General features: G+C 42.2%; 3 protein-coding genes across 9 annotated transcripts; 2 read left to right on the top strand and 1 right to left on the bottom strand.

The window, feature by feature from the left end:
• The first annotated feature begins 41,973 nt into the window (after positions 1–41,973).
• Positions 41,974–177,183, top strand: LOC129711309 (protein strawberry notch homolog 2-like). 7 transcript variants are annotated; one of them, XM_055658870.1, is made up of 32 exons: positions 41,974–42,129; positions 61,671–61,896; positions 86,871–86,965; positions 101,776–101,905; positions 127,922–128,056; positions 129,942–130,016; positions 131,208–131,304; positions 132,457–132,617; positions 134,279–134,412; positions 135,224–135,311; positions 135,827–135,970; positions 137,828–137,963; positions 141,391–141,496; positions 148,027–148,180; positions 149,950–150,126; positions 151,349–151,446; positions 152,971–153,053; positions 154,723–154,926; positions 156,072–156,202; positions 157,596–157,727; positions 158,348–158,483; positions 160,410–160,522; positions 161,721–161,792; positions 162,516–162,624; positions 162,879–162,953; positions 163,674–163,817; positions 165,153–165,247; positions 166,186–166,278; positions 168,283–168,414; positions 169,309–169,385; positions 170,850–171,040; positions 173,596–177,183. In XM_055658870.1, exons 2-32 carry the CDS (start codon positions 61,780–61,782, stop codon positions 173,916–173,918), a joined length of 3,957 nt encoding a protein of 1,318 aa, XP_055514845.1. In that variant the 5' UTR covers positions 41,974–42,129; positions 61,671–61,779; the 3' UTR covers positions 173,919–177,183. The 7 variants fall into 7 exon arrangements, with proteins under 7 accessions (XP_055514845.1, XP_055514842.1, XP_055514844.1 ...); XM_055658867.1 differs by having other exon boundaries at positions 41,975–42,129; positions 156,069–156,202; XM_055658869.1 differs by having other exon boundaries at positions 42,004–42,150; positions 156,069–156,202.
• Positions 177,184–181,489: 4,306 nt separating this feature from the next.
• On the bottom strand, positions 181,490–196,184 carry LOC129711308 (phospholipid hydroperoxide glutathione peroxidase-like). The gene is made up of 7 exons (XM_055658866.1): positions 196,036–196,184; positions 187,472–187,566; positions 185,693–185,837; positions 184,178–184,329; positions 183,269–183,293; positions 183,091–183,150; positions 181,490–181,771 (listed from the first exon to the last, which is right to left on the bottom strand). The coding sequence occupies exons 1-7, from the start codon at positions 196,108–196,110 to the stop codon at positions 181,739–181,741; spliced, it is 585 nt and encodes a 194-aa protein (XP_055514841.1). The 5' UTR covers positions 196,111–196,184; the 3' UTR covers positions 181,490–181,738.
• Positions 196,185–206,329: 10,145 nt separating this feature from the next.
• On the top strand, positions 206,330–218,837 carry polr2eb (RNA polymerase II, I and III subunit E, b). Its single transcript, XM_055658865.1, has 8 exons — positions 206,330–206,486; positions 208,382–208,556; positions 210,072–210,187; positions 211,187–211,267; positions 212,819–212,877; positions 216,991–217,069; positions 217,158–217,244; positions 218,675–218,837. Exons 1-7 carry the CDS (start codon positions 206,430–206,432, stop codon positions 217,221–217,223), a joined length of 633 nt encoding a protein of 210 aa, XP_055514840.1. The 5' UTR covers positions 206,330–206,429; the 3' UTR covers positions 217,224–217,244; positions 218,675–218,837.
• Positions 218,838–220,063: the final 1,226 nt, after the last annotated feature.

Genomic DNA, 220,063 nt, shown 5'->3' with positions numbered 1-220,063 from the left:
CACAACGATTCATTGCCTTGATGACCATTCCATTCTTCACAGAAACTCCTCTGTGGATCAGCATCACATGATATAATAACACTGCCCATTGATTCTGCATGCTCGCTCCGCTGGGGGTAATCGTATTTTAGAAACTGTGTAACTTGTATACAAGCCATTCCATTGCTGTCATTTGATCCAAGGAATTATATTTATACTGAACACTGGACTTACCCAATCCTTTCACAGCTAATTGAGTTATTTGAGGTTTGATTGTTGTTATAATGAAGGCAGCAACATTCACACTGTAGGTTCATGTAATAGCACTGTGATTGTGATTGGATCATCTGCCATCGTGTTCTTGGTTAAGCGAGAATTACGACACGAAACACCTAGTTTATAAGATCATAAGTGATAGGAGCAGAATTATGCCATTCGGCCCATCAAGTCTCCTGTGCCATTCAATCATAGCTAATCTATCTTTCCCTCTTAACCCCATTCTCCTGCCTTCTCCCCATAAGCCCTGACACCCGTACCAATCAAGAATCTATCCATCTCTGCCTTACAAATAGCCACAGACTTGGCCTCCACCGCACTCCGTGGGTCCCGATAAGGACAATTCTTTGTGCAGCAAAGCAAAGTTGTGGAAGTTCTGTGGTGGCGCAGCTGGTAGAGATGCTGCCACACTGTGCCAGAGTCCCGGATTCAATCCTGATCTAGGGTGCTGTCTGTGTGGAGTTTCCACGTTCTCCCTGTGACTGTGTGGGTTTCCTCCAGGTGCTGCAGATTCCACCCACACATCCCAAAGACGTGTGGGTTTGTTGGTTACTTGGCCTCTGGAAAAAAGTACCCCTAATGTGCAGTGAGTGGATGCGGAAGTGGGATAATGTAGAACTAACGTGAACGGGTGATCATTGTGAACGGGTGAAGCAAAGCAAGAATTTCATTGTCCTATACAGGGACACATGACAATAAACTCACTTGAACTTGACCTTGAACTTGATTGGCATGGACCTAGTGTGCCAAAAGGCTTGTTTCCATGCTATATCTTTAAACTAAACTAAAAAAGTTCTGTGCTTATCTGCCAACAGGACAGACATGGAGTAAAGGAAAATAAAACACCTTGTGCTGGAGGAACTCAGCAGATCCAACGGTATTTAGGGAGGAAATGGACAGGTGACGATTCAGGTCAGCACCTTTCTTCATACTTCATACAGTCTGAAGAAGGGTCCTGACCCAAAATGTCACCTTTCCATTCCCTCCCCAGATGCTGCCTGACTTTTTGTGTTCCTCCAACACTTGTGAATCGGGAAATCCCAAAGGCAAGACGCCAGGTTTGGCCCAGAATCGAGCCTGGGGGATAAAATGAGAACAAAAAACTTGTTGAACAAGGTTGAAAAGTTAAAAGGGAAATCTGTTCCACCAACGCCAAACTGTCCTACTGAGTGGTGGTTAAAAATAAAGTTTATCACCAGCAACTTGTATAGTGACACATAATTCTCTTCAAACAGTTTGTAGGGTTGTCAAGAGGGGCTATTTAGCAACTCATGCAAACTCAGTAATAGATCCAAAAGTTCCATTGGGAAGTGTTACGGAACTTAACGTGACTTGCATGAGTTATTTTGCTAGTTGTGGCTTTGCTTCAATCTCGCCTTCAATTTGCTTCCCTTGCCAGCTCGCAAAACAGCAAAGGTTCAACACGCCAGCCTTGAACGTTTACTGTAACAACTAAAAAACTTGGAACTGATTTTGTTTTCCCCTTTGCCAGCTCACGTCACGGAGATCAACTATTGTGAATGGCCAACTCCGCCGAGACAAAGAAAAGAATTTAATTTAATGAGAATCTGGTCAGTTTCTCAGCCGTGGCTTGTGAAATATGATTACAAATAGTAACACATTCACCTACTTGTCAGCAGATCTTTGAGATGCTTCAGAGTCTTGTTTTAATTAAAATGTGCAAAGTAATTAAGCCTCGAGCAGTAATGGAGCCAAGCAGAGAGGGTGTCACATTAAGATCAGCCCATACAGTGAAAGCCCCAAGGGTACTTCAATGATATAATTAATTTTAATGTATATATTTAGTATACATACACACCAACCAGCTCAGTAACTTATCCTGCGTAATCCCGACAAATATGTCTAATAGCATCTTATCTCATTCCCACACTGTAACATAATCCGCAGTCAACGTTAATCAAACTTCAAGTTATTTCGTGATAACAATATTATTGACACATAATTTTCATCAATGAATTGACCAGTGTGCAACCCTTGCGGAACACTACATGTGCCAGCAAATGCCTTAGTGCAGACGGGAACGCGATAGCCAGCATGGACATGGTGGGCCGAAAGGCCCCTTTCCGTCTTTTGTGACTCTGTGGACCTCACCCGCTAAAAAACGACAATTGCAGAAAAAAACAGAAGACAAATATACACAAAAAAAATGTAAGAAAGAACAAAATAGATTGCCCAAAGGGTGTCCTTTACTTAAAGAGTACTTTTCAAAGAGGACTTTACGAAGAGTGCAACAAGATGGTCCATGCAAGAATGGTTGGAAGTCATCCCTCCCCTATCATACTGTTTGTAGCAACTTTATAAAGGTATTTTAAACTCAAATCAGCAGTTGCACTTTAGGTAAGGTGTTTTAGGGCAGATAAATGAAATCAAGATTCCAATCAGCGATGATTTAGTTGAAAAGGGTGAGGGACTGATGAGCTCATTTTACATCCGCTAGAAAATGCTTCTCTGCCCCTCATATTCCACTTGGGTAGGTTGGGTTCTGAGTAAAAGCAATTATACAGGTGCTCCGATGCTCCAGAGGAGACAATGCGTTATTAAAGAAGTGTCTTGGACCTGAAAAATCACCCATTCCTTCTCTCCAGAGATGCTGCCTGTCCCGCTGAGTTACTCCAGCTTTTTGTGTCTATCACCAAGTTATTCCAACCTCTCCTCACAGCTACCACCCTCTAATCCGGGCAGTATTCTGGTAAATCTTTTCGGCAACGGTCCTCCTATTCCAACCCTCACTAATGTATGGCACAGGGAATAATCCTAGGATTTCAACCCTAGAGTTTCTGTTTTTTAACCTCGTGCCTCACTCCCTATATTCCCTTTGCAGATCTTTCACCTCCCTTCCTGCTGATGGCGTTGGTACTGATAAGGATCGCAACCTTTGACTGCTCTCCCTCCCCTCTAGGAATGTCCTGTGCCCTCTCAGAGACATCCTGGCACCAGGGAGGCCTACCATCATCCTGGAGTCTCGCCCACAGCCCACAGCCCCCTGACCATAAACCCCCTCGCATAGACCATTCCCTCCCTGCTGCACAACAGAGCCAGTCGTGGTGCCACCAGTCGTTCCCCTGAGAGACCATCTCCCCCCCCCACCCCTATTTGCATCTAAACAGTACGCTTGTTAGAGAGGGGAATAGTGAAGGAGGGCTGTCCTTCCCTCTCCCGGCGGCCACCTATCCATCCTTCTGAACTTGTTATGCGACCACCACACCGAAACTCCTACCATAACACTTTCAGCTTCCTCAATGTGTCCAACAGCTACTCCAACCAATCTTGAGAGGTGTAGCAAGTGAGGAAACTTCCTGCAGACATAGTCGCCAGGGACAACTGATTTAGTATAGTTTAGAGATAAAGCGTGGAAACAGGTCCTTCAGCCCACCGAGTCCGTGCCAACCAATACACGAGTACACTAGTTCTCCTGGTACTACACTAGTTATCCTGCTAGGCCTGTACACTAGTTATCCTAGTACTACACTAGTTATCCTGCTAGACCCGTACACTAGTTATCCTAGTACTACACTAGTTATCCTGCTAGACCTGTACACTAGTTATCCTAGTTTTGCATCCTACATACCAGGGGCAATTTACAGAACCCAATTAACCTACAAACCTGCACGTCTGTGGAATGTGGGCGGAAACCAGAGCACCGGGAGAAGACCCATGCAGCCACAGGGAGAACGTGCAAACTTCGTACAGACAGCACCCGTAGTCAGGATCAAACCCGGGTCTTTGTCGCTGTAAGGCAGCAACTCTACCGCTGCACCACAGTGCCACCATGCACCACTGTGCCATCCTATTTACTCCCTGATCCCCCACATTTAATTTAATAGCTCAGCATCCAATAGCTTGAGAATGTTTCATCTATATTTTCAATTCAATGGACCCTTAGCAGTTCATAACATTCCAAACCCTACCAACAATTATTTAGATATTCTGCATTGTTCAGTAGATTTGTCGAAAGTTCACAAACTTGAGAACGTTACATGATGTGGGTTGGGGAGTGGGGCTATGAAAAGTTTGCAGGTTTCTGTGAAGGCTACCTGCATAGTATTATGAATAGTTTTGTTGAAAATGCAGGTATGTGTTGAAAGAGTGTGCTCATGGCTAAATTACAGTCAAATCTATCGAAGAACTGGAACAATTGTGTGTGCTTATCAAACTGTTAAAACACCAACTCCCCAAAGCCTTCTGCCAATTTGCAATTGAATGTTAATTCAGAGCAGAACGATGGGTTTGACTGATATAACTAAACTGGTATAACAGAGCAGACTCCGAGTGTGACCTTGAATGACACTAAGCGTAGTCTCGGCGATCGTTTAGCCAAACACTTACACTCGCCCCCCCAAGGCCTACTGGATCCCCCGGTTGCTAACCATATTAACTCCTCTTCCCATTCTCATACTGACCTTTCTGGCCTGCGCCTCTACCATTGCCAGAGTGACGCAACATATAAACTGGAGGAACAGCCCCTCGTATTCTACTTGGGTAACTAACAACCCAATGATATGAACATTCAATTCTCCAATTTTAAATAATTACAAACAACCCCACCCTTTCCTTTGACCCCAACCCCCCACAATCCCTCTTCCCCTTCTTTTCCCCATCCCTTCTCTCCCCTGTGCCCCACCTGAACTTGCACCTATTTCTCCCCTCCCCATTCGCCATCCACCTATATTCCTTCATCTAGCTTCACAATGTGCATCTCTTCAATCCTTTTGTCTCACACCTTCTGTCTTTTCATCTCTGGTCCTTGTCCAATCTTCTGCCGATCACAATCCCCTCTCACCTGTATCTATTATCTGCCAGGCTTTGTCCTTCCAGCTTTCATCCTCACCCCACCCTACAATCAGTCTGAAGAAATTCCCGACCCAAAACATCAGCTGTCCATGTTCTCCAGAGATGCTGCATGATCTGCTGAGTTACTCCAGCACTTTGTGTCTTTTTTTCTTCAGTGTGTAACTCTCCCTGGTTTTGATCACAATGGAATCCTGTTGTGAGTCCCTCAAAGTAAGTTTTCTAAAAGGGAAATGATAAAACATGAATGAATTTCTTCGAATAAACTGATTTATGTCAATTTGAATCATTTTTGAAGTATTGATGAAATCACAGATCATTATGGCTCGGTCCGTCTGAAATTGCTGCAGGTTGTTGATGTGCACGGCTTTCTGAATAGCCTCGCACACATTAATATTTGAACAACAAATCCAAGCGAGCAAAGAAACAATGTTATGTGAGCGTGTGGTAATATGCTCCATGGACAGGCTGTGGGAACGTGGGCAGTCAGGTCTGCCAGTGCTTATCAGAATCATCTAATGTCCTTGTGGATCCAAACCATAACGAATGAAGAGTCGGAACCCTCCCTCCGACTAAAAGTCTGAAGAAGGGTTCCAGCCTGAAACATCACATCTTTTTTTTCCAGAGATGCTGCCTGACCCGCTGAGTTACTCCAGCACCTTGTGTCGATCTTTGGCATAAACCAGCATCTGCGAAATGACCCGAAACGTCATCTATTCCTTTTCTCCAGAGGTGCTGGCTGACCCGCTGAGTTACTCCAGCATTTTGTGTCTATATTGGGTGTAAACCAGCATTTGCAGTTTCTTCCCACACATTTGGTCTGCAGTTTCTTCCTAAACATAATGAATGAACCAAGATCAGACAATGCGAGATACTCCCAGCAGGTCAGGCGGCATCTGCAGTAAGAGGAACAGAGTTAACATAACAGGATGTGTTTCTTTACAAAGTGAGTGGGTGCCTGGAGGCAGATAGGACAGTGGCATTTAGTATCGGTGCGTGGATATGCAGGGAATGGAGGGCAGGGGAGATTAGTTTAGCTTGGCATCATGTTTTGCGTGGACATTGCGGAACGCAGGGCTTGTGCCTGTGCATCCATTATTGGAGAGACAGCATGCATCTTCAGCCGCTTTCAAGCGAAGAAGTGATGTAGAGATAAATAACGAACCTGTATAATTGTTTTACTCAGAACCCAATGTGTTTTTATACAGTAAGACAGTGTTATTTATAATTTTTGTGACCTACATTGCAATGGTTGGAATGCTTCTTCACCTGGGGCTGGTGGGTTCAGTTCCACAAGTATTGGTGGCTTGAAGGACACCTCCTTCGTCATTCCAGCTTGCGACCTTTGTCATTGTCATTAACTGCAGGGCGTATCCCATCTGATCCTCAACAACCGCACCCATGTAAACCCTTGCGGCAAAATACCTGGGATAATCGGCAGAAAACTGACCTTGTTGTTGCGCCTTTCTTTCTCTCGGGGCACAAGTTCATATTGCAGTTCTGCCAGGTTGCACTTTGGCTCATGTTGTTACACTCACCACAGACCAGGGACTGCACCATGGTGGTACAGAGCAAATGTTTTCATGTGTCACAAGGTTGCCTTTGCTTCGACTTTCATTCGCAAGATCTGTGTATTGAGGAATTTACTCCCCAACCCTAAATCCTCATGAGTAGGTGGTGAGCTGCATTCTTGAACCATCCTTGTCTTCCAGGAGAATGTAATCCCATGATGTTGTTGGGTAAAAGGTTCCAGGGTACAGATGCAGCAATGCTAGGAGAACATAACAAATATGGTTTCAAGTCAGGGGTCTTGGAGTCATGGAAACAGGCCTTTTGGCCCAACTTCACCACTCCGACCAAGATGCCCCATCCACACTAGTCCCACCTACCCGTGCTTGACCCATAGCTCTCTAAACCTTTCCTATCCATGTACCTGTTCAAATGTCTTTTACATGTAGTAATAATACCTGCTTTAACTACCTCAGCAGCTTGTAAAAAAGTTACCCCTCAGGTTCCCATTAAATTTTACCCCGCTCATCTTCGACCTATACCCTCTGGTTCTCGATTCCCCTTCTCTGGGCAAAAGACACTGTGCATTCACCTGATCTATTCCCCTCGTGGTCTTGTCCACCTCAATACGATCACCCTTCATTCTCCTGTGCTACAAGGAATAAAGTCCTAGCCTGCTCACCCTCTCCCAGTAGCTCTGGCCCTCGAGCCCTGACAACATCCTCAGACCAGGCACACCTTGTGGTGTGAACTTGTAAGCGGTGGCCTTCACATGCACCTGCTGCTCGTGTCCCATGGTAGAGGAATACATTCGGAAAACCTTTGTGGTTCCCTGCATTGCCCCACTTCAATGTAAATTACCACAGGGGAAAAAAGAAGGGTGTGAAGAGGGAGCTTCAGATCAGTGTCACTCATGTCATGATTCATGCTTTTGTGGTTACGCCCATTTGCTTTTACAGCACGGCACCCTGCCTGTTTTCCCTTAGAATTAGAGGCACGCGCTAGCATGCAGTTATCTATGCTATGTCTTTGGACCTTTATCATAGTGTAAGGCTTCAGTTATTAATACAGCCGAAGCACACCGGGAGCTGAATCAACTGTCGAGTATATTCAGGACTGAGAATAAGGGGAAACAAGGGTTAATGAAATTGGAATGGAATGCAGCTCAGGTAGAAGTTATTTTTGAATGATAGAACAACGCTCCAGGAGCCAAATGACCTACTTCTGCTCCGATGTATAATGTTCTTATTTATATGTGTTCAGAGGGTGGGAGTAATAACCCCTGAAGAGACTTCGACTGAAGGTGGAGCAAAAAGAGGCAGCAGCAGAATGGTACTTAGAAAATTGACTGAGGACAGTACAGCACAGGAACAGGCCCTTCGGCCCATCAAGTCTGGGGCCGACATGGTGCCAAGTTAAACAAATCCGTTCTGCTTGCACATGCTTGCACGTGTGGCCCTTGTGGCTAAGGGGATCAGAGGGTATGGAGAGAAGGCAGGTACGGGATACTGAGTTGGATGATCAGCCATGATCATATTGAATGGCGGTGCAGGCTCGAAGGGCCGAATGGCCTACTCCTGCCCCTAATTGCTATGTTTCTACGTGATCCATATCCCTCCATTCACTGCACATTCACGTGCCTATCTAAAAACTTACTAAACATCACTATCGTATCTACTTCCCCTGCCACCTCAGGCAGCACATTCCAGGCACCAACACTCTCTGTGTAAAATACATGCCCTGCACATTTCCTTGAGACTTTTTACCACTTATCTTCAATATATGTTTCATATACTTAACATTTCCACCCTGAAAGAATGGCTCTGACTGTCTACCCTCTCTATGCCCCTCATAATTGCATTTAATTCTATCAGGTGTCCCCTCAACATCCAACTCTCCAGAGAAAACAATCCAACTTTGTCCAACCTCTTCTTGTAACTAATAGCCTCTAATCCCGGCAGCATTCTGGTAAACCTCTTCCGCATTCTCTCCAAAACGTCCACATCTTCCCAGTACAACAATATTAAGCCACGGGCATTTTTGGGAAGAATGGATCATAGCAATGGAGGGAATTGAGAACAAAAACTGGAAGTTTGGAAGATAACCTGCTGAGGCACTGAATGCCATTGGAAGCCATAAGACCATAGACAAAGGAGTAGACTTATGCCATTAAGTCCATCAGGTCTACTCTGCCATTCAATGGCTGATTTACCTTTCCATTCCATCCCCATTCTCTTGTTTTCCCACCATGATTTTTGATGCCCTTACTAATCAAGAATCTTTCTGCTTTAAAAATACCCAATGATTTGGTCTCAGCAGCTGCCTGTGGCAATGAATTCTACATATTCACCACCCTCTGGCTAAATAAATTCCTACTCATCTCCATTGGAAAGGTACATCATTTTATTCTGAAGCTGTGCCCTCTGGTCCTCAGTTATTAAAGATGGGATAGCAGCACATTTGGAAAGGGGTGAAATCATTGGACAAAGTCAGCATGGATTTACGAAAGGTAAATCATGTCTGACGAATCTTATAGAATTTTTCGAGGATGTAACTAGTAGCGTGGATAGGGGAGAACCAGTGGATGTGATGTATCTGGACTTCCAGAAGGCTTTCGACAAGGTCCCACATAAGAGATTAGTATACAAACTTAAAGCACAAGACATTGGGGGTTCAGTATTGATGTGGATAGAGAACTGGCTGGCAAACAGGAAGCAAAGAGTAGGAGTAAACGGGTCCTTTTCACAATGGCAGGCAGTGACTAGTGGGGTACCCCAAGGCTCAGTACTGGGACCCCAGCTATTTACAATATATATTAATGATCTGGATGAGGGAATTGAAGGCAATATCTCCAAGTTTGCGGATGACACTAAGCTGGGGGGCAGTGTTAGCTGTGAGGAGGATGCTAGGAGACTGCAGGGTGACTTGGATAGGCTGGGTGAGTGGGCAAATGTTTGGCAGATGCAGTATAATGTGGATAAATGTGAGGTTATCCATTTTGGTGGCAAAAACAGGAAAGCAGACTATTATCTAAATGGTGTCCGATTGGGAAAGGGGGAGATGCAGCGAGACCTGGGTGTCATGGTACACCAGTCATTGAAGGTAGGCATGCAGGTGCAGCAGGCAGTAAAGAAAGCGAATGGTATGTTAGCTTTCATTGCAAAAGGATTTGAGTATAGGAGCAGAGAGGTTCTACTGCAGTTGTACAGGGTCTTGGTGAGACCACACCTGGAATATTGCGTACAGTTTTGGTCTCCAAATCTGAGGAAGAACAGAGGGAGTGCAGAGACGGTTCACCAGACTGATTCCTGGGATGTCAGGACTGTGTTATGAAGAAAGACTGGATAGACTTGGTTTATACTCTCTAGAGTTTAGAAGATTGAGAGGGGATCTTATAGAAACTTACAAAATTCTTAAGGGGTTGGACAGGCTAGATGCAGGAAGATTGTTCCTGATGTTGGGGAAGTCCAGGACAAGGGGTCACAGCTTAAGGATAAAGGGGAAATCCTTTAAAACCGAGATGAGAAGAACTTTTTTCACGCAGAGAGTGGTGAATCTCTGGAACTCTCTGCCACAGAGGGTAGTTGAGGACAGTTCATTGGCTATATTTAAGAGGGAGTTAGATGTGGCCCTTGTGGGTAAGGGGATCAGGGGGTATGGAGAGAAGGCAGGTACGGGATACTGAGTTGGATGATCAGCCATGATCATATTGAATGGCGGTGCAGGCTCGAAGGGCCGAATGGCCTACTCCTGCACCTAATTTCTATGTTTCTATGTCCTAGATTCTCCCACAACTGGAACCATCCTCTCAACACCCACTATTTTCATTATTCGGTAGATTACAATCAGATCTAAACTCATCCTTCTAAACTCCAGCGAGGCAGGTCCAGAGCTATCAAACGCTCCTCATATATTAACCCAATCATTCCCAGGATCATTCTCATAAACTTCCTCTGAACCCTCACCAACGCCAGCACATCCTTCCCCAGCCGAGGAACCTGGGGTTGACATCAGGGCCAGATTCACTACGTGAAGATATTGACTACAAAGTGCTGGAGTAACTCAGCAGGTCAGGCAGCATCTCTTGAGAACATGGATAGGTGACATTTCGGTCGAGACCCTTCTTCAAACTTCTGGACCTTTTTATTTACTGGTGGCGACCCTTTCTCCCATCTCCAACATTCCCCCTCCTCTTGGACTCCCCGGCTCAGTCTTCTACCCACTAGGATCAGCCGGCGTGACATCAACCATCTTGACTCTCTACTCCCCTCAGACAGCCTACTTTGATGATATAGGGTGCAGCTTTGGGAATGAACTGAGGCTGTGGGAGTCTGATGAACAGGGATCATCGGGAGCGAAAATGGGGGAGCCAACTGGTAATTACCCCGTACACTAACGCTAGTCTACGCACTGGTGACAATTTACAATTTTACTGAAGCCAATTAACATACAAGCTTGTACTTCTTTGGAGTAAGGAAGGAAACTGGAGCAGCCGGAGAAAATCCATGCGGTCACAGAGAGAGCGTACAACTCCATACAGACAGCACCTGCAGTCAGGATCGAACCCGGGTGTCTGGCACTGTAAAGGCAGCAACTCTACCACTGCACCACTGTGCTACCCACTAGGCAGCATAGATGGGTCTCCTTGGCATCCTCTCCAGTACAATCACACCCTTCCTGCTATGAAATTGACAGCAATACCTGGATAATGATGCAAGGCTCCTTTTCATGGTTCATCCCGAACAGCTCCGTAAGAGGACTCCCTGATTTACGGGTTGTTCACAGGGATACATTCAGGGACAGACATCAGGTGCTGCTGGAAGACCATCAGCTTGGTGAAAGATGTTCTTTGTTCTGCCTCACGGCAGAGTGAGATGTCATTCAGGGAATGTTGCCAACTGCCCCATTCCAGACTGCGGGAGCACATGCTAAGGGACTCGCTGAAACTTGGTGCAGCTCTGTGGGGGAGGACCACAATCTAGGATCCTTCCGCTGCTGGACATTGAGAGGCAGAGTCCGGTGGGGACATCTTTCAAATAATGGAAGGGATATCATGCCAGGGGGGCCACAGAGTGGCAAGGGCTCGGTTTAAAGATAGTTGTGAACACAACTGAATATGACACAAATTACTGTGTAGACGCTGAGAATGTCTGAAGAGTTTTTACACTGTCCTTGTTTTGTATATATTTTTTATTCTGAATAAAGTTTATTTTGGGGAAAAAAATCCCCTTAATAGAAGGTCCAAGTCAACATAACAAATACGAATCTGAACCATAGACTGGAGTTGTGGCTAATGCAGATTTTTTTGGGATTCCACTTCACGATGCCAGCACATGCCTGTCATTTGGTGAACAGGAACACAGAAAATACTAACCTCAGACAAATAATTAATCTGGGCAAATTACAGTTTCTGCCATCCAATCGGTGGTGAGCAGTTCAACAAAGTTTGTAACACTTCACTCGCTACACATTTATCCCAATTAATGTGAAATTATATTCAGTCAGCAAGAATAATGGAGGCAACCATCAAAATAAAACACAAATGATAAATCATAAAGCCTTCGTGGATTTGTCTATTCTGGATGAAATCACCAAATTATTGATGCTCCAATTCAAAGATATGATTATACTTTATTCTTTCAGGGAGAATGGAATCATTAAAGCAATTTGTTGCAAATGACTATTACTTTGCAGCAGAACAACTGAGGCATTGTTTTGTGACAGGGAAGAACAGAACTGCAGCATCTAGTGTGACTCAGATATCTCTCTTACAATAAATACATCAGGGGTATTTACTCTTTGACAGTTAAAAAGTAGAAGTCAACTGAAGTGGTCGTTTTGATCTTCTTACTGAACCAGGTGTCCGACAAAAGTCTTTTCTACTGATATTTTAATCTTTCAAAAAACAGGCATGCTGCCTTAACAGTGAAAGCACTAGCACTGTTTCAATACAAATATTGTATGGAAAAAGATCAAAATCACAAGCACAATTTGAAAAGTAAATCCAAGCTATTCAGTTTTATTCTTTACTGCAATTATCCTACCCACTGCTTTGTTGACAACTTTTAGCTTAAGTCAAAGGCATCGATTTTTGTTTATCATGGCAGCGTGACATAAAAGAATCCTACTTGTTTCTTGTACAAAAAGGCTGCTCCTAGCAGATACCATCTATGGAATGCTTGGCATTTTTCTTCAGTATTAAACAGTCTGCTGGATTCCATTGGGTTTTAGCATTAAAACGTTATTGCCCTCAAGAACTCTGTGTCCTTTCCTGTTGAATCCACTATCACATGATAAATTACACAATAAAACAAACACAATCAAAGATAATTTGTTAGCATACCAGAAAGGCTCTTTATCTTCAATGAAGAATGTACACAGAGAAAAACAAGTATAGAGTTGTTTGGGTGTTTGGTGTTAAGACAGATGCGAACAGCGTATGTGATAGTATGCAGAGTTTTGCACTGTCTTTGCATTGTATGCAACTCTCTGGTTGGTGATAGTATGGTTCAAGTTGCCTTATAAGAGCTGGAAAGAAACGCTCTGAATCTGGAGGTGTGCGTTTTCACACTTCTGTTCTGCTTGATGGGAGAGGAGAGAAGAGGGAGTGACTAGCGTGTGTCTCGTCCTTGACAATGCTGGTGACCTTGCCAAGGCAACGTGAAGTGTAGATGGAGTAAATGGAATGGATGTTGGTTTGCGTGATGTTCTACCCACAGGCAGGTACAATAACAACATTTAAAAGGCATTTGGGCAGCTCCATTGATAGGCAAGGTTCAGAGGTCTATAGGTCAAACACGGACAAATTAGACTAGCTCTGATGGACATCTTGGTCGGCATGTACATGTTGGGCCGAATGGCTCTATGACCTTGCTGGGCATTCCCCCCCATATATTTTCATTCAGGTCTGTTGTGATATATTCATATTAACTATTTCCCCAGAGTTGATGCTAATATAACCCAGCCCATCGGATGACTCATTGACAACAGTAAATTGAAATGAAATGAAATGAAATGATGAAATGAAATGATTCAATGAAATTGAAGCAAGAGTTCAGTGAATGATGTGGGATAAATTATATGGTGTTCAGTGAATTTTCTTTTAATTCTGCTTGATATGTGGTTTTAAAAGGCATTCATTACTTACATGTACCGTGAAATTGCATGTAAATGAATTTTGAAAGGCATGACCACTGGTGAATCTGACTGTCAGATGGAGCATTAGACCTTAAATTATTTTGACAGAAGAGATTTTGACTGAGGAATTTGGCCAAAACATGTTTTGGCTCATTGGTGAAGATTGTTCTGGGGTGTATTTACTTAGACAAGATATGGAGGAAGAACTGATAGTTAAGGCACTACCTAAACTAAAGGATGTGCTTCAAGATACTGTGGTTATACTGTTATGTGGTCAAAACCACTGGAAAATAATCTTTATTTCCATTAATTGTAGTAATATGCAGAGGTCAATTTCTGAGGGGATTACAGCTTAAAGTACAAATGCATTTATTATACATGGAAAGAAAGACCCATTAGCTGCCATTAAATGATACCTGTGGGATGGTTCAGCTTGGTACAATGTGATAAGGTCATGTAATAGGAGCATCAAATCTACTCCGCCATTCAGTTATGGCTGATCTATCTCTTCCTCCTAACCCCATTCTACTGCCTTCTCCCCATAACCATTGACACCTGCATTGGTCAAGAATCTATCTATGTGTAGGAAAGAACTGCAGATGCTGGTTTCAATCAAAGGTAGACACAAAATGCTGGAGTAACATAGTGGGACAGGCAGCATTTCTGGAAAGAAGGAATGACCCTTCTTCAGAATCTATCTATCTCAGCCTTAAAAACTTCCATTGACGGCCTCCACAGCCTTCTGTGGCAGAGAATTCCACAGATTCGCCACCCCCTGAAGAAATGTCTCCTCGTTTCCTTCCTAAAGTAACTTCCTTTAATTTTGAGGCTAGGGCCTCTGGTCCTAGACTCTCCCACTAGTGGAAACATCCACTCTATCCAAGCCTTTATTATTTAGTAAGTTTCAATGAAGTCTCCCCTCATCCTTCTTAACTCCAGCAAGTACAGGCCCAATTCTGTCAAACGCTCATCATATGTTTACCCACTCATCCCTGGGATCATTCTTGTAAACCTCCTCTGGACCCTCTCCAGAGCCAGCACATCCTTCCTCAGATATGGTGCCCAAAATTATTCACAATACTCCAAATGAGGCCTATCCTACACATACCAAAGACATTTTACAATTTTACCAACCCAATTACCTACAAACCTGTTTAAGAAGGAACTGCAGATGCTGGAAAATTGAAGGTAGACAAAAATGCTGGAGAAACTCAGCGGGTGAGGTGGCATCTATGGAGCGAAGGAAATAGGCAACGTTTCGGGGTCGAAACCCTTCTTCAGACTCTTTTGGAGGGAAGGGGGGATCACAGAGCGGGGTGCAGTTAGAGAGGAGGATGTTAAACTGTCTTCAGAGGGAGGAGGAGAACTTCTTCAAAGTAGGCATACCTTCAGGAGATTTCGCAGTGGAGTAGACAAAATGGTTAAGAAGGAACTGCAGATGCTGGAAAATCGAAGGTAGACAAAAATGCTGGAGAAAACTCAGCGGGTGAGGCAGCATCTATGGAGTGAAGGAAATAGGCAACGTTTCGGGTCGAAACCCTTCTTCAGTCTGAAGAAGGGTTTTGACCCGAAACATTGCCTTTTTCCTTCGCTCCATAGATGCTGCCTCACCCGCTGAGTTTCTCCAGCATTTTTGTCAACCTACAAACCTGTATGGCTTTAAAGTGAATTTGTTTGCATCTTAGTTGAGTCTGAGATATTGAGAAATATTCCTTTCATTTCAAATGTGGAAGCAATTTTTCTCAAGATCAGAATCTCATAAAGCTAAATGATTAAAGCTCATGCCCACAAACTAAAGCCAAAAAATTGGGTTAGGAAGCCTTTAATCGACTTGAATTGGTGTCAAATGCAAGCATTTGAAGTTTAGCTGCCTGTTCGCTGTAACTGAACTGATGCCTGATGTTATTAAACTGTGACGCGCTAAATATGCTGACTCACAAACTGTTCATAATACTTGCCATGTAATGGAATATGATTGTAACAAATGCAATGTTACCCGCAGCCTGCGACAGTAATTGCACCACAATAACCTTTGCCCCATTTTAGTTGTCTTTTAAGTAAAGCGTATATTGGAATACTGAGTGAATGTCGTGCTACGATCGTTAGGCATGAAGTAGAGAGGTGAAGATGATGAAGTTGAACAGAAAGGGTGGAAATGGAGGAAAATAATAGCCGGGGAGTGGTGGCAATTTTTGTTAATAGTGAAGAGCCCAGATATGAAACAGGGAAAATAAATTGTGGCAGTAGCAGAAGCTATATCAACCTGCAAAAATTAAGAAAATTATCCACAAAATCTGGTGGGTGAAGAAGTGTTACTTTGAGTCGTAGTCATACAGCATGGAAACAGGACCTTCAGCCCAACATGCCCCATCTATGCATGTCCCATCAGCCTGCATTTGGCCCAATTCCGTGCATCCCTTTCCTATCCATGTATCTGTCCAAATTATTTTAAATGTTGTTATTGTTTGTGAGAAGACCTGTGCCCTCTAGTTATTAATTTCCCTACCCTTGGGAAAAGGCTGTGTATTAATCCCATCTAAATCTTCATGATATTATGCACCTCTTTAAAATTACTCCTCGTGTGTTCCAAGGAAAAGCCTGCCCAAACTCTCCCTGTAATGCAGGTCACATGAGTCTTGGCAACATCCTCGTAAAACTCTTCTGCACTTTTTCCCAACTTGATGACATCTTTCCTACAGCAGGAACACAATACTCCAATGCCTTGTACAACTGCAACCTCCCAACTGCTATACTCAATTTCAATGGACAATAGACAATAGACAATAGGTGCAGGAGTAGGCCGTTTGGCCCTTCGAGCCAGCACCACCATTCAATGTGATCATGGCTGGTCATCCCCAATCAGTACCCCGTTCCTGCCTTCTTCCCATATCCCCTGACTGATTTCCTAACTGATGAACACCAATGTACCAAAAGCCTTGTTCATCACCCAGTCCACTTCTGATGCCACTTTCAGCGAGCTATGTGCATGTACTCCTAGGTACCTTTGTTCTATAACACCACCTTGTTTTCCCTGGAGCGAAGGAGGCTGTGGAATGACCTGATAAATGTATAAAGGATTACGCAAAGCATGGTTTTGATGGGTTGTCATTTTTTTGTTCCTACAGTAGGGATATTTAAAAAAATGATGGCGTACGTTTAAGATGCGACAAAGGGGTCTTAAAGATACCATCACCACGTTTGAGAGGCTTTTAGACAAGCACTTAAAGAAGCAAGGCGTAGAAGGATACAGTCCTAGTGCGAGCAAATGAGATTAGTGTAGGTGGGCAAAGAGGTCAGCGTGGACGTGATGTGCTGAAGAATCTGTTTCTGTGCTGTCCGGCTTTCTGGCAGGAGCCGCACAAATGCTTCTTGTAGACAAATAGATAATGTGCGTCATTGGCATTTTCTGTGACTTCTATTTTTAATGTGTTTAGAAAAAAGATTGTTGTAAGCATAGCTATTTTGGTTTTGAGTGGGATGATTATTTTTTCTGAGAGATTTAAATTATTCCCCTGCAGACAGCACCTCCACAGATTTTCTCAAAATTCCCAGTGTCCGATCTTTGCCTCGATCCGATGATAACAAGCGCACATTTGACACCACTGAATACAAACCTGCTTTTTTATTCCGCTACTTTTTGTTATCTCCTCCCAACATGTGCCTTTATTGTTACTCTTGTGACCTTTCTGACTCGGTGTAGAATGTGATACATTCCAATACAACAAAGGGTCCCGACCTGAAAGGTCACCCCTCATTTTCCTCCAGAGATGCTGCCTGACCCACTGAGTTACTCCAGCACTTTGTGTTTATCTTCAGTTACCAGGTCATCCCTCCCTTATCAAACACATTTCTCCATCATCATCTTGTGAAATGACCGTTCCTGCACCATTCTGGATATGGTGTTCATTCCATTGATAATGCATCACTTCCACGTGTCAACACATCTCATCATCCTTGTATCTCTTGGGTGGTCTTCTCCGATGTTTGGGTCTGGCCATGCCGCTGTCTCTGCTGGTACTGGTTTCTGATCTGTCTCATTCTGCTCCATCAGTTCATCATCTTGTTTCTGGTTTTGTGTATTCCTGGCTCATCACGTTGGCAACCACGGGTCTGATCCCACATCGTCTCAACGTCAAGCTGCAGCACTCCTGGACTATCACAAAGGTGATACTTTTCCACATATACGGTGTTTCTGTCCTATGTGACTTCTTCTGGCGACTGGACTGTCACCTTATTCCCTTGTCTGGACACCACTGTGTATAGTTATGGAAGGTAGGGTGCGTCCATCTCTCCATGCCAGCACCTCATCTCCTGGCATCACATCTGATGGTCTGGCACCTTGTCTCCTGTCTACATAGAACTTTGATGCCCCTTTCTTTTCTGTGTCATGATCTCTCACTCCTTGATCATTTACCATGTCACTAACCCATGGTATCTTGTTCCGGATTTTCATTCCAAACAGCATTTCTGATAGACACTTCCCTGTCGTGCTGTGTGATGTAGCTCTATATGCTGCTACATATGACAAGAGGATCTCCCTCCAATCCTTGTCTTCTGCTTGGGCAATTCTCATTCTCTTCCCTAGAGATTGGTTCTGACGTTCCACTTCTCCATTAGCTTGCGGCCACTTTGGTGTGACTTTGCGATGGTAGACACCTGTTCCAACTACACAATCCTCGTCGCCAATGACAAATCTTTGCCTCGAACCGATTATAATAAATGCACATTCAACACTACTGAATGTAAACCTGCTCTTTTATTCCACCATTTTTGTTATCTCCTCCCAACATGTGCTTTATTGCTACTCTTGTGACCTTTCTGACTCGATGTAACATGGGAAACATTCCCATCAAACATCAGTTACTTTGACACCCAGCACCGCCTCGCTGCAACCCCACGGTTTTACTTCCCAAATTTGACCACAAATAGTTGTACATCCCCTGTAAGCATCACAGGCTGAAATTATGCAGCAGCAATCAGAGTCACGGAGTCATGTGATTGTTCAAAGAGTGACTAATGTATTGACTGTCAACATGTAAAAAGTAGTTTGAGTTAGCATGAACTGTGCGTGCTCACCTACCCGATGTAAATATTACTGTGTAGAAATATATTCTGCAAAATTATTATTATGTATTTTTCTGGAACAAAAGTGCGAAGAGCACGACTGGCTGTAGTTTTACAAAGAGCTGGCCAGATTTCAACTACTTCAAAGGCTTCCTGTGCTGTAATGACTGCATGATTCCAATCTCACTCTCACACACACAGATGAAAATTGTCCTATTATAAATCCATTGTGCTTGGTATTAATAACTTAATTTCCCATATTCCATCATTAAAAATCAGCACATTGTACATTCAAGACAGCCAGTCAGTCAGTCCTAAGACTGGTGGTGGGTGTATGGAACGAGTTTCCAGAGGAGGTAGTTAAGGCATGTACTATAACATTTAAACAGCATTTGGACAGGTTCTTGGATGGCAAATATTTAGAGGAATATGGGCCTAACGTGGATAGTTAGATGGGGCATCATGGTCAGCATGGACAAGGTGGGCCGAAGGCCCTAGTTCTGTGTTTTGTGACTATGATTGTAACAGGCGTTCGGGCACCTTTGCTGTAGTAAATGACTTCCTACATTAATTCCTTCTTGAGTTCATTACTTTACTGGTCGTGTCTGCACATTATGTGAGATAAAACATTCGACAGATTTCCATCAGATCACTTTCTCCTCCCGCAATGCAGTTTTGTGAGAAGCCTTGTTTACTTGCATTCATGAAAGTTCCTGCCAATAACACAGGGCTTAGAAACAACAAATACCTCCACTGCTCAACACCTTCTTTAGCTTGTTGCAACAAGCGGTGGAACTCCCACAAACGAAGGAGGCTGCAGAAAGTGGTAGACATGCCCAGTCCATCATGGGTGTTGACCTCTCCATTATCAATGGGATCAATGGGTTCTGCCTCAAGATGTTCTACTTAATATTATCAAAGACTCACACCGTCTTGGAGATGCTCTCATCTCCCTGCTACCATCTGGAAGAAAGTCTAGGAACTTGAGAACTGGTGCCTCCAGATACAAGAACAGCTTCTTCCTCATCAATGATCATGTTTTTGAACCTATTTAATCCTAATCAGCGCTAAACTACTATGGACTTTGTTTTACTGAAGTTGCACCTTGTACTTTGATTGTACTATTATAATCTGCTTTACCTCATATAACTGATGTTTTATGGTATATTCATTTGTTGTGTTGTTGTGTTAATAGGCCTGTAAAGCTGCAGCAAGCACGAGTTTCATTGTTCCAGTCCCATTGCACTTGACAGAAAAACACTCCTGACTCAATATTACTGCCCAGATTTGAAGGCTGACATGCTATGCAACCTTGTCTTTCACTGGCCTACCTGGCCTTTGACCACCAGCCTAGTCTTTTGCTCAAATATCACATCACACATGAGCACCACTACTCTCTTGCCCCGGCATATAGGGCTGCAGGCCATGTGCAAGAAGATGGATGTAATCCAGATGGGTGTCCACTAGTCGGCTAGGATGCGGTGGGCTGAATGGCCAGTTTTCCATGATGTAGGGCTCCATGACCCTCCAGCCACAAAATTAATGCTCAAAATTTGGGCCATCAAATAGCACCAGAAATGGAAAGCATTTTGCTTCCGAAAGCACTAAGGAGCACAATTACATGCCACATTTTCCTTCCATGCCCTTTGATTACTGAATTAAACACTAATACATTTTCACCTAATTTATCAAGTATTCAATATCATTGTTTTCTGGAATATTCACTTTGGGATTTCCAGTATGTCAGGGCAGTTAATAATAGGGATTTTTATGTTAAATACTTCACTGTTGCAGTTATCTGCTCAGATTCCCTTCTGTCTCTCTAATAGTCTGGTTGTCTGTTTTATGCGGAAATTGACTACCACCATGTTGTATTTTTTGGCTTGTTTTGCAGGAGTGTTACAATCTATTGATTGAGACTGAATTTCTGCGTTTGAATCTTGCATTTGTTTCTCTAATCTTTTTGCGGGTAGGCAAAATCTTTTTGCAGTCAAATGTGGGGTGCTAATTCCTTCATTGTTCACGTCTTTTATGCTATGATTGGTAAAGCCCAAACTAAATCTGACAAAAGTCGCCTGGCTACAATCAGTTCAACTTCTCTTCAAGTACTTTGTTGGTTCCTCTCCTTAATTAAAAGCACAAATCCAAACTGAAGAAGACAGAAGTGACATATTTGTCAGCTTGTTGCTATCTAACTGCCTTCTGTTTCTGTCATTGGCTCTAAAAAAAGCCTCCTTGCAAATGCTTGCAGAAGATTGTCAACAACGAGATGCTGGATATCTCCTGAAAGGAAATGTTAATAACAAAAGGCCCATTGCTTGTGATCTCAGGAAAGGATTTGCCTGCTATGCATTCCAATCGTCCTTCATTTGGCAATGGCACTAATGAGCAATAGTTTTATGTTAGAAAAGCTTTAATCAAAAATATCTATAAATCTGCATTCTTAGCAAATTTATTTCATTATTGCAAGCATGAAAATTAGTAATGTCCAGAGTGGAATGCAATTCAATGCTATTGAATCTTGCTACTTTGGAAACTCAACTGGGCACTTCTATTTGGAAGCTGATCTTGTGCTGAAGAGGTTGAGTGGTGTGATTCCCACAAAGCATTCCCTGGCAGGGTTGCCTGTGAACGTGGACAACATTGCTCTGTGCTGCTTCTGGCATTGGGCACTCTTGGGACAATTACAGTATGTTTTAATGGACTCCCAGCGTATGAAGTTCCATTCTACATACTCACCTCCTCTCCTTTGGACATGCCATGCCACTGAACCCAAACATGGAACCCAGTAATCTCACCCTCCACTCCTTGTTTTCCCTGCCTCTGGCTCAGACTCTCTGGTGGGAACAGAGAACAGAGAATAGTTTAGCACAGGAACATTCCCGTTGTCCCATAATATTCATGCCGGTCATGATGCCAATTTCAACTACACACCTGTCTGCATGTTTTCAATATACCTCTATTCCATGCATGTTCATGTATTTGTCTAAATGTCTCTTAAATGTTGCTAACAGTAGTATTTTAAGTTGTACAAACTTAGTCTGCCATGCGCTACTCTCATACTAATTCAAGTCAAAAGACAAGAGTGACACAAAGTGCTGGAGTGACTCAGCAGGTCAAGCAACATCTTAGAAGAAGATGGATAGACAATGTTTTAGGTCAGAACCTTTCTTCAGCTTTCTTCCTCTTTCTTCATGAAGAAAGAGCCTGACCCAAAACGTCACCTATCCGTGTTCTCCAGAAACACAATCAGAACCCCCGAGTTACTCTATAACTTGTGTCTTTCCTTGGTATCCAGCCCTTGTTTCTACAAGATTCAAGAGTGTTTAATTGTCATGAGTATCGAAACCGAACAATGAAATTCTTATTTGCAGCAGAATGCATCAGAAGCAAACCAGCGTGGCTTTTAGGATGAAATAAAGATGTACAGCAAGTGGTTTACTCTCCCTCTCTGATTTATAATAACAAAGGTGCTTAAGCTTTTTCCATTGAGAGTAGGGAAGATTCAAACAAGAGGACTTGAGAATTAAGGGACAGAGGTTTAGGGGTAACATGAGGGGGAACTTCTTTACTCAGAGAGTGGTAGCTGTGTGGAATGAGCTTCCAGTGGAAGTGGTGGAGGCAGGTATATGGACAGGAAAGGAATGGAGGGTTATGATCTGAGTGCAGGTAATGGGACTAGGGGAAACTAAGTGTTCGGCATGGACTTGAAGGGCCAAGATGGCCTGTTTCCATGCTGTAATTGTTATATGGTTATAAAGGTTATTGCAGTAACCTCCAATGCTAATCTCACGCCATCCCCTGCCCAATGACTTTTCATTCCTGGCCAAGACCAAATTTGACCCGTGACCATTAACAAGGACCCCAATCCAACCATGATCAATGCTCCCATCTGACCCCTGATTCAACCTTGACCCCCATTCCATGTCCCAATTCGCACCCCATGGAGTTATCCACCAATGAGTACGTTATTTTTCTTGCAATCAGAACATGTATAAGTTTTATAAAATACACATCTCATGCTGAGATTAGGGTAGCATCTGCTTGACAACTAATATTGTTTGACCAAACAGGAACATCATATATAAATTGTTACTAAGTTGAGGAAAGCACGTATCCTTTCCATGCAAATTACATTTAAAACACACACACACTCCAGACTTGATCAAAAGTTTACATGTCTTTAACAAATCTTATTCTGTTCTTATTATTTTGAGTCAAATTATGAACAAGTTTTTTTTCCTCAAAACTGTGTCGTTCAGCTTAATTATTGTACACTTGAGCATTGTGGTGACATTTTATGCCGGGGCTGAACACTGCATTGAGAGCAACAGTGTAGCCCTTGTCCCACTTAAGCGATTTTTCAGCGACTAAGCTGTTTTCACATGGCCACGGGATGATGCCTGTTGGTCATGAGTAGTCTTCTCAAATCGCCTAAAGAGTTGTAACTTTTTTCTTGTCACCGCTGGATTTTGAAATGTTCAAAACGTTTTGATGACTGTGGGCTTGACGTAGCTTGTCTTCTCCTGTCATAGGTGCTGTCTTAGGTTGTCGCCAGGATGACGCAAGTTGTCGCCAGGTGACGTTGGTTGTCTCCGGGTGCTGACCGGTGAATTCTATTGGCGACTTCCTACGTCAACCTACATCAACAGGCGACAGGTACCGGTGACAGTGGCGGCACAGTGGTGCAACAAGGTGGCACAGTAGTACAGCGGTAGAGTTGTGCCTTACAATGCCAAAGACTCAGGTGTCAATCCTGACTACGGCTACTGCCTGTGCAGTGTTTGCACGTTCTCCCTGGGACTGCATGGGTTTTCTCCGGGTGCTCCAATTTCCTCCCACATTCCAAAGACGTGCCGGTTTATAGGTTAATTTGCTTCTGTAAATTGCCCCGTGTGTAGTATGCAAAAGAGGGAAAACATGGAACTAGTGTATGTTTAGGAGGAAATAAAGATGTACAACAAGTGGTTCACTCTCCCTCTCTGATTTATAAGAACAAAGGTTATTGCAGTAACCTCCAATGCTAATCTCCCACCATCCCCTGCCCAATGACTTTTCATTCCTGGCCAAGACCCAATTTGACCCGTGACCATTAACAAGGACCCCAATCCAACCATGATCAATGCTCCTATCTGACCCCTGATTCAACCTGACCCCAGGACTCGGTGGGCGATGGGCCTATTTCCTAATTCCCACTTAGGCAACTTTTTAGGTGACTGCGGGAGACTATGCAGTGACCACATGGTCGCCACATGTTCGCAGGTGGTTGCCGGGGAGTCGCCTTCATGGTCGCGAGGGGTTCCGCATTCTGGGAACTGGTCACTTCGTCATTATGGTCCCCGCGAATTTAGCGGCGACCAGAATGAAGCCGCCATGGAGAGTAGCAAGATTTCTCGTGCCGTAGGTGGGTCGCCAGGAGGTCAAAGGTTCTCGTAGGCTCCCGTAGGTTGTAGCCGGTGCTGACCGGTGAATTCCATTGGCTCATTGGGGGAAAATAAATGTAAGCAGTAGTTTTCAGAACCAAGGATAAATGTTAAATGTTCGCCAAGTTTCGCAGCCGTGTGTCTCTGGCTTCTTAAAAGTTGTCTCCACTCCATCTTCCTCCTCATCCCCCCTCTTTTAACGTACTTACCATACACTGTGCTTTAGCCATCTTAATTACAGCGCCAACCTTCCTGTTCATCGCGATGTGTGCCTGTATCACCTTGGCTTTGCACCGTGTGAATTTCACTCAGACAGCGCACCCCCCGCTTGCCCTTTTACCCCGCCTGCATAACGGGCTGGTGAAGGAAGCGATGTGTGTATGTGTGTGTTCCACTCTGACAGTCGCCGTTCCAGTTGCCGGTTTTTCAGGCGACTGCCAGCAACGTAACAGTCGCCTGAAAAACCGCCTAAGTGGGACAGGCCCATAACTGTAGCACTGGACTAGAAAACTAACAGTATTCTGACAAGCATTTTCAATCTGAAATGTTAACTCTGTTTCTCTGTCCACAAATGCTGAGTGTTTTCAGGCATTTTCTGATTTTATTTCAGTTTACCAGCATCTGATGGTTCTATTTTTTTAATTTTCAATCCCTTTTCCTCGACCTTATGGATAGATTTGACACTGGAAAGTCAATTAAAGCAATTGACACTCCAATTGTGGAGTGTGAAGTTACAGCTGTTATTAACTAAGTACATTGGAACTGATGTGGAATCAGAGATGATTCTCTCACCATACACAGATTTTCATGGTATTGGAACTAATAAATCAGGTTCAATAATTTATGACTTGCTCTGTCTGAATTATTGCCAAATATCTCCCTAAAGAGGAAATTTCACGTTTAGGAACCAGTGCTGCAAATTTCTGTTTTCAAATGGTTGCTTTGGGAGCTTATATTCTATCTTTTGATCCTCGTATTTTCCTTTCAGCCCTGATATAAATTGATGTTCCCTGATTCAGGGCTCTGGTTATTTCAGTTAAGATTTTGCAAACTGATAGGAGGAAACCCAAATGATTGCTTTCTTTGCTCACATATGCCACAGCGTAGTCCCATTCAATCTACACTTGCTTATAGTAAGTCCCCACTAAGCTCTGTGGAACATTGGCACGTTGGCGCAACGGTAGAGTTGCAGCCTTACAGCACCAGAGACCCGAGTTCGATCCCGACTACGGGTACTGTCTGTTTGCCGTTAGTACGTTCTCCCCCGTGACCTGTATGAGTTTTCTCCAGGAACTCCTGCTTCCTCCCACACTCCAAAGATGTACAGGTTTGTTGGCTAATTGGTAAATTTTTGAATTGTGTGGAGAATAGTGTTATGCCCCTGTCCCACTTAGGAAACCTGATTGGAAACCTCCGGAGACTTTGCGCCCCATCCAAGGTTTCTGTGCGGTTGCCGGAGGTTTTTGTCAGTCTCCCTACCTGCTTCCACTACCTGCAACCTCCGGCAACCACCTGCAACCTCCGGGAACCGCACAGAAACCTTGGGTGGGGCGCAAAGTCTCCCTCCAGAGGTTTCCGTTCAGGTTTCCTAAAGTGGGACAGGGGCTTAAGTGTGCAGGGATTGCTGGTTGACATGGACTTGGAGGGTCGTGTGGCTTGTTTCCACAATTTATCTCTAAACTAAACTAAAAAAAAACTTGCACGATGATGAATGGCGTATGCCATAAGTTATAGAGAGGCAAGTGCTGGCCAATTGTGGTCTCCATCTGCATTATTCGTGATGTACGTGAGCATCTCTGCCTGACTGAGTCTCAATATGTTTCATTACTGGAAATGATGTACTTCCTCTTCACAGTCTTGCCAGTAGAAATGTTACCCCATCCCCATTTGACAATACCTCTCTGAACACTATATTGTCCTTTGAAATAATTCATCCATTATATCATTACTTCATGTGTATAATTATACAGAGAGACAAAATATTTAAAAGCGTAGTACAATTTCATAGGCTGAATGGGAATAAGTTTCCGATTTAGGTCTCCGAGCCCGGGAATCATCGTACTCAAAAGGCAGAATTAGAATTTCCTTTTCTTTGTCTGTTAGCAACCTAAGCAAATAATACTCACAGTAAACATGACCTAAAACTCCATTACTGTTTCCTGCAGAGTGGATTTTAGAGCTTTGGTGCGAAGGGCTTCTCATTGACTTTTATTTTAATGGTGTCATTATTCACAGGAGACCAGTGTCATTATCAGGAAGGCTTCACATTTACACCAAAGTGGTCAGTCACTGTAGTTGACACCGGGGCATGAAAGCTGTGATGCAATTTCCCGATCTCACTCGATAAACAAAGACCACAAAACCTGCCACAGCCATTCTGGTGTGAAATTCTATCTAAAAAATACGTCACCGAACTGGATCACTTTTCTTAGGGTGCATTTGTAGACACATATATCTTTCGTAGCCCAGCGTATTTGTTTTGTCCTTTGAAGTATCACCCAAGGCATAAATGTTCTTCATTATCTGTTGAACTTCTAACAATCAAAAATACTTGTGTTGGGATTTATAAATTTGAAAGCAGTATCAAGTTCAAGCTTATTGCTGTGACATTAGGTGATGTGTATCCTTTGAGCTGCTTGTTATATAAAAATGAGCTGTGCAAAATTCTAAGAAAAAAAGCAGAAAGCTGCAGAGCGTGTTAGATGTTAAACATTGAGTCTATTTCACTCCCCATGAACCCTGCCTGATGTGCTGAATATTTATAGCTTGACCTTTTTTTTTAAGACTCCCAAATATTCAGAGGAAGCTGGAAAGGCTGCTGAGGGACAGTGCCCACTGGAGGCTTGTTCTTTTTATTTGGGGAGAGTGCCACAGTGACTCTTCAGGATCACAACCAAGTATCCCCAGCAGAATTTCTGGTCTCCCCTTTGCAGAAAGGCCGCGGAGGCTTTGGAGAGGGTGCAGGAGAAGTTTACCAGAACGCTGCCTGGAGCAGAGGGTATTATCTATGAGAGGTTGGACAAATTTGAATCATTTACTCTAGAATGCCAGAGGTTGAGGGGGCACCTGATAGAAATATATAAAATTATTCAAGGCATTGATGGGGTAGACAGTCAGAACCTTTTCCCTCGGGTGGAAATGTCAAAACTTGAATTTGAATGGCTAACAGCAAGATACAAACGTGAGGATCAAGGCAAGGCTAATGCAGTGCCCTCTGTTAAAACCTGACAATGTGCACTTTAACCACATGTGATTTTTTTCTATTACAAATCTCAAATTAATAAATGATGGGTCTTTGTCCCAAACATTATGGAGGGCACTGTAGATATGCATGGAATGGATGGATTATGGGTCATGTGCAGGCTGATGAGAATAGTTTCTCTTGGCATTATGTTTGGTACAGACATTTTGCACAAAGGGCCTGTTCCTGTGCTGCACTTTTCTTTTTTGTTTATTTTATTAGAAGCTAGTACAATACAAAACAATATAGTGGGACCTAATTTTAGGTGCCAACTATGTCATAACGTAATTATACATTCTATGTACAACCTCTAGTTTTATGTTTTTGAAAATGAAATAAGAAAGACAAGAAGAAGGGGAAAAAAATAAAAAAATATTGGAGAAGAGAAAAAGAGGAAAAATAAATAGTAGAAAATAGAAAAACATGAAGTGTGTGTATAAGAAAAGAAAAAGTGGAAAGTAGAAATAGGAGAAAAAGACCATTAAAAGAGAAATTTTCAAATCTTTATTCGGATATGCAAATCTATCCACGACCTGACCTGAAATCAGTAATCTTTACGGTACATTTTTTTTTTTTTCAAAATAGACTTTATTCAATTGATAAATATATACAATTCCTGAACCATTCAAACAAACAAAATTCATCCGACATTTTCGGAGACTATACAAGTTTTTCCAGTACAATTTATTTTACATTTGTCAAATCTCACCAAACAGTCCCCCACCCGTGCCACTCTGTGGCCCCTGTCCAAGTACCGCTGCATCACATGATTCCAAAAAGTCGATAAAAGGGGACCAACTCCTTCAGAATTGGTCATATTTATCTATTAGTCGGAGTCTCATTTCTTCAAGGCGTGCTATGTCCATCATATTCCTAATCCACATTTTAACAGTTGGAATAGCTGTATTTTTCCAAAATTTAAGTATCAATTTCTTTCCAATTATTAATCCATAATTTAAAAAAACTTTTTTTAAATTATGGTCCTTATTTAAATTGATATCTTCTACTATTATTCCAAATATAATCCATTCCGTATTAGGTTCCATTCTTGACTTGAAAAGCTTTGTAAATATATCAAATATATCGTTCCAAAATTTATTCAACTTTATACATCCTACAAATGAATGTGTTATATCAGCATTTTGAAATAAACATTTATCGCATCTGGGAAAGACGTTTGGGTAACATTTATTCAACTTTGTTTTTAAATAATATAGTCTATGTAATAATTTAAATTGAATTAGTGCTGCACTTTTCTATGCTCCATTTTTTTTAAAGTTCTACGATGACATTTTCGATAGGCATACACTTTGAGGAGATCTGCGGCTACTCCCGTGGACTGAAAGAAAAGTAAATTCATTCTTGTCTGATGGAGTAAGTGGTTTGGATGACTTCCCTAATGAGCAGCCAGCTGTGAGACGTGACGGTGATTAGCAAGAACAGCCTAAGGTGAGGAAGCTGAGTGAGAATAGCCTCAATCTCCATGGGGAAAGCAGCCTGTGGGGATGTGTTTGAGGTTGCAGAAAATAACAGTGAAAACAAAGAATGCAATTTAAGTGTAGAGTCATAGTTATAGAGTCCTACTGCACGGAAACAGGCATTTTGGCCCAATTTGGCCACGCCGGCCAACATGTCCCAGCTACACTAGTCCCAACTGCCTGTGTTGGGCCCATATCCCTCACAGCCTGTCCTATCAATGGGCGGAAATCCGGTGGGGGGGGGAGGGGGACACACGGCCCCCCCATGTTTTGAGAGGTGGAGAACTCCCCCCAGTATTTTGTAATCTGGATTTTGAAATTTGGTGAAAAAAATCTATTAAAAATCTCCGCGTTCCGCGAGACAGTGTGGAATGATGATCGAGACTGATGATCAAGGGCGCGGATTCGACGAGATAGATGTCAGTCAGCAGGCGGGGGGGGAGGGACATGATGATTCCGCGCGATGATTGGAGGAGGGAGGTGTCGGTCCGAGGAGGAAGTTGGGGGTGGGACTGAGGATAGAGCTCAGTGATTGGAGGAGGGAGACATCCATGGAGCAAAGATCATAGAGCAGGGATTGAATCGGCCCGTTCGCGGGGCCTTTCATTGCCCGGCGCTGCTTGAAATCCGCCGTGGGATCTTCCACCGCCCCGTGGTCAAATTGCTGCGTCGAGGCGATCGAGACTACACATGTGATTTTTTTCTATTACAAATCTCAAATTAATAAATGATGGGTCTTTGTCCCAAACATTATGGAGGGCACTGTAGATATGCATGGAATGGATGGATTATGGGTCATGTGCAGGCTGATGAGAATAGTTTCTCTTGGCATTATGTTTGGTACAGACATTTTGCACAAAGGGCCTGTTCCTGTGCTGCACTTTTCTTTTTTGTTTATTTTATTAGAAGCTAGTACAATACAAAACAATATAGTGGGACCTAATTTTAGGTGCCAACTATGTCATAACGTAATTATACATTCTATGTACAACCTCTAGTTTTATGTTTTTGAAAATGAAATAAGAAAGACAAGAAGAAGGGGAAAAAAATAAAAAAATATTGGAGAAGAGAAAAAGAGGAAAAATAAATAGTAGAAAATAGAAAAACATGAAGTGTGTGTATAAGAAAAGAAAAAGTGGAAAGTAGAAATAGGAGAAAAAGACCCTTAAAAGAGAAATTTTCAAATCTTTATTCGGATATGCAAATCTATCCACGACCTGACCTGAAATCAGTAATCTTTACGGTACTTTTTTTTATTTTTTTTTCAAAATAGACTTTATTCAATTGATAAATATATACAATTCCTGAACCATTCAAACAAACAAAATTCATCCGACATTTTCGGAGACTATACAAGTTTTTCCAGTACAATTTATTTTACATTTGTCAAATCTCACCAAACAGTCCCCCACCCGTGCCACTCTGTGGCCCCTGTCCAAGTACCGCTGCATCACATGATTCCAAAAAGTCGATAAAAGGGGACCAACTCCTTCAGAATTGGTCATATTTATCTATTAGTCGGAGTCTCATTTCTTCAAGGCGTGCTATGTCCATCATATTCCTAATCCACATTTTAACAGTTGGAATAGCTGTATTTTTCCAAAATTTAAGTATCAATTTCTTTCCAATTATTAATCCATAATTTAAAAAAACTTTTTTTAAATTATGGTCCTTATTTAAATTGATATCTTCTACTATTATTCCAAATATAATCCATTCCGTATTAGGTTCCATTCTTGACTTGAAAAGCTTTGTAAATATATCAAATATATCGTTCCAAAATTTATTCAACTTTATACATCCTACAAATGAATGTGTTATATCAGCATTTTGAAATAAACATTTATCGCATCTGGGAAAGACGTTTGGGTAACATTTATTCAACTTTGTTTTTGAATAATATAGTCTATGTAATAATTTAAATTGAATTAGTGCTGCACTTTTCTATGCTCCATTTTTTTTAAAGTTCTACGATGACATTTTCGATAGGCATACACTTTGAGGAGATCTGCGGCTACTCCCGTGGACTGAAAGAAAAGTAAATTCATTCTTGTCTGATGGAGTAAGTGGTTTGGATGACTTCCCTAATGAGCAGCCAGCTGTGAGACGTGACGGTGATTAGCAAGAACAGCCTAAGGTGAGGAAGCTGAAGTGAGAATAGCCTCAATCTCCATGGGGAAAGCAGCCTGTGGGGATGTGTTTGAGGTTGCAGAAAATAACAGTGAAAACAAAGAATGCAATTTAAGTGTAGAGTCATAGTTATAGAGTCTTACTGCACGGAAACAGGCATTTTGGCCCAATTTGGCCATGCCGGCCAACATGTCCCAGCTACACTAGTCCCAACTGCCTGTGTTGGGCCCATATCCCTCACAGCCTGTCCTATCAATGGGCGGAAATCCGGTGGGGGGGGGAGGGGGGGACACGGCCCCCCCATGTTTTGAGAGGTGGAGAACTCCCCCCAGTATTTTGTAATCCGGATTTTGAAATTTGGTGAAAAAAATCTATTAAAAATCTCCGCGTTCCGCGAGACAGTGCGGAATGATGATCAAGACTGATGATCGAGGGCGCGGATTGGACGAGATAGATGTCAGTCAGCAGGCGGGGGGGGAGGGACATGATGATTCCGCGCGATGATTGGAGGAGGGAGGTGTCGGTCCGAGGAGGAAGTTGGGGGTGGGACTGAGGATAGAGCTCAGTGATTGGAGGAGGGAGACATCCATGGAGCAAAGATCATAGAGCGGAGCTTGAATCGGCCCGTTCGCGGGGCCTTTCATTGCCCGGCGCAGCTTGAAATCTGCCGTGGGATCTTCCACCGCCCCGTGGTCAAATTGCTGCGTCGAGGCGATCGAGACTACCGATGTTGAAGCCCCACTGGTCGATGGAATATCCCGCGGCCAATTTTAAGCTGTGCCAGGCGATGAAAGGCCCGGCGAACGGGCCGATTCAAGCCCCACCATTCGGGGCAAACGTAGCTGCTGTTGCTGGACTCAAGCACCAACCAGGTCAGCTCCCGATATTACCGTCCACGCCTCGCGCGTGCGTGCGTGCGTGTGTGTGTGTGCGCGCGCCCGCGCGGCCGCCCAAAAAGCATGCCCCCCCCCCCATGTTTTGATAGCGATTTCCGCTTTGGTCCTATCCATGTACCTGTCTGTTTCTTAAACATTAGGATAGTCCCTGCCTCAACTACCTCCTCTGGCAGCTAATTCCATACCAACCTTTGTGGAAATAGTTACCCCACAGATTCCTGTTAAATCTTTTCCGCTTCACCTTCAACCTATGTCCTCTGGTCCTCGATTCCCCTACTCTGGGCAAGAGACTCTGTGCACCTACACGATCTATTCCTCTCATAATTTTGTGCACCTCTATAAGATAACCCCTCATCCTCCTGCGCTCCAAGAAATAGAGTGACAGACCTTTTAAAAGCATGGAAATGGGGTTTATAAAACTTGGTGAATCTACGAGCGAATATTGACTATAATTTTCAGACCAGTGAAGAAATCTCACTGCAGACAAATGCTGTATGTTGTGCTACTCTTTACTCCAGTTTTACTCCAAAATGTGCCAAAGTAATTGAAAAAAATCATCAAGAAATCAATTGTCAAATTTCCCAAAAGAGGTAAAGATACCCAGAAATGCACACAACATTCTCTGCTTAAAATTCAGTCAATTTTCAACAACACAGCACCTTTCTATTGAATTGTATAAAGGAACTTCCAGCCCCCCTGTCTGGCGGTGTAACATTGTCCTGAAATTGTTAATGCCAAATTCATCAATATCGCTTTCATTATTAAATAAGAAAACTGTTACTCAGCAACCCGTCTGTGAGATTATAAACCGTTCATTTCCAAGGCTTCTATTTTCTAAGGCTCAGTGCGATATCATTCTCTTGTGTGTTCACGTGGTTTACTGGAAATAATATTTTGCATTACCCCTGACTTAATTCCAGGAACAAGATGATCTTGAAAAATAAACAAAAATCTAAGGGAGATCAAAAAAATGATTTTGTGATTGCGAAACAATAACAAATAGGATGAACAAAAACGCAAGCAATGTTATACATGTATTAGAAGCATGTTGGCAGCTAAGATAAGGGTAGGTCCACTCAAGGACAATGTCGTGGTCATGTGCTCATCTTTCTGTACTGCTGGTCTCCCATTCCCCGCCTCCACCCCCTCCATTTCCTTCCTCCCTCTGGGTTCTACATTTTACTGTCTAACTTCTGTCTGAGTGAGTTCATAAAAATAAACAAATAAAAAGGTCAGCATTGGGAGGAAGGTGGGCATGAAACAAAGATTAGTGACGGTTTTGCTTCATGAACTTTAAGTGCACCTTAGTTTTTCTTGTTGAAACCATTGTCTTTGTATGTTGGTCAATTAACCATATCATATTGTGTCTCTGAAATGTGTTATCCTGATTCACGTGTGGTTATTGATTATTCCAGTATTATTAATTTGCTTTGTTTAATATAAAAGGTTGGTTTTCTGGATCTCCCCCCAACTCTTACACTGATCACAAGGAGTAGTTGAATCGAGCATCTTTGAAGAAAGAAAAAATCTGGACAACATTTAAAATATATATTAAAGGGGTTGATTTCAAAACAAAATCTATCCACTTCCTTGAGCCTTACCTTTCTTTTGCCATTACCTGCACCAAGGGGCAACTTGCAGTCTGATAAACCGACCAATGCATCTTTGGGGAGCAGGAGGAAACCGTTGCACACTGAGCAGGAACATGCAGACTCCAAGCAGACAGCATCCGCAGTCAGGGTCGAACGCGAGTCGAGACCATTGTGAGGACACACCATTAATTACTGCTGGAGTCTGTGAAGAATTCTGATTCTTATATAGTGGACCTTTATCTACATTTTTAATTAATTTGCCATTTTCAAGGGAATTAGCATTGTCCACTTTCTACCATGAGAATCATTGTAGTGGGAGAGTGCTCTTGATGTGGCCTCCCTCTCATCAGTGAGACCAAGTGTAGACGAGATGACCACTTTGCTGGACACTTGCCAGACGTCTGTCAGGGCCCCGTTGGAGCTCCCGGTTGCAAGCTATTTTAATTCCCCTTCTCATTTCCTTTACCAACCTTTCTGTCCTGGGCCTTCTCCACTGCCACAGGGTTTCACACAGACATGAAGAGCAACCCTCATATTACACTTGGGTAGCTTATAACCCGATGCATGAATATTGAATTCTCTATTTTCAGATAAAATCCCTTCCTTATTATCTATCTAGGAACACCCTCATCTCCATGCACGCCATTCTTTCTTCTCCATTTACTGCCATCACCCAATTTCTTTATGCTCCACCACCTGTCATCTCCCAGGTTTCCCATTTTCCCTCCCAGTCAAATCCCTTCCACCCACCATCCCACCCCCTGGTTCTACATTCCACACCCTATCTCCCTTGTCAGATTCTCCATCTGTATCATTTTGTCTTCTTAGCCTCATCTCCAGCCTTGGTGACAATCTCGACCCTTCGCTCCCCCAAGTACTAATTTGCCAATCAACTCCTCCTCAACTGCATCTACCTATCACTTGCCAGTTATTGTCTCACCACATGCTACCAGCTATCCCCCCTCTATTCCACCAGTCAGAAGAATAGTCCCTACCTGAGACGTTATCTGCCCATTTCACTCCACTACCTGATCTGTTGAGTTCCAGCAATTTACTTTGTGCTCAAATGTCCAGGTACCACTGTACAATGCATAGTGACTCCTCAGATTGATCAGAGTTTAGAGGATACATTTCTAACTTGTTTTAAATCTGAAAAAAGTATTACCTTCCATCTGGCAACGTTTACAATTTTTCATTTATCACTAAGCTAATCACTTTGCAAAGAGTTTGAAATATTAATGTATGGCTTTAATATAAACTGCAATACAATGAAATAACTGTATAATTTATGAACAATGTTGTTTGGAATGGCACGGTGATACAGTGGTAGTGTTGCTACCTTTCAGCGCCAGAGATCCGAATTTGATCCTGACCACTGGTGCTGTTTGTACGGAGTTTGTAAGTTCTCCCCGAGACCTGCGTGGGTTTTCCCCGGGTGCTCTGGCTTTCTCCCACACTCCAAAGACGTACAGGTTTGTAGGTTAATTGGCTTCGGTAAAATTGAAAATTGTCCCTAGTGTGTACGATAGTGTTAGTGTGTGGGGATCGCTGGTCGGCGCGGACTTGGTGGGCCGAAGGGCCTGTTTCCTCGCTGTATCTCTAAACACTTGACTACTTATGACTAAATGTCCCAAAAAGAATTCACTGATGACATATTTCAACCTTAAAAAAATATCCTTAGAATTTCTTAAATTTAAAAAGTGCAACTTTGTAATTATCAATAGTAAATGACATATTAGGATATAAATTTGTCTGTGATCACGTGCTTTGTTAACAGCTGCACACTATACTTGGTTTTTACTGTATTCTTATTCCCATTTATCCCAAGTGACCAAGGGCAAATTTCTGTGATGTTACGCTGGATTTCTTTTGGTAATAGGGTTTAGCCATTGGCCTAGGGATTCATCTGCACCAACTTTCCACCATTGCAATGGAATTAGAAACCTCCCTGATAAGGTTTGGAAACGTTTAAAAAAAAAAACATTTGTTAGCAGCTGTTTAAAATAGCACTACAAAACAGAAACTCCATCTGTTGATCACGCAACAAAGTAAAGTCACATTGTTGTCTGATCAACAGTTGTTACTGGGTACATTTCTGGCATTAGTGAGATGGTTTCCCACAGTTATGAATCCAAGAAACAGATCTACAAGGGTCACATCACAAACCAAAGCATCATTCCAAGTACTGCGGGTGTTTCCGGGAATTGCTTGAATGCTCCCATGATTGAAGAAGAGTTGACAATGTCCCTGAGGGCGTTGGTTCAGCGGGGAGGGGGTGGGGGGGAGCATTGGAATGGGCCTGCAAGGATTTCTGAAGAACAATGGGCCAAGGAAGAAGCCATCTTTACACAATTGGGAACTCTAAAATGAAGTCAAATGCACCTGCCACAAACGAGGGACACATATATCAAAAATGGAAGTTTTCCCACATGTGGCACATGGACTCCGCTATGGAGGATTCATATTAGAACTTGGATAGGATAGCATATTAAAAAAAGATGATTGGATATTATCGACAGTCTGAAGAAGGGTCTCGACCCGAAATGTCACCTATTCCTTTTCTCCAGAGATGCTGTCTGACCCGCTGAGTTACTACAGCATTTGTCTCTATCTAACAACATAGATGAGTTTGGTACCAACTTGGAACAAGAATCAGAGCAGATCTTCAAACCCACCTTTTGCTTCACGGAAATGGTGGACAACCCCATTCATACATGTAGGGATCCAATTGCAATGGATAATTTGAAAATCAACGTCACAACAGTAAAGTAAAAACATCTGCCTTCCAATGGCTTGGTGCCACAGTAAAAACTGGGCCTGTTGCCATGCAAGGTCATTTTGCTGCCAGGCATGTAAAAGCATAGAACTGCTGATGCTGGTTTACAAAAGAAGACAGAGAGTGCAGAAGTAGCTCAGCGGGTCAGGCAGTATCTCAGGAGAATATGGATATGCGATATTTCGGGTTGGAATGCTTCTTCAGACTCATCAAAGTCAAAGTCAAAGTAGCCTTTATTGTCATTCAGACCTTGCGGTCTGAACGAAATTTCGTTGCCTTGCAGTCCTACATATAGTAAAAAAGACATCCACCACAGTGAGTTCACCAGGCACCTCCTCACTGTGTTGGAAGGCAAAAGTCTTAAGTCTTTGTCTCTACCCTTCTTATTCTCCCTCTGCGCCAAGGCGATCCAGGCTTCGGATGTTGTGACCCCGCTGGGTGATGGTAAGTAATGTCAGTCCCGTGGCTGAATCCAAGCTCCGCGAACGGACCGGTCCGCGGCCCGGTGTGGTCGAAGCCGCCACCTTCCCACCAATCTTCTGCCTGACCTGCTGAGCTACACCTGCACTGTGTCTGTTTTTGCTGCCAGGCCTATTTGGTCTGTTGTTATTTTCCAGGTAGATCACAGCGTTCAAAGATACAATATACATCAATGATTTGGATGAAATGATTCAAAGTAACATTAGCAAATTTGCAGATGACACAAAGCTGGGTGGCAGTGTAAACGGTGAGGAGGATGCTATGAGAACGCAGGGTGACTTGGACAGGTTGGGGGAGTGGGCAGATGCTTGGCAGATGAAGTTTAATGTGGATAAATGTGAGGTTATCCACTTTGGTATCAAAAACAGGAAGGCAGATTACTATCTAAATGGCGTCAAGTTGGGAAAAGGGGAAGTACAACAGGATCTGGGGGTCCTTGTTCATCAGTCTATGAAAGAAAGCATGCAGGTACAGCAGGCAGTGAAGAAAGCGAATGGCATGTTGGCCTTTATAACAAGAGGATTCGAGTATAGGAGCAAAGAGGTCCTTCTGCAGTTGTACAGGGCCTAGAGAGACCACACCTCGAGTATTGTGTGCAGTTTTGGCCCCTTAATTTGAGGAAGGACATTCTTGCTATTGAGGGAGTGCAGCGTAGGTTTACAAGGTATAATTCCCGGGATGGCGGGACTGTCATATGCTGAGAGAATGGAGCGGCTGGGCTTGTACACTCTGGAGTTTAGAAGGATGAGAGGGTAACTTATTGAAATATATAAGATTGTTATGGGTTTGGACACGCTAGAGGCAGGAAACATGTTCTTGATGTTGGGGGAGTCCAGAACCAGGGGCCACAGTTAAAGAATAAGGGGTAAGCCATTTAGAACGGGGATGAGGAAACACTTTTTCTCACAGAGTTGTGAGTGTGGAATTCTCTGCCTCAGAGGGCGGTGGAGGCCGGTTCTCTGGATACTTTCAAGAGAGATGGCTCTTAGAGATAGCGGAGTCATGGGATATGGGGAGAAGGCAGGAACGGGGTACTGATTGGGGATGATCAGCCATGATCACATTGAATGGCGGTGCTGGCTCGAAGGGCTGAATGGCCTACTTCTGCACCAATTGTCTATTGAGTCTAGTAGGATGAGAGAGCAATGCCAGCAATATCTGTCATTCAACAATTTCTAGGGTTGCTGAAACAATGCCTCAATGAGAATATAATGGGAATAAATTCATGAATTCTTTCCAGCATGTGCACCAAATGAAGTTTATTTCCATGAAGGAAGGGTTTTGTGACCTCCGTTCAGCAGTGGTGGACAGAAAGCCATTGCCATTGTCTCCAGTTCCAGCCTGGAATAAATGGGCACATTACCACAATCATTCATTCCATCACTAGCAAAGCAATCGCGGTTGTGTTCTGCATTACAGTTGCAACTGCAGCTAATGGTCGATTTTAGTGAGGGTTTCCTTACCAAAATGTAGCAAGGGAATCCCAACTAATGCATTCGTGCTTGGCAGAAAATTATTGTGCATAGGTCCATACTGGACCAGCACCTGTAGAACTCAGCAACTTCAGACAACTGTAGAAAGTGCCACTCACATGTAGTAATGTATCAGCATCAGAAATTAACCAACAATTAACTTGACAATAGTTTCTGATATCTTTAAAGAAGGCTGGTGGAAATTCCTTCCAGCTGTTTAATATGAATCTAGCTGCATATGCTTAAGCAGGGTAAACTGTTCCATGCTAAAATTGCATTGCAGGTACCAAAGCAGCAGTACATGCTAAATGTAATCATGATCTATATGCACTGCACATTTCTGATGGATGTGCAGGCATCGGATATATAATTATATGAAAGCATGCAGGGAATGTATGGACAATGTGGCAGACAGTAAACTATCAACATTTAAAAAAAAGTGATGAACACTGCCCAGTCCATCACGGGTTCTGACTTCCCCACCATCGAAGGGATTTATAGGAGTCATTGCCTGAAAAAGTCAGCCAGCATCTTCAGAGACCCACACCACCCTGGCTACACACTCATTTCACTCATGCCATCGGGAAGAAGATATAGGAGCCTGAAAACTGTAACAAGTATTGGTTTTGTCTTTTTGCACCGTTATTGTTTGTAGTTTTTAATGTGTGTGTGTGTGTATACACTGAACTTTTTCATTTATTACATTGTTTGCAGAGTGCTATGTTCCTAGATCTTACCGTCCCCATCACAGGAGACAGACTATCAACTGACATCTATTACCAACCCATTGACTCCCATAGCTATCTAGACTACACTTCTTCCCACCCTGCTTCCGGAAAAGAATATCCCCTACTCCCAATTCCTCCATCTGTGGCAAGAAGAGGTATTCTATACCAGGTCATCGGAGATGTCCTCACACTTTAGGGAACGGGGGTTCCCCTCTTCCATTATAGATAAGGCTCTCACTAGGGCAGGGATCGGCAACCTTGTTCTGCATAGGGGCCGGGACGCATGTCTGTGAGCGGATGGCGGGCCACATCTTTCACGTGCACGCATGGATCCCGCCCCCATCCCACCGGATGGTAGGCAACAAATCACGTGTCAGATAGATCCCACCCCTTCGAGGATGCCACCCGGTGCACTGGCCAAAGATCATAGAGCGGAGCAAGATGCTCCACGATGCAGTATATGCACTATGCAAAATATGCAGTATCAACAATGCCAACCATTTGCACGGGTTTGTAACTGAAGGTGCTGGATACAATGGCAAGGAGGTTGTGTTGAACTTCATTAAAACATTGGTTTCATTAAGGCTGGGATATTGAGCACTGCACTGTACAGAACAAAAGCATGGCAGAGGGCGCAGACAAGATTTACTAGAACAATGTAGGAAGGAACTGCAGATGCTGGTTTACATCGAAGGTAGGCACAAATTGCTGGAGTAACTCAGCGAAACAGGCAGCATCTCTGAAGAGAAGGAAAGGGTGACGTTTCGAATCGAGCCCCTTCTTTGGTCTGAAGAAGGGTCTCGACCCGAAACATCACCCATTCCTTCTATCCAGGGATGCTGCCTGCCCCGCTGAGTTGCTGCGGCATTTTGTGTCTATTTCTTAGATCAGTTCTGTGACCTGGAACATTGGTTGCAGTGCTGGAGAATGTCTTTTAGGAGGAGCGAAGGCTGAGAGGAGACCTGGTTCAAAATCAGAGGGATTAAGGTGGAACGGGTTGCACTGGAGTTTGGGCTGTTTAATCTAATGTTTTGATTTCATTGCACAGTATTTTTCTTTTCACTCTCTTGTACAACTTATGTATAATTTATATTTTGGTGCGCATCTAAACTGAAACAGGTTACGAGAGAAACATAAACAATGGCAGTAAATCGACTGTTCTTACTGAAAGCATATGGACAGTAGATACTCCACCTCTCCCATCCCACCATCAGTTCAAACCAGTTATATGATTCCATACAATGCCTCCACGGGGTCTATATTCCACAGGTATACAAAGAGTACTTGTGAAAAGACACAAATTGCTGGAGTAACTCAGCGGGTCAGGCAGTGACTCTGGAGAGAAGGAATGGGTGACGTTTCTGTCGGCATTGCTCGGCTGTCGGCGGCTCCACCATTGTGGCCGCCAGCGCAGGCCTCCTTGCATCACCGCGCCTGGGCACCGTGGCCTCAGGCCCGGGAGGTACCGGAGATGACGGAAGTCTGCGGGCCGGATGAATACGGAAAAAAATACGCCTGCGGTCCGGATGATTTTGGTTTACGGGCCGCAGGTTGCCAACCCCTACACTAGGGTCTCCTCAATATCCCGCAGCTCTGCTCTTGCTCTCCCCATTCGTGACAAGGGTAGAATCCCCCTTGTCCTCACCATCAGCTGTTGCAAACAGCACACAATCCTCTCATAACCCCTGATACCCGTACTAATCAAGAATCTACCTCTCTGGCCTAAAATTACCCATTGCTCCACACCATTCTGTGCCAATGAATTCCACAGATTCACTATTTTCTGACTAAAGAAATTCCTCCTCATCACCTTCCTAAAGGAACTTCCTTTTTATTTTGAGGCTATGAACTCTCGCACTAGTGGAAAACATCCTCTTCACATCCACGCCATCCTTTAGCGATAAGAAATCTCACCTGTGGAACCATTTCCACCTGTCCACCAAAGTTATGGTGCCTGCATGCTTGCAAAGAGCAAAGACAAAAGGTTTAAGAAGTTCTGGTGCCAGCTTGCAAGGACCAAAGGCATAAAAGTTAAGAAGTTATGGTGCATGCTTGCATGAAGCAAAAGTAAAAAGCTTAAGAAGTTATGATGTTTGAGAGGGAACTGCAGGTGCTGGAAAATCGAAGATAGACAAAAATGCTGGAGAAACTCAGCGGGTGAGGCAGCATCTATGCAGCGAAGGAAATAGCAAAGTTTCGGGTCAAGACCCTTCTTCAGACTGATGTGAGAGTGGGGGGCAGGGTGGGAAGAAGAAAGGAAGAGGCGGAGACAGTGGGCTGAGGGAGAGCTGTGAAGGGGAGATGAAAGCAGGGACTACCTGAAATTAGAGGTCAATGTTCATGCCGCTGGGGTGTAAACTGCCCAAACGAAATGTGAGGTGCTGTTCCTCCAATTTAAGGTGGGCCTCACTCTGGCCATGGAGGAGGCCCAGGACAGATAGGTCGGATTCGGAAGGGGAGTTGAAGTGCTGAGCCACCAGGAGATCAGGTTAGCTATTGCGAACTGAGCAGAGGTGTTGGGCGAAGCGAATGCCAAGCATACGCTTGGCCTCACCGATATAGAGCTGCTGACACCTAGAGCAGCAGATGCAATAGATGAGGTTGAAGGAGGTGCAGGTGAACCTCTGCTGCACCTGGAAAGATTGCTTGGGTCCTTGAATGGAGTCAAGGGGGGAGGTAAAGCGACAAGTGTAGCATCTCCTGCTGTTGCAAGGGAAAGTGCCAGGAGAGTGGGGTGATTTGGGAGGGAAGGGACGAATTGACCACGGATGCTATGATGACAAGAAGTTATGATGCATGCTTGCCACGAGCAAAAGGCAAAAAGGTGAATAAGTTATGATGCATGCTTGCAAGGAGCAAAGGCAAAAAGCTGATGTGGGCAGCAGCCTGCTCCCATGCATGTTAGTTGCAGGTCTGCCTCCCCACCTGTTGATCGGCGCACCTGGACGTCGCGTGCGGTCTCCGGGCCGACCTGGGCCCGTACGTCACGCGGCGGAAGCGGCGCGCGCAGAGGAGGAGGGGGGGGGTAATGGTGGTGAAACAGGAAGCGGAGGCTTGGAGCCGTAAGGGCACAAACACCGCGCACCTCATGGATTAAATCTCCCGGACCCCCGCCAGGGCTCCCCCTCTTCTCACACAGGTCGGTGCCCTCAACTTTTGGGTGAGGAGGCGAATGCGACGGCGGCGCAGTAGCGGCGGTGGGAAGGGAAGGGAAGGGACGGGACGGGAGAAGGGCGAGCCGCCGCCGGTTCCGAGCCGGCTGCCCCGTCACTCGAGCCCCAGGCTTTGTAGGCCTCTGTCTTCAACCTCTTCCCCTTCCCCGTGAGGAAGTTCGCTCGCTCTCTGCATCCTCCAGTATGTCCAGCGGCAACAAATGGCTGGATAGCGTTGGATTGGGGATGCGTTTGGTACGGGATCGGCAGTTGCGAAACTACGCGTTAAAGTTTTTATTTCGTCTTGCAAGTTGAGGGGAATGATATCATCGGGATGCGCTGTCAAGGATCCTATTGTGAAACCGTCCGGGCTTTTGCAGCGGGACGATACGCGCCAGCTCCTGTTATTTTACAGCTTTTGGGTAAAAAAAGAGCAGCGCAAATTTCTTTCTTTTTGCCGAGTTGCCTCTTGATGCAATTCTACCAAAAGCGTGTTTTATTTATTACTCCGGGCGATTCAGTTGACAAATGTTTTTCAAGTTGTTAAACCAAGATGGTAATGTGATGAAGTGAGAGGATGAGACGCGTTTGCCAGTGCTCGCTCCCCGATTCTTTGTTGTAACTTTTGTTTCCGCTTATCGGCTTTGCATCAACTTGGGTGGGAGCGATTCTGGGTTAGTATGGAAGTTTAGGTGGGGCACAGCTAAGGAGGGGGGGGGGGGTTATTAGATGTTATCTGTAATTCAATGTTCATACTCTTGAATCATATGCTTATCGTCGAATATGACGAGGTGCTGTTCCTCCAGTCTGCATCTGTCCTCTGGCAGTCGAGGAGGCCCATGACAAAAAGATGGGAATGGGAAGAAAAGTTAAAATAGCTAGCAACAAGGAGATCCAGTAGAACTTTGTGGACTGAACACAAGTGTTCGGAGAAACGGTTGCCATGTTTGTGCATGGGCTCGCTGATGTACAGGAGGCAACATCGGGAACGTGAAATGCAATAGAAGAGGTTAGAGGAGGTTCACGTGAACCTCTGTCTCGCGTGGAATGACTGCAGGTGTTCCTGGATGGCGATGAGTGAGGAGGTAAAAGGGACGGGTGTTGCATCTCTTGTGGTTGCAGTGGAAAGTACCAGGAGAGGGAGGGGGTGGTTTGGGTGGGAAGGGATGAGTGAACCAAAGAGATGAGGTGGGAACAGTCTCTGTAGAAAGCAGAAAGGGATGGAAATGGGAGGATGTGTTTAGTGGTGGGATCACATTGGCGATGATGGAAGTGTCAGAATGATGTGTTTGGCACAGAGGTTGTTGGGATGAAATGTGAGGACTAGGGGAACTCTGTCTTTGTTTTGTCTTGTGGGGGGGGGGGGGGGGGGGGGGTTGGTGGTAGTAGTGAGATCAGAACTATGGGTCCCACTATGGATGAGTGACCATCTATGACAGCAGGGGGATTTATTACCAATCCGAGTTTCACTTGCTGTTTTTTTTATCATGTCAGTACTACATTGCCTTCAGGGATCCCATTCTGCAAAATTTATATGCAGTACCCACCTACTATTTTCATTTCCTTCCTATCCCTCTGAAAGAATTTGATATAAAGGGAGTCTATAATTTTGTGACCTCCGATGAAGGCACATCTGACGTGTTTGTGTTAGGCATGCAATGTTCTGAAACAAATCTGACCATATGTGCCAGCTGACCTCCCATTGAAATACCACAAGGCTTTTTAAGTCGACACTGTCGACATTAGATCTTACCAAGTAGGGAAATCTTGTGAAGGCACTCATTCAACCAACATTTGCAATTCCAATAAAATAATAAGATTGAGTTGGTGTAAATGTGAAATAAATGCAATTACATTTATATTTGTCTGGCCTATTTTCTCCAGGGAAAATCTTGACTAGCTCCCCTTTGAAGTACCCAGAACACACAGATATTCACTCGTACAATTTAGAGCCTTGAGTGTTTTTGTTTGGGGTTTTATTTTTTTAAAGCCTACAAATTTATTTTCATAAACAACTCAAGTACTATTTTTCTGAAGCCCTCCTATAAATACATTCAGCCTAAGATAGACAGGCAGCATCTCAGGAGAGAAGGAATGGAAGACGTTGTGGGTCGATCTGAAACCCGAAACATCACCCATTCCTTCTCTCCAGAGATGCTGCACCCATTCCTTCTCTCCAGAGATGCTGCCTGTCCCGCTGAGTTACTTCAGCATTTTGTGTTTATCCTCGATTTAAACCAGCATCTGCAGTTCCTACACATAATAAATTCAGCCTGTTACGTTGAACTAATAGAACCATTAATTTCTTATGTTATTTCTACCCGGTGAGTAGAATTTAATCTAAAATGTTTGTCCTACTAACCATTGGAATTACTCCCATAATGGAAACCAGTGTTTGAATTTTATCACCGTATAAGCAGTCCTCTTCAAAAATTAAAACTGCTATTAAAAACTACTGTTGATCTTTACAGAGGTAGGGAGTTAAGATGGGAGGGGGACAATTGAGAACGTATAGTTGCACAGTAGGAATATGGCCGCCTTTGCTGTAAGATTCTAAATATTGACATTCAACAGTAGATATTTGAGTATGATGTGTGAATATAAAATCAATAGAGTCTGAAGAAGGGTCTCAAGACCTTTTCTCGAGAGATGCTGCCTCGCCCGCTAAGTTACTCCAGGACTTTGTCTACCTTCGAGAATATGGCTTTGTACCTTATCATTAATTGTATTCTTTATCTTGGTCAGTCTTGCATTCTTGGAAGTGTTAACATCAGTCCATTGACAAGGCCATGCTGCACCGCCTTCCTTTTTTTTCTCCAAGTTTTCAAATCAAGCCAGGAAGTTCTGACCCTTGGCTGCCTCCAGCAGTTTTGAAGGCCATATAATGTTTATTGTAAATAATGTGTGGTTTAGAAGCCCTCGGTGGTAGTTCCCATCCTTCCTCCTGATCTTGGTAATGTGTCTCGGAATTGCTTGTTTCCTCATTGGCACAGATTATATAGGTGGAGTTAAAATTAATTATCACTTAATTAACAGATTTTGTTGGGCTTGATTTCACATTAAGTTATTGGTGGCAGTCAATGGAAACTAATAGGAAAATCATTACATTTTAACTATGTAAAAATGTGATCCAACAGTGTCAAGACCTATACATATCTAATAGTCACAGAGCATTATGAAATATGCCCTTCAGCCCAACTTGTCCATGCAAACCAAGATGTCCCATCGAAGGTAGTCCCATTTGGGCAATATTCCTCTAAACCTTTCGAATGGCCTACTTCTGCACCTATTTTTCTATCTTTCTATACATGTACCTGTCAAAATGTCTTAAATGTTACCTGACTCAATTACTTTCTCTGGCAGCCTGTTCCGTTTACCCACCACCCTCTGAATGGAAAAAGTTGCCCCTTTGTTGCCTACTTTACATCAAAATTCTTTCTTCTCTTACTTTAAACCTTTACCCTAGTTCTTGATCCCACTACACTGGGTAAGCAACTCCATACTATTCCCCTCATGATTTTATCCACCTGCATAAGATCACTCCTCAGCCTCCTGTGCTCCATGGAATAGTCTTAGCCTGTCCATCCTCTCCCAATAGCTCAACCTCTTGTGTCCTGGCAACATCTACATAAATCTTCCCTGCACCATTTCCAACTTAATGGCATCTTTCCTATGGCAGGATGACCCAAACTGAACGGTGCGTTGTACAAGTAACATAATGTCTCAACTTCTGTACTCCCTGACTGATGAGGGCCAGCGTACCAAAAGCTGCCTTAACCAACCTATTTACCTGCGATACCACTTTCAGGGAACTGTGTACTTGTACTCTTAGATCCCTCTGCTCTACATCACTCCCCAGGGCCCTACCGTTCACTGTGAAGGTTCTGCCCTGGTTTGACTTCCCAAAATGCTGCACCTCAAATCTGAATTAATGTCTGTTAGCTATTCCTCTGTCCACATGCCTCGTAGATCAAGATCCAGTTATTCTTGATAACCATCTTCACTGTCTACGATTCCACCTATTTTAGGTGGGTTGGAAATGACACTTTTAGCAGTTGAACCATGATTAGAAATTTGTAAGAAAAGTTGTGTAGGAGATGGAAAATATAATTCGCAAGATTGTGAACTGACTTTGTATGAACGCAACTCAGTTATTACTTTTCTCCTGTATTGTGTAATAGAAGTAGAGCTTACATGAAAATTGCTTCTGAAGGAAAGTGGTTCCATATTTCTTCACACACCTCGGTTGCAGTCTGAAACACTGAGTTCTTCCAGCCTCTAGCTTTTTGCACTTGGTTAAAATACCCTGTTGCTATTATACCGATAAATGCAGAAAGATGGTGTGATTTAAAAAAAAAAAAAAAAAAAAAAAACATTTTGTAAGATGGCACGCCCACTATTAGTACTGGTCTACAACACCAAGTTTCATTATCATAAGTTTCATTTCATTTTCCTTGAAGTCCAGGGTACCATAGATAAGCCAACTCTGTACTTTCTAATGTAGGATGGGCATTGCTGAGTGGAAAGAACACAATGATATACCGGGATCGTTTTTGTAAACATGGGACTATATTAGTGTGGCGTAAGAGGAGGAGTATTCTGCATTAGGTTATCATGTTTGTTTCAAATTGTGTTACCTTCCGAGAAAGTCTTACATTTGTTGCTTACATTTGTATTTTGTTTGATGGATCGCGCAAGAAGCTGGGGCAAGGTTGTGGAATACAGTCCTCTTTGTTTCCTCTCTAATTCTCAACGAGTGTCTTAGTTTTCAACAATATGATGCGTCAGTAATGTGCTACCAACCTTGAACGTATACGTCAGTTTAGATTGGATTTTGATTCCTTAACCATCTTTTGGAGATCCGGGTCCTGGAGAAAGTCAAACTGATGTGGTAAATAGGTGGGTGTGGGATGGAGGGAATGGGAGGATGGAGAAATGAGAACTGTTATAATCTTCATGGTTCACTGTATCATTATTTCTCAGAGTTTTAATTGCTGACTTTTTTGTGCAGCAGACATATCCATTTGCAGCTGAGTCATGACAGGCTATTTTCATTTTATACTTAATTGCTAGTACCCATTCCATTTATTCTACTTTGTTTATCTTCAATTTAAATTTGTGCCCCAGAGATAAAACGAGGGAGTCTTAAGGGCCTGTCCCACTTGGCTGTCATTCGCGCGCCATTTACGCGACCTGCAAGCTTGTGGGTAGCACGGGACGGGCACATAGAGCTGTGTGGAGTGGCGTGGAGGAGTGTGGTCTTCGTCCTGAACAAAATCTTCGCACGCCTCCGGCTTGTCGCGTAACTGACGTCCAACGTGGGACAGGCCCAAGACCCTGGCGCGGCGCAACGTCTCGCCTCCAACAGCAGCAGAAGCAGGCAAACGATCGCCGAACTCGGCCTGGGGCTCACGGCCGTTGCGGATCCGGGTCCACCCCCTCTCTACTCCCAGAGCGGGGCCCAGAAAATTGGAGATGGACACAAAATTGGAAGATGGACACAAAATGCAGGAGTAACTCAGCAGGACCGGCAACATCTCTGGAGAGAGGCAATGGGTGACGTTTCGGGTCAAGACCCTTCTTTTCAGACTGAAGAAGAGTCTCAACATGAAACATCATCCATTCCTTCTCTCCAGAAATGCTGCCGGGCCCGCTGAGTTACTCCAGCTTTGTGTGCATCTTCAAATGACGTCACACGCTCCAGATGGCCGTGCGGTCGAATGAAATCGCGCGGGACCTTCGCGGCTCAATGCAACCACGAGGTAGCGTAATTTGCGTGCCAAGGACATGGAAGTGGGACAGGCCTTTTAATCTCTGTGAATGTTCCATGTGTTTTCTCTAGTATACAAAATAAATTGAGTTTGTTAATTTGACACCAATTGCCAAAACACAGTTCAGTGATGTTTGTAATGAGGGGTGACGGAATTTCATTTAAAGGATTTATTGAAATATCGCTAATTGTAGTTTTAGTTATGGTTTTATGGTAATATGGCATCAAAATCTCAGTTGTTGAATCCAATACTTTCACATCATCTAGCCATGTTATTATTATGTTAAATTCTTTAAACTTCTCTTGCTATTGTCCAATGCTGGTGCAATTCTAGATCAATTCGTCTGCTGTAGAACAATATAGCATAAGAACTGGCCCTTGACATTGTGATGTGTTTAAAAAGTGTTTTAGTTCCAGTCACTGATCACCCATCTTAAAAATAAAACTTTAAACTCCTTTAAACTGTCCCTCTCACCTTAAACTTGAACTGAAAACGCAAACTAGATTTGATACTATTGTTCATATTTAAAAAGGTAGTAAATAAATTCAAACATGTCAGCGACATCTCAGACACTTAGTGATGTTTGCTATTCTTATTGATATCCAATCAGCAAAGCATTCTAAGATTATTTAAATATTAATTTCTTCCAGTTTAGAAAACTAGATGGAAATGATTTTTGTTGGCAAAAAATTGCAATGATTGTAGTTGCATTCCAGTAGCTTTGTACCTAGCAGTTTATGTTTGGTTGTAAAGCATGTGTAGCAAGTTGCTTAACTACCACAACCAGTATTGCAGCTGAGCTTTAACTTGTCCTTCTTTGCAATCATTTGTGCAGGTCATCAAACAGTGGGCAAAAGCAGGAACAGTGGCCTTTTTAACACTGACATAGAGACTATACTAACATCCTGTTTGCCTCCCAGATAAGATTGCTCAACCCATAGCAACCAGAATCCAACTTTAATCCATCCATTGGGTTTCACTGCTTGGGCTATTTTGACCTTTCTAAATGATTTAACTTAGAGATTTCACAAACTTGCTGATCTCCACTTCAGAGAGGGATGTGTTTATATGTGTATGATGGTCAAAAAATGTTATATTAGCCACTTGCCGCATGTTGGTAGTTTCACTTCATGGGATGATCAATTTTTTTTTTTCTCTCCACCCACCCAACTTGTTTCGTTCTAATAATAAACTTTACTATGTTTAGAATTTTGCTCTCCTAACTGTGCCTTTGGAGGGGAAGGTGGCTGGGCAGTGGCCTAGTTGTTTAACTTGTGTGTTTTACATATATCAAAAGTGGAACTTCAAGAACTTTAATTCTTGGGCATTTTATTTATGATAGAAAAAAACCTGATAGTTTTGTCATCAAGTTTATTGAATTAAGATGTTATGAAGTAAACATCCACAGAATAAATTGAATAGTTAACAGCAAGGGATTACAAGTGTAATGTTTATTTCTTCTTTAATACGCTCCCCCACCCCACCAACCCTTACACGACTGCCGCGGGCATTTTAAGATGTTTTCCACTGCTTTTGTTGCTTTTGTCAACAAAACTTCCTGTTGATCAATGGAAGGAATAGAATATCTACAGTCCGCGCCATAATGTTTGGGACAAAGACCCATCATTTATTTAAGGTACACAAAAATGCTGGAGAAACTCAGCGGGTGCAGCAGCATCTATGGAGTGAAGGAAATAAGCAACATTTCAGGCCGTCAGACTGATAGTGGGTGGCGGAGAGAAGGAAGGAAAAAGGAGGGGGAGGAGCCCGAGGGCTGAGGGATGGGAGGAGACAGCCCGAGGGCTGAGGAAGGGGAGGAGACAGCTAGGGCTAACAAAATTGGGAGAATTCGATGTTCATGCTCGCAGGATGCAGACTCCCCAAGCGGAATATGTGCTGTTCCTCCAATTTCCGGTGTTGCTCACTCTAGCCATGGAGGAGACCCAGGACAGAGGTCGGACGGGGAGTGGGAGGGGGAGTTGAAGTGCTGAGCCATCATTTATTTGCCTCCACAATTTGAGATTTGTAATAGAAAAAATCACATGTTAACCACATTGTCAGATTTTAATACAGGCCATTTTTACACATTTTAGTTTCACCATGTAGAAATTACAGCAGTGTTTATACATAGTCCCCCCTCCCACACCCCCATTTCAGCACATAATTAATAATTTCCGGACACAGCAATGTCGTGCAAATAAAAGTAGTCATATTTTGTTGCATATCCTTTGCATGCAATCACTGCTTGAAGTCTGCGATTCATGGACACCACCAGTGGCTGGGTGTCTTCTCTGGTGATGCTCTGCCAGGCCTGTATTGCAGCCATCTTTAGCCAATGCTTATTTTGGGGGCTAGTCCCCTTCATGTTTTCTCTTAAGCATATAAAAGGCATGCTCAATTGGGTTCAGATCGGGTGATTGAATTGGCCACTCAAGAATTGACAATTTTTCAAAAACTCCTTTGTTGCTTTAGCAGTATGTTTGGGATCGTTGTCTTGCTGTCGAATGAACCACCGGCCAATGAGTTTTGAGGCATTTGTTTTAACTTGAGCAGATAGAATGTGTTTATACACTTCAGAATTAATTATGCTACTGCCATCAGCAGTTGTATCGTCAATGAAGATAAGTGAGCCAGTACCTTCAGCAGCCAGCCATACATGCCCAGGCCATAATACCCCCACCACTGTTTCACATATAAGGTGGTTTGGATCTTGTTTAAGAAGGAACTGCAGATGCTGAAAAATCGAAGGTAGACAAAAATGCTGGAGAAACTCAGCGAGTGAGGCAGCATCTATGGAGCGAAGGAAATAGGTGACGTTTCAGGTCGAGACCCTTCTTCAGACTGATGTGAGTGTTGGGGCGGGCGGGAAGAAGAAAGGAAGAGGCGGACACAGTGAGCTGAGAGAGCTGGGGAGGGGCGGAGAAAGCAGGGACTACCTGAAATTGGAGATGTCAATGTTCATACCGCTGGGGTGTAAACTGCCCAAGCGAAATATGAGGTGCTGCTCCTCTAATTTACGGTGGGCCTCACTCTGGCCATGGAGGAGGCCCAGGACAGAAAGGTCAGATTCGGAATGGAAGGGGGAGTTGAAGTGCTGAGCCACCGGGAGATCAGGCTGGTTATTGCGAACCGAGTGGAGGTGTTGGGCGAAGTGATCGCCAAGCCTACGCTTGGTCTCACCGATGTAGAGCAGCTAACACCTGGAGCAGCGGATGCAAGAGATGAGGTTGAAGGACTTGCAGGTGAACCTGTGCTGTACCTGGAAAGACTGCTTGGGTCCTTCAATGATGTTGAGTGGGGAGGTAAAGTGACAAGTGCAGCATTTCCTGCGGTCGCAAGGGGAAGTGCCAGGAGTGTGGGTGGTTTAGGTGAGAAGGGACAAATTCACAAAGGTAGATAAATAAATAATGGCTCTTTGTCCCAAACATTATGGAGGGCACTATTTGTTAGCAACTAATTCAGTGTACACCTGTTAAATAATTTTAAAACAGGATAGTACAATTTTAACCTTTGTGTAAGAAGTGATGTCACATCCATGACTCGAGCATCGTCTGGTGTAACATTTATAGCTGCTCCTCGATCTACGATGGGGTTACGTTCCAATAAACCCATCGTAAACCGAAAATATCTCGTCGAAAATGCATTTAATACATTGGTATACTGTGACCGGAATTGACGTGCGGCTCACTGCCGTCGCCGAGCGTTTGCCGATCGTAAAGTCGAAATATTGCAAGTCAAAGCATTGTAAATCGGGGAGCACCTGTAGTTCAATGGGTTAGAAAGCTTCCAGTTTCTTATGTATTAACTTAGTTTTCAACTGGGGAATCAAAGGCATTGGAATCTAATTCCACACATCCATTTGTATCTGCTTGAAGAACAGAATACATTTGTAGCATGAAGATGAAATAGTTCGCAAGTGCAGTTTGCATAGCTTCATACAGGAATACTAGTTATTTGGATGAGATACAGATAACCTATACATCATGGGGGGAAAGGGGGGGAATTGTGTTCCTAGGAAAGTCTGTTGATTTTCCGTAACGTGGACCTGCATCAATTGTCCGTGCGTTAAGCAGCGCAGGTTTAAAAACAAAAGTTGTTTCATTTTTATCCATATAACTCTATGAGAATTAATTATTTTTTATAGCTCAAACATTTGAGCAGTAACTTGTAAATTCAGCAAAGGAGAATTTCTGTTTGTGTCATAGTCTCCTCCCCCTCCCCCCCTCCCCCCCTCTCCCCCTCCCCCTCCCCTCTCCCCTCTCCCCTCTCCCCCTCCCCCCTCCCCCCCTCCCCCTCCTCCCCTCTCCCCCTCCTCCCCCCTCCTCCCCCTCTCCCCTCTCCCCCTCCCCTCCCCCCCCCCTCCTCCCTCTCCCCCTCCTCCCCCTCCCCCTCCTCCCCCTCCCCCTCCTCCCCTCTCCCCCTCCTCCCCTCTCCCCCCCCCCTCCCCTCCCCCTCCCTCCTCCCCTCTCCCCCTCTCCCCTCTCCCCCTCCTCCCCTCTCCCCCTCCCCTCTCCCCCTCCCCCCTCTCCCCCCCTCCCTCTCCCCCCCTCCCCCCTCCTCCCATCCTCTTCCCCTCCCCCCCCCCCCCTCCCTCCCCCCCCCCCCCCCCTCCCCCCCTCCCCTCCCCTCCCCCCCCCCCTCCTCCCCTCTTCTCCCCCCCCCTCTCCCCCCCCTCCTCCCCTCTTCTCCCCCCCCCCTCCCCTCCTTGTCCTTATCTTTCACCCCATCAGCTGTCATATACAAAACATAATCGTCCGACATTTTTGCCACCTTCGACAAGATCCCACCACTAGTCATATTCATAACACTTTAATTCCCCTTCCCATTCCCACACTGACCTTTCGGTCCTAGGCCGCCTCCATTGTCATAGTGAGACTAAATGAAAATTGGAGGAACAGTATCTTGTATTTCGCTTGGGCAACTTACAACCCAGGGTTGTGAATTAATTTCTCTAACTTCAAGTAACCACTGCATTCCCTTTCTCTCCACCCCTCCCCCACCCAAGTCTTTCGTTCTCACCAAGCTGCAGTTAACAATGGTACACCAAAAAGCTGGAGAAACTCAGCGGATGCAACAGCATCTATGGAGCGAAGGAAAAAGGCAACGTTTTGGGCCGAAACCCTTCTTCAGATGACCTGTTTCCTTTATTATTGTTACTTTTTTGCATATCTTTAATTCATTTGTTATATATGTCCCCACATCATCGTCTATCTCTCATTCCCCTTTCCCGTGACTTTCAGTCTGAAGAATGGTCTCGACCGGAAATATCACCTATTCCTTCTCACCAGAGATACTGCATATCCCGATGAGTTACTCCAGCATTTTGTGTCTATCTTCGATTTAAACCAGTATCTGCAGTTCTTTCCCACACATTTATGTTAGCAAAATGGCTATAATGCAGGGGTTGCAATCTGTGGTCATGTTAGTTTCATATTAATGGGTGACTAGACTTTCATTATTCAAAGACGGATTTAGTTTATTTTAAAAAAAGTTTTTAGGATTAATTACAAAAATCGCTGGGAAGTTAATTGCTTAAGGATGTCCAGGTAATGCAACACACTGATTTACTTGGGTCAAAGGTTTGCTTCGTCATTAGTGCCTACAACAAGCTTGTGTTTCAGTCTTCTGAAATTGGACCCTTGCTGCCAGTCATGAAAACAAAGTGTGATTACTTGACATGGTGGCTCATGTCATGGGAGCTGAGTGAGGATTGCTCCTGTTTCAATTTTGTTTGCTTAAAAATCAGATTCCAGAACCGAGTTATACTTTGCACATGGTTTTTGAAGTCATCGGGTGGCGCCGAGCCAGCAGTTTGTTTGTCATTTCACCCTTTTTGTTATTTTTAGTCTATTTAAAAGTATGTTTTTGGAGGTTTCTTAGTCTTTTTTTGTGGCGGAAGTCAGGGGGTGGGGGGGAAAGGGGAGACCATTTCCTGGTCGAGGATGCGTCTATTCTCCGAGTCGCATCTTTGCCCCCCCCCCCTCGCTGCCCACCATCTGGATTGGCGTGGCCTTTCCTGCCGGAGACCGACCAGAACTTCAGCAACTGCGCAGCATTGAATTCCCATCGCGGAGCAGGCGATGCCTTACCTGGGATCACTGTGTTGGAGCTCCGGAGTTTTGGGCCTGCTGTCTAACACTGTGGAACAATGGTTTGCGGAGCTTCTATCCGCGGGCGCTGCTGACTTTAACATCACCAAGTCGTGGGATCCTTTGCCGAGGGTCACCAGTGTTGGAGCTCCGCCCAGCTCGGCCTGTGGACTTCAGGAGACGGGGTCTCCGGTAAGAAGTGGCCGATTCCGAAACTCCAAGCTGCTGAGAGTGTTCTTCTGTTCCGATCATCCCGGCGAGAGGGCCTGAACATCGGGCCATCCGTAGCATCGACTGTGGAGGGCTCAAAGAACAATGAGGAAGATGACTGAACTTTATTGCCTTCCCTCACAGAGGGAAACCTTGATTCCGCTGTGTGGAGATGTTCATGTTAAATTCTATCGTGTGTTGTGTTCTTTTTATTCGTATGGCTATCTGGTAACTCAAATCTCATTGCACCAATTAGTGCATGTGACAATAAATGTAACTTGAACTTTGAAGTCAAATTGTGGTTTTGTGTAGATTAAACCAACATTAAGTAGCATACATTTCCTAAAAAGATTACATTATTTGTTAAATGCTCTTTTTCATCAAATGAATGGTGGGTAATCTTGATAATTCTGGGCAGGAGCCTGCATAAATGAGCCTGTATACTTACACTTGAACAAGCAGTTGATTACACGTCATTGATCGAAGTGTATTTTACAGTGTGTTGCCTAGATATTACAGCTCCATAGGTTATAAGAAGTGGATCTTAGTACCTTTTGAATTTGGCAGTATAGAACAGAACAGAAAACATCTTCATGGATGCGTGGATTTAAGATTTTTAATGTTGAATGTGACCCAGATAGAAAAAATATTGGGCCATTTCAGCGGCCTCAGATGGTCTCTTCATAGAATTACTGCTAAGTCCACTGAAGTTTGGTATTGGTACAGCTACACCCATTTTTTTGCAGAATATTGCAGATAAGTGTAATTAAACTACCAAGAATGTAGTACTTGCATATGTGGTGAGAGGGTGGTGGATATATGGAATGACATGCACATGGATTGGAAAGGTTTAGAGGGATATGGGCCAAACGTGGGCAGGGATGATTAGTGTAGATGGGGCGAAGAGCCTGTTTCCATGCTGCATGACATGTAGCAGCATGGAATGGCCGAGTCAAATGCCACTTTCTTTGGGCATTCTGTGTAATTCTATATAGATCCTTCTTAAGCAGAGTTAAATATTCTTTCTTTTGAAAAAAGGCAGGTGCACTACTTATCAATTTACAGATCACCTGAAAAATAGTTTTGGTTGAGCATTGCTTATCATTTCTCCCCATCCCCATACAATTGAAGAAACCTTAATCTTGATGTTGACTGCCACTTTGAGAAATAAATGGGTTGTGAAAGTTCATTGCCAGATGTCTTCCTAACATTTTCTCTCAGTTCATTAACGTTTTGCCACCCTTATGGGCCTGTCCCACTTAGGCGACTGCAGTCGCCATATGTTCACGGGTGGTTGCTGGGGAGTCGCTTTCATGGTCGTAAGGAGTTCTGAGAACTAGTTGTGGCCTCATTATGGTCGCCGAGAATTTTTCAACATGTTGAAAAATTAACGGCGACTAGAATTAAGCCGCCATGGAGAGTATTGAGAATTCTCGCGCGGTAGATGGGCGCCAGGAGGTTTCTCGTAGGTTGTAGCCAGTGCTGACCAGTGAATTTCATTGGGGGAAAAAAAGATATCAATAGTTTTCAGAACCAAGGATAACCGACCGGTAAATGTCCGCCAAGCTTCACAGCCGTGTATCTCTGGCTTCTTAAAAGTTGTCTCCACTCCTTCTCTTCTTTTAAAGGACTTACCGTACATTGTGCTTTAGCCGTCTTTTTACAGTGCCAACCTTCCTGTTCATCGCAGTGTCTGTTTCACCGTGGCTTTGCACAGTGTGAATTTTCATGCAGACAGCGCTCCCCCCCGCTTGCCCTGTCCCCCGCCTGCCCTGTCCCCCGCCTGCATTACGGGGAGCGATGTGCTTGTGTGTTCCACTCTGACAGTCGCCGTTCCAGTTGCCGGTTTTTCAGGCGACTGCCGGCAACTTGACAGTCGCTGGCAGTCCGTTGAAAAATCACCTAAGTGGGACAGGCCCATAAGTTTTTCCTTCTCATTTCTAGGCCATTAAAACCCAACCTTATCACCACCTAATCGCTCCTCAATTTACCTTTGCCCATTTTCTGATTGCACTTTAATTACACTGATATCTAAATTGCATTACTGATCTTTATGTTGCAATACAAACAAGCCTTAGCAAACAAGTCCTTAAGCTCTGGAAACTGAAATTCAGATCAGTTAATGACGAAGATTTCCAGTGTTGCAGCAGCCAATATAATGTAGAATATATATTCAGAAGTTAGTGTTTTGTTATTTCTCAGCCATGTCAAGTTGATCTCAAACCTTTGTAAGAGTAAAACATGATAGAATTGGTAACATAACTATGCTAGTTTTGTTCAGAGATGATAAAATGTTGTGGCAGTCATTTTCTCATGGTAACTTTTCCCTTTTGCAATGACAAATTTTCTGCTATTTGCATATCTATCATTGTTCACAGGGATTACTGTATATACCAAAAAGTTAATTAAGCTGAGAGGGTTCACTTTTGCCATTTTGAACATCAAGAGCCATAAATTGAAGTTTGAGTTTGAAATCTGTTGTGCAGTAACAATTTTATAGCAAAACAGATTACTTAAATGTCATAACTAAACATTCTAGTATAAAACATTGGCATATTTAATTGACAGGAAAAGGCAGAACAATAAAAGCCTGGTCATTTTTCTGTGAAAAGTGATCAAAGGGTGCTGAATGTATTAAACTTCACGATTGTAAAATTAAATTTTGGGGGCAGAAAGAATGGCTGTAATTAACACTAATTATGAAAGGACACTTCCCTGGAATGGATGAGCCTGTACCTTTTGGCAAATTTGGTCTTTATCGGCGATGTCCATACAGGAATATTACACCATATATAATAGGGATTCGTATTGAGATGCAGCTTATGAGGAGCAGCTTATCTTGTACACCAAGCAACAGCTTTTCATGTTGAATTTGTGCAAGATCTGTTTGGAAGATTCGCTCTGATGCTTACATAATGTGAGCTATTATGCTTGCCTTGATCCTCAAGGGCCTGTCCCACTTGGGCGACCTAATCCGCAAGTTCTGGCGAGTTTGCCCTCGACTCGTACTTGCAGCATGGTCGACACGAGGTCGTAGGAAGTCTTCATAACTCCTTCATGCTCGAGAGTGGTCTCCGCGAACTCGAGGCCTCAGCTAGGTCGCGGCATGTTCAGAACTGGTGGTCTTTCAAAAATGAGCATGTTAAGTTGTCAATAGAACTGTTTCTTATGTTGGGTCTAGACCTCCATTTTTTGATCAATGCTTTGCTTTATATTTGGCAACATTGGTCTGAACCTGATTGACTGTGACAGTGGGTGGCACAATTGGTAGAGCATTTTATTTTGTGGCTGTAATAACTGTTATCTTAATAACCCTGGTTGTAAATATTGATTGGACTCTTTCCAAAACTGCTTCAAATTCATATAGCATTAAAATAGAAAGTCCTCTAGATTGGGTTGAATTTTTTTCTAACGTTCTGCCTTCCCAATTGATTGTCTGAAGTACAGATTCCATGGACACTGTTAGTCTGGTACATTATGCATGCATCTCTAGGCTTTGATAAACTGTTTAAACATCGAGGCATCTCAGATCTGACTTTGTTCAAAGAGCAGCTCTCTTAAAGGGCCTGTCCCACTTACGCGACCTTTTCGGCGACTGCCGGCACCCGACATAGGTCGCCGAAAATTTTCAACGTGTTGAAAATTCAGCGATGACCAGAAAGACGCTACGACTCTTTGGAGACCTCTCACGACCATACAGGCGATCCATGGCAACATGTCGCGGGTGACCTCTCATGACCATTGGAGACCTCTCACAACCATACAGCCGGTCTGCTATGGGCATGAGAGGTCTCCAAAGAATCGTAGCGTCTTTCCTTTCTGGTCGCCGCTGAATTTTCAACGTTGAAAATTTTCGGCGACCTATGACGGGTGCCGGCAGTCGCCAAAAAAGTCACGGAAGTGGGACAGGCCCTTAACTTGGACAATTAGATGGTAATAGGAATCTCAACAAATCTCTTTTGCCAGATAAGCTTGTTGCCATACTTCCATTTCTGCTCTTGTTGAGATTGGATTCCTCAATGGAACATCCTGGGCCTTTCGAAAATGCACTCTTTATATTGTCATTGTGGGAATCTCAAATACTGAATTCAACTGACAATGTAGATAGGTTTATGGAATATTCACTATCAAAATCCTCCGTTATCAATGGATTCAATTGGCAAAGAATTCTGATAGTAAGATAGCAGATAAATAAAAATACTATTTCATAGATTAACCTTCTTGTATCTATATCATTTTGCGGGGAAACCCATTCAGTATTTTGTATGTTGATTGGGAAGAGGTTTGCTTAATATGAATTTCATGTGGAAGAAATTAAAGTATTATGAAATTGGAGTATTGGAATTTGTCTGGTAAAAAAAATGTTGCATCTTTTAAATACTGCAATTTACTAAGCACAGGGAACAAATTTAATGTTGCTAAGGGACCCAGCTGTTTCTTCATCCTTTTCATCTTTTGACTACAGAAGTAATCTCATTAAATTGCCAATGCTTTTTGTCTAAATATAACTGAAGAAGGGGAATTGAAGATACGACCAAACACAAAGACCATTTTATTTGATTCATATTCATCAAATATCATCAAATTTCAGTATAACGTTAATTACACCCTAAATTGCATAGGTCAGTCAGTAGCATTCTCTGCATGCATTAAGATTCTATCCACAGTATTAGATGAACTACCGTATACTGGTATTTCTCAATTTATGAATTTTCACTATTAATACTGTGGGCTACATGTTTTCTGTCTGAAAATCTATTTTTCATTATAATTATAATTAATAGCATGCCACTTTCTGCTCATTAGAATTCTGGCACAGTGTGTTCCTGCTTCAAGCAGCCTTTAAAATTGACAACATTTTGTCTGTTTGGAAAGTTGTTGGTTGCTGGAGGTTGTCTATGATATCAGAAAGATTTGCAGTTCTTAGTTAAAAATGTTTAAGCAGATGAGGTCTTTATTTTCTAGATGAAGGGATAAAATGCTGTCACTAGTTTTTGGGAGAAAGCGTATGAACAGAAAAGCAGTTTTAAGGCTGAGTGCTGTTTGATATTCCAACTGCTGTATTTTTCTCAGCAGTTAATTTGAGCATTAAAACCTCAGTGGCTTTAGTTCCCCTCTAGGTTGTTTTCCCTCTAGGATATACAGAGAGCTATAGAATCATTCTTGGTTGGGTCATGACTGGACACACTGCAGCAGAGCCACTGTCGTGCCGCTGCCGATCGGAACGCCTGTTGATGTTTAGTAGATTTGTTCATGTTTAGTAGAGTGTTAATTTGTTCATGATATATGTATTTTTATTTCTATTTATTTTTTAATGCACACTGAATGGACACTGGTTGAGCAATGTTTTTTGTTTCCTCTGGGTATGTGAATACTCAGGAAATGACAATAAAGATATACAATACAATGAAGTTTACAGTAGTGCCATGCACACAATGTTTAAATGTTTTCTTCATGTACCCAAAATCTTAGCAAATATTTGAACTTAAATTTAACTTTTATCAGAAGTTAAATTATTATCAAATAATACTTAAGATGTTTAAGAAGGAACTGCAGATGCTGGAAAAATCGAAGGTAGATAAAAATGCTGGAGAAACTCAGCGGATGAGGCAGCATCTATGGAGCGAAGGAATAGGTGACGTTTTGGGTCGAGAACCTAATACTTTGATTTGCCAACATTGGATGGTTGGCACTGGTATCCCAAGGAGGAATCTCAGGTTGGGTTCTCAATTCAACAGTGTGAGCTCCATTTGAGATTATGAAGGACAATAAAGGAAGATTTAGGGGTCTTGTCATAAAATGGAAAAGGACACCCCAATTAGAGACTTTGGGAAAGAATTTCATTAATACTGTGCTGAGTGCTGGAATCAGTGCTGAGATTGGGGTACAATGCAAAATGCAATTGAGATTTGGGCAGTTAGTAATTACACAATTGTGTTGACACAAGCAGCAATTGCAGTGGTTAGAGTTGTTTAAAATTGGTAGTGAAGTATTAGGGAGCACTACTAATCTTGCACTACTGGCTGATTCCTGTCTTGAAATCCTATTACTTTTTGTTGCTTACAATGAACTAATGGAAAATATTCTTTGCTGACACTAGCACTGTGCAGCCCGTTAACATTTAATTTGTTGTTTGTGTGCGTTACAATTCACAGGAATTCCTTGTAAGTAGATATTAATTAAAAGCGCAATTCTTACTTCGTATAAATCACTAGCCGTAAATAACATTTTGAAAATATACTATCCATTTTCTTTGAAACTCCATGCACCACATGAAGTAATTTTTCAAACTACTATTAAGGTAAAATGGAGATATGAGACTGCTGGAGCATCTTGGAAAATTAGCATGTGGAGGCAAATGGGTAATTGACATACCCAAAGGAATAGTTGACATTTTGGATTGCGAATGGTCCAAAATGCATGGTGGAGCAGTCGTAGAGTTGCCAGCTTACCGTGCCGGAGACCTGGGTTTGATCCTGTCTACGGGTGTTGTCTTAGCGTATATTATGTTCTCCCCATGACCTGCGTGGGTTTTCTCCGGGTCCCGCACTCCAAAGACATAGATTTGTAGGCTGATTGGCTTGGTAAAAGCGCTGTGTCGCTAAACTAAATGTTGAGAGGACACGTTGAAAACAGCCAATTTGGTCTTTATCCCAGAGTTTCAATATGTGTCTAATGAGCTTTGACCTTTCTTCCTATTTAACCTTGCAATTCATTTCTTTACTGGTGCATATCTTTATCTGGTCAAAGTCCCAGCTTTTTTAGTGTTTTGAGAACTTTAGATAAGAATTTTCAGAAACTAATCAATGGGCATGGTATTTACTGTGCATTATTTCCTTTCTATTGATAACCATTTTAAAAATAAAAAATATCCTTTGCTGACCAAAGCCTTTTACAGACGTTGATTCATTCAGTTTGTGGACAAGCTGTATAGTAAGCTGGAAAATAAATGTACAAAGATTATGACATTAGAAAACAGTTTTATGCACAGAACAAGCGACATAATCTCATATCTTCAAGTCCTTTTAAACGTTGGCACTCAAAGAAAATCATATACTGTTTGTATATAATTTATAGTTGTGATCGTAAAAAAATCACTGAACTTTCAAAAGGTATTTAAATTTTTCTTGACAAATCATAATGCCATAATTGTGTGCAGACATTTTGCGCTTATGAATGAAACATGTATTTGGAACAGCTGATTTTCTCACAATTGCGACTGCATTCTGGGAACTAAATATCATGATGTTTCAAGCCCTGTTTGAATGAGTGTAGATTGAACATTGATCACAATATGTGCAATGAAATTTTCAGAAGTAACAGCTATTCTTGCTATGGTTTGTGTGAATGCAGTCCAAACCTTCTCTGAAAGAACTTTGCAACCAGAAACTAAATCGTGTTACCAAAACTTGAGCTCACAAAACATTCTTGGTCTCTTTTTATCTCCTTCTCTTCTAGGACATGGTGTCCCAGGACTGTTGCTGATAAGATCTGTGTGGCCTTCATTTTTTGCCTTTGGTACTACACACATTTTGAACTTGTACACAATGCAGCTGGACAGTGCCTAATGCTTGAAGTGCATGGTGTCATGGACGGGCAGAATTATCAGCAGAACCATCAAACTGACACCGCAATGTATGGTCTGCCACATATCCAAGCCCAGTTCTGCCCCCGTGGAACAGAGGTAAGATTCCCTTAATAAACATTTATTTTGGAGAGATGTTGGTGGAGAATTGCATTCAGTTGCTCTCGGGTTGCTTTAAAGTTATATACAGCAAGTTGTCCACCTCAGCTGGTCCATCTGCCTGTGTGTTGCCCATATCTCTCAGCCTTTCAAATCTCCCTACCTGTCCAAAAGTCTTTTAAACATTATAATTGTACCCTGCTCTACAGCTTCCTTGGTAGTTATGTTCTATCTACTCACCATCCCTGTGGGGGGGGGGGGGGGGGGGGGGAGAGCTGGCTCTCGGGACCCTTTTAAATCCTTCACCTCTTATCTTAAACTTGTGCCTTCTATTTTAGATTCCCTATCCATGGAAAAAAAAAATCTATACCCCACGCAGAGCTGCCAAGTAGTACAGATTTTCCGTATTTTGTACAGAAATGCAATAAGAATACGGATGTATGGATTTACTTTGTAAAATATGGATTTTTTTTTTTTAATCGGCCCGACTTCCTGTTTCATCTTGCTGCTTAAAAAATGCAAGGATATAAAAAGTCATACTGTAACTGTAAAAATTATAGCAGATCTATTAGTATTTTAAATTTCAAGATCTGGATGATTATTTTTGTAAGCTTCGATCTGCCTGTCCCGCTACAGGTTTAAATAGCGCTGGCAGTTTAGCGTGTGGAAATTTAAACGAACAGCGCTATGGGTTCTAATTATAGCGCTGCCAGCTGGAGTGCTGTTGCCTTTACACATAGCGCTATGGCCAGAGCACTATGGGTCACATACTGTTCGGGGAGAGAGAAGGAGAGAGGGAGTGAGGGAATAAGAGGGAGGGAGAAAAAAAGGAAGGAGAGGGAAAGGGGGAGGGAGGGAAAGGGAGAGGGAGGGAGAGAGAGGAAGGCTTCCAAATGGCTTCTACATCATCTGGTGCTAAAATCAGGAAGCAGCCATTCAAGTAAGGTGCGTAGGAAACATGTCAATTGGTAGCAAAGTTATGCATTCTTGTACACTTACATGGGTATGACCACACATAAAAAAACTTTTTTTTCAGCAAAATGGCACAGCGTAAAAATACTGAAATCCTCAGCAAAATACTGGTCTTCAGCTACAAGAATACTAAAATGCTCTGACAAAACTTGGCAGCTCTGCCCACGTGATATTATATGTCTCTTTGTTTACCCACCACCCCAGTCTCCAATGCTTCAGGGGAAAAAAAGACTCCAGCTTCTCCTTTTAACTCGAGCCTTCCAATCCTGGCAATATCCTTGTGCATTTATTTTGCGTGTTTTCCAACTTAATGACATCATCCTACAGCTGGATGATTAAGACGGCACACAATACTCCAAGTGCATTCTTATCAGCTGACTTTTACAGTTGTAACATGTCCCATCGCCTGTACCAGATGTTCTAACTTATGAAGGCAAGTTTACCAAACACCTTCCTCGCCATCCTGTATACTTGTCTCCACCTTCAGGCAACTATACACCTGTACCCTGTCTCTCTGTTTCGTATATTACCCTCTGATGCTTGACCGTCTATTGTACAAGTCCTGCCCTGGTTTAACTTAAAGTGAAGTGAAACACCTCATTTGTCATCATCATCATCATCATCATCATTGTTGAAAACATTAGTGACGCAGTGGTGCTACACATCTCTGTCCTCCAGTTCCTGCGGACTTCCGCAGAAGCATAGGATTTTGGTGTGTGTGCTTAAGCATCATTCCTTACAATGCTATGGACGACAGTGATCTCAACCTACTGAAGTGTGGATGGAGGTTGGCTCGCTAGAAGCTCATCCGCCCTTTGACAGGTCTTGTTTTTGGACCTGCTGAGTTAAAAGGAGAAGCTGGGTCTTTTTTTCCCCTGGAGCATTGGAGACTGGGGTGGTGGTTAAACAAAGAGACATATAAAATTTAATTCACATTCCCATTCCTACACTGACCTTTCTGTCCGAGGTCTCCTCCATTGTCAAATGCAAATTGGAGGAACAGCATCTATCCATCCCCCTCCAAAGTCGCACTAGCTTCTCATTTTCACCCTACAAACAGCTAATAATGGCCTGTTTCTTTTATCATTGTTACTTTTTTGCATATCTTTCATTCATTATTTTTTATCTCTCCACATCACCGTCTATAATCTGTCGTTTCCCTTATCCCTAACCAGTCTGAAGAAGGGTCTCGACCCGAAACGTCACCCTTTCCTTTTCTCTAGAGATGCTGCCTCTATAGAGCTGAGTTACACCATCTTTTAGTGCCTATCTTCGGTTTAAACCATCATCTGGAGTTCCTTATACATCATGCTTGATGCAGTTTTGTGCATTTCACGTGTTTATTGTATAGTGATTATCAAGTCCAGTGTGCCTAAATGAATGGGCCTTCTGACAGAAAGCAGACCCTTCCCACAATCTCTCTCCATTGACACAATTGGATTTGTCTCCTTTCTTGATGTTTATGATTATGACATCTCTGAAGAACTCTAATGTGCCTTGCTCATCTCGGACATGGGAGATGAGGTGATAATTGGTGGTGAAAGTTCCAGTGTCGTCCTGAATATCTGCGTGCTAAAATGTATTTACAATCATTGGTGAGGACATTGTGCGTGTGTGTAACTAATGCATGCAGAGCTGGAAGGTGGCATAGATTAGTTGATTTGACGTAAGCAATGTATTCTAGAGCCGTGTTTAATCTATCTTGACCTGGCGCGGAATGATACGTGTTCAGATCAGAAAGGCAATGTTCACCAGAGTTTTATAAATGGATCAACATTCACTTTCAATTAATTGCTGGTTGATTTGATAATGTTTTATTCTTTCTGGACTTTTGCTGTAGATTTGGCAACTGGAGCCAAGGCAACTGTCTTAAAATATTGAAGGGTCTTTTCCTAGGATCACCGCTTTTCGTAACCGATCAGATACCTGTTAAATGTTCATTCGAAAGATTCCTGTTGGCGAGATGTCTACAGAAAACTTGTTATCTGACTCATCTGCACAATCCAGCATGGGCATTGTGCTTAAAACTGAATCGATGCTTTTGTAAGAAGTAGGCTTATTGATGCATTGATTCTGCTTCCTCTATTGCGTTGAAGGAGCCTTTCTGTACTCTGCACACAGGCGGATGTGTCCTGATTTGTTGTTGGCACTTGGCACTTGCTGTAGTGCAGCTGGAAGTAGAAGGTGAGGAAGGAAGGAGGCAGCTTCAATAGACCTCTCAACTCATCTGACTGAATGAACAGGCTGGAAATAGTCTAGAACAAGTTCAAAATACTGGAAAAAGTCGAGGATAATGCTCTTTCTTGATTAGTACGTGGATCAGAGGTTATGGGGAGAAGGCAAGAGAATGGGGTTAGGAAGGGGAGATAGATCAGCCATGATTGAATGGCGGAGTAGACTGGGTGGGCTGGATAGCCTAATTCTGCTGCTATCACATGATCTTATGACAAGCAATGTCTGTGAAGAGAGAAACAAATTTAATGATTACTAGACCAAGTGCAGACCCATTGGGTCTGTTCCCCCAACGTGCGATTGTGGGGGGGAGGCGGCATGCAGCGTCACACACACTAACTATTCCCCCCCCCCCCCCCCAACACTCACGCTAATTACCCCCCTTGATATTATATTAATATTAATTTGCTCCTTTTACCCCATAAACACCTTATCTACTGACGCATAGCCCCCAACTTGCAGTCACATCTAGAGAGAGGGGAAGGGGGGGGGGGGGTAGAGAGTGAGGGCAGAGAGCGAAGGGGCAGAGACAGAGAGAGAGACAGAGAGAGAGGCAAGAGGGATAGGGGTGTGGAGAGGAGGGTAAGAGGGAGGGTAGGTGAGGGGGGAAAGGTAGGGGAGGAGAGGAGAGAGAGAGAGAGGGTGAGAGTGAAGGGGAGAAAGAGGGTGTGCTGAGAGGTGGGGAGCAGGGAGGGTGGAGAGGGAAGAGGGTATGGGGTGTGGAGGGGAGGGGGGGTTTACGGGAGGGAGGGGGAGAGAGATGGTGTGCTGAGAGGGGGGTGAGGTGTGGGGAGGGGGAGGGAGAGGTGGGGGAGCAGGAAGAGGGAGGGTGGAGAGGAGGGGGGTGGAGGGGAGAAAAAGATGGGAGGGGGTATGGGGTGTGGATGGGAGGGGAAGAGGTGGTGTGCTGAGAGGAGGGGGGTGAGGTGTGGGGGAGGGGGGGAGCAGCAGGAAGGGGAGGAGGGTGGAGAGGAGGGGGGTTTAGGGGAGGGATGGTGGTGGAGGGGAGAGAGAGAGGGGGGGAGGGAGGGAGGAGAGTGAGAGAGAAAGGGAGAGAGAGAGAGAGAAAGAGAGAGGGAGAGAGAGGGATAGGGGGGGGGAGAGAGAGAGGGAGGGAGAGAGAGAGTGCCTTTTTATTTCAACCCAAACAACCATTTGCAGGCAGTGCTTTTTTACTTCCAACTAACCATATATTCATTTTCAAACCACATTATGGGTACTCACAGCTGTGGAGACATTTGTTCAGTGTCATTCAGAGTTCTGATTGAGGCACACCACTTGCAGAGACTGATTGAGGCACTCCACTTCCTGGTTTTATAGTCCCTCCCCCTCCCTCCAGCGGGGGCAGCAGAGAGAATGGGGAATTTTGTAAAAAGCATTGATATCTCTGTCATATTTCATCGACGGGGGAAAAATCCTCGGCACGCATGCGGCGGAGGGGGGCTCTGAGCGAGGTGGCAAAAAATGATGGCCGTAGGTGGCGGCATTCTCTCGGAAATCGCAGCACAGATCGCCAAAACCGGTCAAGAACAGAGTTTTAGTAATATATATATATATATATATATATATAGAAGGTACACAAAATTGCTGGAGAAACTCAGCGGGTGCAGCAGCATCTATGGAGCGAAGGAAATAGGCGACGTTTCGGGCCGAAACCCTTCTTCAGACTGATGGGGGTGGGGCGGGGGGAGAATGAAGGAAAAAGGGAGGAGGAGGAGCCCGAGGGTAGGGGGATGGGAGGAGACAGCTCGAGGGTTAAGGAAGGGGAGGAGACAGCAAGGGCTAGCAAAATTGGGAGAATTCAACGTTAATGCCATCAGGACGCAAGCTACCCAGGCGGAATACGAGGTGCTGTTCCTCCAATTTCCGGTGTTGCTCACTCTGGCAATGGAGGAGACCCAGGACAGAGAGGTCGGATTGGGAATGGGAGGGGGAGTTGAAGTGCTGAGCCACCAGGAGTTCAGGTAGGTTATTGCGGATTGAGCGGAGGTGTTCGGCCAACCTCCGCTTAGTCTCCCCGATGTAGATCAGCTGACATCTAGAGCAGCGGATGCAGTAGATGAGGTTGGAGGAGATACAGGTGAACCTTTGTCGCACCTGGAACGACTGCTTGGGTCCTTGAATGGAGTCGAGGAGGGAGGTGAAGGGACATGTGTTGCATTTCTTGCGGTTGCAACGGAAAGTGCCCGGGGAGGGGGTGGTACGGGAGGGAAGGGAAGAATTGACAAGGGAGTTGCGGAGGGAGCGGTCTTTGCGGAAGGCAAACATAGGGGGAGATGGGAAGATGTGGCGAGTGGTGGGGTCACGTTGGAGGTGGTGGAAATGGCGGAGGATTATGTGTTGTATTTGCCGGCTGGTGGGGTGAAAGATGAGGACCAGGGGGACACTGCCCTTGTTGCGAGTGCGGGGATGGGGAGAGAGAGCAGTGTTGCGTGGTATGGATGAGACCCTGGTGCGAGCCTCATCTATGGTGGCGGTGGGGAATCCCCGTTCCCTGAAGAACGAGGACATTTCCGATGCCCTGGTATGGAATGTCTCATCCTGGGAACAGATGCGGCGTAGGCGGAGGAATTGGGAGTCGGGGATGGAGTCTTTACAGGCGGCAGGGTGGGAAGACGTGTAGTCCAGATAGCCATGTGAGTCAGTTGGTTTGTAGTGTATGTCGGTCAGAAGTCTGTCCCCTGCGATGGAGATGGTGAGGTCAAGGAATGGTAGGGAAGTGTCGGAAATGGTCCAGGTGTATTGGAGTGCCGGATGGACGTTGGTGGTGAAGTGGATGAAGTCAGTCAGTTGTGTGTAGGTGCAGGAGGTGGCTCCAAAGCAGTCGTCAATGTAACGGAGGTAGAGGTCATATAGATGTCTTTTATCACGATTTTGTATTTTATCGGGATTGACTTTTCATTCTCTAAACCCAATTAATATTGTCCCAATTCTTCATTTGCATATGGTTTTGTACCTAACGTTTCATTTGTTACTAATCAGTGAGCTACCCAGGCTGACCACAATATATTACAAACTAAATTTCTAAATCAAAGCAATCCAAAACCCCACCTTTGCTTCCTGCCAGAGGCTATCGGGATACCCTGGGGCTGCAGCCTCAAAATGTTAGAAATATCACATCACGTTTATCTTTGTACATTTTCTTTGTGCTGCTTTTTGCCTGTCCTAGTGTTCCATCTTATGGTACTGGTACATGCATTGGAGGGAATTGCTTTTGAGTATGAACACTGGGTCTAGCAATTTTGCTTGGACTGCATCTTCTGGCATTGAGGTCTGTGCTGGCTGACTGTAAGTGTCCTGCTCGTGTGACTGTACCAAGATCATGAATGCAGCTAATCTAAGAGTACAGATCATTCCTGTTCCATTAACCCACTACTGATACTTCTTTGCATCCTCAGTTCTGTTGGAGGGCAATTTGCTGTGTTGGGGGCACTGAGCAGGCCACCTTGGGCTCAGCTGGATTGGACCAAACCTAACTAATACAAACAGCACAGCAGCAAACAATGCAGTGAAAGCTGAGATGTTTGCCCTTTAGTTCTGCCTTATTGCTGCACCACTGATGTACCAATGGTTGCCAGATGCTTCCATTCTCCAAAAGCTGAGCTCTAAGAACTGTATAAATCCAAGCATGAGGTTCTTGTATGATTTACATGCTGTTTGACTTGACGCATAGCTATGTGGCTATGTACTTAGCATTTCATTACGTTTGTAAATGCTGCTTTTTGTAGGTTGCCCTATCAAATCCTTGAGTAGATGGGTTCATGTGCAAACTTGCAGGCAAGGAACAGCCATCATGCATTATCTTATTCTATACCCTGACTGTAGTTCTGTCAGAATGGCAGACCTGTGTCTGGGTGTTATAAGATGTTCAATTAGCATTATTATATCTGTGCACTTTTTTCATCGCCATTTTGTTTCAAGTATATGTCCAGTTCCCTTTTGAAAGTTAATCATGTTAAATCTGTCTTTCGATGGCTCTGCATTATGATATAATATGACATTCACCTCTCTCTCTTATTCTTTTACTGGTGATCTTAAATCTGTAATCTCATTCTGTTTGATTTTAAGAGCGCCTTAAATTTTCTCCAACCTTGTTTTTTGTTTTAAGAAACAATCCCAGAATTTCCATTCTCGCTGCACGGCCATTGTTCTGGTAAATAAATCTCTGCCTGTTTTGAACCATTCCTAGAGCATTTAGCCCAGTATTGGACACAATACCTAACCAGTGGCTTAGGAGATTTAGCTTAATATTTTTTTAACGAGGCATAATGTACAAATGCAAAGAACTCATTGACAATTTGTTTAAGCAACTTTCTCAGCATTCATACCCGATGTAGAAATATATCAACTCTTTAAAAAAAATGGTGACATTTAACTTTTCCACTGCCTTCTAAAATATATCACTTAAAAAAATTAGTTTTCATCTTGGAGCTATATGAATATGGTACCGTTTTAATAAAAGAATAAATACTTAATGTTCACTGGTTTTAATAAATGCTGGTCAAGGGCATGCCGCAATTGTGTAATCTGTGATAGAACACAGATCTGTGACCCATGACAAAGGCGCTGAGCACCAAAGCTTACCAGCCTTACTGCCCAATTAATTTAATGATTAGATCACCCCCCAGATGTCCACATTTGTGAGACAGCACGTTGGGTTTTGATGCATGATATTTTTCCCTCTGGGTTATATGTTCAATGTCTTTGGTTAATCGTGATTTGATGGAAAAGGGCATGTCAGTAGACCAATTTGTTAAGTGCTCTGTAACGACAATGAAGTAAATAAAGACATATAATATTTCTCTGGATGGGGAGTAGCAATTGTTAATAAAGTTAAGTGGATTTGCCCAGCTGTCTTGTAGTCATTGCTTATTCATGGACTGCACCTGCTCTGCATATGCAGCACAGTGTTGTGCGTGCTTCACTTTTATTAATGGAGGGTTGCATGGCTATTTTTTGTGGAATATTCCTGCACTGTATTGATTCATTGAGATACGTTTCCTAACTTGCCAACTTTACTGGTGTTATACTTTATACATCATAATTTCTTAACTTGCAAAATACTATGTTGCCAAAGAAATAGCCAGTAATTTGGTGCTGGTTGCAGAAAGCTGAGGAGCATGTTCCCTTTTTAATAATAAGCCATTGCATACTAAAACTTTGATAATATAATGTCTGACATTTCTGTATCAGAAGAGATAGCATTATGCATGTATTCATGGACCTGCACATTTGAGGTCAGATGAGAATCACTCGATGTGTGGGCCTGGTGTGCATTTAATGTTAGTATTGCTGACAAAGAACAATGAAGGAAATGGGTCAGAAGTTTGCAGTTAGGGCCCAGAATTCTGCCAGGAATGCTTGAACGTTTCAGCTTTATTTACAAGGTGAAACTCACCTGGTCTCAGTCTCCCACTCTGTTTAAGCTTACTGGGTTTTATGGTACTATATTGTATAAACTGTATGGAAAAATTGAAAAATATGAATAGCATCCCTTAGTGTGGACAATGTAGTAATCGGACACCACAAGTCCAGAGTGCCACATTATCAAATGTTTTACAGTCCCCCTTTTTTTTTCAGAGAGGACGCCAAGTTTGTATAACTGAGTATAATCTGCCAGAATAGAAGCAACATAAACTCTCAAGGAAATGCCCATGTTTTGTCGGCTAGTAATGTGCTGAATTGTGCTGGCTGGAACGGGGAACTCTCAGTTATTCAGAAGCGAACAGACTCGCTCTATCTGACACTCAGTGATATATGTCATTACATCTGTCACTTTTGTCATTTTATTTTAAAAAACAGTACTTATTTACAGGCTTTTTAGTAGATTTTCAGTGTCTGAATTTTAGAGTCTTATGTTTAGAAATGAAATGCATCACTTGTTTTAAAGGCATAGTTACATCCCAGCTTTGCCTCCTGTCAGAAGCTGTCAAGATGTTCTGGGGCTGTAGCCATGTTGGTACAGCACCTGAACACCTAAACCTCACTACATCTTGCCAGTTGCCATATGCATATGAATGATTAGTTGGATCTGTCAGCCATTCAACAAATTCTCGATTTATGAAAGGGTAACATTGACTTAAGCAAAACCGATTCTAGACTAGGTGAAATGCTTTACCGATATTTTAGTATTATGTGCAGTGTTCGGAGAATGACGAAAATAACTTCGCAAATTAAAGACATATATTCACAGTGTTAATGACACTTTGAGGTAGATACCACGGTGTCATCGAGATTCCAGAGTCCCATTTTAGTGCTAGATTTTGGTTGCAAGATCTCACGTAGCTTCATGTCTGAACACTGGATTTTGGCCAGTTCTTTGATTTTTGCTTTGCATGGTGTTCAATTGAGAATGTGCAGTTATCGCAGCTGAGTGAGCAACAAAAGTGGAGTAAAGTGTAGCTGTTAGAATTATGTTTCCAGTAGCACAATTTTGAGGATGACTCTTTTGCAAGAATCTCGGTCAACTGGCCATTGTTTGAATCTGAAGGCCAAAATGTCCACATTTTTGCCTCTTGTTTGATGCAGGTATAGTTCAGAAACAGTGTAAATGGATAAGTGTGCACTGTACAAATTTAAAAACTGCTGTAATTTCTAAGTTTGAGAAGAATTAATCATATGTTCTGCTAAATTGTTTTCGTCCCAAGCTAGTTCAAAAGCTGAACCAACTGACCAGTGATGTGTTGCCCGGGATCTGTGATGGGTCTGCTGTTTGTGATCCAATCATTAATATAGATACCAATGGTTAGTAAACTTGCAGATGACACCTAAATTAGTGATATAGTGAAGAAGGCTACAAAAGGTTCTGGATCAACTTGGGAAGCAGATCAAAGAATGGTATATGGATTTTGAGGTGATATGTATTATTTAAAAAATGCACAACTTGTTTATATCCCTTGAATGATACGGGTTGGTAAATTAACCCAGATTAAGATCCAGTAAATGGTTGTACCCTGGAGTGTGTATAGGCAGAGAATTAGGGGTACAGGTACACTGTTCTCTGGTTCTAGGTGTACAAAGTGATAGAGGAGTTTGGCACGCTTGCCTTCATTTGTAAGGGTATTCAGTGCAGCTGTTGGGACGTCATGTTTCAGCTGTATGTTAGTGAGGCCACATTTGGAGTAATGTTTGTAGTTCAGGTCACTTTGGTATCAGAGGAATGTCATTAAGTGGAAAAGATTTGCTGGGATGTTATCGGGACTCGCGTTTGAGTTATAAAGAGTGACTGGATAGGATATGTTTAGAAGGATATAGGACAAACGCAGGCAAATGGAGCTCGTTCAGCTGTTCACCTGGTTTGTATGGATAAGTTGAGCCAAAGCGCCTGGTTCCGTGCTGTATGACACTGGCTCTTTATTATTTCTGGTGAAGAAGAAGATAGAGGCATGTGAAATGAACCCTGGTGACCTGCGTGTGGGTGCTTTTCTTTTCACTTGGAACATGCCAGCAAACCTATGTCAAAGTTGAATGCTTGCAACCAGAGAGTTATGGATACAAATCCATGTGCTCTTGGCTGCCAATCAAGACTCGGAACAATTTTGGCAATACTTTTGAAAAATTGTAGATATATATAAAGGTAGTCAAAAACACACGCAGGGCATTTCTATTGCGTTTACATTATATTTTTGATTTTTCACGTCCCCCAAATTTTTTGTAACAATTGGGTGGAGGCTCTAAATTGTAATGTGTATTATTTAAAAAATGCACAACTTGCTTATACCCCTTGAATAACACGGGTTGTCTTTTATACACCCGAATGCATCAATGCATATTCCAGATTTGAAATTATAGTGTGATAGTGTGGGCTGCAAGGATTGTTTTATGTAGTTAGTACAGGTGACCCTTGGGTTGTGTGTGGTGGAGGGGGGGGGGGGGGGGGGGGGGGGGGTGGAAGGGCAGTGTTCCATGGACAAACATGTTGAATCTGCGATCACTCCAAAATTATTTTTGACAAGCGCAATAAATGTTGAAGGATCAAGATTACACCAATTTTTCTTTTTGATTCATTCAATTTAATGTTTCGTTTCGCACAATTGATTCTCTGCGGCTAAGGGATGTTTTCCATTGTTGGTAAACCTTATGAATTTAAGTGATTTTTAATTGTAACATCAGCATTTCTGACAATCATATGCAGCGTCACTATACATAAGACATATTAAATTGGCTATTTTGGAATATTCCTTCTAGCCATAGCATGTTTTGAAGTAAACTTTCATGCACATTTTTTTTTTCAATTTTCCACTATTCTGTGAATGGACTCTTGGGTATTGAGTCGGTGAGAAGTTGTACTCGTATTGAATGGCATGTCAAAAATAAATGGTGGAGTGTCTTATTTCTGTTACTATTTCTTAGTCTAGTTTGTTTATTATCACGTGTACTAAGGTACAGTGAAAAGCTTTTGTGTGCAAACCAGTCAGCAGAAAGGCAATACATGATGATAAATATAATAAGTTGACTGTTTAGTGCAAGATAAAGTCTAGTAAACTTTGACCAATGATAGTCCGAGAGTCTCCAAATGAGATAGATAATAGCTTAGGACTGCTCTCCAGTTCTTGGTAGGATGGTTCAGTTGACTGATAACAGCTCGTAAAATCTGTCCCTGAATCTGGAGATGCGCATTTTCACACTTCTATACTTTTGCCCGATGGGAGAGGATAGAAGAGGGAGTGGCTGGATTATGCTTGTGGCCTTGCTGAGGCAGCGTCAGATGTAAATGGAGTCAATGGGAGATTGGTTTGTGTGATAGTTGGGGCTACGTCCATAATTCTCTGCAATTTCTTGCCATCTTGGCTGGAGCTTTTTCCAAACCATGCTGTGATGCATCCTGATAAAATGCTTTCTATGGTGCACCTGTGGAAGTTGGTGAGAATTGTTGGGGACATGCCAAACTTCCAAAGCCTTCTAAGGAAATAGAGGTGTTGGTGTGCTTTCTTGGTCATTGCTCTAATATGGGTGGTCCGGTTGATGATATTTACTCCTAGGAATATGAGGCTTTCAACCATCTCTAAGTAGGCGCTATCAATGCAAACCGGGGCTAGGTGTACTGCTTAGCTTCCTGAAAATCTTAAGAAATTAAACTGAAACTGAAAATTTGTATTTGCTTAATGGATTAAATTGCAGGAAGGAGAATGTTTGTTGCTTAAAGATGCTAGTTAATGTTTACCCAGCCAGTGTTTGTATTGTACACGTTTTATCTCTGAATATGGTTCGGCTGTAATGGTGATATCTTTTAAGGGATTTCAAAGTGGGTGTGCGCAATGTGAGGACATAAATATGGAAGAGGTGGTCATTCAAAAAAAAAAAGCTGAACTAATAAATCTGTAGATATAAAACAAGTTAGCATTTTCAATGTAATTTGCTAATTCATAAAACTGAATGATTATCCAACTCTGTCATATTGCCCACAAGCAGAAAACTCTTGCATCAACAAAAATACTGTTGGTCAAAGATAGGTTTGTGACTACCGTGCTGTCGTTTCAGCGAAGGAACCACATACAGCCACGTGTCAAAGCTTCGGATGGGGGATGTCACATTCCTCTGAGTCTGGGAGTAAGCTAAAAGGGCAACAGATCTTCTTTCTGTCATATTGCAGTTTAATGTATTGCATGACTTGCCTTTTCAGAAACTGCCAGTATCATTCTTTGGAAGATTGACTTTGCTAGGGTTTTTGTTTCAAAGCAGCTGAAGCTTGTCATTAATATGATAACAAGTAACGTCCAGGCCTATTCAGTAGTTTTTAACCGTTAGTCTTATTTTGGGGATTTCTTCCATTAGAGCAAGTGTGAGTATATTTGAAATTTCCAGCCAATCTCAATATTAGTCCTCTATTGTAGCTGCAGCGTGGTACTGGATCAGTTTTTGGGTTCATTGCTGATGTCACCCACTCCACCCGTAAAATCAGTCTCCTAATTTTGGCATTTAATGATCTATTTTTGAACTTTCTTCCAGTTACATGACTCCAAATTTGTACTCTGAGCAAAAGACTGATGGCCCTGTCACACTGTACTAGTTCATTCAAGAGTTCTCCCGAGTTTACCCTGATTCGAACTCGGAGATTTACGGTAATGGCCGCTCGTAAATCGGGGCTCTCGTGGCCATTTTTCAACATGTTGAAAATCTTCACGAGTCTTCCCGAGCTTACTGCGTTTCCCGAGTACCTGCCGTCAGCGTCACGAGCCGCTAAGAGACTTCCCGAGCTCCGACGTATCCGCTACGTACATTCAACGTGCTTCGACAAATTTGATTTTTTTTTTTAAACTTGGGAGAGCTCTTGAATGAGCTCGTACAGTGGGACAGGGACAGGGATAGCCTCTTCAAGCAAGTAGAACAGTTTAACATACCTTCAAGTACATTACCTAACGTCCTCTGTCTGATGATAGGCACAGTATTCCCTGCTTGATCTTTGCAGCCTTTCCTAAATAAAGGCTTAATATTAGCCGCAACCCATTCTTCCAGTATTCATCCTTGGTTAAAGGAAGCTATAAAATTTTCTTCAGAGGCCCCAACAATCGCTTTCCTTGCTTCTCGCACCCTTCTAGGATACACTTGGTCAGGCCTCGAGGATTTGTCCACCTCAAGATCACCAATACCTCTGATATTTTCCGACATCATTATTCTCGCTCCTGAATTCCCTAGTTTCTGTCGCATTCTGTGTCTCCACACATAATTGATAACACTGATACTTGAGGCAACCTATTCTCCCCAGTTACCCCTTTGTTCGTTATATACTTGTAAAAACTTTTTGGGATTCTCGTTGACCTTATCCACCAATGATACCCCTTATCCATTTTTTGCCCTCATGCAGCCCTTTTATACAAGGGTTTCCCTAAATCCCAACCGTACATTCCTACCATGTACCTCCTTTTTGTGACTAGAGCGTCAATATACCTGGTAAGCCATGGTTCCCTAATCCAGCCACCCATGTCCTTCGTTCTAACATGAACTCTCCTTATCTTATCAGGAGGAAGTCTTGTGTAACCCCATCTTAAGAAGGGCGTGCCCCCTCTCTGAAAGGCCACAATTAACCTCACCAATTGGCTATGGCTATTGCCAGGTATAAAGAAACTGAGCCAGCAATTCTGTGCCAACAATTTCCCACACATAAATAAACTGGGCCATGTTTCTACTTTCCAGCTCCAAAGTTCATTGATAAGCGCAGCTCAGAAAAAGGTCATTCAGTTCATGAATATGCCAGTTCTTCTGTTGATCCAACAAATGGCATTCCCCAATTTCTTCCCTTTTTGAAATTTTCAAGTGAATCTGTGATCTGTTTAGGATTTAGTTGCATATATTTGCATGCAATGACTGCTTGAAGTCTGAGATTCATAGACATCACCAGTAGCTGGGTGTCTTCTCTAGTGATGCTCTGCCACGCCTGCATTTCAGCCATCTTTAGCTTATGCTTGTTTTGGGGGCTAGTCCCCTTCAGTTTTCTCTTCAGCATATAAAAGGCATGCTCAATAGGGTTCAGATTGGATGATTGACTTGGCCACTCAAGAATTAACCATTTTTTTTAGCTTTGAAAAACTCCTTTGGAGCTTTAGCAATGTGTTTGGGATCCTTGGTTTGCTGTAGAATGGACTGCCGGCCAGTGAGTTTTGAGGCATTTGTTTGAACTTGATCAGTCTATTATCCCGCGTCCCCAAAAAAGGGACACGGGATATTGAACTGGATGTGTCTATACTCTTCAGAATTCATTATGAATTACCATCAGCAGTTGTATCATCAATGAAGATAAGAGAGCCAGTACCTTCAGCAGCCATACATGCCCAGGCCATAGCACCCCCACCACCGTGTTTCACAGATGAGGTGGTATGCTTTGGATCTTGGGCAGTTCCTTCTCACCTCCATACTTTGCTCTTGCCATCACTCTGATATAAGTTAATCTTCGACTCATCTGTCCACAAGATCATTTTCAAGAACTGTGGTTGCTCTTTTAAGTACTTCTTGGTAAACTGTAACCTAGCCATCCTATTTTTGCAGCTAACCAGTTGCATCTTGCAGTGTAGCCTCTGTATTTTTGTTCATGAAGTCCTCTGTGGACAGTGGTCATTGACAAATCCACACCTGACCCCTGAAGATTGTTTCTGATCTGTCAGTGTTTGGGGGGGGTTCTTTATTATAGAGAGAATTCTGCCATCAGCTGTGTTGGTCTTCCTTGGCCTACCTGTCCCTTTGCATTTAGTAAGCTCACCAGTGCTCTCTTTCTTCTTAATGATGTTCCAAACAGTTGATTTTGGTAAACCTAAGGTTTGGCTGATGCCTCTAACAGTTGTAACAAATGTATAAAAATGGCCTTCATTAAAATCTGACAATGTGCACTTTAACCACATGTGCTTTTTTCTATTACAAATCTCAAATTGTGGAGTAGAGAGGCAAATAAATAAATAATGGGTCTTTGTCCCAAACATAATGGAGGGCAGTGTATCTAAACTAAATTAAACCAGGTGTATATCATCTGCTTCAGCAGTGAATGAAAATAATAGATATGTCCTTACCAGTAAAACCTAGGTTAAATTTTGAGGATAATTTACACGTGCTTGTGTTAAAGGTGCATTAAACCGAAACACAAGATTTTTGATTTAATTTGTAGTTGAATTCGACGCATCATCCAAAAGTGTCCACTGGTATAAATTATCTAGATTCTGAAGCCAAGGGGTTTGAGTCCGGTTCTTGAAGTGTTAGCACTGGCAGCAAGAGGCCCCTCTACATAGTGCTATTATGATTCCATTAGCGTTATTGTTCCTGGGAACTCGTCTGAAGCACCCAGTGAGTTTACTGTTCATTTGTGAATCTTGTTTCCATTCTGTTTAGCTAAAGGGCCTGTCCCATTTTCCCGAGCTACTTACAAACTCCCCCGCGTTTTCCCCTTGATTCGAACTCGGAGAATGTCCGTAACGAGCTCTTAGGAGTCCGTAGATGTTTCATAGCGGCTTGTAATGCCAGCCGTAGGAACTTGGGGCATCGGGTAAGTCGGGACTTTTTTCAACATGTTGAAAAATGTCCACGAGTTAAAAAAATAGCCCCGAGTACCTACGAACGGCTATTAACGTAATTCTCCGAGTTCGAATCAAGGGGAAAACTCGGGAGAGTTTGTGAGTAACTCGGGAAAGTGGGACAGGGCCTTAAAGATTTGAATTACACTCCATTAATAATAGTGCATCACAACATAAGTAAAATGGATCGACATTGTTATGAAAGATTTCTGTCCACTTAATGTGCCTGATTTTCTAGCTAGATTTAGCAGTGGATGCATGTCAATTTATGTTTAAATAACGTTTGCCCAAACAATAACAGGGCCTTCTCATGAAATTGTTATTCTGTACATACTCACCAAACTTAATAATGGATGGCAGACCCCACAATTTACAAAAATCTAAAGATTCTATTAGTAAAATATATAGCAACGTTATGCACCTATTGCTGAACCCCTTTTCTTCTATTTAGTCTTTTTTTCATTTTCAACCCAGCCAGACAAGTTTGTAACAAATGTCTTTGTTTCCTAGTGCTGGGACAATGGCATTGCTTGGAATTCCTGCTTAGTTGTGGGAATCCATTTCTGCATGAGAAAATCAGGTAAAGGTGTTTGCTTCATTGTTCTAATTTCCATTCAATTGCACTCTAGGGTTTGTACACCAGAATGTCTTCATTTAAATTGGTGGTAAATGCTCTTGCGTGCCGTGGCATGACTAAATCAGGAGCAGTTGAGGCGGAACCTTCCTGTAAGATAGTGGATCAAAATAAAAATGAAACTACAGACCTGAAACCAAATGCTGCCAATTTAAAAGAGGTTTGATTGGTCTGAAAGAGGAATGATAGCTAGATTGCAACTCAAAGTAGAGCTTTACAGCTGTGGCACCATAAAGCTGAAAAGGGGAATGCTGTAAAACATTTTTTGGTCAATAATGGTTGAAGGACGAACGGGAAGAAAAAAGTGGCATGAAGCAAACCAAAGGGCAACAGACGTGCTACTGGGAGAGCTGCTGCCAAACAGCACTAGAAATCCTGGTTTGATCTTGACCTTGGATTCTGTCTGTGTGGAGATTGTACATTCTGTTTGTGACTCTGTGGGTTTCCTCGTTGTGCCTCAGTTTCCCCCATATCCAAAAACATTCAGGCTTGGAGGTTAATTGGCCTCTGTAAATTGTGCCTAGTGAACAGGCAGGCTTTCATTAGATCATGTGATAGGAGTGAAATTAGGATATTTGGCTCATCAAGTCTACTCCGCCATTCAATCATGGCTAATCAATCTTTCTCCCCCTAATCCTATTCTGCCTTTCCTCCCGCCCCTAACCTCTGACACCCGTATTAATCAATAATCTCTAATCAATAATCTCTGCCTTAAATATACCCACTGACTGCCTCCACAGTCTTCTGTGGCAAAGAATTCCACAGATTCATCACAAGAAATTCCTCCTCGTCTCCTTCCTGAAAGAACGTCCTTTCATTCTGAGGCTATGACCTCTAGACCTAGACTCTCCCACTAGTGGAAATATCCTCTCCACATCCACTCTATCCAAGACTTTCCGTATTCTGCATGGTTGTCGGTGTGGATTGGATGGGCCAAAGAGCCCGTTTCCATGCTGTATCTATCAATCAAATATTCCAGATGTGAATTCTGTAGATGCAAACTCTTGATTAGCATGCAATTTGCCTTGAAGTAAAGATTAGTAACGACAAATCCCATTTCTTGTACCATATTGACATTTGCCAGTGGTAAAGCTATTTTCCGAACATATAGCCAAACCTCTGCCATTCCACTTTAAATTGTTCTGTTTGGTTCCAATTACAACAATCTGTTTGTCTTGAATTTTCATCTTGGTTTTCCAATTTCCTGGTTGGCAGCAGATCAGCAGCAACTGGAGAGACAGTGTAAACAAACTGTCTACACAATTTCTCCAGGATTTCCATCAACCTTATGACAAAAGAAAGCACCCAGAATCCTATGGAGTCTACTCGGCATCACCATTCCATGAAAATAAATGTGTATGCAAGCTCTATGGCATTACAACAAGAATAATTAATGACTCTGCAAAGAAATGACCAGGAGTGAAAGCACCCTGTCTTTGTACTGCTCTTTATAATATTTATATCACATCATTTTTGTTTTGATTCTGAATTTATTACCTAGGCTTCTGTGAATTTCCTTCCCATTGCCATCATTGTTGCAAGATTTTCCCCGTATGACTGTTTTGAAATCCTTGTTCAATGTCATAAAAATGTTGAAATATTCCACCAGTTTCAGGATTTTTTTTCAGATTATTTCAACCCATAAATTTGCCATTTGTTTATAGAATAAAAACATTCAGAATTTGGCACAACCTGAGAAGCAATTAAAGGTAATGTGGCAAAAATAAAGGGGGAAATATGCTCACTGAAGAATGGGGGTCATTTGTGATTTTTCAAATCTGTATTGGAAATGTGTATTCCATGGAGTGGATTTAAAGCACAATTGTGTATCCACTGTTTACTATTCCAATGTACCAGACAAATATACCCATTCCTATGTAACATACTATTTCAAATACATTAGGTAAATGTTAGTAGTTTCATGCTGCTGCACAATGAGGTGCATAGTCTGATAAATGTTGCCTAGGCAACACCATTTATGTAAGTCAGTCATTGTGTCATTTGGTGTAGGTGAGATTTTGCTGTGCATCTGCCATTATCGCAGACACTTAATTCAGTAAAACCTCATTACCTGTAAAATGTTTTGACGAATGGGTAAGATAAAACCAGTTTGTCTAATAATTGTAATCTGTAAATGTGTTTGTGAAAATTGTTGCTGACCTATTCACTACATCAGTGCTGTGTTTTACTATAAATGAGAAAGTATTTTAAAGAAAACTAATTTTGTCTTTCACACCAACTATTTCATTCAAATAGACAATTTTTTTAATTTAGTTTACTGCCAACTCATCTTTAAATTAAGTATTTTCATAACTAAATCACCATTTTGGACAAAATAAACATTAACACAGGTTCATTAAATCCCTGTACCTCTTGCATAAATTGCCACTTTGTCAAGACCCTGTCCCACGATGCGAGTTCACCCAAAAGCTCTCCCGAGTTTAAAAAAAAAAAAATCAAACTCGTGATAAGTAAGTAGAATGTACGTAGCGGGTATGTCGGAGCTCGTGGATGTCTCGTAGCGGCTCGTAATGCTAACGGCAGGTACTCGGGAAACGCGGAAACTCATGAAGTTTTTTCAACAGTGAAAAATTTCCAAGAGTTAAAAAATACTCGTGATGAGGTACCACGAGTTTAATTTTTTTTAAAACTCTGGAGAGCTCTTGGGTGAACTCGCATCGTGGGACAGGCTCTTTAGACACTTTATTAGTTTCTCTATCAATGCAAGCTTTTTAAAAACAGAATGATTCTTGATTCTGATTTGTGGAATAAATAAAATACTATGGAAGTCTATTGCTGGTGCAGCCAGTAACTTTGGCACAACATTAAGTTGGACTACACGATATGCTCTGGAAACCTGATTTTATTTCATCCCTGGCCTTTGCCAGCATTACTCTCAACAAATAACCTCCAGTAGTCAAACAGTTAAAATTATATACATGACATCACAGGGCATGGTACCACTGCGCTGCCCAATTTTCCAGTTGATCTATGTTCCTCTGTATTCTTCGTAACTATCTCTGCTATCTACAATGCCATCAATATTTGTGTGAATAGCAGACTTGTCACATAACAAGCATTCTCATCTAGTATGATTCTGTAGCATTCTGCAGCAAGTAAGAATTTCATTATTCTGGTGCATTTGACAGTTAATATCCTTAACTCTTCATAGTGTACCATAGCGATCAGTGATGTGATTTTTGTTATATATAAATATATAAAACAAAGATTGCAACATCGATCTCTATGGTTCGCCACTGGTTACAGACTTCCAGTCAGAAAAGCAATCCTCCACCATCCAGTTTGTCAAGATACCCTGGATCCCATGTGCCCTGACTTTTTGGAACATTCTATTAAGGAGGATTTTGTCAAAAGCTGCGCTAAAGTCCATGTATACCATAGCACCCTGGGATAGATCTCATCATGTTCTGGGGTTTTGTCCACCTTAATGTCACCCATCTTCTATCCATATATGCTGCCTGTCCTATTGAGTTACTCCAGCATTTTGTGTTTATCTTTTGTTCCAATCTATCAATGTACACATCTCTTAACACTCCATCCTCTCCATTCTTCTTGCTAGTGAATAATGACATGAAGTATTCATTCAGGACTCCACGCACGCATTTCCTTTTTGGTCCCTGAGGGGACTCTATTCTTTCATTAGCTACCTTCCTACATCTAATATATTTATAAATAAGTTTTGTCATGTTTTTAAAATTTGTTGGCCGGGCCATTTCGCATCTTTTTGTTCTCCTAAGATCTCTCCTACATCCTCTAAACCTCAAAGAACGATTTATTCTACCTGACGTAGGTTTCCTCTTTCCTGATCAAACCCTCAATTTCCTTTGGTAACTAATGTTTCCCTAATCTTACCCGTGCAGGGATATGCTCACTCTGAACGTTTACTATTTAATTTTATGCTTTCTGACCTATCAGCTATTTTTTCCCCACTACTAAGGGGTTTGGGTAGGTCTGTGTAATAGTTGCCTTAGCTTCTGATGGGCATGGAATTAGCATGAGATAATATTCATTGTATCAGCTGACATCCTATTAAAAGCATTTTGAATCCTTGGCTGTGTTCAAAGAGGCAAAAAGTACAAAAGTAATGAAGCCGTGCTAGCCGCATTTACAAAACACTCAGTAAGCATCACATTGTAGTAAGGGGCAGAATTGCCATGGAAATGAAATAGATTATTATTGTCGCACATACCAAGATAAAGTGAAGAGGGATTTCAGTTAAGTGGATGAGATGGAGGCATGCTGCCTGAAGATGTAAAAACTGATTGGGTAGAAATGATAAAGATTTGGAATGATCGATTGGACAAAGTCAATAGATTTAATGAAGAAGTGAAAAATGCAAATACTGCAAACCGAAAATAAACATGGAAATTGGAAGTGCTCTCAGTTCATGGGTCACCCATGGGGAAAATAGTTACTGCTTCAGTTTGACCTTCCATCATGAATAATATTTGATGTACTAGATTTTATATGGCCACAATAGAACTTTTTCATAAATCTTGCCATGTTTATTTTCATTCAATTTGAACAAAGAAATAATTTCTAAAATTGTTCCTCTCCCTGGGGTTCTTCCTCCTGCATGTGGTTAATGGAAACCCAATACCGTGTGAATGACACTCCAGCCATTCATAGCATTAAGTGAGATATTCTGCATGTCCAGATGTACAGACGATATTCACTAAACACAAGTGAATATTTGTTTTAGGTTATACACAGTTTTAGGTTAAATCTGTTTGAGCTATGCTTCTGAAAGATATCTACTCCGATGCTGAGGATGTTCTGTTGTTTTGTTCAGCCACCATATTTCCCCACACTGTTCCATCTCCATCAGAAAGACTCATACAAGCCTTTGTTGCGTCTTGATCCAAAAATTCCAATGTTGCCTTCAGGCATCCACTACATACCCTTTTATAATTGTCAGCTTGCATAAAACTCTGCTTTCTGCATCTGTTCACATATTGCCACTGCCACGATAATGCCCAAGTTTTCCAGTTTCTCACATGGCATGAGAAGTTGCAATGCATTTTCAGCAGAAGCTACCTTGCCAAACATGCCACAGAGTTCAGCAGCCCCAGTGACAAATCCCAAAGCACAGCACCTGTCCAGGTAGACTGAACATTCTCTGCAGATACTGGATCGCTGCCAGCAGGGAATGTTAAGCAAATCAGAGGCTGAAAGTAAGTTCACTCCCAGCTTCCCCATTTAGAGACCGGCTTTGGAAGTTTGGTGATCGCCTTCTGCTGGTAGCTGGAGCTGTTGGTCCATTGGCTCCAATTGAATTAAAACATTCTCATCTTAATTTGAAAACCATTAACTCTTCAATGATCTCGCCATCCCTATCTCTGTGGGATTTCTTCATTTTCCAATTCTGGCCTCTTGCTATCCCTAGTTCTACTTTTCACTATTAACAACATGCCTTAATCTACTAAGGCCTTAAATACAAATGATTCTATTATAACCTGTGTTTCCATGCCACAATTTGAACCGGGACAAATTATTGCTTGCTTGAGATCTGCAGGAACATTGGGTGCAATAACAATAATAAAAAAATATACACAATAAATTAATAGTTATTGTAACTAAACTAGACAATGATAGTGCAAATCTCCAAGTACGTAGAGAAACCACAGGGCAGTACTGATGTGGGGATGTGGTTAGGGTGGTTCAAGAACCTAATGGTTGATTGGAGTTGTTCCTGAACTGGAGATAACAATTCTCAAGTTCCTGTACCTTTTTCCCCCGATGGTATTACCTGCCCCCTTGACATCGTGCTTCCTGTAGATCCGTTCGATGGTGGTCGGTACCCATGAGGGCCTGGGTAGGCTCACCACTTCCTGCAGCCTCCTTGAGTATTTGAATTTCCGAACTAGTCCATGATGCAACAATTCAGCATAAACCTTTGGTTTCTATTGGTCACTACCTTTCCCTGGGCAGATATTAAGTGTGGATGTGCAGGTGGCAGTGAGAATTGAAAATAGCATTGTATTTCACCATTTACTGGAAGAAGCTGCTATTCAGATACATCTCTTAACTGTAGCAGCTTTAAAATCAAAACTGCAATTTAAATATTATAAATTTGCTTGTAAAATGTTTTCTCAATCAAAACTACACCTGGTGAGCCGAACCACCAGTTAACAGGAACAGTAGTGACTGTTTGTGTTTGCCTGCGTCTTGGGTCAGAAGGTGGGTGTCTGGGTGGAATTACCCCCAACCTTCTGTCAGCAAACAGCATTCACCTCCAGTGAACCAGGCAGCATGGAGATTTTTTGTACATCTGTTCTGACAGATGATGGCAGGCTCTGTCAGCCTTTGAGATGGGACAAGGGTTCTATCTTTGCTGTGGTCTCGGGGTGAGGGGTTATATGGGGGAGGGGGGGGGGGGGGGGGTCAATGCTAGGTTTAAGCAAAGCAAAAGCTGTCCTTTAACCCAAAGGCTGAATTTTGGTTCATGTAACAATTACATAACGGCAGACATTTTGACAGCTTGTTTTAACCATTTGAAGAACCCTGAATTATCACTGACCACGATTCACCTTGAATGGTCTCAAACCATTGCTATTTTTGGAGGTTCCTTCCTGTAAGTTATCCGGAGTGAACCCTAGTCTGTGCATTGCTCTCAAGTTAGCCTAGTTGTAGAAGCACAACACAAGGAGAGGCCCTTCTGAAGAAGGGTTTCGGCCCGAAACGTTGCCTATTTCCTTCGCTCCATGGATGCTGCTGCACCCGCTGAGTTTCTCCAGCTTTTTTGTGTAACCTTCGATTCTCCAGCATCTGCAGTTCCCTCTTAAACAAGGAGAGGCCCTTTGCCCCACAATATCTGTGCCGAACGATGCCATATAACCCGTATTCCTCCATTCCATGCGTATCCACATGCTATTCAAAACTCTTAAATGTCACTAACATAGCAGCTTCAACCACCACCCTTGGTAGCAGGTTTCAGGTACTTACTGCCCTCTGTAAAAAAAACATCCTCCTTTAAACATTGCCCCTCTCACCTTAAAGGCATGCCCTCTTGGATTTGATTTTATCGTCCAGTGAAAAAGATTCTATCTACCCTATCTATGCCTCTTATAATTTTATATACTTCGATCAGGCCTTCCCGCATCCTCCAGTTCCAGAGGAAACAGCCCGTGTCTGTCCAGCCTCTCCCTGTAGTTTATACACTCCAGTCCAGACATCATTCTGCTAAATCTTCTTTCTGAAGCCTCCATATCCTCCCTGTTCAGTCTAAACATGGCTAAAGAGCACAGATTCCTCTCCCCAAAGATGACACTAAAGATTTCCATGACAATAATCCATGAAATTAAGAAGATTAGATAATTTGTACCCGGAACAGCCATTTTGTGATCTACAAACACTCCTATTGTGTCTCGTCCACATATAATGAACAGTAAAATGAAGTTTGGCAAGTTCAGCGCTAACAGTTGAGAGATGGCAGTTGTTGGTTGGTTGACCAACCCCATTACTTTTAAGGAGTATGCGTCATTTTGGCGTCGAAATATTTCATTAGACCAATTCCTTTTCTCCAGAGATGATGCCTGAACTGCTGAGTCAGTCCAGCATTTTGTGTCTATGTTTGGTGTAAATCAATATCTGTAGTTCCTTCCTACCCATTACTTTTGTCTAGGGTGTGTTGTAATTTTGCAAGAGTTAAACTAATTATTTGGCATAGTCAATTCCAAAATCTGGTTAATTTAATAACTCGTACTAAATTACATCAGAATCTTTGTTTCCCAGTTGATGTACTCCAGATAAACAAATATGCAGTCTTCAAGTGAGCTAAAATTTAGTTCTCAGCAGAGGAACATCTGTTTTTCAGTGGCTGATTATTACTCACATTATGATTCGTGTCTGACATGATTGAAAAGGGATAATTGGAACATTTGAATTTTAAAAATAAATATTTATGTTGATGTAGTCCGTCACTGAATGCCACTGGGGAATAAATTATTTCATACTGTGATCTGGTAGATGGAATACATTCAGCAGAATCACACAAACAAGTTATGGTTTCCCATTCTATAAGCTCATCCACTGGTATTCACTGTGTGAAAAGAGATTGAGGATAATTTGATTTAGTTTGTTTTTTTGCTAATTATTTTCTTTCTCCAATTTTCTTTCAGAATCAACTGCTGCATTCTAACTTCGATCTCTGGAACCATTTTGTATGCCCCCCCCCTTCAGCATTTCCATCCACTGCACCTCTACACGATACCCGGTAATTATTAATTTTCAATAACCTGCTCTTTTGAACATTGCATTTACCCGTGGGCTTAAATGATTTCTTAGCGTAAAATAGTTGAAAAAAACAATAATATCTACATAAAGAGCATTTCATTGTACGGTTCATAAGATGGCGGGTTTAAATCGCCCAGAGAGTTACATTTTTTATAAAATTGGAGGTATGTAGAAATACATTATTCAGTTTATGATAGTTTTAGTATCAATGTGTATCAACGATCTTGCAGTATCTAGAAATCAACTTTGTGTTGCGTTTTAATATTTTTGTATCTACATTTGTCAATAAGATACCACATTGCCAGCAATGCCTTTTATGCAATGAGCATTGAATGGAAATCATGTGTCCAGTGTGTGAATGCTTCCATTTTTCTGCTGTTTACGCAGGCAAAAAAAAGGAGAAATCCAGTTGGTTTCATTCAAATGTTTCAGTGCATTTTCAAATTATGGGACGACATATGATTAGATTGAAAATACAGCAACATTCAAGGCCTTGAACACCTCGAAACATTTTAGAGCACATTTTTTTCTCTCAGTCTATTTACTTCACCACACAGCATGTGTTGCACCCAAAAGAACTTAGATATTCAGAAGTCATAAGGAGCTCGCTTGCTAAATTATGTTTTTAAAGTGTAGCTAAATTTGTCATTTAATTGTGATTTTATCTTCTCATCACTTTTTTTTGTTCCTTATTAAAGGCCCTTAATTTGCATATTTTGCCTTCCTAACCAGTTTTTTTTTTTGCTGCTTACGTATGAAGCATTGCAGATAAATGTTTCTCTGGAGTTCTGAAGATTCTACAAAACCAAAATGAATAATAAGAATGTGTTTGGACTGGAAATTATGGTTTTGATATCATCATGGTTTGCTTGATGAAGTTAAACCAGTCTTATTATTTAACATTGAAGCAAAAAAAAGGCAGGCAAAAGATGGGTCCAATGCATGGACCTTGATTGCAGGATAAGCCGACTTAGTGAAAGGACTTCATTTGGGGTTGTATATTCTCAGATTTAACATATTCTAATTGATTAAATCTCCACTGTGAAAATCTAGTTTTTCAGATTTTAATTTTAGAGACTGAAGTATGTGTCTTTGCACAGTGTAGGAGAGGAATCCTTATGTTACCAGATAACATTACAGGTGCACAACCTTTTATCCGAAAGCCTTGGGACCAGACACTTGTCGGATTTCGGACATTTTCGGATTTCAGAATGGAAGATTTTTAGCGTAGATTAGGTAGGTAGCGCGGGCGGCTTGAAAAGTCTGGAGCAGCTGCCTCCTCCCCGGAGACCGGGAGAATCATTGCATAAATGTTAGTCAGTTAGTTTGGAGGGATTTTATGTGGTGGTGGTGGTGTAGGGGTGAAGGGGGAAACTTTAATTCTTAGTCCCCTACCTACCTGGTCGGCGACTCCCAACCTCGCGGAGCTGGGGGCTCCGTCCGGCCGCGGGCAGCGCTGGTTGGAGCTCCGACCCCGGCAACTCTACCCCTGGCTGCGAGGCGCTCCAAATCCAGCGCGGCCCGCGGCCGGACGTCCCAGCTCCGAGAATGTCGGGAGTCGGCGGCGTTGCAGCGCTGGGATACCAGCGGGGAGCGAGCAATGCCTTACCGGGTCGCCGTGCGGCAAGCTCCGGAGCGCTGTGGCCGCCTTCTTCCAACATTCGCGGAGCGTCGCTGGATTTGGAGCCGCGGAGCTGGGGGCTCAGTCCGGCCGCGGGCGGCACCGGTTGGAGCTCCGACCCCGGCAACTCTACCCCTGGCTGCGCGGCTCCAAATCCAGCGACACTCCGCGATGTTGTGTGTCGGCGGCCACAGCGCTCCGGAGCTTGCCGCACGGCGACCCGGTAAGGCATTGACCGCTCCCCGCCTCTCCGACCAGGTAGGGTACTAAGAATTAAAGTTTACCCCTTCACCCCCCTTCACATAAAAGCCCTCCAAACTAACTGACTAACATTTAAGCAATGATTTACAGATGTTTAAGCGTCTCCCGGTCTCCAGGGAGGAGGCAGCCGCTACAGTAGTACAGACCTGGGTTGACCGTGGGTCGTTTTGGGTCAGGTTTGGCGCCAAACGCGAGCTTTGGTGCGCAGACGACATCTGGAAAAAATGGCCGGTTTTCGGAGCTTTTCGGTTTCTGGAACACCGGATAAAAGGTTGTGCACCTGTACAAATTATTCCCACCTTCATAAGGACACTGACATGAAGTTCTTGGAATAAGAGGTGACACTACCATGGCACAACATTTTTTTGTACATGGATTTCTCCAGTAGAGACAGTTTTTTCTGTTTCTATCATTGTGGAAAAAAATTTGAAAATTCTGAATGAAATTAAGTCTTCTGTTATGTTTCTCCTGGTAATGGCTTCATCCTTTATTTGCATTTCTACAGCATACCCTTCAGTAAAAGGAAAATCCTCACATAAGCCATCCTATGACGTTACCTAGCAGTGAATTCAGATAGCTGAACAATTGCATAATTTATACGTAGCTCATCCCTGCTTCTCTAATTTCCAGCCCCACGCAACTTTGTGCTTCCAATTACCCAGCATAGTATTTCTGTTCCCCATGCACACTCATCACAGTTTTGCTGTTTTAGCCAGAATTTGCACTAGAACGCGATCAATAGACATTTAAATGATCAGGCCTACAAACGTTGTGGATTCCGTTCTCCTGAACGCAGGTGAAATCAGGTACAATTTACTGCCTGTAATTCTAGAATCATTTTTAGTTCTTCATTGTCACCAGCCAAAGAGAACAACCAATTTTAACTGCTGGCAGATACAAATTTCTGCTAACCATAGGGGTTAACGTCACCAATTCATGGAGTACATGAAGTACATATTTAATTTGCCTTTTCTTGCCTCCAGTTTCTTCTCCCCCCCCCCCCCCCCCCCCCCCCCCTCTATCTTTCAGTCTGAGGAAGTGTTCTGACCTGAAATATCACCTGTTTCTTTACTCCAGGATGCTGCCTGACCCGCTGAGTTACCCCAGCATTTTTGTGTCTATCTTCTGTATATAAAAAAAAAAGCAGTTCCTTCCTACACATTTAAAATTGATGCATTTATCCAAAACTGAGAATTAGAAAAAAGTGGTAGTTTAAAAATGCAGACATGAAGTATTCCATCCAGCAAACTACCTAGGAGTTGCCATGACTTGCCTCGTGATTAAAATCTGATTTCAATTCATTTGTGTTGAGTACTTCAAATGGAATTCCAAGCATGTACAAAGTTTTATATTGTAGCCGTAGGAGTTAAATCATCAAACTTGATAAAAATGGAAGGATTTCAAAGAAGATAATGTGGAAAAACATATTCATTGCCTCTGCTTTTAGTTAATTTATGTTACTTTGAAGCAGCTTTTAAATTCTGCCATGATGTGTTTTTATTGTAAATATGGCATGTTAAAGCATGCAAGTTATCTGCATAATTGTGATAATGATTATTTTGGGAATCTGAAACTATAATAAAGGAATGACTAACAGCTGAATTATGTTCTACACGACAGTGTGGTGCCACACTGTTAACAACATGCAAGTTATAATCTCCATTTTAATGGTAGTGATAAGCTTATTTTTAATGGGTGGAGTTAATTAAAATGGCCGAAAAAGCAATAACAGTCATAATCAGAATTGATAGAAAATGAAGACATTTTTAGTTCAGAAAAAAGACACTGAATGTGACATTTGTTATTTTAATTATTTTGATGATGTTTATAATGGAATACAGGAGTGTCATGTTGGTATACTGACTTTCGTGCCGATTTATAGACCTTAAACTTTAAAGATACAGTGTGAAAATGGTCCCTTCAGCCCACCTAGTCCACATCGACCAGCGATCCCCCATACACCAGCGCTATCCTACATACTAGGGACAATTTACATTTTTTTTAAGGAAGCCAAGGCAGCACAGCGATAGAGTTGCTGCCTTACAGCGCTTTCAGCGCCCGAGTCCCGGGTTCGATCCCGACTACGGGTGCTGTCTGTACGGAGTGTATACATTTGTACGTTTTCCCCATGACCGTGTGGGTTTTCTCCGAGATCTTCAGTTTCCTCCCACACTCCAAAACCCTACAGGTCTGTGGGTTTGTAGGTTAATTAGCAGGTATAAGTGTAAATTGAAAATTATCCTTAAGAGGTGTGTGTGTGGTGGTAGTGTTTATTTATTTATTTTCAATGTTTTATTTAACACAACAAAATAAAAAAGAGAAAGAAAAGAATGAAACAAAAGACAACAGAAAAAAGCCGCCAGACATAACAGTATTGGTGCAATCCACATGGTGCTACACAGTCAGGCATTGCAAGAGCATAAGTAAAGAGCACAGGACTACATCACTACAGATAATATGAAATTATGAAATTATTGGTGTTTGAGATGGTTGATAAATGGTCCCCAAACACTTAAAAAGTTGTTGGATACCTTGTAGAAGCGAAGGGTAGTGTTTATGTGCTGGGATAGCTAGTCAGTAAAGCTACAACCTACAAACACTGTGCATTGTGAATAAATGGTCTTTCTATCTTGGTGACAGTACAGAATAACATCTTTATATGAATTAAAAATTATGAGCAAAATATCTAGATAGCTATTTAATTAGAAGCTATTTTTCTCGAAACAACCTGAACTTCGATTAGGTAACGCGCGTTAGGCTGCTCGGGAAGATGACTGCTCACGGTTTTGAAGGAAAGATAATAGCATGGATAGCGGGTTGGCTGGATGGCAGAAAGCAAAGAGTTGCATTAAAAGGCGCTTTTTTCAAGTTGGCTGCCAGTGACAAGTGGAGGGTTAATGCCGTGGCCGCTTCTCTTCACGTTGTATATTAATGATTTGGATAAGGGGATTGAAGGCTTTTTGGCCAAGTTTGCATGTGATGTAAGCTAGGGGGAGGCAGTGCGGAGGAAGCAAGGACTCTGCAGAGGACTTGGACAGATTAGGAGAGTGGGCAGAGAAGTGGCAGATGAAATTCAGTATAGCAAAGTGCAAAGTCATGCCTTTTGGTAATAAGAATAAAGGCGTAGTTTATTTTCTAAATGGAGAGAGAATCCAGAAATTGGAGGTGCAAAGGGACTTGGGAGTGCTGGTGCAGGACTCCCAAAAAGTTAATTTGCAAGTCGAATCGGTAGTAAGGATGGCAAATTCAATGCTAGCATGTATATCAAGAGTTCTGGAATACAAAAACAGAGATGTAATGCTGAGGCTGTATAAGGTGCTGGTCAGGCCGCATTTGAAGTACCGTGAGCAAATTTTGACCCCATTTCTGAAGAAAGATGTGCTGGTTCTGGAGAGGGCCCAGAGGAGGTTTACAAGAATGATTCCAGGAATGAGTTGGTTAGCATATGATAGCGTTTGACAGCGCTAGGCCTCTACTCGCTGGAGTTCAGAAGGTTGAGGGGAGACTTCATTGAAACTTACAGAATGATGAAAGGCATAGATAGGGTGGATGTGGAAATAATGTTTTCATTGGTGAGAAAGTCTAGGACCAGAGGTCATAGCCTCAGAATTAAAGGGCACTCTTTTAGAAAGAGGGTGAGGAGGAACTACTTTTGTCAGAGGGTAGTTAATTTGTGGAACTCATTGCCACAGAGGGCTGTGGAGGAAAACTCAGTAGATATTTTTAGGCAGAGATAGACAAATTCTTGATTAGAACAGGTGACAAGGGTTATGGGAAGAAGGTAGCAAAATGGGATTGGGAGGCAGAGATCAGCCATGATTGAATGGCGGTGTGGAATTGATTGTCTGAAAGGTCTAATTCTACTCCTATAACTTGTGAAATTATTTTATTTGAATGCATTTCAGAAACAAGATTCTCGCTACAATCTTTTTTTTTTTTTTTTTTTCAACCGGTAATTTTATAATAGATGACACAAAAATAAAAATAAATAGATAAGTTTAGAAAAGTTTATAAATAGACGAGTTTAGAAAGGTCAGCAGAGGCATATTTTGGCATCTAAACCTGTTTGATTCTGACATGGACTTGTTAACCTGAAACATTAACTTGTTTAAGAAGGAACTGCAGATGCTGGAAAATCGAAGGTAGACAAAAATGCTGGAGAAACTCAGCGGGTGAGGCAGCATCTATGGAGCGAAGGAAATAGGCAACGTCTCAGGGGTCGAAACCCTTCTTCAGACTAACTTGTTTCCTTTCCGCAGAACTACTTGACCTGCTGAGTGTTCCCAACACATCCTGTTTCTTTCTCACGTTAAAGCTTGCAAGTTAGCAGTTTTTTATTTTTATTTATGGGTTCCAGTACTCAATTGATGATGCTTGCCTTATGCGGTCTTAATTCTCTGTGATTTTGTCAGTGATTAGTAGAGCCAGGATGTTTAGGTACTAAAAAAACTCTGAAATAGGCAGGCAAAAAGGCATAATAAAATTACAAAAAAGGCTTGAAAAAAGGCATTCTACATTAAATGACCAAAGTTGCCTGATTGCACATCATTACTAGCGTTATTTTCAAATTATCTGGTGTTAAACTATGCCGTCTGTCAGACAGAATGTGCTTCAGTTGTGAAAAACTTATTTCTACCTCAGCTGAGGTCACTGGTGCATACGCGAAACAAGCTCCCGACACTATATTCATATCGATATCTTGTGCATTACAACTACCTTTGAGAACTTTAGCTATGTTTTGTATTTATTCAAGATCTTTGTTAGCTAAAATCATTCTCTCACATTTTCCTTGTATGTCTTTACCTACATCGCCAGGAATTTTACGGATATCGTCAGTTACTTTGTTGAAAACCTGCAAGTTATTCACTAATGTTTTGCCACGTTTCTCAAGGGAAGTGATAGCTTGTGGGAAGTTTGCAAAATTGGAAGCAATAAACACAAGATCGCAGTGGAGGGACTTTTTCTGCATGATTTCACTGACGATCCTGACTGCAGCAGATTCTTCTTCAAAACAGTTGATGATTTATTTTATCTTTTCAAAATTTGCAGCATAGTAGAGTACAGCAGAGAGCCATGTACCCCACCTAGTCACAACGGGCTGAGGAGGTAGTAGAATCTCGGGTGCCAGTTCCTTGAACAACTGCACATGTGACAGTGCTTTGATGAAGATTTTCTTGACATTGGAAATAAGGCGATCGACATTTGGAAACAAGCTACGTATGTGCTTGACAATTCTATGAAGTCCTTGAGCTAAGCATGTCAATAGCAACATTTTGGGGAATAAAACTTCAAGAGCACGAGTAGCTTTTTTCATGTACGGAGCTGCATCAGTCACAAACAGAAAAACATTCTCGTGTTTTGCTGACTGGAGCTAGCAGTAAATCTAGTGAGGAGACAAGCTTGGGTATGTCGCTTGGGTAGTCTACACCCCAGCGGTATCAACATTGATTTCTCTAATTTTAGATAGCTCTTGCCTCCTCCCCCTCACCCTTCCCAGCTCTCCTTCTAGTCCTACTGTCTCCGCCTCCTCCTTTATTTTTCCCGGCCCCCACACCTGTCTGAAGACTGTCTCGACCCAAAACGTGGCCTATTTCCTCTTTCCATAGATGCTGCCTCACCCACTGAGTTACTCCATTTTTTGTCTACCTTCGATTTTGTCTACCTTCGATTTTTCCAGCACATGCAGTTCTTTCTTAAATAGATCTTGGAGAAGGCTGAACCAGTGGGCAGCGGCACGAATGAATGAATGACCGACGGTGGCGCCCCTGTTTTGCCCTGGTGGTGGGAATTTTCTTGTAAGTGATACTATGTTAACATGTTAATAATAACATTAATATTAACGTATTAACATAGAAAACGTCATTGTAATCACGGTACAATTAGAAAAAATAGCATGACCTTTTAGCAAAATGCCAAAAAAAAGGCTCGATCGTGAAAAGGGCATTATCTTGGTGAAATCATCAAAAAAGGCATGAAAAGCCACATGGCAGTTATGACAAAATCCTGGCTCTAGTGATTAGATGGGTGAAATGTAATCTAGGTTATTTAACAATGTAGATATTCATTTGCACAATCAACCGAGCCAAATCAATTAATGGTGCTTTATTGTCATGTGTGCACTGCACAGTGAATTTTTTTTTTTATGCATAGATCACATATGCATGAGTTCCCATATTTTGGCGACATTTACAAAAAGTGCAAAGTCTGTTCCACGAGCTCGATGTACTTGAGAGCTCACGATCCAAGCAGCTGCAGGGCCTCCTCAATTGCCCTCAACTGACTCCGTTTCTGAATTGACGTACCTCTCCTCGCCCAAATATCTTTTTGTCACGGGGGCGCATCCTGCAGCCATACTTGAAGGCACTGGAGGCAATATTCTGGTCCGTGGTCACGGGAAATGTACAAACAAATTGAGTACAATAGAGCCTTTGGAATGCTAAAATCCATGATATTTAGTTTTACTGGATATTGTAACAGTTAGTGCTACTGCTTCGTAATTCTAGTGACCTGGGTTTGATCACTACCTCTGATGCTCTGTGTGTGGAGTTTGCACATTCTTCCCGTGCTCCATTTTCCACGCACATCCCAAAGATGTGTTGGTTGGTAGATTAACCAGCCACTGGGGATTGATCTTTGTGTAGGTAGGTGTATGGAAAGGGAATCAGATGGAGTTGACAAGCATATATGGGAGAGAACAGGTTACAGTGAAGTAAGTGGTGGGTGGAGTTGACGGGATTCAGCATTGCACAACATGCCAAATGCTTCATGTGTTTTATGAAAAAATGAAATAAAACTGAATTTTAAGACAAAACAATGAATTGTATAATACTGTGATTCTGTTTTAATCAGAATATGAAATGGATTGTTTTTTAAATTAATGAGGGGGGGGGGAATATGGGTTATGTGCAGGTAGATAAGTGATAAGAGATGGTCTTGGCATCATGTTCGGCATTGACATTGTCAAGTCTCACCGTAATATCTGGAATACTGTTTTGTGCTTCAAGATTAGCTGCACTGTCCTGTTCCATCATTGGTTTAGTGACATTTTACAGACGAATCCAGCCTTATTTAGTGAGAACAGTAAAGGCGTGTTTGGTTGAATGCTTGTATTTAACTATAATTCTATCATTTTATATTCCTCAGTTGCTACCCATAAATTTCGCCTGTACTTGTTTGAATTTAATTTATTTTATTTTTGTTTTTTGATTTTGTTTTTTTTTCCCTCCCATACTTTTCAATTCTAGTGTCACTAATTTTCCGTTGGATTAGAGGTGGGGCAAATAATTTGTTTCTAGCCATCTAAGCACAGTCAAGAAATTCTTTGACAATGCTGTCACTCTTCCAGGAACCCTGACAAAGCTCAAAGGAATTTTGTAGCCAGAATTTCCTCTTGATCAGCAGGGTTCTGCTTGATCTGATTTATGTTTCTCCACCTTGATTCTTCTGGACATCAACAATTTTCAACTTCACATGAACTTTTAAAGACCATCATAGCAGCTGTGATTCAATTCAAATAAATAATTAACTCTGGAATGGGGGGGGGGGGGGGGGGGATGACCGTCAGCATTGTTGACCATAAAACCATGTGGTTGAATCAGATGGGATTTTATGGCATTGATATCCTGAACGGAAGGAGGCCCACCGTACTTTTGTACAACCTCAGATCCCAACAATGCATGTTTCGATCCAGGGGTCTCTATCTCAAAATAAAAGGTGTGCATTTCAGTCTGAAGAAGGGCCATAACCAGAAAGGTCACCTATCCATGTTCTCCAGAGATGCTCCGGAACTCACTAAATTACTCCAACACTTCATGTCTTTGTTTTCCCCCGACCTGAAACGATGTCTGTCCATGCCCATTCTACGCTGAATCTACTACATTAGGATCCTCGCTGAGATCCTCCAGCACTTTGTGTTTTGCTTATGATTTCAGCATCTGCAGTTTCTTACCTGATCTGTTTTATATGATCCCAAACCGCAGCAATGGCTAGATCCAGGGGGTCTCTATCTCCAAATAAGAGTTGGACAAAACTAAGAAGAAACCTCTTCACACAGATGGCAAAGAATCTATGGAATTTTCTTGGGGTATATTCATGCCATAGATTGATAGATTTTATATATAGTAAGGCAATCACAGGATTTGACAGTACAGGAAAGGAACACCAAAGGTGAAAGATCAACAAAATGGCAGAAGCAGGCACATGGGCTGAACAGTTCACTCGTGCTCCTTTTTGGGGAGTTTAATCAATTACACAGCACACCACAATGTTGAGAGTCATTTAGAGATGACTTGCCCACATTGCCATGAATGAATACAAAAACATGAAGTTTACTGTAATCCCAACCAGTAAAGATGGAGAATCAGACTATTGACTGCTTTCAGTAATATATTGCTGCATTACCTGCATGATTTTATTGATTATCATATAAACCTAGGTATAGTGCCAGACAGAACAATGGTGCTCTTGAAAAAAGTTGTGTAGTCCATTTTGCAATTAAGTAAAATTGCCTTGATAATCCTGGACTCTATGGTCTTGAAGGCCTTACCAAAGTCTAATGTCAGACCACCTGCAACGGATGTGAATTGTAAAAACAAAATGATTTAATGCATGGAATGTGTACTGTAGCTGATTCCAGCAAAATAATAGTTATATGTATTGACAGGTTTATTCTCCGCTTTCATCAATAAAAACTAATGTAATTTAACCCTGTTTTGATTCAGTGTTGCCAAGCAAATAAAGTTAAAGCCTCATTTGCTAGCCATCACACGCAATGCATTCCTAGAACAATCTTTCTGCGGGAGGATAGATATTACCGTATTCCCAGCAACGGTCATATTGGCCGGTTAAAATGTCCTCTCCTTAAATCTCAGAAGTTTTATATAGGGACATGAATACTGTAATTGCATGTCCATTTCTGAGAAGCCCTCTCAGTCATGATTGATTTTACGTTGTCATGATATTCTGTAGCAGCAGGATGTGACCAGTTTGGCATTGCGAAGTGATTTTTCCCGGAGATAAAAAAAATACAAACTACCCGCATCTTATGTAAGTGAGACAGTAGAAACAAACACTTTTTGCAATGATTATTGATTGTATGCTTTACTTAAAATTACTATCAATATATTATTAGTTAGATGGCTCTGCAACTGTTTATAAACAGCATACTTTATATGGTAATATAGAGTAGTAAACCACTGAAAGAGGCACTTTGGCCCACCACGTCCACATAAATCTTTTTACCCATGTACACTGATTCCATTTGCCTGCTTTTGTGTTGCATGCTTCTCAGCCTCGCCTATTTAAGTGTCTATCTAAATTTCACTTCATTACATCTGATAACACCTGGGCAGCATATTCCAGATATTAGGCACTCTCTGTATAAAGAAAAAAACGTACCCCTCAGCTCGAATTTGAAGCACCCATCTCTCAACTTAAAACTGTTCCCTTCTGTTTGTGACATTAAATATAATTTAAATTTAAATGAGAGAAGAGAAAGTTCCTTGTTATATCTTGTTGACGTCAGAACAATATTACTTTACACTTCCTATGCAAGCGGTGAACAATAAAAACATTATTGGTAAAACATTTAGCTGAGGAGGCATTGTGTTTTTTTTAGTTGTTGCAAGGGGAGTTTTTTATGCTGGAGAAGTTGCTGTGAAAAACCTTCATGTGGATAGAGTGAATTTTGAGGAGATTTGAAAAGGCCATTTCCATTGACTTGGCTCACTTTGCTACACACACTCTCTATTATTGGAGTTTCATTGATCTTCCATCCCTTCAATATTTCTGTGCAAAAATAATTGCACAACTTTCTTCAGCTGAAAATTGTAAGACAAAAGCCGTCTCAGTAGGTTGGCACCATAAATTCCATTCCCTTACAGCTGACTCCACCTATACTGCGTTACTGACTCATGTACCAGACTCTTCACAAACTCTGAAATCTCTGTTGAAAATTTAATCTTGTTTTATATAGAAATCTGCATACACAGTTGAGACAGTTCTGTACACTTCTTTGCATTCGGGTTCAGTCATTCCAATGGTTTAGCTTAATTTAGAGAGATGGCATGAAAACAAGCTCTTCGTCACACCAAGTTCACGCTAACCATCGATGACCCATTCACACTAGTTCTATGGTATCCTTTCTAATCCACTGGGGCAATCTACAGAGGCCAATTAACCTAGAAACCCACACTTCTTGTGGATGTGGAGGAAACCGAAGCACTTGGAGGAAACCCAAAGGCATAATGAGAACGTGCAAACTCTACACATAAAGCATCCGGTCAGGATCAAACCTGGGTGTCGGGTACTGTGAGGCAGCAGCTCTAGCAGCTGCGTCACTGTGCCGCCACTATCAAGCTTGGGGGATGGTTTCCCATCCTGTGTCAATGCCATCTAATTCAAGGCTCTACTTTTCAAATACTATCCCTATGCCCTTCATATCTGTTCTCACCGCCCGTCACTTACACTCGGTTTTTGTTATGGTTATTTAGCCTCCTTTCATTGTCTCACCATTGCTACATTTTCCAACTCTACAATGTCTAATTCCTTTGCCAACAATCCTTAGTGTTATTTTTCTCTTCCATGAGGTGCATCTTGAATGCAGTGATTACACTCTGGATGAACATATCCTCCTTCACCTTCCCTCTCCTTCACCCCAAGACTTTTTGCCACCTTTTTTAATTGGCCTGCCTTGGATTGGTATGCTTTCCTCATCAGATGTCCTTTTTACCTTTGGTTTTGCATAAATAAAATGTGTTAGTATTACTGCTGATCCTTCCCTTTCCTTGGAAATAAGTCCAAACTTGTACAAATTTCATCGAGCAGCAAACAAATCAAAGATGTGTGCCAAGAAAAATCTTTGTTAACACTGTTTACATTTAACAGTGACAGTTCATGTTATCTTTCCCCTTACATGATATCCAAACTCAGCCTTCAACTTGTTAGCCATTCTGATATTATTGCTATGTCAATGTCATGGTTGCCATGGCAGTGCCAGTGGGATGATTTTGAAGTACCCGTATTTCCCGGCAATGAAGACAAACCAGTGTCGAAGACGCATCTCCATTTTGAGTTGCTAAATTTTGAAAAAAGGCTGGCGGGACAGGATCAAGGGTTTGGTTTAGTCAGTAGAAAGGAAGATGTGAAACGCCTTCAAGGAGGCAATGAGGACCGGGGAGCCTCCATCTTTGCCTGTCCCACAATGCGCTGTGGGGTTCAGGTCTGAGGGACGGGGACATCCTGGCCCAGGGAGATGACATAACGGGGAGAGAGAGAGAGAGAGCCCAAGATGGAGCAGCCAGCCTTCCACCCAGTAGCTACCTGCCAATCACCACCTCCACCGGTTACGCCTGTGCCGAAGGACACCGTGCTAGCTGGTGGGCGGGCCGGAAGAAGTTGCTGAGGTGGCGGCCGCTCGCAGCCACCCAAGCTACTGTGTGAGTTGATGGCATGATCCCCGAACCCCCCCCCACTCCCTTCTCAACGCTCCTGCCCTCCCCGCAACTTTACCTCTGGTGGCCCAGCCAAGTTTGCTACTTTGCCATGCTGAGCAGGGCCAGACTCCCCACACAACTCTTCTTCCCTCCCCATCGGTGCTGTCCTTTTACAGCCGCTGTGCTGAGGGATAGCCAAGTCTATCTTTCTTGGCTAACAATCTAACATTCGGCCTCCAAGACGCAGGTAAATTTTCAGGTAAAAAATAGCGTTGTCTCTGCTGAGAAATACGGTAATTCACTATTACAGTCTTTTAACAATCAAGTTCCCCACTTTTATTGAATTGTTCATCAATGTGATCCAATAATTGTAGGTTCCCCAATCTGCAGACTCATTTTCTTTCAAGGAGCAGAAATAGTGACCTATTTTTAACATCCACCCCAAGGGTTGCAGATCCGACATTGAATTAGATAATGCTACTACCTGTGACTGGAAAATCATTGCACTGTCACAAATAGTCTGGAGAAGCTTCAGATCATCTTACATGAGAAAAAACCCCCCTGTTTTTGCAATCAGTATTGAAAACTATTACGTCTGGATAGGTCACTAAACATTTGGGTAATTACATTTTTTGCTTAATTCTCTATGACGATATTTCTATCATTTGAGGTGGCAGTTGATCTTAATTTAAAAGTAAGGATAGGTGCGGACAAATAAAACATTGTTCTCTGTGAAGGAGAATGCAGGGAATGGAAAATACAGTGCAGGTTCCATCATGCCCATTGATGGAGAATGTATGGTTTAGTTCAAAGGAAGATATATTGGAAGCATCATTGTTCGATGTAGCTTGAGAAGAATCAATCAAAAGGCAATCTGGGAAATGCTATGGAGTTCCTTCAGGGAACAGGGTGGATGCATTGTCAGTTGCGGGAGTTTCAGGTGGATCCTGGTTGATAAACTGTCCCCTGATATGAAGTAGACTAGGAATGGTAAAGAATATTCAGAGGTGGGTTGTATAGGAGAGAGCCCAGTGTAAATTGTCAATAACGGGAGTAGAACCTTTTATTTCAGCTTGGATACAGAAGGTGGCGATTTATTTCATCACCTAATAAAGGAGTGGGACATTTTCCCACAATAAGAAGGGCATAGATTGGAACCACGTTACTTCCCATAGCTGTACTCAAAGAAATTAGTGAACTTAAAGGAAAAGTCGTCCATCACCTGATTTGTCATTCAGCTCTCTTTCCCGCCACGCTATCCACATCTTTGCATTTGTTTTCTTTGCCCCTTCTCCTTTTTCATCGTAACATTTTGTTTTATTTCTAACTTTTCCCAGTTTTGATGAAAGGTGATCAGCGTTAACTTTTTTTCTCCAGCATTTTTCTGTTATATTTTAGATTTTCAGCATCTGCATCATTTTACTTTTGGATCTATTATATGGTTTTAAAAAGTTTAATTTTGTTTTGTCATTGCAGGCAGTTATTTAGTTCACCAAGTGAAGCATTTTCAGATGCCTTATCCATTAATGGTCAAAACTATGAGGAGCCAAGTTTGGAACCGATAAATTTGTCTATGTTCCAATGTAGAAATGGCGAACAATTACAGGTCTGTAATCTTTTCCACATATATCTGTATTTCTAGCAAATGGAGAATAGTGGGCTTTTGGAATTATTTATTTGCACTTTACCATTTTGAATTATTTAAACTTGGCGCAAAGTGAGTTTCAAGAAAGCATGGGAAATGGGGCCCCAAAGCATAAGTAAAACACAAAGTGCTGGAGTAACTTGTGGGTAAGGCAGGCAGCATCTGTGGAGTGAATGGACAGACAGCGTTTAGGGTCGGGACCCAAAATGTCGCCTGTCATTCCCTCCATAAATGCAGCCTGAACCTCTTAGTTACTCCAGCACTTTGTCTTTTATTCAAGATTCCAGCATCTGCAATGCCTTGTGTCTTTACTTATGGTAATAATCTAGGAACCTGAATTTCTTGAGTCAACCCGACCTTGAAAAGATGCGGAATTGAATTCAATAAATAATTTGTTGGGTAGAATCTGGAAAACCCTTTCTGGCATTTGATAAGGTGCCACATCAAATATTACTGTAGAAAATAAAAATTCATTGTGTAGTAGGTAACATACTGACATTTGTAGAAGAGTGGTTGGCTAACAGGAAACAAACAAAGCATAATTAAGTTTTTTTCTAGTTTGGCAGTAAATAACAGGTGATGTGATACAAGGATTGGTGCTGGGTGGGGCCTCACATTTTGTACAAACGACATGAGGACAATTTAGGTATGGTTGCTAAATTTGCTCATGAAACAAAGAAGGTTGTAAAGTAAAGTGTGACGATCGTATAAGGGAAGTACAGAGGGAGCTACCGTAATAATCCATTGTCCGATGTGCTCAGGACTTTGGTGCTGAAGTGGCAGACTTTTAGGAACTGCTGGTTGTTATTTCACTTGATACTGTCCATTATATAGTACTGCAATAAATTTTCCAATATATCCAATAAGTTTAAAGAGCGCGCAGAGAAGGGCCCATCTGAGTCAAAGGAGAACATGGGAATGAGAACTCCAGTGAGTTTCAAGAAAGCATGGGAAATGGGGCCCCCAATGCATTTCAAGGAAACTGGGACCCCAAGGAATTTAGTGAGACTCAAGGCCTCGGTGGGTTTAAAGAGAGGCATGCGGCATGGAAACAAAGCCTTTGGGGACTGTTTCTACCTATCAACCACTCATTTACACCAATCCTACCTAAATCCCATTTTTTATTCTCCCCACATTCCTGCCAATTTCCCGCAGATTATGTGGAGATGGGGCTCTTGATGTTAAGGGGAACATGTGAACCTGGTGTGGATTAATCCCTGAAATAGGATCCATCGGGTTAGAGGGAGTATGGGAACCAGGATCCCATATGTTAAAGAAGCACTTTAATAATCAGACTTTAATAATTGGACATTTAATTAATCAGACGCTAAATAATCGGAATTTCCAAACATCGGAGAGTGAAATATCAGAACTCTATTGTAGCTGGGATGAGTGAGTGGACGACGATCTGGTTAACAGTGTGTAATATGGGAAAATGTGTTTTACATGAGAAAATCCTAACAATAGGATTATAACAGAATCATGTTGAGAGATTGCATGGTTCTGATGTACGGTGTGATCGGTCTTTCCTTGGCATAATTCACAAAAGGCTGGCAGGCTGGTATGCAGGAAACTCACAGAATGCTGTTGCTTACTGCTGCCTGAATTGAATACAGACGTGGGGAGTTTACAATTACTCGTATAGGCATAGGTGTACACACTTTGGAGTGTTGTGGACAATATTGGCAGTCTTATTTAAACAACACCTTTAATGCATTTATGGCACTTAAGAGGTGGTTTTGCTAGATTAATCCCTGAAATTGGATCCATAGGAGATGGATAGATTGAGAAGACATCTGATCGAAGCATGTACAATTCTGAAGGATCATTTATAGGCTGGACATGCAGGGCTCTCGCTTAACTTTTTTTCCCTGTTGCCAGCCGGGCAACCTTGGCAGCTTTTTAGGTTGCCAAATGACAGTTTAGGTGGTCGTTTAAGATGGCTTGCATGACGCGCGCGATAATGTGCTTGGATAAAGTGCGTAGTTACCAGTCGGAATTATACTCAATGAAGCATTCACATATTATTTCTGCTTCAAATAAAGTCACAAACTAAACATTCACCAATCATGACATGATATATCCCACAATGATATGCAGCAAAATTATAAAACAGTATCTCAACTCTTTTTACACATTGCAGTTAATGCAATTTCTATTAGTTCTTTCCACTTCCAAACAAAAATGTGTTTGGATTATTCAGCGTATGATCAACCTGTGTCAATAAATCCTGGACCATGGTAACATATATGCGTACGTATAGTTGTGAATGTTGCTCATTAAGTAACTACAGTACTGATACTCCATAGTAAGAGCATTGATTTCCCGTTAAAATGAATTCTGTAATAACGTGTCAACGGTAGCAGTGACAATCGAACACTGCGGTTTTAATGTTTCACGTGTTCGCAATTTAATTAATCCATCTTTATGGATTAAAAGAAATAATATCATTGGGAATTAAAATACATTTAATTGCATTCTGTTATCAAACATAGTCAATATTCGCTCTGAAGACATTTCCAGGACAATAGGGTAAGGAAGGGGGTGTGTGTGAATCAGTGCAGGGTGGATAGATGGCCGGTGTGGGGGTTAGAAGGCAGTCGGTGCAGAATGGCTGGATTGAGGCAGGTGAATTAGTACGTGTTGTTTGGAGTAGGTAAAATCGTGAGGGGGGAGCACGGGGGATGTCAGTGGTGTTGAATGGGGGTGTTCAGTACGGGATGGATGGGGGTAGACAAAATTGCTGTAGAAACTCAGCGGGTGAGGCAGCATCTATGGAGCGAAGGAAATAGGCAACGTTTCGGGTCGAGACCCTTTTTCAGACTGTTCCCCCCCATTCTTCTTTAATGGAGGATCAGTACAGGATGATTGGGGGGGGGGGGGGGGGGTGGAGGGGGGGGGGGGGGAGATCAGCGCAGGATGAATTGGGGGGAGGGGGTCAGTACAGGGTGGATCAGAGGGTCTGTGCAGGATGAATGGGAAATCACTACAGGATGAATGGGGGAAGGTGCAGGGTAAATGGAGGGTGGATCAGTATGGGATGAATGCATGGATTAGTACAGGATGGATGGGGGATCAGTACAGGATGGTTGAAGTGCAGGATGGATGGGAAAGTGGTAAGTACAGGGTGAATTGGGGAACCAGTGTAGGATGGATGGGGGGGGGGGGGAGATGGGAAGGGGAGCGCAAGGGATGTCAGTGAGGACTGAATAGAGGCGGGAATGGGGATCAGTGCCGGATGTAGAGGAGGGGTCCCAGGATAAAGGGGGAGTGGAGGGGGCATACGAGAGAGAGAGAGATTAAGGGGGCGAGGTGGGGAGGAAGGAAGGTCAGCGCTCCCTGGACAACATCGCCCTGCTGCCTTGGCCGTTGGGATTTCCTCGCCACCGCCTCCCTCCTCCCCCAGCAAACAGCAAGTTGCGGGGCCGAGCGGTGCAGCTCAAAGATCCTACAGCTATAGGGTCTATGGTGCAGCTGCTTCAGAGGTCTCGCAGCGAATGACGGCTCCCGCAGAGCAGCAGCAGCGGCCGCGACAGCAATCCCGCTAACGGGGAAAACCGCTTTCAAAACAAACCCTCCTGCACGCCGAGGCTTACCCCTCCCTCCCTCCTCCCGGCCTCGGCGTGCGGAAGGGTTTTTTTTTTTAAGCGCCGTTAGCGGCAAAGATCCTATAGCGGAGCTCTGCTATAAGATCTTTGGTTAGCGGGTTTGCAAGCAGCAGCCCTTATCAGGGCGGGCGGGGGACGGGAGGAGGAGGAGATGGAGCCGCTGTTCGGGGGCCGTCATTCGCAGCGACCCTTCGTCACCCCGCACCTAGTATCTTGCCCACGCAATAGAGCCGTCACCTCCGACACAAAACGTCGCGTTCCTTTTCTCCAGAGATGCTGCCTGACCCGCGGAGTTACTCCAGTTTTTGGTGTATCTTCGGTACAAGCCAGTATCTGGTTGCCAAGCCGGGCACAATGACTCGGTGTTTAGGTTGCCCGGCGGCGCTTTGAGTGGTCAATGGCACCCGGGCAACCGTTAATTTCGAGCCCTGACATGGATAGAAGATATCCTCTTGTGGGAAAATATAGAATCTATTTAAATATAAGACAACAACGAGACAATATTTTTCTTTTAAACGGCTTTAGATTTGTGGAACTCCTTTCTTAAAGGAAGATGAAAACAGAATATTTAAATATTGCTGGAGTAGAAGTGGAAAGATACCATAAATAAGTGGGTGAAAGATTATCATGAGTAAAGAAGAGTTGGTTGTAATCATTTTAGCTGTAACTGCATTTTAAATGACAGAGCAAGCTTGAGTGGATGAGTGGCCAATTACTGCTCCTAATTCATGTGTTTGTACATGCTTTGTAGTCCACCCCACTGCAATCTGCTACAACCAGCCTGCACAATTTGTATGAGAACTTGGGTGGGGACAGCACATGAAATATCATCCTTGAGAGAGACCCAGAATTTACTTCGGCCAATAGTAACAGTTGGTCTTGCCGATGAGAAAGCCTGAAAGAAGAAATGGAGAAAGTTGGAGAATGGATGCAAGGAGCAGCTAGCTGAGGTCTTGCAATTTGCGAAAGGTTCAAATGCTGAAGTTATTTCACAAGTTAAGGATACAAGAGAGAGAAAAAAAATCAACCTACTAAGAGGTTTGTCTTAAAATCTGGCAGTTTTGCGTGAATGCCAATGCCCAATATGTCATAGAGTCTTCTTCTTACGTATGCCGTGCACAGCCGAAAGTTGTCGGACAACTTGTTCTATTTGATCTTATTTGATTGTGCACACCAAGTTGATTGCATTCTTCGAAACAGGGCGGACCACGTGAAGGTTGCAATCTCCAACCCCTGTCATAGAATGATACAGTGTGAAAACAGGCCCTTCGGCCCAACTTGCTCACACTGGCCAACATGTCCCAGCTCCACTAGTACCACCTGCCTCCGTTTAGTCTACATCCCTCCAAACCTGTACTACCCATGTACCTGTCTAACTGTTTGTTAAATGTTGGTATAGTCTCTGACTCAACTACCTCCTCTGGCAGCTTGTTTCATATACCCACGACCTTTTGTGTGAAAAAGTTACCCCTCCGATTCCTATTAAATCTTTTCTCCTTCACCTTAAACCTATGTCATCTGGTCCTTGATTCACCTACTATGGGCAAGAGACTCTGTGCATCTACCCGATGTATTCCTCTCATGATTTTATGCACCTCTCATCTTCTTGTGCTCCAAGGAATAGAGTCCCAGCCTACTCAACCTCTCCCTATAGCTCAGACCCTCTAGCCCTGGCAACATCGTTGTAAATCTTCTCTGTACCTTTTCCAGCTTGACAATAATTTTTCTATAACATGGTGCCCACAACTGAACACAATACTCTAAATGTGGCCTCATCGACGTCTTCTAATTTGAGGAAGGACATTCTTGCTATTGAGGGAGTACAACGTAGGTTTACAAGGTTAATTCCCGGAATGGCGGGACTGTCATATGCTGAGAGAATGCAGCAGCTGGGCTTGTATACATAGAAACAAAGAAATTAGGTGCAGGAGTAGAGGCCATTAGGCCCTTCGAGCCTGCACCGCCATTCAATATGATAATGGCTGATCATCCAACTCAGTATCCCGTACCTGCCTTCTCTCCATACCCCCTGATCCCCTTAGCCACAAGGGCCACATCTAACTCCCTCTTAAATATAGCCAATGAACTGGCCTTAACTACCCTCTGTGGCAGAGAGTTCCAGAGATTCACCACTTTCTGTGTGAAAAAAGTTCTTCTCATCTCGGTTTTAAAGGATTTCCCCCCTTATCCTTAAGCTGTGACCCCTTGTCCTGGACTTCCTTAACATCGGGAACTCCATACTCTGGAGTTTAGAAGGATAAAAGGAGATCTTATTGAAACATATAAGATTATTAAGGGTTTGGACACACTAGAGGCAGGAAACATGTTCCCGATGTTGGGGGAGTCTAGAACCAGGGGCCACAGTTTAAGAGTAAGGGGTAAGCCATTTATATATATATATATGCCATTTATTGTCACTATACATGTACAGTGAAACTGAAAGCTGCTCGTACTCAGTGCATACATACAATTTAGCACAAAAAAACAAGAAACAGAAAAAAAACAAAAAACAGAAGGGAGATGGGGGGGGGACATATATACATATATCATATATACATATATACAGATGGAAGTCCGTGTTGGGCGGTGTAGTCAGTGCATGTGTGAATTTGAATTTATGGTAGATATAATTCTCGGAAAGCAACTATTCCTGAGTCTGTTTGTCCTGGATTTGATGCACCTATAGCGCCTTCCAGAGGGCAGCAGGTCGAACAGTCCAAACGCAGGATGGGAGCTGTCTTTGATGATCTTCTTTGCCCTGCTAAGGCAGCGGGAGGTGTAGATGTCCATCAGGGAGGGGAGAGGGCAGCCAATGATCCTCTGCGCTGTCCTGGTTACCCTCTGAAGCCTCTCCCTGTCTGCCATGGTGCAGCTGCCATACCATGCTGTAATGCAGTATGTCAGCAGGCTCTCGATGGAACGGAGACGAGGAAACACTTTTTCTCACAGAGAGTTGTGAGTCTGTGGAATTCTCTGCCTCAGAGGCGGTGAAGGCCACTTCTCTGGATGCTTTCAAGAGAGAGCTAGATAGGGCTCTTACAGATAGCGGAGTCGGGATATGGGGAGAAGGCAGGAACGGGGTACTGATTGGGGATGATCAGCCATGATCACATTGAATGGCAGTGCTGGTTCGAAGGGCCGAATGGCCTGCTGATGCGCCTATTGTCTACTGTCTATTCTACAATTGCAACATGACCTCCCAACTCTATACTCAATACTCTACTATGAAAGTCAATGTGCCAAACGCCTTTTTGACCACCCTATCTACCTGCAACTCCACCTTCAAGGAACCATGCACCTCCACGCCTAGATCCCTCTGCTTTGCAATACACCCCAGAATTCTACCATTCACAGTATAGATCCTACCCATGTTAGACTTCCCAAAATGCAACACCTTACGAATTGTACAAAATTTACAAAATGAATTACAGCAGAAGTTTAAACATAGTATGAAGAACTTTAATCGGACTCTCCAAATATGCTGAAAATGTTGAGAAGGCGAAGCAGCATGGTTGGGGAGATTGATGAAAGACCTTTAACCTCAGCTGTTGTCTGCTCCTATATCCACAAATATTGACCTATTTTTCTGTAGTTACTTAAATATCAAGCACCCACAGTGTTTGGCATTTTCTATTACCTCATGGTATGTGTCGATAAGACCAGTATTCAACGCTTATCCTGTAATTAACCTTGAGAGAGTTGTGATATGTCGTTTTATCAACTAACAGGCAGGCGTGTGGTATAGAGGATAAACAGCAAAGCCCCATCCACTGCTGCTGCTCTCGTCCTTCCAGATCTTAGAGAGTAGGGTTTATAAGGGGCTTTCGAACAGAATTTTCCAAGTTGCTAATAACGTATTTTGTAGATGATGCATAGGATAAACATGGTGGTCCAGTGTGGAAGGAGTGAATTTGTTGGATGGTGGAAGGTTGCTTTGTTCTTGATGGTATTGAGCTTTTTAAATTTGACTAGACCATGTGGGACCCGTCCAGTGCTGTCCCCTCAACGCGCGGTCTTGAGATGGTCTGGACCGTCACTCTTTTGTGTGGTTGCTTGTGGCTGATCAAAAAGTGCCTTCTCATTGCCTCTTAGGATTTTCGTTTTCTCCATGTATAACGACAGATGTCTTACTATACACAGACGGTCATCTGTTGGGTATAACCTAAATTGTATATTGAGGCCTGCTGATCCCTGTCTGTTCTGCTTTACTAACTCATAGATATGAAACGTAATATTTTCTGTTGTGGAAGTCATGTTGTCCAGCTTTAGTTTATGCAGTGACTGTACCCTCTGTGTCGTGACCAATGCCATTAGCATGACTGTTTTTAATGTCAGTCTGTGTAGGGACAGAGCTGTTGCTGGAGACCAATTCCTGAGCATCTTCAGGACAATACTTACATCCCATATTTGGGAGTACCTGGTTCTTGGGGGATTAGTATTAAAAATTCCCCTCATAAGTTTTGTTACCAGTGGGTGAGTCCCAACAGTGTAACGCTCTGTCCCCTGCCATAGGTAAGTCGATAGGGCACTTGTGGCGCAGTTTTTTGGCACTGTAACTGAGCCCCTCATCATAGTGGAGGCCTGCCAGATATTCCAGAACAGACGGGATGTTCATGTCACTGTAGGTGATGTTGTTTTTTATGGCAGTACATCTCCCACTTCCTGATATAGACCAGATACTGTTTTTTGGTTGACTGTCTTTGGGCCACCGAGATCATGTTCACTGTTCAGGTCCGTCAGTCCCAGTTGTAGTAGAGGTGTTTTTAAATTCTACAAATTAATAAGTTCAAATGTTTATGGCATGGGTGGCTATCCCTTGTTACGGGATGTAGCAATACATCTGGTCTATGTGGGATGGTGATACATGGTTCTAATACCATGTTTAATACCACTGGGAACCATGGTTGAGTAGGCCAATCGGGTACTACAAATACCAGACGCAGAGTCTTGTTGTATTTTCCTTAATACCCGACTGATGAGGCAGAAAGGAGGGAATGCGTAAATAAACAATTCCCCACAATTAAACCCATAAACACACTAACGAACCACGCACACACACACACACACACACACACACACACACACACACACACACACACACACACACACACACACACACACACACACACACACACACACACACACACACACACACCCCCCCCCCCCCATTGATATATTAATATTATTCATTCACTCCTTTTACCCATCCCCTGACCTATCCACTCATGTATAGCCCCCAATTTGCAGGCACAGCTAGAGAAGGAGAAGGGTAGAGAAAGAAGTGACACAGAGGCACAGAGAGGGAGGGGGGCGAGACGGAGCGTGAGGGTGGCAGAGGGGAGGAGGGAGGGGGGCAGAGTTTTAGTGGGGGGGGGGGGCACGTCATCAGGGGGAGGGGGGGGCTGGTTCCCGAACACAATAATCCCTTACTCCCAGCTGCAAAACGCATCCGTCCCCTACCCGTTACGGGGGGGGGGGGGAGGGGTTGCAGAGAGGGAGGGGGTTAGAGTTTGAGGGGTTTGGGGGGTGGGGGGGGACGCGTTGTCAGAAGGGAGGGCTGGTTCCCAAACCTCGCTCCCGGCTTCAGGCTGCAGTCAGGGTCCGAGAACGGGTGGTCGGGGGGGGGCCACGTGACTCGCAGCGCGTGAACACAACTTGCAGCCATTGTGACGTCATCACGTCAACAGTCAAAGCCAGCGGTTTCATTTTCTAAGTTATTTGACATTTTTGAACATTTTGATGAATAACCCGAGAAATAATGCATGGATTTGTCAGATGAGGCAATTTCGGAATCCACGTGATAAAACTCTACAGGAATATGTAAAAATGTCACCGATGTTTTTTCGAGCAGATGTGATCACACGCACACGCAGAGTTTTAGGTATATAGGATTGTAGTCGCAATGACCCCACCAAGTGGTTTGCATTCCTCATTTGTACCTTGTAGGTGCTTGGAACACTATGGGGGTGAATCATTAGTTACAGGATATCTGGCTCTTGCGTGCCTTTGTATTTACGTGGCTGACCCAGTGCGTACTCCCCCCTCCCTTCCACTACCAAGGTTGTTTAACAAGGGAGACAGCAACTGCAGTTCTGTTAAATGTTAAGGGGTATATTGCCAGCCTCTTGTTTATTGAAGGTGGTGAAATTCTGACAAGGATTTTACTTGACACCAATCTGCTCAAGGTTGCTTGCTGTTCGCATGCATACATTGCTTCATAACGTGAAACGCTCAACTCAAAATGAATGTTCTTCAATCAGCAGCAAATGGTCCACTGATGATTTCATGATGAGGGTGAGCTCAGTGATGAGGCATCTCTAAATAACTGGGTGGAGAAAACCACCAAGAATCTCTCTTGCACAACAATAAACACAACACTCTTCCTATGTGCTAGATATGTGTCCAGCCAATGGAGACATTTTAATCACACGCTGCAAAATGTTAATAAATAATTTAGCAAGTACCGTATTTCCTGGCAATGAAGATGGTATTTTTTACCTAAAAATAAGGCACAAAAATGTACCTGCTTTTTGGAGGCCGAAGGTTAGGTTGTTAGCTAAGAAAGATAGACTTGGCTATCCCTCAGTACAGCAACATCAAGAACGATGTTGCTGGACTGAGGGATAGCCAAGTCTATCCCTCATTGCTGGCAGCTGATCGGAAGCAGCTGTAAAAGGGGGGGGGAGGGAAAAGAGTTCCTTTCACAGCGTGTGGGGAGTCTGGCCCGGGTCAGCGTGGCCTGGATTGCATAAATTGGCTGGGCCGCCAGGGGTAAAGTTGCGGGGAGGGCAGGAGCGTTGAGAAGGAGGGGATCGTGGATCATGCCAGCAACTCACTCACTCGCCGCTGCCGCGGCATTCCGGGCGCAGGGCCACCGCATTGTGGCCCGGGGAGGGAAGTAGATCAGGTGGCTGTGAGCATCCATCGGGACCAGACAGTGGAACCGGCCGCCACCTCAGCGCCTTCTGCTGGCCAACTCGCCTCTGGCAGTTCTCTCCATCTGAACACCTCTCTCCTGCTGCTCGCCGGCCTCGCTCATGTCAGCCGCTTCCCGCAAATCCTTAAATTCCGACTGCCGCCGGGAGCAGGACATGGCCTCGCTTGCTGCGCTGGGATTCACTGCCCGGTCCGTGTCTTTCAATGCAAATTTGCATGGGGACATGGTTTGGAGGTGTGTAGCGGTTGTCGGTCAAGTGAGAATAACAGGGAGAATAAGAATGCTGCTGCCTAGTCAACAGACGCGCACAAAAACAGCTGGTATTAGTTTTGAAATTCTCGTTATCCCTGGCTCGGAGACTGGACAGTGAGGGGACCAGTTCAAGAGCAAAGATCAAGTTCAAGTACACATTTATTGCCACATGCACCAATAAGGGTACAGTGGAATTTGACACCATGCAGCCACACAATCAAATAGATCACAATACACAATAGAATATAACATGGACATTGACCACAGTGGAATCAACATTCTTCACTGTGGTGGAAGGCAATAACATTCAGTCAGTCCTCCTCCTCCTTTGTTCACCCGTGGTCGGGGCCTTGAACCCTGCAGTAGCCGCTACGGACCGCCCGATGTACAGGCCCTCTCGTCGGGATGATCGAAACTCGGGACGGATGGACACTCCCTTGGAGGTCCCCAATCGGCCGTTTCCTACCGGAGGCCACAGCTTCACGATGTTATAGGCCGCAGGCCAGCGGTTGGACCTCTTCTCCAGCGATCCCCGGCAAGGGATCCCAGACTTCGCGATGGAAAGTCCATGCGTCTAGAAGCTCCACAGAACGCGGCTTCAGTATGTTGTAGTCCGCAGGCCGGTGGTCGGAAAGCTTCTTCTGGAGACCCCCGGCAAGGATCGCCCGGCTCCGCGATGGAAAGTCCACGCTGCGCCCGCTGATGAAGCTCTGGGCCCGACTACGGGAGCGACTGCTCCAATCCCAGCTGTTAGGCTGCGAGGGAGGGCAAAAATGCAACTAGGAGAAAAGTAGCATTCCACTGAGGTAAGTGACTGAAAAACTGTCTCCCCCTTCCACCCCCCACCCCCCCCCCCCACACTAAAGCACACTAAAATACACTTTTAGACAGACTAAAAACAAAAAAAAAGTCGAAAGGATGAACAGCTGCTGACAAGGCTCGCAGCGCCACCCGTCAGAGTGGTGGAGCGGATCAGCGGGCGATGGATAACAGGACAGCGGGCTGTGGAGCTTAATCCTGTGTCAGCGCGAGTTACCTCAATTGGTCCCTTGAACTAGTGTGGTCATTCAATAAGATCACAACTGATTCAACTTGTCCCAGTGTGCTCCCGTTATTCCCACCATCTCCACCTGCCGTCATCCTCCACCCCCCACCCATTCAGCCATTGGAGAATTGGAGGAGATCTGGAAGCCTTGGAAAAATTAAATTGTTCCTTTCTTTATTTTTATTTTTTATTTTATTTTTTTGAGCGTGAGAAATTCTATGTCCCGCCAGCCTTTTTTCAAAATTTGGCAACTCAAAATGGGGGTCTTCATTCATTGCAGGGAAATACGGTATTTATTTTTGTGTTCTTGCAATGTTCTCCTTCATGAGGATGGAGTGGGAAGTGTAACTGGTTGCTCGAGTCACAGAAACATACACGATGGAACCAGCCTCTTTGGCCCATTCATACTAACCCCACCCTTTCATGTATATTTTTCCTTTTACATATTTGCTAAAAGTTAGCATGCCCGATATCACTTTTCCTGCTCAATGTCCAAAGCAGCCGTGTAGCAGGCCCAAATGTCTAATCGTTACCTCATATATCCAACATGCAAATCCAAAAGGAACCAGTAAATATTAACCAGAAATCACTGAGCTGTCTGTATCTATTGCTATATTACGGGGTTTTACACCGATTCTTAAAAAGATAAGCACAATATTAATTCGGGTTCATTAATCCAGTTATATGACTTGCTCTGAAATTAGTTACGCATTCCGTATATTGCAAAAGAGATCACAAAAGTAAATTGAAATTGTAGAGAAAGTAGAAACAAGGAACTGCAGATGCAGATTCACAAAAAAGGGCGCAAACTGCTGTAGTAGCTCAATGGGTCAGGCAGCATCTCTGGAGAACATGGAGAAGTGATGTTTTGGATCAGGGCTTTCCATACGCTTGTTTTACCGTGGAATTTATTCAGTTCTTCCTTGATCTTTATGTTTCACTTTTGGTTGACTAATTTGAATGATCTATTTACCTGAACTGAAATTTGAAAAATACATTTTTATATAAAATTGTCTTTTGAACAAGAAATTATTTTAACTCTACCTTAACTTTAATAACTTAATTAGTCATTGTATTTATATTAAAATGATAGTTTTATGATTATTTAAGAATAAAAAAGAAAATGGCGAAGTTTTCAAATAAATGCATAAATAAATTATGAACAATTCAAAATTTTCTATCCGAACCTTTAGTTTGTAACTACTTGTACCAATTTGTTTGGAGCTGCAGTGGTTAAACTCAGTAGTTTACAGTAAGTGGCACATGACTGACGGTAATTCTGCTTACCAAATGTGCATCATTTCCTGTAAATATTCTCTTCCTTAAAGCGGGTGTTAAGGCAGACAGATGACTAACCTTTGGTCAGATATGCAAATAGTGGGAACAGTAAAAGGAGGAGCCTCCCAGTGTGCTTTTTCCCCGCTCCTTAATATGAAGAAATTGCTTTTTAATGGTGCCACCTTCTTCCATTGTTGTGGATGTAAACATTTCTGAGCTTTGCTTGGAATGGATTTCATGCATCTGCATAAAAAATTAGAATCAGCCTGGAGAACTTTCAACAAGGTAACATTCACTTTCTAACCGTTTAATATTTTGAGGTGCCATATCAGGTTCTGCGCGGGCACAGACCATAGTACGGTGATGTTTATACACGGCACCAAAATCTTTGTAAATTAAGCTAACCCCATACTTATGCTTGTTTTATTAACTGTATTTTATAACAATAGTGATTTTTTTAAAGTGCCAGTTGTAAGCAAAATCTGTATTCTGAACATATGAATCTTACAACGTATCTCAGTGGAAAAGTTATATAATGTCTATGTCATTTAATTGTGTTATTTAATGTTATTAAAGTACAATCGGAAGATTTGACTCTTGGAATAAAAGGTGAATTCTTGCTTCAAAATGTTATGACATAAAACAAAACCTTGTTGACACTAGTTTAAAAAGAATGTTTAAGTTTTATGCTGCAGAAAGAACTGACACTGTTGAACGACATTCAGTTCTCTGAAATGTCTGCTTTAAACTATCTGTTTTCTCAAAACATTTTTTTTAAACATTCTGAAACATTGCTGATTCTGACAAATTGTTTTGAGGTTAATGAAAATATTGTCATCTGCTTGAATTGGGATGATGCCAAATGCATGGCATTTCTCTAATAGCCTTTGGTCAAGTTTGAAGCGGTTGGCAGAAATTGTGCTATTGGTGAGGTGGGGAGGAGGATGCTTGATGTTTCGGCATTTTCAAGACAGAATATATACCAAACCTGGTTACAAATGCAACAGCAGACAACTTTACTGATTTCCGTGCTCTCTTGCAGGAGTGTATGGTGATGAAACATTTAACAAAATGGTTGGAACTTTTAAAATAAAAAGGTTTTTTTTTCTCATCTCATATTATTGCCATGGCCCACCATAACTCTGTGAAGACAGAATGTTATCACCTAAAAAATCTCATCACATTGCAGTTGGCTGTCGGATCTAGATTGGAGATTTTTGCTGTTGTATCTGTGCTATCCCTTTCCCAGTGAGAGGAATTTGGTGACTTACAATGTGAATTTGATGGCTTACAAGGTATATGCAATTTAAAATTTAGCAAGGGAAATACTGGCTCTGCTGCATGTTTTGCCAATTGACCCAGTTGAAAGCTGCAACGCTTGATAAACCGTATAATTAGGATGCAAAGTTCTTGGGGATCTTTGAAAGAAGAGACTCTAAAGAGATGCAGTATAAAATACTTTGGAGCAACCTTTATGATTCTCTCTAAGGCAAGTGTTCCATTTTGCAGTCTTGACACTGCTGCCTTTTCCTCCTGTCATGATAGATCCCAAAGTTCACCAGTAGCAATCTGGCACATTACTCGATGGAGCCCAACCTCCACCTCTGACCCAGTGGTTGAATTTCATAGGTAAGGCCCATGAAGCTTAATGATTACTGATTGTGGCCAATCCTGTCTAAACATGCGAAGAGAAAATTAGAACGTCATTGCTTAAATAAATACTTTCCCATTCTAAACTTTAAATCTAAAAACTGGCTAAATCTAAAAAATATTTGTAGACACAATTCTTATGGCCAATTCTTAGGCCATAAGTTAATGGATATATTGAGTCGTAGAGTGATAAATTACAAAATAATGAAAGGCTTATAGAGAGTGAACATGGAAAAGATGTTTCCAGTAATGGGACAGTCTAGAACCAGAGGGCACAGCCTCAAAATAAAAGGACGTACCTTTAGAAAGGGGATGAGGTGGAATTGCTTAACCCAGAGGATGACAAATCTGTGGAATTTATTGCCATCAATGGCTATAGAGGCCCAGACATTAGGTATTTTTAAAGTGGAAATTGATAGGTTCTTAATTAGTAAGAGTGTCAGAGATTACAGGAAGAAGGCAGGAGAATGGGGTTGAGAGGGAAAATACATCAGCCAAGATGGAATGGTGGAGTAGACTCGATGGGCCAAATGGCCTAATTCTGCTCCTGTGTTTGATGGTCTGAAGCACAGAAACAGCCCTTCAGCCCAACTCTTCCATGCCGACCCCGATGCCTATCCAAGCTGGTCCCATTTGTGTTTGGGCCATATCATTCTCATCCCTTTCTAGCCTGGTAGATACCCAAACATTGTAATTATGGATCTCTGGCGCTGTGAGGTAGTATCTCTACCAGCTGTGCCACTGTGTCACCCTGTGCAGTGGTCATTTGGTTGTATTCCAGAGAGATGAAAGAAATTCTGGGCACTTTCACCTCCTTAGAATTGTACCAGTTATTGTGAAAACTTTTGTAATGGAAGTAAACATACTTAAAAATCTTTTAGAAACTGCCTGTATTCTCATTATAAATGTACTATTGCTTGAGTAAATCCTGCAATTGCCAGCAAACTATACTATCTTTGGTGTCTATCTGTCTATCATAATGGCAAATTATTTTGAAATCGCTTAATCACCTGTGTGGGGAAAATGTGAGGTAATTGTACTGATGATAGCTAACTAACCCCTTTAACCCACTGCGGTTTCAAAATAGCCTTTATCTTAGAGGGTGTGATTTTAGCACGATGTGGAGGAGATCTGTGCATGGCATCACACACTGCCCTATGGCTGAATTGTCAAGAATGCAGAAAGTGATGTTTCAAGAGTTGCTGTGTGTTCATTTTTCTTAAATGAACAGGATATGCACAGTTTGAAAATATTAAGTGACTTACATTTGGAGACTTGTGGTAAATGATTCGCACAAGGACGTCTATAAAAAATTATTGCGAAATGTTTGGTCCTGCCTACTGATTGGGAAATCTTTACTGGCAGTCATGTGCTTGGTTAACTCAAAGAGGCGGGCTTCCAATCGCAGAACCCAAAACTTTTAACATAATATTTAAATATACATTGTTATGCATTTATTTATATTTAAGTATTTATATTTGGACACTGTTGATTACATTTTATCCAGGACCTCATTCAATTTTGCAATGTACTTAATAGGGCTTTTGAGTTTTTCATCTTTTTCTGCTTTAAACAAGATAGCTAAAAGAAACCAATGGCTAGGGCAGCACAGTGGCGTAGCTGATAGGCCTACTGTTCACAGAGCCAGAAACCCAGGTTTGATCCCGACCTCGGGTGCTGTCTATGTGGAGTTTACACGTTCTCCCTGTGACCATGCAGGTTTCTTCCGGATGCTCCAGTTTCCTTCCACATCCCATTGATGTGCGAATTTGTAGGTTAATTGGCTGCTCTAAATTACCCCTCGTGTGTGAGGAGTAGGTGGAAAAATGCGATAACGCAGAACTAGCGTGAATAGGTGATAGATAGTCCGCGTGGACTCAGTGGGCTGAAGAGCCGGTTGTATGCTGTATCTCTAAAATCGATTGAAAACACGAGTACCTTTTCTGATGGTGGATAAAATTGACTCTTTAAAATATGTAGGTAACTTCTATTCAGCAATTATTATACACTGTTCTGTGAGATGAACTATTCTTGGTTCGCTTGAACCCGTAATAGCACACATGCCTTCTTTAGGTGCTGTCTGACCATCGCTGAGTTACCCCAGTGTTTACCTTTCCTTAACTATATGGAGCCACACCACTGAGCCACATTGAAATCATGAATCAAATATTTACATACCATCATCCTTCAGCAAAGCACAATGTTAATATTTAAAGCAAGCACAAATAAAGAATAAAATACTCATTCAAAAGCTGGAAATATTTGACGTCAATGTCCTGACCATCCTAATACAGAAGTTTTGAGGTGAGGAATCCCATTCCACAGCATTTTGACGTGTTTGGAAATGCAAACAGGATGAGTACGAAGGTATCAGAACATCATAGAAATCTAAAACTACCTGTCTAAGTTCCTTATTTCAGCTTCCCTTATGTACTTCATCAGGCTAGAGTACCCAGACACCAAACACTCATCAGTCCTTCCTCTCTGGAACATAGTTTTCCACTGCTTCTCCTTGCACATTATAATTACTATTAGTTAGGCCCCACTACAGCCTCACCCCAGCTATTCTCATATAAATGTATTCACATTATCCTCTATTCCCTACTTCTGCATATGCTTTTCCAGCCTTGTAAATCGCATTAGTTTAGTTTAGAGGTACAGCAGGCCCTTTGACCCACCGAGTCCACGTCGACCATTAATCATCCATTCATACTAGTTCTGTTATTCCCCTTTCCCACCCACGCTCTGCACACTAGGGACAATTTACAGGTGTCAATTAACCTAAAACTGTGTGTATTTGGGATGTGGTTGGAAACCCACATGGTTACAGGGAGAACATACAAACGCAGCCAGCACCCAAGGTCAGGATCGAACCTGCGTCTCTGGCACAGTTAGGCAGCAGCTCGACCAGCCGTGCCACTGTGCTGCCCATAATCAACCCTCTCCATCAACTTGGTTTCCCTTAAGTGCAATTCACTTCAATCATTTTCTGTGGTAACAAGTTCCCCATTCTCACCATTCTTCAGGTAAAGGAGCTTCTACTGAATTTTGTAATGGGTTTCTTGGTATCATGATCATCATTTCTCTCTTCCACAGTTAGGAAAGGTTCTCTCTGTTGAGCTTGCAATTTTACAGAAAACTCCACGCTGGGATAGTTGGTAACTAATTAAAAAGAAAAAAGGATGATCGATAAGATTTAATATTAAGAGAATATTAATACATTCAAGGATTACTGTAGAAAAGTGGCACAGAGGTAAAAGATCAGTCATACTCCTGATGAATAGTGGAGCAGGCACAAATGTGTTGTAGGCAATGAGGAGGAGGGAGAGTGTAGATGTAGTTGTGAGCTCTATCCATTTTCAGAGAGGGGAAACCATGGTTAAGGGAAATGAAAGACATTTGAGAAACACTGGCTTGGAAAGTCTTGTCATCAACACAGACGTGACAGAGCTAGAGAAACTGAGCACATGGTTTGGAGTCCTTCAGGCAGTTGTCCGAGGTGTAGTCAGCAGAGATATTGGGGTCTAGCGTCTCCCCTTCTGCTAGCTCTATATTTATCTTTTCTGCCATAGGAGGTGTCCCATCCCAGTTGGGAAAAGCTATCCCATTGATACCACCCCTTACTGCACCAGAACTGATGCAGTGTCCCATGAAAAGGAACCATTCCCACACCAGCCTAGCCACCACATATTCCCCTTGTGCCATGAGATCAACTTGAGATCCGCGTTAATGCAAAAAAAAATTATAATTGGCTCTACAGTTTTTCTGTATGTATGCCTAATTAAATTCTTAGTTACCTCCAGTTATTATTCAATTCGTCAATTAAAAAGTGAGATATAATATAAAAATGAACTGCAGATGCTGGTTTATACCAAAGATGGAAACTAAATGCTGGAGTAACTTAGCAGGTCAGGCAGCATCACCTGAGAAAATGGATAGGTGACTTTTCGGGTCGGGACCCTTCCTCAGACTGATTGTGGGGGAGGGGGATGGATTGGAAGCATGAAAAATTCAACACAAATCGCGGCCAGCAACAAATAACCTCAGATAGGGAGGTTCCCTGATAGGCTGTTGGCTAGGGATGGAGTGATCCCAAAAGGGATACATCATTGTGAACTGATTTATAAAGTGACCCATTTATAGAGGAAATAAATGACCATCACTAAACCACCATGTGTTATACACTGGACGTTACACGGGGGGCGGGGAGCTGAATATGTTAATAAAATGTAACATTCTACAGGTTATAGATGTAGTAATATAGATCTCGCACATCCTGCAAATCTGAAACCGAAATGGAAAATGTGCAAAATGCACAAGAAATCAGACAACATATGTGGAGGGGGAAAAAGAGCAGAATACTAATTTGGGTGCAGGCTTAACTTTCTAAATGAGATGATTGTCAGTCGGGCTTTTGAGTAGCCCAACTGTGATCCACTGTTTGGCAGAGGGAAACAAATTTAGAATGAGACAAGATGTGCCGGCATTGGAAGCAAACAAGATGATGAATGAGGTCCAACAGTGTTATTTCGCAATGCACCAGATTTGAACAAGAACACTGGCAACTTACAGCCCAGTGGTATGAATATTGATTTCTCTAACTTCAAGTAAACCCTGGCATTCCCTCTCTCTCTATCCCTCCCCCACCCAAGTCGCACCAGCTTCTTGTTTTCACCCAACAAACAGCTAACAATGGCGTGTTTACTTTATCATCGTTACCTTTTTGCAAATCTTTCATTCATTGTTCTTTATCTCTCTACAGCATCGTCTTTGTTTCCCTTTCCCCTAACTAGTCTGAAGAAGGATATTGACCCGAAACGTCACCCATTCCTTCTCTCCAGAGAAGCTGCCTGTCCCGTTGGGTTACACCAGCTTTTTTTTAATCTACAATGAAATCATAACGTGCTGCAGCTTTACAGGTGTATTACTCACAATAGAAACAATAAAAATACAATATATTATCAGTTATTCTCAGTGAACTAGACAATGATAATGCAAAACCCAAAGTAGGTAGAGTAACCAGAGTACAAAGTCCACAGTTGGTCAATGCTGAGGAAGTCACCTATCCATTTTCTCCATTGATCCTGCCTGATCCGCCAAGTTACTCCAGCATTTAGTTCCAATCTGTTGCTGCTGTCTGTTGTTGTGAAGAAGCTGTTCTTGAACTTGGAGGTAATGGTTCTCCAGCTCCAGAACTTCCATCCCAATGGTAGCAGGTACATTTGTTCTATGGCATTTTCTTAATTTGCCTCGGTTACATTTAAAGAGGGTGCATTACTTCTGTAAAACAGTAAACAAAGTAATATAAAAATAGGACTAAGACCATGTAAGTAGGTAAGTAGACTATTACCTGAATGGTGGCCGATTAGGAAAAGGGGAGAATCAACAAGATCTGGGTGTCATGGTACACCAGTCATTGAAAGTGGGCATGCAGGTGCAGCAGGCAGTTAATAAGGGAATGGTATGTTAGCATTCATAGGAAAAGGATTTGAGTATAGGAGCAGGGAGGTTCTACTGCAGTTGTACAGGGTCTTGGTGAGACCACACCTGGAGTATTGCGTACAGTTTTGGTCTCCTAATCTGAGGAAGGACATTCTTGCCATAGAGGGAGTACAGAGAAGGTTCACCAGACTGATTCCTGGGATGTCAGGACTTTCATATGAAGAAAGACTGGATAGACTCGGCTTGTACTCGCTAGAATTTAGAAGATTGAGGGGGGATCTTATAGAAACCTACAAAATTCTTAAGGGGTTAGGCAGGCTAGATGCAGGAAGATTGTTCCCGATGTTGGGGAAGTCCAGAACAAGGGGTCACAGTTTAAGGATAAAGGGGAAATCTTTTAAGACTGAGATGAGAAAAATGTTTTTTACACAGAGTGGTGAATCTCTGGAATTCTCTGCCATAGAATGTAGTTGAGGCCAGTTCATTGGCTATATTTAAGAGGGAGCTGGATGTGGCCCTTGTGGCTAAAGGGATCAGGGGGGTATGGAGAGAAGGCAGGTACAGGATTCTGAGTTGGATGATCAGCCATGATCATATTGAATTGCGGTGCAGGCTCGAAGGGCCGAATGGCCTACTCCTGCACCTATTTTCTACGTTTCTATGTGTTAAATATGATATGCAATCATGTGTTTTAATGCTAACATTTCTTAAGTTGGATGTGGGCCTTTTGTTCACATGCATGCTTATTGAGAAATTCACATTGATGTTATTCTTGACAAACGTAAAATACAGATTAAGATCTTTAGAGGATATTTTGTTTAATTGAAGTTGAATGGTCAACAGCCAGCATATCCTCTGAAATCCTCAATGTAGTGAAAATATTTCCCAAAACAATATTAGTCCTTGCGGTGGCGGCCCAAGGACTAAAGGACAAACAACCAGGATCCTTGTGAATTAGCTGGTGCTGAAGGAGTAAATATTCTGGATTATAGAGTATTAATCACACCCAACATATTTTTTTTACATGTAATGCAGTAATTAATCGTTTCTTTAAAATAAACCAAAAACAAAGTAGCGGGTGGCATGGTGACCCGGGTTCGATCCTGACCGCGGATACTTCCTTTACGGAGTTTGTACGTTCTTCCTGTGACCTGCGGGTTTTCCGCGGGAGTTGCGGTCTCCTCCCACACTCCAAAGACGTACAGCTTTGTAAGTTAATTGGCTTGGTAAAATTGTTAATTGTACCTAGTATATGTAGGATAGTGTTAGTGTGGGGATCGTTGGTCGGCACAGACCCAGTGGGCCGAAGGTCCTGTTTCCACGCTGCAAATGGAAACATGCAAGGGAATGAAGACCAGATTAGATTCGGGCTGTATCTTTCGACATGTGTGTTTCAATTTATCACAAATCTACCAACACTCCTGGCTTTGGCAACAAACCTATTCCAATTCTCTTGGTCTCGACCGCTGCTTCCGGCCACATGCCAGCCTAACAAATGGGCCAAGCATTGAGATTTCCAAATAATTGGATACCAAATTATCAGAGTTGCATTGACTGCTGTCTCCAGTGCATTATAGATATTTCAGATTTTGTCAACCCATTTAGAAATGACGCCAGATTTTAATATCTCTGTTGATTCGCTGGAATGATTTTAACAACGTTGTTGCAGGATAACTAATTCTCAGAATTTATGCTTATACTGCTCCTCAATGCTTTCAACTACTATTTGTTTTATCACTCAGCCCACATATGGAAATGTTCCATAAGAGATTGTTTTCCAAGGTTCAGTGCAGCATTAAAGGGCATAAGTGGGGCTCCAATGCAAATGTTGATAGGAATGAGAGAGTTTGGTATTCTGAAAAATGCAAGGAATCATGGGATTTGTCAAAGGTCACTCGCTATAAAGAAAAAGCAAACCAAGAGCTGGCTGCATAAACTGTGTATAAATTCTTATCTTTATTCATGATTTATGTGTAAAAATATATTTAATCTGAGGAACGGAGGTGCCAGGTAGCAGGAGAGAGGGGTGGAACAGCGAGAGAGAGAGGTCACAGATGCGAGTGGGAGACAGTGGAGAGAGACTGGACTGGCGGAGAGACATTCTCGGCAGTTGCGCGCACACAGACCTGCGCCTCATCCGCAGCCAAGATCGAAACCGGGTCCCCGCCGCCGCAAGCGTTGTCAAACTGTCCCCATCCGTCTTTCCCCCGCGCCGGCTGCAAGTAAAGGGCCGCCACTGCCCTGCCAGCCCAGGGCCATCCCGAACACCTCTGGCAGCCCCTGGACAGGGACACCCGGGAGAGGACGGGAACGGCCCAGCAGCAACTCAACAGTGCCCGCAGCGCCGGAGACCCGGGCCCGACCACAGACAAAACGCAAGCCTGCACACAACGCAGCAGCACAGCTGCCGAGAATGTTTATAGCGAGTGACCTAGGACCTGGGCATGCGCTGTCGGAATACCAAACTCGCTTATTCAATTTGAGGAGAAGAATTCAGGGCAGAATAGTGAGTGAGTGAATATCATAAAGTCAGAGGCTCTGCACCCTGCTTTGTAGCTTGGTAAGGAGGAACATGCAGAACCAGCCATTGCCCAGGGATAACATTATGTATCTAGAGAGAAAAGACAGAACATATCTGATGATAGGCAGTTTTGCTTTATCTGCTGTCATTTTCATAATTAGAAAATATTTCTCATCTGTGTGAATTTTGGATGAAGGTTTTCAAGAAAATTAAAGGCTTAAATCGTCACAATATTTCTTTGTTGGTATGTTTCTAAAAAAATAAAAGCTGAAAATACTGGAAATACCCAGCTGGCCAGGCACCCACTGTGGAAAGTTAAGCAGAGTTAATGTTTCATGTCAGTGAACTTTCTTCACAAAGGAGGACGGGTATGCAAGCAAAGAATTTCCCTGTGACTTGTCACGTAGCAATAAAGTATTCAATTCAACTGGGAAAAGTTGGAAACCAAACGTGTTACTGATTGCAGAGAGAGAGAGAGGGGGAAAATGGGTGGAACAAAGAAGATGTTCAGGTGTGGAATGCTTGTGAATGGCTGCTAATCTATCTGTAAAAAGATGTAAAGGAAGATAACAGAGGACAATGTAGGGAGAAAAAATACATTTTGTGAATCAAATTACTGCCGTTGCTGAAAATCTGAATTTAAAATGAATACTGGAAGTGGCTTGCAGGTCGGGCTACAACTGTGACGAGAGAAAATCTCAGTTCCTGTTGCAGCTTAACATGGCATCAGAACTGGCCTGCTGTGATACAAGCTGCAATGGCTAAGGGCCTGTCCCACTTTCCCGAATTATTCACAAATTCTCCTGAGTTATTCACGAATTCTACCGAGTTTTCAAACTCGCAGAATGTTCGTAACGAGTCCTTAGGAGGCCGTAGGAGTCCGTGGGTATATTGTAGCGGCTCGTAATGTCAGCTGTAGGTACTCGGGGCATCAGGTAAGTCGGGACGTTTTTTCAGCATGATGAAAAATGTCCACGAGTAAAAAAAATACCTACGGCTGGCATAACGAGCTGCTACGATATATCCACGGCCTCGTTATGAACATTCTGCGAGTTTGAAAACTCGGGAGAATTCGTGAATAACTCGAGAAAGTGGGACAGGCCCTTTAATCAGCTGCAATTGTTGAATGCAGTATTGAGCCCGGAAGCTATAATTTGCCTAGTGTGAGGATGTTGTTTCTCATGATCACATTAGACTTCAGTGGAACAGGGTAAAAGAGGCCAGTAGTTGGGTGATGAATTAAAGTGTAAAGCTGCTACATGGCCAGGGTTCCTCCACAGACCCCCACAGGCAATTAGCATCTATCTTGCTTTCTCATTTGGTGGGAATATTACTTATTTACATTGTTGCTGCGTTAGGAGAGACATTTCTGAGGAGCAGAGTGGTCTTTCTAGTTTCCCTCACTAATGAACAGATGCAAGTTGGATCGCCATTTTTAAACATTTCTTCAGAAGAACCAGTTTCAGACAAAATAACACCGCTACTTCAAATTAATCTCATCTTTAAATCATTTTTCCTAGTTGCAGAATAACTTCCTCACATACTACTCAATTTTCACAAATACTAAATGTCAAGGGTCCAAATCACAGCACTGAGCTGAGAGTGAAGTAAATCCCATCTAAACTCAGGGTCTGCCAAGCACTGCTATACCAACCCTGGTCTGATGGGGGTCCTTAAAAGGATCTTAAACATTCAAAATCATTCATATGAGACCTCACCTGCTACATTTGCCCAGTCATCATTTCTTATCAAAGCAAGCTGCCTGCCGTGCAGTCGTTACTGGTCAGGTTTTAAAATACAATGGGAATACGGATGTAAAATGACATTGGTAGCTCCCATTTACCAGGACTTACGTAACAGCAGTTTAAAGGAGGTAAAAACATAAGCATACAGCTCCGAAAGTATTTTTTTCTTACAGGAGGAACTCAGAGTTCTTGACACCTACCGTGAGCAATTCAGCTCTCGGCCATGGTCTCTTCCGTCTGGTCTCTGCTGCGTCTGGTGAATCTGCTTCAGCCGCTCCCCCCTGTCTCTCTGATCGCATGCCCCAAATCTCCACCCCGGAGCTCTCATTTGGCTCTGCGTTGGCACCACCTTGTTCTCTGCATTGGAGCTCCCACCTGGTCTCCACGTCGCCCCCAGCTCCCGCCTGGTCTCCACGTCGGAGCTCCCGCCTGGTCTCCACGTCGCAGCTCCCACCTGGTCTCCACGTCGCAGCTCCCGCCTGGTCTCCACGTCGGAGCTCCCGCCTGGTCTCCACGTCGCAGCTCCCACCTGGTCTCCACGTCGCAGCTCCCGCCTGGTCTCCACGTCGCAGCTCCCACCTGGTCTCCACGTCGCAGTTCCCGCCTGGTCTCCACGTCGCAGCTCCCACCTGGTCTCCACGTCGGAGCTCCCGCCTGGTCTCCACGCCGCAGCTCCCGCCTGGTCTCCACGTCGCAGCTCCCGCCTGGTCTCCACGTCGCAGCTTCCACCTGGTCTCATGCCAGAACTCCCTCCTGGTCTCGTGTCGGAGCTCCAACGTGGTCACCACGTCAAATGGCAAATTTGTGCTTGTGCAGCAACACTTCTGTTTCCAATTTACGTCGTGTCTGACACGTAAAGGTCTGTGGGACACAACCCTTACATAAGTCGGGGATTTTAGACTTGGATAAGTCTACATTTCCTATGTACAAAAAGAAAATATTAGATGACTGGATTGTTTAAAAAGGTTTACATTTTTAAAGCAAAATACATAATTTTAACCGTTGCAAATATTGTCGGGACTAGATGTTCCCGATGTTGGGGAAGTCCAGAACAAGGGGTCACAGTTTAAGGATAAGGGGGAAATCTTTTAGGACCGAGATGAGGAAAACATTTTTCACACGGTGAGTGGTAAATCTCTGGAATTCTCTGCCACAGAAGGTAGTTGAGGCCTTCTTTGGCTATATTTAAGAGGGAGTTAGATGTGGCCCTTGTGGCTAAAGGGATCAGGGGGTATGGAGGAGAAGGCAGGTACAGGATACTGAGTTGGATGATCAGCCATGATCATATTGAATGGCGGTGCAGGCTCGAAGGGCCGAATGGCCTACTCCTGCACCAATTTTCTATGTTTCTATTAGTGGTGATATCACATGGATGCAGTTATGTTACCTCATAAGAATACTGAGAATAGTACTTTCCAATTTAAAAAAATCTACTTTAGTCAAGCAGTGAGAAGTGTTTTATCATTAACCAGACTTTCTATTTTGTTTTGTGTTTGCAGGATTCAAGTTATTTCGATGACAGTTCCCTTTTCTCCTCACCCGAATCGCTGCATGATATCGCGGATACCGATGATTTTAATCTAGATGGTCTCACACCAAGTATTTGGGACCCAAGAATAGATACCGACTGTGAGGTCAGTACTGGTGAGATGTAGCTGTGTGACATAGCACTTTTAGTGTTGCAAATTCTTGATCTTGTTGGTACAGTGTTGTGCTATTATAAACAGTTCTTAATTACATGGGAGTAATGTGGTTCTTTAATGTACAGTGTCCTCCATAATGTTTGGGACAAAGACCCATTATTTAATTATTTGTCTCTGTACTCCACAATTTGAGATTGTAATAGAAAAAAAACACATCTGGTTAAAGTGCACATTGTCAGATTTTAATAAAGGCCATTTTTATACATTTTGGTTTCACCATGTAGAAATTACAGCAGTGTTTATGCATAGTCCCCACATTTCAGGGCACCATAATGTTTGGACACAGCAATGTCATTTAAATGAAAATAGTCATGTTTTGTATTTTGTTGTTTATCCTTTGCATGCAATGACTGCTTGAAGTCTGCGATTCATGGACATCACCATTTGCTGGTTGTCTTCTCTGGTGATGCTCTGCCAGGCCTGTATTGCAGCCATCTATAGCTTATGCTTGTTTTGGGGGCTAGTCCCCTCAGTTTTCTCTTCAGCAAATAAAAGGCATGCTAAAATGGGTTCAGATCAGCTGATTGACTTGGCCACTCAAGAATTTACCATTTTTTAGCTTTAAAAAGTCCTTTGTTGCTTTAGCAGTATGTTTGGGATCATTGTCTTCCTATAGATTGAACTGCCGGCCAATGAGTTTTGAGTCATTTGTTTGAACTTGAATAGATAGGATGTGTCCATACACTTCAGAATTCATAATACTACTACCATCAGCAGTCGTATCATCAGTACCTTCAGCAGCCATGCATGCCCAGGCCATAACACCCCCACCACCGTGTTTCACAGATTAGGTGGTACACTTTGGATCTTGGGCAGTTCCTTCTCTCCTCCATACTTTGCTCTTACCATCAATGTGATATGTTAATCATGTCTAATCTGTCCACAAGACCTTTTTCCAAACCTGTGTTTGCTCATTTAAGTACTTCTTGGCATACTGTAACATGGCCATCCTATTTTTGTGGTTAACCAATGGTTTGCATCTTGCAGTGTAGTCTCTGCATTTATAAACACTGCTGTAATTTCTACATGGTGAAACCAAAATATATAAAAATGGGCTTTATTAAAATCTGACAGTGTGCACTTTAACCACATGTGATTTTTTTTCTATTACAAATCTTAAATTGTGGAGTACAGAGGCAAACAAATAAATGATGGGTCTTTGCCCCAAACATTATGGAGGGCACTGTAATCATCCAAAAAATGAATGTTCAAAATGATCTTGAATCAAAGAGTGGACTAAAGTACCAAATATTCAGTGGAGAGGTTAGTAATGGATTCTGTTGGAGGCTAGAAATACGGTCAACAATGCCAGTCTCCCTGGCCATTCCCTTTTCACTCTTCTATCTTCTGGGAGGAGGTACAGGAGCTTGAAACCCTGGGCGTCCAGACTAAAAAACTACTTCTTCCCTAGAGCCACCCAACCCCTGAACCAATCATCTCTCACACACCCCATTTCAAGAGGTGGTACCACATAATCTTACCCTTAACTCCAACTCATTGGTTATTTTGTTATTGTACTTTTATACCCTTTTGCACTACTCAGATTTTGAATTACAATTGTAGCTGTCTTATCCCTCATTTGTTCATATTTCATGAATCATTCACCCCCATCCCCACTGCATTATTTTCTCCCTGCCTTTTCATCAGAAGAGTTCCTTAGTTAATGATGGCCCTTTTCAGCATAACTTTCTCTAACTACATATTCCTATTAACACATTTTAATCCTCCCTTAGTTATTGAAGGGCTTCATGATATGAGTTTTGCAGTTTATTTGGGTGTTATTGAATGTATTGATCTGTCTCTTGTATTTATACAGCTTTCCCTGGCATTTCCAACTCAGTCATTTTCAAATCATCTGCAAATCAGCAATGGCCCAACTCACCCGTTTCAGGTAATTTTGCTGCCAAATCCATTGCTGCGTTATGCTATCTTAATAATCTATTGAAAAAAAAAGCTTATTTAAATAAATCTATATATAATAGTTTGCAATGTATTAACTGTCACAGAACACTAAAGACCTTGTTTTTGTGATTTAAACCATCAGATTGATCTCAAGTCTTCAATGTTAGGTTATCTCGATACCTTCAGTTGATTTCATACTTAATTCTCCATGTAAATACTGCAAATAAGGCAAAGGAAATGTTTTATTTGTTCATTAGTGGTTATCACATTATCCTGCTTGAAAATTCTTAAAACTTGGAACAGTTTGCATATTCATTGAGTTGGTTACTTGTTTTTTTTGGGTTTTTTTGCGCCATAACTGTACCATTTAACATCCGTAAGCCGGTGAGAGACTGTTGAGGGTGGTCTTGTGTAATTCTTCCGCTTCCCTGGCAGTCCCTCCGGATTGAGGTTGATCAACCTTCACTTTGGTTTTGCGGGTTCTGAGGTGATTGATGAGGTTAATGTGGGAGTGGTTGGCTCTTCCATAACTGGGGCAGGAGGTGCTTGACGGGACTGACGGGTGGATAATTTGTGAGACGCTTCATTCATTCGGTTTTCTACACTGTGCCTCCGAGTCTCCCTGTGCATGGCTTCAAGGTTCTCAATATCACCCTGAATATTTCTACTCCACTTTGAGCTGGAATTTCCAATCCACAGTGGGAAATGTTGCATTTCTTCAAGGAAGGCTTAAGCACATCAATCAACCCTACTGTTGATTTAGATTATGGAGCAGAGTTTGTAACTGCAGTCACATTGTAGCTTGTCTTTCATCTATTAGCAATGGAAGATATAATTACATCTGCCGTACAAATGCTCTGAAATGCTTCAATACGGAATTTATTTTACTGGGTAACCGCAATTTTTTGTGGAAAACTGATTGACCTTCATGAGGTGTTTCTGATATGTTATTGAGTAACACTTTAAAGGCTAACTCTCTTTGAAAAGTCCTTTCCGCTTAGCCTAAACTGAAATAATTTCGCAATTCCAAAAGCCTCATCAGTTTAAAGCTACAATGGTACAAATGTTTCTCAGATTTTAAAGCTGGCAATGAATGAAAGGTAGAAGGTACGGTATATTGACAAAAAGCAAATAAAATTAATAATCTCAATAAATTTTCCATATTCCGATGTTCATTCAGACGGTAATACATCTGGAAGAAGAAGAAGAAACTGATGATGAGGAGCCTGAAGAATTGGGGCATGCAGAAACATACGCAGACTATGTCCCTTCCAAATGTAAGTTGTGATGATTGCTGTGTGGTCATTTCTTGTGATAGATTTATGACCTTTCAACAACAGTATGTTTGGTCATTAACCACCTTATCACATCTGAAAGAGAAGCCATAAGATTTATTTTTAAATTAAAATAAATTTGTGCATAAATATCTTGAAATCTAATAATCTATCTACATCTTTAAATGGCTCTTTCATATTCCACCTCCTTGAAGCATTTCCGATTCCACTTCTACTTCTCACCTCCGATATTACAAACTCTCCAACAGTCTCCTCCTTTGCACATCCAATACTGTCCAGTCAAAAGACCCATCCTTAGCTTTCCCGCTGGTGATTATTGAGATGATTCCTTTCAGAGGTATTATCCGGCAACACGTTCTGCATTGACAACGATTGACATGATCTGAACTCCTCCGCTCATTGATCATAAGACTGTTATTCAGTTTCCCAATTTGACATTACAACCTAAATAAGCTATAATTCCCTCCAAATTTAAATCAAAAAGAACATTGCTTTGAATTACAGTCAACTTTCAGGACTTGCTCTTTCCCTGCTTCCATTTAAGCAGAATGCGCAAATGCCATAGCTGCCTCTTTGGGTCAGCACTTAACTATCTCCCGGTACAGCAAGACACCATGTTTACTTTCCACTGGTTTTATCCCTACTTCTGCACATTTGTTGATAAAGCCTCACCAATGCCCTCATTTCCTCAGGAGCATACACTCATGGGCTACAATTCATCAGGACTAACAAAGATTTCCCAATATGACCAGTTCATGGTCAAACCATCTCCCATTGCCTCAGAAATCAACTTGAAAAACTTTAGCCTTCTGTTAAGATCTTTGCATGGTTTTATCCCTTTTTCTTGAAGATGAACCTTCACCCACTTTCCTACACCACTTCACTCTTAGAATACTTAGTTCTGATTTTTTTTTCCCCATAATCAAATCTGACTACATCGTTAGGCATCAATGTTTCTCTCTTAAAAGCAAGAATGCAAATATTTTCTGTTAGAAAGCTTGCTTAAAAATAATCCTGGTATTAGATAGATATATTTGTAAAATAACATGAGTGTTGTTTAATTGTTTTAGAATGACTGTGTGTCCAATGTATAATACAGAAATATCTCAGATATTAAATTATCTTCTTATGCAGCTAAAATTGGAATTAACCATCCAGACAGAGTGGTTGAAACAAGTACATTGTCTAGTGTGCCACCTCCAAACATCAGATATACCCTTTGCCTTCCTCCATTGACAATTTCAAATGGTTCATTGTCTGCACTACAACTAGAGGCAATCATCTATGCCTGTCAGGTACAGTGTATTTATTGCACGTTAATGGAACATTGTGGTTGTGTTGTGGTTTAAATATACCAAAATGGTTAATAAATATGTAAATAAAAAAAATATTCAAACTATTGTTTCACCTAAACTCGTGCCGATTTATCCCCTCCCCCTCCCTTCCACCTACATTCTATCCTTGGGCTTCATAATTCGCAACTCTTTAATCCTTTTGTCTCACATCTTCTGTCTTTTCATCTCTGGCCTTTGTCCAACCATCTGCCAATCAAAAATCAACCCTCACCTGTATCCACTTATTACTTGCCAGGCTTTGACTTGCCCCAGCTTCCAGCTTTCTCCCACCCCCACTACAATCAGTCATTAGAAGGATCCCAACCTGAAAGGTCACCTATCTATGTTTTCCAGAGATGCGGCCTGATCGCTGAGTTACTCCAGCACTTTGTATCTTTTTATTGTAAGGCAGCATCTACAGTTCCTCGTTACTCTATTATTTTTTTATATTTGTCCTTATGAAGTAAGTGACACTACAATATCACTTAAGCACGATTATTGCCAGCTGGTGGGCCTTCTTGCTTTACAGCAATTTCATTCCTGTAAAACAGTTGAATTAAGCATATCTGTCAAACAACCTTGGATTGAAATCATGTATTGGAAAGTTATTTTCCTTCCTCAAAATAATATTCTTTGTTTTTTGCGACAATCTAGAAGTTCTCATGATATTTCTTTATATTGCCATCTATCATGATAACAAATTTGGTTATACAGCTCATCATGTTGCCATTTGAGCTCATACCCTTGGGTCGCTCTTCCATAACTGTAAATAATACATTTTGTAATCTCTAAAAGTTATATCATAAAGCATCCTAAAAAATGTTTGCTTAAGCATGCATGCTAGCTTTAGATTTAATAGGTATTAGTGGAATGCCCAAGGGCATCACAATACAGTTACATTAACATTATTGCGGACAGTGTGCACATTCTCGGATGTCATTTACTTTTGTTCAAACAATGGAAACCATAAAAGAAAATTAAATGTTGAAAGATAATGCTAATTTATAAATAATTCTGTCAGCTTACTCCTTAAAATGCATCGAGTGCTTGCTGTGAAAATTTATATAATGTAATAATTTTAGTTATGTTAGTAAGTCTGGTTGGGAAATAATTCCAAAATGTTCCAACATCCTAAAAGTACTTTGATCAACAATCCTTGTGTTTGAACCTTGACAATGTCTTGTCAGGTGATTCCACTCTGAAAGATCATAAACAAGCCTATTCTGGACAATTGTAAAATTCAGATCGGGACTGTTGATATAAAGTCAATTCAAGAGAGTTTATTGTCATGTGTCCCAGATAGGACAATGAAATTCTTGCTTGCTGCAGCACAACAGAATATTTTAGGCATAAATACAGATCAGATCAGTGTGTCCATATACCATAGAATATGTATATTCAGTCAGTGCTTAGCAATTTAGCTGATTTTTCTATCATATCCAAGATTGCCTGACCCTCATTCCATCCTAACCATAGATAAATTCATAAATCCCAGATGGAAAATCAAGGACCTAGTTAGAATCTATATTCATCCATCCATTTGGATGGCTTTTTTTCGTACATATATTTATTGTTAGATATTTCTGTGTGAAGAAAATTCTATTTCTCTGACATCTTTTTAGCAACATGAAATACTGTTGGAAAATAACCATCGTGCAGGGTTTCTTATTGGTGATGGGGCTGGTGTTGGAAAGGGAAGAACAGTGGCCGGCATCATTCATGAAAATTACAGGAGGGACAGGAAGAAATCATTGTGGTAAGTATGAAGTAAACAGCAGCATCAAAAGTATAAAGAAAAGTTTGACAGTTTTTAAAAACACCTTTCTTATTATACAACTATTTTTGTCTGAAGAAGGGTCTCTACCTGAAACGTCACCCTTTCCTTCTCTCTAGAGATGCTGCCTGTCACGTTGAGTTACTCCAGCCTTTTGGGTCCATCTTCGGCTTAAACCACCTTCTTACACTATTTTCATTTAAAGTTTGAAACTTTGGGGAAATAAAAGGTGGCATAGTGGCGCAGCTGGTAGAGCTACGGCCTCACAGTGCCAGAGACTCCTGCTGTGATCATGACCTCGGGTGCTTTCTGTGTGGAGTTTGCATGTTCTCCCCGTGACCGTGTGGGTTTCCTTCGAGTGCTCCAGTTTCCTCACATATCCCAAAGATGTGCGGGTATGTAGGACAATTGGATATTGTAAATTATCCCTAGTGTGTAGGAAATTGATGAGAAAGTGGGATAACGTAGACACGGTGTGAACGAGTGACTGATGGTCAGTGTGGACTCAGTGGGCCGATGGGCCTGTTTTCATGCTGTGTCTCAAAAAACTAAACCAAAACCAAAAAAAAATATGTCTGCAGGTATTGTGTGGTTCTACCTGAATGGTGAAACAGGTTCACAATCTTAATGGCATTCCACTTCCTTTGTGTTCAATGCTTAGAAATGTTGTTGATGCCAATAAGAGCACAGACAATAAAATGCTGAATAACAATGTAGATCACCAAAAAAAAGCATATTGTTGAAATGTAAGGTAAAGTCAGAGTTAATCAAGTGCAGTATGTTCGTGTTATAGGTTCAGTGTCTCCAATGACTTGAAATATGATGCAGAACGGGATCTTCGAGATATTGCTGCAAACATTCCAGTGCATGCTCTCAACAAGGTACGAAGTGTAATCTTAGTATTTTAAATTAATATGTCTGGTGTTTTAAAATAATGAAGACCCCCAAAAAATGATGCATTTGAGGTAGGGTGAGGTATTTCATAGTGAATACAAAGTTCTTGGGACACGTCATCTTCCCCCACCTGACACACAAACTGAGGAATTTAACCAAACCCAAAAGACACAAAACTGATGGAATTAGTTTGGGTACCTTGTTCACACCACAACAATTTCATCTTTGCTGTAAAAAGTTAACTTGGAGATAGTATAAGACAGGCCACACAACAGATCCTGGCAGCAGGTGGGTGAGATTACAATTAACCCTTAGATGCCTCGTGGCTGAATGAGGGGGAAGTTGGCTTGACACCAGTGGGTTCAGAAGAGCAACAAGGAATGCTTTAACTCAATTTACTTATTCTCCCTCTTCCTTTGGGTGTTAAATTGTGACTTGCATATACGGCATTATGCTTTCTAATCAGTTACATACGTCATAACATTCTATTGAATTGATACAGATAAAGTATGGTGATACAGCTACTTCAGAAGGTGTTTTGTTTGCAACCTACTCTGCACTGATTGGTGAAAGTCAAGCTGGTGGTCAACATAGAACAAGGCTAAAGCAGATTCTCGATTGGTGCGGAGAGCACTTTGATGGCGTTGTATCCTTTAGTACTTCCGATTATGGTGATTTTTTAATGTTATATGGGCATAATTTGGAGCTATTAATTTCCCGTCCCAAATTTTCCTGGGGTAGCCAACTGACTATCTGTTGTCTGTGATGTATCCTCGCTTTGAAACTTCTGCAACACAAAGATTCTCTGTCAATTTGCCATGCAGTACAATGACACCTCAGATGATAAAGATCTAACAAGACCCTGGAAAAGTTGTATCACAACTCACTCCTTGGGAATCAATGAAGAAATCTACCAACATCTTCAATGTTGCAGATTGCCTTTGCAGTCTGAAGATTGGAATATGTGAAGATTGTGGTCAACCAAGCAGTAGTGATGTCTGCATCTATATACTTGCAGTCTATCAGGTAGTAGTGATCTCCATGCATTATACGCATGTAGTCTACCAGGCAGTAGTGATGCCTGTGCATCTATATGCTTCTGAGGGACAGACTACCTAGAGCAGGGTGCTCAAGCACCAGTCGATACCATCAATATTGTCTCTGCAAAATGTTCCCACTCCACTGGCAAAGTAAGTGAACCAATGCCAGCGTGGCCAACATCCCCAGTACTGCGACCCTAAGTATCCTCAGTCAGCTGTGATGTGTAGACCATATTGCTTGTATGCCCAATAACTTCCATGTCACTGGCATTTGACACATGGGCAGTAATGATCTGGTATATCCCTGCTGCCCTTCTTAAATTATGTTTCTACATTTGCTGTCCTTCAAAGTCAAGAGGCTTCTCACCTGAGGCCAACGAAGGTTGGAATATTTTTCTTTGAACAAGTGATAAAAAACCAGTGCAATTCATTGGGGCCTGGGGATGTATTCACCTTTATGGCATCTAATACCTTCTCCTTTTTAATGATGAATATTTTAAAATCTCACTGCCCTCCTCCCTGAATTCTCCAACTAAATGTCCTTCTCATGAATGAATAAAAGCATTCATTGAAGGTATCATATACAGATGGCCTTGTTGGTCGGCAATAGGCCTGCTCTTTCGCTAGTCAAGTCAAGTTAAGTTTATTTGTCACATACACATATGAGATGTGCAGTGAAATGAAAGTGGCAATGCTCGCGGACTTTTGTGCAAAAGACAAACAACCAAACAAACTATAAACACAATCATAACACACATATTTTTTACATAATAAATAATGGAAGGAAAACCGTTCAGTAGAGTTAGTCCCTGAGTGAGATAGGCGTTTACAGTCCGAATGGCCTCTGGGAAGAAACTCCTTCTCAACCTCTCCGTTCTAACCGTATGGCAACGGAGGCGTTTGCCTGACCGTAGCAGCTGGAACAGTCCGTTGCAGGGGTGGAAGGGGTCTCTCATGATATTGTTGGCTCTGGAGTTGTACCTCCTGATGTATAGCTCCTGCAGGGGGGCAAGTGAAGTTCTCATAGTACGTTCGGCCGAAAGAACTACTCTCTGTTAACCTGTCGTCATTTTTATATGTGTGTGTGTCTATACAGTTCTAAGGCAGAGGAACTTCAAAGTACAACTTGATTGCTATTGTGTTATAAAGAATTATGTGCAATGGGTAAATTGTCACAATGCCCCAGTTTTATCAGTTCTTTTGCTTCAAGTCAAATGCAAGTCACTATAATAGCTGTATCACACAGAAAGGTGAGTATGTTCTTGTGCTTTTGTGCAGAATGGATGCCTGTTTATTACATGTATGACAATCACTGTAATCTGGGTTGACACTGTATATCAATCACTCCACTTCAGATTAATTCACTAAAAGGTTCTGATGCTGAATATTATGACACGGTTGATCGTGAAGTGAATAATCTGGTAGAAAATTTTGAGTTTTCCTTGACTGTTATTGTGTCTTAGATTGTATTTGATGAATGTCACAAGGCAAAAAACGTCTGTGTGAATGGTAGTACCAAATCGACAAAAACGGGTCTGGCTGTTCTGGAGCTTCAAAACAGACTTCCATCTGCACGAGTTGTTTATGCTAGTGCAACAGGTATGTTCCATACAAACTGATATGAGGTGCCAGACACTAAGTGGAATGTGATATTGTAATAAATGTGGTGAGCTGGGTGGTGCGAGACTGTGTTCACTTACAGTATAATCACTGCCACAGTGCTGCACTTGCCTGAAGTACATGCTGAGGCTGACATTGCTCTTCGATCACCCTGATCGACTGGCACAGGTTGCAAAGCTGGGAATGGAGTTTTATCTTTTGTCAGAACTATTTTGGGGTACAAATGCCACCGGTGGGATAGAGGGGTAGGTGAGAAAGGAAGGTGAGTTACATTTTTGATGTGGGAGTACATCACAACGTTGCTTAAGGGAATATTTGTAGGGAGGCTCGTCCTCAGAGGCTATATCAGCAGAACTGAGGCATAAAAAGGTGATCACTTTGATGGTATTGCACTATACGAGTCCCAGCAGTGGAAATTAGAACAGGAAATATGGTGGAAGGTCACAGATAACTGCAAGAATAATATTGTGATAGTGGGAGATATTAACATCCTATATATGGACTGGGACTGCCATAATGCTCAGAGCTTGGATGAGGTAGAATTTGTTAAGTGTGTTCAGAAAAAATGTCTAAATCATCTAAAAGTTGTAGATGACTACTTGAGAAATGGTTGTTGAGAGCCGTGTGGTAGTCTTTGTCTACATGGGCTTTAACAAGGTCTTTGACAAGGTATCTCATGGCAGGCTGATCTTGAAGATCGTATGGTTAGATCACATGGGATCCAGGATGAGGACTAGGTCCAAAATTGGCTTCAAGATAGAAGATGGCGGGTGGTGGTAAAAATTATTTTTCATACTAAAGGCCTGCAACCAGTAGCGTGCCACAGGGATCAGAGCTGGGTCCACTTGTTTGTTATTTATATTAACGATATGGATGTGAATGCAGGTAACATGGTCAGATAATTTTCAGTTTACACTAATTTGGTGATATGGTCAAGAGTGAAGAAGGTTATTTGAGATTCAAGAGGGATCTTGTGGGCTAAAGGGCGAAGGAATGGCGACTGTTTTCTGGACTCATTCTCACTGAAAAAAGGAATGATCTTCCACTCATGTTTAACAAAACTGGAGATACAAAGAACTGTGGCGACTTCGCTCGTGAGATTTAGTGGATTCTACGGAACTGCAGATGCTGGCTTATCCCAAAGATAGACACAAAGTGCTGGAGTAACTCAGCCAGTCAGCCCGCATCTCTGGAAAAAAAGGATGGTGTTGTTTTGGGTCGGGACCCTTCTTCAGCCTGAGTTACTGAATTACTCCAGCACTTTGCTTCTATCATAAACAAAAGTGAGTTGTGATTGAGGTCTATCATGAAGGTGTGAGGGAAAAAAATGTTAGAGGGATCTGTGGGGCAACATGTTCACACAGAGGCTGGTGCTTCCATGGGGCGAACTGTCAGAAGTAGTACAAGTGGGTACAGCTACAACATTTAAAAGGCACTTAGGTACATGGACTGGAAAGGTTTGGAAGGATATGGCCAGGCACAGGCTAGGTTAGGCAACTAGGTCGGCATGGATGGGTTGGATGAAGGGACTGTAACGTGCTGTGCGGCTCAGTGTTTCTATGTGCCTTATTCCCAGCCTCTACTTTTGACCCTTATGTACCTCAGAAGGGTGATAGCCATTCACTTTGTGTGTCTGAAATACAGTGCCCTCCATAATGTTTGGGACAGACCCATCATTTATTTATTTGCCTCTGTACTCCACAATTTGAGATTTGTATTAGAAAAAATCACATATGGTTAAAGTGCACTTTGTCAGATTTTAATAAAGGCCATTTTTTTACATTTTGGTTTCACCATGTAGAAATTACAGCTGTGTTTATACATAGTCCCCCCATTTCAGGGCACCATGAAGTGTGGGACACATGGCTTCACAGGTGTTTGTAATTGTTCAGGTGTGTTTAATTGCAGGTATAAGAGAGCTCTCAGCACCTAGTCTTTCCTTCACCTTTGGAAACTTTTATTGCTGTTTATCAACATTAGGACCAAAGTTGTGCCAATGAAAGTGAAAGAAGCCATTATGAGACTGATAAACAAGAATAAAACTATTAGAGACATCAGCCAAAACTTAGGCTTATCAAAATCAACTGTTTGGAAATCATTAAAAAGAAAGAGAGCACTGGTGAGCTTAATGATCGCAAAGGGACAGGCAGGCCAAGAAAGACCTCCACAGCTGACTCTGATCAAGAAGGCTCATCAGCGTCTCTTCTTCCTGAGGAGACTGAAGAAGGTCCATCTGTCTCCTCAAGATCCTGGTGAACTTCTACCACTGCACCATCGAGAGACAGAAGAATTCTCTCTATAATAAAGGAAAAACCTCCAACAAACACCTGTCCGACAGATCAGAAACACTCTTCAGGAGTCAGGTGTGGATTTGTCAATGACCACTGTCCGTAGAAGACTTCATGAACAGAAATACAGAGGCTACACTGCAAGATGCAAACCACTGGTTAGCCGCAAAAATAGCATGGCTTGGTTACAGTTTGCCAAAAAGTACTTAAAAGAGCCTGGAAAAAGGTCTTGTGAACAGATGAGACGAAGATTAATTTATATCAGAGTGATGACGAGCAAAGTATGGAGGAGAGAAGGAACTGCCCAAGATCCAAAGCATACCACCTCATCTGTGAAACATGGTGGTGGGGGTGTTATGGCCTGGGCATGTATGACTGCTGAAAGTACTGGCTCACTTATCGTCATTGATGATACAACTGCTGATGGTAGTAGTATAATGAATTCTGATTATGCTATAATGTGTATAGACACATCCTATCTGCTCAAGTTCAAACAAATGCCTCAAACCCCATTGGCCGTCAGTTCATTCTATAGCAAACCAATAATCCCAAGCATACTGCTAAAGCAACAAAGGAGTTTTTCAAAGCTAAAAACGGTCAATTCTTGAGTGGCCAATTCAATCACACGATCTGAACCCAATTGAGCATGCCTTTTACATGCTTAAGAGAAAACATGAAGGGGATTAGCCCCCAAAACAAGCATAAGCTAAAGATGGCTGCAACACAGGCCTGGCAGAGCATCACTAGAGAAGACACCCAGCAACTTTGCATGCAAAGGAAATGCAACAAAATACTAAACATGGCTACTTTCATTTACATGACATTGCTGTATCCCAAACATTATGATGCCATGAAATGGGGGGACTTTGTATAAACATTGTTGTAATTTCTACATGGTGAAACCGAAATGTATAAAAACTGCCTTTATTAAAATCTGACAATGTGCACTTTAACCACATGTGATTTTTTTTTCTATTACAAATCTCAAATTGTGGAGCACAGAGGCAAATAAATCCATGATGGGTCTTTGTCCGAAATATTATGGAGGGCACTACATTATATCGTGATAAAAACGTATCCAATAATCATTGTTCAAATTGTTTTGTTAATTTGTGAAGGTGCCTCAGAACCAAAGAACATGGCTTATATGTGCCGTTTAGGGATTTGGGGAGAAGGCACGCCGTTCCCTCAGTTTGAGGATTTCCTTCGGGCTATTGAAAAACGGTGAGTCTGCATTTAGCAAAACAGCTTATTGTTTAAGGCTTTAACCAAAATGTTAACAAATCCCAATAAAGTAAACCCAGATTGCATATTGCCCTGTTTAAAGATGATGACAATGTTTCTGTGCAGGAAAGAACTGCAGATGCTGGTTTATATCGAAGTCTTCAGTCTGAAGAAGGGTCTCGACCCGAAACTTCACCCATTTCTTCTCTCCAGAGATGCTGCCTGACCCGCTGGGTTACTCCAGCATTTTGTGCCTACTTATGACAATTTTTCTGATTGGCAGTCCAACTGGCGCTTTACTGCGCTCTTTCATCGCACTTTTTTTCATTGCAGTATTTCACTATGCGTTTGCACTTTGCACATGTGACAATAGAGCACCATTGAACCATATATTTTTTGTAATTAAATTAAATTTTTTCTGTAATTAAAATTAAAGCTAACTCAAAGTTTCCAGCATTTGAGGAGAACCTTGTTCCAGTTGGGTTACATATTTTGGGCACATCATTGCTGTTTAAATGAATCTTTCTGTTTGATGTGGTACAGAGCCCCGCTCTCTGGCATGGGATGACCTCCAGCACAAGACCCTGGTCTCTGGCGCTGGACCCCGGTCTCCAGCACCCTGCACCTGTGTCATCAGATGCAGATTAACTCCCAATGTTCTGCATATTCTATGTTACTCATTTATCAGTGACATTTGATGGGGAGACCCCTTAGATTTTTTGCTTCACTAGAGGAGATGAGAGGAAATTATTTCCTAAAAATAACAATTGTGGTTATGGAGATCAGATGAGCACAACATTCAGGCTGGTAAACAAGTACGTTACTTACGGAGGAGTTAGGTTACGTTCTGAATGGTATTTTACCCAAGATTACACTAGTCTAACTTGAATCATAATCACATGATCAAGTAACCTGATCCTTCAATATACAATCAACATCATGCTGTGCTTTTAATTGTAATATATTTAGTTCAATTACTTTGGATGTTTGGCAACATAATGGTATATTTCAGTTCCAAGGCACTTGCAGGAGGAAGTAAGACACAAAATGCTGGAGTAACTCAACGGGACAGGCAGCATCTCTGGAGAGAAGGAATGGGTGACGTTTCGGGTCGAGACCCTTATAATAATAATAATAATAATAATAATATATTTTATTGTCATTGCACATAAGCGCAACGAGATTTGGTATGCAGCTTCCATCCGATGTCATAACTTAGATAACTAATAACATTTAGATTTAGATACCCCGAGAACATGGTTTGTAAAAAGAACATTACAACAGTAAAATAGTCAAAACGGTTCAAACAGACAGACAGACTTGCAGGATTAGGCTCCTCGGAAATATTTTGGGTGGAAATTATCTCTTGGTCATGTCATCTTCAGCAGTTCTTTGGGATTGAAGATAACTGTTTCCACTCTAGTTCAGTACCTTCTGAGGTGGCTAATGAGGCCCCGTGGAACTACAGATTCTTGTTCATATGGGGTAGCGAGTGCCTGAAGAGACGTAGGTAGTTTGTGACGTGGTGCACTCTCTCCACGGCTTTCAAAATGTGCTTCTGATGCATTGACTCTAAAATCTGAATTTTCGCTACTTGGAGTGGTAATCGACCAAAGATTCTGAGGAATCAGAGAGTGTTGCATTTCTTCAAGATGCCTTTGAACACAAATTGATTCTATCAGATAATGTCTTCCAATAACAGAGATTGAGTTGAGTATCTGTTGAGGATCAGAGTATTGAATATACACATAATGTGGCCTGTCCAGCGTAGCCAACAAAGTAACTAGTTCTTCAATGCAGTGGATTTTGGCCTGGGAGAGAACATTGACGATGGATCACTTATCCTTGCAATGAATTTGGAGGATTTTCCAGGGTCAGCATTGGTGTTTTTTCCACAGTGTCTTGAGGTGCTCCATGTCTTAAAAGCAATTGAGAGGACAGGAAGCACTGTTGTTAAGTACATACAGGTTTTATTTAAGGTATGAAGTCTTGAATTTTAGATAACAGTTTCCTCAAACAGCCTGTGTTGGTGCTTTGACCATAGACTTTAGAGATACAGCACAGAAATAATCCCTTCGGCCCACCAAGTCCATGTCAATCAGCGATCTCCCATGTACACTAGCACTACCCTACACGCGAGGGACAATTTTACAATTTTTAACAAAGCATATTAACTTACAAACCTGCATGGCTTTGGAGGTAACCAGAGCACCAGAAGAAAACCCACAAGGTTACAGGGAGAACAAACTCCGTACAGACAGCACCCGGAGTCAGGATCGAACCTGGGCCTCTGGTGCTGTAAGGCAGCAACTCTACTGCCACACTGCACCACTGTCCCACCCATTGTGCCGCCGAAGGTTGGTGAATTTATTTGCCAAAAGTCTGCCTTCACCGAGAATTATCTCCCAAGTTGTGTGAAATGGTCACTGTTTCCAGGGTCTGGCTGTGAATCTCTACCAGTTGATGGATGACCTTTATCTTGTGGATGTTGCGTGCAATATCCATTTTCTCAGTGAACGAGTCGCTGTTGATTTGGGTTCCAAAGCATTCACGAACACATGCTTCATTTGTATATAGCTTCTTGGGCATCAAGGTTTAGGTGACCTTGGTTCTGGAGTGTTGTTGCCGCAGGTCAAATAGTTTCCCATCAATTATGTAAACCTCCCTGCTACGGAAAAGTGTTGGAGGTGAGGTGTCACAATGGGGCGAGAGAGTTGCAGTAATTTTGCCTTGTTCGATGCCATTCCTCACTGAGATGACCCCAGTTGTTGATCCATTGGTCAGTACATGGTATGCGTGCCATGCAGTGAAAGTAAAGTGGAAAGGAATTTTGTGAGCAGCTGATTTTGTAGAGGTTGTTGCACTGTCTGTCTGAACTGATGGATTTGTAGGCATTAATGAGGTTGAGTAAAGTCATGTTTCGTGGCAAGTGTGGTTGCTTCAACTTGGAGTTGTCGTACGGTGAAAATCATGTCCACTCTCTCGAGGGACAGAACGCTGTTTGGGTGCTGTGAGGAAGCAGCTGAAAAGGACACTGGTGATGATGTTAGTCTGGTATACAACAGTGAACTCGCCCGGTTGCTATCACAGTTGGACTTGACAATCATCAAGTAAGGTCGTTGAGTTTATTGTCAAGTACGGTGAGGAATGAGTACAATGAAAATCTTGCCTGCAGCAGCAGCATTGCAGGCACATACACTTCAAGAACACACATAAATTATACAAAAAAGTGTACATAATTTGATTTTTTAAAAAGAAGACTGTGCAAAGCAACAAAACATTTGTGCAATACTCTACAAATAACAAGTTTGCTGCAAACTTCATTTAAAGCTGGCATATACTCTGCAATCATTTCAATAAAACGGATAAGCCCTTTAGATTTGGCTATGGAACTGTCTTCTGTGGTAGTATTTCATGCAGATGTAAAGATGACCTAACATGGGATAGTTTAAACTAAACCTACCCACAAATGCAACAAAAGAAGATAAGATGAACAACATGAAAGTACATCACTGGACTTTGCTTTTGTGAGGCCCTCAGCATTTAAAAGCATGAGAAATATTTAACGAAAGTAGTGAATTGCTTTTGAAGTATTGCTACTGATGCATACCGAAGATAAATCAAAAGAATTCTGTTACAAGTAGCCTATTGCAAACTTTCTGGTCATTGTCCATAAGCTTTAAAAACATTTTCAAAACTGACACATTTCTAAGAATTACTTGTTAACTCAGAGTACTCAGAAAAATTACTGTCATACATTTATTTGGGAACATTACGTGGAGAAGGGGAATGTTAAAGCAAATGAGAAACAATTAAGTTAAGTTACCCAGTTGAACAAAATTATGTTCTAGACCAAGAATGAGCTCAAAACACAACTGGGTGTCAAATATTTCTTGTTTTGATTGTTTCTTTTTAAAGGAATTTGCAGCCTGCTTGGTACTTTTTGAAGTGAAATCATTGTAAGTTAGGAAATGTGAAAATAGATCATGCATCGGTAGGAGAAAAGCAAATATCAGTGGTATGGTGGGAGGGATAGCTATAGTCATGGTAGCTGCAGGGAATGCCTCGGCTTTTCTTTGAATTATGTTCTTAGTTCTTTAATATCCAACTGAGAGATGGGTGGGGACATGGTTTAACATTGATCTGGGAAATGGCACCTCCAACAATCCAGTTCTCCCTTGGTAATGCACAGTAGTGTCAGCCAGGAGTATGGTTTTAAGTCACCAGAATAGAAGGCTGGTTATGAAAGAGAATTCAGAAATCACAAGGAAACATGCTGACACTTCCTTACTGCTTTGAAGAAGTAATTACCACAGATTGCTCATAATGAAAGCATAACGTTTCGATACCCTGTGCACAGGTGTAAGTGGGATGTTGCAGGAATGCCATCTGTGGCTGCCCATAGCTCGCCCCACCCTAATGCAGAGGTGGAGTTTATAATACAGGTGCACAACCTTTTATCCGAAGATCCAAATAACAAAAACCTCCGAACAGAGGACATTTTTTCAGTCCTTGAAGAAAGGTCCTTGAAAACGTTCACCGAGGGCGGCCCGCAGAGGTTACAGCGGAACCTCTGGTCGGTCTTCGAAGAAAGGGGAACTAAATCCCCATTCATAAAAGAGAAGGTGAGGGTATATTGTGCGGGAGGGTTAATAATTGACAATATGCTGCTGTCTGCCCGCTGAGTTAAAAAGTTCCCATGGTAGACTCACGATACACAGTGTATCGTGAGTCTTGCGTGGGAACTTTTTAACTCAGCGGGCAGGGAGCAGCAGATTGTCGCTCCCTTCAGTTTCACCCCACCTACACCCCTCTGCTTCCCGGCCATGTGTGTGACCCCTTCCCTCCCCTCTCCAGCTCCCCGCCCATTGCACCGGCGTGGGGGGGCTTTGCACTGTCTTCAGCATACAATGCCAGTCACCAGAGACGTCAGGACCAACGGGACACCGACCCCCAGGCCCACTGCAAGCACGGAGATCCCAGAGACCCACAGCCAGCAGCAGCCCAGCCCCATTCCAACTCCAGAGGAAAACTGCAAACTAGCGGGAGACATCAGGACCACCAGGAGCCGCTCCCCGATGGGCCGCTACGGCGACAAGTGGCAGTTCGCCCACAGCCCGAGCTGTGCCCCCTCATCGGGACACCGACCCCCAGGCCCACTGCAAGCACAGAGATCCCAGATCAGCAACTCCAGCCCAGCCCCGCTCCAACTCCAGAGGAACACGCTCCCCGTAGGGGCAGAAGCTGATGGTGTGCAAGGTACGTCTTGTTCTTGGGGTCGCGCAGCTCGGGCTGTGGGCGAACTGCCACTTGTCGCCGTAGCGGCCCATCGGGGAGCGGATTCCTCTGGAGTTGGAGGGGGAGGGGGGTATTGTGCTGTTTGATCGCCCCCTGCTATCCCAGGGACAGGGAGACAAGGACGTTCACCGAGGGCGGCCCACAGAGGTGACAGCGGAACCTCCGGTCGGTCCTCGACGAAAGGGGAACTAAATCCCCATTCATAAAAGAGAAGGTGAGGGTACATTGTGCGGGAGAGTAGGAATCCCAAGACAAAGTTGAGTGAGCGTTCACCGAGGGTGGCCCGCAGAGGTGACAGTGGAACCTCCGGTCGGTCCTGGAAGAAAGGGGAACTAAATCCCCTTCATAAAAGAGAAGTGGAGGGTATATTGCCCGGGAGGGTATATCGCCTACCTGGAAGAAACCGGACATTTTTTCCAGGATGTCGTCTGCACACCAAAGCTCACGTTTGGCGCCAAACGCACGTCGCCAAACGCACGTCGCCTCTGCTGCACACGGATATAAGAGTGTGAAAATGTTGCCTTAGGCCGCCTAAGGGCATGTAGCCCCGCTAGGGTGACATGAGTGCGAGAGGTGATTCAATGCTGCGGTCACATTTACAAATTCAGGAATTCATTCAACACACTGCATTTCATACAGACATTTATTCTGCAAGATAAAACTACATTGAAGACTCAAACTCGCGACCGAGGAACTGCCGGGATCAAGGCGCAAACTCGCGACCTTGCGGATATGAGCCGAGCACTCTACCACTGAGCCAGCCATTAAAATCTACGCTAAAAAATTTCCATTCTGAAGGCTGACAAATTCCGAATTACGAAAAGTGTCTGGTCCCAAGGCTGTCGGATAAAAGGATGTGCACCTGTAGTGTGTTATCAGTCCAAACAGAAAGCAACCAGGCCCCTAACTGGGCTGAAGTTGAGAGCAATATACAAATATGTTCTGTACGTTAAAGACAATCTGCTGGGCGTTTGTATTGCCCCAAGCACACAGCCCTAGGCTGTAATTCACTTCACCAGTGTGCAATATACAAAATATAGTTAATGGAAGTGCACTGGGGAGGGTTTCAACCTTAAACTCTGAAAATCGCCTATGGTTTCAAATGGGTTATTTCATTCACATTATTATTTAATATCATTTGCCCTTCAGCCAAATGTATCTGTATTCAATCTGAAAGGATTTAATCTTAAGTACAAATTGACAATGACCTAACACCTTCCATTATTTTTTAGTGGTGTTGGAGCAATGGAAATTGTTGCTATGGATATGAAAGTTAGCGGCATGTATATTGCGCGGCAACTAAGTTTTGCTGGAGTAACATTCAGAATAGAAGAAATACCTCTTGATGAAAGTTTCAAACTTGTGTACAACAAAGCAGCTGTGCTGGTAAGGAGTTTAACTTATTTCACAAATATTTCACATTTTTGATTTTATAAAGTATAAATTTCAGAATATATTTGGGTAACCATGCTAAAGTGTAGTTGTAATACTTCAAGGTTTAGGTTTATTATTGTCATTTTTACTGAGGTACAATGAAAAGTTTTCTTTTGTGCGCTATCCAAACTGATCAGATATACAGTGCCATCAGTATTTTGTGATTACCAAAACTAGAAAATTTGGAGTGGTTTTCATCTTCATCAAGTAAACTAAAAGATTGAAATCTGCATAATTTAAATTTGATATTTAAATTACATAGAGCAAACAATTACCACCCGACCTGGAAGTTGAAAATTATACTCATAGCGGTGTGCCTGGAACATTTGGCACGACTGAATTGGTATGCTTCATCATTAAGTGGGGGGAAATATTCCACATTCCTGAACAAACCAACTAAACAACAACTATTATAGTTCTGTTTATTAACTAACACTAACTTCCTTCTTATTAATGGGTTATGTTTCAGCTGCACTCGTTGCAGACAATGATTGATTGATCAATGTGGGTGTTCGTTTACTGATTTGAGCTGTGAGTCGTGATATTTTGCACAGCATGTCATCTTCACCAAATGGAAAAACTGACTGGGGCCGAAAATAGATTCAATATGAATTTGAAAGTTGTTTTGGGGCATAACTGGCTTGATTTTCCAAGCACGGGGATTTTGATTGCCTGTCCCGTTGATTCAAAAAGTCGTTCTATTTTCTCTGCGGAAGGTTATTGACTTGGAGGGTGAGGTCATTTTATGATTTTTTGGGTTGACTGTTGTGGGTGAGAGCAGCAGTGCTGTTTTCTGTTTGCCTCATTGTGAGATATATTGACATTTGCAACATAATCTAAAAAATATATTAACATTTTGGTTTTTGAAATCAATTATATAAAGTGAACTGACAAATTGTATTTAACCATTTCCACTGCCCTGCGGCAATGTTTAATGCCAGAGATTATATTAATTGCATGATTTTCCTGTACTTGTAGTAAAGATGAAAGAAAATATGCATGTACGGACCATCGTTAGCTAAATTTAAACCCTGAGGCATTATTATAGTCGTTGCCAGATTGAGAATTCGCAACTAATTTTCCTCAACCTTCTGCCAGGGCTACAACTGTTTCTCAGCTGGTGGGATTGTATTTTCAGTGATGAATTCTATAATTATTTTGCATTGAAAATTCCCATATTCTCTCAATTCAAGTCCAAATATATTTTGTGGTTCTGGTTTGTTCTCAAACAAGAGAGGTTAAGGAGAAACAGCCCAGATACATCAAACTTGAATGTAAAACAAAGGAAACATCAAATTACAAGTTTGTTAGAAACTTACTAATGCCTACATTTTTATTTGTCAGTAGAGAAAGTAAGCATATCGTATATCAGTGTCCCAGAAGTGTGTGACTGCATCTTGCATTATGAAGCAATACTTAATTATTCAATATTTTCATGTTACATTTAAGAACTGTACAAGATATCCATTATCATTTCCAAATTGCAAGAACATGCAACTAAAAATTGCTTGTTGAAGGAATATCTTGAATTAATAAAAGCATATTCTTTCTCAGATTCTTTGGTTTTGGTAATCATGTAGAAATCACTTGACTTCACATCAAGACTATTGATGGCAAAGATAGTGCAAAATAGTATGTGTTGTTCTGTTCCTGAAATAAAGCAAACAATTTTTATGTGTATTTATATTTTTACTTTAATTAAATGGGTTTTCTTTTTTTAGTGGGCTGAAGCAATGAATATATTTCAACATGCAGCAGAATTAATTGGTTTGGAGTCCAGAAAATCGCTCTGGGGACAATTTTGGTCTGCACATCAACGCTTCTTCAAGTATTTATGTATTGCTGCCAAAGTTAGACGTTTAGTAGACATCGGCAGACAAGAAATGCAGAAAGGCAAGGTGAGGGCACTTTCTTTTTCAAGTTGTCTCATTGTTTAATGTAAATTGCACATGATAATGATTGACTTCTATTTTTGGTGCAGTGTTGGAACCTTTAAATTATGTTTATGTAAATGTTTCCATAGACATTTTTATGCATAGCACCAATAGTGAATGGACAGAAGAGAATCAAAATGACCAAGATATGTCGCTCTGCATGGTAGAATTATGCCAATAAATCAGTTCAAATGAAATCAATTCTTCCTCACTAAGAGTGTCTACAGATGTTGATGTACCATGTGATTTGTACAGGAAATCTTATTGACACAAATGGATATGGTTTTGTAATTGATGGAGAATCCAGTAAATGCATGGATGTGTGCTTCTCCTGAATAATATGAAAATGGGCCTTTCATTGGCTGTATTTTGTAACGTTTGTGGACTATAACTTTGCTACATATTCTACTTTTAACATAGAAGATAATCAATATTTAATTACATTTTGCTTACGCATGGGGACACAGTAGTTTATTTTATTTAGTTTAGGTTATTTATTATCACATGCATCGAGGTACAGTGAAAAGCTTTTGTCGCGTTCTAACCAGTCTGTAAAAAGACAATACATGATTACAATCAAGCCTTTTCACAGATGAATGCTAACGTTCATGCTAAGATCAATAACGTTTAGTGCAAGAAAAAGCCAGTGCAATCCGATCAAAGATAGTTCGAGGGTCTCCAATGAAGTAGGTAGCAGTTCAGGACTGTTCTCTAGGTGTTCAGTTGCCTAGTAGGATTCCTGCTTCATGAACATTGTAGATACTATTCATATTATCTCTGTGAATGTAGGGATACAAGTACCCATTCAATTGTTCATGCTCAGTTCATTATTTAGTTAGGCTACAGCCGATCTGCACCACATCAATTCATTGGCCTTTTATTCCTACATCTTCAATCCCTCACCTCACAAAAATAGATCTCAGTCTGGAGGATTCAAATAAATGCATCAGAGGCCTTCCAAAGAATAGATCCAGTCCTGTGCTTCTCTGAAGGAGCTTCGAACTAATGGATACACATTGGGCAGGAACAACTGGAATGGCTTGTCTACATTGCGGACTTGCCTACATTGCCTGCATTGTGGTCTGTGGAGTCCACTTGCCTACATTGAGGACTGTGGGGAGTGACTTTAAATGTGCGGACAATCTTCACCATGACCTAATTACACTTTATTGTCTGTCCATTCCAGTGTGTTGTTATAGGATTGCAGTCCACAGGTGAAGCACGGACACGAGAAGTACTTGATGAGAAAGATGGTCATCTTAGCCAATTTGTATCTGCTGCTGAGTAAGTTAAAGATGCCTAGCTGATTCGATGACTATAATGTTTGCTGGATTAAACAGATTCAGTTTGGGTAGATGTTGTGGCTATCTGGTTGCATTTTTGACGTAGTTTCAACAAGTTATAAAACAATATAATGCTTTTAGTTTAAAATTCAAGACATTTAACAACAGTAAAATATAATGTGTTGTATTGTATATAAGTTAATATATTTTATTTTTATTGTGCAGAAGTTACTTAATGTTAATTTGACATAAAATGGTCAGTTTACCCACAGTGATTCTCTTCTGAAAGTTGCAGTTACGTATACTAGCATGTAACTAAAATTGACCTTTGCAATAATATTTACATAAGCAGATCTGAATGCTAAAGCTAGCATGTTTATAAATAACTGTGACCTTTAAACAAGTTTTTTAAAGTTCTCAGAATTTACAGGTTGTAACATTTTGAAGTTATATTCTCCGACCGTGTGATTTCCATAAAGTTACTAAATAGTAGTAATTTGGACAGACCAAGCCCAAGAATTGATTCTTCCTCATAATAAATTACCTAATACGACCCAGTTCAGCGATATTAAACCGTTATCGGTGTCAATGCACTGGAATAAGCATGAACATTTTGGCAAAATTTCCATTTCTGCTCATAAGCCAACAGCAGCCTTGTGCATGTGAGAGGTTGTAAATCCAGATCAAAATTAAACATCAGTGCAGCTCCCTCACACACAGATAGTCATTTGTCATCACCCACTAGGTCACCCATGAAAAATGGTTACTCAGTGATGGGTGTCAGTTAGTTTCCAGGAAATGTCATTACTACTGAAAACACCAGTTTGGAAGAATCCCTTCTGAGCTCTGAGAACCAGGTTTCAAATCAAACTTGGACAGTTCGATGTGATCAAGCTATAATTAGCGCCCAAAGCTTAATTTGTGTCACAGTGTCTATGCATTTCTTTTAACTTGTTATCAATGGAGAAAGCAGCTCACTTGAATGGTATTCTATCAATGAAATTGTACAATTATTCCCTACACATCCTTCCGATGGGCTTCTCCTAAATCTGGGATCTCTACCCTCATCAAATTAAAATGGGGGGACTATATATAAACATAGCTGTAATTTCTACATGGTGAAACCAACATGTATAAAAATGGCCTTTAATAAAATCTGACAATGTGCACTTTAACCACATGTGATTTTTTTTCTATTACAAATCTCGTTGTGAAGTACAGAGGCAAATAAATAAATGATGGGTCTTTGTCCCAAACATTATGGAGGGCACTGTATATGATTTGAAGATAAATCGGAGTCTTGTGCTGTTAACTTGCTTCTGCTGGACCAATTTCATAGGAGTGCACAGCAGAGATTGGTCATTTTCGACTGAGGAATTTAAAATGAAGAAGAGAATTTATATATATTTTTTTATTTAACAGTTTATGTTTTTCATCGTGACTTCATTTTATTTGATATGTATTATTAATAAATCAATTTTAAATTAAAATTCTAACAGGATCAACTTTTGCTTTCCCCTTGCAGAGGCGTCTTTAAGTCACTAATTCGGAAGCACTTTCCTTCAACAAAGAGAAAGAAAGAAAAGGGAGCTGGGACGAAAAGGAAACGTAAGATAACATTACAGATATTTTTTTCTGGGTAAAAATATAGATTGTGGTGAATTTGTCCTTCTTTGTTCATTGGCTGCAATGTGACCCTACTTTCCACTAATATGTGATTAGCAAGTTTAGGCTCAGAGTAACTAACACTGAAGAAACCAAAAAAGCCTTATTTTGTTGGGATGGTGGTCCTAACATTTGGGACAGATGCGAACTGTGCCGGAATTCTGCTCTCTTTTTTTTGGCTATTTTATATTGCTGCAGAGGAAATCATGGCTGGATCTTCTGCCTACAAGAAGAAGTTTTCAAGTGAAATCCAAATATTTTGATCACACTGCATTGTTAACACAATATTTAGTTTAGTGATACTGTGTGGAAACAGGCCCTTCGGCCCACAGTGTCCACACTGACCAGTGATCCCCCTACATTAGCACTATCCTACACACTAGGGACAATTTACAACCAAAGCCAATTAACCTACGAACTGGTACATCTTTGAAATGTGGGAGGAAACTGGAGCACCTGGAAAAAGCTCACATGGTCCCAGGGAAAATGTGCAAACTCCACACAGACCGCACCCACAGTCAGGATCGAACCCAGGTCTCTGGCGCTGAAAGGCAGCTACTCTTCCACTGTGCCGCCACACCCTGAAATTTCTTTCAATGGAATTTGAATATGCATTATCTGTATCTTGTCATGACTCAGCAGCAGGAATTTTAATGTTTCTCTGGCTCAGGGTTCCTTTGAACTCTTACATTAATTGAGTGACTGTTTGCCAATCAACATGACATCACTTCAAATACAGTAAACTAGCCACTTATGTCTAATTTGCATTAAAGTACCTGCAAGCTCAAACAATTTATGTAAGATTGTTATAAATGGAGTATTTCAAATAAGTCTGCATTAACAGTATATCTTGCTTCATTTCTAGTTTACCAAATTTACAAACAAGGAACTGCAGGTGCTGGTTTAAAAAATAAAAGGCACAAAGTGTTGGAGTAACTCACTGGTTCAAGGCTGCATCTCTGGAAAAGGATCCAGACCCAGAACATCACTGACGCATGTTCTTCAGAGATGTTGCCTGATCCACTGATCAGTTACTCCAGCACTTTGTTATTTTTCTTTTACAAATTTTAGACTGTCCCATAATTTGTATGGGGTAGAAATATCACCACTATGCGAGATAAATCGATCAGTTGCTCAACACTTTAACTCCCCCTCCCATTCCCACACTGATCTTTTTGTCCTGGGCCTCCTCCATTGTCAGAGTGATGCCTAGCATGAATTGGAGGAACAGCGCCTCATATTTCGCTTGCACCCCAGCGGTATGAACATTGACTTCTCTAACTTCGTAGCCCTTGCTTTCCCTCTCCACCCCTTCCCTCTTCCCAGTTCTCCTATCAGTCTTACTGTTTCCGACTACATTTTATCTCTGTACCGCCCACAACCCTGACATCAGCCTGAAGAAGGGTCTCGACCCGAAACATCACCCATTCCTTCTCTCCAGCGATGCTGCCTGTCCCGCTGAGTTACTCCAGCATTTTGTGTCTTATCTAAAATAGACCAGCAATGGAGTGTCAGCAGTGTTTTAGTTAAATGATTTTCTGTTCTTGTGACATAACAGTTTTGCGCTAATATTGGTTATAAACTATATCCTTGCTTAAATATTTCCCCGTAGGAAAACAACGAGCCCGGCACTCGAAACAAGTTCGAAATGTTCAGGATTGCAACTATTTAAATAGTGATTTCAGCAGCTGTGATTCTGAGGTTGATACTGACAGTGATTTAAACTCATCACCTGCATCTGCCATAGAAATATCTGAAGAGGCTGATGTCATTGCTGTGGATCTTCCCTTTAATGGTTTTCTATCTATGGAAAAAGGTACTACCTAGTGTAATAATTTCCCAAGAATGGATCGTGGAAATCATTAGTCAAATACGGTTTACAGTCTTGACTTTCAGTGCATTGAAATTGTGTTCCCATGCAATGTTAGAAGATTATAAGGCAAGCAGTTATCCACAGGACCAGAGGAAGGGAGAATCGTGCCAAGCAATTGTTTTAATCCGTCAAGCCTGGAAGTTCATCGTCATGCCTTTTCAATTGAGATACAATGTATATGGCATGGCAGGTCTAAAGAAAAGAAAACACAAAATAACTTTATATCAAAATTCACAGAGGACTTTGAATCAAGTGATTTTGTAAAAGTGATATCCTTTAAAATATTAGCTTGAATACATTGCATGTTTCGTGCAGGCAAGTTAATCAACCAAATTTACATTGAAAATAACAAGTCTCTGAAATAAAAATAATTGCTCTCCAGTATGGAGATACAAGGAAATAAAGATGCTGGAACCTCCAGTATGATTGGTGAGAAGAAAATGTGGGGGGAAATGGTAACCATTCTGATATCAAAAATCAATCGATTGAAAAAATAAAAAAATGCCGGGATTTATCCTTCCCTTATCCTCCAGCACTGACTCCCGACCAAAGCTCTCACGAGCACAAGATAAGCTGATCATCAGGATTCAATTTCCAGCACTGTCTGGCCAAAGGGAGCACATTTATTTGTAGAATTTAGATCCTAGAGAAGGACTTTGCAGAAATAGGCCCCTTGGCTCACAATGTCCAAGCCAAAGATGATGCCATGACCTCAATCTGAAGAAGACCCATGACCCGAAACGTCACCCATCCTGTTTCTCCAGAGATGCTGCATAACCCGCTGAGTTACTCCAGTACTTTGTATCTTATCTTCAGCATCAGGGATAAAGCAGATTTAAGCATTGCCTCTGATAGTTCAGTATTAATAGATTGCAATGTATACCTTTATTGTTACTGACTTGCCTCCAACCCTGGTAAATTATTTGTTTTAACGAACAGAAATGTTGGCTATTTACCTATTTACATTACTTCTTATGGAATGCAATTTTCTGAATGCCGTTCTTGGAGCAAGAGTAATGTAAATGTTCAAACATTCTGAGTGATCTTGCATGATTTTGATTGATTGATGAATTATTTTTCATCAGCAGCAACACTAGAATTTGTGGAAAAACTGAAAGGGGATCTGCTGGCAGAGGTTGAAATACTCGGCAAAGAACTACCTCTAAATACACTGGATGAACTAATTGACTTGTTCGGTGGTCCTGACTATGTGGCTGAGGTAATTTATTAAGACTGCTCATGGCTGAAGTTGCCTTTGTATTTGTTCTATGTGATTATAGAGCCTTTGTATTTGCTCTATAAGTGATTACATGCTATGGTACCAGAACACACAAACCCAGAATGTACACTACTCACTTGCAACGACAGCAATACTATAGATGATTTGCTTGGGAGGAGAAAATGTATTGCATTTTGTTTGGGCATCATATCCTTCAAAGTAGCACAGGGCGGCACAGTGCCGCAGCATGAGAGCTCCTGCCTCATAGCGCCAAAGACCCAGGTTCGATCCTGTCTACAGGTGCTGGCTGTGCAGAGTTTGTACGTTCTCCCTGTGACCGCGTGAGTTTTCTCCAGGTGCTTCAGCTTCCTCCCACATTCCAAAGATGTGCAGATTTGTAGGTTACATCGCTTCTGTAAATTGCCCCTACTGTGTAGGATGTTAACGTGGGATAACATAGAACTATTGTACAGGTGATCAATGGTCAACATGCACTTGGTGGGCCGGAGGGCCTGTTTCCATGCTGTATTTCTAAACTCTAAAAACAAACCAGCAGGTCATTATTCATCACTAGTCCTGCATACAGACACCTAACGACACCAATAATTAATCAATATTTTCAAGAAAGGAGGAAGAAAATTAGGCAGATTTAATCATAGTTTTCCCCCTTTTTGTATTTTTTTTATTAGCTGTTCCGCGAGATTGAAAGATCAGTCATTTAACTAACCTGTCGTCTATACACAATCAATTGGATCACTGAAAAGCAATCAGGACCAGGATGCCAAGCTGTCTGTCTTTCCTTTTCCATTGATGCTGATGTCTACTGCTTCAGCTGTGTTGCTTGGCTACCTGGTGTCATAAGTGGATGACCCTGTGGATTGGATGGAGAATTAGGGACACATTATGTAAATTTAACTCGTGGCATTTGGTTTCTCATTCAAATGTTCAGTCTAATATGTACCAGTGGCATTGAAAACAACCGGAAAAGGGGAACCGTGGTGGAGACTCAAACAGCTCATTTTAGGCGAAAGGTCCAAGAAATATACCCATTCTTTGTGGGTCCCCATAATTTCAGAAGCCAGTCTCCAGACAATTCAGTTACAGCTGAGAGCAGCCAAGGCGAAAGGACCAGACATCAGTCCATACTCAAGAGTCAAACTGTTTCAGTTTGGTTTTGACACTGCCATTCACCTGATGATGACCTAGGCATTAATCATCATAGTAATCCTGTGGTTAAAGCAGGACAAGTCCATACCAACAAACTGTGCAACAATCCAGTCAGTCCTAGTCGCTTATCCCTTAGTCCTGCAGATCATGTTCAGTTACATATGGGTTCTGGGAATGTATGATCATGTTAACATTTGCTGTATGTGTAAATCGTTAATTTTAATAGATGACTGGAAGAAAGGGTCGTGTTGTTCGCAAACCAGATGGCTCAGTTTGTTACGAGTCCAGAGCAGAACAAAATCTGACCATTGACCACATAAATTTAAAGGAAAAGGAGCGATTCATGAATGGGGATAAGGTAGGTTTGTTTCTCACTGTCGGTAAATAGATATCCAGTAAATATTAGTAAATAGATATCCATCGTGATGGATATGAGTGATGAGGAGTCTAATCCCAACTTGTTTCAATACCAAGGTGGCACTGTGGGGGCGGCACGGTGATGCAGCGGTCGAGTTGTTGCCTTACAGGCAGCAACGGGTTCAGTCCTGACTACGGGTGCTATCTGTACAGAGTGTGTACGTTCTCCCCATGCTTTTGTGTGGGGTTTTCCAACATTTCCGGTTTCCTCCCACACTCCAAAGATGTACAGGTGTTTAGGTTCATTTGGCTTTGGTAAAAAATCATTTTCGCCAGTGTGCAGGTTAGTGCAGGATACGGAGATCACTGGTCGGCGCAGCCTTGAGCCGAAGTGCCTGTTCCCGCACTGTATCTTTAAACCAAACTAAACTCAACCAGCCTAGTGTATCTCCGCAATGTTAACCATACCACAACCTGCACATTGGAGAAATGTCTCAGTGCCCATTGATACAGTGTATAGATTCTTCTGATGAAGTTGATTATGGGGAAAATACAACACATGTAACAGTTGATAACAGTACATCTGAGTTAATTAATAAATATTCTTTTACATCTGTCAAGTTGGTGGCCATCATCTCAGAAGCAGCCAGTTCAGGAATTTCACTGCAGGCTGACAAAAGAATAAGGAACCAGCGGAGGAGAGTGCATATGACCCTGGAATTGCCTTGGAGTGCAGACCGTGCGATTCAACAGTTTGGTAAGGCTTGCTCACACTTGGCTATCTGTAGCAGTAACAAGCCCCAATATCAACAAATTTAATATTTTTCTTTATTATGTTTAAAACCAAAGACATTTTTGTCTGAAGTAGATATTAATTAACCTTGTGCACTATCATTAAGTAACAATTTGGATCAAAAAATGTTTTCTCAGATGATAAGTGTTGATTTGTAGCCCTTGTAATAATAATGGCCTCACTCCATGTCAGGTTATATAGAGTTTATTAGGAATAAGCAACACAAATTCTCACTTGAGAGTTCACTTTAAGACTAACGGAATGTAGCAGACCGCGACGCTAACAAGCTAGTGGGCGTAACTACAAATGCATGACTGATAGCATGAGCCACTAATCTATATCCCCCCCCTCTTAAAGAATCAATAACAATGTATAACTAAGCAAAGCAAATATCACAACCGATGACAGCCGTGTGTAAAGTTAAACATAGTCTGGACACTTCACGACCGGCCTGCAAACACGACCGGCACGTGTACGATAGAGGCCATCTCCATTCTGTTTCTCCGGGGACATAGCTGGTGATGTTACCGCCGTGGGGGAGTGGACCAACGCCTCTGGAGTAGAAGCAGGAGACTGTGGCGCAGGTGAAGATGAAACAGATAGAGGAACTGTCACAGGCATGGATGATTGTTGTGCTGGCAAGAGCATGCGAGGGTCACTAGATGCAAATTGAAATGAACTTGTACGATCCGGATAATAAGGAGGAGGGCTTGGCTCCTTCACAGGCAGAAGATGTTGTCTGTTTCGTCGGTAGTGCCGCCATCGGCTCTAACAATGTACAAGCGTGGCTCTGAAGCGGGACCAGAAACCACCCCAATACGGTCACGGTCTTTGTCAGTTTGTAAGCGGACCACCTGTCCTTTGGTCAATGGTGGCAGTTGCCTACTCGTCTTGTCAAACCATTTCTTTTGAACGTCACGCTTCTGTTGCAACCTGGATTGAATCTCTTCAGGAGGAAAGACATGTGGGATTAACGTTTGCTCTGCTACGGGCAACGGGGTAGGGGTGCCTTGACAATAATCGTTGAGCAGGTGAACCCAAGGCAGGGTCACGGGAAATGTTGCGTAAGTTGAGCAAATCTAGGAATACGTCAGATTTAGCCCTGTGAGAGCTCTCCATGAGTTGTTTTGCACTTCTGACAGCCCGTTCAGCCAGCCCGTTCAGCCTGACTGGATACTCAGGGCTGCTAGTGATGTGAAAATTCTGGTCTCCATTCGTATCCCACTTCTGACACCATATTGATTTGTAGTCCTTGTAATAATAATGGCCTCACACGATGTCAGGTTATATAGAGTTTATTCGGAATAAGCAACACAAGTTCTCACTTGAGTGTTCACTTTAACACTAACGTAATGCAGCAGACCGCGACGCTAACAAGCTAGTGGGCGTAACTACAAATGCATGACTCATAGCATGAGCCACTAATCTACAGTAAGATATCCAGTTTGAAAGTCTGTCCAAGTTAAACGATTATCCATGGGCCAGAGAATAGTAGTTTACCAGCAACAACCCTGACATTTGTAATCCTTGTTTATCCTAATTAAGTAAACACTTAATAAAAGTTTTATTCCATTTTCGTGGTTCAAGCAGAATACATATTGTTACTTTCTGATGTCAAACATAAGAACATAACAACTAGGAGCAGGAGTTGCTTATATGACCCTTAAGCATTGGCCTCATCCCCACTTTAACGCCGACTACCCAATGTTCTTCATTCTTTGACATTACCCATGGAGAGCCTTAACCTTTTGGCATTAGTTAGTAAATGTATGAGAGTTATCACATCAAATACTGACCTTTTAAACAATTTGTGAACAGTGTTATCCCAAGGTATGAATGCAATTGAATTTATGATTCTTGCATGAACTTCTTTTACTTTATCTTTTTCAGGTCGTACTCATAGGTCAAATCAGGTGTCAGCTCCAGAATATATATTCCTCATCTCTGAACTTGCAGGAGAAAGGAGATTTGCCTCCATTGTTGCAAAACGCTTAGAGAGTCTGGTAATATATTTTTTCTTCTTCAGTGCATTAATTACCCCTTTGCAGGTTCACTTATGGTTATAAGTGTTTTACAGCTTGTTCTCAGCAAAACTGAAACTGGATCTAGACTCTAGCGGAAACCACTTTTTAAACATTTTTAAAAGCAGTGGAGTTGCTGCCTCACATCGCCAGAGATCCGGGTTCGATCCTTACTGTATGGAGTTTGTCTGTGTGTAGTTTGTCCCCGTGACCTACGTGGGTTTTCTCCAGTTGTTCTGGTTTTCTCCCCACACTCCAAAGCCATACACTTTTGTAGGATAATTGGCGTCGGTAAAATTGTAAATTGTTCCTAATGTGTGTCGGTTAGTCCAAGTGTGCAGGGATTGCTGGTCGGCGTGGACTCGGTGGGCCGTAAGGCCAGTTTCCTCGTTGTATCTCTAAACTAAACTAAACTATCACCTCTCATTTAATAACTATGGGCAGATCCTTCCTCTCCTTGGAGTGGCAATCTGCAGTATTTTTCTTATATTAAAAAAAAAGAATTGGTGGCACATTAGTGACTTAGACTGTACCTAAAATAACGTGCAGAGAGATGTTCATCGTTCTTGTGAGAATTCACCACCAGTGTTTCATGTTTTAATCATGTTTCATTATACTTTTCAAATCAATATATCAGTAATCCAGACAATGTTTGGCATCCAGTGCCTTTTCTGTAGTTAACTATTCAGATTATTAAGTATGAAATCTGTCAACTGTGCAAGACTTCCAATCCCTGAATATCGCTAGACTGTTTATGAGAGAACTACACGTTCTTATTTCCTGCCATCAACATTTTCTCTCTGTCCTGAACATGATGCCACATTAAACTAATCTCCTATGCCTGCACATAGACATGGAAAAGTACAACGCAGGAATCTAAAAGCTTCTGAAACATCAGTATTGTATCTGCTTCTGCCACCACCACCAATGTTAAAGCTTTCCAGCCCACATCACTCTGTAAAAGAAAACCGCCCTGCATATGTCCTTTAAAGCTTTCCCCCCTCTGACCTTAAAGCCATGCAGTCTAGTCTTTGACATTTACACCCTGGGAAAAACATTTGACTGGCTACATGTGATTAATTTAGAATAAAGAGGTTTAAAGTTCAAAACGTATTACATCATCGACATTGCTTAAAGCTATTTTGACAGTATTTGAATTGCAAATCTCTTCCTTTGTTAGGGTGCTTTGACACATGGTGATCGGAGGGCAACAGAATCCAGAGACCTCAGCAAATATAATTTTGATAATAAGGTAATATCTTCATTTCACTGCCATAATTTATTTAACCCAAGGAAGTGTAAATCTGGCTAATGAACCAACCAAGAATTAAGTTTGGGCATATGTGCTCCAGAGTGATTTTGAGGTAATGAGTCCCCGCCCACCCTTTTTCTTCCTCTGGCTTCACAATTTGCACTACCTCTATACTTATCTCTCACCTTTTGCCTTTTCATCTCTGGACTTTATCCATCTGTCTATCAAACCCCCCCTCATCTATATCTACCTATCACTTACCAGGCTTTGTCCTGCATTCCCACACTGACCTTTCTGTCCCAGGCCTCCTCTGCTGGCGGAGTGAGGCCTAATGCAAATTGGAGGAGCAGCACCTCATATTTTGCTTGGGCAGCTTAGAACCCAGTGGTATGAATATTTATTTATCTAACTTCAAGTAACCCTTGCTTTCCCTCTCCATCCCGCCCCAAAGTAGTTCTCCGACAGGTCTCTCTCTATCTCTATCTCTCTCTCTCTCACTCTCTCTCCCCTCTGATTTTTTTTCTTAATTGTTGAGATGGTACAGGAGGATTTAAGAGGAGGAAAGATTAAAGATTTTTTTAACAAACTGCTTGTCACAAAATTAGGATTCAATTTTCGTATCAAATCCACATTGGTTGCACAATGTTAAACCAACCTCAGAAACCTCATTTTGAAATTTACGCTGGAATATTTTTTTCTGATTATATTTTTCCTTCCTTACAGTATGGAACCAGGGCATTGGATAAAGTTATTAAAACCATATTAGGCCAGGTTGAGAATAAAGTGCAACCACCAAAAGATTATGTTGGAGGCCCAATTAATTTTATTGAAGGTAAAATATTCGTTTGAGATTTGCATGTAGTGTTAACAGTCCATTAACATTTAATCAAATATAAGTTTTTTGTATTCAAAATGCATTATTTAGAAACATGCTTGTTAATACATCAGTATTAGTAAACTATGATTTACATCAAAAATAAAGTAAATGAAGCAATGAAGACATTATCTTTATATGTTAATAACATCCAGCTTTCTGTAAAATATGATGTTCAGCCAAGAAATTATCACGTTGCATATCTTTTACAGACATGAGGATCGGATTGATGGCTGTGGGAATATTCTGCAAAGAAAACCGCTATGGATACGTAAATGTGGAGAAAGGTGAGAAATAAATAAATGATTTTTAATCTTCGCTTGAGTGGTGTTCTACATACAGATCATATTTACATTACATTCACTTTTTTTTTAAAGTCTATAGTTGATTATGGTTGGGGATATACAGTGTTTAAAAACCCAATGGTTGCTGGGAAGTTGTTCTTGAACCTGAAGGTCATGGTTCTCAAACTCTCGTATCTTCTTCCCGATGATTGTAATGAGCTGAGTGCATTGCTAGGGTGGTGCAGTGTTTGGTGATATCAGCTGCCTTTTTGAGGAAGTATTTGGTTGGTGTTGATGCAATTTACTAAGAAATAATATTTGAACTAAGACGTTGCAATCATTTATATCTTAAAAATAATCTTCCTCCGTAAAACGCTTTAATTAGACAGTAATTAGTTTTATTTTCCACAATATTAATTATTTGGAGTCAGATACTGACACATGAAGGAGACACTATCATATGAAACTTATGAAAATATACATGCTGATTGACTGAGAAACATCTGGCAGCTTCTCCCACCACTAACAAAATGGTCTGCTTCCCCAAATGTTCCCCCAGAGTCGTGGCAACAATGGGGTTAATTCCAAACTCTGAGAGACTCGCAGATAATCTGAGAGATTCAACATGGACCAATTTATAAAGAAGCTTGCTCTATTGTTTTACGAGGTGATTTAAACTCTGTAGTGAAACTATGCTAACGGGCGCTTTATGTTTGCTTTCAGACTGCAGCATCACAAAATTCCTGAATCGAATTCTCGGGCTCGAGGTTCACAAGCAAAATGCACTTTTTCAATATTTTACCGACACGTTTGATTATCTTATTGAGAAGGACAAAAAAGAAGGAAAATATGACATGGGAATTCTAGGTATGAAGAAGAGTTTATTAACATGAAGGTTTTACCCAAAATGTTCTAATTTGCCTCACACTTTACATCCATACGTTGTGACAAGTTGGTAAAGTTTGACAAATCAAATGAATCTATATATGTTGCACCACTCTAATTTAATATTGATCATTTAAATTACATTTCCTCCATGAAAATGTTGACATGCATGTGAATCGCTTGTGTTTGAGATTGAATCGACAAGGGCTTGCTGGTTTATTCAATCACAATTAACCAATATAAATAGAATACATTGCACTTAATACAGGTGCACTTAATACCTGAATAACAGAAAATCAAAACTGGTCTCCTGATTTGACATCCTTAATTACATTAAGGACAAGTCAAAAGTCAAAGTGTTTGATTGTCACATGTACCCACAACAGAATAATGACATTTCTACTTGCTGCAGCTTTACAGGCCTATTCACACAACAACACAAAAATAAATGGACAAGTTCATATGTCACAGGAGCGGGATTAGGCCATTTGGCCCATTGAATCTACTCCGTCATTCAATCAAGGCTGATCTATCTTTCCTTCTCAATCTCATTCTGCACCTACACCCCTCTGCACACCGGCCAATTGTGAGAACCTCTCAATCCCTCTTTAATCCCCCCCAATGCACGGCGCGGGGCTTTGCACTGTCTTAACGTCGGCGAATGCAGTCAAAGCAATGGTTAGTAAGGTACGTCTTGTTCTTGGGGTTGCAGATGAATAGCGCAGCTCGCAAAGTGATGTCTGCAACCTAACCCCCTTGTACAGGAGCTGAGACGTTGGGGGGTGTGGAGACGTCAGGACCAAAAAACCTGACTGCAAGCTGCTGATCCCAGAGACTCACTGTTCTTGAAACTCTAGGCCAGCCCCGTTCCAACTCAGAGGCTCCCGGGTTGTGTATGAGGGGGCGCAGCTCGGGATTGGTGCGAACTGCCAACTTGTCTTTGTATGATATCGGGCTGTCTTTTCGAAGAAGCGGGGTCTTGTTGGTGACTCCGGCCACCCCCCTGGACAGGATTGAGAGGTGGATCACCAGGAGCTCCCCGATGGACCGCTACGGCGGGCAAGTGGCAGTCCACCACAGCCCGAGCTGCACCCCCTCATCAGGACACCGACCCCCAGGCCCACTGCAAGCACGGAGATCCCAGATCAGCAACTCCAGCCCAGTCAGTATGCTCTGTACCACGTAATTTGGCAACATACCGATCCCCCTCAATGTTCTAAGGAAATAGGGGGCGCTGATGCGTTTTCCTTGTGATTTACATGTTGAGTTTAGTGCATTGAATACTTTTATTGAGCATTTTTTTCCCCATTTGATCAGATCTAGCTCCAGGAGTGGAAGAGATATATGAAGAACGGCAAGAAGTATTCTTAACACCAGGGCATCCACAGGATGGGCAAGTGGTGCTCTATAAGGTAAATCATGCTTCTGTTGATTATATAACCACAAGCCATTTTTCAGATTTGAAGGTCAATTGCTCTTAGCAAATAATATGCTTGAAATAGTTCCATAAATTAAACGAGTAGAACTTTTTTTTCACCAAGCAAAAAGTGCAGACTATGCTTGAAAAGTCAACTAAAGCAAAAAAAGATGGAAATGCTCCGTCGGCCAGGGAACATCAGTGGAGAGAGAAACAGTTCAGGCTTTCAGTTATTTAAGTAATTTATCTGAAAAAGTAACTTTTCACCTTTTGCTTATCAAGATTCTATCTTTCACCACCCTTAAATATATAAAGACTCCGCTTTTTGGAGGAAGAGATTTACAAAGACTCAGATTTTCCGTAACTTTGTCTGAAATTGGCAATGCCCTATTACACAATTCTACCTTCTCCCACCAGAGGAACCGGCCTCTACACTTACGATCTCTCATCGTCATGCACATTTCATTCATTTCCTTCTCACAACATTTCCAGTGGTAAATCTTGTCTGCATCTTCTCCAATGCCTCCTCCGCATGCTTCCTGTAATGGGATGACCAGAACTGCAAACAACGCTCCAAATTGATATAACCAAAGTCCAATATAACTGGAACATGACTTACTGACTCTTATACTCAATGCCCAAACGATGATGACAAGCATACCATACAACATTCTATCTAATTGTGTTGGTCACTTTCAGGGAAATGTGGATTTAGAGCCCAACATCCCTCTGTATATCCATGCAGTTAAAGATCTTGCCATTAACTATAGGTTCTCTCATTACATTTGACCCGCCAATGTGCGACACCTCATCATTTTCAGATTAACCTCCATCTGCCTTCTCCACCCATTTCTGTAACTGATTATATCACACTGTATACTTTAAATGCCTTCCTCGCTATCAATTGCAGTTAATTGATTTTGTTTTATGCAGATAAGTGTGGATCGAGGCATGCCCTGGGAAGAGGCATATCAGAAGTCACTCACCCTGACTGGAGACAATGATGGCTTTTACATTTCACACAAGGTGAGTAGCACATTTTGTCTCTGCATTACCATGTGCCATATCCTAAAACTTTCAGCCAAGTGAGTTAGCTGAGATGAGATTTCTATCTGAAGCATAGATTCTGTGTGGCAGAGTAAAGAACGGGTCAACACAGCTACCTTGTATTTAAAACACACTCTTTTACTGCAAGATTATTTATATGTTTTTAAAATGACCTTTCAGTGTTTGTTTAAATCAAGTCCACTTTCTGCGAGGCCGCCAAAGTTTTAGCCTTTATTCCGTCATTTCAGTGGCTTCATTTGAGAGAAGCTACTCTCAATCATCAGCAAAAGTGATGGAAGATAGTGTATGATAGTAACATCAAAGGACTCTCACGCTGCTGTTGCTGCTCACTAAGCCCCATTTGGGTTTCACCAGAACCAAACTTCATCATAACATCAATACAGGGGTGAATTTCAGAGATGACGATAATTGGCTTCAACACTGGGCACCGTTTGACTGAGGATAGCTTCAAGACGCTCTACTGTAAAGGAAGTGGAAGGCCATCACAGAGCAAACACTCCAGTGGTTGGAGTCGTACCTCACGCAGTGGAAGATGGTTGTCATTGTTGGAATTCAATCATCTCAGTTCCCAGGCATCATTGCACTAGTTCTTCGGGGGTTGTTCTAGGCCTATCCATTTTCAGTGATTTCATCCTTTCATTATAAGTTCAGCAGTGGGAATATTCATTGATGATTATGCAATGAGACAGTCCAGTCCTGCACAAAGCAAGACCTGGAGAACGTTCTGGCATGGGCCTATAAGTGGCAATTAATACATATGTCACATATGTTTCTGACTTTGACCATTTCTGACAAGAGACAGTCTAACCATGATCCCTTGACATTTCATGGTGCATTACCATGCAGTGTGCCCCACCATCAGTATCCTGGGATCATCATTAACCAACAGCTCAATTGGATCAGGCACATGAATATCCATCTCATGATCACAAGAGTAGGCTGGAGATCCTGCAGCAAATGTTTCACCTCGTGACACCCACCGGCCTCTCCATTATCTACAAAGTGCAAGTCAGATGTGTGATGGAATGCGTTCGTCTGAAGCTCGTTATGTGGGAGAAAGCAGCCCAAATGATTGACACCCAACTACTACCTTAAACATTAATTCCATCCATCGCTGGCTTTCAATGGCTGCAGTGTTTGTCATGTACAAAGCACCCTGCCGATGCTAGCCTTGGCTACCCTGACTATACTAAACAAGGTTCTCCAGCACATGGGAACACCATGGCCTGCAGGCATGCCATCATGTTGCACAACATCCTGATTTGGAAGTATATTGTTGGTTCTTCATCGTTACTGGTGCAAATCTTGGAATTGCCTATCCAACAGCGCTGCCGTGAATATCCACTCTCGAGGATCAGCAATGACTGGAGAAGGGAGCAAACCACCCTATTCTCATGGGAAGTGATGGGTAATAAATGCTGACTTGTCAAAAATGCCAAATCCCCAAAATTTGATTTTTATTTTTTTTTAAAGCACTTCCTGCAAAGAATAGAATACTGTGGCTACAAACTATTCAGAGGATAGGACTGGAGCCATTAATTCATGGCACCATTCTTCAGGCTGCAAATTCATGAGATCCGTTGGGGCTGGATGGGTTTGTAATATCTTCCATCTAATTCCATCCTGCTCTCTTCTTGCCTTCACCAATTCCCACGATGTTGGCCATGGAGTTACTAAGATGTCTGATTGTGGCAATGCTGACAAGTGGACTCACTGAAGCAAAACTTTATTTCCAGGGTCTTGTTGTGAGCAGCTTTCAGATGTTTCTTCAAGGAATAGTGGTTAGCGTGTTCACTGCCCAGAAAGTATGGAGCAGCAAATGACATGAATGTGTTGGGATGTATTTGTAGTACATTGCTTAAAATTTCAAAGCATTTTTATCAAGTAAAATGTATTACATTTCTAATTCTTCAAACATACTGCCTTGGAACTTCCTTCTTACCAATTGCTTTTCTGTTACAGCTTAGAGGGAATGAGCCGTTTGCACTTTTGGCTGAGCAAATTACTGTGAAGAATTATGTGTTGTACAAACCAAATATTGGAAAACAAATACAACCAGAAAGTTTTGATAACTTGCGAAGGAAATACAAACAAGTAAGTATTATAATGACAAGATTTATGTTAGTTTAGAGATATGTGGCGAGGAAACAGGGTCTTCGGCCCAGCAATTCCCCGCCGACCAGCGATCACCCATATATTATGTTTGATCCTACGTACTAGAGACAATTTGCAGAAGCCTCCAATTAACCTAGAAAACGGCACGTCTTTGGAATGTGGGAGCAAACCAGAGCACCAGAGAAAACCCATGTGGTCACAGGAAGAACGGACAACCTGCATACAGACAGCACCCATAGTCAGGATCGAACCCGGGTCTCTGGCGCTGAAAGGCTGCAACTCCACCGCTGCGCCACTGTGCCGCCTCAATTCTGGTGTATTGATTACAAACACAAAACAATGAAGACCACTGAATATTCTTCATTACTTAGTGTACGTGCATGCTAACATTCTGTGTTTTCTGTGCAAGCCCCCCTCCCCACCCTATAGACCTTGTGATCTGTTTGTACTACGACATTTTGTAGTCACACTCTGATTAAATAATAATTTGCCTTTTGATTTTTCCTTAACCTCTCATTTCCCACTGTATACTCCACTTCAAAACTTCTTGTCCACTCACTTAGATATCTGTATTTCCTTGCAGGCGTTTTGTGTCCTTATAACTAAGCTCACCCTCACCCACTTTTTGTACAACCAGCAAATCTGACTGCAATACACACAGTCCCAGGATGTATGTCTTGCTTTGAAACAACAAGACTGACTGATACAGTAACGTATGCCAGGCTGACTGGTGGACTGAAATGGCATCTCCAACACCAAGGTTGATAGAATGGAATCAGTCCTTTCTAATCATAAGAGTGGGATTGTCCTTACACTGGAAGAGAAGATAACATTTATTTATTGGTACTTATTGATTTATTTTGTCTATTTAAGGTCAATCCAGAAGAGGCCAAAGAATTTTGGGGAAACCTGTATAATTTTGCTTTCCAGAAATGCAGTCATGCAGCTTGGTAAGACTTTGTCGCTGAATAACTTCAGTGATTCATTTCCCTTGTATAAGAATCCCTCTGAAGCTTAATATAGCTGATTGGTAAAACTGTGTGGGTCAAATATTTTGAGATGCATATCATGGCGATATGTTACATTACACCCATAAAGTTTTAAAAATAACTAGAACTTATGATGTGCAAGAATGTAGTTCTGTAAAGAACATTGCCACTGTTCTTTACATGCAAAACAATTTTAATTTTTGTAAAAGAATGTTTCAAATTCATTGTGGATGTGCATTGTTGACATTTCATATTTGTAGTGGAACAGTGGTACAGATTTATAAATCTCCTCGGAGGAATTTCCAGAGAGTGGCAAATCTGTGGAATTCATTGCCACAAACAGCACCAGAGGCCAAGTCAATAGGTATTTTTAAAGCAGAGATTGATGGGTTCTTAATTAGTAAGGGCATCAAAGATTACGGGGAGAAGGCAGAAAAATGGGGTTGAAAAGGAAAAGTAGATCAGCCATGATCAAATGGCGGAGTAGACTTGAGGAGCCGAATGCCTAATTCTGCTCCTATGTCCTATGTCTAAAATTGGAGTGTCTCTTTGAGGTTGTCTGAGCTTTTAGCAAAGACACATCTAGCTTTGGAAAACCAAATCACCATAATCAAATTGCTGCCTTGTAGGATATTTTAACCCATCATCTATCTTCCTGATATACCATGTCGGAAAGGGTTCGTGATGTTTGTATGCTGCAATGTTGCAACTTTTCATTGGTGTATTTGTTCCTTTATTTCTTTAATTTTCCTTTTTTTTTAATGAATGTTGATATTCATTTTATTGGATGATGTTGACTCTATGTAGCAATCTATTTTCCCACTAATTTAAAATGTACCTATAATAAGCAAATCAAAAGGGGCTGAATTATAGTGGCTGGAGTTATGACTACCAACCCCATAGTTATTACATCTTTACTCTGGATGTGAGTAGTTTTCTGATCGGTGGTCGGCGCGGACTCGGTGGGCCGAAGAGCCCGTTTTCGCGTTGTATAACTAAACTAAACTTTGCCTGTCAATGATTATCTGGAAATGAAACCTCCTCACTACTCTCTGTGCTGCTGTTGCCATTCCATTTGAACTCATCTTATAGATCTGATGGATGTGGAGGAATACAATGTTGTGTTCAACATCAGAACATGGACGTGTCTTTTCAGGTCTTTTTTTTATTTTAACTGAGTTATAAATTAATTTAATTAGTTAAAATACGGCATATAGAAATGTCATGGTTTTTAAGCCAGCTCTTGTGGCATCATAAGACACAGTGCAAGAACCTCAGCCCAGTTTACGTGTCCTTGAAATGGCTCGCAGTTTGGGGTGGGTTATGACTATTTGAATGGCTCTTGAAAACTACAGAATGGGAAGGCAAATGCAAGAAAAGCGCAGGACTGAAGTAAGTATTCACGTGTTCCCATATATTTTCCAGGAATGGGAAGTGTAAGATCGTGCAACAGGGGAAGGAGTGTTTTCAAGGCATGCGGCTGCGTCATTACTACATGTTGTGTGGAGCTTTATTACGGGTTTGGAACAAAGTGGGAAACATTATGTCCGAAGTTACGAGTTCCAGTCACTTACAAATTGTGCGTCTGAAAACCAAGGAGCAGAAAAAGCAAGTTGGTAAGTAAAAGTTTTATTTTTCTCAATCAAATCTAGTTCTAACAGATGTTCAGTGGAGAAAATTGTTCTTTCAACTTGCCCCTAAGTAGAGCAGTTAATCATAATTTTAGCTGTTCATAGAAACATAGAAAATAGGTGCAGGAGTAGGCCATTCGGCCCTTCGAGCCAGCACCGCCATTCAACGTGATCATGGCTGATCATGTTGAATCAGTACCCCGTTCTGACTTTTTCAGTACCCCGTTCTGGCTTTTCAAAATCATTCCCCCATAGCCCTTGATTTCCTTAGCCCTAAGAGCTAAATCTTATTTTATTGTAATAAATTGGCATCAGGTTTTATTGTGCATGTTCTCAATTCATTATTGTCTTTATTCTGGTACAAGGTGTTGATGAAATTAAAAATCTACTAAAATTATTACTTTAGTGTATGCCAAGCATTTACAGTGATTTTTTTTTAAAAAGTGAACTTGGTGTAATTGAAGTCAGTGATTTTGTCTGTCAGTAAACATTATATACTGCATATCTGTAATAAGTGATAAACTCAAGAACAAAGCTAATCCTTTGTCATGAACATTGTGCTTGTCGTGAAGATTAAAACTGCAATTTACAATTCATGATGCGCAGTATGAACCTCATCTACTTTATCTGGTGGTTTGATATCCCTTCATTCTGCCTCATTTAAAATAGGCTGACAGGTTTTGTAATCATTTTCAAAAAGCATTATACAAAAGGGTTAAGGATTTGGATTATCATGCAGTAGCCACATTTAAACTGGAGCCTTTTACGATTAGAGTTTTTTCTTTATACGCTGTATTACAGACGGAATGTTTCCAGTGCCTTGAATCTGAAACACTAACTCTGTTAATTAATTTCCAAATGTCACACATTTTAAAGTTTTCATTAGGAATTACAATTTTCTTTAACATAATTTGATATTTTGCAGCAAATGATTTAAATAAACTGAGTCTATACCCTGTCTATGAGAAGGGGCCCAGAACTTGATTCTGGCAAGATTCAGCCGTTCCTCTGCTGAGGGCAGGCACTAACACCCAGCAGCAAATAGCTGAAGGTCTTGCCCTTCCTGGCCTCTTGGCATCCAAGACAAATCCACCTTCCCAACAATTAGACACCTCCTACCCAATGGGGTTTCAGCTCCCTGTAGAAATTAGGCTTGTTTGTTTATGATTGTCACGTGTACCGAGATATATTGAAAAGCTTTTGCTTGCGTACTATCCAGTTAAAAAAATACTATACATGAAACCAATTAGGCTGCCCACAGTGCAAATACAAAGGATAAAGGGTACAACATTTAGTGCAAAGATATAACATTGAAGTCCGACAATCGGATTAAAAGTTCAGAGGGCTCCAATCTTTGCAGCTTAACTGTTAACCACTTCTGACAAAGAATCTTTAGACCTGGAACTCTGTTTCACTTCCCACATTGTAAACCTGCTGACTATTCGCAGCATTTTCTGTTTTTATTTTATTTTTTCATTATTTGCTAATTTTTTGATTTTCAGTTTTAGTTTTGGATGTTTTTAGGTTAGTTTATTGTCGCATGTACTGAGCTACAATGAAAAGCTTTTTGTTGCGTGCTAACCAGTCAGCAGAAAGACAATACATGATTGCAATCAATCCATTTACAGTGTATAGATACATGATAAGGGAATAACGTTTAGTGCTAGGAAAAGCCAGCAAAATCTGGTCAAGGATAGTCCGAGGGACATTAAAGAGGTAGATAGTAGTTCAGCACTGCTCTCTGGTTATGGTAGGATGATTCAGTTGCCTGATAACAGCAGGGCATTAACAGCCACCTGAATCTGGTGGATGACGATGTTGATTTATTTTTATTTGCCAGTCTTGGCTTTCCCAACAAACCACTTGTCAAGCCTCTTCTGTGGCCACATATTACACCCACATTCATTGCGTTGATGAACGGCAGTGAATAATTTGGCAATTGCCTGAGTTTTCTCTGTCCTGGACCTCAAATTTGAACTCATGGCTTCATGCTGATAATCCATTATTGCACTTGGGTAGAGAATTACACACTTCTTATCCTGCCACATCAAACATGCTCTAATTGAGACACGAAGTGCTGGAGTCACTCAACTGGTCAGGCAGCATCTTTGGAGGACATGAATAGGCGACATTTCAGGTCAGTACCCTTGAAGATTTGCAGGGTCATGACTCGCATTGTCACCTATCCAGATCCTCCAAAGATGCTATCTGACCCAATGAGTTACTCCAGCACTTAGGGTCTTTTTTTGTGAACCAGCATCTGCAGATACTTGTTATAATTGAACACTTAGGAATCAGATTGCTACTCCCGCAGTCTTAAATAGTTTGTGGAGACGTAATCAACCATAAGATTGTATAGAACTTAAAGCCACATTCATGAAGAGTATCAAGCAACCAAATTTACATCATTAGGGAATGGAAACTGTACTATTATAAATTACCAGTTAAGAACTTCATCTTCTGATAAAGGAATTAACCTCTGCCATGATTGTAGTTCACTAATCTGGGCAAACTCTCTTTCTGGCAATTTTTTTCTACAGGAATAAAGATTCCTGAAGCCTGTGTCTTTAATGTCGTTGAAGAGCTAAAGAAAATGGATTTTGCAGTAAAGAAAAAGCAGGAGGAGAACCGACTGGCAAACCAGGTACTGCAGATGTGTCAGAGCAACCCACCAGCCAGCTTACCTGTGGCACAATCGTTTCACACCAATGTTCAGAGTTTATCAGATACTTTTGACCCTGTCAGTGTTTTACAGGAGTTGTTAGGGTATGATTACGATCAATATGGGGAACAAATGCCAAGTCAAGATCGACAAAGTGTTATTCAGTTTGGGCCAGCTTCACATATCTGGGAAGCTGGCTGAATAGCAAAAGGCTGGCATGCTGCTATGGTAAAGTGCCTGTCTCCAGTCAAAGTCCTACTTACCATTTTGATATGCAGGCTGAAAGTTGACTATGTCATAGATTTCCCCCTTCAGCGACACTGCCCGCACGTAAAGATCACCACTGGGACAAAACTCTTCTTCAGTCGCGTGAGTTTTGAAGGTACATCTCTTCAACCTTTGAATCTTTGACATGGCGTTATTAAGAGCTGACATCTTCGCCTCTCTTCTCCACTGCATGTTGGTACCAGTGTTGTGATCAACAGCACGCGTGTTGGATTAACACGTGTGTAAGGGCTGAGTCCTCGGCAGGGAATTTGCACAGTCAAAAGTCTACAAGAAGGGAGAATTGTACAAAGCTAACAGGTAATAGGATTCAGTGGTTGAAAGTGTGTCCTAACTCAGCAAACGGAAAGCCAGCTTCCCCAGCACGCTCCATGACACTTGGAAACCTGCTAGAAAAGCTGAATTTCTGAGGAACAGTTCCATTGTCTCTGCTGTCAAGTAACTGCTGTTCTGCGCACCTTTTACATAACACGTTTCTAAGAGGCTTAACTAAGCACTTAACAGCAGTGCGATTAGTGTAGTGAATTATTCCTGTAGTATTAATATGTTTAACAAAGTGCAACGTTGCAGTGTACAACTATATGACTGTAAATATAAACTCCATTATCTTTTAAAAAGATTGCAACAGGTTTTATACCATACCTAGTCTGGGAACCGCGGTGATATTTTTCATATCTCCACATTTATCATAAAGATTGTAAATTTGTTTCTAAATTATATATTTTAAGCATGTAATATAAATATATGTTGTGGAAATCAGCAAGACATATCTCCAGAGTCATGGACTCTCCCTGACCTGCAGATACTAGTCATGCCGCCTGCTGACTCTGACATGAACTCTTCGGCTGGAAAGGAACAACTATGCAATAGCTTACTGAAAGCGCTGGTTAAAGTTTTGTTATTCGCTTACATATGTTCCCCTTGTAATATTCACACTGATGCATCATTCTTTTGAAGACCCACTCCAAATAAATGGAAGTTTACAACCCTCATATTTACTTTTGGAATTAGAAGGATGAACTTGGGTTGTTTTCTCTGCAACTTACTTCTCCATGTGGGAGAGAAATAGTTATCTGATGAGAGATGGCTTTCTAATCGAAAGTAATTAAAGCATAATTGGATTGACAAGGGTGTGAATTCTGGCAGAATGGGAAATCTTTTAACTTGTTTTTATTCCTCTTCAAAATAAAGCGAGATTTTATGTTATTTAATTTACTTCCTTAAATTTTACCTATCACTTTCTTATTTCTTTTATCACACAGCTCTTGGCTGCACTATCTTCTGAACTCTTTTGGTCAAAAAATGCCATTCTTTGTTATCTCTCTTTCCTCACTGGCAGTGCCACTATAGAGCGTGTTTGAGTTCACAGACTCTAAGCTGGAAGATTTATAAATAAAATCTGTTGCTCATGTTTTGATGTTAGTATTGGTATTATAAACCTACCAATCCATTTGGAGTGACCCAAAGATTAGTTTTGTGAAAGTCAGGTAGATTGCCACATTTGAAGTTCCTTTCACTGTGCCGTCTTTCAGAACTGGGAGTAATCAACAGGGGCTCGACACATCTCATTGCTTCAGTAATTCTTCAGTTGACTTTAATCTAACACAACACTTGCTCAGATTCTGTAAAGTTATCATGATCCACTGGGTATAGAGTGGAAACGGATATACTCAGAATTGTAGATTTAAATCAGTCTGACAGAATATTAGCACCATAGCTGCCTACAGTATTTTGGTTAAACTGGCATGCATGAAGTACAATAAGTATATCGTAAAAATCTTCAGGATTACAATAAAGCAATGGACCCAGTCCTAGCTGCCCAACTCAGTGCCTACAAATATATCTTCTGCCCCCTTGATTACTCCAGAGTTCTGATGGATGTAAATTAAAGCAAATAGAAACTTTCAATGAAGCATATTAAGTGGATCATGGTATTCGTGCTTAAGAAAGCCTGGGAAGTTGGGTGAGACCAGGATCATCTATGGATAGTTGGGTGAGACCAGGACCATCTATGGATAGAATACACAGTGCAATTCCACCTTTAACCGTGGAAAGCGACAACTGTGAACAGGTGCTTTCAGTTTGTCAGAACATTTCATGTAACAGCCGTTGTTCCTCGGTGAACTAAAGAGCACCTCTAATGGACGGTCATGTGGCAGTGATGTTGCTGTTGCTTGATCAGGGAAAACATTGGACAAGTTCATTAGAGAATGAAGCATCAAACTTGATATGTTGCATTTGTCTGCAGTTGATACGAAGGTCCCTATTATTTGATATTTAATGGATCAAAAATAGATGATATAACATTTTCTTTGACCTATTTAATCAATTGTAAGCATAAAGCCCAGAAGATCATTGCCGACATCCTCAGAGCTTCAGTACTCTTTGAAGCTCGACATTAGTTGGTCAATAGCCCACAGGCTTGGTTCCATTTGCTTTTTTGGCACACGGAAAGGAACATCTAATAGAGTTCATGTGTAGGTGGCAGGGAGCAAGATGATGAAACGGGGAAGATGTATGTAATGTTTTCTGACGAGAAGCAACCGACTATAGAAGTTCCATTAAGTAATTGTTGACAATTTTTTTAAAGAATCAGGGACTGCTGTAAAGCATAAAAACTGCTTGGATCTGCCATGAGAAATTTTGGATGCACTGCAATATGAGAAACTAGAGAATCTTGTTATAGTGCCCTTCTATTACAACTTTCACCGAGTATTTAACCAGGATAAAAAAAACATACCAAAGCATTCACCTTCTATTAAGTTACCTGCTATAAAACCTCTTTGCCTCAGGAACTGATCCAATGGCCCTTTTCTATCTTTTTTATCAGGGTTGTCTGCATGAATTAAGATTCATGTTGCTTTTTGTTCGTTAAACAGTAGATTTTGACTTTTTTACATAAATTATTTTGTTAACCGATATGGTTCTATTGATTGTAGCTATTGTATATGCTGTGGGTATCTGTAAACAATGCAAGCACTTTGCCTACTTACAATTTACTGGGTTATCTTTGTTTTCTATTTGTATTTATAAATGTAGGAAATGAAGCAGTATATATGTAAAAAAAATTATCAAAATGTGCCTTAAACTAATTATTCTTAATTTTCTACTTTCAAGGAAGGAATATAGTAGCATGCTTTTGTTTTTATGATAAATAAAAAAACTACAATTATCCTTTTTTTACAAATTGCAGTTCACTGTCTCCAAATATGTGCTTATTGTTAGCAATAATTTTTCTGTAATGTTTTAAGAGAATGGTCTGTCTATCAGATATATAACATTTGCTTTTCTAGTACCAATACCTTGCCAAATCCCACAAGACAGTTGCACTACACATCTATGTAACCAAAATAAGCATCCTCAATTAAAAAAAAAAAAATGGTATTACTGTATAGCATAAAATAAAATTTCTGTCAAGATTTTTTTATGTCACTGATTGATTCAAGGTTAAATTCACTTTTGAAGAAAGCAATGAATGGAATGAATGAGCTATCACATCTCTGGCAGGTAACTACATTTGCTCTTTATTTGAAGTGGTCTTAATTCTACATTCTCCTTTTCCAATCTTGTGAACAAATTGCCACAAACGGCTATAAAGGCCAAGTCAATGGATATTTTTAAGATTGACAGATTCTTGATCAATAAGGTTGTCAGGGGTTGTGGGGAGAAGGCAGGGTAATGGGGTTGAGAGGGAAAGATAGATCAGCCATGACTGAATGGCGAAGTAGACTTGATGGGCCGAACGGCCTAATTTTGCTCCTATAATTTATGAACAGGCAACTTATTTCTTACACTAGCCGAATATTATACTCATTGCTTTTCCTTCCACTTGCTGTTGCTGTTGAGCAAATTCAGTTCCAGCCACAATCCAGTATTGGGAGAAGAGGGCCACATAAAACCTTTAGGTAAACATACATGGAATAAATGTTGGCATTGGATGAAACGCTCATGGACAAGTACTAATACGAGGACATTCACGGGACATTTAGTTCTTTTGGATGAATTAGCTTGGTGTGGTGCTGCCTGTCAGCATTTGATTTCAGGAGTGTTTTTAATTGAATCGTTTGAATTGGAAGATATTAGCAGAATAACCAATGGTCTATTTTATCCTTGGGAAACCGAGTCAGTAGAAAGAAATAGAAATATTAAAAATCATCACAAATACTTCAAACCCAAAGAATCTGTTGATTTATAGCAGTAGAGCCAAAATAAATGATTTAAAATTACAAGCATTGTCCACTTCAAGTTAACAGCGATGCTCATTGTGAGAAGCTTGTGTCAAAATACCACAATTATTTCTTATAGCAAGTAAACTTTACGGAAAGCAAAATAAGACACATGGGTGCAGTCACATTTGGAAGCCATGAATGTATATATTTCCAAATAGACCTCAAAGCTGTAGGAAGGTTGTAACTACATAGAGTGACACTTTTCCTGAAACAGCTGGAAATACGACCTGCCTCTAAAAACATGCCATTCCCCTCAAATCCCAAAACAACATTGCTGCCCTTTATCCATTGCACCATTATGAAATGTAAGGAAATGACAGCAATTCCATCTGGTGCATTGGCCACCAGCCATCCCACCTCCACTGGCCATCTGAAAATAGATTATTGCATGCAATTTTGATTGTTAATGAGAAATGATGACTGACATACTTTATTAGCCAAGCATGTTTTGTAACATACGAGGAATTTGATTTGCGATAGTCATACCAATAAAAAGCAACAAGACACATAAAATACATTTTAACATAAACACCCACCACAGTGACTCCTCCACATTCCCCACTGTGATGGAAGGCAAAAAAGAGTTCAATCCCTTCCCTTCTTTGTTCTACCGTGATGGGGGGCCTTAAGCCTTCCATTGACGAGACGATCTTGGCTCCCGTAGCTGGCAGTCGGGCCCTCCTCATCAGGGCTATCAAGCTCCCGCATGGGGGGAGGAACTCAGCTCCCCCGCGTGGGGCGATCGGACCCAGGGCCGGGGCTGGACAAATCTGAAACTTTGGAGCTTCCCGACATCAGTCTCTACCCAAGACTGAGCTCCTCGATGGTGAAATCCGCAGGCTGCAGTTGGAGCGTGATCCCAAGCAAGGGATCGCAGGCTCCAATGGTAAGTCCATGGCCCGGCGGTGGGGCTCAGTCTCGAGCAAGGCCTCCAGCTCCATGATGTTAGTCCGCAGAGGGACCGGAGCTTTGATCCGGAAAACAATCGCATCTCCAGCAAGGTAAGAGATTGAAAGAAAGTTTCCCCCTCCTGAGAATATAAAAATGGTCTTTAATTAAATCTGACAATGCACACTTTAACCACGTGATTTTTTTCTATAACAAATCTCATATTATGGAGTACAGAGGCAAATAAATAAATTATGGAGGGCACTGTACGTTTGCAGTTCTACAATTCCTCGTGAATGCTCAGTTTTGATCAGCCAAATGATTTGAGTCCATTTCAACTGCAGGTTTGTAGCACCGCACTAACCATGGAGAACATCTTTGGAGAAGTCAGGAGTTTCTCTCCACAAGGTCCACGTGCTGATGATTTCAATCACTATTACCAGGGATAAATGTATCCATCTCAGGTAGATCAGCAAGATTTATTCGTCGTGTTGGTCTGTTCATTCACCACCTGCCCCAGCCCAAGTCTGACAGATCTGTCCTTCAAGACCCAAACAGCGCACACCACGACAGGGCTACCACAACCTCAATGTATGAGAATTTGGTTGCATGCTCAGCAATCCAGTTTTATTCCTGTTTTGAACAATAACAATATTAAGATAAGACACATGTTAAGAATAAAGTGATCTTCATTGGCAGCTACAGAGTCAGACACTCGCTCGCTGAGAGTGAGCACTATCTTAGTCCTTGCAGTTGCAGTCGGGCACACCCGTGACTCGTGTCATCTTCCCGTCAAATGCAGTCACGTGACCGTTCCAGTTCTTCTAAGGGTTCGTTCTATAACTGGCCTAACCACCAGATGGCACCACAATACAAGTGAGTACATTGATAGGCCACTGGAGGGCATTTAAGAGTCAACCACAAAGTGTGAGTCGAGTTACATCCAGGACAGTCAGTAGGATGGCAGTTTCTCCCTTGAAGGTGTCTTAGTAAATTGGTGAATCAGATGGTGTGGTTTTTTTTGCCATTGGTTATTGTTACCAAGATTAGTACCTCTTTCCTAGGTGACAAGGCAGGATTTAAACTTGACTGGATTTCTCCTACAGTAATGTGATTGCTAGTGCTGCAACTACATAGGTTACACTAAAAGCAATAATCACATTTGTTATAGTGAGTGGGGAAAGCTCTTCGAGTCATGTTGAAAAGATTCCATCCGCACCCACGGAGGCACAAGGGCTCTGGTCTTTGCCTCTATGCTGGCTTTGACTAAACCAGCAGCAGGCCACACCCTGGGAGAACAGTTCATGACATTCATCCTAGGAACAAATTGTTTCTCATGTCCTTGAAAGATGGCCTGGGGTAGGTTGTAGTTTAAATATTTACATCTTGACCTTAATCCAGATTTATGAAGTTGTAATATTATCCTCTTGAGCTGAAGTGGCACATTACAGACGTGTGATGCCAAAAGGCTAATGTGAACAATTTTTCCAACTGGAGCTTTAACTGTTGCACTGAAGTTGTACCCGTTTTTATTCAACCTGGGATAGTGAAAATTAGTCCTCACCTATCGTTTCAATCCTCCAATCCATCCATTGTAGAACTCCAACCAGGGACCCAAGCAGAATTTAAGGTGATGCAAATATTCACCTTATTCAACCTGTTCTTTTGCCTTTAGTGCTGACCTCTGTAGTCTGCCAACAGTGGCCATCTTGTGCTCCTGGTTGAATGCTATTTCAACTTCCCGTCCCCAGTGACCTGTCTGTCTGTCCTTGGTTATCTTCACTGCCAGCGCAAGGCTAAATATAAACTAGATCAGTGCCCCGTTCTGCTTGGGTAGTCTACAGCCCAAACATTGAATGCTCCAGTTTCAGGTTCACCTACACTAGTGTTAATTTCATTTTCCTGATCTACCCAGGTCTCCTAAGAACATCTCACCAATCCCGTTCCCCCCCCACCCCCCCCCCCCAATTCCACATTTATCTAAATTAAACTCAATTTGCCATTCCTCAGCCCACTTGCCCAGCTGATCAAGATCCAACTACAATTCTTCATCATCTTCAGTGTTATCTACAAACCTATTAATCATGCCTTGTACATTCTCATCCAAATTAATATATATGACAAATAGCAATAGGTTTAACACCCATCCCTGAGGCACACCTCTTGTCACAACCTTCCATCACCACCCTCTGCTTCTTACCATGAGGCCAACTACACAATAAGGCTGACAAAATCCAAATAGGGTTGTGGGAAGAGATTTGGGATGTGACGCAGCATTGAGTAAAGAATTCTGATTTCAATGAAAGTGCAAAGAAAACATATGAAATACTGTTGTCAAATGTGATCGAGACAATGAACTTCAAAGATTGCTTGAGTGTTATGATTTATTGCCATTATTAAGGAATTCAACAGTGCAAGGTAGTTCTGTACAATTATCATTGTTAATGGAATATACAGCAGAGATTTGCCAAGAAACTCAATGTGTTCAGAATTTCTTCCTGGATGCACGCATCATCAGGTCCACTGTCCCTGCAGCAGGTTTGCCAGCAGACCATCATTGGCCAGGTTTAAAAATTCACCACATCGAGTTCAAATTCCATCAACCGCTTCCACTGGTTTTTATAAATATTTCGGAAGATCCTTTTCAATCACCTGTTTGAACCAAAATTGTAGGATGTTACATTCGCTCAGGACTTGTTTGATCATTCTCATTACTAGGTTACAACATCTTCCACACTCTGACACGTAACTTCCAAGGGAAGTTTTTACTATAAGATTATTTTCCAAAGATCACCGAAACCATTTCACCAATTGGTTCAGGTGGATAAAATGTTCAAGAAGGAACTGTAGATGCTGGAAAATCGAAGGTAGACAAAATTGCTGGAGAAACTCAGCGGATGAGGCAGCATCCCTGAAGTGAAGGAAATAGGCAACATTTCGGGTGTAAACCCTTCTTCAGACTGATGCAGGGGGGGGGGGGGGGGCAGGAAGAAGAAAGGAAGAGGAGGAGCCAGAGGGCTGAGGGAGAGCTGAGAATGGGGGGGAGGGGAGGGAGGGGGGGCAGCAAGGGCTACCGGAAATTGGAGGTCAATGTTCAGGCCACCAGGATGCAGACTGCCCAAGCGGAAGATGAGGTGCTGCTCCTCCAATTTCCGGTGCTCACTCTGGCAATGGAGGAGGCCCAGGACAGAAAGGTCAGATTTGGAATGGGAGGAGGAGTTGAAGTGGATAATCTACTTCCCCTGGCACTGAAGGCCAATGCCATTTATAAATGCATCAACCTCATTTACTGGGCTCTCCAAAGGTGGCAGCGTCATTGGGGCTGTCTCTTTCTTTACCGTTTGTTCACGATTTGTAGGATCACCGAGTAGTCTACAGCCTGCACATCGCCATGTATCACAGCCACATCATTGCAGTTCCCATTCTCAACTGTACAATGTCATTAACCCAGACGATTACAAGTTAAGTACCATGCCACTTCTCACGGCACTTCGTGGAGTTGCCATCTAAAGGTGCTGGACCTGATCTAAACTTGTCATTTGCCACAAAATGGAGAATTTACTCGGGCGAAGACAAGATTGAGTCCTCACAAGGACATAGTATTGGGAGCGACCGTCTGAATCGGGCAGATCCTTCTGCTACAGCTGTTAGCTACGTTTCTAAGTTAGCTGGGACTATTCATCATTACTACAGAACTAGTCTTCATGAGCATTTAACCATCCACTTTGGGCAATACTTTAGTGATAGTGATCAGGAGCACTGGTCTGGGTGATCAGAAAGGGGCAACTACTTGAAGTAGCACAGTACAAAAGGTCAAGTATATTCCAACTCGTACATTGAGCAGGCTTTAATTGTAGTTGTTACTTTAAAGCATTCCATCTGTTTGGACAGAGCAGTCAGTGGGTGTTGTGTACACCAAAAGGTGGTGTACTATGCATTTTCCATGAAGAACTTAGTTTAAATGTACTTACCAAAGGATCATCCATTGGAGAATACCGCTTGACAACTTGCCCTTCTTTGTTAATAAGAAACTAGAAATAAAGAGAAGTCACTCGGTCACCTAAGACCATCATCACTACACTGTGTAAAATGTTCAGTATTAATATCAAGAATTGTTTATTGTAACTTCTGCACTCACACACCACATACCTTGGTGAAGTTCCATTTGATAGCACTGTGAAGATAAAAATGGGAGATTTTGATTTTCTTGAAAGCATTTCTCATCATTTTAAGTAATTCCATTCATCTTATTTGTCAAATAATCCCAATATTTTAAATATCAACACTAGCTTCCTTAACTGGAATTAGAAATGTAGCTTTCACTTGTGCATAACATCATAAGCCACCACCACTGTGGTATTTTGAATCGGAAGGCTTATAGGAAAAGAACAATGCACCAGACTATGGGCAAAGTTTTTCTAATCCCACTCTCCCCAGTAAAAAGGTATTGGCTACTAAAATTATCCTAGCCCTCACATTGGTGAAGCCACATTTAGAATATTGTGTTCAGTTTTGGTCACTGGAAAGATCGGAAAGAGGATATTAAGCTGCAACGGGTGCGGGGAAGATTTACGATGATGTTTCCAGGATGCGAGGTCCTGAGCTATAAAGAGAGGTTGCGCATGCTGGAACTTTATTCTTTGGAGTGCAGGGCTGATCTGAGAGGTGTACAAGATAATGAGACAAAGAGATAGTATAAATGCATAGTGTCTTTCACCCAGAGAAGCAGAATCAAGAACCAGAGGACAGGTATGGGGAGGAGTGAAAGATTTAATGGGAACCCGAGGGACAACTTTTTTCTTTACACGCAAAAGGTATAGGTATACGGAACGAGCCGTCAGTGGAGGTAGTTGTGGCAGGTGTTATCACAACATTTAAAAAAATTTAGACATTTGGATAGGATAGGTTTAGAGGGATATAGGACAAATGCAGGCAGGTGGGGCTACTGTAGATGGGGCATATTAGTGAACATGGGCAAATTGGGCTGAAGGGCCTGAATCTACGCCGTATGACTGACTCCTCCAAACTGAATCTTGTCACTTTAAAATGGATACATACTTCCCTAGAAGCCCTTTTCCTTTTGGCTGTTCCTTCAACCACTTCCAGAGAGGGGAAGCACCATCTCCATTCACATCAATCTTGCTGAACATGTTAAATTTTACGAGAAAACGTTCTGCATGTTCTTTGATTTGTCCCTCATCTCCAGGCTCCTGTAAACAGGATTCGCATTAATTCCAACAACATTTGACATTTTCATTCTAAGCAGTTTTCTAAACAAACTGTAAAATTGAAATTCAGTCTTTTGATTTTAATGTTTACATTGTGGTGCGTGGGTCTCAAAATGAGACAAGTAGTCTGAAGTTTGAGAAGCACTATACTTTAATTCCTCCCGGTTCAGGGGAAGACGAAACCAGGAAAAGATGGCACCCAAACCCTGCCTTTTATACCCTCCGGCTAAGGACCACCTCCGGACTGCGCCACTCCTGTGCCGAGGGGTTCGGCAGTATAATGGCACGACCCTTAGGAGCTGCCACAACATTAGGATTTGCTGAATTTCAAGGCATCTCTATGTCTAGTCATTTGTGAATGACTTGGTCTGAATGACTTGGTCTATATGGTCAAAGCTAATACTCAAATGTGACAAGTTATAAAGCCATGAATTTCCATGAAAAGTTGGAAATCCAGAGATTTGAATTGAGACATTTTTTTAAGCCCAGTTTGTAGTTATGAAAGATCAACTTCCTTCAATCCATCAGGAAAACGCATTTAAGTACAAGGATGTAACAAATGTACAAGCAGTTTTACGAGGATGTTGCCAGGGTTCAAGGGCCTGAGCAATAGGGAGCGGTTGAGCAGACTAGGACTCTATTCCTTGGAGCACAGGGGGATGAGGGGTGACCTTATAGAAGTGTACAAAATCATGAGAGAAATAAATCGGGTAAACACACGAGTCTCTCATAGGGGAATCGAGAACCAGAGGACATAGGTTAATAATAATAATAATAATATCTTTTATTGTCATTGCACATAAGAGCAACGATTTGGTATGCAGCTTCCATCCGATGTCATAACTTAAATAACTAATAAAATTTAGATTTAGATACCCCGAGAACATGGTTTGTAAAAAGAACATTACAACAGTAAAATAGTCAAAACAGTTCAAACAGACTAAAGTGCAGATGTGTCTGTGTGACGTGACCATCCGAGGGAGACAGTCCATGGGCGGTCGGGGGCACTCAGCAGGGCCATGAGGGGGTTGAGGTCAAACATTAAGGTGAGGTGGTAAAGATTTAATGGGAACCCAAGGGGTGACTTTTTTACATAAAGGGTGGTGGCTGCATTAAATGAGCTGCCAGAGGATGCAGTTGAGGCAGGTATTATCGCAACATTTAAGAAATATTTAGACAGTTACATGGATAGGATAGGTTTAGAGCAATATGGGCCAAACACAGGCAGGTAGGACTAGTGTAGATGGGACATGTTGATAGGTGTGAGCAAGTTAGGCCGATCGTGACGTTGTACGACTCTTATGATGAGAAACAAGCAAGATTGCTGCAGTTTCCCAGAGCTTACCTGCTTGCCAAACTGATTGCAAGGAAAAGCCAAAATCCGTAAATCTTTCTCAGAGTACTGAGTGTAAAGCTGAGTAAACTGAGTGTAATTTACGGAGGTCTTTCCTCATTTGGAGGCTACATTTGTGATGATGCAGACAAATCCCCTAAAACAGAAAAAAGAGAGATTTTAAAAGACCACTTTTTTTGGGGTGGGAAGTGCAGCGAGAAGAGTCAACAGAAATATACTGTGAACTACATTCCAGGGCAGTTATCATATAAACCATTGCATGTTACAAGGTTGGCCAGCCAAAACACTACAATTTTGCAATCTCAATAAATCCAAGGTCAGAGCTAAAGCGCCAAAAGAAAATCTGGCTTGTTTAAACTTACGTTGAAATTGAGATCCAACCGGTTCGAAAGCTAAATAAACTTGTAACAACACTATGTAGTAAGAGTATACAACGTCTCATAACTTCCTTGTATTAAAGCAAGCATGCTGTATGGTTTTAAAGAAGCCTTGACTATTTATCGTGACAACTTCAAAGATTTTTGGAAGTGAACCCAGAGATCTGAATATCCCTACAATCACTAAAGATCCTACCTTTTAGACTTTTGTATTCGTACTTCCAGTATATACTGCATTACATTTATGAAAAGAAAGAATGGGTGACGTTTCGGGTCTAGACCCTTCTTCAGACATTCCTTCTCTCAAGGGATGCTGCCTGTCCCGCTGAGTTACTCCAGATTTGTTGTGCCTATCTTCAGTTTAAACCAGCATCTGCAGTTCCTTCCTACGCATTATATTAATTCTCTTGCATTACCGCTCCTTCCACCAGACTTTCTCCAGGTCTGTCTCCACTCCTCTTGAACAGGAGTTCAATGGCCTTTCGGACCCACATACACAATCGATGCCTTTCTGATCCACGCCGCATCTTCTCAAATACTCCCTTTGGGATTTGTGTACACGAAAGATTTCAAAGCAGCAGAAAAATTCGGCCTTCAAGAACGTAAAACAATGAATGTTTACAGACCAGCGAGCACGTTAATGGGGCAAAGATTCTACAGGATCGTTAATTCTAAACTGATTACAGTTTATCATGGAAAACTCCACTCACTGTTAACATTCCTACATGAAGGATAGAGCAGTGTAGGGAGCAAGAGAGATCCACCCGTCCCATTTCATTGCAAAACATCTGGCAAGAGAAGACTATGGTTGAGATCCCATCAAAAAAGCCACAGTAGTTTTAAAAGGTTGCCTTTTCCTGTCATGTGCAAACCCAAAGTAGGACGAGTTTGTGGAAAATTGCATTAGTTTGGAGACATGCAAATTATTCATCACACCAGCCATTTTAGATGGGGCAATTACAGTTCAAGTTTCATGCCCTCTCACATGTTGTGCTGGAATGTTTCATGTTCTACCGTGTCTGACAACAACTTTGGAGACCGTTTGGGCCAAAGGAGTCAATGCCAGCTCCCAGGCGAGCGATCCCATTCTTCCTTTAATTTCCCTTATTCCATGATATGTACTCCCCCACGCACACCCATCGGATCCCCTTTGATTCCTTTTGGTGTTAATCTCCTCTGATGGGGCAATTTGCCCATCAGTACATCTTTGGAATATGGGAGGAAATCAGCTTTGCACAGACAGCAGTGAGGTCAGGATTGAACGCAGGTTCCTGGAATGGAGGCGGCAACACAACTGCCTTGGTACAGATATTCTAACAGAAATGTGAAGCAAATATTACAATGTTCAGAACAGCCTATTAATAAGGATTGAGATACTGAACAACAAACTCACCTATATTGTTCCAGAGATACTTCATTGCCATCGATGTCTTTGGCATTAAACTCATAAATGCTTTTGGCCTTATGCCAATCTTTTGGCTGTGCACTCTGCAAGAGATTTAGAATTTTAAAACATTAAAACGTATATGTCAAAACATATAACCCATTTCAATTCAGAGATGGACAGCATGGAACAGGCCCTTCAGCCCAACTCATCCTTGCCAACTAAGATGCTAGTCTTTGCAAATCGTATTTCCCTGCATTCTTCCAAACCTTTATATCAACGTATCTGTCCCAATATATTTTAAGTATAGTAATTATACCCTACTGCTTCCTCTGGTAGCTTGTTCCATACACCCACCACTTCTATTTGAAACCTCGCAAGTCACATCTCAGCAGATCGAATCACTCCTTGTAACTCGAGTCCACCCAGGCAGGCAACATTCCTGCAAATCTTTCCTGCGATATCTCTACCTTAATCGCATTCTTTGTTAGCCACATTTTAATACTAGTTACTATTTTTGAATATGAATATGGATCGAGTCAGCACCAACACTGGAGTTAAAATTCAAAACATTTGATCTTTCCCAGTTTGGAGCTGACTAGCTGATGGCAAGGCAGCGAAAACAGTTGTTGGGAATTGCTGGAAAGCCGCATGTTGAATAATCAGCAACTCCTTAACAATATTCAGTACCCTGGCCACTGCTCTTTACCCCTCACTGCTCAAAGTCTAAATACCCGCCAAGTAAACCACCAACATGCTCAAACTTCATTCCATTCCGTACATTACACTGGTTTAGACATGGGACAAGCAGCCCCTTCAGCCCAGTGTCCGCCCCGACCAGTGATCACCCCGCACCCTAGCACTATCCTACACAGCAGAGAGAGTTTACAACTTTACCAAAGCCTATAAACCCACAACACTGTACATCTTTGGAGTGTGGGAGGAAACCAGAGCACCTGGAAAAAAAATCCATGTGGTTTACAGGGTGTTCTCCTCCATAATATGGAGAGCAAAAGCAGATTAGGCAACCTCTTTGTGGTGGCACTGTTCAGTCCACAAGCTTATAGTCTCTCACCACAAACTCTACAGTCCCCATCTATAACCTTACCTCTCCACTCCCCCCCCCCCCCCTCCCCCCCCCCCCCCCCCCCCCCCCCCCTCCCCCCTCCCCATCCTACACTTCCACAGCCCTGGGTCCCACACATTGCACCTTATCCTTTGACCAATCACACTGCAACATTCATTACTCAATGTGGTCAGTCTTCACAAACCCACTCACATTTTAAAACTATTTCCTTGCACTATCGCCCCTCTGCTCGTTTAACCATTTTGCACACATTTTCTTTCCTTGCTCTAAACTTACATCTTCCAGTTCTAATGAAAAGTCACTGATCTGAACAGTCCCCCTCCCTCCCACTCACTGTTTTCCTTCATTCATCCTTGCTCAACCATCTGAAAGTATTTCAATAGAAATGTACAAAGGTCAGTCTTTCACAAGCCACTGACTCGGCTCATTATAAAATCAAGGATCAAAGGTCAGTATGTGATCAGGACAGTAACAGAGGAATTATTCTTGGGCCATTGATGTTTTCACTTCAAACCCCAAATAACATGTAATCTCTGTTAGACTAAATTTACATTTAGATTACAAACAGAAATTTCAAAGACTTGCAGGTTTTGTAGGTTAAATGGCTTCTGTAAATTGTGCCTAGCGTGTAGGATGTAGAACTAATGTATGGATGATCGATGGTTGCCGTGGTCTCGGTGGGATGGAGCTTGCTTACACGCTGTTTCCCCAAACTCTACTAAAAGGCTAACTTTTAAAGTGACTGCAGTTCAATTACTTTCCTGCACAGAGGCACATCCATATTACTTTAACCCAGGTCAACCAATTCACCAAATTGAAGTTTTGCTGCGATCAGCTTTATCAAGCAATCGCTTCCTTCAAATGAGGGCAAAAGCTAAAACTCAAAAAAACTTGGATTTTAATCCTTGTCATTTGTTGGAGATAACACATTTTAGATTGTTGTCATTTACACTGTACAGCTCCACTCCCAGTTAAAAGGGTTTAGTTGCTAAAGAACCCATCATCGTGTGAAAATCAGTGGCCATTGACGATGAGAAAATAAATCAGAAGCCAGTCCATCCCCTCCCACAAAAATGCAGGGGATCAAAAGCTCTTGTTTTACAGTCCAAAGCACGTCATTGACGGAAGAGCACCAGTCAGTCAGATTTCCCTTCCCCCATTTGCAGCAGCTCATTTATTGCCGATTCCACCCAATTAACCTGGTCAAAGACCAACTTATTTATGGAGCTACATTTGAAGGGTGTGTCCAACCGCATGTCCCACCCTTGTAACAAATCCGATCATTGATACGCAACATATGAACTGGAACTTTGTGGTGTCAGAGATTTGTTAAGTAAATGTCCAGTAAGAACTGATGGGAAATACTGCTGTTTTAGTTTAGATAGACACAGCGTGGAAACGGGCTATTTGGCCCATGGAGACCACACCCACGATTGATCACGCGTTCACACTAGTTCGATGTTATCACACTTTCACAAAACTCCCTAAACATTAGGAACAATTTTGATCCAATTAACCCTTAACTTTCTGTATCAACCTCTCCCCTGACTAAGTCTGAGGGTCTCGACCCAAAACATCACCCATTCCTTCTATCCAGAAATGTTGCCTGTCCTGCAGAGTTACTCCAACACTTTGTGTCTATCTTTGGTGTAAACCATCAGCTCCAGGAGTCCAGCGATATGAATATTATTTTCTCTAACTTCAAGTAACCACTGAATTCCCTCTTCAATTTCCCGACAGGGATGAACTGTAACGACCAGGTTCAGGAACAGCTTCTTCCCTAGAGCCATCAGGCTATTAAACACCTCAACAAATAAGCTCTGAATTACAACAGACTTATTATTATTATTGCACTATATTTATTTATTTATTTATTGAATATGTGTGCATGTGTATTTATACACACATTGAACTTTTTTTTCTCCTGTTATATACTATGTTTACATATTTGCAAGAATTTCATTGTCCTACCTGGGAGATATAATAATAGAACATTCTTGAATCGAGTGTTATCGTAGCATATCCCTCCCCCACCCAAGTCTTTTGTTCTCACCTAGCTACAGCTAACAATGACCTGGTTCCTTTATCATTGTTACATGTCTGCATATCTTTCATTCATTTGTTTATTATCTCTCTCTACATCATCGTCTATATCTCTCCTTCCCCTTTCCCTTGACTTTCAGTCTAAAGAAGGATCTCGACCCAAAACGTCACCCATTCCTTCTCTCCGGACACACTGAGTTACTCCATCTTTTGTGTTTATTTTCGGTTTAAACCAGCATCTGCACTTCCTTCCTACACAACCTACAAACTCACATGGCTTTGGGATGTGGGAGGGAATTGGAGCAGCCACAGGGAGAATGCGGAAACTCCACACAAACAGCACTTGAGGTCAGGATCAAACACGGATCGCTGGCGCCATGAAATAACAGCTTTAGCAGCTGCATCACAGTGACATCCTGTTCTGGTGCTTGGTGCAATAAAATGCAACTTATTTTGCAAATTTATACCCATAGATAATGCTTTCAAAACACCAAAAACTGGCACATCAGATCAAATGTATTTTAGAATGCGTGTCACGGGAGTGGACCCGTGGGAACAGCCCCTAAACCTTGCTCTGCCTTGAATAAGATCACAACTAATCCGAGTTGGACTCCTTTATCTGCCTGTTCCTGTTTATCCACAATTCTCTTTTGCCAATCCATCTTCAATTTAAATATGTTCAATGGCAATCTCCACACCTGGGCATAAAGAATTCCTGTCTCCATCTTACAGAAGCACGGGGCAAGGAATACCAACAAAATCTTCAATAGATTCTGCAGTGAGCATCTTTAATTATATTATATTCTTGTTATTTTGGGGAAACCAAATCCAAAACAGTCACAGTAGAAACACCAGCTGCAAAATGAAGCTCAACTAACCAATAATCTGTATTTTTGGATGACTATAATTTATTGAGTGACAACTTATTGTGAAATGAATCAGTAAACGGCACCAAAGTTCATCTGCACAGCAAGGATTTAATTATCATATAATATAGGGTGGCACAGCAGTAGAGTTGCTGCCTTACAGAGCTTGCAACGCCAGAGACCCTGGTTCGATCCCGACTACAGGTGCTGTCTATACAGATTTTGTACGTTCTCCCCATGACCACGTTGATTTTCTCCAAGAACTTTGGTTTCCTTCCACACTCCAAAGACATTCAGATATGTAGGTGCATATGTAAATTGTCCCTAGTGTGTGTAGGTTAACGTTAATGTGGGGGTGATCACTGGTTGGCACGGATTTGGTGGGCTGAAGGGCCTGTTTCCGCACTGTATCTCTTAAACTAAAATTAAATTTAAGTGTCCATAAAGGTTAGAAGCTCCAGTGTTTGCATTGTTCAAGACATCCTAGCTAAATGGGCCATTGGGAAGTCACCTCTAACCTGACTGTCTTCTGAAAGGCACCACAAAATGATCCCCGTCAAAGCACGTGCTAATACAGCATCCGTAGATATATGGTACTATTGGCTTCTGCCGCCCCATTTTATAGGTGTGAACATGGACACCTACAGGGGCCGTGGATGGGATGAAATGCAATCTTTATTTCAAATACACAGGTGCCCTGTTAACTCGCAGAATAATTTAATTGATCATTTACACAGAAAAGCTATTACATATGATGATCAGTGGGACACTAATGAGATTAGGATTTAACTTGTAATTTGTGGTGACTTGGGAACAAAAAAGTTGAAGATCTACATAATTCTTCAGTCAGCCACCCACATTATACAGTACAAAATGTTTACAAGTTAATAAACAAACCGTGTGCAGATCTCAGACAGAACCATGATGCCAGTCTAATCTCCCAACATTGTACTTGCAAAGCAATAGCAGGAAATTCATCTCTAGAAGACAAGCCAGTTGATCCACTGGGTTTGTGTAAGAATAAGGCTGAGTAGATCACACCTTACTTGCCACTTTCAGGGAACCATGCACACGTCCATGAAAGTAAATCCAAGCTTGCTAACATCATGCTCGGGGGCGAAGTCGAGGATTTTTAAAATGAGCCTCTGGATTTTCTCATTGAGAGGCACAGCAGTCAACACAGAGGAAAGGTATAGCGGAGCAGCATATTGGCAGAAGCCATGGTGGCGTGCAGTGCTTTGTTGTAAGTGCCGAGGCTTTGGCTCAAGAGACTTTGACGAGGTATCCGAGCAGAGGATGATGTCAGGTTAAGGTACGGTGTGTTGTTTTTTTGTGTATACTTCCTCCTTGGTCATAGTGCAGTAGAGATCATAAGGCCATAAGTGATAGGAGTAGAATTAGGCCATTCAACCCATCAAGTTTACTCTGCCATTCAATCATTGCTGATCTATCTCTCTCTCCTAACCCCATTCTCCTGCCTTCTCCCCATAACCTCTGTCACGGTGGCGCAGCGGTAGAGTTGTTGCCCTACAGCGAATGCAGAGCCGGAGACCCGGGCTTGATCCTGACTACGGGTGCAGTCTATACAAAGTATGTACTTTAAAGGAATTGTGCCCAAAGCGCAGGCAGAGAGTAGGTGGGTGACTACCAGGAAAGGGAGTAGGCAGAGACTGCAGCAATTCCCTGTTGCCAATCCCCTCAAAAAACAAATCTATACCCTTTTGGATACTATTGATGGGAGTGATCAGTCAGGAGAGAGCAGCAGCGGTCAGGACTGTGGCACTGGGACACATGGAAGAGTGATGGCAGAAAAAGCATTAGTGACAGAAGACTCGTTAGTTTGGGAGGCAGACAGAAGGTTCTGTGGCCATAAACAAGACTCTAGGATGGTGAGATGTCATGCCAGGGTGTCTCCGAGCAGCTGCAGAACAATCTCATGGGGGAGGGGGAGCAGCCAAAAGTCGTTGTGCACAAATGGCACAGGTACGACGTCTTGACTAGTACGGGTGTCAGGGGTTATGGGGAGAATGGGGTAAGGAGGGAGAGATAGATCAGCCATGATTGAAAGGCAGAGTAGACTTGATGGGCTGAGTGACCTAATTCTGCTCCTATCACTTATGACCCTATGAAAAAGGGATTGAGGTCCTGCAGAATGAAGATAGGGAGCTAGGCAAATGTTAAAAAGCAGGGACCTTGTGGGTAGTCATCTCTCGATTACTCCCAGTACCACATGTTACTGAGGGTAGGAACAGGTGATGTGCGGGGGAAGATTTTCATTCCAACACACAGGGTGGTGGATGCAAGGAACACACTGCCAGGGGTGATGGTGGAGGCAAATGCAACAGTGGTGTTAAGAGGCTTTCAGATAAGCACATAGATATACAGGTAATGGTAGGATAATGATCATGTGCAGGCCGATGAGGTTAGTTTATCTTGCACAAACATTGTGTGGACCAAAGCGCCTGCTCCTGTGCTGTACCGTTCAATGTACTCCCAAATCCCTCTGTTCGGCAACACCCTTCAGGGCTCCACTATTTACCGTACAGGCTCTGCTCTGGGTTTCCACAGCAACATGCAAAACCTCACACTGGTCAGTTAAATTCCATTTGCCATTCCTCAGCCAACCTTCCCAACTGATCTGGATCTTGTTGTAAACTTAGATATCCTTAATCACTGTCTACTATACCATCGGTTTGTATCATTTGCAAGTTTACTAACAATGCAAACTATTGTCATCCAAATTATCAATGCAGATAAACAACAGTAGACCAAACACTGACCCTTGTGACAGGCCTCCACAACTACCCTTTGGCCCCTTCCACCAAGCTGATTGTATATCAGCCTGGTTAGCTCACTTATTGTATATTCATTTGTTGTGTCGCTGCATTAATGTGCGTGTAAAGCTGCAGCAAGCAAGAATCTAAAGGTATGTCTAATTTGAAGATATTCTCTCCGAATAGAATTCTCTTGATGCTCCCCCTCTGAGCTCCCTCTCCCAATTCAGTCTTGGCACGAAACGTCACCCATTCCTTCTATCCAGAGATGCTCCCTGCCCCGCTGAGTTACTCCAGCATTTTGTGTCTATCTTTGGTTTAAACCAGCATCTGCAGTCCCTTCCCACATGCATTTCATTATTCTGTTCCCAGTACATTAAACACACTTGACAACAATTCAAGTTATTGGCATTTAAATCAAATCAAGCTAAACAAACAAGGACATGTTAGGGCAAACTAGAAATATTTGCTGACATCAAAAAAGATCATAAGATGATTATGCAACTACTAACCACTGCTGTTTAATTCCATTTTACAGGATTTGCACAAAACAAAATGTTGCTGACGCTGCCTTATCCCTGCTCACATAAAGGAACACAATTTGCTGTCCTCCAGTCTTCCAACACATCTGAAGAAAGGTCCTGACCCAAAACATCATCCTCCAGTATTCCAGCACCTCAAATGTGGCTAACAAAGATGCAAAAATTCGTCAGGACTTCAGCTGTATCCTCCCTTGCTCCCCAGTGTAATGCGAGATAATCTCATTCAACCCGGCCTGGGGATTTACACTTCCCGTGACAGCCATCACCCGATTTTAGGACTTAGGATTCACTTGGGACCTCACCTCATAACCGGGCTCCACACATCGATTGGTCCTGAGACCTATTCTATCCCTGGCTTGCATTTTGCTCCTAATGTATTTATGGTGTGAATTAGGATTTTCCTTGCCAAGGATATTTCATGGCCCCTTTTCCCCTCCTAATTTATTCGGAAAGAACCCATTTATCTTGAGTGCAAAGGGGGCATGAAACATACAAAAGGGCAGAGCGTGCTGGAGGAACTCAGCATCCCTGCAGAACATGGATAGGTGACGATTCCCTTATTCAAGAAGGGTCTCCACCTAGCTATGTTCTCCAAGGATGTTTGCTGCCTGACCCGCCAGGTTAGTGCAGCGCTCTGTCCTTTTGTGTATTAACCAGTATCTGCAGTTCTTTGTTTCTACATTTTTGACTGGCCCATGAAATATCTTTTGCAACCTGAAGATGCAATATAATAATTAACCTGAGGTTGTGAAGTGATAAAACTCTCAGTGTGCAGTAGTCTGCAGTTATTAACCGCAGTGCAGTTAAACGCTTGGTCACTTCTGAAACCCAGAAATATGCAGAGACCAGTTTCCACACCCAGTTCTTCATGCGGCTGGGCTAAAATGAGGCCGGCTGAAGCTGCTCCGGGGAGCCTGTCCTTGGGCTGCCCGGAGAGGGTCAGCGCCCCCAGCAGCTATCTTTGCTCAGCAAGTCGTGTCCACATGGCCCAGCGAGGCCTGCAGCAGCAGTAGCAACAGCGCCGGAGCTGGAGCCAGACCGGGCCGAGGGGAGTCCGCACCTAATCCCCGGGGACCGCACACCCGGCGCCAGCCACCCTCCCCCCGACCTCTCCCGTCCCCCTCCCCGCATCTACCAGCCCCCGGGCCACCGGGCGAGCGAGCGACCCGCTCGTGCTCCAGGCAGCAACACATCTCCCTCCCCGATACAGGGGGATGGGGGGCGCGCAGAGAAGAGGGGAGGTTCGGTGGCGTGCACTTACCATTGTTGCCGATCGCACCGCCGATGGAACCAGGAATAATACTCGCTTCAGGAAGCCTCGGCCAATACTGAGCATTGCCGAATATCGCAAAATAAATGAGTCACCCCTGGGTGGAGTTATAGAGCTGAGCCGCCTCCACACCCACCCCTGGGTGGGGTTATCGAGCTGAGCCTCCCCCACACCCACCCCTGGGTGGGGTTATCGAGCTGAGCCGTCTCCACCAAAGATCTTCGCTGTAAGACAAAGATACTAGAGGAGGCTCCTCTAGTATCTTTGGTCTCCACACTCTGGTCTCCACGTCCACCCCTTCGTGGAATTATAGAGCTGTTACTACGTATTACGTTAACAGTTTCTGCCTCTGCTCCAGTAAAATGTTATGGTTATTCTTATTCATGAGGAATACAACTTCTCCATCTCATTCTTAGCCAGAACATTTATTATGACAACTCAAATGTAAAATGATTAAAAAAAAAGTGGCCCTGCAGACACATCAAATATAATTAAAGGTACACAAAATTGCTGGAGAAATTCAGCGGGTGCAGCAGCATCTATGGAGCGAAGGAAATAGGCGACGTTTCAGGCCGAAACCCTTCTTCAGACCCTTTATAATATAATTACTTTAGTTTAGAGATACAGCACGGAAACAGGCTCTTCGGCCCACAACGACCAGCTATCCCCATACACGAAAACTATCCTTACACACGAGGAACAATTTACAATTTTTACCAAAGCCAATTAACCTACAAACCTGTATGTCTTTGGAGTGTGAGTAAAAACCGGAACATCCGGAGAAAAGCCACACAGTCACAGGGAGAACATGCAAACTCCGTACAGATAGCACCCATAGACTGGATTGAACCCAGGTCTCTGGCATTGGAAGGCAGCAACTCTACTGCTGTGCCACTTCAATGACTGCAGATCATGTTTAAAAATGTGACAAAGGAGATGATGAGAGAAGGGCAGTGACTTTAGATTCTTGGTTCTTGGTCCTCCAAAATATTCCAAATGGAATTTAAACTGGAGGTGGTACCCCAACTCCCCTTCCCCCACACCTCCCTCTCTCCGTCCCCTCTGTCCTCCCCTCCCCCACCCCTCTCCCCCTCTCCTCCCCCTCCCCCTCCCCCTCCTCTCCCCCACCCCCATCCCTCTCTCCCCTCACCCCATCCTCCTCTCCCCCCACCCCCTACCCTCTCTATCCCACCCCCTTCCCTCTCTCCCTCCGCCCCCTTCCCCCTCTGTCCCTCTTCCACCTCTCCCCCTACCCCTCCCTCCACACTCTCTCCCCCCCACCCCTCACCCCCCCCTCCCTCCACACTCTTCCCCCTCCCTCCCCTACCCCCATCTCCCTCCTCCCCTCCCCCCCCCCCCCACTCCCCCACACCTCTCTCCCCCTCCCTCCCCTCTCTCCTCCCGTACCCCACCCCTCTCTCCACCCCCTCTCCCTCTCCCTGCCTGCAGTCATACACAATAATAATAAATAACAAAACATACAATAAACACAAGTTAACACCACCACAGTGAGTTCACCAAGCACCTCCTCACTGTGATGGAGGCAAAAGTCTTAGTCTCTGTCTCTTCCCTCCTTGTTCTCCCTCTGCGCTGAGGCGATCCAGCACATGTGACTTTCAGAAGTCACAACTGACTCCATGAATACCAGGGCAATATGGTGGCACAGCGGTAGAGTGGTTGCCTTGCAGCACTGGAGACTCGGGTTCGATCCCGACTACAAGCGCTGTCTGGACGGAGTTTGTACGTTCTCCCCATGACCGCATGGGTTTTCCCTGAGAACTTCGGTTTCTTCCCACACCAAAGACGTACAGGTATATAGGTTAATTGGCTTGGTGTATGTGTAAATTGTCCCTAGTGTGTGTCGGAGAGTGTTAAAGTGCGGGGATCGCTGGTCGGCGCGGACTCAGTGGGCCGAAGGGCCTGTTTCATTGCTGTATCTCTAAACTAAACTAAACCACATGTAAGATAATATTGAATGACATCACACCTCTGAGTATTGACTAGTCCTGAGCTACCAAACTATAGACTTGAATTTGTGCACACCCTTTTATTAGAGTCAAAAGTGTTTTTTTTTTTTGTCATATGTACCAAAACAGAACAATGAAATTCTTACTAGCAGCACAACAGGTTTGTAAACACAGTTCTCAATAGATAATATATTAACAAACAGAAATAAAATTTCAAGAAATTAAAAAAAAAAACAATATAGTGCAAAAACAAACCAAAGCCCAAATGCAACCCCAGCAGTTCGAAGTTTAGTTGGTTCGTAGTGTTCAGTAGCCTGATGGTTGTTGGGAAGAAGCCGTTACTGAACATGGATGTTAGTTTTCAGACTCCTATACCTTCTTCCCGATGCAGGAGTGAAATGAGAGTGTGGCCAGGGCTGTGTGGGTCTGACTAGATGTTAGTTGGAATATTAAAATGTTCAGTCATTCTATATTTGTAATGTTAGTAAAATCTTCAGCAGAGGGCTACAAAGATCAAACATTGATTTTCTCTATGATTAGACACACATGTATATCTGTAACATCAATACACAGTTCTGAGAAATTAGTTTAAATGTAGGAGGCTGACTTGATTCCACCAGTTCCTTGATCAGATTATAAATATTCTTTTAAATAACGTACAAATATGCAAAAAGGTATAATCACGTGGCCACAAAATGAAAACAGATGTATAGGACATTTAAAATGTTGTTATCCTAAGTAAAGACTGAGGGAGTCTGCTTCCCTTTAGGAAGCAACGGATAAGAAAGTATGTTTTTGTTTTATGCAGCAGTCCACATGATTACAGAGCCACTAAGAACAAAATTACTAACCAAAGCACGGAAAACACTATCAGAGTTCTTTGGTCAAGCTGATTTCTTATTTCTTTGTTATTTTAGGTGAAACTTCAGTATAAACGATTACAGGAAAATTAGCTTTTTATAGTTAAAGGACTGGACACAGTTTCAGGCTTTCAAGAGGTATTTACTATGTTTACACCTCACCTCTCTTTTCAGTTTCACAAAAAATAGAGGCAAGCCCTGGCCAATCTTCAAATATCACTGACATATGTATCTGATGAGTCTTAGTCATAGTCATTCAGCGTGGAAACAGCCCCTTCAGCCCAACTTGCCTACAACGACCAACATGTTCATCTCCACTAGACCCACCTGCCTGCATTAGGACCATATTCCTCTAAATCTGTTCTATCCATGTACTTGGATAAATGTTTCTTAAATGTTGCGATAGTACCTGCCTTAACTACCTCCCCCTGGCTGCTCGTTCCATACACCCACCACCCTTTGTGTGAAAATGTTACCCCTCAGGTTCCTATTGTGAGAAAAGGGTTAATAGGGATGGTTGATTTATACTAGAACTCTGAAAAATATAACTTAGAAAGAAATGAGCTTATCAGCAGAAGCCAGACGGCTGGTAGAATAAAGTAACAATATACAGAACAGAGAGAAATTCTAGATAAAAAGTAGCAAACAGATAGAAACTTCAGCAGAAGCCTTGGGAGTCTTTGACGTCAGGAGATGGTCCGAGACATTCCTGGACTTTCTCGTGGGAATGTGGGCTTTATGTTATGATTGGACGAAACTCGATGGGGAGACATGAGGTAGTGACCATAGTGAAGAAAGGTATAAAGATAGAAAGCATCTCCATCTTCCTTGTGCCTCTAGGGGACATCAAAGGAGAGGCACCTATTCTGCAGAATATGAAATTAATAAAAACACTTCTTTGTCTGAATTTGTCTCAAGAGCATTTGTGATTTTTGAATCTCACAACTTGGGGGCTCGTCCGGGATCCAATACTCTAGACAGCTGACGGGAGTAGACGGACGAAGGGAAGGTGCACCCTGCTGAGTTCAGCGGTCTCAGACTCCTTGCTTGCCATCAGCTGTTTAAGCAGTAGTATCCGGACCAAACAGAGACTCGGCAAAGAAGTGGAAGTAGTTGGAAATCGCGAAAAATCAATCGAGCAATTCCAGTGCATGGCACCCAGGTAGGAAAATGACTATTAAGTACTTCCTGGGCAATTGAGAATGATGAACACGGTATGATGAACACGTATTAAGAATATATAAGACCTTGTACGGGCAAGGCAGGTATGATGAACACGGTATTGAGAATATGATGAACATGGTATTAAGAATATGATTATGATAAATAAGGTAATTAAACACGGTGTTAAGAAAAAGGGAGGGGAAAAGGCTGTGGGCCAAATCCCCGCATTCTGCCCAATAGTCCGTTGGGGCAAATGCAGAGCCGCTGGGGGCCAAAATACCCAGGGAAGAGAGAGCAGAGCCGGAGGGGGCCAAAATACCCAAAGGAAAGAGAAGACAGGGGCCGGGGTGGACGAAGATCACCCGGCCAACAGGACGGGGAGTCAAAGGGCAGAAGGGGAAGATAAGTTCGGTTGAAATTAGACCCCTGAGGGAGGTACCTAGGAGAGGACCCTGAGGGGGAAGGGGGTTTGTTAAATAGCCTCCTTGAAGATCCTTTAGGTCTGACAAGAACAGTTAGATCAATTCCTTTTCACAGAAGGGAAAAAGTAGTAAAGATTATGTTGCAGGCAGTAGAAGAGAGAGACAGGATGATGAGGGAGTTACTCCCGAAAGTAGCAGATAAGAAGACGGCAAAGGCCGGGGACAAGAGTGCAGGACAGGGAGAAAATATAAAATGAATAATCTATTTGAAGTAAGAATGGAACGAATGTGATTTGTATGTAAAAACCGGTTTGGAACGAATGGTTGTAAGATGAAAGGTTGGAATGAGCAAGTTGTAAAATTGAACACAGTGGCGGGAGCGAGAATTTCCACTGTAGTTCAAATTGGATTGCGAACAAGCTGTAAAATTAACTCTTTGTATCCTCGTAACCTGAAAAAGGGAAGTTGTAAAAATCAGCTTTTGATTTTCTTTTAATCGTTTCTTGATGTTCTTTTAGATTTCTTGTCAGTAAAGTTAATTTGGAAAATTGTTACTAGTGCTAGGAATTGGACATTTAAAATAATGGTGAATATGGATTGAAATAATTGGAAATAAGTTAATTGATGAAACATGACCAGCTTTTATGGTTTGTTGTTTTATGGTAGACATTCAAGTTGAGAAACAGAGAGAGAGAGAGATACAGACACCGAAACACAGAGAGATAGAGACAGAGAGAGAGAGAGAGAGAGAGAGAGAGAGAGAGAGAGATAGAGAGAGAGAGAGAGAGAGAGAGAGAGAGAGAGAGAGAGAGAGAGACAGAGAGAGAGAGAGAGAGAGACAGAGAGAGAGAGAGAGAGAGAGAGAGAGAGAGAGAGAGAGAGAGAGAGAGAGAGAGAGAGAGAGAGAGAGAGAGAGAGAGAGAGAGAGACAGAGAGAGAGAGAGAGAGAGAGAGAGAGAGAGCCAGAGAGAGAGAGAGAGAGAGAGACAGACACAGACAGAGAGAGAGAGAGCCAGACACAGAGATACAGAGACAGAGAGAGAGAGAGAGAGAGAGAGAGAGAGAGAGAGAGACAGAGATACAGATACAGAGAGAGAGAGAGAGCCAGACACAGAGAGATAGAGAGAGAGAGCCAGACACAGAGATATACAGAGAGAGAGAGAGAGCAGACACACAGAGAGAGACACATAGAGAGAGAGAGACACAGAGAGAGACCAGAGAGAGAGAGAGAGAGATAGAGAGAGAGAGAGAGAGAGAGAGAGAGAGAGAGAGAGAGAGAGAGAGAGAGAGAGAGAGAGAGAGAGAGAGAGAGAGAGAGAGAGAGAGAGAGAGAGAGAGAGAGAGAGAGAGAGAGAGAGAGAGAGAGAGAGAGAGAGAGAGAGACAGACAGAAGTAGGAGACGACAGGATGACAGATTATCCCTTGGGGCACCCATAAACTGAGAGGGCTAAAAAAAAATAAAATAAAAAAATAAAGAAAAATAAATAATAAATAAAAATGCCTCACCCTATATCCCTGATGGGGAAGGAAATGGATTAGGGCTTTGGAGGAGGAGAACGTGGGACGATTATTGGTCATGAAAGATTTGAAGGCACCATTGGTAAAAGTGGTGGGAACCACTAAGTGTCAGATAAAGATGCATGATGTAAATTGTTACAGCCGGGCAGACAAAAGACTACAAACATGGCCGCCGCTCACAAACGTACCGGCTACAGCGCCATCTTCTGGTTGGATGCCGTCATGACCGAGGGTATGCAGGCCCCTCAGCAAATGTTACCCACTTAAGGTGAACCCCAAGGAACAAAGGGGAATGAAAAGGTGGAGAGTTGAAAATGAACAAGAAATAGAAGGCAACCAGTGAACATTATATTATGAACTATTGTGGTGGAAGTCATTCTTCTTAAAGTCAAGCAGAATTGAAGGAGGTGGTGGGATTGTCATTTATTTCCAACCCCCGATTCAGCAAACAGTTGGTCTCTGCGGTCAATGTCAATGAACAAAGCCCCTGGTTGAAAAGACTGAAATAAGTGATGAACTGACACAAGTGAGTCCTATGAGGGAACCAAGCGGGGCCAGAGAATTACATGCCAATAATACATGTCTTGGGGAACTTTTCCTCAAAGTCCTATCAGGAGTGAAATTAATCTGGAGATTATAAGCCCTAACAGGACTGGGGTCCCCAAGAGAGAGAAATGGATTTAAGGAAGGATGTCAAGAAAGGCTAGGATGAGGTAGGTTTTTTTAATTAGATGGGAAAGGCAGAGTTGAAAGTTGAGGGGGAACTTCTTTACTCAGAGAGTGGTAGCTGTGTGGAATGAGCTTCCAGTGAAGGTGGTGGAGGCAGGTTCGATATATGGTTATATGGTATACCCTTAGAAAGTATTTGCTGATGTGGACAATTTGTTGGTTTGTTCCACAAGTGAAGAGAGAGAAATACTTCAGAATATAAGACAGCAGATGATGACCTTGGGAAAGGCAGGATATAGTTCAGACTAGATTGGAAAATTTTGAAATTGTATGGTGAAATGGAAAAAGTACATGTAAAATAAATAAATTAAAATGCAGACAAAGCAGCTGAAACAGCATCTGGAAGAGATGTCCAGGGTAAGTCTGAATCGATTTAGGTATGAGCACTGTAGTGTCGTTTATGCTGAATAAGGTAATTAAGAGGTTTGGTAAACCTACAGAAATCAGCTTTGACAACGGATTGTTTTCATTTGATGAAAAGAATAAATGGAACATTGAAGGTTAAAATAAATAAGATTTGTGTAATGCTCTGCCATTGGCACTGAAGAAATGTTGCATGCAAACTAACCAGCAGGTGACACAATGGAGAAGTTCCTGCAAGGGACCGAGTTTGGAACAGTTACAGATAGAATTTAAAAAGTATATGAAACAGTTAATAATGATATACAAGTCTATTTATGAACAGGTAAAGTAAAAGCTGTCGGAGATGGACCAGGAAGAAGGACCCTTTAAACCTGAAGACAAGGTGTATGTATGAGTTTTCTAAATCACCGACCGATGTTCGTTTAGAAGGTTGAGATACCTAGTACGATTTCAATAATTACATGAGGGCTGTCCCACAGGTACGAATAGATAATAGCCCTGAGGTAATTGAACAGGAGGACAAAGAATAGTAGAGTTTTAACAAGAACTTGTTTGACATCAGTGGTGGGAAATAATGGAAAGGATACTAAAGACAATATTATAGGAATTTGGACAAATGGGGTAGGATTAGGAAGAATTAGCATGGATTTGTGATTGTGACATTTGACTAATCATGATTTTTCTTAAAAGAGGTTATTAGGAAAATTGATGAGGTTAAAGTGGTGAACTTCAGTAAGGCCTTTGACAAGGTTCAATAAAGGAAATAAGGTTGGTTAAGAAGCGGTTAGTAAGGAATAGCAAGATGGATTAAAAAGTGGCTGTATGGGAAATGTCAGAGAGTAATGGTGGATGGATGTTTATCAGGTTGGAGGTCAATGACTAGAGGGGTACCTCAGGGATGTGTGTTGGGTCCACTGTTGTTTGTCATGTGAATCAATAATATGGATGTTGGTGTGGTAAGATAGATTAAGAAGTATGTAGATGATACTAAGATAGGTGGTGTTGTGAATAATTAAGTAGATTTTAAAAATGTACAGAGAGATTTAGGTCATTTGGAAGAGTGGGTTGAAACATGACAGATGGGTTTAATGTTGATAAGTGTGAGGTGATACAACTTGGCAGGACAAATTCAAATTAGACTTACATGGTAAATGATTGTGAATTGAGGAATGAAGTTGAACAGAGGGATCTAGGAATAACTGTGCATAATTCCCTGAAGGTGGAATCTCGTGTAGATAGGATGGTAAAGAAAGATTTTGGTGTGTTGGCCTTTATAAATCAGAGCATTGTGTATAGAAGTTGGGTTGTAATGTTAAATTGTACAAGGTATTGGTGAGGTCAATTGTGGAGTATGGTGTATAATTTTGGTAGGCATAATTATAGGAAAAAGGTTAACAAAATAGAGAGTACAGAGAAGATCAATTAGAATGTTGACAGGGTTTCAGCAACTAAGATACAGAGAAAGGTTGAACAAGTTAGGTTTTTATTATTTGGGAAAGATAGAAGGAATACCCACCATGGTAATGATGTTTTCTTCAGGAACTGTTTACTGGCAGTATCTCATTCTATTACAGAATTAAAAACCAAGGGGCTGTTGGCACAGAGTCCCCATCTCGACTTGCCAATCCATTCTGTGAAAGCAGAGAACTGGGATCTTGTAAAATCATGGAAGGAAGAAAAGCTGCAACCAAAGTGGACTGGACCCTACCTTGTGTTATTAATCACCGAGACAGCAGTACGAACAAAAGAAAAAGGGTGGACACACGCAAACCGATTTAAGGGTCCTGTGGAGGCCCCACCAGACAATATCAGCCCGTAGACTGTGCGTGAAGGGAAGGAACCATTGACTTTGTGCCTATTCGGATGTTGTATCATTCCCTGCGCTGGCCTTCAGAACACAGTATGACTAGCGAGAGGAGGATAGGGAGGCGAAGAATCTGCTGCTAGCACTAGAAAAGGAAGATATTGTATAAATCAAAAGATGCGTAGCAAAAAGTAGCAAAAAAAAAATGGCCTGCATTAGGACCATATTCCTCTAAATCTGTTCTATCCATGTACTTGTATAAATGTTTCTTAAATGTTGCGATAGTACCTGCCTTAACTACCTCCCCCTGGCTGCTCGTTCCATACACCCACCACCCTTTGTGTGAAAAAGTTACCCCTCAGGTTCCTATTGTGAGAAAAGGGTTAATAGGGATGGTTGATTTATACTAGAACTCTGAAAAATATAACTTAGAAAGAAATGAGCTTATCAGCAGAAGCCAGACGGCTGGTAGAATAAAGTAACAATATACAGAACAGAGAGAAATTCTAGATAAAAAGTAGCAAACAGATAGAAACTTCAGCAGAAGCCTTGGGAGTCTTTGACGTCAGGAGATGGTCCGAGACATTCCTGGACTTTCTCGTGGGAATGTGGGCTTTATGTTATGATTGGACGAAACTCGATGGGGAGACATGAGGTAGTGACCATAGTGAAGAAAGGTATAAAGATAGAAAGCATCTCCATCTTCCTTGTGCCTCTAGGGGACATCAGAGGAGAGGCACCTATTCTGCAGAATATGAAATTAATAAAAACACTTCTTTGTCTGAATTTGTCTCAAGAGCATTTGTGATTTTTGAATCTCACACTATTAAATGTTCCCCTCACTTTAAACCTATGGTTCTCGATTCCTATACTCTGGGCAAGAGTCTGTGCGTCCACCCAATCTAACCCTTTGATGTTTAGTGCAAGATAAAGTTCAGTAAAGTCCGATCAAAGAAAGTCCAAGGGTCTCCAATTAGATAGATGGTAGCTCAGGACTGCTCAATACTCAACTACTCACTATCCACACTAATGCAGGCAAGCAGATCCCACGCCTGCTTTGCCATCCCTTCCACTATATAAAAACACACTGCACATGCATGCAGCAAAACAATTTCCAACTTGGAAAACAACTTTCAGCATCCCTGCCCCAGATGTACCACAATGGGCCCAAAGATCATGGAGCTGCTTGTTACACAGAAAAGCTGGAGAAACTCAGCGGGTGCAGCAGCATCTATGGAGCGAAGGAAATAGGCAACGTTTCGGGCCGAAACCCTTCTTCAGACTGGTGAAGGGTTTCGGCCCGAAACGTTGCCTATTTTCTTCGCTCCATAGATGCTGTTGCACCCGCTGAGTTTCTCCAGCTTTTCTGTGTAACCTTCGATTCTCCAGCAACTGCAGTTCCCTCTTTAACATGGAGCTGCTTGTGTCTGGCGACCAGCACGCACTGCGCACGCGCAATCCTGCCGAGGCGGCTCTGAGTCTGCGCGGCGGAGCGGCTGACGTCACAGACCAGCGCTGGCCGGATCGGGCGGCTCTGAGTTTGCGCGGCGGCTGCATCATGGACGACGAGGAGGAGACATACCGCCTGTGGAAGATCCGCAAGACCATCATGCAGGTGAGTGGCGCGGCGCGGCCTGCTGGCTGGCTGGCTGGCTGGCTCAGAGGGCCCAGTGTACCTGGGGGTCTGGTGCCCGGTTTGCCCCAGGGCCCAGGGCCTGGTGTCCGGTGTGTCCAGGGACCTGGTTGCCGGGGCCGGTGTGGTGTGCCCGAGGGCCGAGGGCCGAGATCTTGTATCTGATGTGTCCAAGACCCAGTGTGCCCGGGGGTCTGGTGTCTAGTGTGCCCGGGGGAAGCGGCTTTACACGGGGCTCGGGCTGATAGTTGACACATATGTCCATTTGTTGTTCGGCTGTGTTTACACTGATGGATGCACATAGAACAACACAGCATATGAACAGGCCCTTCGGCTCACAACGTGCGATACCTGCACATAATCCAAATTGCTCCATTCCCTATATATCCACGTGCCTATCCAAAAGTATTTTAAAAAGCACAATTGGTGAGTATCTGCCTCAACAACCACCCCCCGCAGTGTGTTCCCAGCACTCGGTACTCTCTGTGTGAAAGAAAATCTTCCCCACTCACCTTAAAGTTATGACCTCTAGAATTTGGTTTTACCATTTTTTGGATAAAGGTTGTGACTGTCTATCTCATCCATGCCTCTCAGAATTTTAAATACTTCTATCAGGCCTCCCTGCATACCAGAAACAGCGATCCTAGTCTGTCCAAGATATCCCTGTAGTTAATACCTTCTAATCAAGGCATCATTTTAGTAAACCTCCCCTACACCCTTTCCAAAGCCTTCCCATCCTTCCAATAATGGGGCGACCAGAACTTCACCCAATACTCCAAATGCATCCGAACCAAAGTCCTATAAAGCTGCATCGTGGCTGCCTGTCTCTTATACTCAATGCTGCAACCTATGAAAGCAAGCATACCATATGCCTAATTTACTATTCTACTTGTGTTGCTACTTCTACGGACAAGGACCCTGATCCCACTATATATCAATGCTGTTGTGCCATTTTCCACCTTGGATTTGACCTTTCAAAGTGCAATACCTCACACTTGCTCTGATTAAACTCCATCTGCTATTTCTCCACCTATTTCTACAGTCGATCTGAATACTGCAACATATCTTGACTGCCTACCTCACAGTCCATGATCCTAGCAGTCTTGGTGTCATCTACACACTTACTGACCACTTACGTTTGCATCCAAGTCATTAATAAATATCACAAGCAGCAGTGGTCCCGGCATTGATCTCTGCGGTCCCAGACCTTCAGCCTGAATATTGGCATTCCACCACACCCTTTATCTTCTATCAGTAGCCATTTCTGAATTCATATGACTAAGTCATTGTAAATAGGGTGGATGAAAATGTTATGTGGACATCTTTAGGTAAACCATATGGGATGGAAAGACATTCAGTTCTTCTTGATTGCACATGTGATCACTCTTTCCCAGTTGTGCTACAATTTCAAGAACACGTCCAGTTCTCTTTTGAAGTCACCTTTCAGCCGATATCTGGCAATTTATCTGCTTTCAGTTTTTTGTGTCCCTCAACATCTCCATGATTTCTTGCTTTAAAACACCCTTCTATATATTTTCTATCCTACTAAATCTTTGCATCAATTAAAATGCTTCCATGCTCCATGTTTACTCCAATATTAAGCATGCATTGCATGTTAATTGTCAACCAACATTGCAGTAAAATTAATCTCTCAAAAGTTCATTCCAAGTACTCATTTGATCTGCATCCACTTGTAAATGCTTACAAACAAACTCAAACTCCTGTAATTGTAGATTGTCAGGAATAAACTTTCTTCCATTGTATATGCACTTGTATTTACAGTGAACACCATTACTTTTGCTATTATATGGGGTAATAGAAAACAGTCATATTGAGGGAAAGTATGTAAATTAATTGTTATCTGTTGTAATCCCCAGCTTTGCCATGATCGTGGATATTTAGTGACACAGGATGAATTGGACCAGACACTGGATGAATTTAGAGGTCAATTTGGAGATAAGCCAAGTGAAGGAAGACCGCGGCGATCAGACCTGACTGTGCTTGTTGCTCATAATGATGATCCCACTGATCAAATGTTTGTTTTTTTCCCAGGTAAACTAAATTATTTGTGAATTTATTTTTTGCATCTGGGTTTTGGTGGGAAATCACGTAATCCTTGCACCGCTTACGCATCTGACCCTCAGCCCTCCCAGTCAATGCTATTAATACAATACAATACAATTTATTTGTCATTTGGACCCCGTTGAGGTCCAAACGAAATGTAGTTTCTGCAGCCATACATTACAAAACGAAAAAAAACCCGAGACACAACACAACTTACACATACATACATCACATCGCTGATGGAAGGCAAAAAAAAACAACTTATCTCTCCACTGCACTCCCTCTCTCCCGTGTAGGGGAAAGATTTTAAAGTTACCCCCCACACACATACCCTGACAAAAAAATAAAAATAAAAACTACATAGAAACGAGACAAAAATAATAAAAATACAGACGGACTGCAGAGGCCGCTGCTGACGAAAGTCGCGCCGCCCACCGATTATTACCAGCATGGGCAAATGAGCATTGCTGTTAAACCATGTATATGTATTTTTGTCGATTAGTGACCAGAGTTCCCAGCAGCAAAGAACACTGACATCCTCACTATAGCTTCTGGATCGTTGAAAAGTACAGACACAAAGTGCTTGAGTAATTCAATGGGCCTGGCAACATCTCTGGAGAACATGGGTAGGTGATATTCAGTTCAGCACTCTTCCTCCAAACAACTGCCAGGCCTGCTGAGTTACTCCAGCACTTTCTTTTTTTTTTTTTGTAAACCAGCATTTGCAGTTCCTTTTTTCTCCATTTAAAAAAAAAGTACAGCACAGGAACAAGTCCTGCAGTCCACAATGCCTGTGCTGAAAATATTCTGTAGAAATCACAAGTCTCGAGTTTGATTTTTGGTTTCTGCGATGGTAGTAGTAGTCTGGTCTATATGGAGGTTATTCTTCTATTTCTGTATCTACGTTGTATCGATATTGTCGGACAATATAACAATCTAGGAGCAAGTAGCCTATTGACTTACTTGGATTGGGGTGGTGGGGGGAGGGAAGTTTTTTGCTCTAAATCCTTGTTCAACATATTAACAAGCAATAAGTGTGTTGGTCTTTAAAACAATTGCTCCAACTAATTTCAGAAAATCATAAACCGCTGTAGGATGGAATTGGGCATGTATGCACATGCTGCCAGATAAAGAAATCTGTTTTCTGCCTATTAATTATGACCCATTATACTTATTGTTGTTCTTAATAATATTCTTGTTGGTGTGTATTTTTATAGCAAAGTAAAATCTGAGTGTTTGCCCTGAGAGAAAAAAATGTACTAATGTAACTCTGAAGCAGATGATTTACAAGCAGTCAAACTTTAGTTTTTTGAGGTAATTCTTCCTATTAATTGTAGTATACGACCATAAGACATTGGAGCAGCATCAGGCGATTCAGCCCATTGGGTCCACTCCACCATTGGATCATGGCAGCTGTATTTTTCCCTCTCAATCCCATTCTCCCGCCTTCTGCCCTTATGTTTGCCATTTTTAATTTAAAAAATGTTTTAATATTTTTTTCAGAGGAACCCAAAGTAGGGATTAAAACCATTAAAATGTACTGTCAGCGCATGCAAGAAGAAAATATTACCAGAGCTATCATTGTGGTACAGCAAGGGATGACGCCATCAGCGAAACAGGTACAAAGTAACAATTTGTGTATATTATAGAAACTTTTTTTGGTTAAATATTAATTGTCAAATAAGTAAAAGGAATGATGGAAAAAGTAGCTAAATCTTACAGAATAATATGCAAACATACAAATGTATGGCATTGTAGAAAATGGATGGTGTTATCAGCCTACGGCAACAAAACAGTTCCAGTTCAGTCTGATCATTCAGTCTAGATATTTAATATCTATTGTAATGGCAATTTCTAACTTTTCCAATGTCCATCTTCCGTTGCCATTACTACACGGGGAGGTAGGAGTGATCTTATGCAGACGAAAAAAGAACAGATCTTCCAGTCGTTATTTCAAGCGTAATTGGTTCTTTATTGAAGTAGTTGTACAAACAAAGAAATGAACATACCTTGGTTCTCCTTATTCTCATACAAGTTGTAGTTTTCTGTTCTTACCATCGGGTGAGAACTGTTAACTCTCCACCTCCTGCGCCAGATCTGGTCTGGTCACTCCTTGGCCACTATACCTTTTGTAACGCCCTTCTTTGCACCAAATGCCCGCCCCCAAGTGTTCAAAATAATACTGCTAGAAATATCTAGACAAAATAATATAATATGCCAACAGTAGCTAGCCTAAACATAAATGGCTCGTACATCTATTCAAGGCAAACAAAAATGAATGAACTAAAGCCACAATAAAATGCTGTGCTCAGTGGCATGTTTCTCATGAACTCCGAGGGAACAGGTCCTCCTCCTCACTCGCCTGAAGAGAATAGGCCACTGTCAAATATGGTGCTGTGGATCCCTGTACGTCAGAATACAATGTATTGTAAAAATATGGAACAACTCGCCAGTCTTTCAGTCAACATTTATTTCATTGTTATCTCCTGATCCTGAGTGACCTGCTTAATGCACAAGTGTTATGTACAGAGAGGTAAATATGTCTTAGCAGTAAAATACTTGTTTTAAGTTATTTTAACCCAAGTGTTGATGGATCTATTTGTTTTATTCTTGCTTAGTCTCTGGTTGACATGGCTCCTAAATATATCCTTGAGCAATTTCTGCAACAGGAACTCTTAATTAACATTACAGAACATGAGGTAAGTTTGGAAGGGTCTTTGGAATTGAATTAACCCACCACCTTCTGTATATAAAATAAAAGTTGCCCCTCCTATTAAATCATTCCTCTCTCATCTTAAACCTATGCCCTCTAATCTTTGATTCCCCTACCCTAAGAAAAACACTGTGCATTCACTATCTATTCCCCCCATTATTTCATCAGCCCTCTGTGACATCACTCCTCAGCTGCCTGTGCTACAAGGAATAAAGACCTCCATGACAAACCCCATTGTACACTACCTGGAAAAGCAGGATTAACAAACCAAAGAGTTTATTTTTCTCATTTCATCCTTTCATGCTCACTTGACCATAACAGAAACTGGTTACTTCTAAACGTGTCTCAACATGCAGTGCAATAATTTCTAAAGGTGCTTAACATTTCCTCCAAGTTAGTTTGAAATTGATTAAAAGTTGTTTATTCTCCTTGCTCTTAAAACCTTCATTTGATCTTCAATAACTTTAGATCTAACTATGTTTTTTTCTGTTAACATGAGTTGATACGGATAAAAGTCGGATAAATATTCAACATCTTTCCAAACCATGGCAAAACCAATAAAATCTACACTGTACTTAAGCAATGCCACATCTTCCTTGAACTCTATATTACCAACAAGCAGTTTCCAGGCAGGCAGAGACAATGGTTAAGGATGGCCTTGTATCCCTTTAAGAAATAATGTGGCATCCTTGCCACCCTGTGGGTACCCTGCAGAAACTGGCAGAGAAGCATCTGTATAGGACATATTATTTGCTTTCTAGTGAGTTAATTGAATTATTTAATTTTAGGTAACGGACCAACAATAATCCTTTCCCCTTCCACCTATAACCCTACACCTGACCATATTTCATGCCTCTTCTCTCATTATCTCACAGACATTTGTCGTCTTCCCATCGCTGGCCTTTGTCTGCCCATCTGCCAATTAAACTCCCCTCACCTAGATCAACATATCACTTGTCAAGCTTTGTCTGGCTCCGACTTCTCTTCCAGCTTTCTCCTCGCCCAACTACAACCAGTCTGAGGAAGGGTCCAGACCCAAAACGTTGCCCATCCATGTTCTTCAGAGATGCTGTCTGACCTGCTGAGTTACTCCTGCAGTTTGTGCCTTTTTCATTAGTCACATTAATACCAACAGGCACCTGTTGGAAGCAGGTCATCCTCAACTATGAGGCACTGTCCAAGAAAACAAATATGTGAACCAATACCTTCTCATGCCCCCATCACATGCTGGGAGAGCTGTACATAATACATAAGCTGCAACACAGTGTTTGAAAATGATAACTTTTTTTTCTGGTCGTCTGACTGTTCCAGGGAAAAAAATGCAATGAAATGATTATTATAAAAGAAGAGGAACAACTGTCAGTTTCAATATATTAAACCTAGAACTTTAAAATGTTTAAATTGTAACATTCCGTGCCATTTTCCACCCCCTGACCCAGTGTTATATTAATGTATTTGGCATGTAATACAGACTGTTTTTGAATAATATAGGTTATCTAAAGTGGTTTTGATGCTTTAATTTGATTATGTACCATAGCTTGTTCCAGAGCACATCGTGATGTCAAAGGAGGAGGTTACAGAGCTGCTGGCACGATAGTATCCTTTCAAAAAAAAATTTAATATCAATATTTCAACTGTGGCCTTTATGTATTGTGCTTCATCATTGCTACAATGTTTGATTACCAAAATTAATTGTGTGATTTGAATTTGTGAATTTTCATTTGGTGCCATTTGCTGCAGATGACATTAAATAGATGCTATCGTAGACAGTAATGATGGTTATCAATCACCGTGGGATCTTGATCAGTTGGGCAAGTGGGCTGAGGATTGGCAAATAGAGTTTAATTCCGATAAGTGTGAGATGTTGCATTTTGGGATGTCAGGACAGGACACTCACAGTGAATGGCAGGGCCCTATGAAATGTTGTAGAACAAAGGAATCTAGGAATACAAGTACATACTTTCCTCTCTCTCTTTGTTGTCCATCTTCCAAGTTTCAGATGTTGACATCACTCATCGTCCATCCTGAAAAGGACGCAGGCTTCCGGCGATAATCAGTGGGAGCCATCACCAGTTGCAATAGATGATGGTGGTAGCAGAATTAGCTCGGGGTACTTCCAGTTTCCAGCCCCACTACTTGGACGCTTCTGCTATGGGGCCCACAGTTTCCTGAAAGTGGCACTGCAGGTGGACAGAATGGTGAAGAATGCTTTTGGCTTTATTAGTCAGGGAATTAAGTGTAGAAACTGAGACGCTAGTGAGGCCATGTCTGGAATATTCCTTTCAGTTTTGGTCATCCTGTTGAAGGAATGTTGCCATTGAGCTGGAAAGAGTTCAGAGAAGACTGTCAAGGGTGTTGCCAGGGCTTGAGGGCCTGTGTTATAGGGAGAGGTTGGGCAGACTATTCCTTGGAGCTCAGGAAGTTGAAGGGCGATCTTATAGAAGAGTATAAAATCACGAGGGGAATAGATAGGGTGAATGCAGTCTCACGGTAGAAGAATCACAAACTAAAGGACATAGGTTTAAGGGGAAAGATTTAAAAGGAACTTAAGGACATAGGTTTAAGGGCAAAGATTTAATAGGAACTTAAGGACATAGGTTTAAGAGGAAAGATTTAATAGGAACTTGAGAGGCAATTTTCTTCACACAGAGGGTGATGGGTATTTGGAACGAGCTGCCAAAGGAAGTAGATGAGAGACAATAAACCAAATAACCATTTTAAGAAAACATTAGGAAAGATACATGGATGGAAAGATTTAGAGGGATATTGGGCAAATGGGACAAACAGATGGGGCATCATGGTCAGCATGGATGATGTGGGCTGAAAGACCTGTTTCTGTGCTGTATGATTCTATTCATATGCTTTGCAGAATATGTGGTCTGGAGCATGTTTTTCATCCCATTTCTTTGTATCTTAGCATATTTATGCACCATCTCTCAATCTTAATATAAACTCTGAATTTCTATTACATTTTCCTTTTATGAAATTCTGAAGCAACTTCTTTCCTCGATGCAGCGCTGCTCCTTGCCTAAGATTTTCTCTCTAACATGTAACACTCAATATATCAAAATTCAAAGGATTGTTGTTCATATTCTCTGTATTTATATTGCTATTTATATTCTGTCATATACTCCTGTCATAGATTTATATAGAATGGAAACAAGTACTCTGGCTCAACTCTTTCATGTTGACCAAGCAAGTCTCACTTGCCTGCGCTTGGCTCATATCCCACCAAATCTTTTAAATCCATCTACCTGTCCAAAATGTAATAGTGCCCACCTCTACCGCTTCCTCTGCAGCTTGTTCCACTCTCTTCAGATCCCTTTTAAGTCTATCCTTTATCAACTTAAACCTTTGCCCTCTAGTTTTGGACTCTCCTATCCTGGGGAAAAACTTGTGGCTATGCCCCTCCTGCTTTTATCTATCTATCTATCTATCTATCTATCTATATATCTATTACTAAATCTCTGACCTTGACCGCTTTTGGCCCACTGTGCTGCGATTTCCGACAGAACGCCGCCACCTACGGCCGTCATTTTGGCCACCTCGCTCAAGAGCCCCTCTCTGCCTTACGGGTGCGGAGGATTTTTCCCATTGCTTTGGCTTGAAGTTGAAAGGCACTACTTACTGCAAATGGTGGCATGAAGTTGAAAGGCACTACTTCCTGCAAATGGTGGCTTGGGAGCTTTGGCTTGAAGTTGAAAGGCACTACTTACTGCAAATGGTGGCTTGTGTGTTTTGCTTGGTTTAAAAAAGTCACCATTCCCTCTGCTGCCCCTGCTGGAGGGAGAGGGAGGGACTATGAAACCAGGAAGTGGTGTGCCTCACTTAGTCTCTGCAAGATGGATGAAGCCAAGGGTCACGTCTCTCTGAGCTCTGAATAACACTGAACAAATGTCTACACAACTGTGAGTAATCTTAATGTGGTTTGAAAATGAAAATATGGTTTGTTTGAAGTAAAAAAGCATTGCCTGCAAATAGTTGTTTGGGTGCTTTGGCTTGAAGTTGAAAGGCACTGTTTACTGTAAATGGTGGCTTGGGTGCTTTGACTTGAAGTTGAAAGGCACTACTTACTGCAAATAGTGGCCTGGGAGCTTTGGCTTGAAGTTGAAAGGCACTACTTACTGCAAATGGTGGCTTGGGTGTATTGCCTTGAAATTGAAAGGCACTACTTACTGCAAATAGTGGATTGGGTGCTTTGCTTGAAGTTTAAAGGCACTACTAACTGCAAATGGTGGTGGGTGATTTGCTTGAAGTTGAAAGGCACTACTTACTGCACATGGTGGCATGAAGTTGAAAGGCACTACTTCCTGCAAATGGTGGCTTGGGTGCTTTGGCTTGAAGTTGAAAGGCACTACTTACTGCACATGGTGGTGGCTTGAAGTTGAAAGGCACTACTTCCTGCAAATGGTGGCTTGGGTGCTTTGGCTTGAAGTTGAAAGGCACTACTTACTGCACATGGTGGCTTGGGTGCTTTGGCTTGATGTTAAAAGGCACTACTGCAAATGCACTTCCTGTTTGCACTGTATATTGATTTAAGATAAAATGCTACCACTTACGGCAGTGATTTTTGGCCATCTTACTCAGTCCCCTCCTCCGCTGAGCAGGTGCAGAGAATTCTTCCCATCAATGAAAAATAAAAGTGTTATTAGTGTTTAAAAAATGTTGAGAATCTCTCTCCTGTCAATCACGCCCTAAAGCCACACCTTTTCCGGTGGGAGGGGGAGGGGTTATAAAACCCAGAAGTGTGGGTGTGACAGTCTCTGCATGATGGGGGAGGGAGAGGGAGAGGGGAGGGAGAGGTCATGACTGTCTGAGCTTTGAATCAACTGAACACACTGAATGTATACTGAACTGTGAGTTTGGTGTTTTGTGTGGTTTTATGGTGGTTTCACCCTCCATGAAATGGTATGAAGCTGCATTTGAATTTGTTGGCCTTCGACCCTGCTTGAAGTGGAATGAAACTGCACTTGAATTTGGCGGCCTTGCATCCTGCTTGAAGTGGTATGAAACTGCACTGAATTTGGTGGCCTTGCACCCTGCTGAAAGTGGTATGAAACTGCACTTGAAATCAGTGGCCTTGCACCCTGCTTGAAGTGGTTGGAAACTGCACTTGACATCGGTGGTCTTGCACCCTGCTCATAGTGGTAAGAAACTGCACTTGAATTTGGTGGCCTTGCACCCTGCTTGAAATGGTAGGAACATGGATTTGAATTTGATGGCCTTGCACCCTGCTTGAAATGGAATTTCAAGGAATAGTCATGAGTCAACTGCCAGCCCACGAGCCGTGAGTTAGCTGCCAGCAGATCAGGCTTGAGGGACTGAGCTGCCACCCCAAGAACCCATACCAGCACTCCAGAAAGCCCCCCCCCCCCCCACTGGCCACCAATATTGGAATTGGTGGAGAGGTGGAATATTGCGTCGGGGAACCAGCCCTCCCGTGTGAACATGAGACCCAAAGGGTCCCACTTAGTCTAGTAAATCTCCATAAGATAACCCATCATCCTCTTGCGCTCCAGGGAAAAAGATACAGCCTCTCCTATAACTTCAACCTTTCGGATGAGGCAATAAATCAAATCACCACCTAAATACAATTACTCTTTAACATCTCAGCAAAATTGATAAAGCAATGGCCTACTGGAACAAAATGTTCATTGTTAATCTACACGTTTCTGCGTAATCATTGTACACCTTAATAATTTTAACCAGTAAGTTAAAGGAGAGCCAGTTGCCGAGAATACAAGCAGGTGATCCAGTGGCACGATACTTTGGATTGAAAAGAGGACAGGTTTGTTGCAAACATGCAGTTTTTGAATTGGATTTGTTCTGTCGTGCTTCATTATTGCTGGTAAATGTGGATTATTCTCTTTTCATAGGTGGTGAAGATTATAAGACCCAGTGAGACTGCAGGAAGATACATCACTTACAGATTAGTACAGTGAGGCGTCCCACAGATATTTTTGGTAACTATTAGCCAGCTATTTTTTTTTCTCCTGCTTTTGGCACCCCTCCTACATCCAATATTTATCAACTAGGCAAAAGTCTATCAAATAAAGATTTTATTTGCAGCTCAAACCTAGAAACAAAGAACTGCAGATGCTGGTTAATACATAAAAAGACATGCAGTGCTGGAGTAACTCGACGGGTCAGGCAACATCTCTGGATAACATGGATAGGTGGTGTTTCGGGTCGATGGGAAAGTCCTGACCCAAAGCTTCATCTATCCATGTTCTCCAAAGATGCTGCATGACCCCAGCATTTTGTGTCCTTTTGTGAAGCTCAACCCTATTGGTTTCATTTTGTTATCCCCCCCCGACTTGCCTTTCCCAATGTCTAAACACCAGCTCATCCAAATCTCTGCTATATGCTATTGTGCATCAAGTTGTCTCACAGAATGAAATGCTTCAAAATCCATGGAAGTTGTGATTTTGAGTTTTTAAATCTAAGAAATACAATACTACCCTCCCCATTCTAAATTAACCCTTGGGAATCAAGACATAATTCTGGAAAAACTAAAGCATTCACCATGGCCGTCTGGCATTCCAGTGCGGTTCTGGTCTGGCCAGGATTTGTACTGACCAAACCTACTACCCACCCCCCCCCCCCCCCCCCCCCCCCCCCCCCCCCCCCCCCCCCCCCCCCTCCCCTCAAATTTACAGCATTTGTTAGATATGCTTAACTATATGATGTGATGACCAAGGGGAATTGAGCATACATGCTCCTCACACACATGGCTTTTATAGTGCAAATAAATGACGATTGTCTACCCCTCCCCCCTCGTGTCAGACTTGTGTCTGAGACTCCTGGGCACATTAGAAAGACATAACAAGGCCATCAGATGTGGCTTGTGGAATGGATATGATGCATCACTAATCTGTGTCATCCAGGTAAATTCAATATTGTACAGGCAACTGTGAGGGCCTCTTGCTAGTATTTGTATTTTAATGACTATGTTAAGACTTTTGAGATTTCATACTACTTTGGATGCTAGAATTATGAATGGGAAAAGGAATGGAGCTGTGTCGGGCTTTTATTTGCTATTTTGTATCATAGTGAGCAAACCTTTTTTAAAGTAACATGCAGTAGATTTTCATCAGTTTACAAAATGAAGTGCTTGCTGTGCTAATTGGAAGAAACTGTTGCACGCCAACCTTACTTTCTGACTTTATTTGGTCTAATGCTAATTTTGCAATTCATCTTAATGAGTTCAATCATCATGTATTAGCTGGAGCATCACAATGCTTATATAACTAGGCTATGATATTATTTTTACATTTTCTATTGTATAATTATTTTTTATATCTTTATTAATGACATAACAAAAATGTCCATCCATTTAATGTGTATCAGAAATACGGAGAAACAACGGCACAATAATCTTTCTTTGTGTTAGGCGTGAAAATGGGAGACAATCCAATGAGAAACATTGAAAACTTTGTTCGTGCTTCGTTGCTTTGTACTCGTTCCTAACTCGTGCCAAGGATGGTCTTTCAGTTAGTTCTATAACTGTATGTGTCCTGTCATTTGTTTTTTTTAAAATAAACTTTGTAAAATATTACAGGCCTTGCGTATAATTGAGTTTAAAAATTGACTTGTCATGTTGCAGCTGCATGAAACTTTACACCAGAAATGTTGCCTGGATTGAAATGTATTAGCCACTAGACTAAGTGGGACCCGTTCGGTCCCAGCATCACACGGGAGAGCTGGTCCCCCAACGCAATATTCCACCTCTCCACCAATTCCAATATTGCTGGCCAGTGGGGGGGGGGGGGGGTTCTGGAGCGCTAGTATGTATGATGTGGGTCAAAGGGACTGGCTTCCAGAGGGCTAGTATGAACATTGTGGGCTGAATGGATTCTTGGGCTGGCAGCTCAGTCACTCTGGCCGGGCAGCTCAGTCACTCAGGCTGTTGTGCATTGAAGGAACTGGTTTCCAGAGGGCTAGTATGGACATTGTGGACTGAATGGATTTTTGGACTTGCAGTTCACTAAGTCATGGGTGGTGGGCTGGCACTTACAGCTGTTGGGCTGGCATTTCACTTACTCATGGCTGGTGGGCTGGCAGCCCAGTCACAGCTGGTGGTGGCAGTTCACTCAGTCACCCCTCTTCCCTTCTCCCCCCCACTCTGCTCCATGCATTCCCCTCCCCCACACGCATTCAGTCCATCTCCCCCCATGCACTCTTAGTGGCTCTCCACACACACAAGCATTCACACAGACACACACACACACAGATACTCTCCAGACACTTACGCAGACACACACTCAATAAGACACACACAGAGACACTCATACACAGAGACACAGTCAAACACACACACATGCACACACTCATACACAGACACACACATCCACAGACACAACAACTCATATATACGCACGCACAGACAGACGACGCGCACACACACTTTGGAAGCAATAGAGATACTATGCAAGCATTTTAGAACCAATAGACTTTTTTTGCAAGCTTTAGAACCAATAGACATTTTTTTGCAAGCATTGTAGAACCAAAAGAGACACTTTTTGCAAACATTGTAGAACCAGAGACACTTTTTGCAAACATTTTAGAACCAATAGACACTTTTTGCAAGCATTTAGAACCAATAAGACTTTTTTTTGCAAGCTTTAGAACCAACAAACATTTTTTGCAAGCTTTAGAACCAATAGACATTTTTTGCCAGCTTTAGAACCAATAGACACTTTTTGCAAACATTTTAGAACCACTAAGGGCACTCACATTTGAGTAGACATGTGTTCAGTGTTATTCACAGCTCTGCCTTCAT

This window comes from Leucoraja erinacea, chromosome 29 (genome assembly GCF_028641065.1).
Source record: "Leucoraja erinacea ecotype New England chromosome 29, Leri_hhj_1, whole genome shotgun sequence".
Taxonomy (NCBI): domain Eukaryota; kingdom Metazoa; phylum Chordata; class Chondrichthyes; order Rajiformes; family Rajidae; genus Leucoraja; species Leucoraja erinaceus.
The sequence above is the reverse complement of the archived record's forward strand: the minus strand, read 5'-3'. Positions and strand labels throughout refer to the sequence as shown.

Bases quoted from the DNA above. Each gene is read 5' to 3' on its own strand.
- LOC129711309 (XM_055658867.1), top strand. From the start codon at position 61,780: ATGCTTGAAGTGCATGGTGTCATGGACGGGCAGAATTATCAGCAGAAC. The intron at 134,413-135,223 runs GTAAGTATGAAG...TTCGTGTTATAG, and splicing joins GACAGGAAGAAATCATTGTG to GTTCAGTGTCTCCAATGACT. The intron at 162,625-162,878 runs GTAAAATATTCG...TATCTTTTACAG, and splicing joins CCCAATTAATTTTATTGAAG to ACATGAGGATCGGATTGATG.
- polr2eb (XM_055658865.1), top strand. From the start codon at position 206,430: ATGGACGACGAGGAGGAGACATACCGCCTGTGGAAGATCCGCAAGACC. The intron at 210,188-211,186 runs GTACAAAGTAAC...ATTCTTGCTTAG, and splicing joins TGACGCCATCAGCGAAACAG to TCTCTGGTTGACATGGCTCC. The intron at 212,878-216,990 runs GTATCCTTTCAA...AATTTTAACCAG, and splicing joins ACAGAGCTGCTGGCACGATA to TAAGTTAAAGGAGAGCCAGT.